A 288,358-nucleotide genomic window follows, 5' to 3' on the forward strand; every position below is an offset into this window, starting at 1 on the left:
AAGTGATCTAAAATTGCAGTGTACGTGAGCAACTGGGGGGGAGGCAAGGGTGAGGGGGAGAGAGGGAAACAAAATATCATAAAACTCAGGATCTATTTTCTTTATTCCCCTAAGTAGGGCCTTGAATTCCCAGGTGAATTTATAATGGGGTTTCCTCCAACTTATTTATGATTTTATGTTATGTTTCATTGAGATGGAATTCACATAACATAAAATTAACCCTTTTGCAGAGTAAAATTCAATGGCATTTAGCACACTCATGGCGCTGCACTGGGCCACATCACCTCTCTCTGCTTCCATAACAGCCCTATCACCCCCAAAGGAAACCCTGCATCCATTAAGCAGTTACTCCTTATTTCTTCTGGCCGTGACTAATCAGCTTTCTGTCTCTATGGATTTACCTATTCAGGAGCTCTCTCTGTCTGTCTGTCTCTCTTCACTTAAAAAATTTGTTTATTATTTTGCTTTTGTTTCTTTCCCATGATGCACAGGAACTTGTGTGTTTCTCTGGACCACCAGCAATGCCTGCTGCTTTGGAAGAATTCAGCGGTTGCAATGCTGGGAGCCAATATGTCAAGTGGCAGAAAGGAGGGGGACCACAGGATAGAAACTAGCTTTCTAAAACCAGTATAGGTTAGGCTAGGAGACCTACCATCCTACTAAGTTTTTCCTAAAGAGGCTATTAAACATTTTGTATTATTGACCCCTTTGCAGTCTGATGAAGCTCTTGGACCTCTTTCTAGAATAATAATCTGAATAAAATAAAGCATACAGGATTATAAAGGAAACCAATTATTTCGAGATGCAGTTCTAAAATACTGAAGTATTCGGTGGTCAACTGATAGATATACTTCTTTATTAACACATTCAATAACAAGATCTAGCTGTGGGTCTAATACCAGTGTAATTTTAAAGTAGCGAGAGGTGTAAATTATACTTTGAGATATCTGCAACACCATAATGTGATATAAAATATGTGATTTCTACTGATGGCAAAGTCCTAGGTATTGCTAATAATCCGGTAGCTTGTTGCTTATGTTCAAAATTAAAAAGAACATGAATGTCAGTTTGTGAAAACAAAGATATAATCCCCCCGCCCCCAAGTTCACCCATAGACCTTAGTTAAAAACCCTTGCTCTGGGATCGATGGTATCTAATCTATTTTTAACCAAGAATTCTTCTGAGAATCTAGTAACAGCTGTCTGTAGACCATCTACACAAAAAACCAACAAACAAAAAACCCAAAAAAACAAGAAAACAAAAACAAAACAAAACAAAACACCACTTATCTACAGATACAAAAATTATATCATGTTTGTGGACCCCCTAGGGCCCATCCATACACCATTTCCAAGCAATGGACCTCAGGTCAAAAACTGCAGTTCTAGATATACCAATGGTCAAGGACAATTCAGCATTCTTTGTCTGTAAAGAACAGAAACTAGCTCTGGAACCAGGCAGTTGTAGACGGTCTTTGTAGTAGAAGCTTCTGGACAGTCTTATCTGCATCCCACATCTGGGATAAGTAACCTCCATCCATGGCCAGGCTTTTGACTCTCTGATCATCATTCCATGTTCTGTTCATGTCTCCGTTGCCTTGCTTGGGTCAGTGCCCTTTCCTTCACTAGCAGAAAGCTAGGCAGCTTGGTGAAATGGCAGACTATATCTAATGAGGAAGAATAATTTGTCAGAAGGAATTTGAGGTGCTATTACCAAAAAATATATATTAAAAAATTTTTAAGGTTTATTTATTTTGAGAGAAAGAGAGAACACAAGTTGCGTAGGGGCAAAGAGAGAAGGGAGAGAGAATCCCAAGCAGGCTCCACACTGTCAGCACAGAACCCGATGCAGGGCTCAAACCCACAAACTGTGAGATCATGACCTGAGCCGAAACCAAGAGTCGGATGCTTAACTGACAGAGCCACCCAGATGCCACCAATATATATATATATATATATATATATATATATATATATATATATTTTTTTTTTTTTTTTAAAGAAAAATGAAAAGAAAAAATAATGGTGTGGACATGAGGTAGGCAAAAGAGAAAATAAAGTTTACTTTACATCCCAAGAAAAGAGGGATTTTTTAAATTGTAAGACATTTCCTGGGAACATTTTGATGCTTCTGAAATCATAATATGGCTTTCAATGTATGTATACATTGAAAGCAGCCCTCCCTTCCTTCCCACTCTCAGAAAAGTAAACTTGTGAAGTCAGGGTTGCATCCTATCGTTGACGAGTCTTGGAACTGAGAAAGTGTGGCCTTACAGAGTCAAAGCCATTCAAGGTGATTCCTTGAAGCTTCAGGAATGGCACTTCATGCCAGCTTCTTTTAATCTTTTCTAATGCATACTTTACCTGATTCGGCTGTCATTTTACATCAGATGTTTGCTGCACTCCTGAATGCTGAGATAAAATTCAATTCTATCAAATGGGTATTCACTGAACAGTAGCTATGGGTATTCACTGAACAGTAGCTACTAGTCAAGCTCTCATCCAGGCACTGTGAGCGTCACAAAAGGAGAAAAACACAGAGCCGTCTGCTCTCCAGGAGCTTAGAGCTTGGATGGAGAGACTGCACACACATAGGACCCAGATAAAATACCCATCTGCACTGCTAACCTAAGTGATACTCATTTGGAATGCTAACTTAGTACTTCAACAGGGGGTCAGGAGTTCAGAGAGCAGAGTGTGGGTTGAGTGGAGAAGGAAGAACCTGGGATGTCCCCGTCCTATGCCTGTGCCTATATGGAGACAAGGCTCCCAGGACCCGCTCTGAAAGGAATGAGACACTGAGCAGTTGCGCACCTCGTCTTGGTCATTATCCGAGAGAGAGAGAAGCCATGGGTGAGGAGGGCTGTGTGCCCAGTGGGCTTCTCACTGGGTCAATACCCATTCATCTCTCAGGTGTCTGTAACTTTACGGTCACTTCCAGAAAGATCTTCCCAGACCTCTCAATTTAAAATGAGTTCTATTAAACTTTCTAACAGTACCTTGTTCTTTTCCTTTAGAACGCTTAGTGTGATTTGTAATTATATGTTTATTTTTCTCTCCACTGGTCTGTGAGCTTCTCTAGGGAGGGAAGGACTGTGTCTTTTTGCTTGCCTCTGTATCCACAAAATTCAGTATATTGCCTGCCCGTATGAGGTACTCAGTAAATACGTGTGGAGTGATTGAAAAGTTAAGTACAGGCTAGAAACCATCTTTTTTCTGACAATGATGAGGCTCAATGGGGGACAAGGACGTCATTTTTAAGAAACACCTTTGGATGTTAGAAACGTGCCAGACCAAAAGGGACAGCTGGTATGTGAGTCACTGATGAAGACCCGAAAGTTACAATAATTATGAAGGGTTGCTTCCTGGTTTGGAATGTAAAACCTGAGGTGGACTATTCACAACCTACGGAATGAGGGCGGAGCTCCCCTGTCCCGTTCTACCATGTGGACCGTCCGGCCTTTAATAGAACTCTAAGGAGCTATGTTGTTCATGTGGTCTCATTCCCCCAAGCAGATACCAAAACAAAACAAAAGTCAAAAAACGAAACCCTGACTGGGGCGTCTGGGTGGCTCAGTCGGTAAGCATCCGACTTCAGCTCAGGTCACGATCTCATGGTTCGTGAGTTCGAGGTCCGTGAGTTTGAGCCCCGCATCAGGCTCTGTGCTGACAGCTCAGAGCCTGGAGGCTGCTTCAGATTCTGTGTCTCCCTCTCTCTCTACTCCTCCCCCACTCACACTCTCTCTCTCTCTCAAAAATAAATAAACATTTAAAAAAAAAAGAAAGAAAGACACCCAAGCTCTTATTTCTCCTGAAATAGAAACCTAACATTTGCCAGCAGGGAGAAAGTGGTGAAAAAAAGGAGTTGAAAGAATTCACTGGCATTCTTGGCTTGAGAGTTTGCTTTGGTTGCTGGCAGTGGGGAGGGAGTAGGGATTCCTTCCCATGCTTTAGCTGAAGACTTAAATTTCACAAACCCAGAAGCAGCGAGCGTGAAGATCTTGCTTGAACTTTTCACTAGTGCTCCGGTGCCTCTGTACAAATGAAAGCAGAGATCTTTAAACTTTCCCTCATATGGGATTTTACAGCTTTACGGAAACGAGCAAGGCTACCTTTTACTGTAGAAGTAGGTATGATTTTGTCCAAAGCCTTCTTTTAAATAAATTTATTCGATATTCCTACCAGTAAGAAAAAGACATTTTTATTATAATACTTGATACTTATGCCGTAGTTCTCTCTGAGGAATTCAAAGTCCAGCGAAGTGTATGAAATGGATACCTTTCATAGCTCCTGGTGGAAACGCAAATGTCTGGGACTTCATGCTATACTACTTCTCAAATATACGAAGTTGGATATTTTCCCCTTTCGGATTAGGCATCTGGATGTCTTCTCTGGAAAAACATCTGTTCATGTCCTCTTCTCGTTTCTTCACTGGATTATTCATTTTTTGGGGTGTGGGGTTTCATAAGTTCTTTATAGATTTTGGATACGAACCCTTTATCCGATATGTCATTTGTAAATATCTTCTCCTATTCCACAGGCTGCCTTTTAGTTTTGTTGATTCTTTCCGTTGCTGTGCAGAAGGTTTTGATTTGGATGAAGTCCCAATAGTTCATTTTTGCTTTCGTTTCCCTTGTCTCCAGCGATGTGTCCAGCAAGAAGTTGCTACGGCCTTGGTCAAAGAGGTTGCTGCCTGTGTTCTCCTCTAGGATTTTGATTGTTTCCTGTCTCACATTTGGGTCTTTTATCCATCTTGAATTTGTTTTCGTGTATGGTGCAAGAAAGTGGTCCAGTTTCCTTATTCTGCATGTTGCTGTCCAGTTTTCCCAACACCATTTGTTAAAGAGACTTTTTTTTTTTTTTAACGTTTATTTATTTTTGAGACAGAGAGAGACAAAGCATGAACGGGGGAGGGTCAGAGAGAGGGAGACACAGAATCTGAAACAGGCTCCAGGCTCTGAGCTGTCAGCACAGAGCCCGATGCGGGGCTCGAACTCATGGACCGCGAGATCATGACCTGGGCCGAAGTCGGCTGATTAACTGACTGAGCCACCCAGGCGCCCCATAAAGAGCCTGTCTTTTTTACTTTGGATAGTCTTTCTTGCTTTGTTGAAGATTAGTGGACCATGTTTCCTCTTTTGGATTAGGGAAGTTAAATTTCACCCCTCCCTAGTTCTAAAAAAGTCTTTCTATAATGTTAGGCTTCTGGAAATTCATATCAGATTTAAGTTCAACTCGTAGCTAAAGGGGTTAATTGTTTGACCTCTGTATTCATCTAGGCCTTGGTGACTTACTTACATGATCTAGGTCTGTTTTCCCCTTTATAAATAGTATCTCTCCTCAGGGTTAGGTTAAGTAGCTTTCCTCTGGGGGAACAGTGTGGATGACCTGAAACAGACTCACCCTGCCACAAGCACATACACACGTGCGTGTGAGTGTAAGGACACACACAAACACACACATACTTGGTCACTGACCAGACCTCAAACCCAGGGCTTTCTTCCCAGCCGGACACCTCCAGAACCCTGGTCACAGATGCAGTCCTGGGAGCGAGGCCTCGTCCCACATTCTGACCTGTGAAGCTATATGACTGCCAAGTAGACGTGAGGCAGAAAGGGAAACAGAGGCTGGGTGCACGTGACTAGAACAATAGCAACAACTGTGGTAGATGAAGCGACAGTCTACTGAGTCTGCTGAGACCTTAGGGATTGCCCGGGTGTCTGAGATGATAAAGTGATCATCTCTGGGGTTTTCAGGTTGCACGGACCGGCACCGTTACCGAAACGGCTGGGGGGAGACGGAGGTTGCCAGCTTTTTATTTTGCCAAAAAATGACCCCAAATCAACACCCCCAAACTATCACAAATCTAATATTCACTGATAGGGGCAAGGACAACATTTAGCTTCGCATTGCTTTCGCTACTCTCGTTTTGCCCCTGGATGGCAAAAACCTCTCCACAGGCCTGCTGCCCTCTGCAGGGGAGCCTGAGACCCCTGTGGTAGAGACTACACGGCAGCCACGGCATGGACGGGCCGAGGGGGCGGGTTCATGGACATAGGCCGCCGACCGCTGCTCCTGGCAGCTGCAGCCAGGCCATGAACCCAGCCTCGGCGTGGAGGGTCCGTACTTCTGCGATTGTCACCGTTCTCCTGCTTCACTGCTTCCAGCATTTATATCCCTGGCACAGCCCGGCACGACATGGCGCATCGCTGACGCACAAGGCAGCGTTTCCTGGTTTATCCCGAGTGTGAGTCCTTGTCCTCTTCACCGCGTCCCACGGGGACCCCAGCGGGGTGTGTCGCCCACAAACCTACCCTCACTGTATTCTCTGTCTTCACAGCATTCCGAGAGAGCGAGGAACAAGGCGTGAGTGCTCATCAATCTGCCATGCTCTTGCCACGTTCGCGTATGTCCCAGTGGCCACCGCGCGTCACATAACCTCGCCCGGGGTCTGTGTGGGAGAGGGCTGCAGCAAGGGCATAGATACCAAGGTGGCATTCCTTAGAGGTCACTAGTGCAACACGGTGTGAGCTTTTCCTTCTTCGACGTGCATTGCGAGATACGGAGCTTTGACTTCTACGTTGTGGTGCTTTCACAAAGACACAATAGAGATGTTATGACTAGTAGAAGGGAGCATTCGGAGTCACCTTATTAAGGGACCGAATCCTACATCAAATGGCTCTGCTTGCCTCATAAAATTATTCATTAATTTTTAGCAGTGGCCTTGGGAAGTTATGTACATAATATTTAGAGGAAAATGGCATTTACAATTATAATGAATTAAAGCAATCCACACGGTAATACTGTTGCCCCAGTTTGGAACTTGAGGCTTGCGGATTTCATATTTAACGGCCTACCTATCCCCACCAGACCCTCTGCCCCAGTATGTGTGGGGGTGTGTACCCACGCCTGTCTCATCGACTAGACCCCAAACGCCTCCAGAGGCAGGGATCTCACCTCACCCATGTTTATTTTCCTCGCCCTTCCAGCACCTATACCACTCAGTAGATGCTCCCTAAATGCTTGTGGAATGAATGAGTCAGTAGTTGCCATTTATTAAACACCTGTGTGTTTCAGGGACTTCACTCCCAGATTGGGTCACCAATTCTTTCTCAGTGCCACCGAGAAGTGTTACTCTCTACGGTTTTCCCCTGCGGGGGGCTGAGGTGCAGAAAGCCCAAGGTGGATGGGCCTGAGCTCCAGCCCCCCACCCCATCTGCTGCCGGAACACTTTCCTCACTGCTGCTGGGACACTTTCCTCACTGCTGCTTTATGTGCGGAGCAGGAAGCACACAGTCAGAAGCGAAAGCCTCAAGGTGTTGAGAGAGGGGCAAAAAGAAACCAGGAAGAGGTAGGAGATTGCAGCGGCCCTCAAACTGTTCTCTGCCTCTGCAATACAATAAATACTGTTCGTGAAGAGATTGGCCAGGGAAACCCTGCTTGGAAACCTTGTAGGAGAGCCAGCTCTACATCTCTTGACAAAATCGAGACCAGCTCATTCTTGCTGGTGAGGAGAGGAGGGACTGGAGAGGCCTTGCTCCTAATACCGCAGGGACACAGAACTAATGTTGAACCAAGGCTGTCCTGCGGCGAAAGGTAGCCATTTTTTTTACGTTTCGCCTATAGTCTTTACTACCTACTAGATCAGTAACAATACTAAAAATGGCTACCATTTAGATAGGACAGCATACGTGGGGCGTAGGGGGGCAGCTGTGCAAAGCCCTTTACATACAATGCATGATCTCATCTAATCTCACAACAACCCATTTGACATAGATTTTATTATTCTTAATTTATAGATGAGGTAACTGCGCCCAGGGAGACTAGCTTTCCAGAGATTTCCTAGCTTTTAAGTGGTAGATCTAAAACCTAAGTCTATCTGACTAAAAGCCCTGAATAATATTTAGCTGTGGGCTTTGCATGGCTTTGGTGCTGGTCTGAGGTGGAAATTGTGCAGCCCATTTATTCATGCAAAGCTGCGCACGTGTCTGTGTAATTTACAAAAACAAATCCAGGTCAAGATATCTGTCCGCTTCAGGTTTAAAAGCCTACTGTGGAGAGCTGCTCAAATCTCTACTCATTCACTCACTCTTTCGCTCCCTCAACAAGTATTTATTGCGCACTTCGGTATTCCAGGCAGGGCGCCCTCGGAGAGAGAACGTTGAACACCAGAGACCTGGTGTTTTGCTCCCCTGCCCTCCGCCCTTTCTTCGATTGTACGACCTCGTGGCGACGCTTTCAGAGAAGCAGGAAATGTGTCAGCCCGGGGATGACCTGTACCGGCGGTGCCCAGCGGCTGGGTGGTGAGGGCAGGCTCCCCGGAGGCGGCGGCGGCCCGGGCCCGGCACGCGGGACCGGTAAGGCGACCCTGCCTAATGGGCTCGGAAACAAGCGTTGGGGCCCGACCGGGCCGAGGGCGGGGCCCGGGGCGAAGGCGGTGGGCTGAGGCCGAGGTCCGGGCGGGGGCGGCCGGCGAGTTAGGGTTAGGGCGAGAGGATTCGGCTTCCCGGCGGCAGAGGGCGCCTGGCGCTGTGGTCCGGCGCGCCGGAGCCGCCCGCGCGGGCGCCGAGAGGAGAGGCGAGGCGAGGCGGGGAGCGCGAGCGACGGCGGCCACTGCCACGTATTCCCGGCAGTGGCGGCGGCGGCGGCGGTGGCGGCGGCACTGGAGGAGGTGAGCGGCGCCGGCGCCCGCGGGCAGGTGGGCAGGGAGAGGTGCGGCGGCGCGGCGGGCGGGCGGGCGCGGGGATCGGGCACCGGGCACCAGGAGGGGGTGCCGGCGCCGGGACAGCGCGGTTCCCGCCACGCCGGCTCCGCCTCCGCGCCGGGCTGCCGGCCGCGGCCCGGGCGCGGAGCCGGTCCCGAGCGCAACTCGTGCCGGCGGGGCGGGCGGGGGCACAGGGGACGCGAGCCCGCCCGCCAGTCGCCGCTCCGGACGGGAATCCCCGCCGCGGCGGGAACGGGGCCGGAAAAGTTGGGGCGGACCGCTTGCCCGCGTGGGCCGGGCGGGAAGTGCGGTTACGGAGCGGACCCCGGGGGGCGCAGGGACGCGGTGAGAGGGGGTCCCGGGCTGGACGCAGGGCAGCCGGGAGGGCCCCGTTTGGGAAGGCGGGAGATGCAGATCCTCGGAGGGCCGGGAGAAAGGGGGTGCGTTCTGGGTCTCCCGCTGCAGTGGGCAAGTGTCCGGCCGGGAGCCCTGCGGGTGAGGAGGGAGCGAGGGAGGCCCTACGTGGGGGGGGGGGGGGGGGGCGGCGGTGAGCACTAGGGACCGGAGGCGAGTCGGTGCGGGGTGGTCTTTGCCTACCCTCTACCTCCCTTGGGGCAGACCCTGAGAGAGGGGTCAGGCTCAGAGAGTTGGGGACATCCCCCTTGGCGTCTGAAGACCGGATGGGGGAGTTCCTGTAAGGACTGCGGGAGGGAGCTGATCGTCGCTTCCTCCACTGCGCGGGTCAGGTACCGCCCCTCCCCATTTGTCAGGTTCACCTCCCCGACTGCAATGCTTCTGTCCTGGGGAAGTTGAGGAGGGATCCCTGAGTGGATGAGGTATTTAGGGCTTCCAAGGTGAGCAGGACAGGACGGTATGAAATCCTAACTGTCGCAGAGAGCTGTCTGATCTCCTCCCACATCCACCCACCCCATTCCCTCTCTGGAGGACGCGTCAGGGCTTCCCTGGCTTGGGCTAGCAGGTCCTCAAAGCCCAGCAGCACATCTACTCAGACGGTCCTGGATATCCTGAAAGGAAATATGAAGTGTCCCTTTATTCTCTGGCTGAGGCTCGTTATTTCAGAAACAAGTGGTTCTGGAGATGTGGGATGCTTTATTAGAACAACCTGTGTGGTGCCCCTTGGCAACAGCCATGACTCATGTTGGCCTTTTTTTCTTTTTTCGAATAAACTTTGTATTCAGGACACAAGTGTGCTAGGTCATTTGCGACTGATAGAGCTGGAGACCCACACTGTGGGCCTTTTGAGCCCTAGCTCTAGTCCTAGGGTATATTAGCAAGGAGTATGATCTTTGATGAGTCCTCTCTGGGCCTCAGTTTCCTTTTCTCTGAAATGGGGTATAAAGACAGAGCTAGACGATCTGATGGAGTCAGAAGAGAGACTGAAACGTTTCTCCTTGTGAGACTAGATCAGTCACACAAAGTCAGCCTCAGCCTATTACAAAGAAATTCGGATGGACTTACGACAGATAAGATGCAAGGAAGATTGCAAAAAGCAAAAGAGAATAAAATCAAAATAATTGGTACGAGATGTCTAGTGTGAATACTGTTGTCATGCAGGCAATTCGTGTACATGGCTGGCCAGAGGTCTTTACTAGAAAGTTGCTAACTTTTCTTTAAAAAAAAAAAAAAATCATGTATATCTTACCTGCGGACCTGAATTTTTTCTTTGGTTTTAACCTCCAAGCCTGGAGTGGATGCTCGGTTTGGCTGGTTTTGCTGGAGCCTTATTCGAAGAACATCCCCAGGATGAGATCCCCAGCAACTCTTAGGGCCATAGTACTAAAGATCTCCTTCTGTCTGACACTGGGATCCATGTATCACCAGACTTCTGTCAGCTTTTTCACTGTGGCTTGAGAAGTCGTCAGCTGATGCCTGTTATGTCTGGCATTTCTGAAATTCCCAGATTTCTTTTCAAGTGAGTGTAATTCATAGGCACACGGTTCATTAGCTACAGCACATTAAAAATAACCTGAAATAATAATGTGTCCACTCCATCCTTATCCCCCAGAACCCCCTGGGCAACCTCTCACTAGAACTTCTAGGTCACCTGCTGGCTATCTTGTTTGGATGCTGGGCCAAACAGCACATTAATGATTAAGCCATGATGCTGGAAGGAGAGGAAGATTTTTTTTTTTTTTTTTTTTGGTATTTTATCATAACCGAATGCTCCTTGTCCTTCTCTTCCATTAGCTTTCAAAATCCATATCGGGTTTGACCACATCATTTTCAGTAATCCTTTTTTTGTCAGTTTCTTGGAAGCTGCAGTTAGTGGTTATCTCTGAGCTTGAAGTGGTAAAATTATATCTTCTCCAACAAGTAAAGGCTTAACTAATTAGATTGGAGTTTTAAAATATCTGTAGTGTGTATATATACGTGTGTGTGTGCCTGTCTGTGTGTATGCTATTAAATTAATGAAAATTATGATGCTAATAATAGTAACTATTTGAGTCACTACCATTTATCAGACACTGGGAGGTGAGAAACAAACCTCAGGAAGAGCATAACTCTGTAAGTGTTGTAGCCGGTTTGCACTATGATCTTTGAAACCAAATAGCCTTTTTGTAATAGTGGAGAAGGAATTCTTAGCTGTCCTACAGGGTTGTGATATTAAATGAGATAATGTATGTGAAAAGCAATGTGTGAACTGTAAAGTAGCCTCCAGCCCAGGACAGTATTTTAACATAAGCACTTGGGGACACTAGAAGCTTGAGGCCGTGAGTCTTGGTATGTATGTGGCAGGCCTGGGTGTGCCTCCTGAGCCCATCCCCTGACCCCTCTGAGCCTGGTCTCCTCATATGTAAAATCAGGATCACTGCGTTACATTAAATGAGATATATTGGGGGGGTTGCTCAGTAAAGGTTGGCATTCACCCTTTTCCCTCCCCTTGCTTACAGGCACTTGGGATAATGGGATTGATTAAATCTTCCAGTAGGAATTGTCCTCAAGGGAAAAAGGCTTTTATGGTACATTTTTGTACTTATGAATAATTCTTCCAGCTTTTGCCTTCCCACCCCAACGCCCAGTGCACACAGTGAATATTCCAGGCCCTGCCATCATCTAAAAGGGAGAACAAAACCAGAAGCCAGAGAGGACAGTCTTTGATAGAAGGTTGAAGATGGATGAGGCTAGTTTCCCTTTGCCAGTTTTGTGCCCTGTCTCCTTTTTATTCATTTTATTGGACAGGGAAATGATCCTGAGTTTGGGGAGGTTTCTAGCTGGAAGGAGGCAGTGGAAGAGGTATAGTGTAAGGTGGGGCCAGGGCGGGTAAGGGCTGGGCAGGAGACGGGAGACGCGAATCTGACCGTACAAGATGGAAAGTTGGTGTGGGGGAATCTCTGTTAGGTGTAGGATTTGGCTAAGTATGGGGCCAGTTTCCATCTCGTCCTATAAGGCTCTCTTGTGGGGCTTTGAAATTTTTGTGCTCCAGGCAGATTTTGACCGGTTGTGGTGGCATCATAAATGAGTTTCCATAGTAAGTTGTATGCTGAAAAGGAAATTAAATTCCAAGAGGGTGTTTGTTGTGACTGATGCCAGACTTTTTCTGAGAATTTTATTAAGATTCAGTCCGCCTATAAAAGCACTTTTTAGTTCTCTGAAGATATTAATTAAGAAAGAGTTTTTTTTTTTTTAAATAGAAGTGTCTCCTTTGTGAGCTTTTGAAATGTAATCTTCCTAATCTTTGAAACGGATGAAGTCCAAAAAATCATAGAGCTATATATTTTAAAAACATTTCCTCCCCAAAGTAATATTTTCCTTCTCTTCCCGTTCCTTCCCTCCTCTGGCATTATTTTGATAGTTAATTTTGATTTCTTTCACATTTGGTTGTTGATGACCATTCATTTCTAGATCTCTAATGTGCCTCCTTTGCCCCTGAGTTCGTGGGTAGTCGTTTATTATGATAGAGGTGGCGAAACACAGACTCCTGAGCTGGCTGGGAAACAGGTCGAGTCAACATCGTCATGGTTCTTGAAGAGTGAGGCTGTCTGTAACTTGGATTTAATCCTCACGGCAGCTCTGGGGGGTCGATTGTGCTGTCCTCAACGCACAGATGAGGAGATGGGCCCAGGAACACATGTGCGTCCACGTAGCCAGCCAAGGGTTAGCCCGGGTCTTCGGTGACCTGTGTGACTCCAGGACCTGTGCAGGCAGAGGCCTCGCCATCTCTGACAGGGTCGGACTGTGTCCTATAGGCTGGGGGTTCTCATGTAGGGAGAGCGGGTCAGGTGGGGCGTGAAGTTGGGACTGGAGAAATGAGTCCATCAGAGTTCCTGGATTGATGAGTCCATCAGAGTTCGTGATGGGGCATGAACTGGAGACATGAGGACAGTGGCGGTGGTGATATTGAACAGGGACATGTCGGGATGATAGCGCTTTGTCCCTTTGGGTATGGACACTGAGACAAAGAGGAACCAAATCCTAGCCATTCTTATCTCTCCTCACCCTTCCCCGTTGGAGCTCTGGTCCACATGCTGGGCATTGGAGACACTGACCCTTGGTAGACTGAAAGCAGCCTCTGCAGAAACCAAAATTGCCCCTTTGGTCTCTTTTGACAGCCAGAGAAAGGTGCCCGACTGAAACCTGAAAGCGCCTTCCCCTCTCTGCCCATCATCTAGCCTTAATCATTTCTGCCTTTCCGGGAGCATCTCAGAGGATGGAATTCAGGTTCCTCTGACACTGATACCATTCAGGGAAGTGCTGGTTTGAGCATTCAAGCAAAGTGAAAAGCATCAAAGGGAAAAGGCCCCCAGAGAAGGAAACCTACCTGGGGCGGAGTCTGCGCCCCACTCTTCCCTGGTAGACTCAGTGGACCCACCAGGGCCTCCGTTCTGGCTGTTCCCCAGGAGTTGGTCTGCCTCTAGGTAGGGGTGACTTGTGGTCACCAAGCATGCAGGGGCTGGCCGGGGAATGGGAGGGAGGGTGGGTGAGTTCACAGTGGTGGCCAGCTCTGAGAGATGAGACCACCTCTCCCCTGAAGGGTCCAGACTCAGCAGGGAACCACGCCATACTCCGGTGAATCGGTGAATCGGAGGCAGAGCAAGGGGAGATGGCTGGTCCTGGTGGCTGGTGTCCACATGTTCCTGTCAGAGGATGCAGTGTCACCATGTCAGGAATATGCTGGTCTCATGCACTCTCCCTTATTTAATGCCAGCCTCTATGATAAACTTGCTTGGGCTCCCGTTTTCCAGAGTGCATAACACCCATGCCCTTTAGTTTCTTCTTGCTAGGCTAAGCCAGTTGATCAGGTTTGGGCTTTATTTGGGCTTTGTCCTCACCGTAAGGAGGCCAAGGGTTACCTTTATTGGACCGCTGCTTCCTGACACCTGCAATCACAAGTCAAGTCTCTGCCTTGAGTCCCTGCAGAAGATTCAGCTCCCTGACTTTCTGCTTGATGGTCACCTCCTTCCCTCCAAGATGGAACCACTTTTCATTGCCCCGAGGGCACCTTTTGGTGTCCGCCTTAGCTGTGGACAGTTAGAGCGCCCATGAGTTTGTCTGCTGCACTAACAGGGTACTTGTTTAATGGAAAAACATTTTTGCCTGGGGATGGCAGCTGTCACACCTGCTTCTTGAACATTATGACCGAAGCAAAGCCCCTTTGTTGGTTTTCGTTTTGCTTCGTGTTTAGCTGTGCCTGTGTGTTTGGGGTGTGTGTTTGTTTTAATTATTACCGGGAAGCAAAAAAGATATTTATCAAATGTTTGGATCTACAGAAGTGCTACTGCTGGCAAGCAGAAAGAATAAATATATATTTAGCCGGGCTCCCATTGATTTATCTCTCCTTTTTTCCACATTGTTGCTGTTTTGTTGGCAGAACCGGCTGATTTGTATACCGGTTCAGTTTGGATTTCAGTAGCGAGTGTTGAAAGATGCTTGGGCTGTTTGCCTAAGTGGAGGGGCTCCAGGGAGTGAGTCTGGGGTTGCCATCTCGGCCCTCCCTGCGCTCCCAGGAGCCTGGCGCACAGGTGACTTTGTGGGGAGGGCGGAGTTTGGCCAGGTCGCTTCCTCCTAGCAGCAATCCTGGCCTCTCCTCTGCTGTGGGAAAGAGGGAATAGTCCCTTAGTTTTGGCTTTCTCTTTTCTCATCCTGTGGGGGTGAGAGGGAGGAAAGGGTTAGGATAGTGAGTTTTAGAGCCCAGCAGGCTCGGGGTAGGCTCAGCCGAGATGCAGCTTCCACAGAACTTTTACAGATGTTCCCTTGTCTCCCACCCTTCCCTTCTTCCCCGTTGCTCCCAATCCAGTCTGCCCTCCCTGGCTTAGAAATTGGACTTGAACTTCCTCCATCAGTCTTGGGAAGACCTTGCAGCAGGGCACCCAAACTTGTTCAGATGGGTGCGGCCGTTGTGCACCAGAAGGAAAATCCTGTTTGGCTGTTGTTCTCCTTTAGTCAGTTGAGTTGCTTTTTTCTTAGATAGTAGAAGTGACACATGAATCTGGGACGCCCTTGTACCCCTCCCCCACAGACCGCCTCTCCGCCAGGTCCTCACAAATCACCAGTCTTAGCAGTTTGTTGTGTATCCTGAAACTGCCCGTCAGCCCACATAGACACAGATGCATGCAGTTTTGTTTCTTGTGTGAGCATACACTGATTCCACCCTACCTCTTCCCTATATCTTTCTCTCTTCACCTAATGTATTTTCTAGATCCTTTGCTGCGTGTGGCTCTTCTCTCTTAGTTTGTCTCTTTTGCATCTACAAAATATTTTATAGCACAGCCTATGTCCTGATTTACGAGTCGGCCCACTATTCATAGAACCTAACTCATTGGTTTTGCTACTGTATCTTCATACGTACCTGTCGTTATGCACACATACATGTGGTTCTCTGGGAGCGGAATTGCTGTGTCAGCGGTCGGACACGTTTAAACTGTTCCACACGTTTAAACTGTTGCAGCGTGCTCTCGAGGGCTGGACTGGTCTAAATTACCAGCAGTGTAGGAGGCGGCCCGTTTCGCCATGCGCTGGCCTCCTTCCAGGTGAAAGAAATGGGTAGTGTTAGTAGGCATTGCATTGCTTATTGGTGAGGCGGTGAGACTCATCGTGTGGTGTTTGGATCTTAGTGGCCAAGTTCGTCGGAACCTGGGAGGGCGAGGGAGCCACGCTCTCAAGGACCGACACTCTGCTCACACTCTGGTGTGAGCGTCCGGCCAACAGGCGTGTCAACGTGGCCCTGGAAGCGGACGCTTCAGGTTGCGCACTCTCTCTGCTTTCCCCAGAGGCTCGGTTCTGTCATAGAGCACTTTCATTTCGGTGTAACCTGCCAGAGTATTTCCGCGAACCTCTCCCGGAGGAGGCAAGCGTGTGTAAGTGGCACCTTGAGACCAGCGTCTGCATTGCCGAGGCAGGGATTCGAGGCTGGAGAGCTGACCTGGGAGAACATTTAAAGATTGTGTGCCGGAAAATCAGCTGCTCTTGTTTCTGGAATGGCCTCCATGAATGTGGGGAAGCAAGATTCTGTGCACGGCGGGTCTTTTCCTCCAGCATGTGGTGGTCTCCCTCTGTCCTGGCTCCTTGTGGGACTATCACGATGGTTTGCCTCTTAGCGGGGTGCTTTGGGGAGAAGCCGTGGTTCCTTGGAAGATGTTCAGGGGGCCTGACCTGGTAGAGGAGGCATCTAGAGACCCCCACGAAGGAACTCACTGGGCAAGTCCCTGCAGGCCGAGTCATCTGGTGGGCTTTGGGAAGCTCTGGATTACTGGCTGACGGTGTTCTTTACCCGCCATTCAGAGGGGGCCAGAGAGGAGTGATGGAGGAGGCAGCCTAGGGTGGTGCAGAGGCTCTACGGTCAGCCAGGCTCGGTGCCAGCCTCCGCTTAGCCACTTATGGCTGTGTGAGTTAAACAAAGTTGTATTTCCTCCCTGGGCTTCAGTTGGCTCATCTGTAAACCCGGGATAATATCAGTACCTGCCTCACAGGGTTGTTGCGAGCATACAGAGAGTGATATTTGTAAAGCTCTCAGCACATTACCTAATAGGTAGTAAAAAAACTGTGATATATGTCCCCTTTCCTTAATAAATGTTTATGAATGCATGAATGCATATTACATTTGCTAAATATAAAAATGCAACTAGTGTAGCGGTTGTAAAGGGGGGGTCAGGAGATCAGTAGTGACTAGAGCCAGATTGGGGTCACTTAGGGTTGTGGGAGTAAAGAAAGGGGGAAGACAGGGGGTTTTGGTGGGGAAATTTTGGTGGGGCAGGACAGCAAGTGTGACTTCTCTCCTTACACCAGACCTCCTGCTGTGAAACCCCAAAGCCCTCATGCACAGACCTTTTTTTTTTTTTTAAATTTTTTTTTTCATTGTTTATTTATTTTTGGGACAGAGAGAGACAGAGCATGAACGGGGGAGGGGCAGCGAGAGAGGGAGACACAGAATCGGAAACAGGCTCCAGGCTCCGAGCCATCAGCCCAGAGCCTGACGCGGGGCTCGAACTCACGGACCGCGAGATCGTGACCTGGCTGAAGTCGGACGCTTCACCGACTGCGCCACCCAGGCGCCCCTTTTTTTTTTTTTTTTTTTTTTTTTTTTAAGGTAGACTGAGTGCTGGGGGCTCCTTAGTCCAACTTTTCCCACTTGTCTGGGAGGAGGCTGAGTGGAGGCCGAGAGGTAAAGCATCTTCCCCGTGCCACACTGCTGGTAATTTCAGAGTGGAGATGGGGTCCGGGTCTCCTCCTCTGTGGGGTCGAGACTCTTCCCCCTCTTCTCTACACTGCCACATACTGCCTGCTTCTAGGTGTGGGAATAGAGAACTGCATTCATAGGTCTGCCATAGGCTCCTCCCCAGCCCCTTGTGAGATGAGTTCACTGAAGTACAGAGAGGGAAAGTCAAGTATAGCCCCAGGTGAGGCAGGGCTGGGATTCAGACTCAGATCCGCCTGGCTCCAAAGCTCATTCTTTTACCTTCTACCCGGTTACGTTGCTAATGGTGCTGGCCCCCAGTTGGTGTCTGTGCGGGTTTCATACCCCTGATCACCTATAATTGCACTCCTCAGAGAGTGATGTCCACACACACACACGTGTCTGTGTGTGTGTGTGTGTGTGTGTGTGTGTGTGTGTGTGTATGCGTATGCATATTTGTGTATGACAGCAACTTCATTTGAAATCCCCGATATGCTTGAGGATGGGTGGTTCATGCAGACCGGAGGTCTGAGACCTGCAGGTTGAGTATGAAAAAGGCTGTACGAAGACCACCAAAGCAGGCGAGGCCTCAGAAGTCCAGAGGGAAAAAGGAAACTTCACTCTCGGGAGCCAGGCTTAGTGTATGAGTTTGTTGTCTGTAGGCCTGGGAGGAACAGAGCCGCCCGGCAGAGACAGGGATGGGACCTGGGCAGACTGCATGCTTGCAGTTATGTTTACTTATTTTGGGGAGAGAGGGAGAGACAGAGCATGAGTGGGGGGAGGGGCAGAGAGAGAGGGAGACACAGAATCCGAAGCAGGCTCCAGGCTCTGAGCTGTCCGCATAGAGCCCGATGCGGGGCTCGAACCCATGAACCACGAGATCATGACCTGCCGGAGTCAGATGCCCAACCGACTAAGCCACCCAGGTGCCCCAAATGCACCCTTCAATTTTAGGTGAGGACACTGAAACCCAGGGGTAAGCCACCTTGTTCAGGGTCATATCCCTCGTTGAGGGACAGCGAGCCCAGGGCCCACCCTTCCCGCCCCTCCACATGTGCGGTTAGTGATCACTGCGTGTGACAGCTATCCTGAGGGCTATTGTGACACCGAGCACTGGAGGAGCTCAGTATCATTTGTCAAATGAGCAAACAAGGTCCCAGTTCAATTCTGGTCCTGGCTTTTCTGTCTCTGAGCAAAGTCAGAGCATTTGCCCTTTCAGTTTTGCCCTCTGTAGGATGGGTACAACATCTCTGCCTCTCTTCTAAGCTTATCTTCATTGACTCAGAATTCATTCAGCAAATATTTATTGAGGAGTGCTTATTGAGTGCCAGACTCTCTTGTGAGTACTGGGCACTTTGCACTGAACAAAAGAAGCTAAAATCGTGTTCTTTTCTAGTGAGGGGCGACAGATAAGAAATGATTACAATTCACGGTCTGTGTATGACTTTCCTGGGGCTGCTGGGACCAAGCCCCACGAACTGGATGGCTCAAACAACGGTAATTCATTCTCTTACGGTTCTGGAGGCTCCGAGAGGGGATTCAAGGTTCTGGTGGTTGCAGGCAGGCTTTGGTGTTAGTTTATGGCAGCATAGCATTGCTCCCTGCTTCTGCCCCCATGTGGCCGTCTCAGGTTTTCTGAAGAACACTAGTCATTGCATTGGGCCGCCTGCACTCCAGTGTGTCGTCATCTGAAATGATTACTTCTGCAAAGACCCATTTCCAAATGCAGTCATGTTCTGTGGTTCCAGGTGGATATGGATTTGGCGGGCGGAGGGGACACTGTTTAACCCAGAGCAATAGGTGAGGTGGCGATCACCGCTGAAAAAGCAGGAGGTGTGCCAGGGACAGGGGTCTGGTGGTGAGGTGTCGATCAGGCAGGCCCTGCTGAGAAGGTGGTGTTTGAGCTTCCGTGTGGAAGAGGAGTGGGGCGGGGGGGGGGGGGGGGGGGCGCAGAGCTGCGGTGTGGAGGGGCAGCAGAGGCCTTGAGGTGGGTACGTGCACCTGCCCGGACCGTGCGGGATGGTGCGGGGACAGTGTGGCCTGAGTGCCTCAGTCCTGTGTGCGCGCGTGTGTGAGACAGGAGAACGTGAGGGCCGAGGGGTATGTAGGGGCATCCAGGATCTCCTTGCAGCTCTTTGCCTGTCTTCGCGAGGACTTTGGCCTTTTGCTCTCTTGAGATGGGAGCCACGGTTGTGGTTGGAGCATGAGCTGAAGCAGGACTGACATGGACCAGCTAACTTAGGGAGTGTTCCAGATTCACATGGCCATTGCAGGATGTGTGAACCCACCCAGATATTCTGTGGCAACTGTTTTCTCTGCGGTTTCTTTTTTAAGTGTCAGGGCTCTGTTGGCCCTTGATCCACTGCCCTTTTCAGGCTGTCCTTGGTCCTTCTAGATGTCTTTGACCCACCCACCTCCCCACACTTAAACCACAAGCACATGGAAGAGAAAATAGGCAGACAAGGCTGGGGGTGGCCGGCCCTGTGTGTGTGTCAGCCCTGCTGGGAGCTGCTTATTCTCCGCTAGCCTGGGGCCTGCCTGGTGAACGCTAGGCCTGCGTTAAGGTGTTTATCACCCTGGCAGATTTAGAAAATGCTGAGGTCAGTGTGTGAGCTCAGTGTGTTCAGCTCCGTGGATCCTTCCGTGGATAAAGTCACCACGCTGTGAAAAGAGTCGAGTCAGCTCCCTTGGGCAGGAGGCCGCATTTGGCCTTGAAAATACAGGGCAGGGAGGCATGCCCAAAAGTACCTGTGGAGAGACAGATGAGCCATCCTAAGGTCCTAGCCCAGGGGCCTGGGGCCCTGGCTGCTGCCTGCTCTGTAACTGGCCCACAAAGTTTTACCCATTGTTCTTCTTATTTGCCATAAAAACACTTAGGCCTGCCATCTGGACATCATAGAAAAGGAACTCCAGGCGGTGGCTTGTCTTCAACACGCCTGGCCTGATGGCCCTAGGCCTGTGCTGGTTTTTGGTTCGTGGGGCTGCTGGAGGAATCCTACATCAGATTCTTGGCGTCAGAGCCGAAGGGAAATCTCCTTATCTAGCTGATATTTAATTTCCTCTTTGGGCCTCGCAAGGAAAGGGCCTGGCCTGTATGTGATGAGGGGCCCCCGAGAAGTGGGCCCTCTTCCCTGCCTCCACCTGCCGGGGGTTGTGCCCCAAGCAGCCCACAGGGAGGTCACCTGGGAGGCCGGGGGGCACTGCCTTCCCTCTGGGGAACCACCACTTCAGAAGATAATTCTGTGTGAGCAGAGATGGTGATCGAACTCCCCAGGGCCAGGAGCAGCCACTCTTCTGTAGGATTTCAGGAGTTGCCTTTGGGCACCACTCGCTCATTTCCCCCATCACCCCCCCTCCCCCTCCCTCGCCAAACAAAACATACACCTGTACAAAATGAAAGTTGCGAAGTCTCTTCCTGGCTAGAAAATGAACATTAAAAGGTGTTTTGTGAGATTGTAATTCCTCCTGCAGAGTTATTTCTGGGGGTGCTATCCCCAGCACATCAAAAGCACTTCCTGGGAGGAGGTGCCTTTTAAATCCTGCGGCCTTCTCCGCCAGACGCTGCGGGGACTTTTGACTCAAGTAGCACCCCCAGAAAGTCTGGGGTCTGGCCTTGCGAGAGGCGGAGGCCCTGCCTGAGTGGGAGCCGGAAGAGCTGTTCCCATGAAACCGCTTCCTTGTCCTGTTTCGGGGCAGGGGGTGGGGGTGGGGCTTTATCTCTGTGCTGACTTGCCCCAAGCACAAGCATGTACTAAGTAAATACTTGTTGATGGGCAGGATCTACTGGATGCCGGCCCTGACCTCTTTTGCTGGGCTCTGAGCAAGCAGCAGTGTGCTGTGAGTTCGCCCAGAGCCCCGACAGCTCCGTCTACTGGACGGTCTCACAGCCATGGCCTTGGGGACGTCGTTTGCTTGCTTCCTTGGGCCTCAGGTGTCTCATCTTCCACCTGGGGGTTGGATGAAATGGTTGGAATGAGAGCCTTCTTGGCTCCCCTCCTTTGGGGCCTTCCTGCCTCCCCCTGCCCCTGGGATGCAGGGGTCCTGGGCTGACCTGCCTGCACCATCCCCCCTGGTCACAGTGGGAGCTCCCTGGGGACAGCAAGAACATGAGCTCTTTGTCCCCGAGAGCCCGACATGTGCAGCACTTCCATAGAGCTCCCGTGTGGCCTTCGTCCTGCTTGGCCAGACCCCCGCAGCACTCACTTTCGGGGTGAACTTTGATGGGGGAGGGAAGAACAGCTGGCAGGGGATTTGGCCTGAATCTCTAGCCTAGCTCTGGAAGCAGGTGTCTCCAGTGGTTCACCGTGAGTGCCTCGCTCCTGTCTCCGGTTTCGTGCAACCTTTTATTCTCGCTTTGAACAAAGTCCCTTTATTTCTGGCTGTTGTTATGAGAATTGTTTTTGCAGTTACTGGTAAAAGAATGGATCATGACTACAGAATTGTATAAATTTTACATTCCAAATTTAAGAACTGTCCATGCATAGGAAAAATACTTTGTGGAACTTTATTTCGGAGATTATTCCTGGATTTTGGTATAATAGGAAATGTTTTTAACCTATTGCCTTTATAATAAAAACTATTAAAATTATGATAAATAATAAATAAATTAGAATTTAATATGCGATAGCCACTGTAAGAACTTGCCATTATATCTTATTTAATCCTCACTATGAATCTGTAAGATCCTTTTTTTTTTTTTTTTTTTTTTTTTTCAACGTTTATTTATTTTTGGGACAGAGAGAGACAGAGCATGAACGGGGGAGGGGCAGAGAGAGAGGGAGACACAGAATCGGAAACAGGCTCCAGGCTCTGAGCCATCAGCCCAGAGATCCTTTTTTTAAAAATACACGTTAACCTGGGACGCCTGTATGGCTCAGTCGGTCAAAGGTCCAACTCCTGATTTCAGTTCAGGTCATGCTCTCATGGTTTGTGGGATCAAGCCCCACATCAGACTCTGAGCTGACAGCACAGAGCCTGCTTGGGATTTTCTCTCCCTCTCTCTCTGACCCTTCCCTGCTACACTCACTCTTTCTCTCTCTCAAATAAATAAATAAACATTAATAAAAACCCCGTTAACCTATTTTTTAAATTGCGGTAGAATATATATAACATGAAATTTACCTTTTTAACAATTTTTAAATCTACAGTTCTGTGGCATTAAGTACATTTGCTGTGGGATCCTTTTCTTTAGCTCCTTAATGTTATAAATGAGGAAGCTAAAACTTAGAAAAACAAAGTTGCTTGCCTCAGGTCACAGAGAGTAAGAAGTTCCAGAAGTAGGATTTGAACCCAGGACCCTGAGACTCAGAGCTCTGGGATTTCTGGTTAGTGGTTGTTGGGCTCCATGGTTTCTTACCCTGCCCCATGCTCACCACTTCTTTGCAGAAAACCAGCTACTCATGTGCATCTCTCGTTGAAAAGTTCTAGCATTGGGTTTCGCGTTTTGTCGGGGAGGTGGCTGATCAGTCCGGCTCAGTGTATGTGTGGCTGATGCAGGTGCCACCTGTTGATGGACACTAGGGTTGATGAAGGTTGAAGTGTATACGCCACTGTGTTGGGAAAGGGTGGGTGTTGGACTTCTTCCAGAAGGTTTTTGTAGTGGGGGCCCCAGGGCTCGGGTACCTGGCCTCATCCGGTCTGAGCTTGGAGTTAGAAGGTCTCTGCGTTTTAGTGCTTATGTTGCCTTGTGGGTGACATGCTTTGGCCTCAGTTTCCTCATTTTTTAAAAAATGTATTTACCCATTTTTGAGAGAGAGAGAGAGAGAGAGAGAGAGGGAACCAGCAGGAAAGGGGCAGAGACAGAGGGGACAGAGGATCTGAAGTGGGCTCTGTGCTGACAGCAGAGAGCCTGTAGTGGGGCTTGAACTCAACGAAACCATGAGATCATGACCCAAGCCAAAATCAAGAGTCGGACACCCGACTGAGCCACTCAGGCTCCCCAGTTTCCTCATTTTTTAAAAAAAAATTTTTTTAATGTTTATTTATTTTTGAGACAGAGAGATAGAGCATGAACAGGGGAGGGTCAGAGAGAGAGGGAGACACAGAATCTGAAGCAGGCTCCAGACTCTGAGCTGTCAGCACAGAGCCCAACGCGGGGCTCGAACTCATGGACTGTGAGATCATGACCTGAGCCGAAGTCGGTCGCTTAACTGACTGAGCCACCCAGGCGCCCCGGGCTCCTCATTTCTAAGTGGGTGGGAAAGATGCTTGTTTGGCTTGCCTGCCACGATTGTAGATGATTACATGCCACGATGTGGGGGAAAGTGCCAGGTAGACTAGGGGGCTGTCAGGCAGCTTTCTATGATGGGCATTTTGAGTGTACCCTGGTAGAGGGGAGTGTCCGGGGCCGACCCTCGAGCCCTGAGGAGGATGGATTGGAAGGTGAAGCGTGGCAGGTTTGCCTTGCTCTGTTTTCTTCCGTTTTTGCCATCAGCGTGTTTCCATCACTATCGCCTAGCTGGTGAAGCACCAGTGTTCCATTGTTTGCTTGGTACTGCAGGTTGGCATGCCCTGAGATTTTCTAGAGTGTGTCTCTCTCAAGGCCCTTGGATTCACCCTCCCCGAGACTCCCATCTCTGTGGTGAGATGAACTGTAATGTCAGAGATCATTTTTGTAGCCATGTGATCATTGAAGGTATACAGCAACGTTCCCTGGGCCTTGTCTGTCTTCCTCGTCTTTACAGCAGATATCAGTTTGTCTTTCCATCCTCCGATCTTGAGTGGCCAAGCATATGGGCTGGGATGCGGAAGACGCACTGGTGGGGGAAGGAGCTCACTTTCTCATGGCAGGTGCAGTGCCTGTCCTGGCCGCACTAACACACTGTGCACTGTGCAAGACCCTGGGTGCAATCTTGAGGTAAAGAAGGTGCGGTCTTACTCTCAAAGAAGCCACCGTCTCAAGGGGAAGATACATATACTCAGGACACAATTATGAGGGCGAGCATAGGTAGCTTGGCGAGTAACTGTCACGAGAGGTATAGCCTTTAGTCTAAATGAATGAAGAGGTATTGTTTGGGGCTGATCAGAGGTGACTAGGTTTCCCGTCTAGCCATCCCCACAATAGTTTTTTTTTTTTTTTTTTTTTTTAATTTTTTTTTCAACATTTATTTATTTTTGGGACAGAGAGAGACAGAGTATGAACGGGGGAGGGGCAGAGAGAGAGGGAGACACAGAATCGGAAACAGGCTCCAGGCTCTGAGCCATCAGCCCAGAGCCCGACGCGGGGCTCGAACTCACGGACTGCGAGATCGTGACCTGGCTGAAGTCGGACGCTTAACCGACTGCGCCACCCAGGTGCCCCTTCCCCACAATAGTTTTTTGAGTCATTGCTGTGTCCTTGCATGTTTCATCTGATAAGAAAGCCAGGGGTCTGTGCTGGGTCTGCCAAAGTCATGGCCCTGTCTCACTGTCCACTTGTTTCTGGCTTTGAGAACGGTCCTCGAAGACTAAGTAGGTCACGGATATCTATTTTGAACCGAGCGTGGCTGGGCTGCATGGCCATTTAATTTCCGGATCAAATCCTGTTGGACTTGTTTGTCCAGGAGGCTGGCAGCAAGCACTCTCTGGTTGGTTGTGCGGTGTATTTATAAAGTGTGAAGAGTCTGGAGGTAACGAGACACTCCACTTATCTATTCCTGCAGGAGAGCGGTCGGTCTGTGGAGAGGTTTCAGAAACCTTCAGGAAGCCGGGGGCGTATCGTCGTTCTGCCCCGCTTCTTTGAATTTTCTGAAAATTGTTGATCTTCACGAACTTCATGGAACCCTTTTCTTTTAAGAAATCCCATTTAATTTTTACCCCGTGTTAGTTGGCCTCTGCTTTTGTTAGTAATATCAGCCAGTTGCTTGATTTGCTGTGTGCTGAGCCTTTCATGTGCATTACCTCATTTAATCCTTACCACAGCCTTGGAAAATGGATATTTTTGTGCCCATTTTACAGGGGAAGAAGCAGAGAATCAAAGTGGTGTGGTAATTTGCTCGCAGACCAACTGTGTAAGTAGCAAGGCCGGAGACTTGCACTCAGGGTCTTCTGGTCAGGATCTGGCCTTTGCACCGCACCACACGGGTCTCAGGAGCCTGCGAATGGAAGACATTCCTGTCTGGGAGCAGGGGAGCGGCTCCCGGGTCTGTTCCGTTCGGAGGGGAGATAGGACTTCCCAGCTGTGCGTTGGGGACATAGGGCCCCCAGTGCAAAGCGGCTTCCATGCAGAACTGGAGTTATGTTTTATTCTGTCACTTGGAGATAACTAGACCACAGAATTGTCAGTTTTTACTCTTTGCTGGGTTTTCTCCTGTTTCACTTTTTCTCTAGGTGTTCTTGCCTAAGACCTTGGGTGAGTGCCGTGAGATGGTGAGATCCATGACGGTGCAGGTGGTCACTGGGTCCTTTTAACCACCTCCTCTGTGTACACCAGCAGTTGACCCTAATATTCCTCTGTTGTCAGGATTGCATGCTTTCTCTACATTTTTGAGACGTCAACACAAGCTCTTGGCTGTGTGCGTGCTGTGTCTTTCTCTCTGGTTTCTCCTCCCTAAGCTGCTCACAGAGTTCTGGCGGTAATGTTGCTGCACGTGGTCGTCTACATTTGCCGGTGTGTCCGAATGTTTAGGTGCTTTGCAGAGGCATTGCCTCATTGAGTATCCCCAGCAAGCCACCGTCACCCCATTTTACTGGTGGGGATTCTCAAGGGATGCCATAGACCTGAGACTTTTAGGTAACCACCTCATAGCTTCCTCTGAAAGTTTCATAGATAACATCAGAGGAGTGTTTATTTAAAATCAGTTGTATTCTAGGCTCAGTCAGTTGAGCGTCTGACTCCCGATTTCGGCTCAAGTCATGATCCCAGGGTCTTGGGATCGAGCCCTGCATCAGGCTCCATACTGAACGCAGTGCCTGCTTAAGATTCTCTCTCTCTCTCTCTCTCTCTCTCTCTCGCTCTCGCTCTCTCGGCCCCTCTCCCCAACTCACAAACACGTTCTCTCTAAAATAAAAAAAAATAAAATCAGTTGTATTCTAAAGTGAGAGAACCCCTTCAAATGCTGTCTTGCTGGCTGGTACATGCTGGGGTTTCCTGTCAGGAGTCCCTGGCCCATCCTAGTTTTCCTCCCTGCCATTTCCTGCCTTTGTTTCTTAATCTGAGTCTGTATCCTATGAATTGGGGATAACACTAATAGTATTCTAAAAGATGTAAATGAGACAATGTACGTAAAATCACTCAGGACTCAGTGAGTGGATTATTACTTTTGGTCTTAAAAAAAAAATTTTTTTTAAAGTGTTTATTTATTTTTGAAGGAGAGAGAGAGAGCACGCAAGAGTGAGCCAGGGCAGAATCTGAAGCAAACTCTAGCCTCTCAGCTGTCAGCACAGAGCCCGACAGAGGGCTTGAACCCACGAATTGTGAGATCACGACCTGAGCCAAAGTCGGATGCGTAACCGACTGAGCCACCCAGGAGCCCCATACTTTTGGTCTTTAAACCACAGTGGCTTGGAGCTGCCACAGAAGCAGAGGCCTGAGAAACTACCTCCCTCCCCACCTTGGAGCCTTAGTGACTGACTTCTCCTGCAAGCCCCTCCCCCAAAGTGAGAAGCAGAGGACGAAGCATAAGGAACCCTAAAGAACCCTGCTTATAGCTAGAATCTTTCGAAGATTTTCCTATTCTTATTGGTTTCAGGGAATGGTAGCTCGTGATTTGGTTCATTTTCTGGGAACCTGAGCTCTGGGAAGTCCACTTTAACTACACAGCCACTCTCAAGTGCCTGGGCCCATTTAAAAAAATGGAGAAATGCTAAAATAGTGCTTTAGAAACAGGTATTTTAAGTGTGTGCATTAGACACATCAGTACTTTTAGCATGCACACATTCAGTGACTATCTAATTTTTCTGAGACCACTTAAAGTCTAAATTTGACACCTTCTGGCCTTGCATCTTGAAGGCCTATGGAAGCATCTAGCAGATTCAGCTTTGCATTTTTGACCACCTCGTGGGAGGCCTTCCATCCCACCCCCACCCCTTGTAAGTCTGAGGCCAGACAGGTATAGGGCAGGTTCCAGAGGAACCAGAAAGGTGACTAGTGATTTTCGATCTTTGGGGATTCTGATTTCACGTATCTGTCACATTATGTTGAGCAATCCGCTTTACTTCCAGCCTCAAGGAACTGCAGTCTTGTCAGGGAGATAGACCTGGCGTTGTGGCAGCCCTTGTATTTTTGTGGGTGCCAATAAGGATGCTCTTCTCCAGGGCTTAAGTCTTGGCGTGGTGGTGGGCGTGGTGGCGGTGGTTTCTAAATCTTCATGCATTATAAACTAGAAATTTGCAAGCTGTGGTTTTTCTTACTGGAAGAATTGCAAATAGAATTAAGGACAGGACTTTCCAGCATGAGCTGCTCTCTGCTTGGGCTCGCAGACTTTAGTTACACCATCTGGCACAGTGGGTTACAGTTACCTGTTTGCCTGTCCATCTGCCCAGCTTGGTGGGGCAGGGACTTGGCCTGTGCCCTGTTATAGCCTAGGCATCTTACGTGTCTCACTTTATGTGGAAACACAATTGCTACCTCGTGTTTCACTTTATGTGGAAACACAATTGCTACCTACGCAAAAGATTTGCGGCAGTTGGGATCACTTCACGTGGTGGAAAGGAGGCTGTGGGACTGATTGTCAGGTCAGTGGCCGCTGTTGATTTTGCAGAATTGGCTCTGTACCACCAGGGGGCGTTGGGAGCTGTGTGGCACCAGGCAGGCCTGTCCACAAACCTGACTTGTCTACCTTCCCCACCCATGTCCCTAGTGCTTCTGTTGAGGGACCCGAAACCAGTACCCCAGTACCAGATAGGTGGTTGGTAACAAGCCCAAGGTGTGAGTGGTGTTATCTCCTATTCTATAGGCTAAGATCTGGAGAAGCCACCCAGCTAACAGATAGGCAAATCAGTCCAGATTCCTGGCCTTTAACTAATCCGATATACACTACTGCCTCTTCCCTGAGGACATATCCAGCCATACATGATTTATTAACCTGACAGCCCTAGAAATTTAAATTAGATCTAAGGAAGAACTTCCTAACTTTTCTTTTCTTCTTTTTTTTTTTTTTTTAATTAGAGCTAAAATGAGGCATTCTAGAACAGGGCTGTTCAAGCTGTCATCCATGATCCATAGTCACAGAATCAATTTCGTGGGTTGACAGAAAAGAAAAGAAAGGAGAAGGAAAGAAAAGAAAAGAAAGAACAAAGCCCAAGTAAAAACTATCAGTACATCACAGATGGTAAGGCTGATGTGTGTTTGTGCATTTCTGCTTGCGAGTCATGGTCAAAAATGTCCTAGAGAGATAGGGATTATAGTTTCGATCATTATAGATTAGATTGTTAGGTGCCTGGGGGCAGGGGTCTGTTGTTTTCTCTTTCTTTTTATGTTGCCTCCATCCTTAACCCAGTGTTGAGTACATGGTCAGTCAGTCTGTCTGGGAGAACTTATTAAATTTCTCCCTTCTTCCTTCAGACCGGAGGAAGTCAGAACACACACTGCCCTGTCCTCACAAGGAAATGAGAGCAGCGGTATTTCCCAGGCTCTGTGTGCGAGGAAAGCAGAGAGACACCGAGCATGTGGTAGTTAAGAGCTTGACTGCAAAGTCTGAGTTTGCATTCTGGCGGTGCCCTATCCAGGTGTGTGGCTTTGGGTGGCTTCTTTACCCCTACCGAGCTTCACCAGCTCCATCTGTAAGGGCACCCGCCTCCGAGGTACCGTGAAGATTAGAAGAGGAAACTCAGCGCCTTTAGCACAGTGCTTGGCACCTGATAAGCAGTGAGGAAGTTTGTCTGCTGCTCATTTTTGTGGTGAATATGACGAGAGGCTAAGTGACTCACGTGGGGTCCATGGCAGGAAGCCCCTGCCAGAGCTCCCGTTCCGTGATGCTTGTAGATCTGGAACTGAACTAGAAGCCCCCACCTGTGGTTGGTCGTGTGGTGAAAGGAAGTGGACGGAGCAGTGGCAGCAGGTGTCTGTGTGTGCAGAGAGACGGTCGAGACGGTCTGGTTTTGTAGCTTAGAGAAAACGGCATCTCTCATGTGCAGTGAACTAGGACTATATATATCATTGTGGAATCTGAGATTATAAGTGGCATTTCTTAGAAAAGCCAGGTACTTTTTATGTAATCAAAAAGCAACAGTTTCAGTTTAATAGTATGGGTTTTGTTGTTGTTGTTTGTTTGTTTTTAACCACACACATGCAGGCAGCTATTCCCTGAAGCCGAACATAGCCACGTGTGTGATTAAACTGGTGCTTTTGTGTCCAACAATAGTGATGTTTTCAGTGAAAGCTCCAAGACCTGGTAAATACAGATTTCTGAACTCACCAACTGGGCCCGGCAGCGCCACTGCCCAGTCAGAATTAACTGTTGGAAAGTAAATATGTGACATGTTGAAGGTGCAAGACGTTGGGCAGAACCCAAAGGGACTTGCTTTGGCATTAGCCTTAATTCTCCAGTCCGAGTTTGTTCAGTTCTGAGTACAGCCTGGGGAGTCGTGAGCCTTCTTTCTCCCTCAGAGTTAAAATATTTTTGCCCTTTATATCCCTTAGTGCTGATTGCTTTCGTATCTTGCGAGGGAAAGGTGGTGGAAAATTATTCAATGATCGAAAGTTTCGGGTTTATACTTTAGCTGGAAATGTGACTTTCTCCCTTGTTTGGAAACAGTCGAGTGTAACAGTTAAGAGCACAGACTTCAGCTAGACCTACATTTCTAGACTGCCTGTGCCACTCTCCCCCTTGATTTTTTTCCAGCTTTACTGAGGTGTAATTAACAAATAAAAATAGTATATATTTAAGGAGCACAGTGTGATGATTTCATGTATGTATACGCTGTGAAGTGATGACCACCGTCCAGTTAATTAAGTAACACATTCATCGGCTCCCGTAGTTACCACTTTTTTTCTTTGTGTGGTGAGAACACTGAAGGGCTACTCTTAGCAAATATGAAGTGTACGACGCAGTGTTATTAACTGTAGTCACTATGCCGTACGTCAGGTCCCTACAACTTACTCGTCCTATAAATTAAAGCTTGTACTCTTTGACTGTCATCTCCCCATTCACCCCAGCCCTCGGCTCCTGGCAAGCCACCGTGCTGCCCTCTGCTTCTATGAATTTCACTGTTTTAGGCTCCACGTATCAGTGAGCTCATATGGCTTATTTCACTTAGTGTGATGCCCTCCGGCCTAATCCATGTCGTCACAGCCCGTGCTGTGTGACTTTGGGCACGTAGCTTAACCTGCCTGCATTCCATCTGTGAAATGGGCTAATGATAATACTACTACTGGGGAGTTTGCAGAGGCTTAATTGGGTAATAAATGCAAAGCCGTCACGGTAACGTCTGCGTATGAACTCTTTAGGACATGGGTGCTGTCATCACCACCATCATCGTCATCCCAAATATTAGCTGAAGGTCTTTACAGGAGACCAGGATTATAGACCTGGCTCTGCCATTGTTAATAGCTGGTCTTGGATACATTGCTGAACCTCAGTGTTGTTTTCTCTAGAACAAGGGAGAGGCCCAGATGCTTCAGACTCCTTCTACCTCGAATGTTCTGCTTTGCGTGCTGTGCACTCTGTTTCTTCTGAGGCCTCAGGATGTGATGCTGGCTGCCGGGAGGGTGAGATCCTATTTTCTGTTAAGGACCTGCAGCTCTCTGCCCACTGTTGGTCCTCATAACCTTTGTTTTTCTTTCCTTGATTTTATATTCTCAGTGGATCTCCCTTTCCCTGGCCTCTGCAGAATGACTCCATGCTTTCCATGCTTTTTCTAGTGGATTCAGACCATGGGTATGCCTGGTGGGCCGGAGTTAAGTCTCCACGTGGCAGAACCTCACACCTTGGGGAGGTTACAGATAAGGGTGATCCCTTCCCTTTGCCGTTGGATTTTGAATCCTGTCTGTGTTTGTCCTTTCCATATTCCCCAGCATGAGCGCTGGGGCTGCCTGTATGTGAGGTGGACCAGGGAAAGCCACTCATGAGAAAGGGAGGACTTTTTGATGTGTACTAAACTACTTCCTCGCTTTGTCTCCCTTCTGGCCGTCAGTTTCATTGGAATTTTAAAGGGCTTACCCAAGCTAATCTTGGTGTGATTTTCTATTTTGCACGTGCATCTTTGCTAGACGCCCCGCCCTCTTGAAAAGGTGGAGCTGTGGAGTTCACCTCTGGCCTGCCGCTGGTGTTTGAGGTTTATCTCCCTGTTCTCTGGGACAGGCGTGCACAACGAATTAATTGAGTCGTTTGCAGCCCACTTCCGGCCTAATTGAACACCTGCCCGGCAGCTGCTGCCAGCGCGCCTGCCCGTTACCTGGTTTGCCAGCCGTCCCTGTCCTGTCAGTGTCTTGCTTGTACCAGAAGATTCGGTTTTGTCACTTGCAGTTAGCTTACTGTGTCCTTCAGAGAACTGCTTTCTTCTTCACTTAATTTAAAGGTGCCAGTGCATCCTCTTCTGGGACAGTCCCTCTGCATTCCCATCTTGCCACTGTCCTCCCGGTTAAGATCATGGCTGAATGGCAGCCTCATGACAGCTGCTGCGAGACCAGATGCAGAGAGAGGGTATGTGTGCATCCTGGCGTGGTTCTCATGCTCGCCTCCCTCTCCCTTGGTCCCCAGACTAAGTTTCTACTGAGTCCTTCTTAAAGTAGTGCTCACGGTTTAGAGCTAGTGAGAAATACTCTTTTAAGGGAAGGGACATAAGTTGCTTTTTCAATTAAGCCTTTACTTTGTTAGAGCCGTTTTAGGATCACAGCAATATTGAACAGAAGGTACAGAGATTTCCCACATACCCCTGCCCCCCATGCATGACCTCCCTCATTACCCACACGCTCCCCCAGAGTGGTACAGTTGTTACAGTCGGTGAGCCTACATGGGCACATCATCATCACCCAGAATCCATAGTTTACCTTAATTAATTAATTACTTTGTTTAAAGTTTATTTATTTTATTTTGAGAGAGAGAGAGAGAGAGGGCATGAGCAGGGGAGGGACACAGAGAGAGAGGGAGAGAGAGAATCCTTAGCAGGCTGTGTGCTGTCGGCATAGAGCCCGATGCGGGGCTCGGTCTCGTGAACCGTGAGGTCATGACCTGAGCTGAAGTCAAGAGTCGGACACTCGACTGACTGAGCCACCCAGGCGCCCTCGTAGTTTACCATAATGTAATACTCACTCTTGGTGTTGTACGTTTGAAGAATTTGGACAAATGCATAATGACACAGATTCAGCCAATGACATATATCTGGTATTTTCGCTGCCCTAAAAATCCTCTGTGTCCTGCCTATGCGTCTCACCCCGACCCCTGGCAACCATGGATCTTTTCGTGTCTCCACAGTTTTGCCTTTTTCACAGTGTCGTATAGTTGGAATTATATAGTGTGAGGCCTTCTCGGATTGGCTTCCTTCATGTAGTGATATGCATTTTAAAGTCCCTCCGCGTCTTTTCATAGCTTGCTGGATCGTTTCTTTTTAGTGCCGAGTAATATGCCACTGTCTGGATGTGTCCGTTTCTTTATCCATTTACCTGCTGAAATGGATGAAGACTTGGTTGCCTCCAGGTATCGGCAATTATGAATAAAGCTTCTATAAACATCCCTGTGCAGGTTCTTTTGTGGACATAAGTTTTCATGTCTTTCGGGTAAATACCAGGGAGTGTGATGATTGCTGTATCATAGGGTCAAAAAACGTTTAATTTTGTAAGGAACTGCCGAACTGCCTCTGTCTTCCAGTGCCGAACTGCTTGGTATTCCCACCAGCAATGAGTGAGCATTCCTGTTGTCTACATCCTTGCCGGCATCTGGTCTTGTCGGTATTCTGGATTTTGGCCATTCTAATAGGTGCACAGTAATGTCTCATAATTGTTTTAATTTACATTGCCCCAATGACATATGATGTGGCAAGTCTGTTTTTGAAAGAGTGCTGACTTTGTTTGACACTAGAAGTTTATGTCTTTCCAAAGAGAAAAGTGGCTTTCCTAAAAATGAGAGCCAGAGCAGAGAATCCAGTCTTCCCTGAGAACAGAAAGCCTTCCTGTTCATGGCCTATGTTGGGTCTTCTCAACTCTTTTCTTTGGTTCAAAATCTCATAGCCAGCAGCATGGTTTTCAGCGGAGCCCTGGCTTAAGTGTGATTTTGTTGTTAAAAATATTGTGGAGGGACGCCTGGGTGGCTCAGCTGGTTGAGCGTCTGACTTCAGCTCAGGTCATGATCTCACGGTTCGTGAGTTCAAGCCCCGCATCTGGCTTGCCGCTTGTTAGCACAGGGCCCATTTTGGATCTTCTGTCCCCCTTCTCCCCTATGCCCCTTTTCTGCTCGCACACGCACAAGTGTGTGCTCTGTCTCTCTCAAAAATGAATAAATATAAAAAAAAATACTGTGGAGACACAGCACCCTTTGTTAACTCTTTGGTAGAATTGTGTATCTTAATTTTTTCTTCATGGTGTTCTTGGCCTTTCAAAAGCAAGTGTACGATTTGGGCATTTGGGTTCCTTCTGCCCAGGTTTGAACTTATGCAAAAATGGAGTAAGACAAGAAAAACATCTGTCTTTAAAATTCTTTGATCTCATTGTGGTTTTACATTTGCTTTTAGTTTCCTTTTGGTGTTTCCGTGTAGAATTTCATATTTTAAAAATATTTTAGAGGGTTCTTCAGAAAGTTACACTTAGAACTACCATAGGGCCCAGCAATTCCACTCTAGGTATCTTTGTGAAAGAACTGAAAACAAGGACACAGATCTTTGTTTACAAATGTTTATAGCAGCTGTGTTCATAGCACCCATTATGGAACAACCCAAATGTCTGTCAACAGATGAATGGATAAATAAAGTATGGTATATCCATGCAGTGGAATATTGTTCAGCCACAGAAAGGAATGAATTACGGATGTGCTGCAACATGAATAGATCTCAAAAGCATTATGCTATAAGTGAAAGAAGCCAAATATTGGCCAAATATTGTATGATTCTGTTAATGTGAAATATCCAGGTGGTTGCAAGGGATTGGTGGTGGGGAGACCTGGGGATTGACCCCCTAATGGTACAAGTTTTCTTTTGGGGTGATGAAAATATTTTGGAACTAGGTTAGGGGCAACAGTTGTACAACATTATGAATCTCCTAAACACCCCTGAATTGAACACTTTACCTTGAATGGTTAATTTATGGTCCATGAATTTGGCCTCGAGTAAAAAATTAGGCGAGGTAAGAGACAAAGTGCTTGGCACACAGTAAGCATTTAATAGATGTTAACCTCTAATTGATTTAACTAACTTCAGTCTTGGTTGGAGTCTCGTTTCATTTCTGCGGAAGGAGAGAATGCGGTGGACTGAGGGAGAGACACAAAATGCTGGATGGAGGCAGAGAAATGAGTTGATTTGAGCCAGCTAGGTTGTTGTTAGACTTTTGAGGAAAGGAGACAGAAAGTCCTGTTTCCCGGATTTCTTCTAGATAGCCACTTGCAGCCTGTGGAAGCTGGTGGAAACTCACTCCCACCAGCTCGAACAAGACAAGTTTGGGAAACACTTTGAAAAGCGTGTGGCAGGTGGCAGGCAGCGAGGGCTACAGAAGCGTTTGATTAAATTAAAGAAGAAGAAGGGGGAAAAAAAAAAAGCCAAACCCAAGCGAGTTGTAACAGTCCTCAGGAGGCAGCGATGGGGAAGCACCCCCTGCATGGCTCCCCTCCCCCCCTCCCCCCTGCTTCCTCAGACTTGAGAGAGTGCCCTGAGGCCAGCCCGCCTCCAGTCTCTGCAGAGCCCTGGGCCTCTGGGTTCCTCCTCGCAGGCTTGGTTTTGTGTGTCTGAGTCCTGCTTTCTTCCTCAGAAGAAGGGACTTGAGTCATCCCCTGGGCCCGGATGAACCTTCCTGCGGCATAGAGGACCTACGGAGAGGCTCTGTCCCTCAGCTGTAAGGGGTGAAGGGGAGGCGGGGGGTTGGCCAGGAGGTGGTTGGGGGTGGGGAGCTAGGCTGACTTTCATTGATGAAGAAATACAGTTTTTAGCTCTTCTTAGGACAAAATTGTGATGTGCAAAGCTCTGATTTTAGGACGTTACTCGATGTAAATGGGTATATTGACCTCTCTCTTTCTATTTGCACTAAACATCTGTACTACACAATTAGCACCTTATTATGTACTGGCTTCACCAGTGGTGCCCGAGTAGTGTCAGCCCTGGTGTAGAAAGAAGAAAGATCATTGGCCTTGGGGTCTGAAGAGCAGTAGCTTAGCAGTTGCGTGTACAGGATTTCTACTTAGTTTCTATTTAATCTGTTAACTCTTACTGATTTTGGACCTGGCACCCCCCACCCCCGCCACCCTTGGGGCCTGCCGAGTGTCCTTCCTGATTGGTCCCCTGTGCCATCGGTGGACCACTGATTGACCCGACTAGGCCAGACAGGCCTCGCTCTGAAGTTTTTTTTTTTTTTTTAAGTTTTTAAAAAATTAAAAAAATTTTTATTTATTTAGTAATAAGGGCGGAATTTATTGTGAGGCCGGGATGTCCCAGAGGCTCTAAGACCATAATTACGGCCGTGTAATAGGATGTAAAATGGGGTTTTCCACAGAGCCTCCAGTACTGGGGTATTCCCTACTGAAGTGAGGCAGCCTCCTGTGTGAAAAATACAAAGGAAAAGCGTGGAACTGGTTTTACCACTCTTGGACCCCTCAGCCAGATCAAAGGTGTTGGGGTGGGAGTCAGACTGTGGAGAGGAAGAGGATTTAATGGAGAGATGTCTTTGGAGACATCTGCCATCTGTCCCATTGTACCCGCCATCATACCACCGAGCATCTGCCTGAGGAGAGCAGAGAGGCCTTGTGGGCATCATTTTAAGCTCATCTCCCAGAAGTTTTGAACTTGAGGCCCAAGAGCCTTTCTCTCTGAGGTGGTGAAGCCGGAATGGGGCTCTGGAGCTCTGGTGGCCCGGATTTCCTGTCTGGAGGAGAAAGCTGGCCTGCCAGGGGGGTAGGAGGAACCTGCAGGCAGAGAGAAGCAGAGAGAGGAAACATCTCTGTTCATCTGCGAGTCCCCAGCTACCCTTCCTATGACAAAGTTTCTCTTTTGCCTTGGCTAATTGGAGGTGTTTTGTTTAGTTGCTTACAACCAAGGGCCCCAAATCATAGACATTGTGATCTTCAGCAACCACTGAACTTCTCTTAGCTCATCTTTTTCCTCATGTGTGCAATGGCAACAATAATTGCCTCATAGTTACTGGAGTGTTCAGATGCAATAACACGTAAGTGAAAACTTTGGGGGAATTGTAATGTAGGGAGCACAGAGGCTGTGACAGCTCTGTGATTTATTTTATTTTATTTTATTTTATTTTATTTTATTTTTTAATTTACATCCAACTTAGTTAGCATATGGTGCAACAAGGATTTCAGGACCTTAATGCCCCTTACCTATTCAGCCCATCCCCCCTCCCGCAACCCCTCCAGCAACCCTCTGTTTGTTCTCCATATTTGAGTCTCTTATGTTTTGTCTCCCTCCCTGTTTTTATATTATTTTTGTTTCTCTTCCCTTGTGTTCATCTGTTTTGTATCTTAAAGTCCTCATATGAGTGAAGTCATGTGATATTTGTCTTTCTCTAATTTCACTTAGCATTATACCTTCTAGTTCCATCCATGTAGTTGCAAATGGCAAGATTTCATTCCTTTTGATTGCCAAGTAATACTCCAATATGTGTGTGTGTGTGTGTGTGTGTGTGTGTGTTACACACACACACACACACACACACACACACACACACACCACGTCATCTTTATCCATTCATCCATTGGTAGACATTTGGGTTCTTTTCATACTCTGGCTATTGTTGATAGTGTCTGTGATCATTTTATTAACTACTTGACACTAATGAATGACTTGATTGTTCTGAAGCTGTTTGTTTCATTGTTTAACTTAAACATTCTTTCAGAAATAAAAGGTGCCCTTAGCATGTTCCATTTTTTTAATCATAGAATTAAAACAAGCGTAACCTGGACTTAGGTATTTGTAAGAAGTGAGTGAATGGGTCTTGGTAAATTATGGCATTTTTCAAGCCTAATAAAAGCTTCCTCTGAGGTGAGCTCTAAGTATGTCTAGGTGAGCACTGAATATGGATTCCATATCCATGGGCTGTTCTCTGCACTTCTGTGCCAGGGAAAATGGTGCTGAAATTTTAGAGTGAATGCACATTTATTTGGCTTTGAAATTAAGTCGTCTTGGGTTTGAATCCCGAAGTTTCCACTTACTAAACTATGTTGTCTTTGAGCCTCAGTCTTGTCATCTGGAAAATAGGAATAATCCAACCCTGCAGATTGAGAATTATAGGAGATAATGTACTTACGGTCCTTGGCCATGTCTTGTATGTGGTAGGTGCTGAGTAAATGGGGCCGTTACTATTAAAAAATGAAAGTTTTAGTTACAGTCTCAACTAAAGGGGGTGAGACTAGAAAAATATGAATTCGAATTGGCATTTAATAACAAAATCAAATCAGCACTATAAAAATCAATGTATCAACTATTATTGGGTGTGTCGTCTGTGCAAGGGCTGTGGGTGCGGTGTAGATCAGAAGGTGTATAACACCCTTCTTGTTTGTTGGGGGAACAAGTCATGTACATATAACAGGTAACACGCAAAGAGTTGGACTTTGGAGGATGACTGAGGACTGGAAACTGGGAGGCATCACAAAGAAGGAACTAAAGCTGATGGAAAAATGAGGCAAGAGAAGCGATATAAAGAATTAAACATTTAGAGTGATCTTTAGAAAAGGCCAAATGATATATACACATTATGCCTCATTCCCCCTATTTTATGTTTCCTTTGTCTTCCTGATTCCATCCCAGACCTGCTTACTGTTTCTGATCAAGATGGTGAAGATCCAGACCCGTAGCGCATTCCAGACTTCAACATTTTTTTGAAGACTCATTTTCTCTGTGAACAGTTGGCTTTTTGTTGGCCCACACCCTTCAATGATCAGAATTCTCCTGGCACATTCTGCCTCCCCCCTCCCGTTTGCTCTGCCTTAATTTTGGTTTCTTGCAATGTAAGTGGCCTTTTGGGAATTTTATCATGTTGAATCATGGCCACTCATGCAGCAGATGTTTGTTGAACACCTACTATAGGCAGCAGGCAAGGCAGTGTGCTAGGGAGGCTTGGGGACTAGAAAGATTGATGAGACAGGGTGGTCCCTGCCCTGAAGTAGCTCACTTAGTGGAGGGAACAGATGGGCAGATGGACTCTAATTAAATGTGATTAGTGCTTTATGTTGGTCACATAAGGAAAGACATTTGGCAGGAGCCCCAAGTCCCCAAGTCCTCCTGCAACCACTTGCTGCTGTGCTCGCTTCATGAAGGTCCACCTCCCTGAGCACAGTCTGCAAAAATGCATTCTTTATTAGGTCTGCAGTTCTGATGTGAGATTTCTCTGTGTGGGTCTCTGCTTGGTGAAGTGTTTAAGTGAAGGTCCCTTTTGTCACCCCCACGCACATCCTCCTCTGGGCAGGAAGTCTAGATGGGAAGAAAAGTCTAGACCCAGGAGTCCGATCTCTTCCTGTCCTCCCACACACTTACACCTGCATCTCCCCAGGCTCCCCCGTCTCAGAAATGGCACCACCATCAACCCCGAGGCCCGAGAGCCCTGTGACACCTCCCACTCTCTCCGCCCTATACCTCATTAGTCACCAAGCCCCGTCAGTTCTGTCTCCTCCTCCTGCTCTCCTCCGCTGCCACCCCATCCGGGGCCTCCGTCTCCAACTGCGGGTCATGATTCCGGTTACTGGTTATTGGGTTATGAAGGTAATTTAGAGTTCTTTACTAGCCGAAAGTGTGTGCGTGTGTGTGCGTTCGTACATATGTACTGGGTTGTAAAGTGTCTTTCCTATTCTGTCAGTTACGGTAAAAAAAAAAAAAAAAAAAAAAAAAAAAGTTGTAAAGTTTCTGTTTGACAGACATCTGTACTTTCACGTTGAGCTGCAGCCACAATAAACAACTTCTTATGAGGCAAATTGGATGATGTTCCCTAGAGCAGAGTCACATACTCTTAGGAGAGGTACAGTCTGTGTGGTCACGGGGTCTGTGCCGCCTGGGTCCCTGCCGGCCTCTTGAGCCTTATAGCTCTTTCTGTCTCATGGGATTTGAGACCCCTTGGGGCCTCTGCATGTGTTCCCCTGACCTCTCAGACTCAGGCCCCTCATGACCTGCCCCATGGTACCCGGAACTGCAAGTTCACAGCACTTACCAGCACTTACTACGTCTATAAAGAAATCGTTCTTTGCTCACTAGACATCTGTCTGGGGGCAGGGTCACAGGCTGGCTCACATCCTCCGTCCCGAGGGCAGGGTGTGCGATGTCAATCAATGGATGCCTCCTGGGTATTCTGTTAGCTGTGGATGGTAAAGGAAGGCAGGAGTCTCATGTTTGGCAGCATTGACTGTATCTATCAAAATATTCCTCACTCTCTTTTTCTTATCCAACCTTTCCAGAAAGCATTTCTTTAATTGGCCATGTTTATTCATGTCGATGGCTCAGAATCTTTTGAGTGGGTTTTTTGTTTGTTTGAGATTATCTTTTAATTCAGTGGATTCCCAATGTCCTGTTTGAACTGGGTGAAGAGCTGTTGGCCCACATCTGTTGGGCGGGCCCTCAGTCCCTCTTGGGATGGGCAGTGTGGTCTTGTGAAAGAGTCCTAAGCCCCCAGGTCAAGTGAGAGAGGCCTTGGCCACACTGGTTCTTTGCAATTCAGCTGTGAGACTGCTTCCTGGGCCACTAAATGGGGGTGATGACAGCATACCCTCTTCCAGCCCGGCTGATCATGGCAGTCAGGGGGGAGATCAATTGTGTGAAGGGTACATGACGTAGCAGTGTTGGCTGTTCAGGAAGGTGGTTTGGTTTTTTGGTTTTTGGTTTTTTTCTCCCTTCTTTCTTGGATCTCCTTGTGCTTTGCTTGACAATGTTCCTTTGTTATTGGAGAGATCCTACAGTCCCAGTGGTATCAGGCCCAACCAAGGTCAAGGGCAGTTCTCTCACCTGTCGAGTGAGTGTAGCCTGGGCCATAGCCATTCAGATTCTTTCTCTGTGTTCATATACTGGTGATTTTTTAAAACCTTGATATTTGACCTTGGGGCCTTTCTGGCTTTGATTAAGTGCGATGACAACTCTGTAGTCCGCTTTGGCCCCCAAATCATAACTAAAGTGAAAATACTCACAGCTTTTTGTTTATTGAGTTTATATGCCAGACGTGTGCTCAGAGCATCTGCGATGCGTTACCTTTCCTCCCACCCACTTGGTGGAGTAAGTGGCAGATTCCTTATTTTGCAGAACAGGAAACTGAGGTCCAGTGCCTTCAAGAAACTTACCGAGATCTTCTAGTTGGAGTTTGTACAGCACCCCATTCTCATTTTAGTTACAACTACCCTGTTATCCTTTTTTAAAAATGTTTATTTATTAATTTTGAAAGAGAGAGAGAGAGAGAGACAGACAGTGAGTACAAGGAGAGGAGGGGCAGAGAGAGGAGAGGGAGGATCCCAAGCAGGCTCCACACTGTCAGCACAGAGCCCATTGCGGGGCTCGATCTCCCAACCTGGAGATCATGAACTGAGCCATAATCAAGAGTCGGACGCTTAACTGACTGAGACGCCTAGGCGCCCCTCTTTTTTTTTTTTTTTTTTTTCTTTTTTAAATTTAGTTGATAATGATCATAAACTCCTTGAGAACAACTTTCGGTAGCTGTGTTTTGTCTATTCTATACCGTCTGCATTCCTGATTGGTGTAATCCAGGTTTTTCTGGGTGAGACACTTGCTCAGGAGGCCTGGTTGTCTGGTCTGGGCCTTCCCATCCCGTACTGGGTGCTGCAGGGCTGTCCTTGGCCACGGGGGAGCTTCCTGCCCCACCCCCCAGGTGGTGGCGTGCGTGCTGTGCCGATAGGATGGAGTGCACACTCTGGAAATGGGAGCTGGTCTCCCCTCTTCCTGACTTTTTATTTCTGAATGCTTCTGTTTGTCTTCTCTGGGCCGCATTCATTTTCCCTCTTTACTGCTGCAGTTTATTGCTCTTTGCTGGCTCCTTTATTTTTATTTTCTAAACTTGCCTGAAATGCATCTTGATTTTGGCATCTTCAGATGTTTAGAGCCCTGCACTTTGTTGCTGATGATTTCCCTCATTTTGCAGAATTCCATTTGGTTGCAAGTCTATTTTGCAAGACTCTGCTTCTTTCCTTTCCATCATTAAATTTTAATATATTTTTTTTCTGTTCCTGATCTTTTATAGAAATTTGTCTTCCATTTGCTTAGATTGTTCTAATGGCCCTTCCGTGTGTTACCGTTGGACTTCCCATCAGACTGACTTGTGTTGGGAATTGTATGTTCGTGGAGCAGAGGGCCCCTTTATGGTGTCCTTGCACTTTCTAAAGGGCAAATCTGTCCATATCATGTGGCGCTCTACACCGTTCACTGGCTCTGATAAGATCAGTTCTGAACACTTCATCACTGTGTGGGAGACCATGGGCGTCCTTCCCTGCTGCCTCTTCATCCACACCTCACCTGCCGTGACTCCCTGCTCCCCCGTATACGAGCAGCAGTTCTCAAACTTCCTGTTTCATAACCCCTTTAAACATTCTTAACAATTAATGGCTTCCCCCAAGAATTTTTAGTTATGTGGATCACTTCTAGCAATATTTATTATATGAAATCCAAATTGAAAAGATTTAAAAATATTTGTTAAAATTAGTTTAAACATAGTAGTAATAAACATGATAACATAAATTTGTCATGAAAAATAACCATTTCCAAAATAAAAACGTTTAATGAGAAGCGTGACATTGTTTCACATTTGTCCAGATCTCTTTGATGTCTGCCTTCATGGGAGGCAGATGGATTCTCATAAATGCTTCTGCATTCATTCTGTTGCAATATGTTGCATTGGTTGAACTGTACAAAGACAATACAGCCTTACACAGATACGTGGTTGGAAAATGGAGGAGTATTTTAATAACCTTTTCAGTTAACTGTGGTAGTCTTCTTTTTTTTAAATATGAAATTTATTGTCAAATTGGTTTCCATATAACACCTAGTGCTTGTCACAGCAGGTGCCCTCCTCAATGCCCATCACCCACTTTCCCCACCCTCTCACCCCCCATCAACCCTCAGTTTATCCTCAGTTTTTAAGAGTCTCTATGGTTTGGCTTCCTCCCTCTCTTTTTTTTTTTTTCCCCCTTCCCCTCCCCCATGGTCTTGTGTTAAGTTTTTCAGGATCTGCATAAGAGTGAAAACATGGTATCTGTCTTTCTCTGTATGGCTTATTTCACTTAGCATCACACTCTCCAGTTCCCTCCATGTTGCTACAAAGGGCCATACTTCATTCTTTCTCATTGCCACGTAGTACTCCATTGTGTATATAAACCACAATTTCTTTATCCATTCATCAGTTGATGGACATTTAGGCTCTTTCCATAATTGGGCTATTGTTGAGAGTGCTACTATAAACATTGGGGTACAAGTGCCCCTATGCATCAGCACTCCTGTATCCCTTGGGTAAATTCCTAGCAGTGCTATTGCTGGGTCATAGGGTAGATCTATTTTTAATTTTTTGAGGAACCTCCACACTGTTTTCCAGAGTGGCTGCACCAGTTTGCATTCAACTGTGGTAGTCTTTGAAACTACAACAGAGCTTGACAAGTGATAGTTTCCTAAAGGTTTGTTGCAGCTGAGAATCTGAAACCATATCAGTGAACTTTTCGTACTTTGTAATGTTAAAATCTATTGGTCCATCTTGCACTTTGGAAGGATCTTTTATGCATTTTGAAACATCATACGTTAGCCATTTGGAAGATATCACTTTTGTTGATGTTACTACCACTGTTATCTGAAAAGTCTAAGAATTGGGATGCTCCAAAGCTCATAGTGACTGACACAAGTTTTTAAAAATGTTAGTTTTTGAACTGAGGGTTGATGGGGGGTGGGAGGGAGAGGACGGTGGGTGATGGGTATTGAGGAGGGCACCTTTTGGGACGAGCACTGGGTGTTGTATGGAAACCAATTTGACAATAAACTTCATATATTAAAAAAAAATGTTAGTTTTTGCTTGAAAGCTCAAAAAATTTTTTTTAGCAAAAAACATCATCAACTTTCCTTGAAATAATGAGCTTACTTTGTTCATTTTTGAGAAAATTTCTACAGGTACCCACGTCTGAATAACCATAGTTTTTCTATTATTCTTTCAAATAAAAATGGTGCTCCATGGAAAAGAGTGGCTAATCCGACTTGCAGCTCAGTCACGCAAGTGCTGTTTTCTTCCTGATAACCATCACACTTTGGCTGGCAGCAGAAGGGCTTTATAGGTCTTACTATTTTGTCAGATGGGATATTAAAACGATGTGTACTAAAGACTCAGTATTTGATAACAATTAATATTTTTTACTGCTTCATCAAGGACATTCTTAGGTGAAATTGACTCTTTTTTTGTAAACTGTGAATGTGTGGCAATAGGGCAAAGAGTGTCTGCTAAGATCGTCCGATGCCACTCCTTGATTCTTGCTAAGGCACCAGCAGCTTTACCCACCCTTTCCTTTGCACCATCAGTGCAAGTGTCAACAGAACTTGAAGGTCGTTTTGACCTTGCGGCACCCGCAAAGGTTTTTGGACCATACTTTGGAAAGCAGACTGTCTTCATTCATCTGTACACAATGGACTCTCTTGCTTCCCATCTGCCTGGAACGCTTGTCTTCACCAACTCTCCATCCTTGCGTGCAAGTGTATATACACACATGCATACATATACGTGTATATATATATATATATATACACACACACACATACCCAGCTTTACTAATCATGTGTTCACGGGTCTCTCCCAGTAGACTGTAGACTGTGAGCCAGGTTTCATATTTATCTCGGTGGCGGTAGCTCCAAGTACTATACCTATTAAGTGCTGACTCGTTCCGTGTTGGCTCTTTTCATCATCATCGTATCATTATTGCAAGGGCTCAATAAATGTATTTGAACAAATGAAGAGTTTGGGTTAGTATTTTTCCAGAATTTCCTCAGAATATTGGTTCTCTGTGATGTCAGTCAGCGTTAAGCTTGAAGGGCATCTGTGGTTAACTCGATTTAGGGATGCTCAGGCAGGTTTTTAGTTGAAGGATTTCTCAGATCCTTCATTGTATAATGTGCATTGTGAATCTTGAAGGGGGGTAGAAGGCAATAGACTGTAGTATTTCCCAAGTTGAATAACATGTGAATGTCCTTTTCTTGGCGTATCTCATAGAAATAGGTTTCTTAGAATTTTCCTTGGGAAATCATTGTGTAGCCTGACTTTTCCACTTTTACAGATGAGGAAACTGATTACCTGTGTTCATTCATGCATTAATTTATATCTCAGATATTTTATAAGTACCTTCTAAGATTAGGTGCCAGTGGATTTAGGCATGCAGTGCAAGCAAAAAAAAAAAAAAAAAAAGAAGACTTGGAGAAAACGCTCATATATTATTTGTATTGAGTAGATGGTCAGGTTGGAGATTCAAGTATGCATCAGCTGGTCACCCAAAATTACAAGTGGTATGACAGTGATATGTAGGGAGGTACATAGCACTAAACCACTTGCTTTTTATCTTCTCCATTTTCAAGGCTCAGCCCATCCTGTTTAGGTATTCCTGTCTACACTTTGCCACTGCCGGTATCCCTGTGATCCAAATGACTAATGAAGATCATTAGGATGTGGGCCGTTTGCCCAAACGTATCATCTGGGAGGATAGTGTGTCCGAGATAAGGTCTTTTAAAATGTCAGCCAACCTCCACTTAGTGCCTGGCACATAGTAGGTGTGTGTTTATGTTGATTGGCTGAACAAAGAATGAATGCACGTGCCGTGAAAAATCTGAGACTCAAGGACAGATTCCACGCTGTGGTCTCATCACCCCAGTGCCTGGACTCTCTGCACTGTGCAGGGTGAGCTGAATAAAACCAAATGACGTGCTGTTCATGCTTCGCTGCTCTGATCTGGCGCTTTCTGGAGGGGACTAGTGACTCTTCCCTCCTCTTAGGCTCAAAACAAAAGGCACAACACACCCTACTTTCTATTTTGATCCAGTACTGCCCAGACATGGGGGAAAATGTTAATACAATCTTTATGCGAATATATTTAATCAAAGGGCGTGATATTGATATGGTAAAATTGGCCTTTGGTCTTCTGATTGCCTGGACAGATGACAGCAGGAGGCTTTGGAGTCAGGACTTCAGTAAGAAGCTTAACCTACTGTTTAACTTGCTGTTTCATTCTATGAAGTCACCTACAGAGAAATCAAACATTTACATGGTTATTAACCAGTGCCTTTGGTTCTTGGCATGCAGCTCACACCACTTTGGGCTGGATGAGCTCTGGGAATGCAGAGAAGTCCCCCTTTTCCCCACTCTCCGCACCCTCTCATATGGCTCGATGGGCAGGAAAACATTTACCAGCTCAAATTATCCTTTTGTTTCAAAGCCTGAAACTTTTTCAGCCACATTATGTTCCTACCAGAGTCTGAAGATTAATAGGCTTTAGAGAGGCCGAGGGTTGAGTGGAGTCACTTCAAGAACGGCTTGCATCTGGATTCCTGATTTTTCAGGTGTTGTTCTGAGACTGAATTAAGAAATGTTATACTTGGGGAGTTTTGGCCCTCTTGATTTCTAATTTTTGTGATTGACTTAGAGTTGCAGAAATATCATATGAGTTGCTAATTTAAAAAAAAATAATTTTATTTCCTTTGTAAAAGTAATTCACACTAATTGTAGAAACTTGGAAAAATATCAAAAGGCATAATGCTGAAAATTACCCATAATTCTAGTACTCAAGAGATAATCACTACAAACCATTTTGTTGTATTTGCATGTATTTTTGTATGCATAATTAAGATCATTGTGTATAAATTTCAATTTCTACTTTCGCTATTTAACATAAGAATATTTTCTCTTGCATTGAGAGCAGTACAACATAGGAGCTTATGTTAGTTTCCTGTGGCTGCTGTAACAAATTGTCTCCAATGGGGAGACTTAAAACAGAAATTTATTCTTTCACATTTCAGAAGACCAGAAGTTCAAATCGAGATGTAGGCAGGGCTGTGCTCCCTCTGGAGGCTCTAGGGAGAATCCATTCCTTGTCCCACGCAGCTTCTGGTGGCTGCTGGCATTCCTTGGCATGTGGCCTCATCTCTCCCATATCAGCCTTTGTTTTTCATGCCTTCCGTGTGTGTGTGTGTGTGTGTGTGTGTGTGTGTGTGTGTGTGTGTGTGTAATCTCTGCCTCTCATGAGGACACTGGTGATGGCCTCTAGGGTCCACCCAGATAATTGAGGCTATCCCTTCATCTTAAGATTCTTATCTTTTTTAAATGTTTATTTTTGAGAGAGAGAGAGAGAGCGAGCATGCATGAACAAGGGAGGGGCAGGGAGGGAGGGGAACAGAGGATCTGAAGTGGGCTCCGTGCTGACAGCAGAGAGCCTTATGCGGGGCTCGAACTCATGAACTGATATCATGACCTGAGCTAAAGTCAGACGCTTAACTGACTGAGTGACCCAGGCACCCCAAGGTTCTTATCTTAATCCCATCCGCAGAGACCCCTTTTCTTCCTTTTTTTTTTTTTAACGTTTATTCATTTTTGAGAGACAGAGATAGAGTGAGAGTGGGGGAGTGGCAGAGAGAGAGAGAGAGAGAGACGCAGAATCCAAAGCAGGCTCCACGGTCTGAGCTGTCAGCACAGAGCCCGATGCAGGGCTGGAATTCGTGAACCGCGAAATCATGTCCTGAGCCCAAGTCGGACACTTAACCAACTGAGCCACCCAGGCGCCCTAGAGACGCTTTTCTATAGAAGGTAACATGCACAGGTTCCAGGGTTAGGTCATGATATCTTTGGGGCCAGTTTTTAGCCTACCACAGGGTTTAAGAGCATGGACTTTGGAGTCAGACTGGGTGGGCTCAAACCCCAATGCTGTCTCTTACTAGCAGGATTTCCTTGGGCAAGTGTCTTAACTCTTGGTGTCTCCATTTTCTGATCTATAATGTGGGAATAAGAAGCTTGTGATAGTGCCTGGCCCATGTAAGGATCAGGTGTTATTCTTAGAAATGTCATTTTCATGAAAAGTTCTTTGTAAAAGGTCATTTTAATGTCTGCGTAAATCCTTATTTATGAATATACCATAATTTATCTAATCATTTCCTTTTGTTGGCTATTAAGTTTATTTCCAGTTTTTTTTTCTTATCAGTGTATAACACTGCATGGATACCTTTGAGCATTAAGTTTGTCCTCGCTTCTGATTCATTCCCTAATGCAGAGTTTTGAAAATGGAATTATAATGTCAGAGGGTTTGTACTGTTTAAGCTGCTTAATAAAAATTTCCAAATTGCTTTCCAGAAAGATTGTACCTATTATACTCCTACCAGTAGTTGAATGATGAGAATGCCCATTTTACTGTGGCCATACCTGCATCGAGTGTTATCATTTTAAACATTTTCAGGTATTTTTGACATCGTCTGCCCTTTAAAGCTGAAATGTAACATAGCAAAGGGACTCAACATAGTGGTTCCTTTAGCAAGGAGTATTCTTGCAAGGCAAGAAAACTTCTAATGAGAAATGATGCCCTTGCCTTGTCAAGTCTCCAAGTGCTTTCTCCATTTTGTTATGAAGCCTGAGTGTTTTCCTGAGTGCTTTTGAGGTTACAGGGAGGGGTGTTGGGGAGAGGATATGTTACTGGCAGGACAGTGCTAGGTACACAAGGATTTTAGCAGAAGAGTTGCATTTCTGATCTCAAACGTGGACATTGAAAACTCTGAAAACACTTGAACAGAACACAGATCAATTTAATTACTTTACAGCTAAAGCTGCTTGAAGGACAGAAAGCTGGGGTAAGGAAGGGCCAGCTATTCCACTGCCTGCCAGAGAATGTGGGAGACCAGCTTGGGAAGGGCTGACGGAAAGTCTGTTCCTGTTCTTGTACCCCTGCCTCCTGTTAGCCTCCTCCCCTTTCCTGGGGGCTGCCCATTGCAATCTGATCTTGTCCAACCCAGGCCTCAGGGCTGTAGAGGAAGAGTGAAAGACAGGGTGGGGTCTTCTTTCCCCCAGCGGTGATCTGATACGAGTGCATACCAGGTACAGCTGGTCAGGCACAAATTCGGCGATATCCATCCCAGGTATGGGGGGCTAAATGGTATCCCCAAAGGTGTGCCCAAATCATGTTACCTTTCTTAGGAAAAGGGTCTTTGTAGACGTGATTGAAAGAAGGATTTGGAGGTGAGACCATTTTGGATTATCCAGGAGGGCCTTAAGTGCCATCACAAGTGTGCTTATAAGAGAGAGAAAGGGGGAGATTTCACACACACAGAGAAGGCAGTGACGCGGAGGAGAGGTGCGGCCACAAGCCAAGGAATGCCGATGGCCACCAGAAGAAGCTGGGAGAGGCAGGGCATAGATTGTCCCCTAAAGTCTCTGAAGGGATTGTGGCCCTTGCCTCCACTTTGATTTCAAGCCCCGAGGACTGTGAGAGAATAGATTTTTGTTGTTTTGGGCCACCCGGTTAGCGAGAATTTGTGATGGCAGCTACAGGAAACTCCAGTACCAATCTGTGCTTCGCTCAGCAAGGATGCCCCGCTCGTCATGTGCTTGGCTGTGTGGAAGTATCGTATGTTGTCCCAGCTTCTCAGCGTCTCTGATTTCTGTACTTAACCTTGTCGTGAACCAGCAGCGAAGAGTTGGTGGATGACCGCCTTTGAATAGCCGTGGGGTCTAGTTTCCCTCGTTTCATGGATGAGGAAACCGACACCCAGAGAGGAAGTGGTGGGACAGAGATGACTGGTGGGAATGGAGAGACTGTGGAGGGCTGTGGTAGCGGCATCCTGGGGACCAGGCCTGGGCTCAGCAGCCTGTTCTGACGGTCAACTGGTGTCCCTGCTCCTGCTCGGTGAAAGCCTACTGCGCTGAGCTGCTTAGAAGTTCCAGAAGCCAGGGGAATCTTGTGAAGCCTTTGCTGCCGTTAACCAATAGCAGCAGGCAAAGGATCCTGTCAAGGGTAAAGGTCACGGCTTGCCGTTGACTTAATTTCTAGTGTCTGTGGTTTGGGTCATGTTTTCCCTCTGCAGCCCATTTTTAAACTTTCTACATTTTCTGAGTGGTAACTATTTCTTAGAGAAAGAACATGGGATTAGACTACAATCATCTTGACTTCTGCTGTTTGAATGCAGTCCATCCAACTGAACTCAGCATTCAGGGCCCCTGAAGAACCTTCCCCTTTCCACTCCTGCCTCTCACCCCTCCCTTTCCCACATCTTTATCTCTGAGCCTCACCAAGATCATCACTCCCTGGCAGAGGGGGAGGAAGAGGTTAGATTTATGAAACCTTACAGTGGGTGAATTCATGGTTGACCAACTCAAGAACCAATGGAAAAATAGGGCAAGGGGATAGTAGGCATACATATTTGAAGCTTTCAGAAGTTCACATTCATTAAAATAGACTATAAAAGCAGCACAAACAGCCTTATCAGTCACTAGTATGTGAGCTAAGTCGTCTGGTCTACCACCCAGCCCAGCTAAGCCACCGGATGACTATAGCCATATATGTAAACCAGGCAAGACCAGAGAAAAACTACCTGGCTGAGCCCAGCACTAATTGTTGACCCACCAAACCATGAATAAATATAATGTTTATTGTTTTAGACCAAAAAAAAAAAAAAAAACCCCACAGTAAATCAACTTTCAAATTATTACACTTCTTATAGTTACTCAATTGTTCCTTATTTGCTATAGAAACTTTTCAGTCTCCTACCTCTGTATTTTCAATTAAATTCTTACTTGCTTTGCTTTGTTATGGGAAATGCCCACATTAAGAGCCCCTTTTCCCCAGTGTCTGGGCCCCCATCTTAATGTTTAATACAGCTGGGATTTTATGAATTATATCTGTTGGATCTCTTCTCTGGGTCTCACACACCCCTCTCATCCTTCGCTCTCAGCTATTATGGGACAGTACTTGAGAGTCCCGGGTCACTTTCTCCCATCTTCTTTTATTTTTCCCGAGACTTTGTTCCAAAAGCCTCTGTTTCTTCACCCTCTACTCTGTTCTTTTTCTGATCCTGACCCTGGATCCATCATTCTTAAATCGTTGATTCTCGGTCGCAAGGAACAGAAATGCTCTCGGGCCAGCTGACCTCAGCAGAGGGTTTGTTGTAGGAATCTCGGGAATGCAGGGAGCATAGTGTGACCAGCCTGCTGGGGACTGGAGCGGGAAGGCCCCTTAATCCAGAGACTTCATGTTGTACAGTCCTGCTCACCTCCTGTGTGTGTGTGTGTGTGTGTGTGTGTGTGTGTGTGTGTGTGTTTCCCTGGATAAGGGCTCACCACTGCTCGCCTAAGGTTGCACATCTTCATCCTCAGATGAGCAAGGGAGGAAGCAGTGTAGCTGACCCTGGCAAGAGTCCCTCCCCAAGCCAGTCAGTTTGGGGAGGGGAGCCACGGGACCACCCTCTCAGCATGGCCTGGGTGGGGGGGAGTATCCCCAAAAAGGGGTCTGTGTACGGGTAGCTCCCCAAAACCTATGATACCTCTTATTTTGATTTCTCAACAGGAATAACCCAAGTCACCTTTACTGGAAATCAGTTTGCTGAAAGCCTTGAAACTGCAGTTCTTGGAGTTGAAGAAAAGGTAAACAGAAGGAAATTTGTACCTACTAAAGTTCTCTTATGAGGGAAACCATTGTTGGGGAGAGATTACTGTACCCCTCATTCCTCAGACATGCCCAGTCCTGTATGTACTATTTGCCCCCATGCTGTCTGCCTGGCCAGGTTCCTGTTGATCCCTGAAGGCCTTTATCAGGCGTCACTTCCCCAGAAATCAGGCCTTTTTTATCCCCTCCCGGCTGATAGCGCTTCTCCTGTTTTGGAATCCCCATATCCTATCTCCTCACTGGCGGGTACCATAACGAGCTTTACATTATCACTTGTGCCCCTCCCCTGTCCCATCTTCATCCATGGCTCCTTCTCTGTGAACCTCCCGTCACCACCATCTGGGTATTTCCACACCTGATTATAGTTGTGTGTTTGCACGTTGGCCATAATGAGCTCTTGGAGGGTGCATCTGAGTTGTGCCTGGATGCTGAACAGAGTCTCAGCCGTCCCCACTAGATAGGCAGTGCCTGTATGGATTCACTCTGCACCTTTACCACTCCACCCTTGTTAGGGGCCTTCACTACCATTTTCAAATCGATTCTGTTCTTTGAGCATCCATCAGAAATTGCTACTCTCTAGATGTCCTTTCTCTTTGGGCTACTGGTGACATGAAGCTAATAGCAAAGCTTCTGTGTCTGATTTTTAGTTTTTATGGGCAAATATGGGCCCACATTAGGAGCAGTAATCCAGAAATTGAAAGGGAGGGGAGGTGTCCTCCCGTCTACTGGATGGCAGACCTCCTCCTCCATCCATCTGTATGATCTTCTGAGCTGCTTCAGTCAGCAGACGGTTGCATCTTAACCCACGTCCCTGCTCCAGACCTTTTGCTTTAAGCGAATGAGTCAGCAGGTTCCTTTTCCCAAACTGTTTACTGCACTGCTAAGTCTCCTCAAGAAGTTTCTTATTGATCTTCCCAGTTTATGGGTCACCATTCACATAGAGTGCTTGCCCGCCCCTCTCCTCCCCTCCAGTAACCACAGTGGTCTCTTACCTTTGCACGGGGTGCTTCTACACACCGCACCGGGTCGTCTTCTCCCGCCAGTCCTAGGGAACAGGCAGGGGCAGCTGGAACCTTCTCACATTCAGTCAGGAACAGGCTCAGAGCAGTGAGACGTCTTGCATGGGGTCACGTTGCGGGCGTGAAAGGAGTTCAGCTTTTCCCTCCCCTGCACCGTGTCAGCCCTTGCCCTGGAAAGCCACTGCTGCCATCACAAAACCTGGGGCCCTGTCTCTTCCCCAACCCCGGGGTTCCTCCCACCGAGAGGACCCTTGACCCTCTGTTAAGACATGCAGCCTGACCCTGGTGTTCCCCCCACCTCAGCCGGGCCACTTTCTTGAAAAAGTAGTTCTCTTCCTTCCAGGACCCTCCAGTCAGTCCTGTAAGTTTTATTTTTGTTTGGGCTTATTTAAAGGCAGGAAATTTAATTAGTTTACATTGATACTTACTCTAGGAGTAAACTGAAAGACACTAACAGGGGTTTCATCTCGCTGTATCTAATGATGTCCCCCCCCCCCCCCCGCCTTCTCCTTTAAATAGTTGCAAATGCTTCTGTTAATCAAGGCGGCAGAGCACAGTGCTTTATTGCCATGTGGAATTGTGTAGTTCACTGTGATTTTTAAAAAATGGCTCAAATTTTAATTAGAAGGCAGATTGTTAAATGACATTTGATTTGTCCTTTGATGGGGGACTTGGAAAACAGACCCATCATGATAGGAAAGCAGGTTCTAGTCCAGAAGGAGGCATATTAACTTAAGAGCAGGATGTGATTTCAGTGAGTCATTGTTTTCCTAAAATAGGCTGTCTTCTCTGGTCTTTTGTTAAGAGAGAGAGAGACCTTTCTCTGCATCTGATACCACCTTAGATTAGCATTTCCCTAGGAGAGAGTCTAACTTGGAACCCCCTACGCAGGGTGGTACTCCCAGTGGTATAACCGGCAGGGCACAGGACTAGGTACTAAGACCTTCTGCTGGGACTCCGTGAAAACGTCACTATCGAGAAATCTGCAAACCTATTAGGATGCCTGTAATTGAAGAAAATATTGGTCTACATACTTTACTTCCTCTTGTGGTAGGATGCAAAATATCATTTATCATTTTACTGTTAAAGTTACTGCTTTCCTGGCCCCAAAGCTCGTATCGGCATCACTACTGAGGGTCATCATAGAAGCGGCCTTCCGGGGGTGAACTTGGCACCATAAACTCCTTATGTGGTGCCCCAGCACAGTAGCAGGACATCCAAGCACCTCGGAGGGTGGTGGGAAGGGTCACCAGTGAGAAAGGCCCAGGCGTCCATCGTTCCACATGACTCCTCTGTGCTTTATAGGACATTTTATACCTACTACAGCGGCTAGGTAACTTGAGTGTCTTGTGGGTACCCCAAGCTCACCGGGTCCACATTTTATCTCTTGGTCTCTTTCTAACACAGCCCCTTTGCAGACCTCCCCTAACCCCCATCTCATTAGAGTGCACAGCTGTTAACTCGCTTTTTCAAGCCAGAAACCGGGGAGTCGTCTGTTAACACTCACCTTTCTCTGCCTCCAGATCCCCAAGTCCTTGAGATGCCCTTAATGTAGATCTCGAATTCATCTGTTGCCCTCCCTTGTCCACCCCCGAAGTCCAGTGACACCAGTAGGCCTTCACTGCAAAGGCCTTTGAATTGCTTGCCCTGTTCCCACTTTCCTTCCATTCTGCTCATCACTTTGGACCCAGCGTGGTCTTTAAAATACTTGTCATGGGGCGCCTGGGTGGCGCAGTCGGTTAAGCGTCCGACTTCAGCCAGGTCACGATCTCGCGGTCCGTGAGTTCGAGCCCCGCGTCAGGCTCTGGGCTGATGGCTCAGAGCCTGGAGCCTGTTTCCGATTCTGTGTCTCCCTCTCTCTCTGCCCCTCCCCCGTTCATGCTCTGTCTCTCTCTGTCCCAAAAATAAATAAACGTTGAAAAAAAATTAAAAAAAATAAAATAAAATAAAATACTTGTCATGTCACCTCACTCCTTGCTTAAACCTGCCAGTGACCTCCTCCTGCACATGGATGAATGCCAACATGCCTAGCATGGCACACGGAGAGGATTGCATGGTCTGGGCCCCAGGCCTGGCGAGAGGTCTCACAGCATTGGTGACATCACGTTCAGGTAGCTTGTGAGACACTTTAACCTTTCACTCTTGACTTCTTCGGCAGGCTGCAATGATTCTGATTTTCCAAGTCATTTGTCAGGCTGGCAGCTGGCAAAGGTGTACTTAGAATGGATGTTGTGTTCTGGAAAGTGATACAGGGAGTGATTTCTTCCTCCAAACCCCACGATATCAACTTTTAGAATACAGAGGTGGGCCACTATTTCATTTGGAACTTTTTTTTTTTTAATTTTTTTTTTTTAATGTTTTTATTTATTTTTGAGACAGAGAGAGACAGAGCATGAACGGGGGAGGGTCAGAGAGAGAGGGAGACACAGAATCGGAAGCAGGCTCCAGGCTCTGAGCCATCAGCCCAGAGCCCAATGCGGGGCTCGAACTCACGGACCGCGAGATCGTGACCTGGCTGAAGTCGGACGCTCAACCGACTGCGCCACCCAGGCGCCCCTCATTTGGAACTTTAATGAGCAAATAACCAGTATGTAATCGGCTGGAATTTTAATACCCCTGCTACTCTCCAAGTAGCCTCCCTTCCAGATATTTCGATGTAAAAACATGTGCAGCCTTTAGGTCCAGAAATCATGATTGAAACTTGGTTCTAAGTCAGCAGAAGAAAAGACTGACATTCTATAGGGGAAAAAAGAAACTAAATATTAGTGTACAGCTTTTTCTTTTTAAACACCTTTCTCCTATCCTGAAGCCTACTTGTTTTCCTTACCTTAACCTGAACTTTGAAAAAAAATTTTGTTTAATTTATTTTTGAGAGAGAGAGAGCAAGCACACATGCTCATGAGCAGGAGAGAGGGGCAGAGAGAGAGAGAGAGAGGAAGAGAATCTTAAGCAGGCTCCATGTGAAGTCTGATATGGGGCCCGATCCCACGACCCTGGGATCATGACCTGGGTAGAAGTCAAATCGGCCGTTCAACCAACTGAGCCACCCAGGCACCTCTAACCTTGAGTTTTTGAACCATGTACACACAAACACACTTGAAAAGGGAAATCTGTCTTAATTGAGTGACACTCTCTGCTCTCCTCAGGCCTTCCATTCAAGGTAATTAATGGGAATCCTGAAACCCCAGCTTTAGTTCTGGTACACTATGACCTCAAATTCAGACAACTTTTCTGTGATCTTGAATTTGAAACTTTTAATGATACCAGGTTGACAGTTCGCTCTGATATGTTGCAAGCAAATGGGAATACCAGGCAAGGTGATGCTAATACAGTGTGATGGGCACTATGATGTTGTGTTACCAGGTGTCATGGGAGCACAGAGATGAGCCCCTTATCCACCGTAGGGCCTGAAAAGTTGTGAAATACTCTTAAGAGAGCATGACCCACGAGATGGGTCTTGAAGGAGGAGTCTGCCAAGTGGGAGGAGTGACCGGGAGAAAAGAGGTGGAAAAGGGCATTTCAGACAGCGGCATGGATGGAGGCCCGGGAGGTCAGCAAAAGCGTGGCACAGCCAGAGAGCTAGCTGTACAATGGTTGTGGCCGCTACAGGTAAAGGCATGGGGGTTGGGGGTGCTGAATGGTGTGCTGGGGGCCTGATCGTGTGGTGGAACACCCCCGCGGGAGTCTAGACCCTGTGGGTTCCTGGATCAGGTCTGTCTTTTGCAGTCGGGATTCTGTAGGCTTGGTCTCTACCTCCAAGGCCTCTTGCCAGTGGCGTTGGTCCAGTTCAGAAGGCCGCATACAAGGCCTTTTATCAGGTTTTGTGGGTATGGGACTCAAAAATTCCAAGCTTAAGGTATGTTGTAGGCTGTCCGCCAGGAATTGCAGAGACATTTTTAGAAGTTCCCGAAGTGTGATTGGCGTTAAGTTACAGCCCCTCTGGCGTTTATGGATGCCCCTTTGGGGTCCGGCCGCCTCCCTGTGCTGGGAAGCGGTGCGCTTCAGGCTCCTGTGCAGCACAGACTCACAGGCTGTTGGATTTCCTGTAGATGCTGGAAATGGCACTGTAACCGGGCAATGTCAAAACCATCTTGAATGACCGGTAATTTGCCGTTGCTGGGAACCTAGGTGTTTAATTAGCAATGACTCCTAGCTTGGCTTTCTCATTGTTAGTTTAGCATGATTTGGTTGGCGGTTAACCTTGGAGTATACAGCAATGCATATGTATACCAGGGATGTGTTTTGGCCTAAGAGTTTCCAGCAACTAGGCTTTAAAACATACACGAGGTTGAGACGAGTCATCCCTACCCCTTTGCTGAAGAAGGTGCATACATCTCCTGCATTTGCTCGGGGTGGGCAGATTGTAGCATCCTTTCCCTGCCTCTACAGGCAGTGATTTTAGAAGGATTTAGACATGTTTGTACTATTTAGGGCTTGAACAAGGAGGAAGGTAAGGCAGGGATACGCAGGCTACGAGGCTGTTGCAGAAATGCTCATGAGCGAAGAGGGGAGCCTGACCTAATAATGGTAGTGGGGGTGGAGAAGGGGGGATACGTTTGAGAGATGTTTGGGATAAGGGACTGGGAGTACTCAGGGAACAATTTGATACTGGGACTTGGGGGTCAGGGAGGTATCCCGGAAAACCTCAAACTTCTGGTTTGGGCAACATCACTAAGAGGAACGGGCTTCTATCATACGGCAAACACTTACGGAACCCCTCGTGGGGGAGGCAGACAAAGAATGATTCACTCTTTGAAAAGGCAAAACGAAAGAAGGGCCATTTTCAAGGCATAAGAGTAGGCAAAAGGGTAACTAATTTTGGCTATGGGGGTCGGGGACATTATCTGCACAGCAAGAGTGTGTAAAGCTGGGGGAGATGAAGAGACCTGGTGGTAGGCGCATGTTGTTTTGTCTCTGCATTCAGAGGGACAGAAGTGTGACCGCTTGAGGTGATGTTGGGGGTGGGGTTGTGCTCGGCATTCAAGGCGTAGAAGGCCAGGCCAAATGTGCACTGTGTTTTGTTGGCCCTGGGGGCCACTGAAGGCTTGGTATAGCTAGAGGACTAAGATCAGACCTTGGATTAAGTGAAGTTACTCTGTCTGGAGACTGAGGAATCAGAGGTGGAGACAGGAAGACATGTGGGTAGAAGGCAGTGAAGACTTCACGACAGCGAGTTGTTGGCTGGGTTTGTGTCAGCTAGCAGCAGCCACACGGCGGTCTACAGGGACCCGGCACCTTGTGAGCCAGTGGCACTTTGTGGAGTCTGCAGACAGGCCACTGGCAAAATCAGTCAGCCTCGTCTTCAAACTGCTGGTTCTATGCCCTTTGCCCAAACCATCCTTACTGACTGTTCAGTTTGGTAAAACAGCCTAAGGGTCAGCAAAAAAAAAAAAAAAAAATCGCATTTAAACTAAAGATCAAATATTTATCCCTTTGTTAGCGACAAACTCAACTCCAGCAGGCGGAGGTCATTGTCCGATGGGGTCATTCTCCTTCCCCTACCCCCCAGATCCATCCTCCTGGAGCCTCCAGAGAACATTGATATGCTGCTGCCTAAATATTTAGCAGCTTAGTTTATGGTCTGCCTTTTGCAGAATATTTGAATTTGGGCAGCAATCAAGGCCTGCAGTGAAGCACAAATAATAGGCCTTGAGACATTCGCCGGTGGGTTTGTAGAGCCCTTTCTGGATTGAGCTTCTCGCCCCTCCGCTCTTCCTCATGCTCGGGGTGGGGGTTGGGGGGAGGCAGACAGGAGCTGCATCATGCTTCAGGTGAACTTCCCACACATCCTTCTTTGGGGCGGGGGGAGCTCCTGCCTCCGGGTCTTTGCCCTCCCTGTTCCCTTCCCGGCACCCCCCTTCCCCTAGCTTTGCTCAGGGCTTGCGGTACTTTTCCTTCAGGCCTCTGCTCTCTGCTCAGATGCAGTCCCTTGTAACCCTCTGTGTCACAGCAGGTCCCCTACTGTCATCGTGCGCTGGTTTGTCTTCCTCATGGCACTTTGCTCCTTGACATATTACATCTCTGTCTCTTGTCTGACTCCTGCCCGTAGAGCGTGTGTTCTGTCGGAGCAGGAACTTTGTTGTGTTCATTTCTCCATCCGCACTGCCAAGACAGCACCTAGCTCGTGGAGGTTGCCCTGTACCTGGGGGACCAGCGACCCCTCAGGGGGACCAGTCCGTTAATCAGTGTGCATATTCCCAACATGTAATCGGTGCCTGGTACCTGGTAGGTGCTCAGTAAGTGTTTGAATGAATGAGTTGGGGAGCGGGTGACTCTGCGTGTGACTAGCTAGTCCCCCGCGCTTGGGTGCTCAGCAAGGGTTTGGCGGATAAGTAAATGCATGGATGCGAGAGCTTGCCCGCCTCTGAGACCGACTCTCTCGATGGGGGTGAGCCCTGAGATTTGAGGACGGCCCAGACGTAGTCTTGGGTGCAGGCAGTCGCTGTTTGTACTTGAAAATTCAGTCAATACCTCACTCTTTCTCAGTTTGTCTGCCATCAGCCAGGCTCTGTAATTAACTTGCTGTAATTTAGCTTAGAGATGAATTTTTCATTTTAAAGATGCCATAAACAACCAGCGCTTATGATATCTGGGTTGTTAATGAAGTTCATGCCTAACAGAACACGAGGACGGCGTTACGGGCTGAGGAAAGAAAGGGCCGTTAGCCCACACCTGGCCGTAGAAGCCAGAGGACAAGCAGATGAGTCCTGGCAGGCTGTGGTTCTCTATTCCTGGGGTGCCTCAGAGCGTGGGGGCATCCAGGCAGAGCCCCGCTGTCTGTGAGGGGTGCATCTTCCTTGGGGTCACATTTTACCCAGAGATTTGGAGAACGTGACGTTTCAGGAATATTGAAACAAAGGTGGGTATCTGTTGGAGGAGAATTCCACACTGCTTAGTGGTTAAGAGCAGGACTCTGGAACCAGACTGTCTGCGTTTCACAGGGTCTCACCACTTACTTGTGTGGTGGCCCTTCCTGGGCAAGTTACCTGACCTCCCCAACCTCAATTCTCGTCTCTCAGATGGGAGCCTGTGACACAGGCGAGTCTCCCGCGTGGGGACACTGTCAGCATTCAGTGACAGCCACCGCAGGCTCTCATCACAGTGCCATGCACATCTTAAGGGCCAACGTTATATATGATTGCTTGACATTTTTAGGTAAAAGAGGACACAAATGAAATTTTATTCTTGCAGTGGCTCTGCCCCAGACCTGGCCTCCAGGGGTGAATGTTCATTCACATCTGCCGTATCTGAGATGGAAAAGTTGGCGAAGCACCACCTTAAAAAGACCGAATGCGCACCACTGGCTGGGCTGCTCGTTTTCATGAATTTTCCCCCCAAACTTGCCTCCTTCTTAAGCTGTCACAGAGTTGGGCTGTCATTAACAGAGTGGTAGATTAGCAATGCTTACTTTTAGTAAGTAACTGCTGTCTTAAAGTACCTAATTGAACAGCAGATGAAGTGAGGGAACCTATAGGTTTGGATACAGAAATGCCACCTAAGGAGTCACTGTGCTGGGGAGTCACTGCGCTTACAGGAACTGTGGCCTTTCTGAGTGCTGGGACAGACCTGACTTGGTGCTCGCATTTCATCCATAAACAAGCCCATTACCCATCAAGGTGAAGACCGTCAGCGTGGAACCCTGGTCCTTTGCTTTCGTCTGATTTCTGAATCTCTTCCCATTAGTCTCTTGGTTTTCCCTCGCGATGGAGAACTCCCTCCTCCAGATGTAGGCATCTTCTGCCCTCCGTTCAGGTCTGTCTTCCAGAGCACAACTAAACCTGGCCCTTCTTCAGCATGCAACCTCGGTTCTTTGTGAGCTGCGGACCTCCGAGCCTAGCGTTCACACAATTTCACGGGGAAATGAGATTTTTAACCATTTTAGCGGCCCTCGCTGTGCGGAGGTCTTCTCAATGCAGTGTTTCTCAATCTGTCTACTGATTGTACGGACTGATTGATAGTCTCTTTTAGTGGATTGCAGTGGGCATTTTTTTTCTGGTGAAATAAAACAAAACAGAACACATCAGAGTGGGTGTTCATAGTAAGCTTATGTATTACCTTGTAAAACTTTGTTTCAGTTTGTGTGGTGTGCCCCATTAATTATATTGCTTTCTGTGCATCGTAACCATTTCCGAAGCCATCGGCTTTCAACCCCTTTGCCAGAATTTCAAGTTACTTCTTTTCTTTTTAGTTGTCCTTTTTTTGTCCTTCCTGTGGGTGGATTTGCTTCGGGTGGGCTGGCTTAAAACAAAGTTGCCAGTCGCTGTGAATGTCAAAGTCCTCATTAAAGCAGGACAGTAGGCTGTCCAGAGTTAAATGACAAGATCCATCAAAGGGCCTGCTTCCTCCCCTTCCTCTCCTTCAGTGAGAGGAGCTGGTGGTTGAACACCTTGAGAGCCTCGTGCCATTGTAGGGCAGGGTCTGGAAAGCCATGGTTTCCTCAAGGCTAGAAGAGCTTCCTCTGTCACTGGTCCTTGCAAGGAGCATGTGGGGACCAGCCTGCATTCACGTGGGCTTCTTTGCTTTCCTGGAGACAAGCAGGAGAGGTGTCATCTTGTCACATGTTGTCCTGACAGACGTGACTGTAACTTCTGGAAAGGAGATGGGGGACGTGACTCCAAAGACGAGCAGAACTGAGACTGAACAGGGTTTTCAGAACCTGCGTTCTGGGTGTATTAGGGGAAGGGGGCGGTGGGGAGGCAGGTGTGCTGGGGGAGGGGCTCCCCTACGGGCCACAGAAGCCCCTTGAGCAATGGTGGTGTTGTGGGCGCCAGGGCCTATGCCAGGCATTTGCTTTTGCAATCACATGCCGTCCTCATGTTGTCCTTCTCTCACGTGGTCCTGACAGAGCCCCCACCCCGGTTCCTGGTAGCACCCTCCACCTCTGTCCCCCCGTACCTGCACCTGCTCTGTTGGTACCACCTGACTGTCCGCGCTCTAAGACCTGTGACTGCAGGTGGGCCACATGCTGCTGCGGTTACACGGTAGCCCTCTGTTGCATTTGTCCCCCTCGGGGACAGCTATTTCATAGCTCCTCTGTCTTCAGGCTTCTGACATCCCCTCCATCTTCCTGCCTCCTGAGCTGGCGACCTTCTTGCCATTATCACGCACAGCCAGTGGCGGTCATGTGGGACTTGCACGTACTCCCAGCACCACGTCAGTGGCCCGGAGCCCGCTCTGCCTCCCCCGGGGGTGCGTCCATCACTTCTTTCTCCTTCCTTCTCCTGGTGCACTTCCCCTTATAGTACGAACATTCTGTAACTGCCTTAACTACCTGACAGACAAACAGAACAAAGCTCTTGTCCTCCTAGCCCATAATTCTGACCCTCTTTTGATGACGATGATGATGCTTGCTAACCTTCCATAGTACTTAGTAAGTACCTGGCATTCTCCTGATGGGTTCATTGGGTACAATTTTTGTCCCCACTTCTCAGATGAGAAATCTGAGGCACAGAAAGATTAAGCGCCTTGCCCGAAGTCACAGGGCTGGCAAAGGCCAAAAGTGGGGTTTCAGCGCCGACCCTCGGCCTCCAGGCTCCGTCCCGAGAAGAGTTGCCTCCTGCTGGCCTCTGCTGTCTCTGCCCCTTTCCTCTCTGGAACCAACTCCTCTTGCTGCCCCCTCCTCACCTCTCCAAAACCTTCCTGGGACCGGATGAGATGGTCGGCTCCTTGTTTCTCAGAGTGCTTTCCGCACTTGCCTCCCAGGACACCATACTCTTCCTGGGCTTCCTCCTTTCACACATTTTTAGTCTGTTTTGCTGGTTCCTCTTCTGCCCTCCCAGATCGAAGCATTATGTTGCACCAGAGCTCCGTCTGGCCCCGGCCCCTGTCCCTGTCTGCGCTCGCCTACCAGCCTTGTGGCTTTCAGCCCCGGCAGCCTCACATCCTTGCCTCCAGCCCAGCTCTCGCCCTGGACCAGACTCCTGTATCCCACTGCCTGCTCGCTGTCTCCCCTAGGGTCTCAAACTTGATGTGTCCCAGCTTCCCGTGCCCCTGCCCCACCTGCCTTGCATCTTTTCCAATCCCCGAACGGCCCCTCCAGCCCCTCCAGCCTTCCGTTCGTTCAGGCTTTAGTCCATTTCTTTTTTCCCACTCCAGTTCCAGTCTGCTGGTAAGTCATGTTGACTCTGCCTTCAGAGTGCACGCAGGACCTGACCACTGTCCACCCCATCTGCCCCTTCCCTGGACCATGCCACCATGTTTCACATGAATAGTGCACTGGCATCTTCGCCAGTCTCCTTCCCGCCGCCGCCCTGTCCCCCTGCAGCCAGTTGTCCAACAGTGCTCTTTTTAAATGCAGGCAGAGCCCTGGGGGGTGTGTGTGTGGGGGGTAATCTCATCCTCCTCCTGCTCCCATTGTGGCCTCTCCTCTAAATGCTCCCTTCTGCCGTCCCCAGGATGCTGGCCGCTGCACTGCCTCTCAGATGTGCTGGCGGTGGCGTGGGGGCTACCCTTGGGCCTTTGCACATGCTCTGCCCTGTCTGGAAGGTCTTCCCAGGAATCTGCACAGGTCACTTTCTTACTTCCTTCGAGTCTCTGGTCCAAAGTCACTTTCTCCTGAAGCCTTCCCCAAATGATTACTCTAAATGTGCAGCCTCTGCCCCACCCCCTCCCCTGTATTTTCTGCACAACACATAGCATCCTCTGACACACATTCTGTTCATTTGTTGGTTGCCTGTCTCCCCGTGTCCTTGTAAACTACCTGAAGGCAGCGTTTTGCCTGTCTTTTTCATAGCTCTATCCCCTTGATAGCCCCTCACATACAGTAGGTGCTCAAAAAATATTTGAATGATAGGTACTTTTATCCTTGGTTTATAGATAGAATAATTGAAAGTCTGAGAGTTAACTTGCCCAGGGCCACAGACCCTAAAAGTGTCAGGACAAGGATGGAAACCCTGACATGAGCTTAACTGCTTTGTAGCCTCCTTTTTCTTGTTAATAAGGACAGTAATATGTGACACGCAGAGTTATTGTGGGTATGAAACGGATAATGCGCAGGAAAGCACTTGTAAACCCTGGGGTGCCAAAGGACTGGTACTTATCTATCTTTTTGAGAACCCTAGCCTTTCCCATCTGTTCTTCAGCAACCCGCCCAAAGGCTCTTTTGTGTTCTTGGGTTTTTATTTAGGAGAAGCCGGTACTGCCTTCGCCAAATTACCTACTTTCTTCTTCCTTCTGCCCTTGGTGAGAGAACTCTGTGCCTGTGCATTCGTGTCTCTTGGCTTCTATCAGTAGTTCGGATCCCCCCCACCAGACCTGTGGCCTGTCAGTGGCTAGGGGACCGGTATGTGTGTGTGTGTGTGTAGGGGGGGGGGTGGCTGGAGCTGGCATGCATGTGGCTATTACTGTTCATGTCTGTGTTCCCGGGGAAGGCGCTTATGTTATCAGCAGGTGCTTAGCGGGTGTCAGGAGTCCCGTCTTGCACAATCCTCCTGGCAGCCTGCCCACCCCCTGCCCCCACTCTCTGCGGCAGACTGGAGTGAAGTGATCACAGGCCCATTATGGCTAAATACCAGGCACATAAAATGAAGCAGGCACACTTGATGAAACACAGAGCTGCCGCTCTCAGGCGCGCAATTTATGTTTCCCTGAACCCAGGGCAGCTTCCCCAAGTCTCCTAGCATGGGGCACGAAGCAGTTCAGCCCTTCCGATGCTCCCTGTTACAATAACGACGCAGCCACGAGAAGGGGTGGTAGGAGTCCCCCCACATATACCCTTCTTACGTGTTGTCTATTCGTTTGAATGCCTGGTTTTCAAGTAGGAGAAAAATGCATCCATTTTCTCAGCGAGCACCTCAAACTGCCTTTTCTAAAGACGGGAGAGCTGCGGCGCTTTAGGAAAGGTGACCAGCATGGAAAATAGGCGGGCGGTCTTCCGGGGGAGTGGTCTTCCCTGGGGAGCCACCACCTGGGCCTGGCTTCCGTACTCGCATTGATCGTGAGCCGACGTGGGGGTGCCGTTGACGCAGTTCACAACTGCTTAACGCTGTCACCAGGCCAGGCCATGTCGTGCCGTTCTCCACCGGCACCTCTCTGACAGCCTGTGACATCAAGTGAAAACGGACAGCAAAGAAATCAGGCGACGTCAAAGCAGCTGGGCCCACGGTGAACCCTCAGGCAGGATGTGCTGCGGGCGTAAACCCAGGCCCACCGCCCAGCCAGGGCGGGCGTGCAGGCATACTTTTCAGGAAGGAGGGCAGGCTTTATCCCCTGCTGAGTGCAACAAGCCCGGGATGGCCTGTGCTCCCTCTCAGTCACCCTCCCCGAGTCCACGGCCCGCAGAACCGTGGGGCTGGAACCAGACGCGGACTTTTGATTCTGCACCCCATCCCTCCGCGTGCTTCTAGAGGATGCCAGCCACTTGGAGGCAGCCGCGGTGGTGGGGAAAAGCAGTTTCTGAGCCAGAGAGCGTTCGGTGAATCCCAGCTGCACTGCTGACTGACCGCCTGGGGCCTCCTCTAAGCCCCGGTTCCCTGGTCTGCAAAGGGAGTTACAGCCAAAGTGAGGGTTGCGTGTTTGTGGGCGACTTTAGTGTGGTAGCTTGACAGATCGTGTTCGGGAAGTGATAGCTGCTGTTCCTCCCTCGGGGTGCCTCGGAGGCGTCGTGGGGTCACACAAGGAGGATGGGAGGACTTTGAAATCAGGTCTGAGTTCAAATCCTCTTTCTGTTCATTCATCAAATGTTTGCTGAGTGCCTGTTATGGATCTTATACTGGGGTTGAGGCCGTGCTGGTTCCCTAATGGTATTTGACCTTGGGGAAGTCACCACACCATTCTGAGTCTCCGTTTCTTCACATGAAATGGGGATGAAAAATACCAATCTTGCGAGACTGTGTTGAAAATGAACTGAGCGTTGAGAAGTGGCAGCTGGCTACTTTATTCTTTTCTATTGTAACTTTTTTCTACTGCGCTGTAGAATTTTCTGCCGTACCTCTGTGGTGAGTCGGTACGATGAACTGCTTGTTAGACTATTCCAGCTTGGATATTTAATGCAGCGGGTGTTTGCTGAGCACCTGTTATGCGAGAGGCACCATGCCAATCCAGGGGAATAGGATTGCTACCCCATAGGAGCGCACCGTCCCCTGGGCACATCAGAGCCCCAGCTGGTCACCAGCCACTGGTCGGTGCTGCCATAGGGGCACCAACCGAGTGCTGGGACAGCACTGAGGAAGGAGCCGTTGCTTCAGCCCGGGGAGGGGGCCGACCGAGGGTGAGAGAGACTCCAGCAGGCAGGGGACGGTACAGGGGAGAGGGCCTCCAGCAGAGGCACCGCCGTGGCACAGGCGCAGAGGTAGGAGTGTGCAGGGTGGGAGTGCAGGTGCGTTGGTGGCTGTGGCTCACGCCAGGCGTGACAAGGCTGGGGAGATGTGTTAGGGCTGGGTTGTGAAGTCTCACAAGTCCTCAGCATTGTGCGTGGAGGCCAAGACGTGGAAAGCTGAGAAGAGGGCAGAAGGTGGTGTGCCTTCTTGCACGGGGCAAGCACAACACTGTCCAGGACAAGTGCTCCGTGAGCCTTTCGTGGCGTTAAAATGTCTCTCGTGGCCACGCTAAAACAGGGAATACAGAACAGGTGAAATTAATAATATTATTCTCTTGAAAAAATGTTTTTAAGTTTATTTTTGAGCGATAAAGAGAGAGAGAGAGAGAATGAGCACGAGTGGGGTAGGGGCAGAGAGAGAAGGAAGGAGAATCCCAAGCAGGCCCCGAGCTGTCAGCACAGAGCCCAGTGCGGGGCTCAAACTCATGAACCGTGGTCATGACCTGAGCCAATATCAACAGTTGGATGCTTACCCAACTGAACCAGCCAGGCGTGTCCCAATAATATCATTTCAACGTGAATATGATCTTATGATCATCATCCCAACACGAATATTCTTTCAACATGAATGAGAGTTTATCAAAATATTATATTTTGATATATTATCAAAGTGTCGTTTCAGCATGAACCAGTGTAAAAATTTAAATGACACATTTCACATTATTATTTTTTTCTGGTGTGTATTTTACATTACAGTACAGCTCAGTTTGGACCACAGCCACATTTCAAATATCAGAGGCTCGTGTGGCTAGCGGCTGCCGCATTGAAAAGCAAAGGGTTAGCGGTTCTGGAATGTGGGGAGTGGCAGTGATCTGTGTAATCCAGAATCTTCCCTCAGCCTGAACCAGCCTTCTCCCATCAAACCTTTGAACAAACCTGTCCACCACCAGATTGGTGACTCTGGTAGTTATCAGCAGCCAAAAGAGAAAAAACTGGGGGATTCCATCACCCACGGGCTATACGCTACGAAAACAAAAACGAAAAGCAGAATTCCCCGGTGTTTCCTCCCTTTACGTGTATCTCCACTGGACAGACCCCCCTGGAGAGCAAGGCACTATGTGCCGTTTATTGAACAACTGGTATGGCCTGTTAATGTACTGGATGTTCGGATGACACATCCTCCCTAATTTTGTCAGCGCGTCTACAAAGCAGGTTTTCTTATCCCATTTCACAGAGGAGGAAAATCAGGACATGAGAGATTAAGTACCTTGCCCAGGGTTGTATGACCGGACCTGACAGAGCTGAGACTCAAACCTGGTTTCACACCCTGGTTTACCTCTGCTCCTGGCTGTTTCTCTAATAGAGTTCAACTCTGTACGTGATGTGTACATACGTACATGTATATGTAATACACAAGTATACCTACGTATACATATATACATATACATATATATATGTACATAAAGGCTATAATCAGAGAAAAATCGCCAACTTGAAATGACTCTGTAGAAAAAGAGGTGTTCCCACGCTTCCTCTCTGCCTCTGCCTCCTGTCCACACACGCTGGGGCCCAGTTGGACGGTTGCAGCGCTGACCAGTTGCCCTGGACTGGCATTGGTGGGGGAGGGGGCAGAGCAGGCAGAGTGTCATTGGAATCGGGTGGAACCCAAGTGTTTGTGAAGTCTTCCGTTTCCCTGGTTAGGGGAGTTAGAGGCCGTGGTGGGGGGGGGGGGGGACCAGGTGGCCGTCACAGTTGTGAAGCTGGAACTCGGCTAGTGGCTTCTCCTTCCTGTCTGGGCTGCTGGCTGGGAAGAAGCCAGACTGCCCAGTGTGAGCTTGATCTTCACCTTCCTCTCTGTGAGGGGCTGGTAAGCGATGAAGTGGTCCCAAGTGGGGAGTGGGTCAGGAAGGTAGGTGGGTGGTGACTGTTCGGGCTTTGCAGTCCGACAGATGTGGGATTGACCTTCCACTCTGCCACTCCCTAATTTTGGGACCGAGGCAGGGCTCTGGGTTCCTCACTGGTGAAACTGGGGTGATCCTTGCAGCCGGGGCTCTTTGCACTGGAAGACAGAGGTCCACTGGAGCCAGCTCATGAAAGAGGTGTCCACCGTGAAATACAGAGGCACAGCAGTGTCCTGTGAGGCCCAGAGCCTGGTAGAGCTGGAAAGACGGGCGTGTGGTCCCCTCTGCTCCTGTCTCCTCTGTCCCCCACCCGGCTTTCTCTCTTGCCTTCTGCACATGGCATCAGATGGGTTCCCAGGTGGCTGCGTGTAGTGTCCCTTAGTGTTTCTTACTCTGGATTTCCCAGGTGGGGGCTGATTGACCCAGCTCATTTTCTCGAGGCAAGCCACACATGTCAGAGGTCCTGGCCAAGTGTGCTCGAGCCAGTCGTGACCCAGCAGGCCACCTGGTCCGGTGAGCCAAGGCCAGTGCATGTGAGGTGGTCTGCCGGCTCAAAAGGAGGCGGGGCCTGGATATGAAGCATCTATGAACTTCAGCCTTAAGGGCTGATGTTTCCCTGCTGAGTTTGCTTTTTTGCCCTCCAAGATGGTTATTGCCTGCCTGCTCTTTCCTCAGACCTGCCTCCCAACTCCCAGCCTGGAAGCTGAGCCCTTTCCTGTTTCATTAAGAAAGTAGGAGCCTCTCATTCCTACCGCACAGTACAGACCTGCCTCCTCCCGTCCCCGTCTCCTGGTGGATTTGAAGCCGTGCCTTCACTTCTCTCAAAGGCAAAGTGGTCCTCGTGTGCTCTCTTTTCAGCATCAGGGCTTGCCCCGTTCTGCTGGTCTCCCCAGACATCCTCCGGTTTCCCTCCCAGCTGCACAGGCTCTTCCAGCAGGGCCCCAGACCAGTTGTCTGCGCAAGTGCTGGTCAGAGTGCTGGTACGTGAACCATTTATCGCACGTTGTCACAGGATTCGGGAGTGTGCGCCAGAATGTAAGTCAGCTGTGTACCACGCCTGATTTAGTTCAGCTGACTTTTTTTTTCCTTCATGGCAAAACTTTGTCAATGAAAGAAGCAGAGTGTCCATCTGCCTTCTGGCCGAGGCTTCTCCCTTCTCAGCTGAGTTTGTGGGTGACACTTTTAATAGCCCTACTCTGCACCCTCCCCGCTCTCAAGTCACTCATGTCACATCTTCATGTTGCCAAGGCCCGTAGATGCATCTCGATCTTCACCTTGGCTCTCAGTAGTGTTCTGAAGCAGTACCTTTCTTGACTCTCTCGGCTCCCAGGGCTTTATATTCTGTTTCTCCCCTTCACTGGCCTCTTCTCCCCAGGCCTCTTTGCTTGTTCCACAACTCTCTGTCCTCTGTCAGGGGCTGCGGGGCCCAGGCCGGGCCTTTTCTCCATCTACCTTTAGTGAGCTCACCTTGGCTAATAGCAGATGACTTCCAAATATAGATCTTCAGCCCAGCCTGAGCTCCTGACTCAGCCCAGCCGGAGCTCCTGACTCATTGCTCCAGCCGCCTCCTTGATATTTCCATGGCGATGTCCAATAGGCATCCTCACGCACGGACTGAGATGAACACGGCACTTCACTGTCTTTCTCAAGCCCACCCCTTCCCCCACCCCTTCTCCCTCCGCTCATGAGGCAGGACCACTGCCAGCCAGCCGCTTGCACTCCAAACTTTAGGTTCACCTGTGATTTCCCCCCCTTTCCCTCAGAGGCCACATCTAATCTGTAAGTAGGGCCTGGCACTTGTGCCCCCAGAGTACGACCAACCGACTCTGTCCTCCCGGGCACCACTCCCTCTCCCAGTCTGAGCCACCCCCTCCCATGCTGGCCTGCTCCCTGAGCCTCCCTTGTTATTCCGCCATGCCCCACCCCCCCACCCCCCCTCGCTCTCCACAGAGCAGCCAGAGGGAGTTTTTTAAAGCCTGTGCCTGCCAGAGTGAAGCCCTTCGGTGCCTCCTGCTGCTCTTGGGATAAGACCAGGCTCCCTACTGTGGCCTGCATGCCCCCCCCCCCCCCCCCCACCCCATGACCTGGCCTCTGCTGCCCTCTCCAGGTCCAACTGCCACTCTCCTCCTGCCCGGTTCCTTCCACTTCTGCTGTGCTTCCCCGCTTCTGTCCCGGCTGATCCCCTCCCCTCTCCTCTGGTGTCATCTCAGAGACGTTTTCCCTGATTCTTGGGCCCCAGAGAGAGTGTGGGGCTGTGGCTTGAGGTCCACAGCATAGGTGAGTGAGAGCAGGGAGGCTGCCTGCTGTAGCCTGACGAAGAGCCCGGGATTCAGACCTGCCTGCTTGTCCTTTAAATCCTGACCAGACCTGCACTGTCCCCAGCAACTTGAGGCTTTTTTCTGAGTGCATCTTACGGATAGCAGGAGCTGGTCACCACGGAGGCTGATGCCTTTGAAATGCTGATGTGGGAGGACCGAAGCCAGGGCCTGTAGGGTTCGCGGGAGCAGCTGGGGCCCTTTTTAACTCCAGGCTTCCAGGGGTGCCTGCCTGCGGCCGGGCCTGTGAGGGGCCCTGTGAGCAGCACCCGCGGGTCCTCCGTATTTCACAGGCCCCACAGGCCATTAGCTGCCCCCCGCCGGGGAATAGCTGCAAATCCGAGTGCCGCTAATGGCTTGTCTCTTTCTAAGCAAACTTGTGAGGCCCCGTCAGGGAGAGGATGAACTGCGGTTCCTAGCTGACAAGCGGTGCTGTCCACTGCTCTTCTGGAAACCACCGATGATGCTTTATAAACTGGGCGACCGGTGGCAGGACGTTTTTCCTCTTGCCCCTTGGTGTCCTCGTCTCTAAAACGGGGGATAGTAAGCCTCTTCCATCCTGTGCGTTCCAACTTCACGGCCCGGTGGGATGCACCCTAGCAGCATTAGCTAACGTGCATTGAGTGCCTTCTCCACGCCATGCACCGTGTTACGGATTCTTGTCTCGTCCTCACCATGGTCCTGTGAAGGGCACACCGCCATCATTAGCACCTCTCAGGTGGTAGCCGGGGCTTCGAGAAGCTCAGTGAGGCTGCCCGGGATCGCGGGCCGGTGAGTTGTGGGGGAGAGGAAGCCGGCTCCGTCTGGCTCAGTGGCCTGTCCTGCTTCCCTGCAGGTGGTCAGAGCACCCTGCGCTTGTGCGTTTTCAAGTCCTCACGGTCAGCCTTTGCGAGAGAAGCTGTTCTCATTGTTCAGATGAGGGCAGTGAGGTCCGGTGAAGCTAAGTGACTTGCTCACAGCCATGCAGCCAGTAAGCGGTGCGTCCTGGGTTTGAAGCCAGGTCTGTCTGAAAGTTCTGTGAAAGATTTGAAAGGGAGAATTGGTAAAGCCAGAGATTCCTACACCTGTCAGGTGTGAAGAAAGTACTAATGAGTAGTTTTCAAATCCCAGTGGAAATTGTACATTGGCCAAAGTAGGGCTGCCCTGGAATTAAGTATTTGCTTTTGGCTGGCCTTGGTCATCCCAGTGTACTAAAATTAGTCATCTTGTGCCGTAAGAAACTCTGCCTGATGTGGGTAATACAGAAAAAATTCCAGGGTCCATATGAGATGAGAGGAGTGGTAGGATATATTAGGGTCCCTCTACCAACAGTTGGATCTCACGTAAGACGTCTTCTGTCTCAGAATCCACGTTTCATATTCTGCCGCTTAATGTGGTGACTTGGGTGTAAATGCTGTCTTCTTGTCAGCATGGTGACAGGCCGCCCACTGCCCTGGGACAAAACTGCACACACAAGGTCATGTTACAAGGAATATTGGCGTGTGCTGCCCTTCTGCCTCTGAGAGCATCGAACTCCATGCTAGTCCCAGGATACTGTGATGGACAGATGTCTTGTCTGGTCCAATATCCAACCTCCGCTTGTTTTTCGCTTTAAGAAAACACTCCACCTACTATAGAGATTGAAAGGCTGGGCTGTGGGCGTATTGGGCTTCCGCTTGGCTCGTCTGACGCACACAGGAGCTGGTGGCGCAGAAAAGCCAGGCGCTCGGCAGTCCATCCTGGACGGTGACAGCAGCCACACCTAGTTTGCAAGGACAGTCGCGGTGGCCTCAGCGCCTCCTGCTGCAGTGGCAGTGCCCAGGTGGTGCTGTGGTATGAGTGGGGCTCTGGTTATGGCCGCCCGGCTCCCTCGTCCTGCTCGTGGCCAGAGCCCAGGCCTTTGGCTTTTCTGGGGATCCTGAGACGTGCCAAAGGTCTCTGAGTCAACTCCCCCGTCTCGATCAGTCAAAGGATTGCTGCCGCTTCAAGCTAAGAATCAGACTTCTATGGAGCTCTTGCTGTAAAGTTGTCCGTGGGTTTTTCATTTGTTCCCAGACCCCTGACGGCACTGCTTCACCACCTGAGCCCCTCCTCGGGGCACAGAATTCACGAGAATCCGAGTGGGCGGCAGGACCGCAGGCTCAGCCAGTCTCCATTGTCTGCCTGACCCAGACAACACTGCGCCTGCAGCCGGTGGTGCACCCCCAGACCGAGGGTGCTGCAAGGGTGGGACTTAGTCCTCCACCTCTTCCACAGCTCCTCCAGCAGTGCCTGGCACATAGTAGGTGCTCGGGAAGGTTTGGACGGATGGACGAACCGGGGCAGAGATGGAGAAGTCAGTGCCTCTGGGCCCTCTGTAGCCCTAGCAAGGCTGACCAGGCCCACGATCAGGCCCGGGGCTTGGGCAGGATGGAGCCATGTGCCTGGAATCTGCAGGCCGCCCAACAGTAAAGATCAGCAGGGGAGGGTGTGACACTCCGGAACAGTGAGGAAAGCGGGTGGGGCCTCGGCGGGGAGAAATGTGCTCCTCTCATCCGAGCAGAGACGGCGTGCCGTCCGTGTCCCACGTGCACAGAGGGCCTGTGTGAGCATGCCAGAGACCCATTCACGGTACGCCGCCAGGCCAGGGACCCTGGGGTCCATCCAGTTTGTCCTCAACCCCACCACTCAGAGGCTCTGACCTCTGTTGTGTGACCCCTGTTGTTCCTAACCCCTTGTCTTCTAAATTGCAGGTATGTCTCCTGGGTTAGCATTTGCCTTTCAGTTTACAGTTTTGTTTCCTTTTCACTCCGTTCGTTTTCAATCACAGTTCTCCCCACAGGAGGTTGTGCGCCTTGACCAGAGGAGCGTGGCCCGTCCTTCAAAACCCTCTCCGGACGCCTTCCTAGCCTCTCCCGGCAAAGATGCGGCAGCTCAAAGGCAAGCCCAAGAAGGAGACGTCCAAGGACAAGAAGGAGCGGAAGCAGGCCATGCAGGAGGCCCGACAGCAGATCACCACGGTGGTGCTGCCCACGCTGGCCGTGGTCGTGCTTCTGATCGTGGTGTTCGTGTACGTGGCCACGCGCCCCACCGTCACCGAGTGAGCGCTGTGGGCGGGCTCTCCAAGCAGGCAGTGGAGGCCCGGGAGGGGGAAAGCCAACGAAACATGGCTTTCGTGTCCCAAGATTTTCTTTCCTGATGCTGAGCTCCGAGCAGGGGCACCCTGTCTTCTCTGGTCTTTGACTTGATTAAAGTTTCTCCAATTTCCCTGGGAGGGAATAGGGAACGTTTTATCAGTGAACGTGCCATACACCTTATGGTCCACTTCATGTGCCTTTCAGACTTCAAAAGCGGTGTGTGTGTGTGTGTGTGTGTGTGTTTCTTTGTCTCTCCTAAAATCAAGATGTAGCCCACCTGGTGAGAGGAGGAATCTCTGGGTCATGAATCAGTTGGAACCAGTGCTCACCCCCATCCCCATTGTTTTGAACATGACTCTTTTCCTCCACGTGTTCACAATTTCCAAAGGGACTGTACTTCTTCTCTGTGCTTAATGTGATTTGAAATATGTCGACTCAAAAGTGAAATATTTATTTTTTTGAATAAAGGAGATAATAGCCTTAAACTGGATGTTTATCTTGCTTTGCCAGGAGGAGGCCTTGCTCTCAGGGAAGTGCAGGGTGGCACTGTGTGTGTGTGTGTGTGTGTGTGTTTCTTCACGCTGCTCCTTCCCCCGGGGGCTTCTTCACCTCTCCTTCAGTCCCAGCTTGAATCACTTTCAGTAGCATTTGTGCTTTCTGACTGGAGCAGTTTAAGATTGGGAAAATCTTGAGAGGGGCAGGAAGGGTACATTCATTGGTCTGTTTCAGCAAAGTAAGAGTTCTAACTGGAATATGACTACAGGTGCTCTTTATACCAGTTAGAAAGGCAACCCGAAAGTGGCCCTGGAGGTAAAGGTCAGACTTGGTTCTGTTCCTGCTGAAAGGATGCAGATTGTTTGCGGTCCAGCTGAATTTTTGATGCACATTGGCCCTGCTAGAAGGTTCTGCACTGTACTCTAAGGGCATTGTTAGCCCGGCCCTGGTTCCTGAGGGAGTGACCCCTTTTTGGAAGTCAGATTCATGATGACTGTTCCGAGGGTGTCTGTCCTCCTGTCATTGCTGATTACACAGAGATTTGTGGGGAGAGAAGTGCTTTTCTAATCACCGAGGCTGCATGACTTACTCCCTGATGGCTCAGGCAGTTACAGGGGACTTGGGATGTCTGGGAGCAAGTTCCTCGGGAAGATGAAGCAGCTGTTGAAAGGAAGGACTCCAGCTGATGCCCCACGATCCCGGGACTCGGCGAGGCTGACAGAGCTTTGTGGGCCACTCTGTGAGAGCTGGTCTCAGAGGGAGACGCCGTGCGGCCTTAGGCACGCTCAAGTGCCCGTCGCCCTGGAAAGAGATTTACTAAAATATTTATCAAATGCAGAGGCTGCTAACATAAAGTTTTTCATAGGTTTCTATTTTTCTCTCCCTTGTCTGGTTCTCTTTTATAAGCCTCAGTGCTTGTGGTCTGGGAAAGACTGAAGGCCGCTGACTCAAGGACCTGCTCACGCAGGGGCACAGCGAGGAGGAGACATCTCTGTTCTTCACGGTGGCCACAGGGCCACTGAAATGCAGAGCTCTTCACCCTCCTGCCCCAAGAGTGGGTGTCAAGGCTGCCGCAGGGACAGCCTGTCCAGTCTACCAGAAAGAGCCCGGGCTGCATGTCACAGATTGCCTGGTCTGTATCTTGTCCCCAGCCTATGCCAAGAACAGTGGAAACTCACTAAGCCTCAGTGTCCCTGTCTGTAAATCACTGGTCGAGTCGCTTCCAGGGAAGGGGGTCGTCTAATACAAACCAGGCTTATGGAGCAAACCTGGGTTTTTATGCAGGTTTTGTTGCCAGAACCCCTGAGTCCCCTTCCTCATGTGAAAATGGAAGTTATCTTGCTTCATAGGATTGATGGGAGGAATCAGTTGAAATAGTAAATTTGTAAAACCATGTCTGATACCTGGGACGTTTTGGTTACTCCACATTTTCCATGGATTAACTCATTCATTTTTCATACAGTCCTATGAGGTAGGTACTATTAGTACTTAATTTGACAGGAGTAAACTGAGGCAGGCCAAGAGACTTGTCAGTGTGTTACAACAGGTGAGCAGTGAAGGAGCTCAGGTTTATTTTTATGCTTTCATTGTGGGAAATTTCAAACCTCTACAGAAATAGAATAATGTGATACGTCTCACGTTGTCATTGATCAGTTTCAGCAAAGCCAGCACGTGGCCACTCCTGCTCGTCTATCTCTGCTGCCCCCACACCCAGGCACCCTCACGTGCACACACATGTTGGGTTGTTTTGCAGCAAGACAGCACATGAGATCAAGGCCCAGACCGGCCCTAACACCCATGCTCTTCATCATTAAGATCTATTACCTCTTAATAAATACTAATTTCCTTCTGTCCACTCTCCCAGTCTAGGGAAACCTTTCCTACCCACAGATGTGTGAACAGCCCTTACTGGTAACAGTAGACATGAACAGCTTTAGACGCCATCTTTAGACACACAGGCTGTGAGTTCAGCTTTGTCCACTGGGTATCTGACACCCCGATCAGTATCTCATCTGTTGCTCCCTGAGAGGAACCTCAACCCCGTAGCAGTCAAGGAGGCATATCTGTTCCATGGGTTCCTCACTGAAACATTTTGGCAATCTTGCCTAGGACATTTTGGGTATGGTGTGAGAGAAGCAGGAATTCTGGGAAGTTATAACTCAGCCACTTTCTGGCCAAATGACCTCAGTCAGGTCCCACATCTAGTGGGAGTAAGGTTCATTTTACTATGTGGTAAGGTTCATTTTACTATGTAGAGGATGCTGGGAAGATAAATAGGAAAAGGGCATGACACCACGCCTAGTACGGTGTAGATGCTCGATAAGTGGCCATTCCCTTCCTCCTCGTCAAGCCGCACAGGGCACACATCAAGGCCTGCCTCTCACGGCTTTACTTGCCAGGCTGACCCCATACCACACACTGTGTAACAGATTCTTTAGGTGCTCTGGCTCTTACGTTCACTCACTGTTTTCCTCCTTGTTGTCAGTCAGGAGGCCTAGTGGATTGGATCTGGATTTTCAAGAGAAGGCAATTACCAGACAGGCTTGGTGAAAGCAAGACTTTTAAAACGTAACCAACTTTGAAGTGAACCACCTCATGGCAGGGAGGAGACGCCAATTTACCACAGGTGGAATTTAACAGTTCCCTGGGTAAATAGGACTCCCGTGTGGGTGTCCTGGTAATGATTTGAGGCACCAGCTTTCACATTATTCAAAGTTATTCAGTGGCTTCAAGGCAAAACTGAATGATTTATTAGGAGTTTCACAGGAAGTCATGCTGGGGTTCTGCAACAGGAGCTGGGCTCTGGGCTTTCAGAGTCCTCATTACCCAGCCTCATGTTTCTTGAAGAGCAAATTCCAAAAGAGGAATCGGGTTAGAAACAGAAATAGAAGCCATTGTCATTGCTTTAAAAGGTGCCACTTGATGTGTTTTAAAAAACCACGATCCCAAGATGTATTTGTGTTTCCGCTGGTTCTGAAGCTACCAGCTTTAATTCTTTGCCTTGTCCGTTCAGAACAGAGCAGCCCGTGCCCACCTTTCCCCCATGCATCCTTCGTGAGGACACAGGAAGGAGCTGTGCAGTTGGACTCATCTGTAAGTTGGAGATGGGAGCACCTGCCTCAGGGTGGTTAGGAAGATTGAAGGGATGATTGTCCTTCCCTTTCCCCCAAAGCGTCTCACCTCATTATTTACCTGTTAGAGGGAGAAAAAGAAGGAAATCTCTTGAAACTGTGGCTCTTAGCTTTCTTTTTGGAAGTCTGCTATCATGTGTGTGTGTGTGTGTGTCTGTATATATTTGTGTGTGTGTGTGTGTGTGTGTATTCCTTTACAGCTCTGTACTGAAAATGTCCCCAATGGTCTGTCTGCTTGAAGATGACTGCCTTACTTTGAATGCAGTTTTTTCCCCAGGCGCCATCTCTAATTCTGTGTTCTCTACACTATTTGCCACAGACTTGCTTCAGCATTAGAAATGAGGTATAGAACCTTCAGATCAAGGAAGTCTATGAGTAGTTTCCTCTTGACCCAGCCAGGCAGGATATCTATGCTAGGATTGGGTGAGGGCTTGCACTCCCTTCGGGTCCTGGTGCCGCTTTCCCCCAGGCTTCACAGATCAAGGAAGAGCACCTATGCACGTAGGTTTTGCTTCACCCTCTCCATCAGGCCTCATTTTTCTAATGGGGCTTTGTACAGTTCACTAGCCAGTCTGTCGTCTGTGCTGTGTATTTGCTAATTACTCTGCAAGGAAAATGTCTCTGACTTCAGTGTATTTCGGTTGGGTCATCTGTATTATCTCCCCGCCTGCCAGTTCTATGGAAAGGAGCCGTCTTTTTATTTATTTATTTATTTATTTATTTATTTATTTATTTATTTTATGTTTATTTATTTTTGAGACAGAGAGAGACAGAACATGAATGGGGGAGGGTCAGAGATAGAAGGAGACACAGAATCTGAAACAGGCTCCAGGCTTTGAGCTGTCAGCACAGAGCCCGACACGGGGCTCAAACTCACGGACCGCGAGATCATGACCTGAGTCGAAGTCAGACACTTAACCGACTGAGCCACCCAGGTGCCCCGGAGCCCATCTTTTTTAAAAAGGGTTTAATCCTTTAAGCTGTTGAGTAATAACTTAAGGAAAGTAGACCGGAGCGAGCATTGGGATGCTCAGTAATGCCATGGGTGAGGGTCTCTCCCTTTCCCCATTGTTACATGAAGGCTGTCTCTCTCTGAGCCCTCCTAGGTAGGAAGGAAACTTTTCACCACCCTGTGACTATTCCTTTTCCAACTGGAACAAAGCACAGCTGCCCACACGCTGACCGCCTCGGTTCTTTCAGAAAGCATATTAAGCCTTTTGGGGTTAGGCCTAACTCACAAGACCTAACTCATTTGGACTAGAATAAATGCATAAGGCCCCTTGTGGACTCCTTTTTGCAAGTCCTTCCACCTTGAAATACCTTTACCGCTAACTGCGTTACTGGCTCAGTTGAAGGGCCACCCATCTATTCGTCCTCCCAGATTCTCCAGAAACCTTGAGGTTCCCTGCCTCACATAGTCCTCCCAGACTGGCCATGGCAGCAATTTTAATATTAGCAAAACAATGATAAGATGAACATGCCTTCAAGGGCAAAGGATGATGTCTACTAGTAAGATAATAACAAATGATATGATCATGGATATGTATGTTGCTAACAATATAGCTTCAAAATATATAAAGCAAGTGACTGGACACACTAGAAATTAGATCACCAGTGTTAGTTGGAGGTTTTGAGATCTACCTTTCAGAAGTGGATAAATTAGCTGAAAAGAGCAAAGATACAGAAGGTTTGAACGATAAAATCAATCAACTTGATCTAGTAGATAAATAATGACCTTTTCACTCAACAGAGCATGAATATTTTTTAAGAGCACGCATGGAACATTAATAAAAATTGGCTTAAAAATTTTCAAATTTGATGAAAAATTTAAAGCCACAGGTTCAAGACGTTCAATAACTCCAAGAAAGATAAACACACACACACACACACACACACACACACAGTCACACAGACACACACACCACACGTAGGCACCTCAAGGTCAGATTGCTGAGAACTAAAAATAAATCGTAGCAGAGGCAGAAACCAGCCTCAAACTCCTCATCTTTAGCATTTAGCACTCGAAGATTGATGCTGACAAAATTCTCAGGAGGAAGAAGCCCTACCCAAGACCTATTTTGTGGTTTTCCTTTCTATCTCCATTTAACAAATATTTATCTAGGCGTTGAAATACACCAATGAACAGAACAGGCATCTATTCCCGACGTGTCCATTCTAGTAAGAGAAAGTATCAATCAAACTACCACTTCCGTATGAACGTAATACACATAAACATGGAGAAATGAAGGAATATATCATGAGCATTTTGTAAAGAAGCCACAAGAGGATAAAGTGCAAGCAATCGAGATAAACGGAGAAACTACCGCAGAAGAATTTGCCGTAAGACAAAGACAGGGTCACGTGTGCAAGTTACGCTCACAGAAATGCTGTAACAGAACTTGGAGGTTGGAGGAGAAGGTGAGAAGGGGCATGGGATTCTGATTTCTTACTCTCATTATTAGGAGTAAAAAGTATTTGAGGTTTATAATACACTTTATAAGGGTGAGGGCTGAAAAAATAAGTAGAAATCATATCAGCTAATTTAGTGGAAGGGGGGTTAAAGCATATTATTATTTCGTAGTAGTTTGTATACTGTGTCATTAGAAGCTCAAAGGAGATCAATAAATACAGTAAAACCTTGGATTGTGAGTGACCTGTTCTGTGAGTGTTCTGCAAGAGGAGAGAACGTTTCTTAAGTTTCACTTGATCAACGAGCGATGTCTTTCGATACAAGTAGTGCCTGACGCTGAATGTCATATGATCACAACTGAGCCAGTGGATCTTGAGATTCGCTTTGATATATGAGTGTTGGATTACAAGCATGTTTCCGGAACGAGTGATGCTCGCAAACCAAGGTTTTACCGAGAAGGTAACCATTTAAAGGTAAGACAAAATAAAAACCTTTAAAATGATCCAAGAGGCACCTGGGTGGCTCCAAGTATCCCACTTCGGCTTAGGTCATGATCTCATGGCTCGTGAGGTGGAGCCCACGTCATGGTCTGTGCTGACAGCTCAGAGCCTGGAGCCTGCTTTGAATTCTGTGCATCCCTCTCTCTCTGCCCCTCCCCCACTCACACTCTGCCTCTCTCTCTCAAAAATAAATAAAAAAATAAAATGATCCAAACACATACATGAGCAAAGGCAGTAAGCCATATGTTGGAAATTATCTTAAAGCATTGATGGAAATAAAAAGTGTAAAATACAATGACAGAAGCAAAACCAAAAAGCTGTCTTCTCTGTAAACGTAAGTGGCCTGGATGTACTTATTATTTTTTAAATGTCTCAAATGGGATTATCAAAGAAAACCCAAGTATACATCATATAAAAAGGATGCATCTTAAAGTGATTCAAAACCATTCAAAGTAAAAGGATGGTTTTGATCATGATACATACAGAAAGGCTAACAGAGTGCTGGGAGGAGAATTCACATCATGAAATATTTGTATCTGTAAACGTAAGAACATGAAATTGTTGGGGAAAGCAGAAGGAAGTGATGTTCACAACCTCACTTAAAATTGGGAGCAAAAAGCACAAAAGAGATAAAGGATGAATGAGAGTATATTTCATGATGGAGATCTAAAAATTATGCATATGTACAAAATGATCAAGGTTTTCTTTTTATAAACAATTTTAAATATATATATTTAAGTTTTTATTTTGATTCCAGTTAACATATAGTGTAATAATAGTTTCAGGTGTACAATTTAGTGATTCAACACTTATATACAATACCCGGTTCTCATCACAACTGCCCCCCTTAATAACCATCATTTATTTCACCCATCACCCCCTTCTCTCTGGTAACTGTGAGTTTGTTCTCTATAGTGAAGAGTCTGTTTCTTGGTTTGCTTCTCTCTTTCCCCCGCTATGATTGTATGTATGTATGTATGTACTCAATTACTATTTTTTTTTCCTCCAAGTTTTTATTTAAATTCCAGTTAACATAGTGTATTTTTGGTTTCAGGTGTAGAATTCAGTGATTCATCACTTACATACAACACCCAGTGCTCATCACAAGTGCCCTCCTTAATAGTCATCACCCATTTAACCCACCCCCTGCCCACCTCCCCTCCAGCAACCCTCAGTTTGTTCTCTATACTTAAGAGTCTGTTTCCTCATTTGCTTCTCTTTTTCCCCCCTATGTTCATCTGTTTTGTTTCTTAAATCCCACATATGAGTGAAATCATATGGTATTTGTCTTTCTCTGACTTACTTTGCTAGGTATAATACTCTCTAGCTCCATCCACATCACTGCGAATGGCAAGATTTCATTCTCTTGATGGCTGAGTGTGTGTGTGTGTGTGTGTGTGTGTGTGTGTGTGTGTAAACCACATCTTCTTTATCCATTCATCAGGTGACAGATATTTGAGCTTTTTTCCATATTTTGACTGTTGTTGATAATGCTGCTGTAACCATTGGGGTGCATGTGTCTCTTCGAATCAGTATTTTTGTGTCCTTTGGGTAAATACCTAGTAGTGCAATTGCTGGGTTGTAGGGTAGCTCTGTTTTTAACTTTTTGAGAAAGCTCCATACTGTCTTCCACAGTGGCTGCACCAGTTAAAATGATCAAGTTTTTCTTACAGGAATGACAGGAACTGCAAAGAGTAATAGACAGAAACATATTAGTAAATGGACACTTCGTCCACCATTTTTAGCCCATGACAGGGCAAGTGAATAAAAGATAAGGGTTTAGAAGACCCAAACGTAATGAAATAGATCTGACTCCTAGATGGCAAATTCTATTTTTTTTAATGTTTATTTATTTTTGAGAGAGAAAGAAACAGAGAGCAAGTGGGGAAGGAGAAGAGAGAGGGAGACACAGAATCCAAAATAGGCTCCAGGCTCTGAGATGTCGGCACAGAGCCCGATGTGGGGCTCGGACTCACAAACTGCGAGATCATGACCTGAGCCGAATTCGGATGCTTAACTGACTGAGCCACCCAGGTGCCCCAACCAATAAACATTAAGTAAGTGAAAGAAGACATAGTTCACAAAAGAAAAATACAAATTGGGGGTGACTGGGTGGCTCAGTTGGTTGAGTGTCTGACTTCAGCTTGGGTCATGATCTCATGGTTTGTGGGTTCGACCCTGCATTGGGCTCTGTGCTGACAACAGCTCAGAACCTGGAGTCTGCTTTGGATTCTGTGTCTCCCTTTCTCTCTGCCCCTCCCCTGTTTGCGCTTTGTCTGTCTCTCAAAAATAAATAAAAATTTTTAAAAAATTAAAAAAAGAAAAATACAAATTGCCAGCAGGCCCATGGGGGCAAAAAAAGCACAACTTTAAAAACAAAGGTATTTCAATTTAATAATAGGATACCATCTTGCCTGTCAAATTGGCAAAACCTAAAATATGCTCTAAATCCTTGCTTTATATACAAATACATTCCTTGATCTTTTGGGATGAGCACTGGGTGTTGTATGGAAACCAATGTGACAATAAATTTCATATATTAAAAAAAAACAAATATATGCCTCGATAATGTGTCAGCACTACAAAATGTCAAGTGCAATAGATAACATAAATAGTTCTCAGTTCTTAATCCCCTCATGCAAACATCCAAGGTGAGCCATGACCTTGAGGAAGTGAACTACTTGTGTTATGTGGTATCCTAACTTTCGGTGGGTGCCATGGCCCGAGGCAGGAGGTATGTCATCCTATAGGCCCACAACAGAGGTTGAGCCACTCACTGCTGAACAGCCCCCAGGACTCTGCTTGGCTGTTTTGTCCGACTCTGCAGCTCTCTCCCAAGGGAGTGTCTCCTCAGGCTGACCTCTAGCTTACCGCTGACATGTATATTTGCTACATGGAACTCAGAGAGCACATTTTCACCAAGTTCGAAACGTGCATATTTCTAGAAAGGTCTGCAGAGGTTACTGGTTCAATCTCCTATCTCTTCCTGCAGCACCCTCATAGATTCTAAGTACCTAAGATTAGGAGAGCCTGCAACTGGAGAAGATGGGCCCCAAGTGTGGGTATTAATAAAACAAAACAAAGCAGGAGAAAAAGGATTTTGAAGCATATTCCATGTACAAATAAGGATATCTTACTCTTTCAAATTAGGCTTGAGATTTGACCCCTTGCCTTCTAGTCTAACCATCTGCTCTAATGGGAAGCACTCATCTCAGCTATATCCAGCATGACAATTGGAGCCCATGTACACGAAGTAACCACGGGTTGGGGCATATGCCCACATCCCAGCTCTTGACTGTCTTAGAATGATGACAGGCCCAGATGTCATGCTAAACCCCCTTACCGCCACACAAGTCCCTGATGCATTGGCTCAGACTATGATTATTGGAATAAAGACCTCTGGTTGATGATGGTGAGCTGAGCACCTGCTCCCTCCTGATGGTAAAACGGTAAAGGAAAACAGAATTCCCAGGATGAACAGAAAGTGAGTTAAGAGCAGCAACATCTGGGAAGATGGAGAGCAAATGGACACGTGTAACTGGCTTAGCAGAACTGAGAAGGCTGAATTATAAGCTAGCAGTGGGAAAACCTAAGAATCAACCCAGCTTGCACTGCAGGTCCCCGAAAAGCTCAGGAATTGATGTAACTAGGTTCTTCTGGAAGTAATTGTGAAAGTGGAGCTAGAAAGGACACTGGTTGAAAGTGAGTCTAAACTCATTAGGACCCCAGGTTCCTTCCCCAGCCCTGGTGGAAGGCAGGTGATTCTTAGACGGCAAAACACATGATGTCTTGGCTGCACGCACCAGGTGTAGTTGAAGGCCTTGTGCTACAAATATGGGGCTTAAGTGAGATACATGTCAAATGCTGAGATCCCAACCTTTTTTCTACAACTGCAGAATGCAGCAAGGAGGATTATTAACCTTCAGGCAGAAAGGTAAAGCATCTCCTCCAGGTAATCTATTAGGCCCAGGAAAAAATACCTGGGCCCTAACAGTGTGGACTACCCAAAGAAATGATCTGTTTGGATTAGGCTCTGCAAAGTCTGGGATTAGTAAACTCCACCAAGCCTCAGAGCTTCTTAGTGCCCCACCCTTAAAGTCAGACAGCTAAGGATCACCATATATTTTATTATAACAGGCCAAACAAAGAAACAGTTAAAAAGCAATGCAAGGGAAACAAATCATACCGAATGATCAAATAATGACATTTGCATTGGATCAAAGTAGATTTCCTAATATGAATGTGAATATAGGTATTTTAAATATGGTTTAAAATTTTTCTGTGGGCTACACAGCAGACAAGACTGTGATTGTAAATGGAAATACTGAGAAAGTTAAACCGAGCTCCTGTGATATAGTGAAAACCAAGATATGGGGAAATCGGAGCAGTGTACAAGGAGGTGAGGAGCTCGTGATGCTGATACGGAAAGCAAGAACAGAGGCTTTTGAAGATTCCACATCCAGAGGAGGCCATGGACTCACTGCTTGTAACCCTTTCACATCAGGACTGGGAACAGACACGTCCCTCTAGAAAACCACTACAGTAGTTATAAGAACTGATGCTTGAAAATGCGTTTTAAGACCTCTGATTGTCCTTGGAGCTCTATACATTTTAGCATGTAAAACACCATTAAATGAACATATAGCATTTCCTGGTGTTTGCATTCAACTCCATAAACTACTACAGCCTGTGGGTCAAATCCAGCCTGCCATCTGTTTTTGAACAGATGGAGAGCTAAGAATAGTTACTGTTTTTTTAAAAAAATTAAACTTTCTATTACAATTGTAGATTCAAATATAGTTGTGAGAAATAGTACAGAGAGTTCTTTATGTACGCTTTAGCGTTGCCCCAATATTACTGTAGTGCAATATCTTAGTACACCAGGATATTGACATTGGCGCAGTGAAGATACAGATCATCAGGAGGATGCTCACGTTCTTTTATAGCCACACCCACTTCCCTTTTACCTGTGCTCCCTCCTTGTCCTAGGGCAGCCACTGATCTGGTCTCCACTTTTATCATTTTCTCATTTCAAGAATGTTTTGCTGTCTAACAAAATACAACCATTTTGGATTGACTTTTTTTTTTCACTCTGCATAATTCTCGAGAGGCCTCTAGGGTTTTTTATGCATCAGTTGGTTTTTTTTTTTATTGCTGAGTGCTATTCCGTGGCTTGGATATACCACTTTTTTCTTAGAGCTGTTTTTAAAAAAATTTTTTTTAACGTTTATTTATTTTTGAGAGAGACAGACAGAGCGTGAGTGGGGGAGGAGCAGAGCGAGAGGGAGACACAGAATCCAAAGCAGGGTCCAGGTTCTGAGCTGTCAGCACACAGCCCGACAAGGGGCTCGAACTCACGAACTGTGAGATCATGACCTGAGCCAAAGTTGGATGCTCAACCGACTGAGCCACCCAGGCGCCCCTTCTTAGAGCTGTTTTTAATAGCATTTACTCACATTATTCATAGTGGCCCAGGTTTGTAGAAGATGTTTAAGACTGGCTAACAACTTAGTCTTATCTTGGATTTTCTTTTAAAATTGAGAATAGAACTAGTTATGAGTTAAAGAATATTTCAGGATGACATGTTGGGTATACACTCAAAAGCTACACTGATACCAATTCTATAAACAGCAAATGTGAGTGTAACTTTTTTAAGCTTATTAGTTCACATTTTGAAAAAGCACCCTCATTTGTTTTCAAGTTGAGTACTGTAAATGGTTCTTGAAATTCCGCTGTGGACATGATACACTCAGTCCAACTAGCTGGGGGCTTGGGAGTGAGCTGATGTGACCATCCAATGCGGAGTCTCATTTAGAGTTAAAAATCAAACTGCGTGACCCAAAAGTGACAGTCCCGGGCAGTACCCTTGGTTCCTCAGATAACATAGTTCCCAAAGCTCTCATCATCCTGGTTATCCTTCTGGTTGGCTTTCACTTGCAACGGACCATTCTTTCAAGGAAGCTCACCAAAATTCTGAAAGTCACAGTTGGTACAGCACTGAGTGACAGCAGCTTTGGCATTTGATATTACAAAGTCACTTTCAGGAAAATATGTTCTCCATTCTGGGTCAAGGGGAGGTGAAACGGGAAGACTAAGACTCCCCAACGGCGTCTTGAGTTATGGGGTATCCAGACAAAGGTGCGTGTGCATGCTGCCTTTAGTTGGGCTCCAGTGTGCCCGGCTCAGCACTGTCCCGGAAGTCCTTATGAAGAGCCGGTCTCGGGGGTGTGACGCCAGCTCCGGGATGATTTGCTGAAGATGGGCCCTGCATTAGTCATTTTCTTTTCTCTTCGTCCAGTTCTGCCAAGATTCGCTGGTAATTTTCTTCTCTCTCTGTCCAGGTCTGCCAAGATTCCAACTCTATTTTTGCTTTGAAAATCTTTTCCAGCTTCCAGAAGCTGCCTGTGTTCCTCGGCTTGTGGTCCCCTGTTCCGCCTTCCCAGCCAGCATCGCTGCATCTCTCTGATCCTTCTTCTGTGGTCATTTCTCTCGCTGACCTTTGTTTTGTACCTATTTTTTTTTAATCATTCACCGGCGGAAGGACATCTGTGTTGTTTCCAGTTTGGGGCTATTATGAATAAAGCTGCTATGAACAGTCACGGAGAGGTTTGTGTGTGTGTGAACAGAAGTCGTCACTTCTCTGGGATCAATGCCAAGGAGTGCAATTGCTACATCATATGGTAGCTGCCAAACTGTTTTCCAAAGTAGCAATACCACTTTACATTCCCACCAGCAGTGCGATCCGATTTCTCTGTGTTCTTGCCAGCATTTCACGTCACTAGTTTTTAACTTTTAGCTATTCTGAGAGATGTGTAGTGATATCGTATTGTGGTTTTAATCTGAATTCCCTTAATGGCCAATAATGTTGAACATCGTTTTATGTGCTTTTTTTGCAAACTGTGTATTCCCTTCGATGAAAGGTGTCTTCATGTCTTTTACCCATATTCTAATTGGATTGTTTTTTGCTGGTGAGTTTGGAGAAACTTTCAGACATTCTAGATGCTGGTTCCTTTTTAGATATGTGGTTTGCAAATATTTTCTCCTGGTAGCTTTTTTTTTTTTCTTCATTCTCTTAACAGAGCCTTTAGCAGAGCAAATGTTTTTAATTTTGATGACTTCTAATTTATCAATTTTTCCTCTTATGGATTGTGCTTTTCCTTCATGTGTAATAACTCGGTAGCTCCCATAGTGAAGAAACTATGTTTTTGTCCTAAAAATTTTATAGATTTACATTCAAGTCCGTCATCCATTTTTGTATAATTTTATAATTTTCTAATTACTACAGAAAGTTAATTTTTGTATAAATTATGAGACTTACCTATCTCATGTCTTGCTTGCTTTCCCTATACATTAAGTCTTCAGATTGGGTAGACTGAATCTTCTTTATTCTTTTTCAAAATTACTTTAGTTATTCTAGTTCCTTTGCCTTTCCATATACATTTTAGAATAATCCTGTCTATGTCTACCAAAAAAATCTTGCTGAAATTTTTATAGAGACTGGGTTAGGGGTGCCTGGGCGGCTCAGTCAGTTAAATATCTGCCTCTTGATTTTGGCTCCAGGGTCATGATCTCACAGTTCATGGGATTGAGCCCTGTGTCGAGCTCTGTGCTGAACATGGAGGCTGCGTGGGATTCTCTCTCTCCCTCTTTCTCTCTGCTCCTCTCCCCAGCTCTCTCTCACTCTGTCTCTCAAAATAAACAAATAAACTAAAAAAAAAAAAAAAAAAAAAAAAAAAGGAATTAGGTTAAACCTGCGTATTGATTTTGGGAAAACTGAGATCCTTCCTATGAGTCTTCCGATCCATCATTATAACTCATTTATTTAAGTCTTTTTTTCATTTTTTTTCTCAGTGTTCCAACATACAAGTCCCGCATGAGTTTTGCTAGATTTACACCTACTTATTTCATTAATTAGAATGATTGTGAATGGTATTATATTTTTAACTTCACTGCTGGTATATAGAAATACAATTGATTTCTGGATGTTTATATTGTCTCCTGCAAGCTTACTGACCTCACCTCTTATCATACGACTTCTTTTGTAGATTTCTTGGGACTTTCTACTAGACAGTCATGTCATCTGCAAATAGGGAAAGTTTTATTCTTCATTTCTGATCTGGGTTCCTTTCTTTTTTTTTTTTTTTCTTTTTCTTTTCCTTCACTTATCACACTGGTTAGAACTTAGAGCACTGTATTTGTAAAGTGGTGAGAATGGACATACTTCCCGTGGTTCTTTTTTTTTAAACGTTTATTTATTTTTGAGACAGAGAGAGACAGAGCATGAACAGGGGAGGGTCAGAGAGAGGGAGACACAGAATCTGAAACACGCTCCAGGCTCTGAGCTGTCAGCACAGAGCCCGACGCGGGGCTCGAACTCACAGACTGCGAGATCGTGACCTGAGCCGAAGTCGGCTGCTTAACCGACTGAGCCACCCAGGTGCCCCACTTCCTGTGGTTCTAATGTTAGGGAGAAAGAAAGCATTTTCACCTTCAAGTAAAATATTATCCATAGGTTTTTTGGTAAGTGTTCTTTATCAAGTTGAGGATGTTTCCTTCTGAGAGTTTTTAATCATGGCAGCGTGTTTAATTTTCTCAAATTTTTCTTCATTAATTGATATGAACGTGTGATTTTTCTTCTTTTAGTCTTCATCTGTCTTTAGGTAGATTACATGGATTCGTTTTTGAATATTGAAACAGCCTCGAATCCCTGAATAAATCTCACTTAATCATGGTGTATAATTCCTCTTATATATTACTGAATTTTCTTTGCTAATACTTTGTTAAGAATTTTTACATCCATATTCATGAGAGATATTGGTCTGCATTGTTTTTGGTCTTTGTCAAGTTTTGGGATCATGGTAATATTGGCCTATGAAAAAAATTGGGAAGTCTTCTATTTTCTGGTAAAGATTGTGTAGAATTTGTGTTACTTCTTTTTTTTTTTTTTTTTTAAATTTTTTTTTTCAACGTTTATTTTTATTTTTGGGACAGAGAGAGACAGAGCATGAACGGGGGAGGGGCAGAGAGAGAGGGAGACACAGAATCGGAAACAGGCTCCAGGCTCTGAGCCATCAGCCCAGAGCCCGACGCGGGGCTCGAACTCACGGACCGCGAGATCGTGACCTGGCTGAAGTCGGACGCTTAACCGACTGCGCCACCCAGGCGCCCCGAATTTGTGTTACTTCTTAATCAAACTTTTATTAGAGTTTTCTAGTGAAAACATGTGGGCCTGGTGATTTCTTTTTTGATAGTTTTAAAATTATGAGTTCAAAAAAAAAAGAAAAAAATAAAATTATGAGTTCAGTTTCCTCAGTAGTTTTAGAAGTATTCAAGTGATTAATTTGATAGTGGGTGGGTTGTGGTAATTTATGTTTTTCAAGGACTTGGTCCGTTTCAACTATGTTGTAAAATAAATATTTGTGTTCATAGCATTTATAACAGTGTCGTTCATAGCATTCCCTTAGTATCCTTTTGATTTCTGCAGAGTCTGCAGTAATATCCCCTGTTTCATTCCTGATATTGGTAATTTGTGTCTTCTTACTTTTTTTTTCCCTTTGTCAGCCTTGCTAGAGATTTGTGAATTTTATTGATTTTTTTTAAAAAAAAGTATCAGCTCTTTGTTTCACTGATTATTGTTTATTTTGCTTCCAATTTTATTGATTTATGCTGTTACATTTTTACTTCCTTCCTTCTGCCTATTTTGTGTTTATTTTGTTCTTTTTGTTCTAGACGCTTGAGAGAGGAGCTTAGATGACTGATTTGAGACTTTTTCTCTTTTTTAATGTGTTCATTTAGTCTATACTGTTCCCTCTTGTCATTGCTTTAGCTGTTTCCCACAAATTTTATGTTACACTTTGTTTCTAGTCAGTTCAGTATATTTTTAAATTTCCCTGGAGACTTCCCCTTTGACCCACTGATTATTTAGAATGTTGTTTAGTTTTCAACTGTTTGGAGATTTTCCTGTTATTGATTTTTAGTTCTTTCTTTTCCTATTTTTGATTTTCTACTTTCTTTCTGTTATTAACATCTAGTTTGGTTCCATGGTGGTGGTAGAATTTACTGTCTATTATTTTGTTTCTTTTAAATATGTTGAAGTTTATTTGATGACTCACAGTGTGGTATATACCTTGGTATATGTTCTGAGGGCAGTTTAAAAGAATGTGTATTCCACTGGTGCTGTGTGGAGAAATCTATATGTGTTAACTAAATTTTGCTGATTGGTGATATTATTGATTTTTTTCTGTATTCCTGTTGATTTTCTGCCTAGTAGTTCAATCAGTTGAATTTTCCAACTATAATTGTGGATTTGTTTATTTCAACTTTTGTTCTGTCAGTTTTTGCTTTTATGTATTCTGCAGTTCTGTGGTTTGGTACACACACATTTAGGATCGCTGTCTCTTCTTGGTAGATTGACCTTTTAGAATTATATAATGTCCTCCTCTTTTCTGGTAATTTGCTTTGCTCTGAGGTCTATATTATGTGAGACTGATATAGCCACTCCTGCTTTCTTTTCACCAATGTTTGTATGATATATCTTTTCTGTCCTTTTACTTTCAACCTGCCTATGTCATTTATTTGAAATGCGTTTCTTATAAACAGCATATAGTTGGGTCATGCTTTTAATCTACTCTGCCATTTCCTGTTTTTTAATTGGTGCATTTAGAGCATTTATATTTAATGTAGTTATTGATGTGTCAGGGCCTAAGTCAAATATTTTATTTTTAATTTTGTTCTCTGTTTTTAATTTTTCTGTTTACTTTTTCCTGCCTTCCTCTGGGTTACTTGAATATTTCTAAGGAATTCTATTTTGATTTATCAAAGTGTTTTTGACTGTATCTTCTTGTATAGCTTTTTGTATTGGTTGTTCTAGGTTATATGATATATAAATAACTTATCACAATCTTCTAGTGTTATCATTTTACCAGGTCCAGTGATATGTAGTAATCTTATCTCCTTTATTTCCCTTTACCCTGCCCTATGTACGGAATAATTATCATAAATATATCTTCTACATACATTTAGAATTACATCATAAAGTGCAATAAATTTTCTTTAACCATCAAACATAATTTAGAAAACTTAAGAGGAGGACACTCTACTGTATTTAACCATATTTTATTCTCTCTCACGTTTTTTTTTTTCTTTCCTCTTATTCCAAGATTCATCCCCCATCCATCCATCTATCCATCATCCATCTATCCCTCCATCCATCCATCCAGTTAGTTGGTTAGTTAGTTAATAGAAATTCCTTAATTCTTCTAGGGTAGATCTAATGGTGACAAATTCTCTTAGTTTTCCTTCATTTGAGAATGTCTTGATTTTCTCTTCATTCCTGAAGGATATTTTCACTGGGTATAATATTCTGGGTTTATGGTTCTTTTGTTTCAGCATTTGAAAATAATATGTCATTTACTTCTGGTCTTCACATTTCTAATTAAATATCTGGTTTAATCAAAATTGTTTTCTCTTTATAGATAAGATGTTGTTTCTTTCTGCTTCCAATTTTCTTTGTTTTTAGTTTTTGGAAATTTCACTATATTGTGTTATAATGTGGATTTCCTTGGGTTTATACTGTTTGGAGTTTGCTCAGCTTTGGAGGGAATTTTGGGGCATTATTTCTAGGACTACTTTTTCAGCCCTGCCCTTTCTTCTCCTTTTGAGACTGCAGTAGTACATCTGGGTGGCCCAGTGGTTTAAGCATCTGACTCTTGATTTTGGCTCAGGATATTATCTCACAGTTGTGAGATTGAGCCTGATGTTCGGTTTTGTGCTGAGCATGGAGCCTGCTTGAGATTCTCTCTCTCCCTTTCTCTGTGCCCCTCCCCCTGTGTCTCTCTCAAAATAAATAAATACACATTTAAAAAAAGACGTCAGTGACACAAATGTGAGATCTTTTGTTACAGTTTTACACATTTCTGAGATTTTTTCTGGTGATTTTTTTTTTCCATTCTATTTTCTTTCCGTTGTTCAGATTGGGTGATTTCTATTGTTCATTGATTGTTTCCTCTGTCTCTTCCATTCTACTTTAGACCCCACCCACCGAGTTTTTGTGTGATATTGTATTTTTCAGTTCTAAGATTCCATTTGGTTTAACTTTAGATCTTCTGTTTCTTTGCTGAGACTTCCTATATTTTTATTTTTCCAAGCATGTTTCTAATTTCTTGTTGAGTCATTTTATGATGGTTACTTTAAATCTTTTCCAGGTAACTCTAACATCTGTGTCATCTTGGTGTCCTCTATTGATTGTCTTTTCTCATTCAGGTTGCGATCTTCCTGCTTCTTGATATGACAAGTGAGTTTTGATTTAAACTTGTATATTGGGGCACTATATTATAAGACTCTGGATTTTATTTAAATTTTGTATCTTGGTAGGCCTGTTTTAATGACTTTTGAGCAGGGAAATGGGGTACAGTATCATTATTGTCAGATGGTAGTAAAAATCCAGGTGTTGACTTGACCTCTGTTAATAACTGGGGAGAGGGCTTCCTCTTTACTGCTGAGTGGGTGAGGGTTTTGGCTCCCCAGTAGTCTTTTCTCACCTCCAGTAGCCTTTTGCTGATACTACCCTGGCTGGGAAGGGCAAGGGAGCCTCATTACTGCGTTTACATGGACTCCAGTGACACTGTAGGGGAAGAGTGGCCTCATAACCACTGAGCCACGGTGAGTAAACTGACTCTCCATATTCTTCATTGATATCACTTACCAGAGAGGGGTAGTACGGTTGCCTTGTTACTGCCTCTTGGGGGGCTCTCCACATAGTCTCCACCTCCCTACTTAGCGTTCTCGGACACTCTGGAAAGGGGTTTGGGACAAGGCTGGAAATCTAGGCTGTTTACATTTGCTTGTGTGGGTGAGGGTGGGCCACAGTTTTTTTCTGGGGTGTTTGGCTAAATGAGAGTTATTATTGTGTAGAAGTTTTCTGCTTTGCTATGTTGCCCCTTTTCTTTTATTTAGAGAGAGCAGGCTTTGCTGGGGTTCTTTTTGTCTGCATCCATTGCCATTTCAAGATTGTCAGCTTTCTCAGCTCCAAGTTTGGGATATATGAGTGTATTAGTTTGCTAGGATATATATAACAACGTACTACAAACTGGGTGGCTTAAACAACATACCCCAAATTTGGGGTGCCTTATCCATCAAGGATAGTATCTTCAATGAAATAAATGCACGTTCTCCAAAATGAAGCAATTGTGTCTGGCCATTAAATCCTATATTTTCTTCAGTACTCATATTTTTCATATTCAAAATAGTGACATAACTATGTGTATGTTTTCCAAGCTCTGAGATATTCTTGATTCATGTTTGTTTTTTTAAACAACTGTGTTAAGATATGGTTGACATACAGAGCGCTGTACATATTTAATGTATATAATTTGACAAATTTGGAGAAAGTATGCGTCCAGGAAACCATCACCACAATCTGTCATGAACATATTCTTTGTCTTCAAAGGATTCCTCCCACGTTATTTTTGTTGGTGATTATTTTCAGAGCTTCATGTGTATGTATATGTGTATACACTGTATACATACACATATACATCCACCCACGTACATGTAGATACTCCCAAAATTCTTGGGTTCAACTCTTATTCATATAAAAACCTTTGGTTATAGATTAAACTTTGTATGTAGCAAACTTTGTATTTGAAGCCAAAGAGCTGTTTTAGTTCGGTTACTCATAACTTTATCCATCAACATCATTTGAGAATGACTCATCAAATAATTGATCTCTGTTAAGAGATATGTCTAGAATTGTAAATAGTTTGAGCTCAAACAGTACTGACTTTTGGAAGATTTTCCTCAAGCTGATGAAAATGAGGAATTTCAAAGCTGTAATGTTCTTGTTTTCAGAAATAAACAAACCCAAAACAAATCATACCCAAATGGGGAGAATGTTAGTATGGGCTCTTTTGGCTTTATCTTGTAGAATAATCTTTAAGCAGTTCACCATAAAAGACATATTGACAAGATAAATGAAAAGCTTAACTCTTTATTTTGTGTGAAACACATAGAGCCAAATACATTTTGTCTCTGATGGGTTCTTCCACATCATTTCTGTGTGAGGGACCGGGGTTTAGGAAGTCACACAGAAGGTTCTTGTGACCTTGCAGAGGTCTTGATTATCAGTTGTCAGCTGTCAGTGTCAAAACAAGTGTGGTTTCTTCTAATCACTTAGGTCCTTGGGCATTTTGTTTTTCCCTCCTTGGCAGGCAAGGGAGGAAAATGTTCTGTTTAAATTGTTCAGTGCTGCTTCTATCACTGGGTGCCTTCCCACCGGGAAACCCCTGTGAGCATCATGCTGGGACTCGTAAGGCAGTAATTCTCAGTGGGGCTTTAAAGGGAGGAGAACCATGGTCTGTGGGCAGCATCCATGTTGCCAGCAACTCGGACTCCAGGGAGGCACAGGTTTTTGAGAAAAGAAAGAGAGGGATTAGGGCATTCCCAAAAGAGGGCTGTTTTTAGTGGCATCCGTTGAGGTGGGGCTCACTTTAAGAAGGTCATGTCTGATTAGAGGCAGTGTGGCCTGGCAGAAGCAGTGTGGGCTTTGGAACCCCACAGACTGGCCATTTTCCAGATATCCGACCTTGAGATAAATCATTTGATCTTTTAAGTCTCCAAATAAAATGGGCCTGATTCTTACTTTGAGGGGTTCTTATAAAAGTGAAATTGAATTTAAAAGTCACAAATCACCCACACTGACTCAAGAAGAAATAGAAAATCTGAATAGACCTATAGCAAGGAAAGACACTGAATTGATAATTAAAATTTTCCCACAGAGAAAAGCTCAGGTTGGGATAGCTTCACTGCCGAATTCCACCAGACATTTGAAGAAATAATGCTAATCCTTTATGAACTCTTCCAGAAAATAGAGTAGGGGAAAGTTCCCCTTTCAATCAAGGAGGCAAGAATTTCTGTGATACCAAGGCCAGACATAGATGTGACAAGAAAACTACAGAGCATTCTCCTTCATGCATATAGACACAAAAATCCTCAATAAAATATTAGGGAATTGAATCCAGCAACATATAGAAAGGATTATAAGTAGGATTTTTCTCAAGAATGCAATATCAGTTTATCCCAGAATATAAATTAATGTAATATACTATAGTAATAAAGGACAGAAACTACATGATCATTTCAATAGGTGCAGAAAAAGCATTTGACAAAATCTAACACCCAGTCATAAAAGCTCTCAACTAACTAGGAAAAGGTGGTAACATCCTTAGTCTGATAACAAAGCATCTACAAAAACCCTATAGCTGACATCATACTTAATGGTGAAAGACTGAAAGCTTTCCCTTAAGATCAGGAACAAGGCAAAAATGATTGCTTTCGCTATTTCAATTTAACATTGTATTAGAGTTTCTAGCTAGCTCAATCAGGTAAGAAGAAGAAATAAACTGCACCCAGAGTGGAAAGGAAGAAATAAAAACTATCTTTATCTAAAGATAATATGATCTTGTATGTAGACATCTTTAAGAAATTTAAAAAATTCTTATATGGAGAATAAATGAGCTCAGCAAGTTCACAGAATAAAAGTTGATCTTATTTCTGTAATTAGTTATGAATACTATATACTGAAATTAAGAAAACAACCTCATTCATAATAGTATCAAATAAAATAAAATAGGAATAAATTTAGCAAAAATCTATAAGACTTCTACATTGAAAAATCTACCACATTTCTAAGAGAAATTTTAAAATATCCAAATAAATGGGGAGATAGTTCATTTTTACTGATTGACTGGAAGACTCAGTATTATGAAGATGGTAATTCTCACCAAATTGAGATTCAGTATCCATCAGTTTGGAGAGAGTTGCCATCTTAATCCATATCAAAATCCCAGCAGCCCTCTTTTGGCAATTGAGAAGCTGACAAGCTAATCCTTAAACTTACGCGAAAGTACAAAGGGCCCAAAATAGCCAAAGCAATCTTGTAAGTTGGAGGATTTACACTTTTCAATGTCAAAACTTACTACAAAGCCACAATAATTAAGACTATATAGTACCGGCCTAAGGACAGACACACACAGATCAATGGACCAGGATTAAGAGTCCATAAATAAACCTTTATCTTTATCCATCATCTTTATCGTCAGTTGAGTTTTCAACAAAAGTACCAAGACAATTTGATGGGGGGAAGAATAATTTTTTTCAACAAATGATGCTGGGACAATGGCATATCCACATGTGAAAAGAGGAATCTAGACCCTTGCATCAGACAAAAACATTAACTCAGGGGTGCCTGGCTGGCTCAGTAGGAGGGGTGTATGAGTCTTGTCTCGGGGTCGTGGGTTTGAGCCCCATGATGAGGGTAGAGATTAAAACTTAAAAAAAAACTCAAAGTGGATCATAAACCTGATGTAAAACTTAAAATTAAAAAACTTTCAGAAGAAAATGTAGGAGAAAATATTTGTTATCTTGGGTTGGGCAAATGTTTCTCAGGAAGACGAGAACACAATCCATAAAAGAAAAAATCGATGAGTTGTACTACCTCAAAATAAAAAAACTTACGTGCTTTAAAAGATACCATGAAGAAAATGAAAAGATAAGCCACAGACTGGGGGAAATATATCCAAATCATGTATCTGATAAAGGACTTTTGGCTAAAACATATTTTATGTATATATAAAATTTCATATAATTATAAAATGGACAAAAGGTTTGAATAGACATTTCATCAAAAGATATGGTCAACAGGGGCGCCTGGGTGGCGCAGTCGGTTAAGCGTCCGACTTCAGCCAGGTCACGATCTCGTGGTCCGTGAGTTCGAGCCCCGCGTCGGGCTCTGGGCTGATGGCTCAGATCCTGGAGTCTGTTTCCGATTCTGTGTCTCCCTCTCTCTCTGCCCCTCCCCCGTTCATGCTCTGTCTCTCTCTGTCCCCAAAAAAATAAATAAACGTTGAAAAAAAAAATTAAAAAAAAAAAGATATGGTCAACAAGCACACAAAGAGATGGCTCGACATGATTGTCATTAGGGAAATAAAACTAGCATGAAATAGCACTTCACACACTGGAAGAACTGTAATGAAAGAGAAAGATAAGAACATGTATGGGAGGGGATATGGAGAACTAGAATCCTTACACATTGCCAGTGGAAATGGAAAATGGTACAGCTACAGAAGAAAACATTTTCACGGTTTCTTTTGAAAGTTAAAAATGAATATACCATATGACTCAGAAATTCTACTCCTGGGAATCTACTCAACAGAAATGAAAACATGTCCACACACAGACTTGTATGTGAATGTTCATAACAGCTTTATTTAGAATAAGCCCCAAACTGGAAACAACAAATGTCCATCAACGGGTGAAATGGATAAACAAAATATGGTTTATCCATACAACCAAATACTAGGCAGCAATAAAAAAAGAACAAAATACTGGTGGCTGCTAAAACATGAACCACAAAAACATACTAACTGAAAGAAGCCAGGTGCAAAAATCCCTACGTATTATATGAATCCATTTATACGCAACGTTCAGGTAAATGTCAGAGTGACTGCAAATGGGCGTGGGGATCTTTTTGGGGTGATGGAAATTTTCTGAAATTGAGTCGTGGTAGTGATTGCACAACTTTGTAAACCCAGTAAAATATCACTGAATTATACTCTTGGAAATGAGTGAATTTTACGGTATGTAAATTATTGCTTAATAAAACTGCTAACGATTAAATAAGTTTAATTTACATTGCAGCGCCCAGCACATGGTCCTCGATAAATGCTCAGATTGTTCTTTTGGAGGCTGTATTCTGTCTTCCGAGCTCAGACCTGATGCCTCAGAGGGCGAGGATGGCAACAAGTGCTAACGGCTAGTGTTTCTGGAGTCCTTGCTATGTTCCAGACTCTAACGGTTTTCTATATATGATCTCCTTCAGCTCTCACAACAATCCTTGGACACAGTAGTATTACGACAGTTCACAGGGAAACGGAAGCTTTGCTGAGGTCACGGGGCCAAGGCGTGAAGAGTCATCTGTCTCCAATAGATCTAAGCTGTCCTGGTGTATTGAGAACCTTTAAGACTTAAGAATTTCTAGTCCGGTTATGGGGCCAGCTTGGTGGCTCTGAGCACCTCCTTCATTCTAAGCCTTCCCTGTTTGAAACCTTGCTATTCTAGATTACCTGGCAGTTCTGCGATGTGAGGAGATTGTCGGCCACCATAACACTAATTGCCTGCCTGCCTCTGACTCATGTTTATGTTTGTTATAAGATTGTTGACCCCTACTGGGGTGCGTGGGGTGCTCAGTCTGTTAAGCGGCTGACTTCGGCTCAGGTCATGATCTCACAGTCCGTGAGTTCAAGCCCCACATGGGGCTCTGTGCTGACAGCTCAGAGCCTGGAGCCTGCTTCGGATTCTGTGTCTCTTTTCCTCTCTCTCTCTCTCTCTCTTTCTCCCCCTCCCCCACTCACGCTGTCTCTCAAAAATGAATAAACATTAAAAAAATTTTAAGACTGTGACCCCTCCTGACCCACGTTGGAGGATGGTGGCGAAGGGCAGTTTCTGAACACTGCCTGGTTGACTTCTCGAACTCGTGCTGATATTTTGGCTCACCTCTGCCCTCAGAGTTCCCTGGAGGTCATGAAAACGTTTCCCCAGGCTTTTCCCTCAGTAGGCCCATGGCCCATTCATTGTCATCCCTGGGCCACAGTATATAGCCTCACTTTAGGAGGGAAGAACCTCCTATCAGTTGGGAATATTTTATCCTTTAGAATTTAGCACCTGGTGATGCTCTAGGCTACAGGGTTGGAAGGGTTGGGCAGAGTTTCAGTTCAGTTGCTAATTGTGCTTTAAATCCTTGGGCCTTCTCACACTTTCTACCATATTGCTCACGTCCTAGGATTCTTAGGGTTTCATTGGCTCTGACTATTAAGCACCATGGCTAATGTTCTATATTGGATTCCTATTAGATATTAGTTGAAACACAAAAGGTGTAGATACTCAGATGGTCCTATGTGAGGTCAAGTAGGAGTGAAAATCCCCCTCACATCCACCAGCGTTCAAACTCACAGTCTACGTACTCTTCCGCAGCCGACAATTCGATACCCCTAGTGTTTTGTCATCGTTCCATAAACTGCCTCAAATTTGCTCTACTCATTGCCTTTGCTACATGTATCCACCATGTCTGGATTCAACCGCCTATCAGTCACTGCTTACCCAATCTCTCCCATGATCAGGACCTGTGCTAGGAGCACAAGGGAGGCTAGGAAGCCTAATACTAATTCTCTCTTTTGGGATCTTTTAGAATCTTCTAGGGCCAATTGGAGACGGGAGGCACGTACACAAAGAAGAAATTGATATGCACTGAGATAATGGGATGGGGAAGAGATAACCGCATATCACTGTTGAAACTACAGTTGCTTCTAGATTGCTTGGGTCAGATTGACCATAGTTGAGGCATAGCAGGGACCTAGCTAGAGAAACTCACCTCCAGGGAAGGCCTCTCTAATTAGGTGGTCTGGGACGCTTGGCTCTGGTTGCTCTCCCAGAGTGGGAGGAGAGAGTCAAGGCCTAGGTGGGGCTGCACCTCAGGATGCTGGTATTGGGGTGACCGCAAGCTCCACTCCAACAGAGGTGCTCCCCGACAGATAATCAAGAGTTGTCTATCTTCTTAGCTGAAAATTTGGGGTTATCTCCGACTTTCCAGCAGCCCGCCCCTCCCCACCCCAGATTTGCTTCATTCGCAGACCATTTAATATGCTCCTGAATAACAGAAATAGGAGTATATATTTAAGCTGTTATGAAGCAAAAGTTAACTCAAGTCACACTTCCTCTTTGAGCCAGCTTCCTGTGTTGGATGGTACCATCGGTCTTTCACCTGTTTCTTTCCTTCTCCTTCCATCCTATTTTAGCTGAATCATGGGCCAAAATGGCTCCTGTCGTAGGGAGGAGGCTATAATCCATAACATGGTTTCTGTGGGAAAATGTATTGTGTGCTAATACAGAGCATACCTGCCTCTCCTCCAATCCCTCCCATCCTGCCTGGGACAACTGCTCCATGAAATCCCTTTGGTCCCTGGAGGGTGGGAGAGACTGAGGAGGGAGGGTGAGCAGCAGGGAGCCGCACTCCTTCCCTCCTCTCAGCATGCAAACTGAGCGGCTTGCTTGCTTTTTATCTTGATTATATATATGTTGGGCTTTAGTGTTTGATTCCTTTTGAACAATGAATCCTGCTGTTAAGCAAAAAAATACTGAAAACTACTGATTTAAGAAAGCTGGTATTAAGTGCAATGCTGAACTAGTGATTTAAAGGAAGTTTGCTTAGGGACTTGAAATTATAATCCAGAAGAACAAATTCACTGTTAGTCCTGGACGTACTCCAAGTTCATGCTCTCTTGACTCTGCTAAGTTCTAAGAACACTGTAGCCTAGATCTTTATTTTCAGCCTGCAATTTGTAATCATGTCTCAACCCTGAAGGGAATGAAGTGGCATTCAGATTTGAGGGATTATAAAGATATGTGTGTTTAAGCTTTTGCGCCGTTTGCATTTGCATTACAGATACAAAGGTTTTGGAATTGTTTATGGAAGGCCCTTTTCGTGAACATACTTTTTCTTCCCATCTTCTAAAGAGAATACTGAAAAATATTCTATTTTCTTTGTGTCCAGGCTAGAAATTACTAAATAACGTTAAATCATCATAACTTTTATTTTCCTCATGTGGGTCTTTTTGGGTACACTAAAAGCTTTGCACCTCTCTGATGGTTTCTCATGAAACATGGCGTCTGTGGATACAGCATTGTTCGCTGTTTGCTTACGAAAGGTGACACTGGGAAATAGGAAGAGTTGGAGCCAGTCATTGGAAGCTGGGTATTTCTGAGTTTCTTGATTACCCTGATTCTAGTAAGTTTCTTAATAGCTCAAGTCCCAGGAACAAGGATACTAGCTTTGCTGATTTCACAGGCATGTTTTGAGTTGAAATGAACATTGCTCCGTGAAGGCTTTTGGCAAATATCAAGAGCTCTCCAAAACTACACGGTCCCGTCCCCTCAAGTGAATGGGGCTCTGCATTTTTTCACATGACACCTGTCATGACACCTGTCATCTAAAGACAACTTGACTTCCTCTTCGGGTACGCTGAGATTCAGTCTCTTAGAAGAGAAAACGGAAACTATACAAGTTGTAGGACTTACCTTGCTTAACTTTATTGGGATTTCTCATAATCTTTATGTAAATGTCATTTTTCGAGAAAGAAGAATGGATTATCATGCGTATGTATTTGTAACTTGAATTTTATTGCCCACTACCATGTTATTACTGTTGCATAGAGATTAGGCATTTAAGTTTTCATTCACAGAATTTCATATCGCTTTATTATATTAAAAACAGAGGTATTACAAGGAAGATTGTAACAGCAGCAATGTTTTAGATCTTCTTTGTCTTGTTCATTTCCGTGAAGTAAGTAGTACTAACAGGAAAGCATTAATCTCTGGCTGGTACATACATTTCAAATGTGTAAACAGCACGTTCCATGTCTTAATTGTGTTAAAACAGAGAGACATTACAAGGATGATTGTAGAACCGGTAAAACTATTTCTACAAGAAATTTCAAACAGAAATTTAGGATGTTTACAGAGCTCAAAATAAGGTTTTTTCATTTGGAAAAATTCTTGAGTTTTCAAACCTAGTACAACTGAGCTGCCCTGGATATTTGAAATGCAGCATTTTCCCTTTCCCTCGTTTTGTGTTGTTACAGAGGAAATGGGTTTTCAGTATACATGATTCAAGTGGGGGAAAAAACTCCATATTTAATTCCAAAATATTCCTTAGACTGGAAAAAAAAATCTCTTCTGGAGTAGTCATGTTTTTTTAATAGTAACTCTATAGCCAAAGAATTTATTATGTTAATGCAGAAATACAAATAGCTTTCTTGAACAAAATACCTACTATTTTCTAGCTGCCTAACAGAAATGATTTACTCAAGAAAACAGAACAAAATTTCTCAGTTTCATTATCCAGCTTTGTAAATATTTTGCCAGAGCTTTTTTTTTTTTTTCTTGGGGTGGGGGAAGCAAATAAAAGAGTTTAAAAGCTCAAATGTGTCTATTTTGTTTTAGCTTGGTGTATTTATTAAGAGTGAATTCTGTATGTTTTTGCAGTTCATCAATATGTGCATTTAGAAGTTTTTCAAATTCTTTTGCTCGCTTCTCTTCCTCCAGAAGGAAATGCTGTGCAGCCAAAGAGGCTGGGAAGACTATATCTGGGGGAGACTAAAGAGAGAAAGAAACGTTAGGTGAGGAACACAAAGCCTTTTAAACCTTCCTGTTTCCAGGCATGCCTCATCCCTGGCACGCTGTCAGACGGTACAGCTCTTAATGAAACAATCCAGGCTGAACCGTCCCTACTGGTATAACGCAGTGACTGCTCGTGCAATCCTCCACAAATGACAACATCACAGCACCCTTATACTAAAAAGCTCCAGAAATGAATATTACCGTGTCCAGCTGCAAATGCAGGGCCCACAAAATTCCCATGGAACTTGCCTCAAACACACTCCACTAATTTGTAAAGCCAAGGGTTTTCATCTGAAAATAAGCAACTCCAAAAAGCTAATGTTAAGATTACAGTAGGACGGGGGCAAAGAAAGCTTATATAGGGGGAAAAATTAAGGACTGGCTGAAAATGGGAGCTAATCGCTGTTTGGAGTTGGCCGGGTGAGGAAGGCTGGCAGCACGATGCATCCTGGGTAAGAGTGGCTTCCTCCTGGGGAACGCCATGACGTGGGAAAGTATTTCGTTTGTCCACTGAGAAAGCATCATGGTAAGCGCCCAGTTCCACACTTCACGGCAATATGGAAGTGCTCATTTAACTGCCTGTGACCTAAGTTCTGACTAATGCACGTGTGTGCACATGCACACACACACACACACACACACACGTGTGCGCGTGCTTCATTCAAACTACTGTTTTAGGTTAATTTAAAAAATAAGTTGAGGATATCTGTACTTTAATTTTCTAGTTCTGGGGTCCCTGAACTCTTCTTCAACTTTTGTTTTATTGGAAGAACGGAGCTTTATATGGTGTTTCAAGAGTCGACGATCTGTATGCTGGTGAACTTTGCTATAGCGGAATTGAGTTCGTAAGTCTGGCCTCTGACAAAGCGTATGGATCATGGCGGATGATAATGGAGTGCCGTAGAAACTCATCCAAGTAGTAGCGCCAGCTGTGGCTATGGTGCCGAATAGAGTATCTTTACTATAGACTTAGGTACACGATATGCTGCTGTTGACTTGGCAAATGCACTCTTTTTAATACCCAATGAGGAGGAGGATCAGAAGTAAGTAGCTGGTGTCCACGTGGGACAGACAACAGTACACATTCATGTTCTTGCCCCAGTGTTATGTGTTATGTAAGGATGCTGTCACAATAAATTCTGAAGAAGCCTGGGCCGTCTGGACATTCCAAGGGCTATAAATTATAGGGCATAATGTAGTAACATTAACATCACGCTAAGATCTGATGAGCAGGAAGTGGCAAGTATGTCGAAGGTTTGGAAGGACACACTCCATCCAGAGAGTGAAAGATAAACCCCATAAATGGTTCATAGGCTTGACACTTAAAAAAAATTTTTTTTAATATCCATTTATTGTTTTGAGAGCGAGAGAGAGCGGGAGAGGGGCAGACACAGAATCTAAAGCAGGCTCCAGGTTCTGAGCTGTCAGCACAGAGCCCAACATGGAGCTCGAACCCACAAACTGTGAGGTCATGACCCGAGCCAAAATTGGATGCTTAACCGACTGAGCCACCCAGGAGCCCTGGGCTCGACACGTTTTTAGGTGTCCAGTTATATGGAGCATGGTAGGATATCTCTTAAGCACAAATTAATGCACCTTGCATTTCTTATCACTAAAGAAACACAAAGCTTGATAGGTCTCTTCAGGTTTTGGAAGCAGCATCTTCCACTCTTGGGTGGAATAATCTGACTCATTTACTGGGTGACACAGAAGGCTGTTTCTGTTTCATTTTGTGTTTGCGGTAGAGCCCAGAGCAAGAAAGGACACTGCAGTAGGTTGGGAATGGGGTACGAGCAGTCCTACCACCTGGGCAAAATGACTTGGAAGATCCCATACTAGAAGAATCTCTGATACAGAAAAAAAATTGCTTTGTGCAGCCTCTGCAAAGTTTCACGAGTCAAGTTGCATTGAAGACCCTTAAGATTTTGAAGCCAAGGCCATGCCATCTGGGGGCAGAAAACCGTCTACTGTTGACAAAACAGTTCCTCTAATGCTACTGAGTTGAGACAGAGCATCTAAGAAGCGGGTATGATGACTTGATCTAGCCTCTGTCCTTGGCCACTCTGGTGGAAATTATGGACGGGCCCAACAGCATGGTCTCCCTTTCACCAAGGTTAATTTAGTGAACTGTTGCTTGTTGAATGATCTGCTTGCAATAGAGACTAAAGCTGAGTTCCTGACATGGCACCATCCCTCAAAAGACCAACCAGCCTCTTGGTGGCAATTTGTATACACCAGGTCAGTAGCATTACTGACCTTGGCACCTTGGAAAGGGCAATGTTTCATCCTTACTAGCAGCACTGACATATATTGTATGGGTTTGCCTTTCCTGCCTGAAGGGCCTTGGCCTTGACCACTACCTGAAAGCTCACAGAGAGACTGATTTACTGACGTGGGATCCTGATTAGTAGTAAAGGAACCTACCTTACAGCAGAGGAGTACGGCAGTGGGGGCATGACCATGGTATTCATTGGTCTTACCACATATAGCACCATCTAGAGGATGCTAGCCTGATAGGCTTCTTGAAGGCAGAACTGAGGCATCAGCTTGCAAATTTTAACTTGTGAGGATGGGGTACTATTCTTCAGGATATGGTATAGACTTTAAACCGATGGCCCTTATATGCTACTGTATTTCCAACAGGTAGAATACAAGAAATCTGGGAATGAAACGGAGGATGTAGGAATGGCTCCACTCTATCATTTCTGTTGACCCACTTGGAGAATTAGTACCTTCTGTCTTTGTATCTTTAGGCTCTGTTGATCTACAGGTCCCGGGTCTCAGAGGGAGAAATGCCTCTACCAAGAGACCTGTAAGAGTCTCACTACACTTAAAGCACTAGCTGGCACCTAGCCACTTTGGGCTCCTCATGCTGGCAGTTCAAAGGCACAGAAAAGAGGTGCTATACTGGCAAGGGTACCTGGCCCTAATCATTACAAAGGCTACTACTGTATAATGGGGGCAGTGAAGAATATATTTTATGTTTAGGCGAGCCACTGAGGTTTCTTTGAATACTCTCATGCCCAGTTTTAACTGTAAATGACAAACCACATCCGGATAAGGCCATGGGAACCAGGGGCTCACCCCACAAGGCAAGCTACCTGGCCAGCTGAGAGGGAGGGGAATCTAGAATGGGTGAGGGGATGGTGTCTATCAAGTCCTTGAGACCGGTTGTAGCATCAAGTTGTAGCAACCCTCCTCTTATAGGTTTTCCCAGAAATTATGGCCAGTCAGAATCTTGGAGAAGACAGGTCTGAGTGGAATGAACAACAGGAGTTGAACACGGATCTGAGTGGTTCAAGAGGTGGACTATAGTGGATGCTGTTGGTGCCCTACTGGAATTTCCTTCACCAGGCTGGTGCAGCTGTCCTCCAGCTGCTGTGGGTGTTGGTTCTCTGGAGACCTGCCCTCAGCTGAACCGGAGCCTTCTGCCTCATCTGGGAAGTTGTAATACCCCCCTCAGCCCATTCCCTTCTCCTCTAAGAGGCAATGACTGACTGACAGGGGGTACAAAATGCCAGACTTCTTGTCTCCAGGGGAACGAACTCTGTTGTGCAATTTGTGCCCCAAGCTCCTGGTGAGACCACGCCAATCTCCTCTCTAGCTGAGATCTTATCCTTGTTTAGCTTTTCTCCCTTCCCCTAGACTGCTTCCCTGACTCTCCTCCTGCCAAGAATAGTACCCTCAATAAATCACTTTCATAAGAATCTTCATCTCAGATTCTAGGAAACCTGATCTCAGATGACTTTCCAACTTCTGGCTTGAGTGATGATTGCATGACATCAACGCCATTTATTGATAAACGAAAAACAGTAGAAGGAGCCCATTAAGGGCAAGGTCTTATTTATTTTTGATTCTCCAGATTCTAGCAGTTTCTAGCACAGAGTATATTTCAAACAAAATTTTGAATTAATATATGAATGAAGAAAATGCATTTGATCTTAAATAATGCTGAGTTAGAGGTGACTTGGGGCTCAAACAGATTGTCATGTAGACAATGAGATATATCAATCCAGATCCCAAAAGGTTGGTTTGGATTAGAGATATTTCAAAGTTATAGATAATTAAAGCTGTGAGTCTGACTGAAATCATCCAAAACATGCAAATAAAAACAGCAGTTCAAAAATGGAATCTTGGGGGCGCCTGGGTGGCTCAGTCGGTTGAGCGTCCGACTTCGGCTCAGGTCATGATCTCACAGTTTGTGGGTTCGAGCCCCGCATCAGGCTCTGTGCTGACCGCTTGCTCAGAGCCTGGAGCCTGCTTCAGATTCTGTCTCCTTCTCTCTCTGCCCCTCCCCCACTCACGCTTTGTCTCACTGTTTCTCAAAAAAAAAAAAAAAAAAAAAAAAAAGAGGAATCTTGGAGAGTGCTTCATTTCAGGCACCCACTCCCATGGCTGTGTTCTTGACATTGTCATCAACGATAACTTCATTATTTACTAATCAAGATTTTCAGCAACCTACCCATTACCCTTCCAGCTTATTTTGTCTCATATTCCTACTTTCTTACAGCATCCATTCCCTTCTGACTCTGCTTATATTCCAGATCCATCGTTGTAACCATTCCTCTGTTCTAGGTACTTGGTAAAACCCAAGCCTAAAGTGCTGACGCATGCCTGCACCTGAGCAGCTGAATGCTGGGGTGGGTGGATGGAGGAGGAATTCTATTACTGCAGGGACTGCTTTTACTTACAGTTCAGGACCTTATGTGTCAAAAGGTTAGTTAACACCATCTGCCTATTCTACTAGTATATTCATTTTCTCACTCATTACCGGGTGGCCTCGCCTCTTTCTCGGGAGGGAGCCCCTTCCTCTCTACACCCATTTGCACCATAGCCATATTTCAGGCCATCCTCTGTTTCAGGGACTCTTACTCCGATCTGTACTGTGGATTCTATTCCTTCTTGTCTTCTCAGTGGCTGCTTCTGCAGATGAACCTCGTCACTCATGGGTCCCCCCGCCCCCCATCAAACTTTGTTCCTCTCCTTGAAGATCCCCACCAGACCACTAAGTATTGTGGTCTAAGGCCTGGTCTTGAGAGTTTCCCTATTTATACTCATCCAGTCCTATAGATTGAAATACCAGCCCTATGCTGATGATCCCCATATTGGACTTCTAGCGCTGATCTCTTCCTTAGATACCAGATTCACATATCCTAACGCGTATCTGGTCTCTCCAATTGCATGTCTGATAAACATTTTAAATTTAAATGCCCAACCTAGAAATCATGACTTTCTCCTCTAACCCTGCTCCTTCCCCTAGTCTTTCAGGTCCGAAAGCGGTGCTAGTTTCCACCCAATGCTCAGGCTTAAATCCTGGGAGTCATCTCTCAGTCCTCTCTTTCCCTCACTCCCCAGAGCCAACCTGCTGTCCGTCTGGTCTGTTCTCCACAACGTTTCCTGGATCCGCTGTGTTACTCTGTGTCCATGCTGCCAGGCCAGCATCATCATCTCTTGCCCGGACTACTGAAAAGAGCCCGGAGATGGTTCTCCCCGCTTCTCCTTTTGGCCCTCTAGAATTTATTACTTATTTGGCACTCAAAGGGTCTTTTCAAAGGTATTTTTGAAACGAAAGTCAAATTCCTTCCTATGGCCTACAGTCTCTCCACATATGGCCTTCCTCTGACTGCTTCTCTGGCCCCCTTTCATTCCATTCTCTCTCTCCCCTTCTAGGCTCCAGACCCCACCCACCCCCCTTTTGGTTCTCAAACTTTACTACTCTTGTTTCTACCTTGCAGATTTGCACTAGTGGTTCTCTCGGCCAGAAGCCCTCTTCCTCCAGGTCTTTAGATCTTTTTCTGTTAATTTAGGTCCCCCCTCAGCGTCCCCTCCTCATTCTCCTGGCCACTCAACTGACAGTAATTCCCCACACTGCCATCACTTCCTATCATATCACTGGCTTTTCTTTCCTCATAGAATTTACCACTCTTTGATATTTTCTTGTATATTCATTTGTTTCTAGTCATTAGTTGTTCCTTCCCTTTTTTGAGGTACAGGGCACATAAAATTAAGACCATTTAAAAATGAACAATTTGGTTCATTTGGTTCTGACTTAGTACATTCGCAATGTTGTGCAACCACCATCTCTCTCTAGTTACAAAATATTTTCATCATCCTGAAAGGAACCTGAACCCATCAAGCCACTGATCCTCATTCCCTGCTCCCTGCACTGCTCGTGGAACCATCAGTCTGCACCCCGTTTCTATGATTTACCTGTTCTGAGCGCTTCTCATAGGTGGAATAATACAATATATGACCTCTTGTGGCTAATTGCTTTCACTTAGCATGATATTTTGGAGGTTCACCTGCCACAATATAGCATATATCAATACTTCACTCCTTTTTATGGCTACATAGTATTCCATCGTGTGTGTCTATAACACTATTTGTTTATTCATTCATCCATCGATGGGGTTCCTCTCTTTTTTTTCACTAGACTGTAGACTTGTCTGTCTTATCAAAGATGTGTTTAAAACAGAACCTTCCATATCCTGGGTGCTTGTAATACAGGTTGATTTTACGAACGAACGATGACATCTAAGGACAGGCATAGGAGAGAGAAACTTGGAAGCAGACTGGGAAAAAGGAAACAGGCAGCAGGAAAAATCAGTGGAAATAGTGTCATTGGCTTCAGATAGAAGCCAGAGAATATGAGTTTCAAGAAAAAATGATGAAGGAAGATGAGTTCTTAAAAGCATATTTAATTAACAACTAGAAGGTCGCTGGTGCTCTCGGTAGGGACAGTACTGACATAGAAGTTAAAATGCAGAAGTTGACAGAAACCACTGGACTCAGAACAGTGGACTGGGCTATGTCTTTCAGACTCTGGGGCCCTGTCACAGATTAAATTCCCCACGCCCAGACCTAAAACAGTAGAGAATTTTCTTTCCTAGTGACTCTGGGGCTCATGAACGTCCTCAAAGGAGTAATGTGGAATTTTAGAGACAGAAGGAAGCCCAGTGTCTATTAAGTTAATACAACGGATACTCTTGTGTGCTTTTTACGTGCCTACGAGTACCACACACTATTTTAGGTGCTGGGGTTACAACAGTAAAACAAAGACAGAAAAAAAAATCTCTGCTTTCATGGAGCTTAAATTCTAGGGGAGGGAGGCAAACAAACAAGCAGACATAAAATGTCTTACGGTGAAGTGCTATGAAAATAAACAAACAAACACAGGACAAGGGATCGAAGAGGGAGGGATGTCTGGCTGCTCAGACATCCCGGATGAGGCGATATCTGAGCAGAGACTAACGATCCTAAAATGCTAAAATCATCTGATATTAGAACCATGGGGCATTTAGCAACTCATCATGTTTTGTTTTCCTTTTGCCTCACTGGAGTACATGCTTGCTTTGGAGTCCTTCAAGATCAAAAATTTGCGATACAGAATTGGCTAAGTCCCCTTAGTAGTTCCCACAGCTAAAATGAGGAAGTTGATTTCGTTTACTTTGTTGGCATAGAATTTTATTCTTTTCAGATAATTTTGGCATTTTATGTTGAGATGAACCCAAAAGAGCATTTCAAGGCTTTAGAGATCTCTGACACTTCAAAAGTTAATGGTTTGAAGTCATCTCCTTCCGAAATAGCTTGACTCTGACTTCCAGTCTCTCCCAAAAGAAGGTGATGGATTCCAGAAAAGCAGTAAAGTACTCATGGGACACCCCATCCAGTTTAGACATTTTCTGTTGTCATTGTTTATAATTTGTATCCATTAGCATATCAGGGAGAGGCAGTGAAAATTACACAAATGTACTTTGAATACAAGTGAAAGTAATTGCCACCAGTACGACTTACTTTCGGAGGCAAATAGCTACTTTAAAAAACCCTGTGAGTATTATGTTCAAGAAATTAAATCATAAAGTAGAAAATTTCAGCACAGAACTAGACACTAAGAGGATCAAATGAAAAGTCAAGAGCCAAAAAATGTAAATCCGAAATTAACCTGCACGAGGCCACTCTCTCAAGACAGGGAGAGCTGGCTCTTTCACCTTCTGCATAGAAACCAACACAGTTTGCCAAGGAAAATGAGGAAACAGAGGAATATGAAATGAAGAACGCTTTCCCTGTCTTATGAGGTCAGCGGCATCTGATATCAGCGCTTGACAAGGACAGTAAAGGAACACTACAGGCTAATTCTTCTAGTGAACACGAAGCAAAAATTCTAAGCCAACGTGAGCAAACCAAATCTGGCTATCGAGTGGAGTTTATTCCGAGAATTCAGAGGTGGGTTAACAACTGAAAATCGAGAAATACATCACATTAGGCAAGCAAAAGAGAAAACTCACATGGTCATTTCTTTCTTTTTTTTTTTTTTTCTTTTTTCTTTTTGGTAATGTCAAAAGAGGCAGAAAAAGTATTGGATAAAATTCCATATCAATTCATGAACAGAGTTAGCAATCTAGAAATAAGAGGGAATTTCCTTAATCTTTAAAAGAAATCTACAAAACACCTCTAGCAAATATCGTAAAGCTTTCCCTCTGCAGTAACTGAGGAGAGAAAGATGCGGGCTCTACCACTGCCGCTACTCAACATTTCCTGGAGGTCTTAGTACAATAGATCAAGAAAACTAAACAAAAAAATAGAATCTACAGGACTGAAAGACATGTGCAAGTTCAACCGGCTATTTCCACGGGGGAAGGGATTGAGAATATTACCTTGCACCATAGGTAAAAGGTAATTCCAGGCGTAGATGTAAACACAAAAGGTAAAGAGCCAAAGGTTCTAGGAGGTAACATAGAATAATATTTTTATAACTTGGGACGAGAAAAGTTTTAAATAGCATACCAAAAAATGTTAACCATAAAGGAAAAGATTCGTAAGTTTGGATGTATTAATATTAGGAACTTCTGGTTACCAAAAGATACCCTTAAGTGAAGAGTCAAGTTAAGAACGGGAGAAGATATCTGCGATATATATAATCAACAAAGGACTTATCTTCAGAACATGTAAAGAACTCATACAAATCGATGAGAATAAAGACAATCCAACAGAAAATTAGGCAAGGAAACTGAACAGACACTTCATGAAGGAGAATATCAAAATGGCCAATAAATACATGAAAAAGTCCTCAACTCCATTAGTCACCAGACAAATAATTAAAACCACAATAGGAAGTTACTACACACTGACCAGGAAAGCTAAAATGAAAAAGACCAAATAATGCCAAGTGTTGGAAAGAATATGTAACAAGGACACTCATAGACTACTTATTGGGGCATTAACTGGCTCCAGCAGTTAGGAAAACCGCTCGGCACTACCTCCAAAAGCTGACCTTATGCAGCTTATCCTATGACCTAGCAGCTCCGCTCTTAGGAGTAAACCCAATAGAAACGTGCACCCATGTGTACCCAGAGACATACGCAAGAATGCTTTTAGCAGAGCTATTCCCAAGCAGGACATAACTCAAACATCTGTTGACAGGAGAATGGGTAGACTGTGGTGTCATTCTACGTAGCATTTATATACAATGGAAGACTACAGAGAAACAAAAATGGATCAAGTACAGCCATATAAAACAATATGGGTGACGAGTCTCAGAAATAATGCTGAGCAAAAGAAGCCAGACACAAAGGACACAGGTAATAGGATTCTACTTACGTAAAATCGACAAATGGCCACAACAAATATATGACGTTAGAAGTCAGGACAGTGGTTACCTTGGGGGCAAGTCGAAGGAGTGACTGGAAGGGGACGTGAGGGGTGCCTCTGGAGCGCTACCAATGTTCTGTTCTACCTGGGTAGTAGTTGCACTGATGTGCCCTTTGTGCTAATTCATCAAGCTGTCCAATTCTGGTTTGTGCAAGCTTCTGTATGTATGTCAGAGTCAATAGAAAAGATTTTTTTAAACAGGCATAAAAGATCACTTGTGGCTCTTTAAAATATTCAGATCGTGGAGGGCTCGTGGGATGTTTAGGGATAAGTCCCAAGCACTCAAGATTTTCAAAAGCATCCCCCATAATTCTGGCCTGCACTAGAGGTGAGTAACCAGAGATTGAAATACTTCATGAAACATTACGGATCTCTTTTCCTTCCATAGAAAGGCATGGCCAAAATGATGCACAGGCCCACCTTGGAGTCCTAGTCAAGAAGCAACAATTTTTTTTTTTCCCCAACAACTGTGTGTATATATACCAGTATATAGGTATCACTGTAAAAGTCATCAGTCCTTCAAGGAAAAAAACAACCACAACCAGCAACTCACCAGTGGGAACACTTCGTCATCGCTAACCAGGGGACTTGTCATTTCTCTGGTTTGAAATGGCAAAGGCGGCAGAGGAGGTGTCACACTTCTGTTGGGCTCCCGGTCTTGGCTAAGTCTAAAAGAGGAGGATGGTCGTCATCACCACCACCAAGGATACTGCTGGTTCATGTAGCTAAGCACTTACATTTCTCTGATGTCTAACAGAGGGGAGAGCATCACAAAATGTTTGGGCTTATCTCAGGGTCTCTTTGAAAATAATTTTCCTGGTAAATCATTTCTAATGGTTAATAATGGACAGAAAACTTTGTAATTGTTAAAAATATTCTTCTATCCTTATTGCCTCTGTTGCATCCTTTTCTATGTTACTTTCAAATCTCTTTGCCATTTAATTAAAAAACATGATACCCGTTTCAGAAAAATCTCAGAACAGCTAACAATGCTGCCCTCGAGAAGTCTAAATAATCCTCTTTTTGTATTCTGTAGTTCACTTAACCTTGCTGGCTTTCTTAACAGAATTATACTTCTTTTGTTTTGTTTTGTTTTGTTTTTGTTTGATGCCAGAATAAGTCCTTGTGCAATAATTCTAATTCCTATAGGGCTTAATAATTTGTAACGTATTTTCAATTAATATCTTCTCCTTAGCTCTTTCACACTTAGTTGTATGACCTTGACCTTAAGCAGGTAACTAGATCTTTCTGTGACTTTAGTTTTTTCAATGATAAAAAATGAGTTGTTAGGAGACTTGCACTCCACAGTTTGGGTGGAAGGTACAGTACAGAATCGGTTGTTTGTGCTAACATATAAAGTAGAAGATGAAACTGAATAAAAGACCAGTGAGATTTAAAATTTTCGTATGCTGACTAAACAAATGAATAATAAAACAAAAAACCAAACGAACGTGCCTTAAAATTTTACATAAAAAGATCCTATGGTATGAGCTGTTCAGAACTGAATAAATATCTTTCTGCACATTAATTCATGAAATTGGGGTTGAAATTTAATCAAAATCATCAAAGCCCATGAAAACATACGAATCCCTTCACCTTAAACTTACTTATTCGTTTTTACTGATTATTCAAATTCTCCATAGGTAATGATTTACCATTTTCAAAGCCTTCACATTTGAATTTTGCACGGTGCAAACAAATTTACATCATTGTTCTCTGTTCTTATCCAAAGACTATCTGTCTCCACAGACTGGTTTCTTATTATGTAAACATTTCAAAGCGATGCATACAAATAGCAATAAAAGTTAAGTGAGACATCTGTAAATTAGGACATAAAAAACAAACACAACGTGCTTTCCGTTTTTACTTATCTTGAAATATATCTTTTTTAAAATCCATTCTCCCAAACCATAATTACCATGGAAACAGAACAGCAAATTAAACTGAAATAACATGGTTTATGATGTGCACGTTAAGATGAAACATCCGCAATTCAGATAGAATTATAACAATTGCATAGTACATCTGCATAGAATCTTCAGCTGAACCTTTTAATTTGAGGGAGGCTCCCATCTATACTTTAAAGCACAGTGGGACAAAATAAGATAATTATAGAAGTGACTCAAGAAGGATATATCTCGTTGTAATCTCAATTATACAAAGATTTCAGGGAAAGTGTTATTTGTCCTAAATTATCTAAAGAATTCTCTCAATTGTCCACTTGGCTTTGGACGTATCGATACAGTTTTATAGTGTTAATTACTAAAACTTATATATGAACATTCTTTTATTGTACGATCAATAAAATGCAGAGATTGAAAGGAAAGACTACATTAGGGAGTAAAGTACTTTTGCTTTAAATCGTCTTTATAGCTGAAAAGTTCTTCTTCTAGAATGCAGCGATTCAAATACTTCCTAAACCACCTTGCAAGAAATGCTCAGTATATCATTTTAAAAGCTCCTCAGAATTATTTCAGATGGCTTTTAGTAGCCTCTCACGAGTTGGTCTGTCCAGTCAGCTTTTCCACAGGCCCTAGTCCAAGGCCTCTGCCTACTTCTGCCAGGAAAGCAGGCCTCAGTTGTTGTTGGGAACAGAACTCTGCCCACTTGAGACCTGGGTCCACTGTCTGCAATTTTCAGACGTGTCTAACTGTCCATCCCTTCCTGGCCTTCAGTTAATTTTCCCCGGGCTATGGGATAACGTCCTCAGCATGGAATAGGATCCCTTCACAAACCGCTAATTTGCCTGCTTCAGCCTCACCTTCTAACGCTTCACATGATGCTCCCGGTTCTTTGAACAACTCATTATTTCCCGGCCCACAACTGCTCAGCCTGCTATGTTTTGTTTCTTCTTGAGTAACACCTTGGCGCAAAATTTTCTCAACTTGCTTTTTTGCTTCTAGATGACTGTTCATTCCTTGACAAGGGATCCTGTGAGAGTGGTTATGACAAACCTACCGACTTTGTGATTTTCTTAGTATTAGAAACTTTTTATTTATGAACTACATTTGAAGCAATTTTAATGATTAATGTGAGGATTACTAAACTCTTTCTTGTACATGATGTAACCTTTAAGAATGTATCATATATAGAGAAGAAACTCCATTTATTATAAAATTGAGTTGTCATTAAAATTAGTCACATATTAATTGCTCTGGGTACCACTATTTCAAATTAGCTTTCATCCTTAAACTACAAAACTCTGACTTTTAAAAACTTTTAAAATATTCAATACAGGGGCACCTGGGTGGCTCAGTTGTCTAAGCATCCGGGTCTTGATTTCGGCTCAGGTCATGGTTGCTCAGTTTGTGAGATCAAGCCTGTGTCAGCGGAGCCTGCTTGGGATTCTGTTTCCCTCTCTCTCTGCCCCTCCCCTGCTGGCGTGCTCTCTCTCAAAATAAATAAAAATTTTTTAATGTTTATTTATTTTTGAGACAGAGAGAGACAGAGCATGAGCAGGGGAGGGGCAGAGAGACAGGGAGACCCAGAGTCCAAAGGAGGCTCCAGTCTCCAAGCTGTCAGCACAGAGCCCGCTGCGGGGCTCGAACCCACGAACTGTGAGATCATGACCTGAGCCGAAGTCAGACACTCAACCGACTGAGCCACTCAGGTGCCCCCAAATAAATAAATTTTTTTAAAAATGTTAAAAATTCAATACATCCTCACCAAATTAAATTGCATCTTATTCATAATTTCTTTAAGTGCTGAATAACTTTCTTATCGGAAAGCAAATCTGTTAGAATATCCCAAAATGCTTCACATTTTCAAGTGGATGAGCATGAAGAACTTCCTATTACTTCTTTTTTTTTTTTTTTCAACGTTTATTTATTTTTGGGACAGAGAGAGACAGAGCATGAACGGGGGAGGGGCAGAGAGAGAGGGAGACACAGAATCGGAAACAGGCTCCAGGATCTGAGCCATCAGCCCAGAGCCTGATGCGGAGCTCGAACTCACGGACCGCGAGATGATGACCTGGCTGAAGTCGGATGCTTAACCGACTGCGCCACCCAGGCGCCCCACTTCCTATTACTTCTAATAGGAATGAAAAACAACAACAAAAATTGGGTTACTTCCAAGCGGACAAAAGATTATTTAAAGATGTATTATGCAAATCTTCCTCAGCTAAAAGGAGGAAGTGCCTAAAAAATTGGCTTAAACATTTTGTGGAACATCATCTTCATATACGTTTGCCTAAAAGCTTTTTCCTTTCTAAAATAGTTTGATAAGACCTTGTGACATTAGCCAGTACTATGTAAATATGATTCAGTATTTTCCGATGATGTTTATGCCTAACAAATATATCGAGGCTTCACTGAGCTGCGCTGTGAGGGAAAGAAGGAACATTTCATTTTCACTTGCTAAAATTAATAGACATGTATTTTACAGCTCTCTACTGCTGGGTTCAGGGTCCTTGCAACTCAACAACGCTTTCCCCATACTGGGTTCTACATGATAATAATTTATTCAGAACATTTGAAATGCTGTTTCTCTTAAAAATCAGGTCACTGGAGAACACTGAAATCAGGCAAGGCATTAAAACAAATTTAATGAAACTCTCAACAGATGAGGCTGGCAGGACACGAGGCTCTGCGGCAGGAAGAGTAGTCCTGGCTGCTTATTAAGATCATCTCCTGCTGAGCATTTTACCTCTTGTGTTGCTTTCTGCGTCCCCTACTGTCTTGTTTTTGTTAGGCACTTTTAACACATTCTGTACTGCCCAGCAAAGAAAAAAGGGGGCAACCCAAACAATAAAATTACTTTTTAAAAATAATAAAAGGCGGAATAACTGTCTTCTAAATGACGGCACCTGGTACCTTCATCCAAGGCTTTCAAAGTTGTTCCCAACAAGCAAGAATAGGAAACAATATTCTGCGCCTAATGGGTGCTCGATACAGACCAGTACTAACGTGCACAGGAAGGCCCTAACAGCTTTAGCGGCCTGCTTTTCTCTTACAATAAAAGAACCAAATGCGTGGGGTCGTGATTTGACCCACGGAGACACGAATCTGTGGAGTAGGGAAGCATTTTGAAAAGGGCATGTTCTATATCAGAAAAAATATTGCTATACCACAATCAAGATGAGACCTCTTCTGGAGACAGGTTTTCAGTTATAGAGGCCGGAACACCCAGGCACGGGCACCACAGAACCGGCCCGTGGCTAGGCCTCAGCGGACTGTTACATCCGCCCCCACACCCTGTGTGTACTCTGCCACCTGCACCCAGACGGCACCACCCGCCCCCCCCCCCGCCTCTCCCCCACTCCCTGCATCCCCTCCCCCCGCCGCCCCCTGCCAGCAACCCACCCCCAGTGCTTAGTTTCTAGGATAGCAGCCAGTCTGCCCTCATTTCCTTCCTGAACGTCTTGAAAAAAGGTTATTAATTGAGCACTTTTGAATGGTTGCTATTTCTTGCATCGGATTAGGATACAGCCTCTCATACGTGCAGCGTTGAGGGGATGCAAGTAGGAGAGAGCTGCACTACGGCCACAAGAATGTTGAACAGACATATTTTTTGCTATGTCCCATGGATTTATGGATTTATCCACCTTTAGATGGGGCGTGCTTAGTTACAAAGATAGGCCGGCATCGCCCCTTCTCACAGGACTGTGGCTGAGAGAATGTCAGATTCAGCCATTTGTTTGGCCACCCAAAGCTACTTTTTGGCACTGTGAATTGTTGCAGAAGTATTCATATTGTTATAAATGCTAACAATTTTATTAGTAATAATAATAATATCAATAATGGCTAAAATTTATGGAAATATATGTTTTATATGGAACTGTATTTTCTTCTATAATTCTCACACACACAAAAACCCCTTATATACTTATTATCTCTATTTATCAGATGGGAAATTGAGGCTTACAAAGTTTAAGTACGTTTCCCAAGGTTGTAAATATTATGTTATATGCAAACAGTAGGTAAGGTTTTCATGCTAAGTGTGATGAGTTTTTGAGCAAAAGTTGGATCGAAGTTAGTTCCTATCAATTCACCGTTTCTTGGCACCATGAAATGTTAACAAATCTGATGTTAAAGAAGTTCGGGGAATGTTGCATGCCACACCCCTTCCTGAAACTCACAATGCACAAGAGCATAGTAATGACTCTAAGATATCCTGGCGAAAAGAAACTTGTTTATTTTGCTGAGAACTTCCCAGGTTTAGAAAAACAGTGGAAAGCCGCCAAGGACAGTTTTGATTCTGTAAGTATTTTATTAAAGTGGAATAAATTAGTCTAATTTTATGGTTGACGTATGTACTTAAATTTTGAACTAAGGCACTTTAAAAGGGGATCCTGTGGATAGCAGGTACTAATTTTCCACATGCTTCTCTTTGCTCAGAGAAAACCTCTTACCCACCCTCCAATTCCTTTCCTACGAAGGGACCAACAGTTTGTCGCTACTGCTGGAGTTGTCAATATAAAGCGTATATTTTGAAAGTCAGAAGTGACCTATTTTCTATTCTGTTTGAACAATATACGTAACATATTAAAATCTAGTTTTTCTATTCTTATGACATAAAAAAATAAGATTACTTCTTTGTATACTTTGTGTGCCACATCGGCTTCTAAGAAGGGTTTGAAGTAAGTAGAATTCACTGTAACGCTACCATTGCACTGTTGTATTTTGAAAGCTATTGACAGCACAGAATTTAATATAAAGCAATATATCTATACTACTGTATTATCACTACAAAATAAAATGTTAACAATTGAAGAGAAAGTATATAAAAGTTCTCCGTTGAGTTGTTTAAAAATAAATGTTTCTATTAAATGTTTATACAGTTGTGTCCTTATACAATGGAGCTAACATACCTATCTTCATTTTTTTCCATTTTCATTTGGTTTTGATAGGTGTACCGTCCCATTTCTTCATAGGTATTTGGATTGGCCCATGCTGATTTGCCATTGGAGCGAAGTTTTGCAAGATCATTTCGGAGCCTTTCATTCTCGTGTTCCAGTTTGTTAATAGATGTATGCCTCGAATGTTCCCTGTTAGTGAAGTCCAAACTCTAGAGAATGAAAAAACCATCACTGAAAAAACTGTTCCTTATAAGGGAATGCGTGTTTTCTGTGCACTTAGACATGGCTGTCGTAAGGCCCTTTCATCTGAGTCCAGTGACATGGCTCTACCTTTGTGTGCCTCCTGAAGCCCTCTCCTGCCCTCACCTCCTCACAACACGGACACTCAGTGACAGCTGCCATCGAACGCTTCACAACGAGAGCAATGCATCCACCACTGTCCGTGTTCACTTCTGCACTAGCGTTCTCTCTCTCTAGAACAGACTGGCTGGATTTAAGGGTTTTCGTGTCTACAGGGTATGCCTTCCAGCATTAATAATAGAACCAGAATTAATACACATTTCAATTTTGGAAGATTTTTTTGCTCTGATGACAATAATATATGTCATTATAGAAAATCACATATCGATTCCCCACTGTTGGGTGATGAACAATTATCTACTAAATCCATACAGACTGGAGTCTGATTCTGGACCATTTGAGAGCAAAGATCTAACAGCTGAAATTGTGGCAGTACTAGTCTTCAGGAATGCGGCTTCATGATGTAGTTTTACTATCTGGTATGCACCACCTAATCTTAATGTGTCCTAAGAAGGGGATATGAAACACGTTCAGATCACAAAATGAGTGGTTTACAAAGCAAGAACAAAGATTTCTGATGGGTTTTGAATTAAATGCTGTAAGAAATTTTATGGAGAGTCTACACTTTTCTTCTCACAGAGTTTAAAAAAACAGGACATAGTCTCACACAAAAACTCATGAAAATGCTTTAAATGACTACATGGTCCTTTCTAGTCCTCTGATTTAGATATCTGTGGGTCATGTAGTTGCTGATACAACAAGAGTTCTCTGTTGTCAGAGGGTAATATTTTAGCACAAAAAGTATGACATGGATAAAGTATCATCTTTGAAGCTCCACATTTCTATGGTTATAAGCCCATAAAACTATAGATGAATATGTCTTAGAAATTTTATTTTGAAGTTTCTAAATGTAAGGTTTTGGCATGTAGGCCACTTCATGGCCTAGGCATCCCATAAAGTCATTATTTTTATTTTTACTAACTGCATGTCTTATATTATTCACATAATATTATATATCATATTAGTATCAGGATTGATAAGTGTAGAAATGTGTACATATTAAGTATTAAAAAGGTTTACCTATTTGTTTTAATTTTTGCTTTCAGGGGCGCCTGGGTGGCGCAGTCGGTTAAGCGTCCGACTTCAGCCAGGTCACGATCTCGCGGTCCGTGAGTTCGAGCCCTGCATCAGGCTCTGGGCTGATGGCTCAGAGCCTGGAGCCTGTTTCCGATTCTGTGTCTCCCTCTCTCTCTGTCCCTCCCCCGTTCATGCTCTGTCTCTGTCCCAAAAATAAACGTTGAAAAAAAAAATTTTTTTGCTTTCAAAGGCCAAGCCTGCTTACTACATTTTCTGTTTACTGCCTAATGTGTTATAGAAGTTCATGGATCGTTAGGAAGGCCCCACTTTTGAAAGAAAATTCTCCAGGAGGCCAAATTGCTCCAGAACAACACAGAAAGGGTTATGTGTTTATACAGCTATTGACCAAGGTGCCCTTTGGAATAGAAGGATCATTAAAGGTATGTCTCTGCTTGTTAGGCCCTTGCCTTTTGTAGGTCTTCACGTTTGCTCATTGAGATACATCAGTGCAGATAAAAGAGTAATCTGTAGCATGCTTTCCAAGAGAAAGGATTGTTTATTCTAAAATTAGAGTAGATTGGGGCACCTGGGTGGCTCGGTCGGTTAAACGTCCGACTTTGGCTCAGGTCATGATCTCACACTTTGTGGGTTTGAGCCCCGCATCGGGCTCTGTGCTGACAGCTTAGAGCCTAGAGCCTGCTTCGAATTCTGTGTCTCCCTCTCTCTCTGTTCCTCCCCTGCTCATGCTCTGTCTCTCTCTCTCCTTCAAAAATAAATAAATAAATAAATAAATAAATAAATTTAAAAAATCTTTAAAATTAGAGTAGATTTATAATAAATATAAAGGAGGCCATCTCATAAAATTTTGCCCTTCCCAAGATAAGTATTCATATGAACAGATCTGGTAGAGAAAGTTCATGAAGGATTGAAAATTTTACTCTAAAAAAATCTATTCATCAAAATATGTAATTCTTGATGGTCTGCTGCTCGGTTATAATTTTATTCAAGCCTTTTCTATAAATTTAGATTTCGTCTGTGATTCTTTTTGGCCCAATGTTGGTTTAAAGTAATTAAGAATGATAGTAATAATTTTTTAAAAGACTCTATAATTTTCTAAATGCACCATAATTAAATAAGTGTTGTGAGCATGACCTGAAAAAATTACATAGGTAATGTATTTGCATAATTTATATTTAAAAGCATATTCCATTTTCCTTGACGACACCATTTTTGGGCTCTCTCATTTCATGTTTTTCTTAAGGTTTTTCTAGTAATGTCAGGACTATATCCTTCACTAGATGCGTTATCGTGGGAAAATAGGCACTGATTAAATTCTACCTCTGTATTTCTGATGGGTTATTTGATAGGCCTGTTAGCTAAAATTTTCTTCCCTCAAATTTTAGGGTTTTGTAGTTTTTTTTTTTTAATTTTTTTTTTTCAACGTTTATTTATTTTTGGGACAGAGAGAGACAGAGCATGAACGGGGGACGGGCAGAGAGAGAGGGAGACACAGAATCGGAAACAGGCTCCAGGCTCTGAGCCATCAGCCCAGAGCCTGATGCAGGGCTCGAACTCACGGACCGCGAGATCGTGACCTGGCTGAAGTCGGACGCTTAACCGACTGCGCCACCCAGGCGCCCCTAGGGTTTTGTAGTTTTAATCCATTGCTTCATTCTCGAAATGGCAAAACTTCCTAGTACTTACTTACTCTGGCATGCCAGCATGAGGCCAGTTAAATTACTGCAGTGTCTGAAGAACAGTATTTTATGTTACACCTTTTCTTTTTTTTTTTTTTTCAACGTTTATTTTTTTTTAATTTTTTTATTTTTTTCAACGTTTATTTATTTTTGGGACAGAGAGAGACAGAGCATGAATGGGGGAGGGGCAGAGAGAAAGGGAGACACAGAATCGGAAACAGGCTCCAGGCTCTGAGCCATCAGCCCAGAGCCTGACGCGGGGCTCGAACTCATGGACTGCGAGATCGTGACCTGGCTGAAGTCGGACGCTTAACCGACTGCGCCACCCAGGCGCCCCACACCTTTTCTTTTAAAATCTTCATGTATGTTCAACAATAATAGGCTAACAAAGTACTTCTACAGAAGGACAGGCTTTAACCATGTTTTTGTTTTATGGTTAGTATATTAATTTTTAATACATAAATGGATGTTTTAGATTGTTGTGAGGGTAGTAATTTTTTATGCTATTATTTTATTTGGCAAACTTCATGGATGGTGAAGGGCAGATGAGCAAATGAGTCTTAAAAATTACTACCAATTCTGAATTCTGATGAAATCTGATTTTACGGCACGTTTCTTAGATGCAGGAAAATTTAATAAATATACTCACGGGCCTAAGTAAATATGGAATCACAAAAAAAACTATCATGAAAAACTTGATTTCTCATTAGCTACCCAGGGAAATACAGGTAAACACCGCATACTTTTCTCTGAGTAACTGTTTTTGCACAAATCCAAGGGAAACGTCTTTCTCAGAGCCACTTCTGTTACAGTTCTAAAAGCATCTCTCTGAGACCCGAGGAAGAGTTACCAACCAGGCGGGCAGTTCCTTCACAGACTCAGTGGAGAGAAAGGGGAGCTGCCATAGCTGGGAGCAGGGGACAGCTAATGACTGAGGGCAGGCCCCTACCACTGGGTGAGGGCCTTTTTAAACTTTCTTTCCCTAAGTGTGATAAACAGGGCGCTTCACAGTTAGTCAAGTGGAAAAATTCCCAAAGTTCTAGTTATTTAGAAATGACCTACCTTAATGTCAGTGATTTCACTTGTCTGGAAAGGAAAAAGATAATTGTTATTCGAATATTATCCAAATACCACATATTTTTTTTTTTTTATTTAAAAAAAAGTTTTTTTCAACGTTTATTTATTTTCGGGACAGAGAGAGACAGAGCATGAACGGGGGAGGGGCAGAGAGAGAGGGAAACACAGAATCGGAAACAGGCTCCAGGCTCTGAGCCATCAGCCCAGAGCCTGACGCGGGGCTCGAACTCCCGGACCGCGAGATCGTGACCTGGCTGAAGTCGGACGCTTAACCGACTGCGCCACCCAGGCGCCCCTAAATACCACATATTTTAGAAGCCCTAAAATAATGATGTAAATAGTTTGTTTCTTACTGCCTGGGGTAAAAATTCAGCACCAATCTTTAATTCCATGTTTATTTGTCCATTACAATTATTTCAGAAAGAATTAACTATCTAATTGTGGGATTTGAACACATAACAGATAGGAGTTTTCTTCAGTATGAAATCTTTAAACTAATGAGTGCTACATCAAGTGACATAACAGATTGTATATTTTTTAAAAAATTCTACGCGTCAGGCTCTGGGCTGATGGCTCGGAGCCTGGAGCCTGTTTCCGATTCTGTGTCTCCCTCTCTCTTTGCCCCTCCCCCGTTCATGCTCTGTCTCTCTCTGTTCCAAAAATAAATAAACGTTGAAAAAAAATTTTTAAAAAAGTTCTTTTTAATGTTTATTTATTTTTGAGAGAGAGAGAGAGAGAGATAGAGAGTGAGCAGGGGTGGGCAGAGGGAGAGGGAGACACAGAATCTGAAGCAGGCTCCAGGCCCTGAGCTGTCAGCACAAAGCCCGACGCAGGGCTCGAACTCACAAACCACGAGATCATGACCTGAGCCGAAGTCAGATGCTTAAAACTGACTGAGCCGCCTAGGCGCCCCAGATCATACACTCTTAAAGAACAAAGAATTATATTTGCTTTTTTTTTTTTTTAATTCAATAGGCACTTGAGATTTTTCTCTTTGGGGAGTGGCTTGACTATTTCAGTTATCAAAGTCAATTATAAATCTTCACATACAAAAAAAGAGAGAACAATGATAAAGTCAACTTTCTATATGAATTACAATTCAACATAAAGCATATGTGATTAAATACTATTTTGATAAGGCATCACATGGAAGGCCACACATCAAGGGCACTCCATTTTATGATATCCATCCAATTAACCACTCTTTAAACAAACACATGTTGTATATATATGTGCTAAGTGCCACAGAAGTAATCAAGTACAAAAAAATGACCCTGCTCTCATGGAAAATACAATAAAACTGAGTAGACTAAATTAACATGTATGAAAAAATAGTGAATAATATAGATAAAGTATAATTATATATTAAATTATGCTGCACCAAGTATAAACTCAAATGTTTCTGAATCAATGAATGGCAACTGAGATCATGCAGAAGGTGAGATAAAACAACACTCTGGCAATCTCTCATGATGTGAGCAATAATTCCCATAAAAGTTTACTCATGCCTCTTACACTACAGGTGAGACCCATAAATCCACAAGTATTCATCGAGCCCTATCCTATACCAAGCCCTCTATGAATAAGTACAAAATATAGTCCACTTCTCCCATCAAGAAGTCTATGACTGATGAGACAAAACATACATACACTAAACAGTTAAAAAAATAAAGGAAGACAATACAAAACTCAGTGCTAAGGAAATGCATTCAGGCATTCAGGTGGAGGATATATAAAGGATTCATTCATTCATTCATTCATTCATTTGTTCACTCACTCACTCATTCATTTGTTCATTCACTCATCTAACAAAATATTTTTTCACCGCCTCCTATGTTCCGGTACTGTTCTAAGTGCTTGGGTATAATGGTAAACTAGGACCGTAACTGCCCTCAATGGGCCTACTGGTAAGGGGATGGGTAGCTGACAAGAAACAGGTAATTTTAACCCTGTACTATGATGGGTGTTAAATAAAGGATGTTATGGTGGTTTCTAGGAGGGACACTTAGCAGAGCAGAGAAAAATCAAAGAAGATTTTGTATAGCATGTAAAATTTATGCTGAGTTATCTAAAACATTAACAGGGCATAACTATGTGAAGTGGGAAAAGAGAATTTTTAGGTAGAAGGAAAGCATGTGCGAAAGCCCGGAAGCAAGAAAGAGCATGAGAAGTGACCATCACATATGCAGATGAGACTGAGACAGGTCTAGCTCTAGCAGAGGGTTTGTTGTAGGTCACTATAAGGGACACAGAGTGGGAGAGCCAGATTAAGGAAGCCATGGAATATAAAGAGTTCTAACCTCCTATTGGAAATTGAGCACATGTTCTTGATAGGAAGAAGAACACAAGGAAAGGTTGTGTCTGGGATAAGAAGGGGAGAGCTTAGAAGCCACGAGGTAATCCAGAGGAGGTAACTTGGAGTGGTTGACGGACCTATCCTTCAAGGGAAAGCATGGAGCCAGAGGCGCAAGAGCCAACAGCAAAGCTGGGGGGATGAGGAGAGGCAGAAACAGTAGTGGGAGGAGCCAATGAATAAAACAGAAGAAACAGAACCATAGGATATTATAGCAGTATTATGCATTTGGAGTTATCCAAACCAACTTACAAGCTACATGATCTTAGGCAAGTTACTTAAAAACATAAAGATTCCATTCCTTTTTCTGTGAAATGATATCTTCATACCCAACCACTACATACTTGTTATAAGGATAGAGACACTATGTATGTAAAGCGTCCAGCAGATTATAAGGCATGGAGTAAATACCCAATACATCACAGATCTTTGTTATTATACAGTTCTCCAAATTTCCCTGACTGTCCCTCATCTCTGGTCTTTGTACATTCTATTCTTTCAGCATGACTCTTTCCCACCAATCTGTATGGCTGACTGCTCCCCAGATGCCTTTTATTACTCCCACGACAGGGTTAAGTAATCCCTATCAGTGCCCCTGAATTCTGAGCTTTCCTATTACTCTTTAGCATAAGTATCCAGTTAATTGTCCATATCTACTAATAATTGGTCTCCTTCTACTAATATTAAGTTTCCTAAGTTCAAGGATCTAGTCTGACTTATTCACAATCTTGGCATACTGTCAGATACATAGTAGGTATTCAGTAAATATGTATGGAATGAATGGAAACATTCTGTAGTGATTGTGGCATGGTATAGATAGGGAACAGAATAAAGAGCTCAGAAAGTAACCCACACACATACGGTCAACTGATCTTTAATAAAAGCACCAAGGACACACAGTGGGGAAAGGATAGTCTCTTCAATAAATATTGGGAAAACTGGATATTCACATGCAAAAGAATGACACTGGACCTCTATTTTATACCACTCACAAAAAACTAACTGGAACTGGATTAAAGACTTAAATATAAGACCTGCAACTATAAAACTCCTAGAAGAAAACAGAGAGGAGACAGATATTTGATATTGGTTCCGGAAATGATTTGTTGTATTTGACACCAAAAGCACAGGCAATAAAAGCAAGAATAGACAAGTGGCACTATATAAAACTAAAAAAAAACTTATTGCACAGCAAAGGAAACAATCATAGAGTGAAGAGGCAACTTCATGAGAAAATATTTGTAAACCGTATATCTGATAAGGGTTTAATTTCCAAAATATATAAGAAACTCATACAACTCAGTAGCAAAACAAACAAAATAAAACCCACAAACAAATAATGCAATTAAAAAATGTACAAAGGACCTGAATATACAGTTTTCCAAAGAAGACCCATAAGCGGCCAAGAGTAAGAAGTTATGTGAAAAGGTGATCGACATCGCTAATCATCACGGAAACGCAAGTCAAAACCACAATGAGGCATCACCTCATACCTGGTAGGATAGCTATTAACAAAAAGGCAAAATATAACAAGTGTTGGTGAAGATGTGGAGGAAAGGGAACTCTTGTACACTGTTGGTGGGAATGTAATCTTGCACCATCATTATGGAAAACAGTATGGAAGTTCCTCAAAAAAACAAAGATAGAACTACCATATGATCACCAATCTCACTTCTGGGTATATATCTAATGGAAATGAAATCAGTATTTAGAAGAACCATCTGCATTCCCATGTTACTGCAGCATTATTCACAATAGCCAAGGTATGGATGAGTGGATAGAGAAAATGTGTTATTTGTGTATATATACTTATATACATACGCAATGGAATATTATTCAGCCATAAAAAAGAAGGAAATCCTGCCATCTGCATCAACATGGATGAAACCGGATGACATTATGCTAAGTGACATAAACCAGAGAAAGACAAATACTGCATTATCTCACTTATACGTGGAATTAAAGAACAAAATCATATTGTAATAACTTTGTATGGTGACTTTGTATGGTGGTAACTATACTTATCATGGTGAGCACTGCATAGTGTACAGAATTGCCAAGTCACTATGTTGCACACCGGAAACTAATATAACATTAGATGTCACCTATACTTCAATTTAAAAAAAAGCCAAATTCATAGAAGTAGACAGGAGGATGACAGTTGCCAGGGGCTGAGGGGTAGGGGAAAAGGCCAGATGTTGAGTCAAAGATGACTAGGTTCATTTATAAGATGACTAGGTTCTGGGGATCTACTATTCAGCATGATGACTATAGCTAATAATACTGTACTATACACCTGGAATTTGCTAAAAGGATAGATATTAAGCATTGTCACCACACGTACACACACACACATACACACATGTTATAACTATATGAAGATGGATGTGTTAATTAACCTGATTGTCGTAATCATCTCACAATGTATATACACATGCAATCACATTGTACAATTTAAGTATATACGATTTTATTTGTCAATTACACCTTGATAAACCTGGAAAAAAGGTTAAGTTTTAAGAAACTAAGTTGAAACTGGCTCACTGACTTGAAACATGAGTGCTAGTTTCCCTGTGGGACAAACATTTTCTAATATTCTCATGAGGAGCGAGGGAGCCTTGGAAGTTGTTGGCATCCTGTTGCATCCCCCTGTCCCATATTTATTTATTTTTTTAATATAATTTATTGTCAAATTGGCTTCCATACAACACCCAGTGCTCATCCCAACAGGTGCCCCTCAATGCCCATCACCCACTTTCCCCTCCCTCCCACCCCCCATCCACCCTCAGTTTGTTCTCTGTATTTAAGAGTCTCTTCCAGTTTGCCTCCCTCCCTCTCTGTAACTATTTTTTCCCCCATATTTATTTCTAACCCTTCACTCCTGAGCCAGGTGTGTGGGACTCCTGTCAGGGAGAGCTGGTGAGGAATCTTTCCCTCCCCAGAGCCAAGCAGGGCCACTTATCCTGGGCAGGTCTTGGCTGACAATTTTGCCTGGTCTCCCTGATCTCAGAGACCAAACCCACTTTACTCTGTGACTGTGAGAGTACGTTTGGGAAGAAACGTAAGAGAATATTTCATGGCAATTGATGGGATGCAGCAAAGTTATAGCCAAAAGAACACATACAGCTTTAAAAGTCTTCACCATCAAAAACATATAAAATTAAGAAATTCAGTGTTTATATTAAGAAATACAAAGAGCAACAAAATAAAACAAATTGGGGGGAGGAAATCGATAAAAGCTAAACATAATGAAATTAGAACAAATAGATGAAGTAATAAATCCAAAAGCCAACACTTTTAAATACTAAAAAAATACATAATCCCCTTGTGTGCCAGGCTTTAAAAAAGAAGGACAGAGAGCTAAACTATACAAGTTTAGGAATAAGAAAGGAAACATGAACATAGACTATAGAAAAGACAAAAAGAATTATAGGATATTACTACCTTTGGTAACAAGGAAACAATTTGGATTGTGTAAAAATTTCCTAGAAAAATACAAACAATCAAAGCAACTTAAGAAGAAGTGAAATCTGAATATACCAAGTATGCTAAAAGAGAATGGAAAGGTAATTGTAAATATACTTCACTGAAACTTCAATGTCCAGATGGTTTCACAGCTAAGCTCTTTTTAACCTTTAAAGAATGGATAATTCCAATACTATTTAAACTATTCTAGATAACTCCTAAAGATGAATACTCCCAATTTTTGTTATAAAGCCAGCATAACTTTAAAACAAGTAGAAAGAACTGTGTATGAATCTCATTTATGTACACAGGTCATAATTTCTGTTTTTAAATGTTTATTTATTTTGAGAGACAGTGAGAGCATGAGAGCAGGGAAGGGGAGAGATAGAGGGAGAGAGAGAATCGCAAGCAGGCTTTGCACTGTCAGCACAGAGCCCGACGTGGGGCTCGATTCCATAAACCGTGAGATCATGACCTGCGCCAAAACCAAGAGTCAGACACTTAACCAGTTGACTGAGCCACCCAGGCACCCCCGCAGGTCATAATTTCCTAAATAAAATATTGTCACATAGAACCCAGGAATATGTTGAAATTGTTAGAGTATGACTGTTATGGGTTGAATTTTCTCTTCCCCTCCCCCCACAAAAGGTATGCTGAAATCCTAACTCCTATATCTCAGGATGTGGCCTTACTTGGAAAAAGGATCTTTACATAGGTAATAAAGTAAAGATGAGGTCACTAGGGTAGGACCTAATCCAACATGACAGGTATTCTACAAAAAGGGGAAATTTGGATACAGAGACAGACACCCATGGAGGGAAGACCACACGAAGAAACTGAAAGTTGGCCGTGAAGACAGAGACGCAGGAAGGGCGCCATGTGAAGATAGGATGATGCATGTATAGTCCAAGGATTGCCACAGATTGCTGGCAAATCACTAGAAGCTATAAAGAGATAAGGAAGAACCCTCCTCCACAGGTTTCAGAGGGAGTATGGCCCTGGTAACACCTTGATCTTGGACTTCTACTTCCAGAACTATATGACAATAAGTTTCTATTGTTTTCAGTCACCCAGTTTGTGGTACTTTGTTATGGCAGGCCCAGCAAATGAATACAACGACCGAGAAGGTTCATTCCCAAAATTCAAAGATGGGTCAATATCAGGAAATCTGTCAACCATACTCTATCATACATCAACAAATTATAGACAAAAACCACATGAGGTCATAAATGCTGAAAAGCTATTTGATAAAAGCTGGCAGCAAATCTTAAAAACTCTAAGTAAACTAGGAATAAAAAGATATAAGACCATAGCCCAAGAACAATAATTATTCTAAACAGTGAAACTCTAAAACAATTTCATCTAGAATCAGAAATTAGACAGTTTTCTCAGCAATCACTCTTATTATTTAATATTACCTGGAGGGTTTTAGCAAATGCAGTATGACAAAAATAACTGATATGAACAGTAGAAAAAAGAGCTAAAACTATGTATTTTTGTTGAAATGATAGTATATCTCAAATATCCCTAAGAACCCCTAGTAAATGCCTACTAGAATTCAAAGACAATTTGGTTTTTTTACTATATTGGAAATAAGTTCTTAGATATGGAAAAAGGAAAATACTTCACTTACAACTGTGACAAGAATTATAAAATACCTGAGCATAATTTTAAAAGAAAGGCACAGAACCTAAAGAAGGAAAATTGTAAGGTCTTATTGAAGAGCATAAACTGAGATATGAAGAAATGGAAAATGATGTCATATCCTTGGATGAGAAAATTTACTATCATGAAAGTGCCAGTTCTTTCAAAGTAATATGTAAACTTATTTTGATTCCAAATAAAACCCAACAGGAAATTATCTGGAGAAACGGGATAAATTGACCTTAACCTTCATATAAAAATTTAAATTGGGTTCTTGTTTTATATCATATGTAAAATTGTAATTCAAATGGATTAAAAGCTTAGATGGAAAAAGACACAAATCTTTGAAGACATTCTAACAACGTATACTGTCTAGAAGTTGGAAAAACCTCGTTATTCTAGGAAGAAAATTCAGAAGCTGTAAACAAAAAGATACATGTTTTTGACAAATGAAGGTTTAAAACTTTGTGTATGGTAGGGGTGCCTGGGTGGCTCAGTCACTTAAGCGTCTGCCTTCGGCTCAGGTCATGATCTCATGGCTTGTGGGTTCGAGCCCCGCGTCGGGCTCTGTGCTGACAGCTGAGAGCCTGGAGCCTACTTTGGATTCTGAGTCTCCTTCTCACTCTCTCTCAAAAATAAACAAACATTAAAACTTTGTGTATGGCAAAAAGATATCATAAATAAAATCACAAACAATAAATTAAGGAAATTGCTGTTATAAATTGACAAGAAAAAGACATCCCAACAGAAAAATGAGCAAAGAATATAATTCATAGTACATTGCCAATAACATACAAAAATATACTCACAGTATCCAGGGAAATAGAAATTCAAGTACTACTGAGAAATCACTTTACACCCATCAGACTGCCAAAAATTTTAAAAAGCAGTAACACCTATTGCTGGTAAGGAGGAACATAAAAGGTATGCACATACAGAGATAGTAGAAATATGATTTGACAACAAATGTTTTAAAATTAAAACATACATATCCTTTTTTTTAAGTTTTTAAAATTTATTTTGAGGGAGAGAGAGAAAGAGAGAGGGTGTGTGCAGGGTGGGGGGGGGGCAGAGAGAGAGGAAGAGAGAATCTCAAACAGGTTCCGCTATGCTTTCAGTGTGCAGCCAGACACGGGGCTCCATCACACAAGCCATGAGATCATGACCTGAGCCGAAATCAAGAGTCGGACGCTTAACCAACTGAGCCACCCAGACACCCCTAAAACATACATATTCTTTCAATCAGCAATTCTTTTCTTAGGAAGCTGTTCAAAAATGTATGTATGAAGATTTTTTTTACAGTATTGTTTATGTGTGCACAAATCTAGAAACAGAGTTGAATTAATGACGAATGAATTGATCCTGAAAAATAGTTGAATAAATTTTGATACATTCACATCATGGGATATTATGAAGCCATTATACAAAATGAAATAGACCTAAACTAGTTGATTTATAACGATTCGCACAAGATATTGCTGAGCGGACAAAAACAAGATGGAGAAAAGTATGCATAATGTAATCCAATTTATAATAAATGTTAATATATGACTATATACATGTATGTATAGATATTAGTTATATGACTATATACATGTATGTATACATATTCACATGCACGCATACACATATATATGAATTAACATACATGAAAAGTACAAAACAATACATACTGAACAGTTAACATGTGTTATCTGGTGGAGGAGGTTATGAGGTGGGTAGGGAAACAGAGCAAAGTGGAGAAGCAAGAAAAAAAGACTGCACTAAAATCACTAGTATGTAAGTTATGATTCAATTTACTAAAAATTATATATATTTTACATGAGTATATATTGATTTTCCCAAGAAATTACAAAAAAAAGATGTTTTTCTACTGTCTTATACAGATGTTGGTGATACAGAGTCAAAAAGCAATTTAGAATAATGTGTATATTATACACTTATTTCTGTAAAGGAACACTTAACTCCTCCCTTCTATATGTGTGTGTGAGCAAGAAAAAGTGATAGAATGCTACATACTAGTTTGTTAGCACTGGATATCTCTGGATTCCAAATTGGGGTTGGGGAAAGCAGTGGAATAATTAGCTTCTTCTTTACAGATCTTTATGTGTTTCATTTCTTGAAAAAGCCAAAAACAAATAAGTGAACAAAACCAAATGCCTATACAAACCAGGGTGAAGCAGGCTCAGTGTGGGCTGTGATGAGGCAGAATTCATACCTGAAAACATTTAGTTTAAAAAAAAAATGACAAAACCACCACAAAGACCATTTTGTGAGAGGGGGAAAAAAAAAAGATTTTCATGAGGGCAGGACTCAGTTCAAATTTTTGTGTGTTGAGCGTTTATAGGAACAAACGCCAGACGTCACACAGATTTTATGTAACAGACTGGGAAACCATGTACACTTCACTTTTTATCCGTCTATCCTTTGGTTACACAATCCATAAGCAGGGCCAAAGAAGGCAGAATGCTTGCGGAATGCCTCTAACTCTTTGATGTTAGGATACTTACTATTATGAGAACAAGTACCTACTATCACAGAAATCTAGAATCATGGAGAACCCCTAGTCTAACTTCCTTGTGTCATAGCTGAGGAGACTGAAGCCAGGTGAAGCAATCACCATACTCATCTTTTATCCTCTCGATTCCCCCAGTGGCAGAAAAATTATTTTATTTCAAAATTTTCTCTCAGAGCAAATAAATGTCAAACAAGTAACGACAGTATTTCATTAGTTCAATAAATAAAAGTTCTTATATTTACATATAAAAACCAACCTTCAACTGCTATATTAAGCAATGTAGAGCCGTTGGTTAAAATCACAAGGTCAATCCTCAATCATTCATTTCTTCATCCTTCCTTTCATTCAACCAACATTCATTGAACCCTACTATACCCCTGACATTGTGAGGTGCTGGTGGTACACACTTCAGTAAAATGTGGCCCCTGTTCACCACCCAGTGGGGAAGTGTCAGGCTACAAAACAAGCGACACCAAAATATAAACCCAGTGTGGATGGCACAACTCATTCTCACTGGAGTTTTAGGGGTGGCTTCATCAAGGGTATGGTTGACACATGAGTCAGGCCACGAGGATTTCAGAGGCAACAGTGAGAGCAAAAAAAAGCAAGGAAGTGGCATGTTTGAGGAAATGATCAGCCTGTAGCCCAATCCAAGAAAAGAACAGAGGAGAAAACTAGAAATTCAAATGTTCTAGCCTGAGGATAAAAGTAAGTTTAGTCCAAGTACAAGATAATTTGCTGCCCCCACTGCTGCCTGCCTGATGCATGGGACGTGCTTAGCAAATAATGTCTGGGCAAGTCCTGACCAAGTACGTAATATCTTGGTTCAAGTTACTGAATAGTTTCAGCATTATTAATTACCATGTACTGTCCGGGGTCCAAATCTCCCATCATCCCTTTCAGGTGTGTGTTTTCAGTTCTGACAGCTTTGTATCTCATGTCTGAGACCTGGAAGGGGATCAGTAGGAAAAAGTGAGTGTAAAATTCATAATAAAAGCTCACAATTGTATTAAAATTAATTTTATTCACATAAACATTCTCTAAGTGCAGTGAAGAGAAACGCTTCTTAGGCATGATCATTCCAAATCAGGTATTTGCATTCAGGTCTCTCTTTGGCAGCCCCACTTTACCCTCCTTTCCTGACCAGTGCTAAATTAAAAACAGATACTGACAATAATGATGTTCTTTCCCATACCAAAATTCCGTATCACTTCTATTTTCTATTGTATGCCAATTATTACCAGAAAAACCACTATTTAAAAAATGCTCGAATAACACTGCCCATTGAATTCTTCGCTACCTCATTTTTAACAATATGCAAATATGACTTTGATGTTTAATTTTGTTCTAATATTTCTGCCAAACAGCTCTCTTTTTGTGTGGCCGCTTCATTTTGTCTAATTTATTTATTTTTCCCTGATTTTTTCTACTTAGCAGTACTCAGAAATAGTATCTGCTCTTTTATTTACATAGGCCTCATTTCTATATAAAACACTTTCCTTGAAAAGATTTACTTTTGTAGATTACAAACTATATTTTCCTTAACAAAAACCTAAAAATATCAAAAAATATAAAGGTGATGGGGCGCCTGGGTGGCGCAGTCGGTTGAGCGTCCGACTTCAGCCAGGTCACGATCTCGCGGTCCGTGAGTTCGAGCCCCGCGTCAGGCTCTGGGCTGATGGCTCAGAGCCTGGAGCCTGTTTCCGATTCTGTGTCTCCCTCTCTCTCTTCCCCTCCCCCGTTCATGCTCTGTCTCTCTCTGTCCCAAAAATAAATAAACGTTGAAAAAAAAAATTAAAAAAAAATATATAAAGGTGAAAATAAAAATCATCCATAACCAAAAGACAGTCTCTTCAGCAAATGGTGCCGGGAAAATTGGATGGCAACATGCAAGAAAATGAACCTGTACCACTTTCTTACACCAAACACAAAAATAAATTCAAAATGGATGAAAGACCTAAAACGTAAGAAAGGAAGCCATCAAAATCCTAAAGGAGAAAACAGGCAACAACCTCTTTGACCTTGGCCTCAGCAACTTCTTACTTGACATGTCTCTGGAGGCAAGGGAAACAAAAGCAAAAATGAACTATTGGGACCTCATCAAAATAAAAAGCTTCTGTACGACAAAGGAAACAATCAGCAAAACTAAAAGGCAACCGATGGAATGGGAGAAGATATTTGCAATGACACATCAGATAAAGGGTTAGTATCCAAAATCTATAAAGAACTTATCAAACTCAACATCCAAAAAACAAATATTTCCGTGAAGAAATGGGCAAAAGACAGGAATAGAAACTTTTCCAAAGAAGATATCCAGATGGCTACAGACACATGAAAAGATGCTCAACATCATTCATCATCAGGGAAATACAAATCAAAACCACAATGAGATACCACCTCACACCCGTCAAAATGGTTAAAATTAACAACTTAGGCGACAGATGTTGGTGAGGATGTGGAGAAAGAGGAACCCGTCTGCACTGCTGGTGGGAATGCAAACTGGTGCAGCCACTCTGGAAAACAGTGTGTGGTTCCTCAAAAACTTAAAAACAGAATTACCCTACGACCCAGCGATTGCACTACTAGGTATTTATCTAAAGGTTACAGGAGTGCTGATTCGAAAGGGCACATGTAACCCAATGTTTATAGCAGCACTATCGCCAATAGCCAAATTACGGAAAGAGCCTAAATGTCCATTGACTGACGAATGGACAAAAATATATACAATGGAATATTATTTGGCCATCAAAAAGAATGAAATCTTGCCACTTGCAACAATGTGGATGGAACTAGAGTGTGTTATGCAAAATAAGTCAGTGAGAGTCATATGATTTCACTCATATGTGGAATTTAAGAAACAAAACAGATGGACATAGGGGAAGGGAAGCAAAAACAAGATAAAAACAGGGAGATGAACCATGAAGAGATTCTTAAATACAGAGAACAAACTAAGGGTTGCTGGTGGGGTGTTGGGGCGGTGGGCTAAATGGACGATGGGCATTAAGGAGGGCACTTGCTGGGATGAGCACTGGGTGTTATATGTAAGTGATGAATCACTAAATTCTATTCCTGAAATCATTATTACACTACATGTTAACTAAGTTGGATTAAATTTTAAAAATTTCATTTCAAAAAAAATCATCCATAATCCAGTTACCCAGGTCACTGTTCACACCTGTAAAATATCTTTTCCTATCCAGGTACAACCACTGCCACTATCCCATCTATGCTGTTTTCCTGTGTATTGTACAAGTTGATCAGTTTAAGGTTTATAATTGGACAAAGGCCAAATCTCTTCTTGTTTTTATAATACACAGGATTTAAATAGCCATCTTATTTATGAAGTGACCCTTAAATGCCCAGAAAGTTATTGAATGGTTCACGCAAAGCCTCCTGATTTGGGATTAAAAAAAGCAGGTAAACCTTACACTTTTTAATCACCAATTTGATGAGGAATAAAGTGTTGAAGGAATTTCAAAAAAAATGGAAGGAAGGAAGGAAGGAAGGAAACGGAAGGAGGGAAGACGTTGAAGTTCTTGCAGTATTTTAACAGTAGAACATTATAATTACAGTTTTTTACCATGAACCATGCTGTGCATTGAGTCAATGTTCAGTAAACATGGACTAATTTTCATGTTTCAACATCTATTTTTAAAAAACCCCAAAATAAATATATAAAATGGGGGGGTGGTGCCTGGGTGGCTCAGTTGGTTTAGCGTCCAACTCTTGATTTCGGCTCAGGTCACGACCTTATGGACTGTGAGACTGAGCCCCGCATTGGCCTCTGCACTGACAGCACAGAGCCTGCTTGGGATTCTCTGTCTCCTTCTCTCTCTGTCCCTCCCCCGCTCATGCACGCTCTCAAAATAAATAAATAAACTTAAAAAATATATATCTCATATACACGTATGTGTACATGGGGGTGGGAAGTATCCATGAAAGGCTGGAAAAGAGGCCTTTTTTTAAGACAAAAATTCTAATGGGATATAGAAAACAAATTCAAGAAAAAATCTTTGACTAGAGCATCCTGTGGGAGGCAATCAAAATACAGGTCACGAGAAAATGTTAGGATGGAATTTAATGCAATTATCTTGTGCTGTCACTTTTTCCCCAGTTCTTTTTTGATGACACTTTGCATTATTTCACAAATGATGCTAGCCTCAGAAACAATAGCAAGAAATGCAACGGCTTATGAATCAATGATGAAGACTTACTATCAGAGCCGAGCAAGACAGTGACCTGGACAAGTGCTGTCCTGCCCGCTTGCATACCTGCTGTTTTGATAACATTTTTTCTTTTATTTCTAACTCCATTTTTAACTGTCTTTCCAGAAAGGCAGCTTTCTTCATGATAGTTGCTATAGTGATCTCCTTCTGATGAAGTTCCTCTGTTAGGTCCGAGATTTCATTCCTCATTCTTTCCTGCTCAGAACCATGGCACTCTTCCTCCTGATACAGTTGGCTTCTTATCTGCGGCAGATACATTCCAGCAAATATCAACAGATCTTTTTCTCTAGAAAGTGGCTTGAAGCTTTTGTTAGCCATGCTCAGCCTTCCCGTCCTCCCTTAAACCTTTGGCAGGCCCCACTTTACCCACCTTTTCCAATCAAGGCTGAACGAAAAACAGATACTCACAATAAATGACTGATTTACTTGTCTCCTTTCAAATTCAAAATTCCATTTCTCACTTCTATTCTCTATTATATGCACATCACCACTTACCACTGATCCTACTTTGACAACCACTTTGACAGGAAGGTGGAGAAAACATCAAGCACTGAACCTCCCGGCTTCATTGAGATATAATTAGTATACAAAAACTGCACGTACTTATATACGATTTGGTGAATTTGGATATACATGCATGCTACTATCACCACAACAGATGTAATAATCATGCCCATTACCTCCAAAAGATTCCTTGTGTTCCTTTAAAAAATTTTTTTTCATGGTAAGAACGCTTAACATGAGATCTACTCCTTTAAAATTGTAAGTGCATAATATGTTACTGTCAGCTATAGGCCCTGCTCTATAACTTCACTCTATACCCGTCACAAAACCACTGCAGAATGTGTGACGGAAGAGGTCTGGACTCACTACCCAGAGGTGGATGGACCAGGCATGTTTTTTAGGGAGAAAAAAACTGGCTTAGAACGGTTAGGTGCCTTGTTCAAGGTCATAAAGCTATTAACTGGCAGAGCCAGGACTAGAACCTAGGACTCTTGGTTTTAAATTCAGGGCTTTTTTTTTTTTTTTTTTTTTTTTTTTTACTACATTGTGCGTACTGTTTGTGACTGAATGCTATGTTTTTCAGAATCACGTTATAATAAATTTCAAACTTCATGTATCCATGAAAATGCATCACCTCCTGCCCTTAAGCCTGTGGAGTCTCCTACTCTTAACCATAGTTAGGCTTTCCCTGTCAGCAACCTCTGGTTCACCTTGGGCTCCTCCCCACCCTGTCCCACCAAATACAGTCAGGCAGCAAATTCTGTCCCTCACACTTCTAAATCTCTCCTCTGCTCTGCATTTCTACTACCACTGTCTTAGTCCAGCCTCTTACCACCTTTCTAGAAATCATTAACTGTGTCTAATTCTTGAGATCTGGAGATAAAGTACCCAATCGCCAGTCTCAAGAAGATCGTGGTCCGTTGGGGGAGACAAAAATAAACAATCAACGTCAGGGGTATGTAGTGGAGGGATGCTTAACCCAACCTGGGGATGTCAGGATGGGCTTCTCGGAGGATAGGACGTCAGACAAATACTGAAGGATGAACAGAAGCCAGACGGAAGGCAGGGGTGGAGAAGGGCTCCCAGGCAAAGAGTGAAGAGTAGGGGTGAGAGAGAATGCAGACACAGCGAAGCAAGAAGAGTCTGGAATGGCCAGAACTTGGCGTGTTGTGAGACACGAGGCTGGAGAGGTTGGTGGAGCCCATCCACAAAGAGATTTATATGAATTTCTCCAGGGCACTTACTTCTAAAACTGATTTTATTTTCATTTCATCTTTAAACATTTCAGGATATATCTGTAAAAGAATAAGGGCACTCTCTTTCTCTTTTTAAAAAATAGCCAGGGGGCGCCTGGGTGGCACAGTCGGTTAAGCGTCCGACTTCAGCCAGGTCACGATCTCGCGGTCCGGGAGTTCGAGCCCCGCGTCAGGCTCTGGGCTGATGGCTCAGAGCCTGGAGCCTGTTTCCGATTCTGTGTCTCCCTCTCTCTCTGCCCCTCCCCCGTTCATGCTCTGTCTCTCTCTGTCCCAAAAATAAATAAACGTTGAAAAAAAAAATAAAAAAAAAATAGCCAGAATACCAATGTAATATCTTAAAAATATTAACAACTCCTCCATATCATCAAATATCCAGGCAGTATTCAAATTTACAAATGTGTCAGAAGCTCAATGTATGTTTTTCTGTTTGTTTATTTGAATTGTGATCTAAATATGTGGACTGGATCATATCTTTCTTTTTGTGTGTGTTCTAAGTAGTCTGTATGCATCATCTAAACCATGCAAGAGTTCTCTGTTTTGCAGAATGAAGGAGTTAAGTATGTAACTTTTCACAGTCACATTCCTGGTGACAGGCAGTCTGATTCTAGGACCTTACTACCCGTTGTGCCATGTAACCCATGGGCACAGGGCCCTAGAAGGTGGTTCACACATTGGAAAAAGCTAGCATGGGATGACCTAACATGGAAAGGACACGTGTCCAGAAGGCAAACTTGGCTTGTCCTTAGCTTTATACCACCAACCCCCCTGTGATTTCGTTCTCAGTACTAACGTTTTTAGAATTTCAGAGTTTGACATGACCTTAGGAATCACATGGTCCAACTCCATCATTGAATAGATGAGGGGGAAAAACAAAAAGGACTCACCAGGAAGGGAACTAACTGGGCTTGAGTTACCCAACTCCGAAGAGCAAAAGAAGGGACCAGGAGACAGAGGGTACAAATGTCCTCACCCTGAGGACAATGTTACAGGTCTCATTTTGTCTCCAATCTTCTCTCTCTGGTTTTTTTTTTTTTTTTTTTTTTCCTTACAATTTATTTGATGAAACAACAGGGCTGTTCTGGAGTTTGTCCCCGTTTGGATTTTGCTGATTACATCCCTGTTGTGTAGTTAACATGTTCTCTTAAAATGGAACTTTTAAAATGTGCAAACATGGATATCCCATTATGAGAAAGGAATAAACTATTTTTATTATTTTCACAGCGTTTAGATACTAAAACAACATGCTATACTGCAAAGCTTCCTGCTAAATGAGATTAATTTACCGAGCTCTAAATGACTTTTGGCTTTATTAAAAATGTCAATTTTATCACAAAACAAAAATAGTTCTACACTGAAAAACAGAGAAAGAAATAAGACACTTGCAGGATTCATAATACATGGCTCTTGTTGGTTTTATTACAAGAGAATGAAAATGCTCTCCACAAACACTTCCTGGGAGCTATAGCTATTTATACCCAATTCATTTGTTACCTTTTCTGCACAGCAGTGCATTATCTAGAGGTCTCCAAGAGCCCATGAAGAGAATTTGTGCCTAGCATTCTCTCCTTCCATGTCAAAACTGTGCAATGTCAGTAGATTCCTTATTACTCAAGGTTTTATTGAGTGTGGGAGGTTCAGAATGGTGTAACTATACTTTAGGTGGCTTTAATCAACCTTTGTATCATAATGCATTCACTGGGGACACGAGTAAAGAACAGTTTTTCAAAGTTATACTTTTAAATAGCAGTGAAATCAGTTTCATGGGAGTATGTGAAAAATATAAGGAAAATGACCGTTAATTCCTAACACCTTTTCTACACTTAATAGCTACCCGACGGTCAACTCTTTGGGAGACAGGATTTGCCTTTCACGTCATTGTAGTTCCTACAGAAATGAGCAGAATAGCAAGAGTCCTGCTAGATGCTCAATAAATGATTGTTGACTTTATACAAACAGCAACTGAATTTATGAACCTACACAATTATGGGAGACCTTCCCCTTCATTCATTCTCCAAATACTTATTTTCACTTTTGTGTGCTGGGATAGATGATAATTCAAAGCCACGCTCAGGTTTTTCCAGTTGTTTAGATCATATAATATTGAATATTTAGGTGTGATCCTCAAACCTAAAGACCAGAGACGTGGGTAGCAGCCATGATAAGCTTCATGGAAAGGAAGCCACCATTGGATTTTGCTAGGGAGAGAAGAGAATATGCTTTCTGTAGGCAGCTGGGAACCACAAGGTGTTCAAGGACAGCGCCCGGGCCTCATTCACCCTTGTATTCCCAGCTCCTGGCAGACTACTTGGCACATGTTAGGTGCTCGGTGACAAAGGGCGGGTGTAACCAATACCAAGAGCAGCCTTCGCTTACTAGACGCTCCCTCTGAGCTAGGCGAGCCCTGTTCTTAGCACTTTACTTGCGAGTTTTAAACGGATTTTTTTTTAAGTTTTTTTTTTTTTTCAACGTTTATTTATTTTGGGGACAGAGAGACAGAGCATGAACGGGGGAGGGGCAGAGAGAGAGGGAGACACAGAATCGGAAACAGGCTCCAGGCTCTGAGCCATCAGCCCAGAGCCTGACGCGGGGCTCGAACTCACGGACCGCGAGATCATGACCTGGCTGAAGTCGGACGCTTAACCGACTGTGCCACCCAGGCGCCCCTAAACGGATTTTAACTTAAGGGAAGAGCGTGGCCTCTGGAGTCGGACTGCCTGAGTTCCAATCTGACCTCTGCTGCCTAACAGCTGTGTAACATCGGGGGAAATCACCTAACTTCTCCGTGCCTTAGGGTCCTCAAATGAGAAAGGAAGATAATATTAGCACCTACCTTATAAAATGGTTGTGAGGAATACATGAATTGAGATTTGTTAAGCCCTCAGAACAGCTCCCGGCACAGGTCAGTGCCAAGTAGAGGCTCTTATTAGCTCAGTTAATCCTCATCGCGATTTTATGAGGGAGGTGCTTATTGTCCCATCCCCAAGCTAGAAATGCGGACCCTGAGCAGCTTGCACAGGAAACTTCCCCAAGCTCATGCACCTAATATATATGGTTGCATGCCTGAGTCTGTGCTCTCATTCTTCTCGCCATAAGCTACCTGTCACGGGGCCACAAGGCCCTTCACGTTTTAGGCACGACGGTGACTGAAGGTTTGTATTTTTCACAGCGTCGCACAGAAGAATGTCAGAATTAGCAGGCTGGTAGGTTATTATCTTTGGGGGAACTATAGAAGGAAAAAAGAAGGGAATGAGAAGGAAGTGTTTCCCCCTCTGTATTCAGAGGCTTCAGAAGCCCCTTATTTTTCATACCTTGTTCAACTCTTTTTCATGATTTGGCTGATCTAGGATCACTGAAAACAACTCTTTCCTTTTCCTTTCTGGTTCTTTAGTCGAAGGTGAGTAAGATGATTCATGTCTACAGATTAAAGTGAATAAAAATTAAACTTCGCTGAGTAAACTGTGGTGATTATATTGTTAATTTAGACGATTGTAGGTTGCAGAAAGAGATTATTAGTTTATTGGAAAATTTTCAAGCTACAGAAATTGCAAATGCTAATACATTCAGATCCCATAAGTATTCACATATTTAACTGAGTGCAAATGGTTTTAGTGACAAAAAATAAAAGGTAGCAATTAATATGGAATTTTAATTATACGTTGAAAATGGGCAGAATACTGGCTTTGCATATGTAGATAAGATTTTTATATAAGAAGAGTGTTTTCTGTAATAAAATGGCTTTGGAACCCCTTAAGAAAAGGAAACACATCTAACTTGCTTCTACATTGTGGAAAGGAACTATGTCAGGGGGAGTCCGAAGGGAGCAGGGACTCCATAAAAGGGATCCAATGTGACCAAATCTGACAGCCTGCCCAGAGAAAGTTCAAATACATCTCTTCTTTGGCTGCTTCATTTATAAAATGGAATTGCTAGCACATGTGGCTACCAGAGGGGAGAAGCAGAAACTGGTACAGAAAATACAATTTCCACAGGAAGTCTGGAGAAGTATAAACATTCCCTTCTACATCTCGGAAGCTGGTAAGTGAAAAATCACTAAAAATCACTTGCACTAGCCAGGCAAGGAAAGTGGCATGCTTTCAATGGCTTGACTAATCTGGGAAAGTCTGGTGTTCTGAGGAACGTACCCACGTGTGAGTGAGTACAATTTCAGATTTCCAAAGAACTTCTTAAAAGGTTTCATCAATCAAAAACTTAAGCCACACAAACAAAACAAAATCTGAGGAATGACAGAGAAATAATGAATGTAAATATTGAAAATAAAGGGATCTTTAAAAGGTATAAATTAATAGTGATATCCCTGAGGTACTTGTATCTAGACTGGATTGCTTTTCTTCTGATAATCAAATATATATGTTAACTGTAGAAAACAGAGTATATCAGAGTATATCCCGCTATTACGTTATCATTAGGGAAAAAGCATTGTTGGCGTTTTTGTGTATACTGACGGTCTTTTTTTCTAGGCATGTGTGTATAAATATATACATATCTATAAATATACCTATAAATATATAAATATATACATCTGCATATCTGCATAGGCATATAGATACTATTTCCGTACAATTAGAATGTACTGCACACATTTTTCAGTCCCTTCTGTTTCCTACTCAGTCATCTATTGTGAGCATTCTACCAATATTCTCTTTAAACATTATTTCAGAATCAGTCATAAATTCTTCTCATTTGCTATTATTTGAAAGGGGTGAAAAATGAAATTTCCTATTTTTCAATTCTTCCTAAGCAATTTCAGGGAGTGGAATGATGATCTGAATGGGGGGGGGGCGGGGGGAAACACCTCATTATGGTTGTGTAAATTTCACTGAGTGATCGGAACAAACATCAAACTTCAACGTGGACAAGTTCAAAGGAGAAAACAGTAATCATGCTAATATAAAATGCTAATATAAATAGATAAAGGAATTACCAGTTGTGTAGAAAAGGAACGTTGGAATTATTTTTAATAACTCTCAGAACATATCAGCCCAAGGTGCTTCTGTAGCTCAAAAAAAGAAAAAGCTAACAAAATCTTGGCATTATTGAGAAAGGATCTGAAAATGAATAAAAGCATTCCTATGCTACTTCTATAAAACTATTGTGCATCTGCACTCAGAAGTCTGGGCTGCTTCACCTTAATACAACTGTAAAGAAGAAACAGAGTCCAAATAAAAGAAACCAAAACAATAAAGAGGCTGGAATCACATTCATATGAGAACAAACCAAAGGATTAGAAATTTTCAATGGGAAAGAGGAAGGCTAAGAAGACAGCCCAAAGTCTAAGATACAAGGGAAGCTGTGAAAAGTTAAGTATCTATCTTTTCATCAAATCTCAGAATACTAGAACTGAGGAATACCCTCCAAATGAGAAAGATGAAGGATCAAAATAAATACCAACTTCAATAGAGAATGACATTAGGCATGACAAAAGATTTGTATTGGCCAAATATGCAAATAAGTGCAAGATCTTAGATTAAATCCTATATTGAAGGAAAGTTGGCAATGTCTGGAATTCAGCATTGGCCTTGTGAGACAGCCCCACAGAAAGGGCCTACCACGCTCTTACATAAAACCAGAGCTGGGCAGGGGGTGCAAGGTTTGCTTTTCTAGGACACCTCTTATGTTTTTAGGCATATGCATTCTTTGTGCAAAGACATTTCTCACCAACTCACCACACTGAAACAGTGCCTTGCATATTACATTTTTCCAATAGATTTCCTAATGACCAGTGATAATATATAACTTGCATGTGGAACATGCTATAATGTTGACTGGTGAATAGGCATCCTACCATCTTTGGTGAGACACACAATAGGTCATTTTTAGGAACATTAATTTGCCATTTGCCATTTGCCATAGCATAGGGCTCAAAAAATTTTGAGCAGGTCCCACAACTTTAACGAAATAATTACTGCCTTTGAAACAATGTTATCTTTCAAGAAAATATCCCTTACCATTTGGTTAGTCAATTTTTAAAGTCCTATCACTGGTCTTGCATGAGCCTTCAGATTTGAGAAGGATTCAAGTTCCAAGGAGAATGAGAACATCAATGAATAGAACAGTCAAACTTTCTACTCACAAGTGTAAATATTTAATAATCCTTAGCAATCCCATTTCCTTTGTGGTTATGGAATACACAATGTCTGCCTGATTTTAAAAGAGGAAAAAAAATCTGTTCTAACAAACTCTTAATGCAACTGACAAGGGAGTGCGTATGGAGACCAAAATAAATACAGCATTTACAAGTGAAAAAGTTAATAACAGGTTTATAGGCAATCAAGATAAAAACATCTGAAAATATGGAATAACTCTCTTATTTAGCAATATATACAAATATCAGCTCTATACTACTGCTTTTACAGTCTCCTGAAAAATACAAGTTCTGAGAAAATTTCTGATGTTCTGCGATACAGAAGTATCCATACACCAGAATACAATACATTTTTCTAGGAAAGTAAATACATTAATTTTGAGGGTGAAATAATCACTGATTTTATTTTTAATATCTAATATTATCCAACAAATAACAGCATGTAAATACAAAACAAATAGACTTTTCATTCTAGTTTTAAATCTAAAGCTCTTAAAATCTTCAAACATCATGTCTTAAACAGTTTCTCTCAGGCTTCTGAATATAAAGACTATACCTTTTCTTATTTTCATGAGTATTTTGGCACTGTCCTATTTTTAATAATTCCCTGTGCAGCTGTAATCGTTCCATTTCTATAATTCTCAAGAGATCATCACGTGACTGTAACTCACTTTTCACTTCCGAGAGTCCTGCTTCCATGGCCTAAATAAAAACATCAAAAAAAAATGTTCAATGTTCGTATCTGGATACCATGATGTATAGTATATTTAAAAATATTTAACGTCTATGAACCAGCTTAATTTCAAATAAACTGGTATTTAGTCCTTTTTTAGTCCTTTGCTGGCTCTGTCTTACAGAATTTCATTCCTTCATTCATTTATTCAACAAATATTTGCTGTGTCCTTATTATGTGCTCAACACTGAGGATACCAAGACTGTTCTCAGTGAGCTCACAGTCTAGTGATAAAGAAAAGACAAAGAATAATCAAATAATCACACAAATATGGTCACATTGTATGTAAATTTGTGAGAAGCATAAAAGTAGGAATGAATGATTAATGTGTAAAATTCGGATTAATGCAAATAATTACCAACTTAAACAAGACAATAACCAACAGAGTGAGTTGTAAACCATGGTCTATGGTTCCCCTATTGCCCAGTAGTAGCCCTACTTTATCTGGCAACTAGAGACACCAGCAATCCTGTGAGCCCACTGTCTTATTTTGTTGACAAGAGGCTTGAGCAAATTTAAAACCTGTTGGGAAGGGTCCAATCAGAAGAGAGGAGGATTAACAGTAATGGTGTGGGTTCTTGAGAAGTAGGTAGGGTAGGTCCCAAAGCACCAGGGGAAGAGTTGTGTAAAGCAAACGGAAAGAAGGCAGGAAAATGGAATGTAGACCAGCATATGCATCTGGATATGGAGAGAGAAGACAGTGGCTCTCTGTTGGCTTCTATTTCCCTTGGGAGGTAAAAAAGGCAATGTCACTGGAAGGAGAAGGGGAGGTGGGGACATGGGAGTGATTTTTAAGAGTGGAGAAGGTTTGAAATGGCCTGCAATGGGAATGGGAGAATTAGCTGAGTGGAGCAACAGAGTGGGATTCCTGGCCATGTTGCGTGTTCATTTGAGATCTGTGACCCTGGCCTGTTGAGAGCGATTTTCTCCAGCAGTACTTGGCTGTTCTCTGGGGGCGAGGAATGGCAGAGTGCTTCCATATCGCTGGATTTCTTTTACTTGCTTCTACAGAGAAACTATTATTAAGTGTACCTGACCTAGGTCATCAAATCCATCGCCACTTTAGTAGATGAGGAAATTGAGGGCCATACTTGGTCCAAAGTTACATAGCTTACAAGCGGCAGATTTTGGAAAAGAAAAATCCCAGTCTTTTGTCTACTAGTCCAGTTGGAACATTCAAGATGCAAAAATAATTTGTTTCAAGCAAAATAAGTGACATAGACCTGTAGCTTGCTGGTAAAGACAGGGTTGGGTATTATGAGGGCAGGAGGTTCCTCTGCTAATAAAGGCTGCAGAGAACACTACAGATATTTTTTAAAAATCATTTATTAATAATTTTTTGTATATATCATTAATAGATTTATTTGAATATAATCCACATCCCATAAAATTCACCCATTTAAAATGTACAATTCAGTGGGCTTTAGTATATTCACAAAGCTGGGTAAGCATCACCGCTAATTCCAGAACATTTTCATCACAACCAAAATAAACCCAATACCCTTTAGTAGTCACTTTCTATTTTTGCTCCCCATCACCCCTGGCAACCGCTATGGTATGTTCTGTCTCTATGGAATTACCTTTTCTGGACATTTCACACAAATGGGGTCATACAATACGTGGCCTTTGTGACTGGCTTCTCTCACTTAGCATAATGCTTTTATGGTTTATCCATGTTATGGCATGTATCAGTATTTCATTCCTTTTTATTGATAAATAATTAATTGCATGAATATACTGCATTTTGTTTATTAATTCACCAGTTGATAGACATTTGATATTTCTTCTTTTTGGCTATTATGAATAATATGCTATAAAATTTCATGTACAAGCTTTTGTGTGGACATATGTTTTGTTATTCATTCTTACCCCCAAATTCACAGAGCCTAGAAATATCATTATGCAGACAGCATAGGATATATGAGTTCCCAGCTAAACTTTTTTTTTTAACCTAAGCCTTAAATTTGTATTATTTTCTGGGAGACCTCGAGACCCCGGTTCAGTGAAGGACCTAATTGCAATACTTTGGCCCCAGAAGTTCCTGGCTGACTGGAAATAAGAGTAAAAATGCATTCAAATGGGTGCTTTAATAAACTTGTTTGCATAAAGTCACTGTTTCAAACAGTGTGGATTTTTCAGATGAGGCTAAAATTTCAAAAAGGAACAAACAAAAGAAATGTGAAACAATAGATTAGCAAGTAGAAAAACAAATTAACTTGACGTGAATGTCATCCATGACTTTGCCCAATTGAAGTAGGCACCATCTGTGCTCCCTGTCTTGCAAATTTGCCTCCGGAGCAATCTAACTTGGAGCTGTGGGTAGACAGCTCGGGTCTTCCTTCACTTGGAACAGGGGAGCATAAAAGGGCTGTAACTCCAGGCCAATGAAATGCAAAGTCACCATGGGCTGGAGTTAGCTAAAAGTCTGTAAAATGTTTACTCTAATTAGAAAATAATACCTAGAAGAGTGATATTTGAAGATACTCCCTAACCCCCCTAGGGATAGGGCTCCCTATCCCTAAGGAAAAAAAAAAGCTTCTTTGTGATCTCGCTACACAGGTGAGAGAATTTATGTTAAAACTGAAACTCTTCATAATACAAATCAATAATAATGATTTGACACATTTTTCTAACATGAATGAATATGTAAAAGATTTTAATTATAATTGACAGCATTATGTAAATTGACTAGGAAAGTACAAGAAAAGAGGTTTTGTTGATATTGGTAAATTGAGAGTTGTTCTTTGATTTATGCAATATCCCTTTGAATTCAACATTAATAATACCAAGTCGACACAAAATTAGTGAATTTATTTAACTTAGATGTGGTTGGCATGCTTTTGCATAAAAGTCAAATTATTTATTTGTCAATGTGGATGCAAATAATTAGGAAAATGATTCTTTGGTACTTGATTCAGTTACTAGAACACTCTCAAGTTTGTTTGGAACAGCTGAGGTATGTAAATCTGCTTTTTTAAAAAGGCTCAAGCTCATGACCTCAAGATCAAGAGTCACATGCTCTACCGACTGAGGCAGCCAGGTGCCCCTGTAAGTCTACTTTTTTAACTGTAAATTTTATGAAATCTAAACACAGATCAAATATTTCCAGTGACTACTTGGCTTCCAAATTGAGATATGTTGTAAGTGTAAAATACACACCGGATTTTGAAGACTTAGTATGAAAAGAAATGTAAAATATCTCATTATCTCAATAATTTTACACTGATTATATGTTGCAATGATAATGCTTTGAATATATGTTGAATGAATATAAATAAATTATTATTATGTTTTAATCTCACCCATTTCTTATGACTTCTTTTAATGTGGTTACTAGAAAAACTTAAATTCTATTTGTGGCTTGCATTCTATTTCCACTGGACATTGCTGCCCTAGTCCCATAATGACACACTGACAAATAAAAAAAGGTCAATTTTTTTGGCACAGATATTAGAAAAAATGCAGGACAATTTCTTTTTGTCATTAACCTCCAATAGGAAATGTTGCACATTTTTAAAATGTGAGTGTAGTACAGCCTAGTAAATAATTCTATGCAACGGAATTAGTATGTACACTGACACATTTCAAAGTTGTGGAAAGACAAGTGAGAAAAAAATTCAGATGCATCTGGCATTAAAATATGCTGTAAACTAAACAGAATTTTATATACAATAAGTGACAATAATTCAAATTGAAATGGTTGCCTTTTTAAATTCATGTGCAAGATGTGGAGCCTTGTCATATGACAGTTTTGCAAAAAGAGAAGAGAAACTTCATTCTAAATATATGCACTGGTTAAGTGATTAGTTACCTCCAATTATTCCCACTTGGTAAAATATAAATTTTGCAAAACAAGTTTAAGGCCCATCTGTTTACTTAGAACTTTGCCGAATGGTCTGAGAGAAGCAGTGATTTTTAAACCTTCAAATCAGCTACCAAATAGTAATCAATTGATCTCCTCTTATTTAGTGTTGCTTTAAAGAGAATGAAACACAGGTCAAATTTGGAAATAAAACAGGGAAAAAGCTAAATAAAAACCTTATTTTCAGCATTTTTTTCCCAAATGCATCAAAAATAAGTAGTGTTTTTTTGGGAGTAGAAATCTTATGTTAGCTATCTTGAAGTTTTTGAAACAAACTACTTCTCAAAGATCTTTTCATGAAAGCTGTAACACATTTTTTGTGTAAAAAATATTCCAGGATAATTCGGTTAGTTTTTTTTTATGTTTTATGGGTTTTTTTTATGTTTATGTTTTTTATGTTTTCTCTACGCATATACAAGACATATTATATATTACAAAACAACTTGATTACTTAAATACAATTTGATACCTTTTAAGACATTCTTGTTTGTTCTCAGTTCGTTATTTATTTATTTAAATTTTATTTTTTCCCCTATATATATATTTTTTATTTTTATTTTTTTAATTGACATCCATATCAGTTAGCAAATAGCGTGACAATAATTTCAGGAGTAGATTCCTTAAAGCCTCTTACCCATTAAGCCCATCCCCTCTCCTACAACCCCTCCAGTAACCCTCTATTTGTTGTCCATATTTAAGTCTCATGTTTTGTCCCCCTCCCTGTTTTTATATTATTTTTGCTTCCCTTCCTTTATGTTCATCTGTTCTGTGTCTTAAAAGTCCTCATATGAGTGAAGTCATATATTTGTCTTTCTCTGACTAATTTCGCTTAAGGTAATACCCTCTAGTTCCATCCACATAGTTGCAAATGGCAAGATTTCATTCTTTTTGATTGCCGAGTAGTTTTTTTTTTAATAAATGTGGTTCTTGTATAAAATATAAAATGGAGATTATTAGTTTAAATTTAATAATGATCCTAGATCCAAGGATAATTAAATCTTTTTTTTTTTTTTTTTTTTGTGAACCAAAATCTGTAAAAATAATTTTGGCAAATTCTCTCATAGCAGTTGGTAAATAAATAAATAGCATATTAAAATAAAAGAATTAATCCCATGTACAATGTGGCAGGATGGGGGAATGAGGAGTTTCCCCAAGACTAAAAAAATAACCCCTGGGAGTTTAAGTGGCAGAAGATCAGAAGTGGAAGTCTCCCCAGACAGTGACCTCCAAAGTATATCTTAGCATGAGAAAGGAACAAAGTGGGACTACAATGGGCCAGCTGACTTGGGAGAATTGGTAGAAAAGGCTGAATGCTTGTAGGTGGTAGATAAAACCATAGAATGTGTCAAGTAACTGGGATATCCATGAATAAGAAAAATACATTTAGTAAAGAAATTGGTAATGACCAATTTATGAATGCTGGATAACCTTAGTGATGCAGAAGAGCAAAAGAGAGAAAGAAAGAAAGAAAGAAAGAAAGAAAGAAAGAAAGAAAGAAAGAGAGGGAGGGAGGGAGGGAGGGAGGGAGGGAGGGAGGAAGGAAGGAAGGAAGGAAGGAAGGAAGAAGGAAAGAAAGAGAAAGAAAGACAAGATTGTTGGGTTAAGAAGAAAATTAATTCTTGGAAAAATCAGCAATCCCATCTGCCAATGTGGAGGTTACCTAAAAAACAAAACAAAACAAAACAAAACAAAACAAAACAAAACAAAACAAAACAAAACTCCAGGCTACTCTTTGGTAAATGATTATGGTAAAGTGAACAGTGATAGATCACAGGGAGGGCCTCCATGCCTCTTATTGGAGTAATTAGATTGTTGAAACCTTACTAATTTCCTGGGTCTCCAACCCAGGATTCCTGCAAGTCAAAGGGGCACAGGGTCAGAGAGAGTAGTGGGGACACAGGGTGGCGTGAGGCTAAAGGGCCATGAGTGTTAGTTAGGCATAGAGGTCTGTAAGTGAGCACTGTTATACTGTACTGGTAATGCATTATTATTATACTGTGGCAGAACCAAAGTTCATTCTGGTGGGGTAGGGTATTTAAGGGATTACTGAATTTACTCATCAAGTGAGAATTACTTAGAGGAAATATGAATTGAAGTTACACATGTAATAGAAAATTATGTAATCCATACACCTGTTGACTCATCATTTATACAACTCGTGGGCAAGATCAATTGAGAAATAAATAATCACCTGGCACTGTCTTTGGTACATTTTCAGTTCTTGCAAAAGCTTCTGATTTTCATCCTGTAACTTATTCCTGCTTAATGCTATTTCACTCACAGCTGATTTTAGTTTTTCAATAATGAACTCATCTCTTTCACTGGCTTCACAACTGTGATCCGGTTCGCACATCAACTGAGGAACTTCTGAGCTGCCGTCTTCTATGCACTGTTTTTTACCATTTAGTTGAGTTTGGTAACTTTGTGCCTGTTTCTGAGAAAGCGAAGACTGTGTCGATTAAATGGAGAATATCATATTTAAGCTTACATGAATAAAATTCAAGAATGATAGAAAATATTTAGGAAAAATCTTTAAATATGTTTATAATGAAGTTTCACTCTTTGTAATTCAGTCTTGGGTTTTTTCTAAAACTTCAGTTTTGGATGACATAAAGAGAAAATACATTTGTATAACCTCAGAGTCAAGATGCAGAGTAGGGTAGGAAGCCTGGGGTAGGTATTATGCAAGAAAGAATATTTACAAGAGGAAAATTGTGGATGTCATTACACAGTAGTTGAAAGTATCTATATGATGAAAAATAAAATAAACAATTAAACAAAAGCAGTTGGATTGTAGGAAAAAGCAGTCAACACAAGTAACAAGCTGTGTTAACAAGTTGTGTTAATAACTCTCAAGGTACAGAAACTTCTATACATCGATATGAAAAAGAGAAATAACACAAAAGGAAAATTGGCAAAGTTTGTAAATAGGCAATATGCAGAAAAGGAAATGAAAAAGGCTCAGAAGGATATGAAGAGGTGCTCAACCTTGTAAGTAGTCAGAGAAATGCAAAACAAATCAAGCCAATACTACTATCAGTCCTAGTTGGGAAAAAATAAAAAGACTGCTAACATTCCATGTTGGTGAAAGTATGAGTACTCCCATAGACTGCTCATGAATTGTACATTACTATAATCTTTTGGGAGGTAATATGCTAGTATTCATTTAAAAATCTGAATGAACATAATACCCTGTGGCTCAAGAATAATTTCTAGGATTTTTAATCTAACAAAAGAAAAGTACTAGCATTTAAAGATGTCTATCAGAGGATATTTGTTATAGTATTATGATAGCAAAAAACTAGAAACAACCTGAATGTTCATCAGTAAGGAGATGATTGAAAGAATTATGGTATATCTACTATATACTATGATATATATATGGTAATGTAAACCATATACTATCAAATATTATGCAGAACTAAGTAATGACTTGAGAGAGTATCCACACGGAAACATAATTATTATTAAGTAAAACCACAAAATTTTAAAAAGGAAAAATATATAATTTCTCCCAAATCCACATTTTACGTGTTTGTACAAACAAAAGAAAAAGTATGGAAAGAAAAACACCTATTAAGTGTTTGTACTAAACGGATAAGAACGGAGTAGAAGATGAAGCTATTAATTTTACATTATTTTGTATTGTTAAACTCAGAGAACATAATAAACATATAATTCAAGTAACTTAAAGAATGAAAAATAAGAAACAAAACCCAAATCAAACAAAAACCATAGTTTCTCACTGGCTTTGATAAAAAAATTCCAAATTCCTTAGATGAGACTTTAAGGCTTATTATAACCTGCATCCAACTCACCAGCCTTACCATCTCCTACCTTCCCCACCTTCCATACAGACTCCCAACCAGTTGGCTCATTTTCTATACCCAGAATTTGCCTTTTGCTCTCTTGCTTCGGTGATTTTGCTGTTATTTCCACCACCCCAAACATATTCTCAAAATACTGTACATCTTCTTCAAGGTCCAGCCCCAGTCTCACCCCTGCTGTAGGATATTTGCTCACTATCTCAGCCCCAAAATCCCCCTTTCTCCTCTGAACTCTAAAAGGGTTTCCCATTCACTTGCTATAAATTATCTGTAAATATGTATGTGTGTTCTACCTCTAAGTTGTAAGATTCTTGAGGTCAGAGACCAAGCAATCTCAGACTTTCTAAGCGACTTGCCCATAGACATGCAAAAACATATGTTATTTAACGACATGATGACAATGGACACTTTAAAAAGTACCATCCTTTGAGACACGTGGACTAAATTCACCATTAAAAATGTTCATGCACTTGTGACTTTACTCAGTATTAGACCTGTTCTGGTTATTTTCCTGTGGTTGGCATTTCTCTCTGTAGTAAGATTATGAAGATAGCAATAGTTAACCTCTAATTTTTTTCTAAGTTAGAGGATAGTATTAGATAATGTACCTGAAATTGATTACACTTCTCAGATAATAATTTTTGTTGAGCATCTAAAGAAACCAGATGAGTCTGATACAGTATCTCTTGCTTGTCCCATTCTCTTGACTTTGCTCTAAATTCCTTTTTAAAAAGTGGAGGTACAAACATAAATTGAGGAGAATTATTCATTTAAAAGCACAATGAGTAAGGTTTCTTTCATTTGTACATTTTCATTCTAAAAAACTGTACCCATTCTTTTTCCCCATTAGGAAAACAAAGAAACAAAGTATTAAATCACTCATCTTGGATTTATTACTAGACATAGCTTCTAATTCTTGTCACCAAACCTGTATCCTCGGTTTTGGTTGTTTGTTTGTTTTTATGGGGTGGGGCTTAGACTGATTTAGTGACTTTGTCAAAATGTGGGCAAGGTTGACTTACACTGTTCTTACCTTTCAGATATACTAATATTTAGCATTACCCACCCAACAACCTCAATCTTGAAAATAAGTATTTCCCAGCATGCTTTAAGAGGAGGCAGGAGCATTAATCTTAGTTCTTTACAAGTTCTACAACAGGTAGAAATGAGCTCAAGAATAAGGCCAAATAAGCTAGAAATATGTGTCACAGACATATCAGCATGTGCTCATAACAGTCCTGGCTTTCTTGATCTTCTAGATGTATTGGTTTCAAGACTAGCAAGCTGGCACAATATATCCAGTAGTTATGGGACCACAGAGAGACCCAGAGAGCTTTATGAGGATTTTTGTAGAGATTGGAGGTGTCCTACCAGGTTCCAGAGGGTCTGTAGAACTTGCCTAAACCTCCAGAGTAAGTTCTCCATGCTGAAAAAACTTTTCTGGGTCTTCAAGGTTGTGAGTAAGTCAAGGTCATTAAAATTAGAGTTTCTAGGGGAAGCTACATTATTATATATATGTTTTTAATCCTTTACTAAATACTGGAAGATGGAACTAACATTTCTTTAGTGATTGTTATATGTCAGGGACTCTACAAACCTTCACTTGTAAGATGACTTTAACTTTTTAGTATGAAAATTTTCATACTTGCATAAAAGTAGAGATTAAAAAAAAACTCCCATGTACCCTTCACCCAGTTTGACTACCATCAACCTGACCATCTTTATTTTGCCTCTTTCTCTCCACACTTTTTTGTTGAGTAGTTTAAGCCAACTTCCAGACCTCATGTATTTTCACCCCTAAATGCTTCAGTGTGCATTTAAATACACACACACACACACACACACACACACACACACACACACACACGTATATGTATGTGTATGTGTGTGTGTGTGTGTGTGTGTGTGTGTGTGTGTGTGTTTCTCCCATAACCATAATGTCACCTATAAGGTATTTTTAACCCTATTTATTGGTGAAAAAAATGAAATCCCTGTGAGGCTAACAACTTGCCTAAAGGTCACAGGGCAAATAAATGCCAGTGCCAACTGAGCTAACCTGAGGAAGACATGAAACTAGCTTGACACAACATGCTCATTTCTTCAAGTTTTTGCTCAAGTAGTATATTCATGGAACGTGAATGTTCACAGTTTAACACAAAGGATATGGCTTTGGGAATCAATCAGTCAAGAAGTGTTTTAAACTGTCATATTCTTCCACAACAACATGCTCTTTCTCTTACTAGACCAGTGAATAATATTTGTCCCAAAGGAAAAACATGCTTGGATGTAGACTAAAACTGGAACAGCCCATCTCTTACATATTAATTTTTCATACGGCTCCAAGTAAAAACAGGTATATGACATGTTTCCATAATTACACAGATTAAACTACCTACAGAGTGTGCTTAAAAACTTTTATATAAGTACAAACATATCAGGTCATATTTTGCTACTAATTTCATCTATAAATTCATGAAATATATTTTATGTAAAAAATTTGGTTTCCTAAATGTAAAAGTGTTCACACAAAGTACTTCATATTAATTTCAGGCCTTTTTTTTTTTATATGAACAACTTATATGAATGTGGTTCTCCCATAAAATCCCATAAAAAGTCAACCAGAAGGCTAACCAGTGACTTGATCTCTGCATTTTTAGGGAAAGCATATGTATTACAGGGCACATCTTTGGGCATCTTCTATGAAACCAGGATCTTTCTGAAGACAGTCTGGTCACACCACCGTCAGCAGGTGGTTACACATGGAGCAACTTCCTGTAGAGTCAATTTCACATCATGATGGTAGTAATTTTGTATTTAAAAAAAAAAACCCAGTACATTATTCAGCAGAATGTAAAATCTACAGGAATTTAAAAGCTAAAACGCAAGCCTTCCAGCAAAGTTGTTGCAATAGGCTGGTTTTAGGGCTGTGATTTTAGATTTTTTTTTTCTTTTAAAGACATTTTGAAGGGAAAGTTTGCGAAGGATTGTTAATTGCAGAATAAAATGATGCAAATGAAACAGGACAATGATAATTAGACAAAGAGGAAGGAGATAAGAAGCATTAGACCAGGGAAAGGGGCAAAGCTGGGCTCAAATATGGGGAGTAAGAGAAAGGAACAGATCAAAGATTCTTGGGTATTCACCTGGGTGACTGGGGGGTACCAACCGTTATCTACCAGTGGAGTGGAAGAAAGGGAGATCATTGGCTGGAGATCAGGGTGGTGGTGCTGGGGTTTAGGGCTTGAGAATAAAAGAAGAAACAGAGTGGGCTAACTTGATAAGGGTCAACTTGAGGCCAATTAACACACAATAATGGAGGAGCACTGGGAACTAGGCTAAGGTTAGAGAAGAGGAATTTATGGTAGAACCTGTCTGTTACATGACCTCTATCAGAAACCCTCAAGAGCATTAGGGAAGAAAAACAGCTGGTTTGTTTTTTTCCAAAGTTGGGAAGTTAAGGGGATAAAAATAAGTGCATTCATGACACAGTAAGCCATTTTAGGGACGGAGGGCTATTTTGGAGTGGCGCCACCTCTTTTAAGAAAAATACCCCTGAAACTTCGAGCACTGTTCTGAAAACTGTTATGAGGCTTCACTGGGATTTAAGTACCTAATAGTTAAATCGCCATTAAAAGATTTATTAGCTATTCCATTTAACTGACCCCAGGGATGTCCTTCAATTTCACTCAACATCTGCAGTTTCTTTGAACTCTTTTTTTTTTTTTTTTTTTTTTTTGGTTCTCCAAAAATGCTGATCTGTATAAAAGATGCATAAATCAAAGTGATGTTTTAATTCGCTAAGTGCCTAGAGGGAAGGTGCGCTAAGAAAATATATTCAACGAGAAGCTGATTTGTAATGGTGTTTGTTACCACAGCCGTACATGCCATTGTGTACGCCAGAGACAAACAGCCCACAACAACAGCAATCAATCCTTCCGATGCGTGAGGAAACTAAGGAAATACATACAGCTCACCTCTAATTTCTGGTTCAGATTGCTCGGTTCAAAGGGTATTTCTTCTCTGGGGTGCAGTAATTCTTTTCTCCGAACTTTACTTTGTTTCATCTGGTGTAGTCTCAGTTTCTCAAAGCTATTCGTCAGTTTGGAAAACTGTATATGATAGAAAATGCTCACGTTTTACCATTACTCGTGCTTCTAACTTGATTTCACTGGAGTTCTTTCTTGGGCACGTCTTTGGAAATTTAAGTCATGATTAGAAAATGCGGTAATGCTTGAATGTTCTGATTAGTGAAGACAGAACCAGTTATTAAAACTAATTATTGAAACTGAACACAATTCAGTTTTCCTGTAAATCTGGGACCTGATGAACTGCACAGTTAAATGATTCACTTCATAAATGTTTTATTTAGTTCTGTTTTAATTTGTGTAGCAAAGCTCACAAATTTTAAAAACCAAGTTTTTTCTTTTACTTAGTGCCATCTTGTGTTGACAATTTTAATTTCAGTAACCCCATGTATAAGATAACACGTGTATACTTTATTAAAGAAAATTGAATACTTAATTTAAAAGATACAAACAGCACAAACTACTTATCGATGACAGTTTATATAAATTTAAGTATCAAATTGATATCATCTTTTTCGTACCAATAAGGAAGAAAAACTTAGACTCTGTACTATTTTTTCTGTTTCTTGTTATACCTTCAAATAATAGATTAAAAGCAGCATGGTCCATAAAGTGAAGAAATTTCTATATAACTGTTTATAAGAGTTTTTTGGTTTTGTTTTAAATTTTGAAACAATTAAAGATTCACAGGAAGTTGCAAAGATTTTGAAGAGAGGTTCTGGGTTCTTCCAATATCAACATCTTGTTGAACTATGGTACAATAGTAAACCCAGGAAACTGACATTGGTACAATATATGTGTATAGTTTTAAGCCATCTTATCACACGGGTAGATTTGTGTGACCACAACTTTGATCGAGATACAGAACCATTCCATCAGCACAAAGACCTTCCTGCCTTTTTAGTGACGCTCGTCTTCCCACTCTTAACCCTTTGGCAAGCACTAAATTTGTTTCTATCTCTAGAATTTTGTCATTTGAGAATGTTATAAAATGGAATCAAACAGTATATGACATTTTGAGATTGGCTTTTTTCAGTCAGCATAATGCCTTGGAGATACACGTGTGTATCAATAGTTCATGCCTTTTTATTGCTCAGTGTTATTCCATGCTATGAATGGAACTAGCATTTGCTTGACCATTTACATATTGAGACATTTTGGATGTTTCCAGCTGTGGGATGTCACAAACAAAGCTAGGAACAATTGTGTCTACTTTATCTGATATTAATATAGTCACATTTGCTTTCTTTTTCTTTCTCACATAATTTTTTAAATTGAGATATCATGCACCTACCATAAAGTTCACCCTTTAAAATATAAAATTAACTGGTTTTTAGTATATTTACAAAGTTGTACAACCATCATATTACTAATGTGAGGGTATTTTTTATTACCTCAAAAAGAAGCCCCATAATATTAGAATGATTACACATTTCCTCCTGTCCCCAGGCCCTGGAAACTACTAACCTACTTTCTGTTTCTTTATATTTGCCTATTCTGATCATTGCATATTAATGGAATCACACGTTATGTGGCCTTTAGTGCCTGGCTTCTTTCCCTCAGCATAATGCTTTCAAGGTTCATCGAGGTTGTAACATGGACCAATACTTCATTTATTTTACGGCTGAATAGTATTCCATTGCACGGATATGCCACATTTCACTTATCCATTCATCTACTGAAGGATATTTAGGTTCTTTCTACTTTTTGTATATTACAAAGAATGCTGCTGTGAACATTTGGGTACAAGTTTTTGTGTGGATATATATATTTATTTCTCTTGGGTATACAACCAGGAGTAGAACTGCTGGATCATATGGAGACTCTGGGTTTAACTTTTTGAGGCACTGCCAAACTGTTTTTCCAAAGTGACTGTGCCATTTTCTGTTACGACTGGCAATGTATGGGGTTCTAATTTCTCCATATCCTTGCTGACACTTGTTATTGTCCCTCTTTTTGATTATAGCTATTCTCGTCAGTGCAAATAGGTATCTCATGAGTTGATCTGCATTTCCTTAATGACTCATGATATTGAGCATTTTTTCGTGTGATTATTGGCACTTGTATACCTTCTTTGGAAAGATGTCTATTCATCAATAGACATATCTTTGCCCATTTTAAAGTCATGTCATTTACTTTTTATTATTGACTAGTATGAGTTATTTTTTTAGTTCTGGATACTAGTCCCTTATCAGATATATGACTTGTAAATATTTTCTTCCACTTTGTGAGTCATCTTTTCACTTTCTCGAAGGCATCCTTTGAAGGACAAAGGTTTTTTTAATTTTGGTGAAGTCAAATTCATCTAACTTTTCTTGTACTCTTGGTGCCAAATCTAAGAAACCATTGCCTAATCCAAAGTCATGAAGATCTATTCCTATTTTTTTTTCTAAGAGTTTTATAGATTTAGTTTTTACATTTAGGTCTTTGATCCATTTTGAGCTAATTTTTGTCTATATCTAGGTCTTAGTTCTTTTACATGTGGGTATTCAGTTGTCCCTTTACTGTTTGTTGAAGACACTATTCTTTCTCCACTGAATTATCTTGGCACTGTTTCTGCTTTCTTTTGATTAATATTTGCATGGTATTTTTTTCTACCATTTTACTTTCAACTGACCTACATAGGTATATCTGAAGTCAGTTTCTGGAGCAGGACATATAGTTGGGTTATACTTTCTTAATTTACTCTGTCAATCTCCATCTTCTAACTGATGTATTTAGGCAATTTCCATTTAATGTAATTATGATCTATCAGAGCTTAAACCTTACTTTTTTGTTGTTGGTGGTTTTTTTCTTCTGTTTTCCAGTTTTTTGGTTTCTCTATTTTAGCCTTTCTGTCTTCTTCAGGGTTATCTGAGAATTATTTAGAATTCCATTTTGGTTTATCTATAGTGTTTTTGAATGCATCTGTTGAATAGTTTTCTCAGTTGTTGCTCTAGGTATTATATTTACATAACTCACTACAGTCTACTGGTGTCAACATTTTACCAGCCCAAATGAAATGCAGAAGTCTTACTTTTCTTTATGTCCCTTTGACCTGACCCATTTAGAGCATTATTCTCTTAAGTATTTCCTCAACATACATTAAGAACCACATTAGACACTGTTATAATTTTGGCTTTAGCTGCCAAACAATTTAGAAAACTCAAGAGAAGAAAAGTAGTATGTTTACCCATTTCTTAATTCTTCCCATTGGTTTTTCTTCTTTCCTAATGTCTCAAGATGCTTTCCTCATCATTCCTTACTGCTAAATGAACTTTCTTTTGCCATTCTTTGGAGGTACGTTTACTGTGACAAATTCTCATAGCTGTCCTTCATTCAAGAAGGACTTGATTTTCCTTTCATTCCTAAGGATATTTTCTCTGGACATAGAATTCTGGGTTGACATTTATGTTGCTTCAGCAACTGAAAAATATTCCACCTTCCTCTGGCCTCCATGGTTTCTGATGAGAAGTCTGTTATCTGACTTGATTTGTCCCTGTAGGTAAGGTGTTATTTCTCTCTTGCTGCTTCCGAGATTTTTTTCTTTGTCTTTTAGTTTTCAGAACTTTGCCTATGATGTGTCTTGGTGTAGATTTCTTTGTGTTCATCCTGTTTGAGTTTCATCCAGATTCTTGAATCTGTAGGTTTACATATTTTGCCAAGTTTTCAGCCATTACTTCTTTGAATACTTTTTCAATCCTGCCCTCTTCTCCTTCTGGGACTCTGATGGCACAAATTTCCAATCTTTTGTTATAGTACTACATGTCCCTAAGTTTATTTTTTTTTAGTCTATTTTCTCTCTGTTTTTCAGATCCAGTAATTTCTATTCTGCTATCTTCAAGTGCACTGACTATTTCCTCCATCCCCTCCATTCTACTTTTGAGCCCATCCATTGAAATTTTTTAGTTTGGTTATTGTATTTTTCAGAGACAAAATTTCTAACTGGTTATTCTTTACAGTTTTTCTTTGCTAAAACTTTCATTTGTTTCAAGTATGTTTGTAATTGCCCTCTGAGGAACTTTTATAACGGCTTCTTTAAAATCCTTGTCAGATAATTCTAGCATCTGTATTAACTCAGTGTTGGCTTCTCATGGTTGTCTTTTTTCATTCAAGTTGAGATCTTTCTGGTTCTAGGTGTGATGAGTGATTTTTTTTATTGAAACTTGGACATTTTGGGTATTGTGTTATGAGACACTAGATTTTCTTTAGGGACTGTATTTCAGCCATCCTTTTCTGACGGCATTCTGGCAGGGAAAGTGGGACACTGCCTCGTCACTGCCTTGGGTGGTGGGAGTCTAGATCTTGGCCTCAGCTGGTAACCTGAGGGAGGCATTCCTTACCACTGCTGAGTGGGAGTGGGAGTTGAGGATCCCCACTAGTCTTCACTGTACCACCCTGACTAGAGGGGTACAGGTGCTTTGTTACTGCTTCTCACATGGCCTTCACTAAAACTGTAGTGAGGGTGAGCGGCCTCATTACCACTGAGAGGCAGTGAATATCCTGACTCCTAATTAGGCTTTCCTTGATATCTCCAGGGGGGAGTTCCTCATCACCATCAAATGGGCATACTAGTCCAGACTCTCCACATGGCCTCCACTAACACCATGGGTTGGGGAGGGCCTTGTTAACACCTAGTGGTGACAAAAGTCCTGGCTCTCCACTCAAGTCTTCTCTAATACCACCCAGGCTGGGGAGCCGGGGATACCTCCTTAAAGGCTGGTGAGGGTAGAATCCAAGGCTGTCTACTCAGTCTGTGCTAGTGGGGTGGTTTGGAGCTGAAGTCTTTTTCTGTGGTGTTGGGCTGGAGTAGAGCAGTTATTATCTAAAAGTGTGTAATCTTGGTAGGCTGCCTTTCCCAGGTCTGCTGTAGAGAGCAGATATTCCTTGGGATTCTTTTTATCTGTTTGTGCCCCTTGTAGTGTCTGGGTTGTCAGCATCTCTGTCACCCAGACTGGGATACAAGGGGCAAAAAGAAATCCCAGGGAACTCACCACTATGTTGCTCTTTGGGTACCGACGTCCTAGTTGGCCTGCCTCTTTTCTTCACTTCTCAGAATCTTATGTGATTTTATAAATAATGTCCAGACTTTCTAGTTTTATTTAGCAGGGTCTAAAAGAATCAACTCCACCTTTCCAGAAGTGAAAATCTCAAATATATACACAATTTAATCATAGTTTCATTATGGTTAGAAGGAAAAGAAAATAACCTCTTTTTACAACGGAAGCAATTTCTATGAGAAAGTTTTGGCAGAGTTGACTTATTCAAGGAACAGTGTGGTAAAGTATACCTTTAAAATATTTTAGTAAAATGCAATTGTAAATAAACCAGGAATATCAAAGAAGAAATCAGTAGAGTGAGCTAGCAGCAACCACATCATGTTTGCCACGAGATACGTTTTCTGGTTAAAAAAATGACATGTTACTAGCCATTATGCAAACCAATTTAAGTACATAGTACTTTCCTTTTTCTTTTTTCCTTCCCTCTTTCCTTCTCTTTTGCTCTTCTTCCCTAATGCTCTTCTTAACTTTCTTTTAACACGAGAAGAAAAGAGAAGCATTAAACTGCAGTGGAGCAGATGGCTGCTCTCTCAACAACAATGTAGTGTTTCCAAAATGTATTCTCTGAGACACCTGTTTTTGGTGTTTACACTGTAAGACTGTACTATAGTAAAGTAGGTTTTAGCTTGAAAAATAAAAAGCGTTCCATGGTCAAATATGTTTTGAAAAATGATGGATGAAAAAGTCTAAATGGGTTTGTTGAATATGCACTGTGAATGTCCAAGAGCAGAGAGGAAGTAAACAGCATTTCCTAAACTCTCATACTAGCATTCCACAGAACAAATTTTTGTGAAACCGCCATAGGGATATTTGTTGGTTAGCCAGCAGCCAAGTCATAAAATAAAACTGCAAAGCATCAAATAGCAAGGATTCATATGTTAAATGTCTGCTCAGCACCTGTAAGCAAGTCTCAAAACTTTTTAATAACAGATGTGAAAAAACACAGACATTAAAGATTTGGTAAGCAGTAACTGAACCAACTAAATATAATTTAGAGATATCTTCACTTGTGTCTCAATTACTGTATTTTTTTCAAACTTATTTTAGATCGTGGACTCTCCGCTTATATTGAACTATAGTGATTTAATATATATATTGCTATTTTAAAGCTTTATCTTTATACAAAAAAGAAGGTTGGTTGATTGCTTAGAGTCTTAGCTAGGAAAAGCCATTTAGTTTCATAATTCAAGCTACCATCTAGTGGCCGCTATGTAAATTGCAGGCAAAATGTCTGGACTTTGGAGCTAGTCTAAGATTATACTGTACTTATTAAATGGCATCATATGTTTCATATTCCAGTCTTAATGGCTGATGACCTCCATAAGAAGCTATGTAATAAAGAATTAACTACTTTAGGTTCATTTGACTATACTATCACTTATGAAATCTTTGCACTCCAAAAATTTCTTAATCAAACAGTATTTCCCACTGATTCATTTAAAGCAAGACATGGCATCTACCAGACCTGAGATGACAGGTAATTACTGCCCTATGTTTTCTGTGCTAAGGGAGAGAAGACTTTTTGCTTGCCTTCACAGTGAGGTGATACAGGGATAAATAAGAAAGAAATTAGCATCCCAATGCAGAAGACCTATCATTTATGCAACAGTTCCACCACTAGCAAGTTATAAAGACCAGTTTTATCCTTTCAATTATCTATTTCATAATAGCAAAATTATTCTTTTGTTCACATAGCTAATTATTATCATATCATAGAAAGGTATCAGTCTTGCACTATGCTAACAGTTAAAGGGATAAAGGGCTGAGAGTCCAATAAAAAAGGCAATCTAATAAAACAATGAAAGACGGGGTCAAACATATAACCTGTAGTTAAAATATAAGAATTATACTTGTATTAAAAATAGTCCATTTAAATAAAATTATTACAACTTATAAAAAAGTAACTAATATAATTTTATATGTTAAAACATATATCAAAATGTGTTAAATTATTATATGATATTAAATTACAATAGTTTTCCTTACTTGAGCTTTCAGGGTTTGTAGTTGTCCTTCGTAATTCTGAGTCATTGCTAAGTTACATTTTTCCAGACTGTCCAATTTCTGTCTAAGTAACCCCACCTGCATCAAGAATAACATTTAATTTTGATTCTTCTAAATTTTGCCTGACAAAAATCAGAAAATGTGCAAAAAAGGAGTACAATTTAAATAAAACTGCTGTACCAAAACAAGAGTAAATATTTGTACTACACTTCTTAAAATAGCTATTAATAATTAAAGTCACTAAACCAAACATTGCTAGCACTATTCCGTTGGGCACACATTCGGACAGGACAGTATGGATGTTTGACAAAAGATCCTTATCACCATCACACTTTAAATTAAGGTTTAGAATTTACTTTGCATTACCTTTTCAGGAGGCTATGTCATCACGCTCAGGCAGAACCTCTACGGATACACCTCAGCTTTTATTTTTGTCTCCACTGCCTTCAGTGAGCTCTGCTTTGGTGGGACCATGGAGCAATGATCACATTTTTTTAAGAAAGAAAGGAATAATATCTAAGAGGAGTCCTTAGAGGTTTGGCTGACAGAAATTGTCTGCTTAAAAAGCAGGTGAGGCACCTGGGTACACGTCGGTGTCATCACAGATATGAAAGTAAGAAAACAGTCCCTTGCATATTCCAGGTCTGATGACCGGCCTCTACTACGGAGGGAAACCAGGTGCCAATAACTAAGTTAACTGTGCCAAACAAGAACTCCGTTAACTATGTGAAAAACTAAGTTCCTTTTTTTTTCTTTTTTTTTAACGTTTATTCATTTTTGAGAGATGGAGGGAGACAGAGCGTGAGTGGGGGAGGGGCAGAGAGAGAGGGAGACAGAATCCGAAGCAGGCTCCAGGCTCTGAGCTGTCAGCACAGAGCCGGATGCAGGGCTCAAACCCAAAACCATGAGATTGTCACCTGAGCTGAAGTCGGATGCCTAACCGTCTGAGCCACCCAGGCGCCCCTAAAAACTAAGTTCTATTGAGAGGCCAATAAAGGTAGAGAAATGCCTGATGAACAAGTTGACTGATGATGTTTTAGTATAGGATTAATGTAAACACCTTCTCTTATGCCTCACCCAAAAGAAAAATTCACAGACACAAAAGTCCACATTAGGTAAAGTGTATGGTTTTCCTGAACTCCTCCAGAGGCCCCAGAGCACTCAGATACTCTACAACCACCAACAGGACTGTAAGCAGCCTTACAGGGGCTGGGAAGCACCCCTCTTAAGAGGGTGCCCAGATACACACATACACCCCCTTCACCAAACACTTTTCTCCCTTGTCCTGCAATCGTGTCTTGGCATTTCACTTCTCTCAGGAAATATTCTTCTAGTAGATTAGAAAAGGCTCTTGAACTTGGCCATGTCCAAAGACACAGTTTGGACAACTACTTTGTTTCTACAGCTGCAAAAGCACTGACATCTTTGCTCGCAAACGATATTTATTTCACATATATACTGAATGTCTGTTTACTTTTCTAGACGGCACTGACATTTTATGTTTGTCTGCATCAGCAAATTTGGATGGGTTTAGGTTCTGATTGTCACTTATTTGATAGAACACATTCAGCATGCTATGACAGGATTGTTAGCAATAAATGCTACTGCTGATGCCTGATAAAAAGGATACATAATGAAAAACATATTCTGAGGGAATAAATATTACTTATAACAGTCTGAGGAATTAACATGTTATTAACACATATATTCAGTACCTCTTGACCTTTCTGATCCAAACAAGTTTGTGCATTTGCCAACTCTTGATCCCGAAGATCTAATCGTGTCTCCAAAGCCCGCATTTTCCTTTCCCAGTCCAATTTTTTGTTGCTTACCATGATGTCAATTTGTTCCATTAATTCCTGAAGTTCGGCCTCACAAGGAGAAGCTCTGGCAATTGTCAAAAAGTAAAGCACATTTTAAGAGAGTGAAATGTGAGGACGGGAAAAATTATTCCATTGCTCTGAACAGCTTGATCAATTATTTCTTCAAATTGTTCAATTATTTAAACAGGAAGAAGTCTGAAAGCTGGGGATAAATTTTATATTAAAACTGAAAGCTAATTTCAGTGAATATACAGTACATTTTTTAAAATGACATTTTCTAAAGTATAGGTGCTGTCATAATATAATGCAATACATTGCTAAAGTGACTGCTTGTATTTTCTTCTTAGTGTAGGTGGTAGTGTATGGGTCTCCCAGAACCAAAAGTTTTGACATAGACAAGGGAGTCCTAAAGTGCAAACACATCATGCGGATTATGTCAGAAACAAGGTCGCAATAAAGAAAGTTAGCTAAAAAAATAAAATTAAATAAAATTTTTAGAGTGGGCTGATTCGATGGCAAATTCTAATTATGAAAAATGGCTCAGTGCTCTTACATGTAAATACACATGTACCTATGTCTATCATAACTTGAGTAAATTTGATGCAGGCAAAGTGGGACTTCAGTCGTGCCTATCAAGGATTAGAAGGGCAACCCCAGGCTAGGTAGGACCAGATTCAAGGATACTAACTGAGCTACAGAGTTACTCCTCCAGGAGGGGAACTTGGCGTGATCTGGCTGGTATCCCTTGGGAAGGAATCTGATCAGGCAGGTGTGGGCAGAGTAATGTAAGTCTTTAGATAATGGTGATATTATTAGTCAGATGTGGGGCAATATCTTGGGTCTTAGAGGGTCTATTTATATTTGAAACAAAACTGCTGGTGAGAGCTAGATTTATGGAGATGCCTATTGTGCTTCTAGGGTAGGGTTCTCCTTCAAAGGAGCTGACACATTCCACAGGGACCTGGCATAAGTCCAGTTAGTCAGACTGGACAAGCCTCAGGTTTCAGCCTAAGGAACACACAAATGTCCAGATTAGGAAGCAAGTTATTTCAGGATCCATTCAATGGTGGTGATGGGGCCTCTACTACATTTGTGTAGGCGTGAGGAAGGCAGGAGGGAAAGGCAGGTGAAGAATAATATTTTCTCCATTCGGTTTCACCAGGTCAGAATTTTAGAGGTGATTAAGGATCATTTAGCATTTTGCAAAACCTCAGGCCCAGAGAGGCCAAGGTCACACATCAATTAGTAGAGGAGCCAGATCTAGATCCTAGGCAGCTGTCTCCCATCGTAAGCTCCCTTCTGTGCACCACACAGCAAAAGACATGATGCACTGAGTAAGAACTTGCTTGAAACATACAGCATAAATTAGCTCCATTGCATTAGGGTCAGAAACAGGTATTAGAACCCAAAGAACTCAGAATTTCCAGAGTCACTTTCTAAAATGCCCAGTCAGCCTGAACATGGGATATTCCTGTGATTGGTTTATTCAACAGCAGACTCACCAGTTCTGTCATCAGAGAGCTTTTAAGTACAAAGTGCAATTCTACAGTCTTCTGGCATTCCTGGACGAAAGCCCAAAGCCTTTCCCATTTTTACTTAAAACCTAAAACAAACCTGAGGAAAGGAAGTACTAATTCCTCTACAAATAAATTGATGGAATTTTCATTGGAGTTATGATGTGGGGGAAAAACAACAGAACAAAAAGAATAGTTTTCACACCGTTTTCTTTTCATAACAACATGTATCACCCTTTATTGTAAACACATTGTTTTTTTCTGCTACCGTGAGCTCTGAACGCAAAAGGACTGTATCAGCCCTTCTCATCACCATCTTCCTGGAGCTCAGCACAGCACTCCAGCATATAGCAGATACTCAATAAATTTTTGAAAAATGAACAAGCGAGCTCTTCTCTTCACTATCTCCTTGACAGGTAGGACTGCACCACGTGGACGGAATTGAAATACAGGCCGAAAGTAGTGACACCAGTATTATTAAATAAATGAGTGAATGGTTTCTTTCCTGATTATGACTACGCTGTGCAAAAATGAGGATATTAGACTCAAGGTGAAGGGAGTTTTACAAGTCATCTTGTCCAACCAGTGTTTGTATACCTTTCACAGTCTTAATAGCATCATCTATGATGCCCTACTGGTCAGATTCAGGAGGTTTAGAACAGAGTCCAAGATTCTGCATCACTAACAAAGATATCAAGTGATTCTGGCGCACACCAGGGTTTGTGATCTGTTTCACAATATCACTGCCAACAGGTCATCCAGCCTAGGTCTGAATGCTTCCTTTACCAGGAAACCACTGTCTGAGATTGCATCTAGACAGTGATGAGTTTCTTAAAGTTCTTTCTTATACTGAAGAGCTTTTTCATCCACTTATTCTAATTTGATCCACCGGGACCATGCACAACAAATGCCTTTTCAACACAGTAGACTAAGAGTACTTAATACCCCTATCAATATGTCAAATACAGCTATCAGTGTACCTCTGGCTTCTGCCAAGTTTTCTCAGCGTTCAAGAGTAGATACTGAACATTCAGACAGAGAATGGCTGGCTGGAACCTACGATAACAGACTCTCACCCACAACCTCTACAGCAGTACTCCTAGAATTGTCAGGATGTGGTCAATGACTGAGAGCTGCCTTAATTTTTTCCCCTACTTCCAACTCAGGACCAACGAGAGAAAACCAAACACGCTCCTCAAACCAATCACATAGGATGGCCCGCTTCTACTAATCCTGCCTCCAGTTTCCCTGTGCCAACAGCCCCCATCCAAGACAGCATACCTGAAGCCTTCTCTTTTGTTCACTGTGAAGCTTTCCCACCTCGCCTTCGAGACTGCCAGATGCAAGTGATGGCTGCTGACGCCTCTGCTAGATCAAGCTTTCAATAAGTAGGCTTCATTTGTTCTCATTTGGGTGTCTTTGTTTATTGCCACAAGTATCTTTATTTCCTTCAATTTCTCATAGAGATTTCTTTTTTTTTTTCCACCACTCACTACCTAGTGTACTGCCTAGCAAATACTAGACACTTAACATACATTTGTTGAACGAATGAAAAAGATTTTCATAATTTGGTGGCTCTGCTTCACAATCCTGATGGCTCTCCACTGAACAAGTTCCTGTGTTGACTTCCTCCTTGAAATATACCATTCAGAACATTAACTTAATCCCCCAGGTATGGTCTAATCAGTTTAGAGGGGGACTCTCACATCCTTTGTTTTAGGTGCCATCTATACTTTTATTCAAGCAGATGAGGATCACCTTAGCTTTGAATCTGGGAGGGGGAAGGGCAAAGCAGTGATATTATACCATGTCAAGGTGAGCTTGTTTGTTTGTTTTTGTTTTTGCCCAAACATCTTTTTTCATGCATGCTAAAAATAAAGCCACTATCTTGTGCTTGTTTCATTTTTGGGGGGTGCTCCAAGAGCGAGGCTTTACATGTATCCTTATTAAATTTCAGTGTGAGAGTTTCAGCTTCTCAATGTAGATTGCTATCACTGGTCCTTTTTTTTTTTTTTTTTAAACTGAGAGAGAGAGAGGGGGGTAGAGAGAGAGCGCACATGCATGCGAGCAGAGGAGAGGGGCTGAGGGAGAGAGAAAATCTTAAGCAGGGTACATGCTCAGTGCAGAGACTGGCACGGGGCTCGATCCCACAACCCTGGCTGGGATCATGACCTGAGCTGAAATCAAGAATCGTTCAACTCACTAAGCCACCCAGGCACCCCTAGCCTTGGTTCTTTAATGAAGCAAACATTCATTCAGCGACTGCTGCCCACTGTGCGAGGAACTGGGAAGACAGACACACGAGACCAACTGCCTGTGCAGAGATACTTACAAGACCGGCACAATAAGAGACTGATGAATACATGGAGCTCTTCTGGGACTAGAAAGGAGGGGTACTGAATACAGATTTGGACAGGATGGGTTACCACAGAAGCCTTCGTAAAAGGGCTTACGGGATCCTGTTTCTGACAGAAAATATATTCACTTTACCTCCCTGTTTTGTGTCAGCTGCGGATTTGAGAAGCATTACTTGTTTTACATATAAATGTTTTTTGCATACAAGTGACAGTAAAATATCATGAAAGACAGGATGGAGGACAGAGCTCTATGGCATTCTACTACATTCTACTACTACATTCTGAAGTCCTTCAGGGTGACAGGGATCCGTTGATTATTTCTTTTCTTATAATCAGTTTCTAACCCACTTAATTAACCTTACAATTTTTTTCTCCCTCTCCCCATAAAAATGTCAGGAAAAGCCCTGTAAAATATCATGGCAAAGTCCAAATAAAATTCTATCAATATGCTTGCAGACGCACCAGCATATGAGCCCTGTGAGCCAAGGCTGACCTAGTCTGCAGCGGTCAGGGCGTGTCCGTGCGGAGTCCTGGTGACCCCCGCTTCTTCCGGATGCTCGCAGGCCACCCACGACTCCTTCCAGAGTACTACCGAAGATCCAGTCACACTCAGGCTTACGCTAAACCCAGCTTTCTGTCAAATTTAATATTCTCTTTTGAAATTCAATTGTCTCATCTTCCAGGATGTCTTCCTTTCTTCAGTTTTTCAGAGATAATTAAGAGCAGTTGAGCTGTCTCAGCAGCATCAATATTTGCTCCTAAATCTAGAGAACTTTAAAATAAAACACAAAAGGCTTAGTTTAGCCTTCTTCACAGAGCTGAGCATTAACATTATTTATATTTTCATTTCTTCCTTTAGTCAAATGCTGACTGATGCTATGCTAATTGCTTTCCTGTTCTTGCTCTCACGGATCCTTACAACATCCCATAAAGTAGGACTTATTATTCCTATTTTAGAAAAGTTGAATGAGGCACTAAAAAAGAAAAAAGTACTCCAAGTGTTCTAGCTTTGGAGACTGGGTGGATTGTAACTGATACACTACTTGAGACATACAAACCCTGACCCTTACTGTCGGGTTTATCCTTGGGAGCAATTCACGAGAGAAGGATTCTGGGGTCAGAACAGAAGTCTTTTTGTTGTTGTTGTTGTTGTTTTTAATGTTTATTTATTTTTGAGAGACAGAGAGAAAAGGAGAGAGTGGGGGAGGGGCAGAGAGAGGGAGACAGAGGATTCGAAGCGGGCTCTGCACTGAGAGTGGAGAGCCCCGATGCCGGGCTCAAACTCATGAACTGTGAAATCATGACCTGAGCTGAGGTCAGATGCTTACCCGACTGAGCCACCTAGATGCCCAGAGGACAGAAGTCTTAAGCCAGTAGGAAGGGGGCACACTGAGACTTGCAGGGTGGCATAGCAGTCTGAGGAGCCTAGAGTCAAAATATCAGGATGTCAAATTTAAAGATGAAGAAAGCAAAATAGAAAGCTGATGATATAAATGGAGGTAGTAGTGGCCGGTGTGTTGGAGGGGACAGGGGAAGGGAATGTGGAGAGGCATGCAGAGTAAAAAGAGCTGGAGTAACATACATGTCCATCAGATACAATTCACCCAGTCTCCATGGACATGTATGTTACTCCAAAGTCCTTTCGCATATAGGCTTACATGCTGGTTCTTACAAGAGCAGACCTTTATCAGATGGCTGTGGTTGTGGTAGGGTCCCCACCCTAAGGAAAGAAAAAAACAAAACAAAACTCAAGGCAACCTGGCTATACACATACGTGACAACATCCCTATGACCTTGTAACATGGGACCACTTAATCAGACTGCATGTTTGTGTGTTACCATATATGGGAGACGAAGAAGTAAAAAGTATATAAAAAATTAGGTCATGTGGCATTCAGGGCTCAGTTCTTTGGGTATGAACCCAATGGAGGGGTGCCAGCAGGAATAAAGTTGCTTCCTGGAAAGAAAAGCCTCGGTGTCATGACTCTGTGTGTGAGAATCCTGCTACACAGTGACCATATGATCAATTATGCAAACTAGGACAATTCTCAAAGTGAAAGGGGCACTAATGATAATTATGCCAGGACAATAAGTATAAAGCAGTGATTATTCTGGGCAAACTGGGATGCAGGGTCAGCCTACCCATCATCAAACTGGAAAATAAAAATGGATAAACAAGTCTACAAAAAAAAAAGTGAGTTCGGGCACCTGGGTGGCTTGGTTGGTTAAGTGTCTGACTTCGGCTCAGGTCATGATCTCACAGCTCGTGAGTTCGAGCCCCGCATCGGGCTCTGTGCTGACAGCTCAGAGCCTGGAGCCTGCTTCAGATTCTGTGTTTCCCTCTCTCTTTCCCTTCCCTACTTGTACTCTGTCTCTCTCTTTCTCTCAATAGTAAATAAACATTTTTAAAAAAAGTGAGTTCATTTTGGGACATAGCAGAATAGAAATGGATCTTCAGCTTGAGAGAGAGAGACAAGGGCAGGCTTAAAAAATAAATATGGAAGTCATCATGGAAGAAGGGGAGGGAATGAGGAAGGGAAGCATAGACAGAAGAGAAAGAGGAGACTACGGAATAGTCTAAGGAAATGCGTTTTCAAAAGGTTGACGAGCAATATGAGCAATCATACTGGGTCTTAACTTTTCCAAAATATTGTAATGAAACACATTCTAAAATGTAGTAATGTATTATTTGTCTTACTTATATTGCTATATATTTGGTGATACCAGTATAATTTAACTTTTCTGTGGTGGCTCACAGACCTATTCTTATTCCGCACGTCAAATACCGCACCACACCAGAAACTTAAATAGTATGGAATGGGAGAGCTCCCAGAAGTCCCAGAACCCACTTCCATAGACATGTCTCAGATGTCTGCCTGCTCTTTACTCGATTGTTCCTCCTAAAACAGTAAAGTGAAAGGCTTCTACTTTATGACTCCTAGATCAGAATTTCACAGTTGCCCTTGTTCAAAATTAGTTACCAAATTATAGCTAAAAATAGCTCTTCTCAAGCACTTTTCTTGTTGTCCAAAAAATGCTATTTACCATCATCCTTAGCGTGTGCTGACTTAGCAGTGTTACAATGCCTATTTTTACTGCACATTTGATATGGTGGCTCATATTCGGTCCATTCTTCTCCCTCATCTGCAATAAGCTTAATGTTGATAAGTAGAGGAGGTATAAATCCCACTATTCCTAAAAAGCATGCTTAGAAGTACTTTTAAAGGCCTCCATCATAATCATCAAAGACATTCAGAGAAATAAAATGTGCAATGTGATAGCTTCCCACTCCCTATCAATGTTTCATCAGAATTCGAGGTATATACAAACTTTAAATCTCATATTTTTACATTCTAAAAAGAGTGGAGGATCTTCTAAACACATGTATTACAGATAAATTTTTTCTTGAAACTTTTTGTATAATGACTATTCTATTCTAGTTTTAAATAGAAAAGGGATTAAATGACTATCCTCACACATACTAACACTGCAGTGTTTCCCCAGATAGACCTTTTAGCAAGAGGGAATTTTAATTGTCCCAGAGATTGGCTTACAGAATCCAAACTAATGCATATGTAGCTTATTATGAATGATGCCATGGTTCTGTGTGTTAATATGAAATAATATTGGGATTTACCCCAGGTCTACTTCACTTTGCTTCTTCTGCAGATAAACTAGAAACTAGAAATTGTCAAATTTGATTACTCTGGAAAAGATTATGTGTGGCTGGGGATAAAGGGTGGAGGGAGAATAATGGGGGTAGAGTCTGGGCCATTGAGAAGGCAAGAGAATCAATCAAATTAAAAAGAATTTTCAATGCGCAAAAAGACTACTTTACTACAATTTATTAAACTACCAAATATTGACTTATAGAATTTTTTTTTTTACAAATTATAATTAAAACTGTATTAAACTAAAACTGGGAAGTACGGTTGTGTTTAGGAATTAATAGATCTCAGAGGGAAAGAACACTTTAAAGGTTAAAAAAGATGCACACATAGAGTATTGCTTTAAAGGATTTTTCTGAATTAGACGTGAGAAGCTATACTTTAATATCCATCTGTCTTGGTTCTTTGAAAATACGACTTTCATGGCAGATTTAAAAAATCGGCAGATCATGCAGCAGATTTTTAGGAAGGATTTGATAAGATTCCATGAACGAGATGAATGGCTAAGATATAAGTCACAGAATAAAAAGTAGAGTAAATGATGTAGTAGAGAAAAATGAGGCTTTCGGTTGAAGACGGATGAACATAAACATTTTGCTCCCTTCCCAAATTCTACTAAAATAAAGCAAAGGGATATTTTTAAGCTACGAGCACAAAAATAATGGGAGCTAGCAGTAGAGAAAAAGCCAGGAAGCAACCCAGCTAGATAGAGGGTAAATGCTGGTGGCCCAACTTACACCCGCTAAGTAGGAGAATTTAAAAGAGTGTTCTCTAGAATCTGATCAGCCCGAGACAGGCACTGAAAGAGACAAGCCCGATGACAAGTAGAGAAGCCCCGTCAACAAGCCCCGCCCACGTCCAGCGGAGCTTCTGGTCAGCTTCCACTCCGCCATCTTACACAGGAGCGAGCAGTCAGGGATCGCGGACATTTGAGAAAAGCACTTCAACCAACTTGCTCAAATACAAACAGAAAGTGATTTTTTGAAGAAAATTTGGCAGAAAAGAAGAAAACTTCAAAAAGTAATAGTTAAGACGCCAGAGTTATTAACTCCGGAAGAAAACAAAATGTTATGCAGGGAAGGAAGCATCATCCCAGTATGCTATGGCTCAAAGGCGAAGAGCATTTACAAAGACATAACTAGCCAAACAGAATATTGATCCAACCAAAATTATGGTGCATTGAGAGGATGATGGAAGAAAGAGAAGTGTGTGTGTGTGTGTGTGTGTGTGTGTGAGAGAGAGAGAGAGAGAGAGAGACCGACTGTGGGCATACAGTGTATGCGACCACGTGTGTGGTGGGGATGAGGTAGTGGAGGCAGGAAAAATAACCACTGTGGATGTCAATAGATAACGCCTAAAACTGAAAAAAAATCAAGAAGTAGCAAGAAAACCATGTTATTTAGAGATATAGAGATAAATGCCAAAAGATTCAGCCAAAAGAACTGCCTCTGGGGAGGGAACAGGAGATTGTTGTTTTTTGATTCCAGCGATAAGGAACCAAGTGACTTCTTAAATTACATACATGTGTGACTAAGTAAAGAAAGATCCGGATAAATGTTCTTTTTTTAGTTAAAGATATTTTCTTTTATTTTTTTAAGTTTATTTACTTATTTTGAGAGTGAGAGTGGAGGAGGGGCAGAGAGCGAGAGGGAGACAGAGAATCGTAAGCAGGCTCCAGGGCTGTCAGTGCAGAGCCCCATGAGGGTCCTTGATTTCATGAACGAAGAGACCATGCATGACCTGAGCCAAAGTCAAGAGTCTGACACTTAACCAACTGAGCCACCCAGGTGCCCCTAGAAAAGATATTTTAAAGAAGTAATCCATTATATGTGAATCCACTTATACAAGGAAAGAAACATTTGTAAAAGCAACGTTGCAGAATTCATACATTAAGGGACTCTATATATGTATTATGTTGACCTTAGGACTGCTCAGTGCATTTGTGTAATTCCTATTTAGAAATGCCCGTCAAAGGTTACTAAGCATAAGTTTTAGTAGTCTTCAGTTCTACTAGACTGTAGAACACCTTGGCTGGCGGCTGTGCTGAGCCCTCAGGGAGTTGCAGCTGCACTGTAGTTGGTGTCCAGATTTTGTAAAAAAACTGAATTAGTTTCTCTTTTAGAGGAGCAGGGGCCAGGAGAAAGGAGGGGCTGTGGAGCAGTTATTAGGGCCTGGGGTGAGGCATGAATTGAAGGATGTGGAGAACTATACCAGAGCCACACCCTCAGAATGACTGATTATAAAGGAGTTGATATAAGAGATCATTTCAGACACCACTTATTCATGTTTTTAATAAAAGTCAAGGGTAAACTGCATTGATAAAACTGTAAAAGGAACAATGAAAGAGGCATACAAAAAAGAAGTTCTTGGAAATAAAACATGGTTGCCAGTACCAAAGATCTCAATAGAGGCAATAAAAATAATGTAATCGGTGCTGAAAGAAAAGAGAAAACTCAAGAAATTCCTCCAGGACATAGAGCACAATGGACAACAATGGAAATTATGAGAGCAAAGAAAGATATAATCCTTCTAGGAGATGAGAATGAAACAAGAGAGTGGAGAATTACTAATCAAAGAAATAGAAGAAAATGTCACTGAGTTGAAAAGATTTGAATCTTTAGTGTAAAAATGTTCACCAAATACAATGAAGGGTTATTGCAGAAGATTCCATACCTAGAAAGTTAATCCAGTAAATTTGTAAATTCCAAGGATAAAAAGAAATCCTATAGGGGCACCTGGGTGGCTCAGTTGGTTAAGTGTCTGACTCTTGATTTCCGCTCAGGTCATGATGTCAGGGTTAGTGAGTTTGAGCCCTGCATCAGGCTCTGCACTGACAGTGTGGAGCCTGTTTGGGAGTGTGTCTCTCTCTACCTCTCCCCCACTTACTCTCTATCTCTCTCTCAAAATAAATTTTAAAAAAACTTAAAAAAATACTATATAAAAAAAGGAATTCTATAGACTTTCAGACACACATGACATGGGGGGAAAAAAAAAAAGGAAGAAAGGACAGACCTGAAAGACTGGCATTGGATTTTCCCTCTGCAATACTCAGTGCTTCCAGACAAAGAGCAGTGTTACAGAGTTCCTGTATAAGAGTATAAGTAAGACATCTGAACATGTAACAAGTTAAGAAGTATATCACCCATGTTCATTTTTATGAAAAGATTACCTAAGGAAGTACTTCAGTCAAATTAAAATGAATTCAAAATTTTTTAAAAATTAAGAACAGGGATGGGTGCCTGGGTGGCTCAGATGGTTAAGCATCTGTGCCGGGCTCTATGCTGACAGCTCAGAGCCTGGAGCCTGCTTCAGATTCTGTGTCTCCCTCTGTCTCTGCCCCTTCCCCGCTTGCACTCTCTCTCTTTCTCTCAAAAATAAACATTAAAAATAGTTTTAAAAATTAAGAACAGGGAAGATTTTGCATACAAACAACAGTAATAAGCAATGCAAACTTACAGCCATTAATAAAGGATTCTAAAATAACAGTGGAATAAAATAATAATTAACATTATCCTATGTGTAATAATTTATATATAAATTAATAGCGACCAGGAACTAGAAATCCAGATAACTTTTTGGAGGTGAGATAAAGGAATGGGGAAGCACAGGTGCTACTAAAGGTTAAGTCTTAAAAGAGAAAAAAGAATGGGGGAAGTCAAAGATACAGTTAAAATTCAAGATGCCAAAAGAGAAACCCAAATTTACAATGTTTGTAGAAAGTGTTCATTGAAAACTTATAAAATAGGATGTAAAACTTCTAACAGAAAATGAGGAAAAAGAAAACTAGCTCAGAGTAGCAAATGTGGGGAAATCAAAATGAGTCAAACGTTAGCATATTAATGATCATAAAATCCTCTTTTTAACGGCAAAGACTCTCCAACTGAGGTATTTTTTAAATCTAACCGTATGCTATTTACAAGAGACACAATATTAAAAAAATGAAAACAAGGAAATGAGATAATAGAAAATATATATCGGTGTCTATTTCTGCTTTCTGGCACAGAGCTCCTAAAACCCTTTCATTTCCTAAGTGATAAGAGTGCTAGGAGCATGTTTTGTTCTGATATTTAATCTTTGACCCTGGTTTCTGAGACAGAGGTTCTGAAACCTTTGTAATTTCTTGCGTGATAGGAGTACCTTCTGTTCTAATGAGGAAATTTTGTGTGGGCTCCCAGAATGAGAGCTGGTCACTGGAAAGACTAAGCCATGGTTGGAAGCCTGGAATTTTCATCCCACCTTCCATGATCTTGAGAAGGGAGAAGGGCTGCAAATGGAGGTAATGATCCATTATGCTTACATGATGAAGCACCATAAAAATTCCAAAAGTATGGGATCCAGAGATCGTCTGGGTTGGTAACACAGGAAGTGCTGGGAGGGCAACACACCTGGGCATGGAAGCCCAGCACCCCTTCCCACGTAGCTTGCCCTATGCCTCTCTTCCATTTGGCTGTTCATCTGATAAACGTGTTTATCCTTTATCTTGGTAAACGTGTTTCCTTGAGTTCTGCGAGCTGCTCCAGCAAATGCATTGCACCCAAGGTGGAGGTCGTTGGAATCCCCCATAGGAGTATCTACTGCCAGTTGGTCAGAAGCACAGGTGACAACCTGGGCTTGTTACTGGCGTCTGAAGTGGCAGGAGGAGCAGTCATGTGGTACTGAGCCTTTAACCTGTGTGATTGCATGCTATCTCCAGGTAGATAGTGTCAGAATTGAGCTAAGTTGTAGGACACCCAGCTGGTGTCACAGACAATTGCTTGGTGCAGGAAAAACCTCCATGCATTTGGTGACAAGGGCATCAGAAGTGAAGGGTTCTCTGTGAAGGTAAAGGAGGCACACAGGGAAGAAAAACGTAGTAGGCAAGAACTGGGTTTCTCCCACACAGAAAGGAAAAGACTGAGTTTCTTCTATTACAAAGGGATGAACAAGGATATTACAGACTAAAATAAATTAAAAACAGAACAGAGATGGCAATATCAATATCAGGCAACGTAGAATTTAAAACAACAACAAAACACGTTAACTTATATTTGTGAGATATTTTATAAAGCTAAATCATATAATATATCAAGATATAACATCCATGAACCTCAATACATTAAGCAGCAGAACACTGAAATATGTAAAACAAAAACTGTTTGAACTATAAGAATTGGACAAAACCACAATTATGGTGAGGATCTTCCATAAAATTTGATCAAATAAACAAAAAGCAAGGTAAAAATGGATTTGAAAAACATAATTTAAATATTATTAGATCTTATTAGAGGTCTGATGACTTATGTATAACTTTGTAAACCTTTTTACTTAACCAATACAGAATATACATTTGTTTTCAAATGTCCAAAGGACATTTATAGTAGCTGATCAATGCAAGGGACTATAAGAACACTCTTAATGAAACTGAAATATCACATAGGCCATAGTCTGTGACCATGGTGGTAGGGAGATTAGAAAGGAATAGTAATAAAAATATAATTAATCCCTCCCTCACAACTTTCACGTCTTCACTATCTCAAATTAGTCAAACAGAAATCAAAGCTGAAATCGCAGGCAATTTATTTAGAAAATGAGAGTGGAAACACTAATAGGATGGCCCCACAGCAGAGCTGTGCTCAGGAGAAACTTGAGCTTGAAAGGCTTTTATTACTTAAAGAAATCATAAAATTCAGAAATCATAAAAATAAGCGAACCACATTTTTTAACTAAAAAAATCCAGAGAACAAAAGAAGTAAAATAAATCCAAGAAGGACAAGTTAATAAGAGTAGAAATTAATAAGGAAGCTGAAACAAAGCAAACTGTAGACATGGTTCTCTTAAGCAGGCCAATACAAACAGATCGTTTGCTCATTTATAATTATGTTCTGGGCACACACTCTAAAAACAAATAAAAAGGACAAACTCAAATATGGCTGTTTTGATTAGAAGGAGTTTAGGTTGATTATGATGGCACAAATACAAACACCTATAACTGGGGGGAAAATCATGGATTTAAAATGAAAACCAAACCCTGTTGTAACCCAGCTGTTGGAGAATAATTCACCTAACAAATATTCTGTGTAAAAACGCCCACCTTACGCCTTCACGCTTTCTGTTCCTGCTGTCTGGAACTCTCTTTGCCCAATATCATCTTTGCTCAAATGTCACCTTAGCAGGGAATGCTGGTTTGACCATCCCATTCATCTTCTCATCCTTAGCCAGCTTTATTTTTCTTCACATCACCATAGAAAACATGTTAATGACTCTCACTGACCCTTGGAGGAGTGGTCTCTGTTTTGTTCACTGCTCTTTTCCTGGTGCTTACAGCAATCAATGGCTCATAGGAGACTCTAGATACGTATTGGTAAATGAACGTTGCACCACAAAACATTACCGTATGTAGGTGACATGCTTTGATAAGCTCTGTAACGTGCCCCTGATGAAGTTTCACTGTCTTTATGATCTAGATTTTTACATATTTCTCAACAGCATGAGGGACAGAAGCAAAGTCAACCTGACGCTTCATGCTTTGTAGGCCATGGTAGACAATGTCTGGTCCCATGTCTGCGGGGATCAGTAGGGTACTTGCTCATGGACACTTCTAGTAATTCTCATTCACTTCTGGGGCGGGGGGCAAGGGGAGAATTTGGTCTATACTCTAGCCTACACTCGAATACACTTGCAATTACGTTGTACAAGTGCTATAGCGCCCTACTAAATTCTAAGTTGTTTAAGGTCTGTTTCTTAATGATCTTTGTATGAACCAGAAGACTTAGTGTTGTGCTTGCCACACATTCAATATTCCACACTCTCCCCCCACAAAAGAATGAATGAAGAGAAATAGGAGTCTCCATGGCCTCCAATCTGGCACCCAACCTTAGGTCTGAGACCTTCAGTCTGCACCTAGGCCCTCAGTGCCATCATCACATCAGGGACCTAACACCTGCTCAATCCAGAATCCTAACCTGGCTCTGCTTACAGATACTCTCACTGCCCCCATTTCCAACGTAGCAAAGGATGCCGGGATTAGAACCAGACATATCTGAATTCAAATCCTACCTTCTCCACTAACCAGTTGCATATTCTGGGGCAAGCTGCTGCTTTATTTCTCTTTCTTTCTACCTTTCTGAGATCAGAAATGTGGCCACGGCTGCTAACTGTCCACCAATATCCACTCTTCTTCCTTTTCTCACCTAAGCCTTAGCTGGCCATAGAGCTGCTCAGTTAGAGATCACACTTCCCAACCTTCCTTTTAGCTAGCTGTAGCTCTGGCCAGTGGGAAATGACGAGAAGTGAGGCCTGCTCTTTCGGGGGCACATTCCGAAAAGGAACCAAATTCTCCCCTTGCCCTTCCCCCTTCCCTCTGGCAGGAGCACAGTGGTGGGGGTTGAAGCAATCATTTTGGGTCCAGAGATGGAAAATCACCTAGTGAGGATGGCAGAGCTGCCCTGCCAGGTCCTGGTCTGCTTATCCCTAAACCTATTCATGAGACAGAAATAAACTTCGGCCTTATTTAAACCACTGCATTTTGGGGCCTCTTCATTGCAAGACCTCAGCCTATACTCTAATACACTCAATTTTCTTAGATGTAAAATGAGAACAATGCCTAACGGGGCTGTTGTAAGAAGTATAGAGTAGGATTTACAAAACTGACAGCTGTTTTGTAACTTGTGCAGCCCTCCTTTAGCCTGATGTCAAAGTCATGGTCAGCGCAGAATAGCCACCTGGGTGGTATGACTAGTGCGAGTCAGTCACAGTCCAGATTAGGCACTCCAGTACCACTCCACTGGCCCCTCCCCTGTCCCCCAGCTCTGGAGTCAGCCAGTGGCCGGGTGACTAATGAAACAATAGGAAGAGATACCTTTGTGGTGCAGGTGGCACAGAAGGGGTGGGGACAGATATTTGTGAAAGGGAATTTAATTATTTACAATGGTGAGTGCTGTACAAATTCTAGTCTTGATCGCTTCGTGAGACTTTGGTAAAATATCCAGTTCTTACTGTTGTTTGAGGAGATAAATCCGGTTTTTTAAAACGTTATTAATTTTTGATTAATTAATTTTAATCCCAGTACACTTTACGGTGATATAATAGTTTCAGGTGTACAATGTGGTGATTCAACAATTCTACACATTACTCAGTGCTCACAATGATTAGTGGACTCTTAATCCCCTTTACCTATTTCGCCATCTCCCCACCCACGTGCCCTCTGGTAACCACCAGTTTGTTCTCTAGACTTAAGAGTCTGTAGGAGCCATGGGGCACCTGGATGGCTCAGTCAGTTAAGCGTCCGACTTCGGTTCAGGTCATGATCTCACAGTTTGTGAGTTCGAGCCCCGCGTCGGGCTCTGTGCTGACAGCTCAGAACCTGAGCTTGCTTCAGATTCTGTGCCTGCCCTTCCCATGCTCATGCTCTCTCTCTCAATAATAAATAAACGTTTAAAAAAAAAAAAAGAGTCTGTAGGAGCCAGATCTGTTTTGAGGCTAAGGGTTGAGTTCGGCCTTAAGGGCAAGTGTGGAGGGAAGCCTGGGACACTCAATGCAGCAAGACAGAGGCAGTATGGGTGGGAGCCACTGCCCTGTGGAAACCCAAGAGCACAAGAGGCCTGCGTGGGCACCCATCATCCCAAAACACTGTAAAAACTCACTAAATGTGGGGAAATGGTGATTTTTGAGTCCAGATCCATAGTCAAAATTGGAAAGATTCATACCATAGGTTCTTAATTAGAATCACTTGAGTTTCCCTCCATCCTCCTCACCAAAAGTAATTGGTACATCCTTCTATTAATAACAAATTTCAAAATTCATGTACCATCAGGGAGTTTGGGGCATAGTTAAGTACCAACTTAACAAACAGATAATTTTCAGCACTTACCCCATTGTATTATCGGCTTGGTTCTCCATGTCAGGAAACTGCTGCTTCTGGTTTATGTTTCTTGGTTTTTAATCTGTTAGGGGGAAAAAAATGACCTAGCTTTCTAAAATGCTTACATTTATTAACCTATAAAACAAGAAGACTCTGCTGTTGGCAAACCATGCAGCATGAGCTTTTCGCAGTGTAGTAGCTCTTGGTTCTACAAAATGTGGAAATTTGCCCCCTTTTTAAATCCCCCCATGCATTTATGACATTGCCTAAGTGATGAGTTGAAATATGTGGCATTGACCGTAAGGAGCAGTCATTCACTATTTACTGAGCAACATCTTGGCACCAGCTACTGTGCAAAGTGCTTATCACTTTAAGAGGAGAGGAGTCAAACAATACCCATTGTGGAGGTGTTACAGCTAAATGTTCTCAAATTTTCCTTTCTTGTCTCCTAAAAGTTTGCCTTCGAGTAAATTCTTTCTTTGGCCCTTTCTGGGTTTTGTTAGAATGAATATACCAGGAGATTTAGGACAAAAAGGCTAAGAGTTGCCTAAAAATACAAATCTTATAATTCCTCAATGGCTTTGTGGGCACCTGCTTACCCTGTTAGTACTTGCCTAAATTAAAAAAAAAAAAAAAAATTCCCCCAGCAACAAAGTTTTATTTAAAAAATAAGATATGCGGAGAATTGGACAAAGTATTGAAAAGAACTTCAACTCCTCCGAATCACTGAATTAAAGTCAATTAAGTAGCATTGAGATGGTAGAAAGACGAGGAAGACCCCGGGGCTCAGGTCACTTCCAAATTAAAGGAATTGAAGAGAGGCTCTGGGATTGTGTGTGGAGCAGAGGGGCCAGGGGCAGGGATGGGGAAGGAAAACTGGACCAGAACGGACAGATAAACTGATTGTGCAGGTTCTTCCAATCACTCACTTTAGCGTCAGGGAAACTGAGGCACAGACAAGCTAGGCGACTTGCCCAAGACCACACAGCTAGAATCTACACCTGCCTGTTCAGGGAGGTTCAGCTCTGGGTTCTGCAAGACCGTCCCGACAGCCCAGACTCTCCCCACCAGCGCGCGCCCCCCGCCAGAACCAGCACGGTTCACGCCCAGCCCCCCGCGAAGCAACCGGCCAGTAGGGGTCCCCGGTGCCCCTGGGGCCGGCCCGGCAGAGCGGCGAGGGCGAGGGTCGGGGTGGACACCGGGTCCTGGAGGCCGGAGCGGGTTACCTGCGCTGCGCCGCGCTCTCCCGCGAGGTCTGAGGCCCCTGGAGCGGGAACGCCGGGGTCACCGCCCACCGGGCCCGCCCCGAGGGGCCCCGCCGCCCGCCGCCCGCCGCTCGCCACCCGCCGCCGCGCTCCCGCCGTCCGGGTCCGCTCGCCCCGCGGCCGCCGAGGCCGTTAGGGCCTCTCCCTCCCCGCCAGCAGCCGGCCCTCCGCGCCGCCACTGGTTGCCATGGGGACGCGGCCAGAACAAGCCGCCGCCGCGGAGGGGTAGGGGGATGGGCTCGGCAGCGGCGGGGCCGGGGGTTGGGGGTTGGGGCCCGGGTCCTCGCTGGCCTGCAGTTACGGGTCCAGTGTGTGCTCCCTAGACCGAAGGCTCCTCAGGCATTCTGGGTCCTTTCCCCTTCGGGGAAATGCTCCTCAGGCATTCTGGGTCCTTTCCCCTTTGGGGCTGTCGCTGCCTAGCCCAGGGTCCCAAACCCGACAGGGGTCTGAGAAATATTGTTGAACGGACGGACGAAGGGAAAGAGTATATATACACAGCTGAGGGGAGAGGAAGTTTCTGCGTCCGGGTTTCTTAAATGCCCCTGGCCCTCCTTCCTCTTACCTACATTTGAAATGGTATCAAAAATGGAATAGATTTGGGGTAAAGAGAACTGCCTTTCTCTTCGCCAGCTGCGAAGAGCTGGGGTTTTTAAAACTGCATTGCTGAGTGCCCGGCTCCTCTAATCATCCTACCAGCAACCGTACCTGCCTTTCCCATAAGGCGCACTGGGTTCTTAGCACAACTCTGCGAGTTAGGCGGAGCAGACAGGATTGCCTCCCTTTTTAGGGAGGAGGAAATAGCTCCTAAGCCAGGGAAGGTGGACGGAACCGAGTGACTGATTCCAAATTCTTTTCTTTTTTCACTAAATTCCAAGAATAATTGATGATAGAACTCTGTCTCGTAGCTCTGATTTCAAAGAAATAACAGGAAAGAATATATGCATACATACATGTACACCCATGTGTATATTCTATAGATGCTTTGAATAATATTTTTCAGCACTTAAATTTATTTGGAAAATATTTTTGCATCAATTTTAGGAGCAGGAGCCTTTTTCAAAAATCCAGTTGATTAATATCTAATTCTAAAGTCTTTTCTTTACACTCCACTTTCATAACATTAACATGAATTTGTTACTTAAAATGACTAGCAATTTAACGTTGACCCTAATCCCTCCACCCAGGTTCCATTTGAATTTCAAAAAAAACATTTACTATTTCTTGACAAATTGAGTTTCACAGATGAATTGTGTAAAGTAACTTAGGTTATTAGTTCTAATATGTGTTTCATAGCTCTTATTATGATTGAATGAAGACAGTGACCGTTTCGTCTTAGCTTGAAACTTTCCATTATTCTGAAAACCTTCAGTCATATTCTTAGTTCTTGTCGAAACTCAATGGGTCAGTGTATTTATTCTGACCCAAAGAAGGGAAAATGGAACTAGGAACAAAATTTCATGAAGTTTCAGGATGCCCAATATCACTCACACTGAGTAGTGCTTTACCGTTGGTAAGTGCTTTCATGTTGGTTATTTCCTTTAGATGCTCAGAAGTACCATGTGACATGTGTGTAACAGGTGTTATTAGGGCTCCTTTTAGCAGATTACCTTAGAATCATGGCTATGTCCAAGGTGATACATCCAGTTCAAGTGTGGCTAAGATAATGAACCTAGATGGTCTTATGCCAAATTCAGTGCTTCTCAAACTCTGTCCAAAAGTTAAGGTTGAGTAGGTTTCTTGAGCGGTCAGAATCTTGCATAGGTAACTGTAGATACGTCTAAAGCCACATTTTCACAAGAAAGAATAGGTGTGGGCAGGGCTTGCAAAGCATAAATGTGTGAGAATTCACATACTGTGATGGAGTTTAAGACAATTTAAATATAGAACAGAAACACTCTGAGGGGCCGCTGGGTGGCTCAGTTGGTTAGGCGTTTGACTCTTGGTTGCGACTCAGGTCATGATCTCAGGATTCGTGGGTTCAATCCCCTTTGCACTGCACTGACAGCACGGGGCCTACTTGAGAGTCTCTGTTTCCCTGTCTCTCTGCCCCTCCTCTGCTTGTGCTCTCTCTCTCTCTCTCTCTCTCTCTCTCTCTCTCAAAAATAAACATTAAGAAAAAAAAAAAGAAACAGTCCGTTCAATTTGATAGGAATAAAGGTTTTCATTTCAGCATGCAAATTAAGGCTTAAAATACAAAGACCTACCTTCCCACCACCTCACCCCCAACACTTTGCAGAAGTAACTGCAGATTGCAATTTACCTGAAATGTACCTATTATTATATCTTTCCAGATGAAATTGTTTTGGAAAGGATGAGGAGAGCAGGAAGTTCCTGAGTCTAAAGGAGTGGAAGAGTGTGACCAGAGTGCTGGTATGAGATGGCAAGAGAGCTCAACCCTGAAAGAGAATTAGAGGACACAGCAAGGTCAGAATAAGATATAAAATATAACCAGAAATGGTCAAAAGAGAATATAGAAGACATGTATGTCTGAGGAATGAGAATGACCCATGGAGGAGAAGCTAATGGATCAATTGTATACAATAGACAATAATCATAGCCATAGATTGAACCTGAAAAATGGAAAAAACTGTAATTAACAAAATAGTTTTCATGGCAAAACTTACAATGGCGGCACAGAAAATAAACACGCACTTTAGCGTATGCAAGGTTGTATAAATTAGCCTAATGTCTGTCCTTTTAACAAGGGAAATATTTATTTTTTTATCTTCTTCAAAAGAAGGTTCGGGGCACCTGGATGACTCAGTCAGTTGAGCATCCAACTTCACTCTGGTCCTGATATTGCAGTTCATGAGTTTGAGCCTTGTGTTAGGCTCTATGGTGACAGCTCAGAGCCTGGAGCCTGCTTCGGATTCTGTATCTCCCTGTCCGTCTGCCCCTGCTCACACTCTGTTTCTCTCTCTCTCTCTCTCAAAAATAAATCAACATTAAAAAAATTTTTAAAAGAAGGTTCAAAAATTACATATTTTTGTAATAAAAAGCTAAGTTTATATTATCCAGGAAAATATTTTAGAAGAAAGTTTATAATCAAACCTAAGTCTATATTATCCTTGGAAAATATTTTAGAAGAAATTTTATAATCAAATCAAATAATCATAGAACTGGAAGAAACCATATAGGTCTCCCCACTCCAACCCTTTTATTTTACATAAAGAAACTCAGACCCAAAGGGATAAAATGATTTGACTACTTTAATTGCTAGTTAATGACAAAAATAGAGATTAGAACCCAAGTGTTTTTTTCTTATTATATCATGCTACTTCCAAAAAACAGAAAGGAGCTAAGGAATTTTCTAGAGATACTTAAAAAAATATCCTAGTTGAGAAAATAACTATTCAGGAAGAGGAAATTCAGTCTTTAGAACCAAGATCACCCTCGAGACAACACCGTCCAGTGGAAATATAATGCAAACCACTTATGTAATTTTAAAAATTGTAGTAGCCAAATTAAAAAAGCAGGTGAAGTTAATTTTAATCATATATTTATTTAACTCAATATATCCAGAGTACCATTTCAACATTTAGTTACTAAAAAAATTACTGAGATGTTGTACATTCTTTTTTACCATACGAAGTGTTGAAAACTTGGTGTTTATGCCGCAGCCCAACCAGTTCGTAGAGCTGTACTCGAGTGTTTGATTGCCACACATGACTGGTGGCTACCATACTGGACAGCACAGTCCCAAAATACAGGTGACTGGTCAGTGTGCCAAAGCCCTTCATTGAGTGTAAAAGGTCATGCAGGGGTGCCTGGGTGGCGCAGTCGGTTAAGCGTCCGACTTCAGCCAGGTCACGATCTCGCGGTCCGTGAGTTCGAGCCCCGCGTCAGGCTCTGGGCTGATGGCTCAGAGCCTGGAACCTGTTTCTGATTCTGTGTCTCCCTCTCTCTCTGCCCCTCCCCCGTTCATGCTCTGTCTCTGTCTGTCCCAAAAATAAATAAACGTTGAAAAAAAAAATTAAAAAAAAAAAAAAGGTCATGCAGTGTGAGAGAGTCTAAATTATTCGCATGTGATTTGAGAGGGACTATGGAAGTCTCCTCCTATCAAAATCCTCATTGATTTTCTCTGGGTTGGAAGAGGGATCGGACGTCTCAAGGGAAGCGTGTAGCTCAGACACTTAGCCAGGCAGGGAGAGGCCTTTCAGCACGTTACAGTTCACAGTGCTATCCATTCTCTAGCCCTAGCGAGGGCTGCTCCCCCGAAGAGAATTCAGACTAAATGGGAGGGCCTTACCTCTTAGTTTCAGCTCTCCGGGGGGGGGGGGGGGGCAGGTGCCAAAGGAATGTGTCTTCCTGATCCTGATGGGAGTTCTAAACAGCAGGTCTCACTGTGGAAAGCAAAACCAATTTTTTTGGGAAATGCCAATCATATTTTTTTCTTGTACTTTGCTTTCTTATAGTAGACCCTTAGTGTTTTGGCACTATGGTTTCGAAAAGTTAAGGGGAACTGAAGATTTTGTACAGTTTTGAGCTAAAGTTTTATAGAGGAGACAGCTTATTCCCTGGGCTCAGGCATGGCAGGGGCAATGTTGAAGTGAAGGGTCCCCAGTGGGGAAAACAAATTTGCAGCCAGGGGTCAACTCTTTCCAGAAGCTCATCTCTGTTGAAGCTTTTCAAGTCCCGAGCCAATATGATAGTGAGAAATTATTGGGTCAAAGTCTATGAAAGGGCAAGAACTTAGAGAAGTCGGCCAGGCACTCAATGCTGCTTTTGCCTGGAAGGCATCTGATGCTCTGGAAGGAGTAACTACAAAACTGAGCAGCAGTTTTATTGGTCTAAGGAAGCACAGGGGACAAAAGACAAAACCTGAGCACTCTCCAGGTAGGGAGCTCTACCTTAAAATGGAACCCCACAGGCTTTGCCCTCAGGAAAACGGTCAAGTGGAAATAAATGAGTACCCTCACTGACTTGCAGCCCAGCTTTGGATCACCTGGGTAATTCGGGGCACCCTCAATCTCTGAGCATGGATGAGGCATTATTGGACTGGTAGATCAAGAGACATTGAGGGGACACCTGGGTGGCTCAGGTCATGATCTCACGGTTCATGGGTTCAAGCCCTGTGATGGTCTCTGTGCTGACAGCTCAAAGCCTGGAGCCTGCTTCAGTTTCTGTGTCCCTCTCTCTCTACCCCTCCCCTGCTTGTGCTCTGTCTCCCTCTCTGTCTCTCAAAAGTAAATAAATGTTAAAAAAAAAAAAAAAAAAAAAAAAGAAAGACACATGGAGGAAGCAAGCAAAAATTTTCTTTGGTTAAGATTAAAATCATTCTAGGCCTCAAATTATTCCCAAGAATAATTACTCAAATCAAATGACCAGAACATACCTAAATGTAATCCAGGGCCAGGAAACAAGATACCATCAGGGAAAAACAAGAGAAACTACAGACCACAGAAACAGAACCACAGATGCCGTAGATACTGGAATCAGACAAAAATTATAAAACTATGAATAGCATGTTTAAAGAAACAAATGACAAAATTGAAGAAATCTTTAGGGAGAAGTAAGTATAAAAACTGACTTGACAGATGTGAAAAGGAACCAAATAGAAATTAAAAAAAAAAATTACTAACAACCAAAATTAAGAACATAACAGATGTGTGTAATAGTAGTTTGACACAGCGACAAAGAGAATTTGTGAACTAGACAATAGATCAGAAGAAAGTTTTCAGATAGTAGAGAGAAAACAAAATAATGAAAAATATTTTAAGATGGAAATTTACAAGTTTAGCACTTTAATATAATTACTTGTTGTTGAAAATAAGATAGATTATGTACATGAACACATCTAGTACATGCCCTAGCATAGAGTGGGTACTCAACAAGGATTTGTTTAATTTGAAATAAAATAAATTTAATTTGGTTAATTTGCAAATCATCTTTGTCACTTTTTATAATTTTTATAATTACCTTTTCTGTGTCAAATGTTCAAGGTTCTCTTAATTTTTAAACATATTAATCATAGTCATTTTTTATTTTGTGTTTTATGATTCCAATCTCAAAAATTTCAAGATCTATTACTGCTAGTTCTTACCATGTTGTCTTAGTTTTGTGTGTGTGTTTTATGACTTTTGACTATGAGATAATTTGGGGGGAGGAATTTATTTCTGAGACATCTTTGAAACCACATTGAGGTTAAATTCTTCCAGAGAGGATTTACATCTGCTTTTGGAGTTTCCTTAGGGCATACTCAATCCTGAACCACTCTACATTAAATTCTTCACAGGAGACTTTTCACACAACATGGGTAATATGAATGAATGAAAAATAAGTGTAGGGACAACTTATGATACAAATTTCCAGAGAAAGAATTTCCTTTCACCCAGGCCAAAGTCAAGATGGGTATGTTTTCTGCTGTTCCATTTTTGTGACTTAAAAAAAAAAATAAACCTTGGGACCCCTGGGTGGCTCAGTTGGATGAACATCCAACTCTTGATTTTGGCTCTGGTCATGATCCCAGGGTCGTGGGATCAAGCCCCCTGTCAGGCTCTGCACTGAGTATGGAGCCTGCCTAAGATTCTTTCTTTTCTTTCTTTTTTCTTTCTTTCTTTCTTTCTTTCTTTCTTTCTTTCTTTCTTTCTTTCTTTCTTTCTTTTGTTCTTTCTTTCCTTCTTTCTTTCTTTCGTTCTTTCTTTCTTTCCTTCTTTCTCTCTCTATTTCTCTAAAATAAAAAAATATGTACAAAAATAAGCCTTTTATTTTAGGAGTTTTAGATTTACAGAGAAATTGTGAAGATAATATAAAGAGTTTTCACATACCCCACATCCAGTAGACCTTATTATTAACATCGTACATTAGTATGGTCCATTTGTTACAATTAATAAACCAATACAGATATAATACTATTAAATAAAGTCCATATTTTACTCATATTTTCTTAGTTTTTACCTAATTTTTTCTGTTGCAGGGCCCCATCCAGGATAACACATTTCGTTAGCAGGACCCCATCCAGGATAACACATTTAGTTATCATGTCTCTTTGAGCATCTCTTGGCTGTGACGGTTTCTAAGAATTTCCTTGTTTTCAATGATCTTGAAAGTTTTGAGAAGTGCTGGTTAGGTATTTTGTGGAATGTCCCTTGAATGAAATTTGTCTAGTGTTTTCCTACTGATTGGACTGGGGTTATAGGTTTGGTGGAGGAAGATCAAAGAAACAAACCGTCATTTTCAGCACACTGTATTGAGAGTACCTGCTATCAACATGATTTATGTTGATGTTGATCTTGGTCCCCTGGTGTTCGTTAGTTCTCGCCACTGTAAAGTTACTCCCCCCACCCTTTGCATCCTATACTCTTTTTTTTTTTTTTTTAACGTTTATTTATTTTTGAGACAGAGAGAGACAGAGCATGAACGGGGGAGGGTCAGAGACAGGGAGACACAGAATCTGAAACAGGCTCCAGGCTCTGAGCTGTCAGCACGGAGCCCCATGCGGGGCTCGAACTCACGGACCGCGAGATCATGACCTGAGCCGAAGTCGGCCGCTTAACCGACTGAGCCACCCAGGCACCCCTACATCCTGTACTCTTTAGAAGAAAGTCATTATGTGCGGCTGACACTTAAGGAATAGGGAATCTACTCTATCACCTCCTTAAGGGTAGAATATTTATAAAAACTATTTGAAATTCTTTTGCACAGATTTGTCTCATCTCTTCCATTTATTTATATCAGCATGGACTTGTGGATATTTATTGTATATTTTGACTTATAATCCAAAACGACTTTATTTTGTTTCTCAAATTGTTCTAGATTTGGCCATTGGGAGTTCTTTCAGCTAATTTCTATGTTCCTTTGACACATACCTTCAGTAGTGTGGGGTTTAGATTAGTTTTGTATTTTGAGAGCACCTCATTGCTTTCTGGCATTACACGATGCTCCAGGCTCATTCTGTATATGTAGATTTTCTGCTTCTGTGCTAGAATCTGCTATTTCTCCAAGGATCTATGTTGCCTTTTATTTAAAGTGCAATTAGAAACCGAGATACGAGCAATGGGTACGTTCATTGCTACTCGAGTGTCATTGATTCTAATCTGACAAAGCAAGGACATATTTATGTCTATACTAACCCACGTATATATAAATATCTATCACTATTTCTATATGTAACCATTCATATCCTTATTAGGCTAAACATGAGTCCCCACTATACAAACCAAAGAACACAATATAGCCATTTATAGAATAAGACAATAGGGCTTTAAAATATACTCAGAACACAGAAATTCATATTAGGAAACTCAATTATTGTTATTGTGCTGTTATTTAATTTTACCGAAATGACTTCTATGAATTGAAAATTACTTTCTGTGTATCTCTGAGTGTCATGTGTTCTGGTTATCCTATAAACAATTGTTAACGCGCAGCTGGCTGAATAAAATTGAGTTAGAGATACATGAAAAAGTACTTCAAACAAATATTAATGAATAAACCTTCTGTCATCACTGTGAGGGTATGCAGCCCCTGTTTTAGAGAGATACCAGTGTTTTATCCATTTTAGTGTCACCCTTCAATGATCACGTGGAACAACACACAGGTTGAAGAAAAATGACTCCCAGAACCCTCGTTGCTTAGGTACTTTGTGTCGCGAGACTCCTCATCGCGTTGCCATCATTATGCCTCTTTTTGTTGCAGGTAGAAAACACGTTAGCACGGTTGCTGTTGCTACTGAATACGAGTGGTTATGCCCATAATAAAACATCATTCTAGGAGGTATCTGAGTTCAGCATTGAGGGAACGTGAGTTTGCCATTTTCAATCAGGAATAAAAAAAAAAAACCCAAACATTTTCCTCTCCCTTTTTTCCCCAGACTAAAATCATGAAGCCTCTTAGATATGTCCAGAAAAAGAATCCGAGAAGTATGCAGCGTGAATCTAGTTCATATTACTCTCACATACAGTGCCATTTCCTTTCCCCATGGCTTCATTCTACGGCACTGTAATTCCATACGAGGCTTGTTAGAAACAACTTTTGACAATTTAGGGGAGTTATCTTTTCTAAAAATTAAATTCACATTATTATGATGGACCATTTTGGAGTGTACCTGAACAATATACTCGCCTTCCGTCTGCGGTGACCTCAACATCCAGAAACCCAAATTACCTCTGAAAGTTTGTAAATTGCTTTGTAAAGAAGGCATCAATCTCATTATCATAGTGCTGTGTTGAAATTCATTATGCAGTCTTATTTCTGAACAGACTGGGGGAATTTTCTCAGCTTGACATAAATCCTTGGATGGTAGTGACTGATGATCACTGAAAGGAAACCACATTTTCTTTTTTTCTCTTTTCATAGTTAAGTGTTTCAATTGCATTTCCTCACTTTAACTGGGTGTAAGTCACTTACCCATTGATGGCTGAATTAAGTTTGCAAACCATGAAGGAAAAAAAATGTTCATTCTTCTGAGCAGGGAATCAACAGCAGTAAGCAGTTGCCCTCTGGGTAAGAAAAATATAATTTCAGTGTTCATTACTTAAAATTGTGCAATATTTTTCTCTTCTTGAACCCTCCTTTTTCTTTGAACATATGATATGTGAAAACAACTATATAAATGTTTATTTCCTAGAAAGTCAGCTGAGCATTATAGAGAGAATGTGGGCTTTGAATTCATATGGATAAGAGTCTGCATCTCAGCTCTACCACTTAATTTATTTGCCCTCATTGTGTATTAGTTTCCTCATTCCTACAGTAGGAAATAATAGAAGGATGTAGAAATGTTAAATTAGATCAGTTATGTATATAATGAACTTGTCACATTGTAGGTGCTTAATAATAGCTGCAGTTAGCATCATTATTGTTGTTAACTAGTGTTAGTATTTGTTACATAGCTATTCTGCTGTATTTAACACATTTAGAAAGGAAAAGTATATGGCCACTTTTAGAAACAAGTTAGCCTGGAGTGCCTGGGTAGCTCAGTTGGTTAAGTGTCTCTTTTGGCTCAGGTCATGATCTTGCGGTTCGGGAGTCTGAGCTCTGCCTTGGGCTCCATGCTGACAGTGCAGAGCCTGCTTGGGATTCTGTCTCTCTCCTTCTCTCTCTGCCCTGCCTACACCCTCTTTATCTCAAAATAAATGAGCTTAAAATTTTTTTTAAAAAAGAAAAAAAAACAAAAAACAAAAAACAAAAAGATTGACCTGAGCAGGTTGTAAAATAAAGAGCTTTGTCAGAGAATACTTGAATGATAATCAAATAGTGATATAGGGGAAGGGAAAGGCTAATTAAAATAATTGGTTGCTAAGGTATTTTTTCCCCAATTAAAAGTCAATCCCATGGGGTTAAATGAAGACTTTCTGCATATCTGAATTTCAATTATTCCATTATTCATCCATTCAGAAACTGCCCATTTATGCCATGTGAAAGGCACTGTGGAAGAAGAAGGATCCAGGAAGAGAAGAGTGCAAAGAAAACTTCATCTGAAATAAGCAAGGTGTTTTTTCAAGCCATAAAAACAAAAAGAAGCTCACCCTCAGCAAAAGTTAAGGAATATAAATTAAAAAAATATCATACTTTCTCTCATAGGATTGAGAAAAATTAGAAAGACTAATAACATTTAAAATTAGCAAAGATATAGAGACACTCTCATCTGCTGCTTGGGAGAGTGTAAATTGTTACAATTATTTGGGGGAGAAAATTTGACAATATCTATATCAATTTAAAATGGGCATAGCCAGAGGGGCGCCTGGGTGGCTCAGTCGGTTGGGCGTCTGACTTCAGCTCAGGTCACGATCTCACAGTTCGTGAGTTCGAGCCCCGCGTCGGGCTCTGTGCTGACAGCTCAGAGCCTGGAGCCTGCTTCACATTCTGTGTCTCCCTCTCTCTCTGCCCCTTCCCGGCTCATGCTGTGTCTCTCTCTGTCTCAAAAATAAATAAACATTAAAATGGGCATAGCCAGAGATTCCCATTTTAAGAATTTATCCTACAGAAATAATACCTTGAGAACATAAAGATATATATGCAAAGAGGCTTGTTGCAGCATTGTTTATATTTGCAAAAAAAGAAGGAGGGAGGACAATATATTTCTTTACATATTTCTGGGTAATAAGTTACCGCCCCCCCCCCAGATTAGCAGTTCAAAACAACAAATACTTATTATCTCAGAGTTTTTGAGGGTGGTGAATTGGTAGTGGCTTAGCTGGATGGTTCTAACTCAGGGTCGATCATGAGAGTACAGTCAAGATGTTTGCCGGGAGTGCAGTCTTTGAATGCTTGACTGGGACTGGGGAATCTGCTTCCAACATGGCTCCCCAACATGTCTGTTGGTAGAGGACCACAGTCCCTCTCCACATGGACCATGCGAACCTCTCCCTAGAGCTACTTGAGCATTCTGAGTGACATGGCGGCTTGCTTCTCCCAGAATGAGTGATCTAAGAGCAAGAATGAAGCTGGCTTCTATGACTTAGCATTAGAATTTGCACACTATCATTTCTGCAGTATTCTACAATATCAATATTCTACCAATGCTCTAATATTCCAAGTCATCAAGTCCAGTCTAAGCTCAAGAGAAAGTGATTTTGTCTCCACTTTTTGGAGGGAAGAGTGTTGAGTGATTTGGGGACATATTTTAAAACTACTCCAACTTGTTCCCTGGCCACAAATTAAAATTATTTTCACATAGAAAACATACTCATCCCAGGGCACCTGGGTGGCTCACTCGGTTGAGTTTCTAACTCTTGGCTTCGGCTCAGGTCATGGTCCCAGGGATGTGGGATCAATCTCTGTGTCAGGTTCATCATTGAGCATGGAACCTGTTTAAGATTCTAGATCTCTCCTTCCTCTGCCCCTCTCCCCTGATTGTTCTTGCTCTCTCTCAAATAATTGATTGATTGATTGATTGACTGATTGATTAAATAAAAGAAAATATACTCATCCCTTTCAAATTTACTCCCTTTCACCCCCAAGTCTCAACCCATTACAGTATCAGCTTAAAGTTCAGAAAGATATCATGTTAATTTGGTCCAGGTATGGCTGAAGCTTCCCAGGTGTCATTCCTTAAGTGCAGCTCCTTGAGTACACTTCCTCTGATCTCAGGCACTGTGGACTAAAGAGACAAGGTATCTGCTCACATACACCCTCAATGTACATTATGTAGGATGGACAAAGGATAAGCACTGTAGACATTCCTGTTCAAAAAGAAGGAAAATGGGAGGCCCAAAGCAATCATTGTTCTAAGCCACATGTTAAGTGTCTTGATTCAAATTCAATCTTACTCCTGCCCGAGAATGATCCTCTGTGGCTCTTGGCTCCACAACCTGGGTTCTTGATGACCTCTTTGGATTAATCCTTCCTTTTCCTTACAAGGTAGGCTGTATTGGAGCTGTGTAATTTTCTCAGTAAAATTTTGGAGTTCCAAATGCTTCTTTTCATTGTGTACTATCTCTGTCTCCTTCAGTCTGAGCTGGTAATATTTCTGTAATTATAATTATTTTTTAGAAAACTGTTGGCCTCCTATGAATTGTATTGAGGTTCCCTTCATTCAACAAAAGCCACACCCACAAATCTCTTCAAGGTAAATTTTCTCTACCTTGGGCTTCCGTTGAACTATGGAAGAACAACATCCCTAAGCATCTTTAAAGCTCTGTTGTTTGAACAGTTTTCTGAGGCGCCATCTTAGTTCGATCTTTCTGTGGTCATAAACAAGGTATTCTATAGCTACCCCTCAGCCTCATCTCTAGACCATGTTTTTCCTGGAAGTGGCCTTGATTTGATCTTTGATGGGAAGCCATTTATTAATTTTAGCTTGGTTTGCCATTTGGAAGCATTGGGCATCTCCAAAACCATCCAGTCTAGCTTTGTCATGTGTAACAATCCTTTCTTTAGTTTCTCTCTTTGTTCTCACATTTTATCGTAAACAGCAAGAAGAAACCAGGTGACACCTACAGCACTTTACCTGAAAATCTATCTAGCTACACTACCCAGTTCATTAGGTACATTTTCTACTTTCCAGATTACTACAGGGAACAGTATACTAAGTTTTCTGCCATTACATCTCAAGGATCCCCTTTTCTCCAGTTTCCATACAGCTTTTGTTCACTTTCCTTTGAGGCTTCACCCACAGCCTCCCAATGGCAATCAGGCCTCTAGTAATAGTTTCATTAGGCTTTTACTAACACTCTTCCTCAAAGCCCTGACAGCCTTTTCTCGCTGCCCAGTTCCAAAGCCACTTCCACATATTTTGGTTTTAACATGACAGCACCCAAATTCCAGGTACCAAAACTGTATCAGTTATCTACTGCTGTGTAACAAGTTACTTCAAAACATAGAAGCTTATAACAACCATGTAGTATACCATAGTTTCTGTCGGTCAGGAATCAGAAAGCAAGATAACTGGGTGGTTTTGGTTCAGGGTGTCTCCTGATATTACAGTCAAGATGTCAGTCAGGGCTGCATTCTTTGGTAAAAGGCGAAAGATTTATGCAATCTGAAGAGAAACCAGAGCATTGGGCTGCATTCTTTGGAAGCCTTGACTGGGGCTGGCAGATCCACTACCAAGATGGCTCACTCAATTGGATATTGGCAGAGGGCCACACTTCCTCACTGGCTATTGGCAGAGGGCCTTAGTTTCCTGCCACATGGGCCTTTCTTTAGGGCTGCTTGAGTGTCCTGGTGACACAGAACTGGCTTCTCTTTAAATGAGTGGTCTGAGAGAGAGTGCAAAGGGGAAGCTGCAATGCCTTCTACGATCTATTCTCAGACATCACATAGTGTCACTTCGGCCATATTCTGTTCATTAGAAGTTAGTCACAAAGCCCACACTCAGAAGAGGGGAATTATGCTACACCTTTTGGAAAGGAGTATCAAGAATTAGTAGACTTATTTTATTTATGAATGTATCTTAAAACTACCTCAATACCCATTCAAAATAATGAGGTATATAAAAAATATTAACTTAGAAAAATGTTGTCAATATACCAATAAGTAAAAACGTGTGGGGAACAAGCTTAGGAATTCCCTGAGCTTGCACCCATGGGTTAACAAGGCCTACAGGAATAGGAAATCTCAGGATGAAAGCATCCAAAATTAGGTAAGTAAGATTAGGTATTCAGGGTGGAAACGTCCCCAACTTAGTACTATAGCAGAAAGCTACTTTCACAGGAAGCAATGACCAAAACAGGTAAACAGGTAAACAGGACTTTAGACCACAGCAGGGCAAAGTTTCCAGGAGCAGAGATAATTAGCAAAAGAAAGGTGACTTGTTGACCCTGAGGTAGCATGTTCTGTCTTTCTTGTCCGCTAGGCAAGTTTAGGTAAACAGAGGTGGCACCTCATGTCTGCCTTAAACAACCATCTGCCCAGTGTCAGGATTTTATTTTGTATTGACCCAAACCCCGAACACCACATATCTTCGAAACCCCCTTTCCCTCACGCCCATGAGTTGATGTTCATGGTTTCATTGTCTCCTTTTGCACATCTATCACACTTGTAAGTCTTCTGATCCTAATAAAAACGGAGCAAGGGCCCTTACTTGGGGCTCTTGTCTTCTCCTGGACATTAGCCTCTCTTGCATTTTTTTCTGCATCCACTCTCTTGCTGGACAAGAGAGAACTCCAGACCCAGAGTCTATGACAAAAAAGAACAGAGCAAGTTTAATAGTGGCATGTATAGCATGATCCTATACTTTGGGGGAAACAAATCTAAACTTGCATATGTAAGTATAAACCTAAAAATTCCTAGAAGCCTACAGACCAAAATGTTGACAGTGCTTACAAAGATATGGTAGATACTTGCAAATGAGCCTAGTGGGACTGAAAAAAAGTGAATTTTACATATTACTTTGAAAAAGGAACAGCAATTTTTTTTACTTTGTGTTTTTTGATGTTTTTTGAAACTTGTTGCTTATATAATTACATAATTGCATAACAGGGAGAGACTTAATATTTAGCTATTAACATTGAATTGAGATTGAAAGAGAAAGGAGTTGAGGCCCCACCCAAGTCTCAACATAATGATTAAATGTCCAAGAGGAAAACCAGTTCATTCCTACTGAAGATCTGATTTGTTAAAAGTTGATAAAAGCGGACTTGTAAACTGTGAAAAAAATAATTTCCATTCTGTTTGTTGTACTATATGGTAAATGTTGACAAGATTTCAAGAAAAGATATGTAACAAAGGATTTCTTTGTTTTTAATTTTATTAAATGTATATTTATTTTGAGAGGGAAAGAGAGAGTGTGTGAGAGGAGGAGGGGCAGAGAGAGAAGGAGACAGAGAATCAAAAGCAGGCTCCTCACTGTCAGCGCAGAGTCTGACGTGGGGCTTGAATTCATGAACCTTGAGATCATGACCTGAGTGGAAACCAAAAGTCAGATGATGCTTAACCAACTTGAGCAGAAATCAAGAATGAGATGCTTAACCAACTGGGCCACCCAGGGGCTCCTAGCAAAGGATTTCTAATTAACACAGAAATGTGGAAGATTGGAACATACGTTACCTATTCTTCCTTCCTACAACTCCACAATGACAGTAAAGGATTACAGACACACACACACACACACACACACACACACACACACGGTGAGAGAGAAGAAGAGGGGAGAAGGAGATACCTACAGAGTTGGAGAGAGAGGAGGAGGAGAGAGAGCACAGGCACAATAGGAAAGAAGACAGCGGTGTAATTTTAGCAGCTGGATGATTAATGGATAAATGGAGACCAACTCCACAGACCACAGGAAGCTGAAATCTAAGCCCACTAGGGCTAAATCTAAGAAGCATATCAACCCATGCCAAGGATTTAAAAAAAAATGCTCAGGAACTGACTCCGACAAGTACTTCAGAATATAAGAGAACAGGTAGGGAAGAAAACAAGAGGGTTGGTTGAAAATCCACACAGGATGTAGATGGTAACCCAGGTCCTTTCTCCAGCTGGACAACTGCCTCTTCATGAAGCTGGCAGAAAATCCAAGGTTTATTCTCTGGAGATGCCAAGCCAGAGGTCTCTGGACTTAGGGCATTCAGCAGAAAGAATGAAGGCTACCATACCAAACACAGAACTGAATGAAAGCCTCTTTTCTAAACATCCTCTTCCATGGCTCAGCTCTTAGGATGCTGGCAGCCACATTTAAGGACAGGATATTAGAGGAGTCCTCTCGGAGGAAAGTGATCAGCTGAAGAGAAAAATGAGGAAAAAAATAAAATGTTGACACTTGGGAGTCCCTGTGTTCTTCTCAATTATCCTTCAGGGAAGCCCAGTCTTTATTTATTTATTTACTTATTTATTTATTTATTTATTTATTTTTTCAACGTTTATTTATTTTTGAGACAGAGAGAGACAGAGCATGAACGGGGGAGGGGCAGAGAGAGAGGAAGACACAGAATCGGAAACAGGCTCCAGGCTCTGAGCCATCAGCCCAGAGCCCGACGTGGGGCTCGAACCCACAAACCGCGAGATCGTGACCTAGCTGAAGTCGGACGCTCAACCGACTGCGCCACCCAGGCGCCCCGGGAAGCCCAGTCTTTAAGAAGCCCTACTCTGTCTCACACTATTAAGGCCTCTTTCTTAAATCGGAGCCAAAATAAGAATGATGAGAGATTTGAGGGAGGGCAACTTTTAACATCAGAGAGACCAAAATAAATAGAAAAGGTAACACAGACAAAAGAAACAACATAAGAAGCAGAAGAAAAACAAACAGTAATTCTCTTCAGGGAAATAAGAAAAAACATTACACACACACACACACACACACACACACAGGTTATAAAAAGAGAACACGTAGAAAACAAAATAGATCACCTAGAAATTTTAAAATACTACACCAGAAATTCAGAAATTACAATTCTGAAATAAAAATTTAGAATGCCCTCATGACAGGTATAGAGAAACCTATCAAATGAAAAAAAAAGAAATAATTATTAATTTCAGGGAAAATGTTTATGTGGATAGAATCGTGTAAACTCAAATACTGATCTATCAAAACAATATTATATGTTTATATATATGGGTGGATGAAAGAGAAGTCTGTATCTGGGGAAGTTATGATTATCTTCAACAGTGAGGATAGCCCAGGTAATATGTAAAACACAAAATTAGGGGTTCCTGGGCAGCTCAGTCTGTTAAGCATCTGACTTGGCTTCTGCTGAGGTCATGATCTCACAGTTTCGTGGGTTCAAGCCCCACATCAGGCTCCGTGCCGACAGTGCGGAGCCTGCTTGGGGTTTTCTGTCTCCTCTCTCTCTGCACCTTCCCCACTTGTGCTGTCTCTGTCGCTCTCAAAATAAATGAATAAACTTTAATAAAATAAAATACAAATTTGAAAAACAGTATAATCAACTCGTTCATTAGAAAGCTATGGTAGATATTTGTCATTTCTTGGGCCGTCCAGCTCCTTTTGAATGACATCTTACTATCTTTGGGAAATTTATTGTCATTTGAGCCCTGTATCCCCCAAATGAACCCCAAATTCTGTTCCAGTGTCCTTGGCGGCTGGCACAGCTATATGTGACCTGGCCTCCACTACCAGGCTCGCTCCCGTGAGAGTCTGACTTGGAAGTAGACACCTTGAGGAAGGGGCCCCATGTGGAAACCATTTGGCTGGTGAGGGCATGGCAGAATCATGCAGCTCTGGAGGGCGGCCACAAGGTTGTATTTCCGAGCGGCACCTGCACCAGTGGAACAAGCAGTGTTGAACATTTTCTTTTCTTAGGGCAGCCTGTCACATGCCTTTAGCCATTGTTCCTAGAAGCTTGGCACCCCCATGAGCTACCCAACTGACTGAGTCAGTCTGTCCTCTGTGAGTAACAACCCTGGGAACTGCAGAGGCAAATAGAGAAGAAAAGCCCAAGAACTTGGAATGGTTGTCTTCTGGAGTGGTAAATCAAGAGTGGGAAAAGGTGGACCAGGAGACTATTGTTTTTTATTATAAGCCTTTGTTTTCCTGTTGGGCTTTCTAACCATGACTATTACAATTTCTAACCATGTACATGGGTGAGTTTGATAAACATTAAAATTGAAACAACAAGAAAGAAAACAGACAATAAGAACTATCTTTTGGAGAGTGTAAATGCGCTACACAATGTTACCTCTCGCTTGTTAGTCTGTGGGAGACGTTACTTGTTGATAACAGCTCTATTTCCCTCCAGGGCCTGGAAACAGATGCACAAACCTTCCCGATATCTATTTCTAGGTATAATGAAGCTGGGTCTTCGGATGAAAACTATTTGCCACTCTTGGCCTAAGAGGAAATACTCAATCTCAGGACTTGAGTTCCTGAACTTAAGTGAAAACAAGACCAGAATATGTTTTATGGTATACTAAATTAGAACGTATATCTTGGTATACCTAATTCTGACAAATAACCTTAATTAAGAGATGTATGTCACCACTATAGAACTCTATTATTCCAGTGAAATTGCTACAGTTGAAAAAAAAACCCATTTAGGTTTCTGACCATGAACATGAAGATAAACTTGGAAACTTTACAGCACTATGATTAATAGAATTTTATTACTTCAGAGTTTTCAGGGTGGTGCAAATCTCCTCACTAGCAATACGGGCATAACACTATAGAAGAAAAAAATGTTTCTTCAAGTCAACATGTAGTTAATTCACATTTGGAGATAAGAATACCGTGACAACATGACAATTTAATGAATTTTGAACAGCTTTAGAAAGGGGATTATTAAAAGAAAAAGAAAAGAAGTGTTTTGTAGTAGAAAAACAGCACACCAGAATTATCTGGACAATTTTTTAACAGTCATTTGCAAGGACCTATTTTTCCCTTCTTTTATCATAATTTCCTTGCTTCCTCCCTCCCTCCCTTCCTTCCTTCCTCTCTTTCTTTAATTTCATTTTTACTACTACAGTGGTTGTATTATTTGCCTATGATGAAAACGAGATTCTGTACAAGATTCAAGAAGCATACTTAAATCCATCATTAAAAATCTCCTGGCATTTTTCAGTGGCACCTTTATATTACTTGGAATTTGGCTGTATTTGCTTTACCTTTATATTAACCACATGGCTAGTATGCCAGGGCAAACTTGAATTCTGTGGCCAACAAAGTCTCAGAGGAGGTTGTATCTCTGAAGAGGAAGACCTAATGGTGCATGGTAAATGAGATATGGAATAATATGCATAATGGTTTAATGTTACCTAGTCCCCCAAATCTGCCAAACCAGTGGAGTGATTTTGGGCAAGGCACTTAACTTATTTCTCTCATCTGTGAAATGCAATGATTGGGTTTAATGATCTCTAGGGTGATTCCCTGCACACAAATCCCTTAGTGGTGACATCCATGGTTTACATCTTTAGGATTCCTGTGGATGAGCATTTAAACATAGCTTTCAATGTTTATGTAGTTATGTAGGTAGGGTAGTCTGTATTGTCTTAGGGAAACAAAAAAGCATGACCAGTATTAAGAGCAATGCTAAGACTGACTTATTTCATTTAGCACAGTACCCTATAGGTCAGTCTATGTTGTCTCAAATAACACAATCTTATCCTTTTTATGGCTGTGTAATATCACACACACACACACACACCACATTTTCCTCATCCATTCATCTATTGCTGGATGCTTAGGTTGCTTCCATGTCTAGACTATTGTAAATAATGCTGCAATAAACAGCCATAAGCAGGGATGTATATAAATCTTTTTGAATTAGTGTTTTTGTATGTCTCTGGGTAAATACCCAGTAGTAGAATTATTTACTGAATCATATGGTATTTCTATTTTTAATTTTTTGAGGAACCTCCATACTGTTTTCTGTAGTGGCTTTACCAATTTACGTTCCCACCAACGATGCATGAGGGTTCCTTTTTCTCCACGTCCTCACCGACACTTGTTATTTCTTGTCATTTTGATTTTAGCCATTCTGACTTATGATGATATCTCATTATGGTTTTGAATCATTAAGTTATACACCTGAAACTAGTGTAACATTTTGTGTCAACTGTGCTCAAATTAGAAAAAAAAAAGTTACTAGGCGCACCAAAGTGGCTTAGTTGGTTAAGCATCCAGCTTTTGACTTCGGCTTGGGTCACGATCTCACAGTTTGCGGGTTTGAGCCCCATATCAGGTTCTGTGCTGGCAATGTGGAGCCTGCTTGGGATTCTCTCTTTCCCTCTCTCTCTGTCCCTCCCCTGCTCGTGTGCTTTGTCTCTCTCTACAAATAAATAAATAAATTAAAAAGTAAAAAAAAAAAAAAATGAAAAGATACTAAATTAAAACAAAATAAATGAAAAAGAACACGAAGACAAGTATAGTGTAGGTACATAGGGATTCATTTGGGTAGTTTAAGGTTGGTATGATTATGTTTAATTGGGAAAAGATATTAAAAAACTGAGCATCATTTAGAAAATAGCTCTGTGTGGACTACCTGTGTAATGAATAAAGTTCCCCCCCAAAAGGAAACAATAAAACCCCTGAAGGCACAAAGTGACCTATATATGTTTTTATTTGTTTGTTTATGGACAATGTATAAAAAGGAATAATAAACTTCTGTGGTAAGGAGACTTATCTTGTTTAGGTTGGATATAGGTGGCAATTCAGATCATAGTCTTAGGCCCATCTCACAAATTTAGACAAATTAATTATTTTTCTTTTTTTTCTGGTTCATCAGTTAAATTTTGTTTTGTTTTGTTTCTTGTTTTGCTTTTTGTTTTTTATTTTGGAGAGAGAGAGAGAGGAAGCATAACCTGGAGAGAGAGGCAGGGGGAGAGAGAGAAAGAATCCCAGGCAGGCTCCACGGACTGAGCATGGAACCCATCATGGGGCTCGGTTCCACCACCCTGGGATCATGACCTGAGCTGAAATTAAGAGTTGGTTGCTCAACCGACAGAAACACAGGTGCCCCCATCAATTAAATTTTGGAGTCTTAATGATTACTTTTTAGTACTGTATAAAAGAACATAATTCAGCAGTTGGTTAGGGCACAGAGACTCTAGAGTCAGACAGAACTAGATTTGAATCCCAGCTCCGTGACCTACTTCCTGTGTGTCCTTGGGAAAATAAAATTCTCTGTGCTCAGTTTCCTCACCTGTGAGAAGAGATCATGCAGTGATAGAAGCCTTCCCTTCTTTTGCCTTCTTAGCAGTTTTTCACCTTCTTTTGGAACTCCTCTTTTTTTGTAGGGACCCTCATTCCATATGGTTAGTTCATGTAGAGGCTGAACCCATTCTGTCCTATCCACATGGCTGGGTATAACTTGAACCTGGCAAACCACATTACCCTTCTCCCTAATCAATATCAACTTCAGGGATAAGCAGATGACCCAAAGCAGCCACTCGGACAATTGTCTGAGATTTCACCTCCAGAGATGTAGGGCAGATGCTCCCTTGCTGTTTGGGTTGCTAATGGCACAATACAAGTTTGGGTCTGTTGATGTCCACCATAATAGCTGTATGAAGAGAAACTTCCAGAGACACAGAGGTAGGGATAAGGATGGGATATAGAGGCCATCATCAGATCTTGGCTTCATGTGACCAGTCAAGGGTACTAGACAGGTAAGAAATGGCTCCCAGGAGCACAACAGTAATGTGGATGGTAGGGCACAGAGCGGAAGACAGATGGCATGAAGGGCAGGTGTGGAAGAAATGGAAGAAAGGGCCAGGGCACTTTCATCAGTTGGTATTCAATTTGCCTGCACACACGACAGCAGAAACACCAATGCCTTGAACAAGATCGCGGTTTACTTCTCTCTTACATAACATACCCTGAAGATAGGCAGCCAGAGACTGGTGAGGATCCCTGGCTTTCGGAGCACAAGTCTCCTTCTAGGTCACTATATAGATCTCATTGATATTTGCACAAGATGGCTGTGGAGCTCAAGCCATTGAGTTGGTGTTCCAGGCAGCAGGTTGATGGAAGGAGTCTAAGGAGGGTTCTTTGATGTCTTGTTGTCTAAAATGCAGTCATTTGTTCACACCTAGCTGCAAGGAAGATTGGAAACTGTGTATTTTGGTGGGCAGCAATGTGTAATGTGTCTAGCTAAAACCCAGCATTATATTACCAAAGAGGAGACAAACTGGATATTGAGAAGAAATTAGCAGTCCTGGACACACTGCTGGAGAGACGAAGCAGCAGGGCGGGGATGAGCTGAGGACAAAGCTGTCTGTCATCGCTCAAAGGGAGGAAGCGAGAACAACTTGACATGTACAGGCAACGACAATCACAAAGACAAGACCACACTCATGCATCCAATTGCGTATTTTCTGTGTCGCATGAAGATCTGTGTGCATATACAGATGTGCACATGCACACACGTACACTTATGCACACACACCGCCCAATGGATCATAAATACTGTACTACAGTTGTAAAGAGTTAGGTCACAGAGATCAATAATAATACATATGAAGCAGCCCTGTCAGTTCTAAAATTCAGATGACTCAGCTTTCTCTTTAATAATTATAAAACCAGAAACATCCTTATAAATATTTTTATTTTATTTTTATTTTTTTAAGTTTGTTGATTTATTTTGGGAAAGAGAGACTGAGCACGGGGGTGGGGTGGGGGGAGAGGGGCAGAGAGAGAGAGAGGGAGGGAGGGAGAGAGAGAGAGAGAATCCGAAGCAGGCTCCGCAAGGAGCCCTGTGTGGGGCTCAAACCCACAAATATGTGACATCGTGACCTGGGCAAAAATCAAGAGTTGGATGCTTAACCGACTGAGGCCCCCCAGGCGCCCCTCCTTATAAATATTTTTAAACATGAACTCCTGAGCTATGCTCCCACAAAAGTTTTTAAGCTCAGGGGAACTCTGAATATTCTATGATGCCAAAGGATGTTTGGAGATTTGGGAATTTTTAAGAGCTAAGATTTAAGTGTTTTGAGGTGATAGTCAAGCTAAGTATAGCCATTAAATCACTGTTTTGGACACTGTGTGGATCTGTCAGTCAGAGACTGGTTTTCAGATGCCCAGGAGAACAGGTCATTAAAATAAATATTCCAGGGGGTTTTAGCATCAGCAAAGAACAAACTTATGAAATCTATGACACTGTTAGATTTCCATCTGTTGCAGGAGCCCCTGACGATACATGTGGGGCTATCCAGGCACTATTTCAAAATGATGTGAGTTGTAGTGACTGTTAATCATCTGCGGACTCACTGTGCAAGGGGGACACACGCCAGGTGCAGTACAGCAGATGCAGTTCCCAATTTACCAGGATCATGTCACAATTCATTTACATTATGGCAGTCTGGTGTTCAAAATCTGCTCGAACCTAGACAAACATATGCTGGATGACTGCTAGGTAAGCGTGTTTCTCAGGGTAATATATTATACCTAGCAGGTTGCTGGGTAAATTAATGTATTCCTGATCTGCAAGAATCATTTGGAATTGTCTCTGGACATCTATGTCAAAACCTTAAAGTGCTAGAGGATCCACGAGGTTGAAACTCACAGGCTTGCCAGGATCACGACAGAGCATTCCACATTTGATGCTAATATATTGTAAAGTATGTGCTAATGAATTACAAATGGTGACACACAGTCTGTGCACGTTGTCATATTAATTCAAGATTTCAGAATTTCAAAATACATTTTCATTATGACTCAAGTGTATAAATATTAAGGAGGCATTAACCTTTATCACAATGATTTTTCTTATGTTAAAAAGATCAAAATTTAACATAACAGGGCACCCAATTGGACTTTGCTGTAAAGTGGTTGATGAGAAGAACAGGATCTGTCCCAAAATTATTCATGTAAAAACTACGAAACCTTTCATTTACATTTCTTTGGGAATAGTAGGAGTGGGGATGAGAGCTGGGGGAGGAGGAATATTCTGAGTAGTGAGAAAAGAGTAAATCGAAGGATGTCAGTTCTTTAATTAACATGCTGTTTGTCATCTTCTAGCCCAGAGAATAACAAAACCCTGCAGGCACCAAATAAAATGAGCCTTAGAGACGTTTCTCATCCTAGGCAACCTACAGAGTCTGTGTCAATTTAGAGTCACTGATGCAAACACTTTGTTCAAATACCTCATTTGTGTTCTAGCTGCATGGCATCAGCAAGAATGTTTTCAAGGTCAAATGGATATTTTGATAAGTCAGACTGTGGGATTCCACGAACCAGCCTCCTCGAGGCTGATCAAGGACTTGGGTGAAGCAAATTGGAGCTTAAACTCGAGTCCTCAGACCAGTGATATCTTACACAGCTATCAATTGCCTTCCCAAAAAAAGAAAAAAAAAAAAAAAAGCACTTTCTCTCTGGCAGGATTTGCAACTGAAGTCAATCAGTTCCAGCCTCAGGGAAGCCCAGACCAGAAGAAAATAAAATTGTAAAATGACTTATTTTTGCCTTACCTTGTCAGAATCTTCAATTTGGGATCAAAGGTTTGGGGCAGCTTCGTGACCACTGAGACATTCCCGGTATCATTAGGGCAGCAATCACATCGAACTTGCTTAGGGCCATGTCCCCATTTTCTGGTCCAATGCCTGCACATAGAAAGGGTTCTCAGTAAATATTTGTTGGACAGAAAATAAATATCAAGAGTCACATACTTAAAACTACCTCTTCAAATTAACTTAGAAAACATCCCCAGGACTATTAAGCAGTAATCAAAATCTTGTATTTTATTACGCCCCATATCCCAGAAACTTCTTAAGGGACTTGTGAATTTCTAAAATGCTAAGTTTCATTGTTTTAAAAAAGAATCTCTGCTTGTGTTTCTGGACTTATATGCAGACAAATAATTGAGGTATTTATCAACCCTGGACAGTAGAAAATGAGTCCAAATTGTAGGAGCTTCAGTATTAAAACAAAGAAGATGGACTCTGTGGGGGAATAATATAAATTGTGGGACATTTTATGTTGGACGGAAAAAATTGTGTGTCGTTTTAAATTGTGATTACATAAACAAGTCTAATGGTGTACCACTTCATGGAAGAATAATACATTTTACCCAACATTTTCATCTCCTCCATTTGGAAGGAAGTCCCTTCATGAAACTAAGCTACACGGTAACCACTAGGGGGCACCATTAGTGCGATCATAGCGCTGGGAGGGGTCTCTGTTTTCTATCATACTGGGTAATACTGTGGTTTGGGCACCTTAAGTTGAACTCTGATTGGAGTTCCCATGGATTTATTTGGGAAAGAGTGGGGAGAGCGAGTGATGGTAAGTACTGCCATCACCAATCAAATCGGTTTCATTCTTTCCCAGTTTATAATTCCAAAGGATATGTCAAGTCATTTGCTGGAGCACCTCCTAAATTTTAAGTGTTTAATACTTAATTTGTAAACGGTTGCTTTGGCACTGACTGCTACTTATTGCCCAAAATGTTATATAAATGAGCCAAAGATGGTCTGTGGGTATTGACCCCTAGGTTGTTTATTACTGCTCTGTAGATTGAGATCTATCAGTTCAAAAACTTACTTGCATCCCATCAAAATTTTACACATCCAGTTATTTAAAAAAATAGCCCAGACAAACAGATTTTTAACCATTTAGAGCCTTAACTGCTTTGCATACCTGGTGAAATCTGACCCCCACATCTGCTGGCCATTGATAAGGTAGAACCTTCTGGTTGTAAGCTGCTGTGGCCCTTCAGAGGTCTCTGACCCAAAGACATATCACCTGGTCACATAAGGCCACTCTCCAATCCTCTCCTTCCCTGGGAGTCCCCTTGCCCTCCTCCCCTTCTGGATGGTTGCCTCCCCACTGTAACCTCCGGACGTTCTCCTGCAGTGAGGGACTTCTCTTCTTGTGCAGCCCTGTCCAAGCACTACCCATGTGAGGACACAGCAAGAAGACACTGTCTATGAACCAGGCAGCGGGCTCTTACCAGACACCAAATCTTCCCATGCCCCGATCTTGGACTTCTTAGACTTCAGTACTGTGAGAAATAAATGTTTGTGGTTTAAGCCACACACCTATGGCATTTTTGTTACAGCAGACAATGGTCACCATAGAACAGACTAAGACAATAGTCATCATAGAAAAAAGATCACAGCCATGGCTTGGAGAAGTGGGAGCATGAGGGATCCCCGAGGAACAGCAAACAGTCCGGTTGATTGAAATCATATAATACATCCAGGCAAAGATTGAGAGAAAAGTTTGAAAAGTGTGTTTGGGTCACATTTAGAAGGCTCTTGAACACCTGGGCCCCGAATGCTATTGATTTTGGTTGACAATGGGGGGTCCCTGAAGGCTCTTGAGTGAGACAGTGATGCTGTGGGAGTTGTGTGCCTGTAAGATTTATTTGGAAATAGCATGAAGTCTGGGCTGAAGAAAGGAAAGACAGGAGATTAAAAAGATACCACTTCAGGGGCTTTGCAGTAATCCAGCAAGATAATGAAAGTCTGAACGAAAGTCGTGGAAGGGAAGATGCCAGAGACATTCAGAGGATATTGATCATTTCTCCAACCACAATACAGAGATGCCATCCTAAGTATCTCATTCCTGTCTACTTTTATCATTGATGCTATAGGTAGCTAGAAGCAAAGTGGCCTTGATTATAGCATCATCATATTTCTTCACACAGAACACATCAAAATACTCATACAGAGATCCTGAGCTTCCCAGAAATACACAGCATGCACAGGTGATTTACCAAACTGATAGAATTAAACACTTGAATAGAATAAAAACAAAACGGTTAACTAAAGAGCCTTTATTGGCTGGAAACAGCTACTTCCCCTAAAGACACTTATTTAATTAAGGATGAAGTTCATAAGTTCATGTGTTGATTTGGTATCTTTCTATAAAATAGATTTGCATTTTTTTCCAAAATACCCATTAGTCTCATAAGGTAATCAAACTTAGGTTAAAAATTTCATTGAAAAGGAAATAAGCACACTGGACTTTTGCAATGTATGTGAAGCAATTATCCTGAATTAATAGTAATTGCCCAGGTGCTGCTAAAAGTGCCCAGGTAACTGCAACATTAAAACTGCAGTCATGGGGCGCCTGGGTGGCCCAGTTGGTTAAGCGTCTGATTTTAGCTCAGGTCACGATCTCATGGCTCGTGAGTTTGAGCCCCGCATCGGGCTTTGTGCTGACAGCTTGGAGTCTGGAGCCTGCTTCAGATTCTGTGTCTCCCTCTCTCTGCCCCTCCCCTGCTCACGCTCTGTCTCTCAAAAATGAATAAACATTAAAAAAAATGCAGTCACAAAGAGAATGGTTTCAAAAATTATTTATTTTTATAAAATTTTTTTAACTTTTTTTTTTTTAATTTATTTTTGAGACAGGGAGAGACAGAGCATGAACAGGGGAGGGTCAGAGAGAGGGAGACACAGAATCTGAAACAGGCTCCGGGCTCTGAGCTGTCAGCACAGAGCCCAACACGGGCTCAAACTCACGGACCACGAGATCATGACCTGAGCCGAAGTCAGCCGCTTAACCGACTGAGCCACCCAGGCACCCCTCAAAAATTACTTTAAAAAGCTTTGCCTATAGTCTCAGTGGGGTGTTTTATTTTTAAGTTAAAACTTTTTTAATATTTATTTATTTTTGAGAGAGAGAGAGAGACAGAGCACGAGCAGGGGAGGGCAGAGAGAGAGGGAGACACAGAATCTGAAGCAGGCTCCAGGCTCTGAGCTGTCAGCACAGAGCCTGATGTGGGGCTTGAACTCACAAGTTGTGAATTCATGACCTGAGCCAAAGTCAGACGCTTAACCCACTGAGCCACCCAGGCACTCCTCAGTGGGATGTTTTGCCTCTTTGGAATTCCTTTACCTTTTCCCCTTCTCCCCAAATTTAGAGGAGCCCTTTGGTTCCCGGAAAATGACTTCTACCCCTTGTTCTAAGGAAGAAACAAATGACTATACTATGCCAGTTAATGTTCCCCATCACCCCCATGTTTCCATTTGTTTTCCATCTCCAAATGTTTTCAACTATCAAATGTTTTCCATTATCAAATATTTCTACAGTGAGTGGTTCAAGACTTATAACCTGACGTAGGGAATTTATAGATGATCACTATCTTTTGCTTGCTAATAACAGAAACTCTGACTCCAATCAGCTAAAATAATAAGGACGCTTATTGTCTCTTACAGCAAGAAGTTTAAAGGTAGAGCAATCCAAGCCACGCACTCTAAGGGCTCCAGGTCTCAGCTTTGCTTCCTCAATGGCTGGGTATTGTTCTTAGGATGTTTTTCTCATGACAAGAAGGCTGCCAGCAACCGCTAGGATGACAACCTCCCCAGGTGAAATAGAGACGAAAGCATCCTGCTCTGTGATATAACAGGGGACTAATTCAGTATATATATTCATGCTGAACCACTAATAGACCAGGAGAATATTTTTCTAGTCGGCTTAGGGCTGGTTGGAAGCCACACAAGGAGCTAAAAATGGGATGGATATCATTCAAAAGAAGGTTTTCTGAGGAAGGCAGAAGTTAGAGGTGGGGAGACATAAATGCTGGTGCAAAAAGATGTTGAAATGCATGTGTCCACTGAAGTGATCAGCGAGATGTAAAACAGATAAATCTGCAGAAATGTCAAAGTAGGTGGCAGTGATGTCCGGGAACTGATGAGGTGAATCAATCCTACCGAGGACTTAAAATGGTAGAGGGTGGAGATTAAGAGAGGGTTTGGTGGGAAGGATTTGGAAGAAAGATGCTGGTGTGCTGTGAATCTTGAGCACCCCATCCTAAGGGGAAAAGGTGTGAATGTTTCCCGTGGCAGGGATGGGGGCCCTAAGTGTGAACTCAAGTCAGTGGGAGAACCGTTTTTCGATCTTTACTGTTAGGGACATTGAAGGGACGATGAGACTTCAGCAGTCAAATTTAGAGAGCATTTAAAATGTTGAATTCACACTGTGTTTGCCTTCTAAAGTGACATTTGAACTTTGTAATAGTTAAGAGAGACCCCCAAATCATTGGCTCTCCAAGAGTATTCATCCTGGAAAGTTGGCCATGATCTGCATGAGCGCAAGGAGTATACCGTGCCTTGTCTTTCAATAACCAGGACGCGAGTAAGTAACCAGACACTGGGAGCTCTGCTACGGCTGACTCAAAAAACAAAAACAAAACAAAACAAAACAAAAACCAAAACAAAACAACAACAACAACAACAAAAGAAACGAAGACCAAAAAAACCAAAAAACAAAAAACCAACCCAAAACAACAACGACAAAAACACACACGCTTTGGCAACTATGCTTGCCAAACGTGCACTCTTGTGCGTGAAGTTCGCTTCCTCCTGAATCTGGCCTGGGGCCGTCTGCCTGATGGAATCTATGGGGTCTGGGTGTGTAGTCTCAGCTCCCCAGGCTCAAGCATGTAGCAGGCACCGTCCTTTCAGGAGTTGGGGTGGAATCCAGCAAGCCAGCGTGCAATGTCTGCCACCGTCCCTACACCACACACCTGGCAGTTTATATCCTGAGTAGATTCACTCCATAAATGTGTTTATTCCAGAGACAGGATTCATAAAAAATCGATTCATGGCCTCACCAAACATTGAAATCCAACTACTCAGTTATCCAGGAGTGAGATCCCTCTGTCTCCTGCTAAGTGGCCATTTTCCCCCCGGCCACCCCCCTTTCTTTAAGCAATGAAGCTTCTCCCAGAGGTCTTGCCCTCACCAGAGACTGTTCATATCTTACTCAAACTTTGGGGTCTCCCTCCAGTGCTGCCTCCCCAAGGAGCCTTTCTGTAGCTTTCCTCTGAGTTCCCTCTCTCTGCAATCTCTAGCATTTCCTGTCCAGAACGCTATTTTTCCATGGAACTGTATAAGCGTTGGCTTTGTTTGCTAGTTTCTTCCTTCATCCATTCAACCAATGTCTAAGGAGTCGTACAAGGAGGTATGCTGGGTGCCAGGTGGTAAACAAGACAGTTGTCCCTGTCTTTCTAAAGCTTACAGACGAGGATGGAGGAGACAAACAGTAAACAGAAACAAACATGTGAATATAGAATCACAGATTGCAATAAGAGCTGTGAGAGAAAATGTCAGCTATAAAATATCAGATGTGTTGAAAGAGTAAGTCAGGGGTCTATCTTAAATGGGGTGGTCGGAGAAGGTGCTTCTGAACAAGTAAAAACTAAAACAGGAAGTAAAGTAGGGGTGAGCCAGGTGAACAGTGGGAAGAAAAACATTGCAGGCAGAAGGGATCCTATGTTTAAAGGCCTTGAGTCAGGAAAGAGATCAGAGCCTTTCAGCAACTGAGAGGACAGTATGTTTGGGACATGTGGCAGGGGGCAGGTGAGACACGGTTAGAAATATAGGCAGATTGCATGGGGCCTTCCGGGTTGGATTAACAACTTTGGGTTTAAAGGTAAGGATATTGGAAGATTTTGGAAGGATTTATAGCACAGCAGTACTATGACCCAATTAATGTTTTAAAAGAATGCCCTGTTCCTCAATGGAAAATGGATTGCAGAAGAGCGAGGGTAGAAGAAAAGAAACCAGCTAGGGAGCAATTACAAAAGCCCAGACCAGAAGTCACTGTGGTCGGCCCACTACTGGTGGTTTCAGGGGAGATGGAAAGAATGGCTTGTAATTGAGATCATAAGCTTTGTGTCTTTTGCGCATGCCGGGCATCTTGCTTGGTAAAAACCTATAGCTGTGCTCAGTAAGTAAATATAATGAATCAATACAGTAATTAGTTAATTAATTACAGGCCGTTTTAATCTTTTAAAAAGAGGAGCTGATCTGTATTGTTAACCAGATCAAACATTTCACAGCAGCTGAGAAAGCAATTAGAAAGACACATAGTCAATCTGGTTTGTTTGCTAAGAAGACAGACTTGTTGCCTGTCTGGCCACATTAACAACTAAATAAAACAGACTACATGGTTATCCAGAGTTATGTTTAGTCACCGCACCAGTCTAAGAGAAAATCAATTCTATTTAGGTCAGTTTAATTGTTCATTAGGTAGAGCTTTGAGTGCACAGCCTAGAGTATTATAATACACAGCAGTGGTTCCCAAATATTTTTTAATTTCATAAAACAATATTTTTTTCCAAAATGGTGGGAACTGCTTAATAATACTGACACCTTTTAGATTGTCAAGAATGAATATTAAAACAAACACCCAACTATTCTCACAGGGTTTCTTAGCTGCCAGCAACAGAAACTAATCCTGCTGCTTTCAAGAAGAAAGAATTTATGGTGAGGATTTTGTGTGGCTCACAGAACGGCCAGCAGGGCTGGAGGCTTTGGGCCAAGCCAACAAGAACACCACCCAGACCTTTGATACAATAAACACACCACTGCCAGTGCCTTTAAACAGTAGATGCTGTAGGTTAACTGCTCACGTCAGCAATGGGGCCACTGGATGTCTCCACTGACACACGGCCCTTGGAACCAGGTATACTTTACCACTGCCGCCATTCATCCCCAGAGTGGATCCTGGGGACATTTGGGAAGGGATTTCCTTGCCTGGGCAGTCCTTGCCTCTTCCTAACACTGGTTTCAAAGTCAAAGTCTGGGGTGAATTTATCATCAGTGGAGCCTAGCTCAGGGGCTCATGTCCTCCCTGCAAGGTAGGTGGGAAAGTGAGCTTCTAGGTTTGGAGGAAGTCTGTGCTTCCCATAAAGATTTATGAAGTGCAGAATTTCCCAAACATAAGAAGAGAGTTTAGATGTTGGGATCCTGAAAAAGAGCGACAACTACTATCTATTATGATGGGGATCAGTTCAGAAGAGAGAAAAAAAGCATTTTTTTTTTTGAGAGAGAGAAGGTGCAAGTGAGCGAGGGGTAGAGAGAGACAGGGCAGAGCGGAGGAGAGAATCCCATGAGGGGCAGAGAGAAAGAGAGAGGGGGAGAGAGAAGCGGGGCTCACCCGAAGCAGGGCTTCAGCTCACCTTGAGCTCACTGGATGTGGGACCCAAACTCATGAACTGTGAGATCACGACCTGAGCTCAAGTCAGATGATTAAGACTGAGCCATCCAGGTGCCCCAGAAAGAAAACATTTAGTACCAAACTATGAAAGGGGGCAAGTTGTAGTATATTGGACAGTCTATTAATGGAATATAGTTTTGTTTTTTTTTTAAACAGAAAACTCACCGTATTGTCTTCACCGCTTTCGTTTCTGTATTCATGGTGAAACGCTGCCTTGCGGCAGCTTGGTTCCCAGAACTGCTCTGGGAACCCACGTGTGGAGAGGACTTGGGGTTTGGAGAAGCAGGTGTGGTCTTTGCGTTTCAGCTCTACGACTCGACTCTCGGCAGTTGTACGATCACAGGTAAATTCAATCTGAGATTTAAGGTCATCCTTTGTAAAACGGAGACCGTAATTCCTAACTCAGAGTTGTTGGGTGAATGAAATGAGATAAGGAATGTAAATGTTGAGCAGGAAGCCTAGAACGTAGGAGCCAGGGGGAGGTCCTCCTCTTCTGTTCTTACCATGTGGTTCTGTAATGGCATCTGCATTCTGCACTAGAACATTGAGTGTTAGCCTTTCTCAGGCATGAACTGAGCTGCTGATGTTTACTGTTGAATCAGTTCACCTGATTGGTGCTGACGTCTGGCACCTAGCACAAGGCCTGCCAACACCCTAAGTATGTAACTGTGCACTGGCTGCTTGCCAAAGGAACAAGTAACTCTTACTTAAACGATTACTAATTATATGAAGTAATAAGGTTAAGTACATGGCATCACCCTTGGCAGAGTAGTTATTCAATAGAAATGTGAGTTTCCAGCTTCCATTTGTAGTAATAGTCAACTAGGTAACTAGGTTATTTGAGCCAACCCTCCTTATTTAATTTTGAGAGAGAGAGAGAGAGAGAGAGAGAGAGAGAGAGAGAGAGAGAGATCATGAAGCAGGCTCCAGGCTCCGAGCTGTCAGCACAGAGCCTGATGTTCAGACTCGCGAACTGCGAGATCATGACCTGAGCAGAAGTCGGACTCTTAACTGACTGAGCTACACAGGTGCCCTCTAGAATTTTTTTTAGTGTGGTAAAATACATATAAAATATACCACCTTACCCATTTTTTTAATGTTAGAAAGGGAGCGATCGAACGTGGGGGAGAGGGGCAGAAGGAGAGGGAGGGAGAATCTTTTTTTTTTTTTTTTTTTTTTAGAGGGAGAGAGAATCTTAAGCAGGCTCCATGCTCACTGTGGAGCCCGATGAGGGGCTCGATCCCACAACCCTGGGATCATGACCTGAGCTGAAATCAAGAGTCAACCAACTGAACCACCCAGGTGCCCCTTACCCATTTTTAAGTGTACAGTTCAGTGGTATTAAGTACATTCACACTATTTTGCAATCATCACCACCATCCATTTCCAGAACTCTCTTTCTTTTAATTTTAAGATTTTACATTTTAGAGCAGTTTGAGGTTTGCAATAACATTGAGAGGAAGGTACAGAGCTTTCTCATAAATCCTGTCCACACACATACATAGTCTCTCCCATCATCAACATCACTAACCAGACTGGTACGTTTTTTGCTAAGGATGAATCTACATTGACACATCATAATCACCCAAAGTCCATAGTTTACTTTGGGGTTCATGCTTGTGTTGTATACTCTATGGGTTTGGACAAATGTATAAGGACATATTCCATCATTATATCATACAGAGTATTTTCAGCATCCTAAAAATCCTCTGTGCTCTGCCTATATATCTCTACTTCCCCATCCCTGGCAACCACTGATCTTTTTACTGTCTCCATAATTTTGCCTTTTCTGGAATAGCACGCAGTTGAAATCGTACAGTATGTGGCCTTCCTAAATTCACTAAGAAATATGAAATTCACTAAATTTCACTAAGAAATACGCAATTACGGTTACTCCTTGTCTTTTTATGGCTTGACAGATCATTTCTTTTTAGTACTGAATAATATCCCAATACCTGGAAGTACCAGGTTAGCCATTCATCTGCTGAAGGACGTTCCGAGTCTCAGAAATTATGAATAATGTTGCCATAAACATCCGTTGCACATTTTTGTGCAGATAGAAGTTTTCAATACCTTTGGGTAAATACCCATGGAACATGATTGCTGTATTGTATGTTTATTTTTGTAAGAAATCTCCAAATAATCTTCCAAATTGGCATGGCATTCCCACCAGCAAAGAATACGAGATCCTGTTGCCCCACATCCTTGTCAGCATTTAGTGTTGTCAGTGTTCTGGATTCAGGCTCCAGGCTCTGAGCCGTCAGCACAGAGCCGGATGCGGGGCTCAAACTCACGAACCGTGAGATCATGACCTGAGCCGAAGTCAGATGCTTAACCAACTGAGCCACTCAGGTGCCCCTCTCACTGTTTTAATTTGCATTTCCTTGATGACATATGTGGAGCATCTTTTCATACACCTATTTGCCATTTGTATATGGTCTTTGGTGGGGTGTCTCTTAAGCTGTGTTCAAGGGACTAGGCAAGCCTAGGGTCCTTCTCCATCTCAGCTCCTCCTCTTCTCTGACAGACTTATTTCACCTAGTGTTATACTCTCCAGTTCCATCCATGCCATTGCAAATGGCAAGACTTCACTCTTTTTTTTATGGCTGAATAGTATCCATTGTGTGTGTGTGTGTGTGTGTACCCCTTCTTCTTTATCCATTCATCAGTCCACAGACACTTGGGCTGCTTCCACAGTTTGGCTATTGTAGATAATGCTGCTATAAACATGGGGTGCAATATCCCTTTGAATTAGTCTTTATATTCTTTGGATAAATATCTAGCAGGGCAATTACTGGCTCATAGGGTAGTTCTGCTTTTGACTTTTTGAGAAACTTTGTACTGTTTCCCAGAGTAGCTTGCACCAGTTTACATTCCCACCCTTGAGGCAAAGGTGAAATAGTTATGATTCTGGCCTCAGAGGTAGATTTACTACGAAGTTAGTGAAACTTAAGCTTTAAGGCCTCTCATTGATATCAACCTTTTCTAAGGCCCAGGAAGGGCCTTAGAAATGTAGAAATGTTTCAGGTTGAAAATAAAGTAAGGTTCCTACATTCCTAAAAACAAACACTAAAAAACAAAAACAAAAAAACACCAAAGATTGTTCTGTAGCCTTAGCCATCAAACTGGCTTTAAACCCCTGTTTAGTACATCAAGGACAACTTGTCTCATTGAACATCCTTTTATTATTCTTTAGTTTTTTAGAGACAGAGAGAGAGAGAGAGAGAGAGAGAGAGCAGGGGGAGGGGCAGAGGGAGAGACAGAGAGAGAGAGAGAGAGAGAGAGAGAATCTTAAGCAGGTTCCATGCCCAGTGCAGAGCACACAGGGCTCGATCTCAGGACCTTGAGATCATGACCTGAGTCCATCAAGAGTCGGTCGCTTAACCGATTGAGCCCTTGGGTGCCCCTCAGTGAATACCCTTTTGAAAGTCAGCCAGTTACTCCTGAAAATCAGTTAGAGACTCACTCCAATGAACAGCCTCTGAATGTTAACCAGTCAACAAGAGTGTCACCCAGTCACGGCTTCTATAGATGCCATCAATTCATTTGTCCCCTGAGAATCATCAATACTAGAACTCTACCCTTACCCAAACCCTATGTAAATCAGCAGTTCGCTCCACTCAGAGAGGCTGTGCCTGACTATAGTAAGGCATTTAGCTGTGTGTGTGTATGTGTGCATGTGTGTGCGTGCGTGCACACGTGCCCCTTCTTTCAAATATTGAGTGGTGGTTTCGTCCTTTGATAAAGTGATCACTTGTTTTTGTAAAATTTGCAAAAGTAAGATATATTAACTATGAACAGAAAAGATTGCTGGCTCAGCCCTACTCCTCTTCCATCAAATCTCCTCTTGTGTTGAGGCCTTGAGGGCCATGTTGTTGATGCAGCCTAAAGCTCTAGCAGTACCCAAACACTAGGGGTGCATGCACACAGATTCACATGTTTCTTGTGACTTTTATGTTTTATGCATCTCAACATTCAATATTTTAAAACAGCAAATTTTGAGCAACTATGCCAGCAGGATGATAGAAAGTTAGCAAAATATGTTTCGCGATTAATAACCTGAAAACCTAGAACACTGTTATCTAGGAGAACAATCTTTTAAGGGGCGCCTGGGTGGCGCAGTCGGTTAAGCGTCCGACTTCAGCCAGGTCACGATCTCGCGGTGCGTGAGTTCGAGCCCCAAGTCGGGCTCTGGGCTGATGGCTCAGAGCCTGGAGCCTGTTTCCGATTCTGTGTCTCCCTCTCTCTCTGCCCCTCCCCCGTTCATGCTCTGTCTCTCTCTGTCCCAAAAATAAATAAACGTTGAAAAAAAAAATTAAAAAAAAAAGAATGAGGGTAAAATAAGAATATTTGCAAACAAAAACATAGAGTTGGCCACCAGCATAAGAAAGAATGAAGACTAGATACCGTGAAAAAATGGGCATATGTAGAGAATACTGACTGCATAAAACTATAATAATACTGCCTAGTGAGAATTTTGTAATGAACTAACACATGCCGCAACGATAATAAACAAATTGGGGTGTTGAGATATGGTGTTCTAAATTCCTTGGACTATCTAGGATGTAAATAAGGGTAGCAATTTACTTTAGCCCTTGATAAATACATATGCTACAGTCTGTAAGTTAGTTCCATCCCAAAGAACTTTCTGAGATAATGAAAGTGTTCCATTATGTGGTCCAACATAGTAGCCACTAGATGCATAGAGTTTTAGAGTACTAGGAATGTAGCTTGTGTAACTAAGGAACTGAGTTTTTTGTTTTATTTACTTTTAATTCATTAAAATATAAACAGGCACACTTGAAGTAGTGATTACTGGATTAGAGGACACAGTTGTAGGTTAACCATGAACAGAATAAAACAAACTGTGTAAGCTGAAAATTCCTAGGAGAAAAATGAAATAATAAAAATATTCTGTCAATGAACAGAAAGTAAGAAAGAAAGGAGAGAAAACAAGTAATAAAGAATGCACATGAAATGAAAAATAATATTTTAAAATCCAGGGACACCTATGTGGCTCAGTTGGTTGAGCCTCTGGCTCTTGATTTCAGGTCTTGATTTTGGCTCAGTCATGATCCCAGGGTGGTGGGATCAATCTTCTTGTTGGGCTCCATGCTGAATGTGGAACCTGCTTAAGATTCTTGCTCTCCCTCTCCCTCTGCTTCTCTTCCCTGCTCACACTGTCTCTAAAAAATTTTAAAAATATATTTAAAACTCAAGTATATCAGTCATTGTATTAGCTATAAATGGACAAAAGGATTCAGTTACAAGGCAAAATATTCAGGTGAGTTTTTTTATATTTTGTTTTAAGGGGATACATCTAAAACTTATGGGTACAGAACATCTGAAGATAAAAGGTTTTTACAAGCAAGCTAAAATTGGAGCACTGCAAAGAGAAATACACAAAACTACAATCATAGTAGACAAGTTTAATTCACTTGTCTCAGTAAATAAGCAAATAAACCAACAAATGGAAAAAGCAAGAGTCCAGAGTATTTGTAGGATACAATGAGCAAACTAGGCTTAATCAAATTGTATAGGACACCGAAAAATGCTGTGGATAATAAATGATCATGTAGATATTTCTATGAAGAACTTCATACCCATAAATTTAAAAATTTAGGAAAAAAAAGCAATTCCTAGAAAAATTATGTTACCAAACCTACTCAAAAAGGAATAATGTAAAAAACCTGAATTTCAATGTCAGATCAAACATTTTCCACAAAGGAAATTGCTGACCTGGATGGCTTCATTGGTGAGTTCTACCAAACATTCAAAGAAAAAATAAATCCAATCTCACCCGAGGTTGAAATTTTTGAAAAACTACACTCTCCTATGCTTTCATGAGCTTAGCAAAGCTTTGAAACCAAAACCTGACAAGGAGAGTATGAGAAAAGAAAATTACAAGCCAATTTACTCATGAAGTTGGACATAAACAAAAATAAAGAAATCATATAATGGATAATACACTATTACCAAATTGGTTTATGTTAGGGATAGAAGACTGGTTTATAGAACACCAATTTAATAATAGAATATCAGTTCATATGATCATCTGTTCAAGAGTTGCAGAAAAGCATATTTTCTAATTATGTCGAAACTATTAGTAAGTTTATATCATTTGTGAATTTTATCCCCCAAACTTCTGCGATCAAAAGAGAATTTCATTCTGCCAGAGAATATTCTGATAAATAATATCCCCCCCCCCCAATCTCCAGTAAACATCGGGCCTAATAGTCATACCTAATATAATTAAAAAAAAACCTTTCCTTTGACTCAAGAGAACAACAAATGTTGGCAAGGATGTGGAGAAAAAAGAAACCACATGCGCTGTTGGCGGGAATGCAAACTGGTACAGCCACTGAGGAAAACAGTATGGAGATTCCTCAAAAGATTAAAAATAGAACTACCCTATGAGGCAGTAGGCTACAGGTATTTCCCCAAAGAATATGAAAACACTAATTCGAAGGTATATAAACCCCTATGCTTATAGTTAGTGCTTTTAGTAGCATTATTTATAGTACCTAAGATATGGAAGAAGCCCAAGTGTCCATTGATAGATGAATAGATAAAGAAGATATGATATATACTCAACCATAGAAGGGAATGAAATCTTGGCCATTTGCAACAACATGGATGAATCTAAAGAGTATTATTCTAAGTGAAATAAGTCAGTCAGGGAAAGACAAATAGCATATGATCTCACTCATATGTGGAATTTAAGAAACAAAATGATTGAGCAAAAGTAAAAAGGAGAGAGGGGGGCAAAACAAGAAACAGACATTTTATTTTATTTTATTTTATTTTATTTTATTTTATTTTATTTTATTTTAATTTAATTTTATTTTATTTTTCAGGAATAAAATTTAGCAATTCATTACTTACATAAAACACCCAGTGATCATCCTAACAAGTGCCCTCCTTAATGCCCCTCACCCATTTAGCCCACCCCGTCACCCAACACCCCACTTGCAACCCTCCGTTTGTTCTCTGCATTTAAGAGTCTCTTATGGTTTGTTTCCCTCTCTGGTTTTATATTATTTTTTCTTCCCTTATGTTCATCTATTTTGGATCTTAAATTCCACATATGAGTGAAGTCATATATTTGTCTTTCTCTGACTGACTTAGTTCACTTAGCATAATAACGTAGTTCATCCACGTTATTGCAAATGGCAAGATTTCATTCTTTAAAACATTTTTTAAATATTTATTTATTTTTGAGAGAGAGAGAGACAGAGTGCAAGCAGGGGAGGGGCAGAGAGAGAGGGAGACACAGAATCTGAAACAGGCTCCAGGATTTGAGCTGTCAGAACAGCACAGAGCCCAACACAGGGCTCAAATTCAGAAACCATGAAATATCATGACCTGGGCCGAAGTCAGACACTTAACCGACTGAGCCACCCAGGTGCCCCAAGATTTCATTCTTTTTGATCGCTGAGTAACATTCCATTTTATATATATATACCACATATCCTTTATCTATTCATCAGTCGATGGACATTTGGGGTCCTTCCATACTTTGGCTATTGTTGATAGTGCTGCTATAAACATTGGAGTGCGTGTGCCCCATTGAATCAGCACTCCTTCATCCTTTGAACAAATACCTAGTAGTGCAATTGCTGGGTTGTAGGGTAGTTCTGTTTTTAATTTTTTGAGGAACCTCCACACTGTTTTCCAGAGTGGCTGCACCAGTTTGCACTCCCACCAGCAGTGTGAAAGAGTTCCACTTTCTCTGCATCCTTGCCAACATCTGTTGTTTCCTGAGCTGTTAATGTTAGCCATTCTAACAAGTGTGAGGTGGTGTCTCATTGTGGTTTTGATTTGTATTTCCTGGATGATGAGTGATGTTGAGCATCTTTTCATGCGTCTGTTAGCCATCTGGATGTCTTCTTTGGAAAAGTATCTAATCATGTCTTCTGCCAATTTCTTCACTGGATTATTTGTTTTTTGGATGTCGAGTTTGGTAAATTCCTTATATATTTTGAATACTAACCCTTTATCTGCTATGTCATTTGCAAATATTGTCTTCCATTCTATTGATTGCTTTTTAGTTTTGCTGATTGTTTCCTTTGCCATGCAGAAGTTTTTTTATTTTGATGAGGTCCTAATAGTTCAGTTTTGCTTTTGTTTCCCTTGCTTCTGGCAACGTGTTGAGTAAGAAGTTGCTTTGGCCAAGATCAAAGAGGTTTTTGCCTGCTTTCTCCTTGAGGATTTTGATGGCTTCCTGTCTTACATTTGGGTCTTTCATCCATTTTGAGTTTATTTTTGTGTATGGTGTAGAAAGTGGTCCAGGTTCATTCTTCCGCATGTCGCTGTCCAGTTTTCCCAGCACCACTTGCTGAAGAGACTGTCTTTATTCCATTGGATATTCTTTCCTGCTTTGTCAAAGATTAGTTGGCCATACATTTGTGGGTCCATTTCTGGGTTCTCAATTCTGTTCCATTGATCTGTGAGTCTGTTTTTGTGCCACTACCATACTGTTTTAATGATTACAGCTTTGTAATACAGCTTGGAAGTCCAGAATCGTGATGCCTCCAGCTTTGGTTTTCTTTTTCAGGATTGCTTTGGCTATTTGGGGTCCTTTCTGGTTCCATACAAATTTTAGGATTGTTTGTTCTAGTTCTGTGAAGAATACTGGTGTTATTTTGATAGAGATTGCTTTGGGTAGTATCGACATTTTAACAATATTTGTTCTTCCAATTCATGAGTGTGGAAAGTTTTTTCATTTTTTTTGTGTCTTCTTCAATTTCATGAGATTTCTATAGTTTTCAGTGTATAGATTTTTTACCTCTTTGGTTAGGTTTATTCCTAGGTATTTTATGGTTTTTGATGCAACTGTAAATGGGATAAATTCCTTGATTTCTCCTTCTGCTGCTCCAAGAAACACTCTTAACTACAGAGAACAAACTGCTGGTTACCAGAGGGAGGTGGGTAGGGGAATGGGTGAAGGAGCACATTTGTGATGAGCACTAGGTGATATATGGAAGTGTTAAATTACTATACTATATACCTGAAACTAATATAACACTGTATGATAGCTATACTGGCATTAAAATTAAAAAAATGAAAAACTTTTCCTTGGAGATCAGGAACAACACAAGAATATGCTATCAGCACTTCTATCTAACTTTGTATTGTAGGTCCTTGCGAGAGCAGCCACACAAACAAGAAAAATGAAAACAAAATAGAGATTTTATGGATGAAGTTGTCATTATTCACCTATAATATGAATATATATGTGCACTGAAACTCCAAAAGAACCTATAGAGTTGTTATTTTTAATAAGAAGGCTAGCAAGCTAGCTGGATGTAAAATCAATTTACAGAATCAGTACATGTCAGCAGTGGAACTATAGAATATCCCAACTGCCCGCTAATAATTGAAAGGATAAATAAATTATGCTGTAGTTATACAATGGTTTATATACAGCAATTAAAATGAATGAATTATAGGTAGATGCAAATTTATGGATGGGTTTCATAAATGTAATGTTAAACAAAAAAGCAAGACTCAAAAGAATCATAACATATATTACGATTCTGCTTATATACAGTTCAAAATCAGACAGGCATTATGCTAAGTGAAAGAAGCCAGTATATACTGTATGGTTCTGTATGTAAAAGATGGTTAGAGGCCAAACTTACCTACAGTGATAGAAAGTAGATTAATGGTAGTCTGGGGTTGGGACTGAGAAGATCTACTGCAAAGGGACAAGAAGAAGCTTTATGGGGTGATAGAAATTCTGTATTTTTTAAATGATTTTTTAATATTTATTTTTGAAAGAGAGCACGAGCGGGGGGGGGGGGGCAGAGAAAGCCGGGTACAGAGGATCTGAGGTGGGCTCTGCGCTGACAGCAGAGAGCCCAACGCGAGATTTGATGTGGGGTTCAAACTCGTGAACTGTGAGGTCATTCCCTGAGCCAAAGTCGGAGGCTCAGCTGAGCCCCCCAGCTGCCCCAGAAATTCTGTATTTTGATTGGGATGGTTGTAACATAGGTATGCACGTTTGCAAAACTCACTAAACCATATTATTTAAATGGCGCATTTTGGTGTACATAAATCTTGCCACAATCTGTGTGATATAACAAATTTTAAAATAGTTACCGAAATAAAACTACAAGGAAAAGTAGGAAAATGATTATCCCCAAAGCCGGGCCAGTGGTTTCTTCCAGAAAGAGGAATACGTGGGGGCACTTCTAGAATCTTGGCAATGTTCTATTTCTATCTGAGTAGTGGCTAGATCAATTTCACTTTACAGGTTTTAAAAAAAAAATTTAACGTTTGTTTATTATTGAGAGACAGAGAGAGACAGAGCATGAGCGTGGGAGGGGCAGAGAGAGGGGGAGACACAGAATCAGAAGCAGGCTCCAGTCTCTGAGCTGTCAGCGCAGAGCCTGGTGCGGGGCTTGAACTCACAAACCACTCACAAACCACGAGATCATGACCGGAGCCGAAGTTGGACGCCCAACTGACTGAGCCACCCAGGCGCTCGCAGGTTTTTTTGCTGAATTGCACATATATGTTTCACATACTTATGTGTGTGCGTGTGTGTGTTTCACAATAAAACAACAACAAAAAAATGAAAACATAACTGAACCCATAAAAGAATGTTTCCCTCTTTTGCACTCATGGAGTAGAAAGTCATGAGACACCCCTCATTACGTTCACGTTTGGGGAAGAGGTACAGTGAACAGACCACATTAGCAGTGATTGTGTTGGTAGAGAATCCTAAGCACATTTCTTTTATTTTAAATTTTTTTATGTTTATTTATTTATTTATTTATTTATTTATTTATTTTATATGAAATATAACATTGTCAAATTGGTTTCCACACAACACCCAGTGCCCTTCCCAACAGGCTAAGCACATTTCTTTAAAACAAGTTTAGCCAAATGCCTGGTTTCAAAATATATGGCCTCTAATTTCCTTCTGATATAAATAAGTACAGGCTTTGGTTCCTGCTTCAGTGCTGACTACAAGGGAAATATCTCTAGCTTTTAAGGAGACTCAAATTAAGAGAGGCTGATGCCCCCTATAAAGTAAACTAGATGCTTTGTATTATGGTTCAACTCTCAGATGTATATTTTTCTTTTTTTTTAATCTTTATTTATATTTGAGACAGAGAGAGACAGAGCATGAACGGGGGAGGGTCAGAGAGAGAGGGAGACACAGAATCCGAAACAAGCTCCAGGCTCTGAGCTGTCAGCACAGAGCCTGATGTGGGGCTTGAACTCACGGACCGCGAGATCATGACATGAGCCGAAGTCGGACGCTTAACTGAGCTACTCAGGCGCCCCTCAGATGTATACTTTTTGGACAAGAGTTTTCTTCATGCTTTTTGATTTTGGTTATTACCATGTTATTCCCAGGAAATTACTGTATTTTTTTTTTTTTTTTTTTTTGCAGAAGTGAGTTGGTGACTCACTAGAAAATGCTGTGGTACTAAAAAAAAATGGTAAAATATCAGAGGTTTAACAGAATGCACATTTACTGTTCAGTCATGCCAAGTCTCCTTTTGGTTTCAGTGGCTCTGCACTAGCATAATGATGGGAATAATACCTTACGTTTGTTTAATGCTTTGAAATCTATCTTTTTTCCAACATCTTTTTTATTCGTTTACTCAGCCGACTTTTCAGCACTGGTTATGGGCCAGGCACTATGCTAGGTACAGAATGGGTGAATAAGGCATAGGCTCTTCCTATCTGCATGACAATATCATGCGGCAGTTGCAATATACAAGCCTGCATGGGTAAGAGAGAGTGCTTGGCACCATCAGGGATAGAAAGAGAAAGACTCCTGACATGAGATGATACTACATGAGCTAGGGTTTCAAAGATAACTAGGAGTTTACCAGGTAGATAGGAGGGGGAAGTAGGAAAGACAATTCAGGGAGATAGATAGGCAGGCACAGAGACATAGGGAGTTATCTTATACGATCTCCCAAAACCCTAAGAACTGGACATTTACCACTCTCCCAGTTTTTTGTTTTGTTTTGTTTTTGTTTTTGTTTTTTGAGAGAGACGTGGAATGTGAGCAGGGGAGGGGCAGAGAGAGAGGGAGACAGAGAATCCCAAGCAGGCTCCGTGCTGTTAGCACAGAGCCCGACAAAGGGCTCTGTCTCATAACTGTGAGATCATGACCTGAGCTGAAATCAGGAACTGGACACTTAACTGACTGAGCTACCCAGGCACCCCTACTCTCCCAGTTTTGTAGATAGGGAAACTGAGGGACAAAGAAGGAAATGATATTCTCAGTTTACATACCTAATACAAGACAGAGTAGAACTCAAGTCTTTTAAATCCGAATCTCATGTTCTAAGTACTTACTATCATCATCATCCAAATAAAAGGCATACTTTAAAGTAACAGACATATATAATTCACACAACATATCTTAACCATACTAATGCCTGATATAAAATGAGTATTCAGTAGATCAAATAAGTAGAAAGCTCTAGATGACTCTGCTTTCTATGCGCAAGGTATTTCTCCTCCATATGGGCAGAAATCTTGTCTCTCTTTTTTTGAAAGTTGAAGTATACTTGACATGAAATACTATGTTAGTATTAGGTATACAACATAAAGGTATGTTAGGTATACAATGTAACGATCTGATAGTTGTATATCTCGTGAAATGGTCACCATAATAATTCTAGTTAACATCCATCATCAACAACATATGTAGTTAAGAAACTTTTTTCTTGTGATGAGAACTTTTTAGATTTCATTTCTTAGCAACTTTGAAATATACAATGTAGCATTATTATTATTTTTTAATGTCCATTTATTTTTGAGAAGAGAGAGAGAGAGAGTGCGGGTATGAGTGGGGGAGAGGCAGAGAGAGAGGGAGTCACAGAATCCGAAGTAGGTTCCAGGCTCTGAGCTGTCAGCACAGAGCCCAACGCGGGGCTTGAACCCATGAACCGTGAGATCATGACCTGAGCTGAAGTCGGATGCTTAACCGACTGAGCCACCCGGGGGCCCCTACAACACAGTATTTTTAACTACAGTCACTAGGCTGTACATTACATCCCCAGGACTTATTGATTTTAAATTAGGAAGTTTGTATCTTTCACGTCTTTTTTTTTAAATCATTGTATCTTTGGTTTCAAGTAGAGTATCTGATACATCATAGGTTCTCTATGACCGTGTTGAAGGAAGGAGGGAAGGACGGAAGGAGGAATGAAAGAATCTCGTCTTTAACCTTAAACTAATGGGACAAGTTCCCCTGATCTATTTGAACACTAAAATAATCACTTACTTTGCATTCATAGAACTTCTGGTCCACTTTTTCATAAGTTAGTCCATTTTTCACTATGACATAGAGCAGTTAGGACATAGAAGTGTGAATCACAGGAAAAGAATCCAGTTCAGTGCTTTGAACATGGCAGGTTCCCTAAGTGTGGGCTCAATGACCGAACGACAAAATCACGTCTGTCGCTATTCATCTGAAACAACACATCTGTGTGATCTAAACCTTCAGAGACTAGAGATTTATTATACATTAGCGATTACTTCAAACATTGGAGATTAATGAGGCATAAGAGATTACTTCAGACTTTAGTGATCTCAGGAGTTTAGTAAACACACTGCCAGCTCTTCAGTCAGTATTGAAAGGTCTGATGGGATCACAGCAGGCTTTATTTACAGAAACTCTGGTTCTGCACCAGTGGTAGACCTGCCCTTTCTACTGTGAGAGAAGATTCAAAAGACAGTTTGGGGTGATTGCGTGCCGGTACTTATCCCAGTGGTATAGCAAAATGCTCTAGTCAGTCACCTTTAGAATTAACCATTCAGGGGGCGCCTGGGTGTCTCAGTCAGTTGAGTGTCCGGCTTAGGCTCAGGTCATGATCTCACACTCTGTGAGTTCGAGCCCCGCGTCGGGCTCTGTGCTGAGAGCTCAGAGCCTGGAGCCTGCTTCGGATTCTGTGACTCCCTCTCTCTCTGCCCCTCCCCCGCTCATGTTCTGTCTCTCTCTCTCTCTCTCTGTCAAAAATAAATAAACATTAAAAAAATTAGAATTAACCATTCATGTGGCCTTGTGGCTGGGAACAGAGAAGCGAAAGGGCCACCCATCTATTGGTCAGCCATGAGTTTTAAGAACTTACTATGCACCATGGTACCTTGATCAGTTGCTGAAGTAGATACCAGAGAAACAAACATAAGGCATATTTTTTGCTCTTAAGTTGGATGGAAATAAACCAGGTGGGAGAAAAATCAGAGGCTGATAAAAGTAGTCTTGAATCAAGTGCCGAATAATTGGGCAATGGGTCTGCAAGAAGGGAGAGGACACAGGATACCAAGAGCAACCAGGAAGGCTTATGGGAGGAAACAGGACTTAAGGTGTTTGGATAGTCGCTCATGCCTATGGACTCCTGTGATCCAGGCACACGTTCGCTCACCCTACATAAAACAGACACATGTATTTCTTACGAAATACATGAAACTACAGGCCTCGTGGATTTATTTACGAGCTGCTCCTTCAGCCTAGAATATTTTTTCTCCACTTTCCTGCCTGACTAAATCTCTCTCCTAGGTCCTGTTCAAATATGGTTTCCTCTTCCAGATACTTCCCCTGCCTCCTTTGGCACCTGGGCAAAGTCAGCTACTCCCTCTTTTGCTCCCCGCAGCCCCTTGTATGTGTCTCAAATGCATCATCAACCACACTGGAGTGTAATGAATTGTTCATGCATCTGTTTCCTCACTCCGTGGTTTGTGCCAGGCAAGTCATGAGCTCTCAAAAAATACTGTTTGTATGGGTGGGTGGGTAAATTAACGGAAGGAGGGTTTTCTAATGAGAGACGAGTGGGAAATCTAGCAAGATGGGTTTAGATTTTCAAGGACGTTTTCTTCCCCAGTTTCACTGAAAAATAATTGACATACATCACTGTATAAATTTAAGGCATACAGCATGATGGTGTGATTTATAGATGTTGAGACATGATTATCGCAATAGGTTCAGCTAACATCCAGTTTTTCATAGATACAATAAAAAGAAAAGAAAAAAGGAAAAAAATTTCTTCTAGTCACGAGAACTCTGAGGATTTACTCTCTTTTTAAAATTTTAATTCAGTGTCATATTAATTTCAGGTGTACAATATGGTGATCTAACACTATACATTACTCAGCGCTCATCATGATAAGTGTACTCTTAATCCCCTTCACCTGTTTCACCCATCCCCACCTCCCCCACCTCCCCTCTGTAACCATATGTTTGTTCTCAATAGTTAAGAGTCTGGTTTTTTGTCTCTTTTTCCTTTGCTCATTTGTTTTGTTTCCTAAATTCCATATATGAGTGAAATTGTATGGTGTTTGTCCTTCTTTGATTGAGTTATTTCACTTAGCGTTAATACTCTCTAGATCCATTATATTCTCTAGATCCGTGTTGTTGCAAATGGCAAGATTTCATTTTTTTTTATGGGTAAACTATATATATTCTTATATATATATATATATATTTATATATATTTATGTATATATTTATATATATTTATATATATATTCTTATTCTTATATTATTTTCTTATTCTTCAGGTAAATACCCAAACTGGATGATATGGTAATTCTATTTTTAAGATTTTGAGGAAACTTCATAGTGTTTTCCACAGTGGCTGCACCAGTTGTATTCCCACCAACAGTGCATGAAAGTTCCTTTTTCTCCACAGGATATATTCTCTTAACAACTTTTCTATATATCATAAAGCAGTGTTAGTGAAGTCCCTTTTAAAAGATAAGCCAAAGGGAGAGGAGAAGGAAAGAAGGAAAGAAGGAAGGAAAGAAGGAAGGAATGAAGGGAGGGAAAGGTATGTTTGAGTAGGTTAAGGGAAAACACTGGAACTATTTTTTTTTTCAGATGATCCAGACAATAAAAGCCTTCCATAATTCCACTTCTCAGAGATGTCCACTATTAATATTATTTATGTTTCCCCAGCAGTTTTTCAATGCATATAAATACACTGGCAAATTTCCCTACACATTATGTTCCCACTGTTCATGTACAAGAGTGTCCAAAAATCTAGTCAAGTAACAAATATTTATTGTATGTTTACAAATTACTGTATCATGGTAAATAAAGCAGACATTATTCCTGCCTTTCATAGATTTTATAGTATAGTGGGTAAAATAGCATCTATAAATTGTTAAGTAAATGATTAAAATGTGCAAAGACTGTTGGTGGGAATGCAAACTAGTGCAGCCGCTCTGGAAAACAGTGTAGAGGTTCCTCAAAAAATTAAAAATAGACCTACCCTATGACCCAGCAATAGCACTGCTAGGAATTTACCCAAGGGATACAGGAGTGCTGACGCATGGGGGCACTTGTACCCCAATGTTTATAGCAGCACTTTCAACAATAGTCAAATTATGGAAAAAGCCTAAATTTCCATCAACTGAAGAATGGATAAAGAAATTGTGGTTTATATACACAATGGAATACTATGTGGCAATGGGAAAGAATGAAATATGGCCTTTGTAGCAACGTGGATGGAACTGGAGAGCATTATGTTAAGTGAAATAAGTCATACAGAGAAAGACAGATACCATATGTTTTCACTCTTATGTGGATCCTGAGAAACTTAACAGAAGTCTATGGGGGAGGGGAAGAAAAAAAAAAGAGGTTAGAGAGGGAGAGAGCCAAAGCATAAGAGACTCTTAAAAGCTGAGAACAAACTGAGGGTTGATGGGGGGTGAGAGGGAGGGGAGTGTGGGTGATGGGTATTGAGGAGGGCACCTTTTGGGATGAGCACTGGGTGTTGTATGGAAACCAATTTGACACTAAATTTCATGCTGAAAAAAATGTGTAAAGATTCATCTCCACCACTGCTGTATGTTTTTTTTTTCCAGAATAGCCTCTCTCTCTCTCTCTCTCTCTCTCTCTATATATATATATATATATATATTTTTTTTTTTTTTTTGAGAGTGTGAGAGCAAGCTGGGGAGGGACACAGACAAAGAGGCAGAGAGAGAGAATCCCAAGCAGGCTCTGCTCTGTCAGCGCAGAGCCCGACATGGGACTCCAACCCACGAACCGTGAGATCATGACCTGAGCTGAAGTCGGATGCTCAACCAACTGAGCCGCCCAGGTGCTCCTATATGTTTTTCAACAGGTGCATGATATAATGAAACCAGTGTTTCAAATGACTAAGTTGGCAGCAGAAGAGATTGAAAAGGTGAGGTGTTTTGAGGAACCTGGGCATGGGCAATGGTAGTGGGAATAGGGAGAAGAAAGTGAAATCAAGAAATACTTTAAAGCAAAACCTCTTAATGTGGGGACCATGGATCCATTTGGGGATACAAGGATAAACCTTAGCAGTTCTTAGTACTCAAAGTTAGACTTTATGTATAGTTTACCTATGTATTTTTCTAAGGATAGCAAATTTGGTTGGTTTCACTAACCTCTCTTGGAGGCACTATATATAGCATAGTGTTTTAACATCATTGGCATTGGAGTTAGGAAATCTAGGCTCAAACACCAGCTCTAGCACTCAGGCTTTGACACCTTAAAAACCTCAGACACGTTACTTAAACTTGTGTAGATAGCAAAGCAACAAAGCAACAAAATGTAAAGTTCCTGTTGTCCAATTATTTTTATTTTATAGGGGTCTATTACCCAAAAGATAAAAATCAACACTTTATAGAAAGAATAGCCAAGGCTTGATGTCAGATTGATAACAGAGGAGGAGAACGAAGTAGAAGAAATGGGATTTCAAGGGTTCTGGTATAGGAGATAAAATGGATTCGGATTTATTTCAGGAGTATGAAGGACTCCTATAATATGCTCCTACAGGAGCACAGTCCCTCTGCATTGCATAGTTTTTAGAATGCAAGGAGGGGTTGCATCATAGATGTGCTGTAAAAAAATTAGAGTTTGGATCACTCTGCTGATTATCAGAACTGTTGACTCATTTTCACTGAACATGAAAAGCAGATGTTGGCAGAGTGGGGAGGGAGGAGGGAGGAGAAGAAAGCCATTGGGGTTGGGCAAAAAGACTTCCAAGACTCCAAGACTTTGGAGCATCAATAAGTAGATGCTACTCATGTAGCAACTGGTGAAATTATTATGTTCTTGGCTGGGAGTCAGGGCTGGACCTTAAGACACTGTTTACAAATAGTAACACACATATAGTTGTAGAGACACCCTGGCAAGAGTCAAAAAGTTGTCAAAGATCATACGACTTAAAAATATGTCTCATTGCTAGACCACACCATCTGTAGTAAACTGTGAGTTAATATAGTTATCACACTATATTTTTCCTTTTATAATTTTGAGAAAAATCTAAATTGTAGAAATACTGTTATCTGACCATTAAAATTATTTTTCTTATATTTCCTTCATTAATATTTGTATAAATCTGCTCTTATAAATAAAAGTTATATTGCATTGTTTTTGTGTTTTATAATCTTCTTTTGACTTAAATTTTTTTTTAATGCAGAAGCCACAAAAAATGGAAGTGATCTGGGCTTGTTGTGTTTCCTAAGCAATCGTAGAGTTTGGCTACACACTATGATACATGCGGTGGAGTTGGGGTTATAGAGTGAGGAGGGCACAGAATTTTCAAAAGACTCCAAGAGAATTTCTCCTCCAGTCAGACCTTGAAAGTCATAAACAAGTGCCCTCCTTAATACCCATCACCCATTTAACCCATCCCCCCCCCCACGTCCCTCCATCAACCCCAAGTTTGTTCTCTATAGTTAAGAGTCTGTTATGGTTTGCCTCTCTCCTTTCCCCCCTCCCCATATGTTCATCTGTTTTGTTTCTTAAATCCCACATATGAGTAAATCACAGGGTATTTGTCTTTCTCTGACTGATTTCACTTAGCACAATACACTCTAGCTCCATCCATGTCATTGCAAAGGGCAAGATTTTGTTCTTTTTTATGGCCGTATAATACCGCATTGTGTATATATACCACATCTTCTTTATCCATTCATCCGCTCGATGGACTGATGGGCTCTTTCCATAATTTGGCTATTGGAGATTATGCTGCTATAAACACTGGGGTTCATGTGTCCCTTCAAATCAGTATTTTTGTGACCTTTGGGTAAATACTTAGTAGTGCAATTGCTGGACCGTAAGGTAGTTCTATTTTTAAGTTTTAACCTCCTTACTGTTTTTCAGAGTGGATGCAGCAGTTTGCATTCCCACCATCAGAAATAACCACAACAAAAATGCAGGTGATTTCCACTTACCACTCAGTAAATGTTTAATTGTCTTCAGTCAGGCCACAAGTGCTTTTTGAGAACCTATTATTTGTTTGCCTAGGAACTGGGGGAAATAAGCAGAAATAAAAATACATAGCTTTGTGTTAAGCTCCCAATCTGGCCGTGGCGTCAAGATTTATGTTTAGAAAATAATTAAGACACAAATGAGATAAATCCCGGCCAGTCCCTCAGGATGCTGTTCTACTGGTTCTTTCCTTCTATGGTCAAGGAAAACAGTTTGTAACAACGTTTTTAATTATTTAAAGCCCAAGCAATATCATCCAGGCTTATGATGCTAAATCCATCCCATTTCATGCAAAAACGGGATCCTCCTGAAGAATATGTAAAACATGTTTATTGTCTCTTGAGAAGAAAAGATAGTTCTTTGCATCCAAAGTTGCCAGGAGTAGGGGCATGTGACTCTGTTTTCTGGACATAATTGATTGACCCAGAAATCAAAGTAAAAAATAATTGTCAAGAACTGACCATGATAATAATAGCTAAATATTTAATGAGCACTTACTGTGAGTCAAGCACTATGCTGAGGTATTCATTTAATTTTCACAACAGTCTTATGAGGTTGGTCAGAATATTATTAAATGCATCTTGATAATAATACACCTATAGTTATAGAGATACCCTGACAGGATTGAAAAAGTTCTCAACAATCATCCAACTTTAAACACGTGTCTCATGACCAGCCCACACCCTCAGAGAGTCTTAGTAACTGGTCTAATGTCACAAGCTAGTAAGTGGAGTTAATGGGACTTGAACCCAGGATATTTCTGTCTGCCTGACTCTGACTCTAGAGCCCTTACTCTTTTTTTTTCCAGGTAAACTCTATGCCCAAAGTGGGGCTCAAACTCACAACCCTGAGATCAAGAGTCGCTTGTAGAGTCCTTACTCTTAACACATAGCCTGTGTGGTCACCTCATTTCTGCTCAATAAGGGTGTTCCATATGGTTATAACTCAGTCAAATCCTTTCTTCCTACATGTTGAATGGGATACTTACAGAGAAAAAGGGTAGAAGCAACAGAATATAAAAGAAATAAAGAGAGGTGCCTGGGTGGCTCAGTCGGTTAAGTGTCCGACTCTTGGTTTGGGCGCAGGTATTGGAGCCCAACATGGTTGGAATCTCATGGTTCTTGAGTTCGAGCCCTGAATCGGGCCTGCACTGTGGAGCCTGCTTGGGATTCTTTCACTCTCCCTCTCTCTCTGCCCCTCTTCCAAGCTCTCTCTCTCACTCTCAGTCTCAAAATAAATAAATTAATTAAAAAAAAAAGAAGAAGTAAAGATAGAACAGGTTTAGGTGAATGGGCATTGGCAGAAACCAGGAAGGGTAAGAAGACAACTATGTCACTAGGGCTGAGGCAAGGTCACAGAAATGCTGGACACCCCAAATGACTTTGAAAGACATTCAATCTTCCAGCTTTCATTAGGGCTGATAATACGACATGTCCTCAAAGAAGTCACCTGAGGACATCTCTGGCCCTTGCTCCCTGAGCAAGCCTAAGTAACACAAAAATGATCTTTTGCTTGGGTAAGAATCAGTTTCCTAAATAAATTGTCAGAGAAGAAAGTTAACGCTGACAATAGTCTTGACTCCTAAAATGCACAAAGTGCTCTCTAATTAGTGACGTGGATTACCAGCACTTCAAGAGAATTTAGGAGCTAATTTGACTTTTAACTGACACCTGCTAAAAGCTTACTGGAAGCAGGTTCCGAGACTGAGTCTGAGAGACTTGTTTTCCAGACTTTCCGCTTCTTGAAATTCTCTCCCAGCATTAAATTAGGCCACCGTTGAGTAAAGATTTAGTATTCTAGTTTTTGCTCCAATGAAGAGAGTCATGTAAGGAGCATCATTTAAAATAATAAATTACTTTTGTTTCACTGAGAGGAAAAATTCATTTTTCCAGGTGAACAACATATGCTTGTTTTAATTATAGAGAGAATTTTAATAACAGAATAGGCTTCCTGCCTTTTATTAGCTGCCAGGAAACTCACAGCCACAGTATAACGGGCAAAGGCAGTAATTAATGGATCTCAGATACCTGGGACCATTTATACACCTGCTGTTTCAAGTACATTTTGTTCTCATTTTTTTCAAAAGTGACCTATTTTATGTATTTTACTATTATAAGTTATCTCCAGGCATTTTTGAAAGTGGTAGGTTGAACCATCGGAAGCTGCTGATAGTCAATCATTTTTAATCTGCAAAAGGAGCAACTCCAGATGGTTCAGCCTACATATAAATCAGAAGTAAATATAAGATGTATGTGCATGGGGAAAAGTCCCAAAGGGCACATGGCAAAGGTTTGACTGTGAAATCCTAGTGAGTCTGTATACGCTTTTTATTTTTCTACTTCCTGCTTTTTGTATTTTCTATTGATTCTACTTTACTCACCGACCCTGTTGCTTCTTCCTTTTTGCTTCTGTCACAGACTGTGCCTTATTACCCTGTAGCTATTGCCCTGCACTTACTATCTTGACTTATTACTCACACTTATTATTACCCTATACTTACTACCCACATTTGATACCTTATACTTACTGCCCTGAACTTCTTACCCTCCACTGCACCTTAAGAAACAAACAGTCACTCTGAAAAACAGTGTGGAGGTTCCTCAAAAAATTACAAATAGATCTACCCTGTGACCCAGCAATAGCACTGCTAGGAATTTACCCAAAGGATACAGGAGTGCTGATGCATAGGGGCACTTGTACCCCAATGTTTATAGCAGCACTCTCAACAATAGCCAAATTATGGAAAGAGCCTAAATGTCCATCAATTGATGAATGGATAAAGATGTGGTTTATATATACAAGGGAATACTACTTGGCAAGGAGAAAGAATGAAATGTGGCCTTTTGTAGCAACGTGGGTGGAACTGGAGAGTGTTATGCTAAGTGAAATAAGTCATACAGAGAAAGACAGATACCATATGTTTTCACTCTTATGTGGATCCTGAGAAACTTAACAGAAGACCATGGGGGAGGGGAAGGAAAAAAAAGTTAGAGAGGGAAGGAGGCAAACCATAAGAGACTGTTAAAAACTGAGACTAAACTGAGGGTTGATGGGGGATGGGAGGGAAGGGAGGGCGGGTCATGGGCATTGAGGAGGGCATCTGTTGGGATGAGCACTGGGTGTTGTATGGAAACCAACTTGACAATAAATTTCATATTTAAAAAAACAAAGAAACAAAAAAAACAAAACCATATGTGTCTCTTCTGTGAATTTCTTTTTTTTTTAAGTTTTAATTTATCTTGAGAGAGAGAGAGAGAGAGAGCACGTGTGTGCAGGGGAGGGGCAGAGAGAGGGAGAGACAGAACTGTCTCTGTCAGCACAGAGCCCAATCTGGGGCTCGATCCCATGAACCATGAGATAGTGACCTGAGCCAGGTTCAGGAGTGGGGCGCTTAACCGACTGAACCACCCAGGCATCGCTGTTCTGTGAATTTCTTGAGAGCGAATACTGTGTATTGTTTATCTTTATATCCACTGTACCTGACTCCTAGGAGGGATTCAGCACATGTTTGCCTAATTGAATGAATAAATGTATCCATGTCAGGCTTAGCCAAATTAGAACAGAGATCATTTATAACTTTTCAAATAATTGATTTTTCTAGAAATAATTGAATAAAGCTTTATAATTACTTCTCATATTTTACATCTGCTCTTCTACTAACGTGCTAACCTTTGGATGACATACATTCTTATATTATATTCAGGTGACATTTACATTTCTTTTCAGTTTATTCTGACCTAGCAGTAGCTTTCAGCATTGCATGGCGACAGCTCTAAGATCATACTTGGAATTTTTCCAGATTTCTTAAATTGAAAAGAGCCTATGTTCAAAGAATGTCCTTGACTCTCGTCCTCTTTTGCTTGGAATTGTTTCTTTTAATGAACCCAGTGTCTACCCCAACTCTACAGCAGATAACCTTGAGGGCGTTTTGACTCAGAGCTTTCCTCTGTGTTTTACATCAGTCAGCCTGTGTGGAGTTCATAGCATCCCTTTAAGAATGACCAGTTTCAGATAATAGCGATGCCCTGAGCCTGAAATGTGTAAACAGCTCTATTTTTCCATGGGCGTGGAGGCAATAAGCTGTGACAGAAGCCAATGCTGTTCAAAATTCAACGTGCATACACGTCACTGGGGATCTTGTTAAAATGTGGATTCTGATTCAGTGGGTCTGGGGTGGTGTCTAAGCTTCTGTATTCTAACAAGGTGCTGCTGGTTTTACTGGCCTGGGCCCACAGTTTGAATAGGAAGACGATAAGCCCTCTTGTGTAGCCCTGGGTATCCTTAAGTGCTCCAATTTGGAGTCTGCAGAGGGTTCACCTCTAGTAAATGTAAAAGTTCCACAGGCTGGTAGCGTTGCCTCTGAGCCCTGCCCCTAGGTTAGCTACAGTTTTTGATGGATCTCCATCCCCTTTTATCCTTCCAGATGCCCTCTGCAAGGCACCTCACGGAAGCTCAGAGTTCTGACTGTGGCCTTCCACTTGAGCATACCCTTTCCTATGCTCTGAGTTATCCTCTCATGCACCCAACCCATTCAAGTTTCCACTTGAAGCTAATTTGGGGAACACAGCCTCAAAAATGTGTCCGTAGACAACACAGTTTAATGTGGTAGCTTCAATTTGAAAACAAGTCTTTAGTGTGCATCTTCGCTCTGCCATTCACTAGCTAGGGATCTCAGCCAGTTGTTTTGTGCCCTCAAAGATGTCTAGGGATCTCAGCCAGTTGTTTTGTGCCCTCAAAGATGTCTACATCCTAATCCCTGGAGCCGGAACACATTACCTTGTCTGGAAAAGAAACTTTGCAGGTGTGATTACATTTGGATCTTGAGATGGGGAGACTATCCTGGATTATCTAGGTTTGCCCAGTGCAATCACAGGAATCCTTACAGGAGGCAGGCAGGAAGATAAAGTGGGAGAAGTCAATGTGGATACAGAAGGAGAGATTGGAGTGAGGTACCCATGAGCCAAGGCAGTCTCTAGAAGCTGGAGGAGGGGCGCTTGGGTGGCTCAGTCAGTTAAGTGTCCGACTTAGGCTCAAGTCATGATCTCAAGGTACGCGAGTTCAAGCCCTGCATCAGGCTCTGTGCTGACGGCTCAGAGCTTGGAGCCTGCTTTAGATTCTACATCACCCTCTCTTTCTGCCCCTTCCCCCACTTGTGCACACTCTCTCTCTCTCTCTCTCTCTCTCTCTCTCAAAAATAAATAAACATAAAAAAATATTTAGAAGCTGGAAGAGGCAAGAAGTAGACTCTCCTGGAGCCTCCAGAAGGAACCAGCCCGGCTGACAGATTAATTTTAGTCCAGTGAAACTGATTTTAGATTTCTGGCTTCCAGAACCATGAAAGAACAAGCTGTAATTTATTAAAGCAGCATTTGGAAATTAACACAAGTTTCTGTTTCTTAGTTTGTAATATACTACTGGTAGCAAGGCTAATAGAAGCTTCGATGCTAGTTTTAAAAGAGATAATATATATGAAAGTGTTTTTAAAACCCTAAAGCTATGGGTCTTGGACCTTAGTGGTATAAGGATCATTTTTGAGAGCTTAATAAAACTGAGATTCTGGGGGGTACCTGGCTGGCTCAGTTGGTAGAGCACACCACTCTTGATCCTGGGGTTGCAGGTTCGAGCTCCACATGGGTGTAGGGATTACTTAAAAAATATATTTAAAAATAAAATAAAATAAAATAAAATAAGAAATATTTCTACTCCAGACATCCTGATATGATATGTCTGGGTTTAGGCTCATGAATCTGTATTTCCCACAATCACCTGAAACTTTTTGACTTAGGTAGTCCATGGACCACACCTACAGGCGTTGTCCTAACGTGGGATTATTGATTAAAATTCAAGCCCCCTGGTGGACAAGTGGAGGAGATTTGGGGGCCAAAGGAAGCAAAAGTCTAAATCACCCTACAAAGAGTCTCCCACAAATCAGCATATCTTTGCAGGTGCCCTCAAATGGGGTTGGTATGTATCACGTAAGCAGTGGCATCTATAAAATAATGATGAGAGCACTGGGTGTGATAGGTAAGTAATCAATCACTGAATTCTACTCCTGAAACCAATACTGCACTGTATGTTAACTGAAATTTAAATAAACAAAATAATGATGATTTTCCGTCCCGTGGCAGGATGTGGCAGCAGTGGGCACAGGTTGTGGTCACCAGGTCATGATTCTCCCATGCCATACGGCCTGTCTCTGGGGCAGCTTGTCTGCCCTGCATGCTCAGAACACTCTGGTACTTCCTCACTGAGGACAACTGACCCAAATGCATTTTATCTAGAAAAGCAATGCCCAGGGACGCCTGGGTGGCTCAGTCGGTTAAGCGTCCGACTTCGGCTCAGGTCACGATCTCACGGTTTGTGGGTTCGAGCCCCACGTCAGGCTCTGTGCTGGCAGCTCAGAATCTGGGGCCTGCTTCAGATTCTGTGTCTCTGTCTCTCTCTGCCCCTCCCCCACTTGTGCTCTGTCTCTGTCTCTCAAAAATAACTAAATGTAAAAAAAAAAAAAAAAAAAAAAAAAGGCAATGCCCAGAGGAGAGGACAGATATTTGAAATCAACCACTGTTGAGGTCTGATTTCTTTAATTTTTTTTTGTTTTTTGAGAGAGAGAGTGTGAGCAGGGGAAGGGCAGAGAGAAAGGGAGACAGGATCTGAAGCGGGCTCCATGCTGACAGCAGCGAGCCTGATGCTGGGCTCGAACTGATGAACCAGGAGATCATGATCTGAGCCTAAGTCAGACGCACAACAGACTGAGCCACCCATGTGCCCTGGGGTCTTCTTTTGTACGAGGCACTAAGTTTCTGTTCTGAAGGAACTCACAATGAGTTGGGGGCACAGACATGTAGCCACCACAGGGGCATGGGCCAAGAGTCAAGAAGACTAGAAGACTCTGCCAGTAGAGGAGTAAGAATTGCCAACACTTAAAGTGCTGCTAATAACTTATCAGTGAGTGCTTAGTGCCTAGACCAATGGCTTGTACATTTCGTTAACTATTCCTGTCTTTCATAGTGTTGTTACGTTAGCCCATAGGGGACAACTAATTCTGCTTGGGGACAAAGTGATGGCTAATTTTATGTGTCAACTTGACTGAACCACGGGTGCCCAGATATTCGGTCAAACATGATTTGGGGTGTTTCTGTGAGGGTGTTTTTTGGATAAATTTACCATTTAAATTGATAGACTGAGCCAAGTGGATTGCTTTCTTTAATGTGGATGGGCCCCCTCTAATCAATTGTAGGTCTAAATAGAACAAAAAAGTTGACTTTCCCCAGAATAAGAGGGGATTCCTCCCGCTTGACTGCCTTTGAACTCAGATATTGATTTTTTTTTCTTGTCTTCTGGCTCACATGGTAGAGGAGGTCACTTTTCAGAGGTTTTGAAATCATTTCTAAATATTCTACTTTATAATTATAAATTATAACTTCTTCTGTCATTTATTCATTCATTTCAACCTATACTTAGGGTTCAGATGAATTTAGTGAATGATTATTGTGTGAATTTAGTGAATGATTATTGTGTGGCAGGCACTTTGCTAGGCATAGAAGTGGGATTTAAGAATAAGACATCAGGGGTGTCTGGGTGGCTCAGTCGGTTAAGCGGCAGACTTCGGCTCAGGTCATGATCTCACGGTCCATGAGTTCGAGCCCTGTGTCGGGCTCTGTGCTGACAGCTCAGAGCCTGGAGCCTGTTTCAGATTCTGTGTCTCCCTCTCTCTGACTCTTCCGTTCATGCTCTGTGTCTCTCTGTCTCAAAAATAAGTAAATGTTAAGAAAAAATTTTAAAAAGAAAAAAAAGAATAAGACATCGGCCTTGACCCTCCAGTGAGAAAGTCAGGCTTGCAGGCAAAACACTGCAGAGCAATGTCGTATGTACGGATGATCTTTTGAAAGTGGCAGTCCCATTCCTATTAAATAAAAATGTGCTGTCTGGTTAGGATTGCCAGATAAAATATTGCATGGAATATGCAATTAATTGTTGTTTATCTGAAATTCAAAGTCGCTTGGGCATCCTGTGTTTTTAATCACTAGATCTGGCAACTTTATGTCCCTGTACATCCAGAACAGTATAGACATAGGAAGACATGGACCCCCTTAGGCTCAAAAGGGAGGATGCCCTTCTCTTCTCTTCTCTTCTCTTCTCTTCTCTTCTCTTCTCTTCTCTTCTTTTCTTCTCCATTATTCCCCTCTCCACTGGCCAGCCCCTACCCTCAGGGACTTCCACTGCAGACACTGGCTAACAGAGCAAGTCCCCTGTAGAACATTCCAGAAATGGTGTAGGGAGTCCCTGCTGGGACAGAGGGGAGCCACTTTGACTCTGCCTCTGGGGAGTGGAGGGAACCTGCTTGGCCTGACTCTAATTCTGCTTTTCCCAAAGCCCCGCCTGCCTGGATTTGCCGCTTGAGGTACTTTTAGTTAGGTAAGGCCAGGGCCAGGGAAAGACGCAAGCACTCCTCAGTGCTCTTAGAGACAAGACTAAGTGGAGGTTGAAAGCGGGGAATTTGGAATTAGCCAGCCTGCATTTGAGTCGTTGCTGTGTCACTTACTTGCTCTATGAACCTGGACAGATGACTTCACCTTCCTAAGCCTCCGTTTCTTCATTGCTAACGAGGAAGATCGCTCTTCTGCGAGGATTAAATAAAAGGACACAAGGACAGCGCCTGGCATGTAAGGATATCTGCTCCGTAAACGGTGGCTGTTACTAGTGCCTCAGAGTCTCTTTTACATCTAGTGTATTACTGGTTTTTTTGTTCCAAATATGCTGCTGCAAACATTTTGTGCATCTGGCTTTTTTTGTTGTTCAAGTTTTGAATGTGTTTCTTGGAAGGAATGCCTAGGAGTAGTATGATTGGGCCAAAGACTACCAGGGGCACAGAGCATACTGAGCACAGGCTCTGGCGTCAGACCAGCCAGGATGAGATGCCAGCTGCTCTCCTTCCCGGCTGTATGATTCTGAGCAGATTCCCGCACTTCTCTGTGCTGTGGTGTTGTAGAATTTAAATCAGTGTTAGTCGTTATGGTGAACGTGTGATTGGTCTTCGTGCGTACTGGCAGGTTACCTTCTAAAACTATAATAATTTGATTATTATATTAACTATCCCATCAGACTAAGAGCAGATCTTATTCTTCTTTGTGTCTATCATTTTTTTAAAAGTGTTTTTATATTTTCTGCTTTCTTTTATTTTTGTTTTTCATATATTTATTGGTTTTTTTTTTTGTCATATCTGTCTTTTCCATTATAAAATTGTCTGTTGCTTCCAGACTCAAAAGTTACATTCCATTTGCCTCTAAATGACTCTAACTTGGCACTTGAGGAAGCACATGGGGAAGATATTTTGGGAACAGGAAGCCTTTTTAGTACCCTTTATTTAGCACAAGTGATGAGAAATTTGAGGGGAATAGCAGGAACCAGGGACTCTGAGAATCGCAGTCAGATTGGCTTCGCATCTGAGGTGGAATTATTCATGTAGTAGAGGGCTAGGCGAAAAGTGGAAAGAACATCAGATCCAAAATCAGCACATCTTTTTGTTAACAGTATGATCTCTGGCAGGTGGACAGAATGTCTTCTGGTTTAGTTCAAGTCATTTTCAGACAAGCTTTTAAAATTTTGCCTGCCGACTCACAGGCTGTCATCAGATCAGGGACCCTGTAGAGAAGACACCTAAAAAAGATAAGGGGTGTTATTGGAATTTGGGCGATATGGACAAACAGGAATAAGCAGAAATGGGACCAGCTGCCTAATGGCACACAGTTTCACTCCTGGCTCTAGAATACACCATCCTTGTATTCTTATGGGCAGACATTCTTATTTTTGAGGTGAATGGGAACAGATGGCATGATCTTTCCAGGACTAGTGTCTTACACCATGAGGCACTGCAAAAGGAAGAAGGTCTGTGTCTTAGGGTATGCCCTAAGCAGGATGGATGTGACAAGAAGACTGCTGAGTTTTAGTGGAGCCCTCCTCCTGTGCACCCCCCAGCTACAGTCCACCGGGTTGGGGGGCTGCCCATGGGTCCCTGCCTTGCACCTCTGCAACATCCTGATTACAGGCACAAGTACCCTCGTTCGTTCTCCTTGGTTTATTTTCTCCTCATACCCAACCGAAGAGCAAAGGTCTGATTTTTACTGGCTCACAGTTTCTGTCGGGAAGACAAGGTGAATGAAACACATCACTTTCCTGGGCCGACTATCTGCTTCTTAATAGAGTCTTAAGCCTAAACGTACTTGCTGTCTGAATTCTAAACACGACAGCACGCATACACCCCTCTTTCTAGGGGTAATGGACAAAATAATGGTAGGAACAGGAAAATTCCCAAACGTACACTGACCTCTGTTTTACCTTTCCTCATTCTCCAGGGTTAGATGATCACAAATAAAATGTAAAGAAATCGTCTATAGAGCAAGTTTGTTAGCTTCTTGCAATCTCAATTTCCCCGTCTGTAAAACGGGAATAATATCAATGCTTATCTCCATCCACCAGGGCTGCTGTAAGTGTTAAATTAAGTAAGATAATGCAGAGAACATTGTTTCGTAAGCCACTAAAGGGCTTACAATTATTAGTTACTGTTTTTATTAGCTTCAAAATGTAAACCATAATTCCCTCAGTACTAATGGAAACAATAAAAAGACAGACATTCGGGAACGTATTAAGGATGATAACAGCCAGAGCAATTTACTAATGTTCATCAAATGCAAATAAAAAGTGTGTATTTAAATGTAAATTCTATTAATTTTTTGTGTTCTAAATCATTGATTTCTTTTAAAATTTTTATTAATTCCTTCCTTATGTTTCCTTTAAGCTTGTTCTGCTGTTCTCTTCTTCTAACTTCTTGGGTTGAATGCTTAATTTACCTGTTTCCATTTATCATTACTTAACAATGAAATAATTGAAAAGCACAAATCTGCCTGTGGTGTAACTTTGGCCGTATCTCAAGTGTTTGATATACAGCATTATATCTGCTATTTTCTAAGTGGTAAGTACGTTTGAGTTCTCCTTTGATCAAAGTTTTTGGAGAAGTTTTAAAATTTTCAGGATGTTAGATTTTTTTGGTCCACACTTGTGTCAATAATTTCTACCTCTACTGTATGCTGATCAAAGAATATGGATGACAAATTTTCTGTTTATTTTTATTCTGGGAATTTATTAAGATTTTCTTTGTGGTTTACTAGATGATCGATTTCTGTCAATACTCTAAACACATGAAAAGGAAAAGTGTGAAATTCTAATAAATTCTACATATATTTATTAAATATTTCATTAGTTAAATTATTTAGATTTTTCAAATGGGTGATCCCTGGACTAGCTTCAGGAGATCTGTGTGTGCTTTTTCTTTTCTCATTTTCTTCCTTTCTTTCTTTCTTTCCTTCTTTCTTCTTTCTTTCTTTCCCTTTTTATAGAGGGTAAGGCTCACCATTGTTTCAGGTTCTCAAAGACTCCCGAAATATTAAGAAACTCTGTTGTATACTCTAACTGACCTGTGAAGGACTAAGAAAAGGAAGTTAAACTACTGAATATAACTTAAAATCAACATTAAAAACTATACTGAAACAAAAATTATAATTATTGTATTATTATAAAGGATTCCTGACAAACAGTCATATTGATATTTACTATTTATTTACCCTGTGAATAGTGCTAAGTGGCCTCCGCTTATTTTATTCCAGGCCTCTCTGCCATCCTATGATGGCAGAAAACGGCCAAGTCACTTAGTCAAAATTTATCAAATCTGGAACTAGTTGGTCACATATATTCTGTTTTCCCTATGAATTTTGTCCTGGGTCTCTTGCAATTTCCTCTGATGAATTCTCTGTCTCTTCTCTGAATACTTCTCAGTTGATACTCTAAGGAGACAGTCCCATTTTGGAAAGCTAATCATGTCTTTAAGGTGACTCAGTTCAAAGTCACATACTTCCTCAAGTGAGGCAGGAAAATAAATGCATGAGATGAGAAGGACAACCACTTAAAAACTGACAGCCAAATTACAGACGCATTTGGAACAGGAAGTGCCGTGCATTTTCAAATGACGTATGTGAAGAATTTAAAGTCTACCTTAAAAGGAAAACTGAAGAAGTACTAAAAGGAATAGGGAGGATCAAAATTATAACCTCTGCTCTACAAAAGTCCCTATACCTAATCCTCAAAATTATTCGGAATTCACAGGGCTGACTTATCCATTAGGTACATAGTACGTTGTTACTAGGCACAAATGGCCCATGATGCTTTCAGGGCTCATAAAGATGTCTTAATTTTAATGTCTTTTAAAGTCAGGGGAAAATGATGATGATGATGATGATGATAATAGATATATAATAATGAATCCAGCCCAGATTATATTTGCCTTTATACCAAGGCAGTCATAATACATATATATGCTTATAAAATTATATGTGTGTGTGTGTGTGTGTGTGTGTGTGTGTGTGTATAATATTTTATGGAAGAAGGGACCCATGAAGGCAAAAGTACCTACAGCCCATGAAAATCATAACGGGGTTGTGTTAATTATTATCTATTTAATGTGGTGACCGGTCAGTATCCAAGCAGATGCCTTGTGCGGGTTGCCTGATGATGTGTGTTTATGCATAGTTTTGAGGCATTGTTTAGAATAGATGATATTCTCTTAGTAGAATGCAGATTGATGCTATGTTTCCTTTTCATGTCTGGGCTGCTTCTGTTTGCTTCACTCTGGCTCTTTCTACCTGTGAACTTCTTGCACATGGCCCAATAGTCTCTAGCCCCAAATATGCATCAGATTTACCACCGATGTTGGGTTGTCGTGCATCTGAATTCAAATTCTGTTGGAGCTTCCTCTAGTTAAGTGTTCAACATAGATGAAATTAGCTGTAACTAATCTTTCCCCTCTTGTTCTTCCCCCCACACTTCTGCATGCCCCTCAATACCCATTGTAGGTATGGCTGGCCCTTCTGCAAACTCAGTTGTGGCAGCTAATAAAATGTCTTCTACGATATAGTTTTACTATGGCTCAATTACACGGAGCAGAAAACAATCACAGGAAGATGAACCCCGAAGTAAGTAGTGGTCTTACTCCAATTACATTATTATAATTTCTCATGCCCTTGATTGTCATTTTGCCACGTATTCAACACATGGGGAACTGAAGGGTCCTCCCCAGGAAATGTCATTTGCCGAGACGGTCCAATCTAGGAAGGTCTCAGAGAAGAGCCACATTGCATAATGAGGCAGGACTCCTGCCTTGAGATTAAGCCATTCTTTGAAGATGAACAGATACCCTGCTGAGTCTCTTTTTTTGCTGGAGAAGTGACCTAAGTATCCACATCACATACACTTCCTGTCACTTGGAGATTGTAATAAGCCTTCTTCATTAATGATTATGTATTAAGAACATTTGAGTAGATGTGACTTTAATAGCAAGTTGAATTTTATGTAATTATCATGGTGTCACACACCTTTATCCATTTGTAGAATTTCAATACTCAAGAAGCACCATATTGTTTCACTATAAAGAAGCATGATCGGTGCATAGCAATCTGGTATTACTAAGACATATATTGTCTAGCTCCGATGAGATGAACTCTGAGATACAAAAAACCTTTATCTGTCACATTTCCCATTTATATGTATGACTCCTATTTAAAGTGAAGAACAGGAAAGGTTAGGTCTTTTTTCGTAAGAAGAAAGCTTTGAGTAAAAAAACACTTTTTCTCTTTTAATATTATCTTACTAATAGAGAAATAGGAAAATTTCTGTTATGGATATTGTATCAGCCAGGATTACGTTTTCTACTCAGGAACTTTAAGAGATTGGGATTTATTAAAGGATATTTTATGGTTTATTGCACCATAGGGAGGTGAAGGATTGCCCCCTGGGCTGAACTTCCAGGAACGATTTCCCAAAACCAGCTGTGAATCTGGGTCCGGGGAGCAGTTGCCTCTGCAATGGTCAAGAGGCTTCAGATTTAGGAAGCTGACATAGCAGCTGCCTGCTTCTCTGCTAATGACAGTCTCCACACGGACCCCAACAGTGTGACGTCTTGTCTCTCTTCCCATGTGGCTTAGTTCTAAATCAAAGCCTCATTTGACTATACTTGATTTGTGAAGCTCTAGTGCAAGGAAGTCCAAGGACTATAGTTTTTAGCTTTCTGGCCTCCGCCTGCTGAAAAGGGTCCAGAATGGGGTGTGATGGACCAATTTAGAGCATGTACTCTGGGAATACAGTGGGGAAGATAACATACTGAAAATTCGAGTAACATTGCAGGAATAAATCAGATATGGTCATCATCTTTTGGGTTTATCGTTTTCCCCTTTCAGGGTTGGAATTGTATTAATCATAATCTTTGGTTCATGATACACTCACATCAGTGATTTACTATGGATCCCAAACTACTTAATAATATAACAACCATCAGAGACCCACTCACCACCAGCATAAGCTAGGTCCATGACAACAGCCTACATCTAACCAAACATCTCCTGACACTCCCCTATCCCAGGAACTCATCACCTGCATTTTGTGTTTCATTGTATCTATCTGTATCCCCACAAAATACCTTTTCAAACAATGTTTTAGTAGTTTCTATACTCTTACACAATCCTATAGTTCTTCCTTTTTTCATCGAATGTTCTGTTGCCAAATTCATCCGTATATTTGCATGTCACTATAGTTCATTTCAACTGTTGTGTTCTATTGCTGAAGTGACAATATTCCATCACATAAATACTCATCCATTTTTCTCTTAAAGGGTATTTGGGCTGCTTCAGAGTTTTGATACAGTGAAGAACGCCGCTGTAAACATTCTTTCAAAGGTATAAGAGTTTTTGGGGGGTGTCTACCAAAAATAGAATTACTGGATCATAAGAATTTTTAAGTTTGGTTTGGAGTTGTATATGGTGAAGGTCATCAAAAATGTACAATTTTGGCCAAGTCTGGTTTAAAAGTAATAAGCTAGCATGATCATCACAAGCATATAAAGTATAGGACACAGGGGTTTTTCTCAAAAAGCCTTTGTTCCATTTGAAGAAATAATTAAAATTTATCTTTGGCATTTTTTAAACCTGCTTCTCTTCTGGCATACCTCTTACCCTAGGAACCCACCTCACCTTTCCGGTTGGGATTGTCAGCTAATAGAAGTTCCTTGATATTCAAGAATCATCCTTCTTAGATCACAGCTTCAGGACGATGATCCCTCTAACATTTATCCAAAACCCCTTCAGGACAAATGATCCCTCTAACATTTGTCCAAAACCCCTAAGTCTCTTAGCGTTTGAAGCACACAGCTCTTCTGCCACACTGAAGAGAAATCTCAGGGTTCCAACTACATTAGCAGGAAGTTGATAAGGACATAGAGTGTCCATTAAACCCAGCTTGATTTAGTGTAACATAATTATCAGACTGTGATCAGACATTTGATTTACATCAAGCTGCCTAAGCTGTAGAGAGAACCCTTACATTTCACATCTGTCACAGGATCAGTTCCCCTGGAAAGAGACTCTAAGATTTATGTGCATGTGGTTTACAGGGAGGACTCTCAGTTACAGCAGCTGTCAGCAAATGAGGAAAGCCGGATCAAACAAAGGAGGTTAAACTGTAATGCAGTTGCAACAGAGGCTTAGCTGATTATCTGGGAAGTTCTAGCACTGAGATGGCCTCTTAGAGATATCCTGTTTGAGCAAGGGGCCTAACACCTTGATTCCCCATATAGACTAGGACAAAAGCTGTCCCCAGGAAGAGGGCATAACCTTGAGTGAGACAGCTCCCTTTGACCAGAGATGATTCCTGGGGAAGGCCTTCTGGCAGTGGGGGTGGGGGTGATGGGGGGGGGTGGGGAATGGCTGCTCAGTACTGAAGAGGGGATGTGGGTAGCATATCACAGCATCCACACAAGTCCATCTCTTGTGCTATATGAATCCATTTGCTTCTTATAAATTCACTCCATCTTGGAACAACAACTTGAGGATTCTAGTTGGTTTCTTTTCTTGGGGAAACTGACAAGAGGAAAGCTAGCGGGCCAAACAATAAGCCCCTGAAGCTACAAATGGTCATAGGGCTGCTAGTAATCTTCCTCTAATGCTCATTCTAAATTCCCCACACCCTAGCTAGCACCTCTGCTGGTCTAGGTGGATGGCCTGGTGGGGTGATTCAGATTCTCATTCCTTTGGGGTTTGAATCCCCTGATCAACATGCAATTCTTCAGCCATGGCCACTGTTACAATTAAACAAGAAAATAACAAAACACTATAGTGGTTCACCTGGGTGCTAAACATATTCTTTCTTGTTCCTATTGTATAATAACAGTCCTCTCTCCTCCTAATAATAAGGGTCAATTGCCGCTGGCAGGTTGGTGACTCCTTTCCTTGCCTACTGGCCTGGGAAAAACCCCAAAGAGATTAGATAGATAACAGTCATAGCTTAAAGTTTAATGGGACCTTTACTTGTCCCTTGATAGAAACAGTCTACACTTGGGAATCAGAACTTCTAGCCTTGCTAAGCCTTATGGAGATAGAAGCACAAATTTCCCAAGTGGGCTAATGAGGGTGATGATATGTGAGACTACCTCTACTCCCACTCCTTAGTTCCTGGACCCACATAGCTTACATATTGGGAACACGGCACCTTATAATGATCATTGCTTTAGGATATATATTGGGCTCTAAAGGATGTGCCTTATATTCATCACACATCATCTCCATTCTGGTGTCCTAATTATGCCTCCCAAGAGCAGTTACACTGCTCTATCAGGCTAACATCTTCTGGGTGGTACAATATAAAATAGGATTAATGGCTTCTGGTATGAACCCCTTGCTGTAAGTGGGTCCCTTGGTCAACTGCAATATTATGTGGGATCCCATGTCAACAGATCAGTTATTCCATGAGCCCTCAGATAGTGTTGGATGAAGTCATGCAGGCAGGAAACAAAAACCCATAGCCAGAATACATGTCAATTCTAGTCAAGATGAAATGCCAGGGTCAAAGAGGTCCCATGTAGTTATTTGGCCATCAAATGGAAGGTTAATTTCTTCTGAGAACAGTATAATATTGAGAGCTCAGTCCTCATCTCTATTGCTGGCAGATTATACACTTCACAACAACAGTTCTATTGGTATTGGAGAGTGGGAACCCATGTTATAGGGCCCATGCGTAGCCTTATTCCTTGAAAGCATAGCTTCTCTGGTCATGCACCCATTGTGTTAGTATTGGGCTGGCCAAGTCATTCTGCCTACTTGGTGGTTTAGTGCCTCTTCCATGGTGAATGCTCGCTCTCCGGTGTGAATTAACACATCACACAAACATCTTCACACTTTGTGCCCACTCCCTAAGACATATACATGCCTCTTTCCCACTTCTTCTGGGCTGTGATCTTCTAATTTCTCTCCTTCCTATGTCTCTTACCAAGCAACCAAGACATTTACCTTAGCCCATGAGTATGTGCATGCGCATGCACACACACACACACACACACACACACACACACATTTAATTAAGGACAATTCTCTTTCTATACTAAGTGTATGACAATGACATTTTCTGAAACTTTGCTCTTTGGGAGGATTTCCCTTCACTGGTGTCTTTTATGGCCATTCTTGATGGGGGCTGCAGGGCAATAAGAGTCTAATTTCAGCTTCACCCATATATTGGGTTTGCTTACCAATAAACCAAGCTAATCCTATTTGTCCTTTCATCCACAGGTCGTAATAGACCCACCTTGGTGTAAACTAAAGGAGAGGCACCAGTGCAATAGTGGTGGATGGCATGGGAGTCTGAATGACCTGATTATTCAGTTTACTTGTGCCCACTGGCTCTGCTCATGCTGGTCCCAGATATACCACTTCCATCTCTCGGGGTATTGCTTCTGGAGCTGCCACACTTCATGACTTGATGACACTGGCAGAATTCTGCTCACGATAGACAGTTTTGGTCACATCAACACTTTCATCTTATGGCCAGGCTCTATCGTGGCTCATTTTCAAATAATGTATAGTTCTCTGGCATGCCTTGCCCCAGAACCCTGGTGCTGTTTGTTGTAATTTTCCTACGGAGGCTTGTCATAAACCTCACATGGCCTCTCTATGACCAGATACATCAAAATCCCTAAGATCTGCCATGTCGTATGGCTCAAGTTGTAGGGCTTCTTGTCTCACAAACTGAACAGCTGCAAAGCCATTTCCCACTCTAGTCTCCATTCAGAGCTGGCAGCCTTCCGTGTTAAGTGACAAATAGGTTAGAGCAATATTGTCAAGTATGGAAGCTGTTGCCTTCAGAATCTGAGGAAGTCCTCCGGGCATTGCTCTTCTTTCTCAACAGTGGGAGGCACAAGAAATAATTTGTGCTTCACTTTGGAGGGGTTGTGCCAGCATGGCCCACACCACTGGACTCCTAAAAACTTGACTGATATGAGTCCTTGAATCTTTGAAGAGTTTATCTTACTCCCTGGTGAAAATTTGTCTCTCCAAGTCTTCCAGAGTTTCTGATGTACCATTACTGGCTTATCTGGTTCAATAAACATGATTATCATAGATGTGGTAAAGTAATATGATGTACCATGAAATATCTAGATCATTTTAGTCCATTCAGACTATATTATGACTGAAGGTGGTAGAGTTAACATAGCTCTGTGGCAAGACTGTAAATGTTTAGTTATCTATCCCACCTGAATTTCAGCTGATCTTATTTCATGTTGGAGGTGGAAAAGAAAGCGTTCACTAGATCAACATCCATTTACCATGTACCTGATACCGTGTTAATCTTTTCTAGCACAGATACTATAACTAACACAGCAGCTGAAACTGGGACTACTGTTTGGTTGTGTTTGTCATAGTCCATTTTCATCCTTTAGCATCTGGTTGTTTTTTATAGGGACCAGACTAATGAATTAAATGAATAAGGAGGGGTGTCTTGATGGCTCAGTAGGTTAAGTGTCTGACTCTTAATTTCAGCTCAGGTCATGATCTTGTGGTTGTAAGATTGAGCCTTGCATCAGGCTCTGCACTGGGTATGGAGCCGGCTTGGGATTCTCTCTTTCTTCCTCTCTCTCCTACCCCTCCCCCACTCTTTCTCTCTCAAAATAAATAAACTTAAAAAAAATTTTTTTTAAATAAATGAATAAGGATACGATAGGGACTACCAGCTCTATATTCTGAAAGTCTTTAAGGGTAGTGTTAATCTCTGCCATTCCCTCCATGAAGTGATATTGTTTTGATTTTATAGTCTTGTCTGAGAAGAATGGAAGTTTCAGAGGATACCATTTGACTTTCTCCACTACAAAAGATATTACCCTAAAGGCAAAAGAACAAATATGAAGATTTAGCCGTTTACCAAGATGTCCATGAAAACTGTAACATGGGTACTGGAGAAATGATTACGGGATTACTGGGTGGGTCCACGGAGCCACTGAACACACAATGAACTAGGACATAGATCATTACTCCATTTATTACTTGACCTCCACATAACCCCACTTCTATAAAGGGGCCATTATGACATAGTTGCAAAAAGACTTCAGTTGATCATACAGGGATCAATGTCAACTTGGAATCAGTGTCCACCAGTCCTTCAAATGTCTGGATATTCTCCTTCCAATATATGGTAGCCTGAATAAATGGCTGTAGATCCCTTTGGGGGAAGAATCAGGGGAATCACTGCTCCCATACACTTGCCATAATGTTGCAAGTTCCTTACTTATTGGAACTTGGCCTCTCCTTTCACTGATGGCTTTCTAGACTGAAAGTTGACTCAGATAAGACAAAGGGAGAAACCTAATGGAAATTCATCATACCAGAGACCTCAGTCAACCCCAGTGGGAGCTCTGAACTGCAATGACTCATCAGAGATAATCCGAATCAAAGCAAGGAGCTGAGCCTTTGTACCTTCATACCAACTATCATCGGATGCAGGCTACCCCTCAGGAAGGGCTGTATATTTGGGTAAGACAACTACTACCCTCATTTGAGGGCCATTTCTGGACAGGGCCTCACTTGTAAGCTCTTCACTGGCAACACTCCTCAAAGCTGAAAAAGTGAGTTCCTTGACTTCGAAGGGGACATCTGGGTGTTGTCTCATGGCACCACTACAATACTGAAAGTACCTTCTCTGAAGTTACTTAAGCGCTATCTGAAAATTCTCTCCTCTGAATCCAGGCTAGCACTTCATTAGTAAGCCCTTAGTGTATTAGCTGTCTTCTCTTACCTCAAAATGTGTTCCACAGAACACTGATATTATGAGATGCCTACCAAAAAGAATTCCATAGTCAAAGGAATTTGGTGAATATGACCTAATTTATCACACTCTGGCAGGTTCACAAAGCACACTAACATGTTAGAATTTCTGAGATGACTTAAGTGCAACAAATTGATTCCTAAAGTTAGTATTTTCAAAACTTTCCTTCTTTTAACAGTTTGTGGAACTAGAATTCTAGAAAAAAACCTTTTGCTGAAGATCTTTCAGTGTTTGAAGAAATTCCTCTTGGCTTCATTTCTCAAGGATTTTTCTTTTTCTTTCCTTATTTTTTATTTTAATTGCAGTGTAGTTAACATACAGTGTTATACTAGTTTTAGGTGTACAATATAGTGTTTCAGCAATCCATACATCACCCGGTGCTCATCACAGGTGCACCCTTTAATCCCCATCACTTATTTCACCCATCCCCCTGCCCACCTCCCCTCTGGTAACCATCTCTGTGTGTTCTCTATAGTTAAGAGTCTGTTTCTTGGTTTGCCTCTCTATTTATCCCCCTCTCTTTGCTCGTTTAGTTTGTTTCTTTAATTCCACATGTGTGAAGTCCTGTGGTATTTGTATTTTTCTGACTGACTTATTTTGCTTTGTGTAATACTCTCAAGGATTTTTCTAATTGATTGTCCTTTAAGCAGGTAATGAATGTATGCCTTTCTTTCCATTCCCACTGCCTTAAGCTTGGCCAAAATCACTATGATCCTGCAAACCTAGACTATTGCAATCGTCTCCTACCAGTGACCTTCCCTCAAGTTTCTCTCACTTTCCATCTTTTACACAGACCTGAGCAAAATCAATGGTCTAGAACTGTACTAAGTAACCACTAGCCACGTGAGGGAGATAAAACATGCACAGATGAAGCAACTTGAATTAACTAGAAAATAATACATCAACCAAATCGTGTACTTAAAATAGTCTATCAGTAGTGTGATTCAAACTGAATATAAAATGCAGATGAAAAAGAGCTCTTTGTTCTTCAGCATTGTGTACACAATTTCAAAGCTAAAGGTCAGGAGACTGTTTAATGATGATTGGGCTGCTTCGCCCAATAATTCATCCAGATGGAGGCTTAAGAAATATTTTCTCAATTCTAAAATAGTAACACTTACAAAGCTGAATCCCGTTCTCCTGATTGATCAATGGCCAAGGAATAATCAGGGGGGCAAAGTCAGATTTCTTTTAACAGAATTACCTGGAATGATAATGATCTAAATAAAAGTCACATGAAGTAAACATCAAAGCTAAAAAAATTACTCTCTCCGTTTCCTTTATTTTGGGAATGTACTTACCAGACTCACATAGCTCTCTTGGCCTATGCAAAGAATAATATAAATCCCTGAAAGTCATAAGAAGATGATGGTGCTATTTCTAGAAGATGCAGGTCTCGGTATAAACCATAGTGTTTGGGCTTCCCAAGAGACAAAATTGTCATGTCACTGAAATCTGGGTAAAAGAACTCGGAAATTTAGCTTTAAGAGAAGATATTGAAGGGGAAGAGAAGGCAAAAGGCCTAGTTGCAGCCTGAAGAATGAGGGACTGAGGATTGCAAATGGCTGGCTACAGTTCATTTTACTAATTTATTAATTAAACATTTAGCCCAGGAGATGCAATGTAAGATGAATATAGAGCTGCTGAGTGAGGCAGTAGAGAGTGCTAGGGCTCAGGCTAACTGTAAGTGTGTGCCCCCTCTAAGGAAGGAACCAGTCAGTTGTTGCCAGATGGGATGATTCAGGCTCTGTGTTGGGAGAGCTTCTGATTTATAAGAAAAATATTTGAAATCTGGATTTTTTTTTTATTGGAAACATATCATTTAAAAAATGTTGCAGACACCTGGGTGGCTCAGTTTGTTAAGTGTCCGAATCTTGATCTCAGTTCAGGTCTTGATCTCAGGGTTATGAGTTCAAATCCCACATTGGATTATACTCGGCATGAAGCTTACTTGAAAAATAATGTCCTGGGGAGCAGGACAGGTGGTGGAGGTGAGGGAGAAATATAGTATATTCAACTCTAGAACTATTTTCAGAGCTCAAGCTTTGGACCTTTTTGACTTGCCAACAAAATGCTTGACTGGCTTCCTTTATCAGAGCTACTTGAAGAAACTGATGTTGTGATCAATGAAGACTATTTAAATGAGTCACACAGAAAACAAGCCTCACTATATTATCAGGCTAGATTTAAATATATAATTTGTAGGTGTAAAATCTGCACCTTTGTTATTCAGAGGTGGCATCTTGAGAATAGTTTCCTCCATCAGGAGTTGCCCAGTAGTTTTCTTCATAGACTCAAGGAAAATGAGGCTCGAAACTATCTTTTCCTTTTTTCCAATGCTAGCTCCCTCAAAAATACTCCTTAAGGACACTGACTTCCATCAGTGGACTGAAAAATAATGTTGAAATAGTGGATGCCAAAAGATTCCTGGGTATACACCAAGGGAAGAAATCTTTACAGGTTTAGGTTTTGTCCACCTCATGTTAAAACAACTGTTTTTAGTTAATTCAGTACAGTTCTCTGACATCACATAGGCAACGTCTGCTGTTCTAAAGATTATACTACGTGTGTGTAGGTGTGTATTATATTTTGGTGTGTGTATACGTCATTGTATATGGTCATCCTATAAACACCGTAACTGCCAGCCCATCCCCCACAACACATATACATAAAGACACACATCTTCAGACAGATAAATCAAAACATCATCATGGTTATTTCTGTTAAGTGTTCTTAAATTTTTCTTCTTTTCCTATATCCAAATTTTCTTTAATGATCATGTATATCTATTAAACACTTTTTAAAAATTGTACTCAGGGACTTCTCTTTCAGGCACCAAAGGGTATATCAGTTAGCTTTTTCTCTATACCAAGTCATCCTAAAGCTAATATTTGCTGCCAGTTCTGTGGGTCAGCAGTTTGGACTGGGCTCAGATGAGATAACTTTCTCATTTCCACATGGCAGAGGCTGGGCTCATTCATGCAGCTGGGATCACCTATACATCTGATGAGGGCTATTTGCTAGTAGGGGTGATGGAAGGAATTCAATATCCAGCAAATCAGCTTAGGCCCATTCTTATGATGGTGATCATAGATTTCCCAAGAGTGCCAAGAGAGGGCAAGTCCTTAGGCACAAGTCTTTTTCAAATCTCTATTTGCATTCCTTTTTTTTTTTTTTTTTAATGTTTCATTGGCCAAAGCAAGACACACAGCCATGCCTAGATTCAATGAGAGGAGAAACAGAGTCTATCTCCTGATGGGAAAATTGACAAAGACGCATTGCAAAGGGGCTTACATATGAATGAGAGAAATTTGTGGTGATTGTAGAAATCTTTTCTACTGGATAGGTTATTCACACCAACCTACCTACTGAAAACAATAGAAATGCTGGATATGGTTTTTAAATCTTGTTTAAAATAATTAAAGATCTGGGAGCCTGGGTGGCTCAGTTGGTTGAGCGACCGACTTCGGCTCAGGTCACGATCTCTCGGTCCGTGAGTTCAAGCCCCGCGTCGGGCTCTGGGCTGATGGCTCAGAGCCTGGAGCCTGCTTCCGATTCTGTGTCTCCCTCTCTCTCTGCCCCTCCCCCATTCATGCTGTGTCTCTCTCTGTCTCAAAAATAAATAAATGTTAAAAAAAAATAAAAAAAAAAAGAATTAAAGATCTAACAAGGTTGTATGAAATGATTAGATCAAAATCTGTGAGAAAACAAGAACCCAGACAAGTTTACAAAACATGAAAGCCACTTTTATCTTTTATTTTTATTTTTTGGAGAGGGGGGATAGGAGGGGCAGAGAAAGAGGGGAAGAGAGAACCCCAAGCAGGCTCCAGCTGTCAGCACAGAGCCCGGTGCAGGTCTCCATCTCACAAACGGTGAGATCATGACCTGAGCTGAAATCAAGAGTTGAAGTCGGACATTTTACCGACTGAGCTGCACAGGTGTCCCATGCCACTTTTATCTTAAGGACATTTGGCAATCCATGAAAACTTGAACTTTGCTTTTAATGTATCACAAAGGGGAGGGGGGTGGCAATAAAAGCCCAGAGCCTGTCCCGAGTATGGTATCTAAAGAGACTGCTCCAATATTAAGTTAGAATTCCAAAGGGTTATACCTTCAGAATAAGGGTAAACCAGAGTAAATCCATTCTCATCACTCTTCCTACGGGACTGACGGGCAGGTTGCCTTGGTGCTGATCAGAATGTGCATGTGGGACAGGAACAGGAGGAAACAGTCTCAGATTAATGGACCTTAACATGGTTTTGCAGCCCAAATTAATTATCTCTAGGTGGCACAAAATACCCCAAGACACGAATTTGGTTTAATTTAACTCCAGGCTTGGTGCACTTGGGTGGCTCAGCTGGTTAAGCATCTGACTCTTGACTTCTGCTCAGGTCATGATCTCACAGTCATGAGACTGAGTCCTGGATAGGGCTATGCACCTGCTTAAGATTCTCTCTCTCTCTCTCTCTCTCCCCCTCCCCTGTTCACACACTTTCTCTCTCTCTCTAAAAAAAAATTAATGATAAAATAAAATAAAATAAAATAATTGCAGACTGGTGCATTCCTAGCCATTCTGGAAGCAAGTTCATATCTTCTCTGGTGGAAGACACTATCATTCTAGGTCTCAAAAAACCCCTACAGATAATTTTTCAAGGACAATGACCAGCATAGTGTCATGAATAATCAAGCATCTAAGGAAAGAAGGCTTCTTGAGTTAGATCCAGAAAAAGGAAACAGACCCACAAGGACTTCAGATATTGAAATTATAGAGATAATAAAACAACTATGCTAACTATTTTAAAAGAAATAAAAGACGTGTTTAGAGGTGCCTGGGTGGCTCAGTTGGCTAAGCATCTGACTTCGGCTCAGGTCATGATCTCACGGTTCATGAGTTTGAGCCCCACATCAAGCTCTGTGCTGACAGCTCAGAGCCTAGAGCCTGCTTCAGATTCTGTCTCCCTCTCTCTCGGCTCCTCCCCTGCTTGCACTCTGTTTCTCTCTCTCTGTCTCAAATATAAATAAACATAAAAAAAAAAAAGAAAGAAAAGATGTACTTGAAAATATCTCCAGGGAAATGTGATCTAACATCCTTATTTGAAAAAGAACTAAATGAAACTTCTAGAAATTAATATATTATATGTAATATATAACATAATATATATAACATAACATAATATATATACGTATATATTTATACATATTATATACATACTTATATTTACATATATATATATATATATATATATATATATATATATATATATTTAAAGCTGGAAATCTAGGAATACACCCAGTTAGAATTTTCTTCCAAAAGTGAGGGGGAAATAAACATTTTAGTCCACGAAAACCTTATAAGGTTTAATACTAACAGAACATCACTAAAGGCAATTCTAAACAATGTACTTCAGGCAGAAGAAAAGTAATCCCAGATGGAGAAGCTAGAAGAAATGAAGAGCAAAGAAAGTGATAAATAAGTGAGTTTATCTAAACAATAATACATTCCTAGGTTAATAACAACAAAAAGAGAACTAAAACTCATGCTAATAATAACGCCTAAGTTAGGTGGGTAAGAAAATTGGGTTAAAATATCCTACAGTTCTAATAATGCCTAAGGGGGGGGGCAAGTGTTGATTAATTTTAGTTTTATAATTTAACTATAAATTTTATAATGTTTAGGGAACCACTGAAAGAACAGAACAGCAGGTATATATTCTAAACTAGTTGTAGAAAAAATTAGAAATGATAGAAAGTAATCAAAAAATACATAAAGGAGAAAATAAAGAGATCGGTGAGATCAGCAGAAGAACAAAATTAAATGGTAAATCAAAACCTGCACATATCAGCAATTCCACAAATCACAAATTAACTAAATGCTTCTGTTAAAACTGTGATAGTGGAAACTAGAAACCACTTAGATGTCAATCTACAGGATAATGGATAAACTGCAATACAAACTATAGAATATGAATTGTACTGCAAAAAATAAAAAAAGAATAGTAAAGAACAAACTGCAGCCGTACAAAACAGTGTGGATGAATCATACAAACTTAATACTGAGCCACAAAGCAAGAGGCAAAAGAATGCATACAATATGTTCTATTTAGGGAGTTCAGAAGTAGGCAAAATCAAGCTACTTAGTTTAGGGATGCCTATGTAGATTTAAAAATAATGATATCCTTATTATTAAAGCTAGGATAATGGTTGACTTTTAGGGGTAAGAAAGAGTTTGTGATCAGGATATACCTGATCACATAGGGATCAGGGGGACCATATAGGGGAAGGAGCTGGAATTTTGGCAATATTCTATTTCTTATCTCACAAGTAACTAAAGGGTGTTTGTTCACTTTATAAGTGTAAAGATGTACATATATGCCCTTGTATAAGTGTAGCCTCTATTTAACAATAAAATGACATTTTAAAATATAAATTTTAAGTGATGAGAGAAGTAGAGTATTCTCATGTAGTATGATTTACTATCCACCTTGTATGTTATTCATTATATAATTTTGAGTACATACTCTACTGTAGTAGAGGCACTGGGGGACAGACTTCTAACTTCAAGAAACTTATCATCTGTGTTCATATTTAATGATACATTTTTAACTTAAAATAAGAATTAGGTATTGGGTATTTTAGTAGCTGGTACTTGACGATATATTAATGGGGGGAAAGAGCTTTTATTAGATCAATAAAGCCTTTTAGTGAAATTTTATTTTATTATTTTATTAATCACAACATCATCTAAAGCATTAGAATATATCTGTATGAGCCAAATTTTTCATTTGCAATTTCCCTAGTAATGCTTTATGTACATATTCGTTCATTCATTCATTCATTCATTCAGAAACAAAGCTTTATAGAGACCTACCTCTAGCCAGACACTATACTTGTCAGTTCGTGCATCCCAGGCAATATTTTTCAGTACCCTCAGCACAGGTCTGTGGTATTAAGGTTGAGAATCATTGATTTATATCATCTGGTCATAGCAATGTCTCTATGCTGGTCTCCACACTGAGAACTTCACACCAATAAATTAAAGGGACATAAATCTCACCACACCAGATAAAAAGGCTCGAATGCAAAGTGATCCCTATCCACACAGATACCTAGGAGGGACCAAATTCATTATCTTTCTTTCAGGATGTTATCCCTTTTGTTTCTCTAGCAGCCATTATTTGTCTACGATTTATCACATGCACTGGGCATTGCTCTGGTTCTCAAATATAGTCCATGTCTTCATTAATTTTAAACATATATTTTATCAAATCCATCTCTAACTCTGCCCCTTCCTGCAGTGCAGCATAGGAGGTAAGAGCATGGGCTCTCCAACACGTGAGGTATCTCACTGTTAGCGAAGATCCTTTTGGATGCAAGCAGTAGAAACCCTAGCTGGAACTGTATTACTCATGAAACTGGGAAGTCAGGATGCATCTGGTTGAGGCACAGCTCTACCTGGGATGTCATACAATACCTCTGTGTGCTGCTCTTCCCAGTTTTTACCTCTGCTTTCTTTTCCCTGCCCCCAAGGGAACTTGCATTCTGCTGGGAGAAATATGGTGTGTGCCTTAGCTGGGGTGCCCAGCATCCTGCCTGTGCTGGTTCCTGCCTGGAGTTTTGTCCATGGTTTGCTCTCATTCTGCTGTTAGGTTTGTACTTTTATGTTCCACTCTATGCACTGCTCTGTCCCAGCCCGTGTCAGTCTCTGTGTTGTTTTGCTCTGTTTTAGTTTTTATTTTAATTCCAGTTAACATACCGTGTTATTTTAGTTTCAAGTGTACAATATAGTGACTCAACAATTCCATACAACACCCTGTGGTCATCACAGCAAGTGCACTCCTTAATTCCCAACACCTATTTAACCCATCCCCACCTACCCCTCCCCTCTGTTAACCATCAGTTTGTCCTCTATAGTTAAGAATCTGTTTCTTGATTTGTCTCTCTCTCATTTTTTCCCTTTGCTTGTTTGTTTTCTTTCTTAAATTCCACATATGAGTGAAATCATGTTACTTGTCTTTCTCTATTTTGCTTAGCATTGTACTCTTCTGTTCCATGCATGTCATTGCAAATGTCAAGATTTCATTCTTTTTTTTTTTTCAACGTTTATTTATTTTTGGGACAGAGAGAGACAGAGCATGAACGGGGGAGGGGCAGAGAGAGAGGGAGACACAGAATCAGAAACAGGCTCCAGGCTCCGAGCCATCAGCCCAGAGCCCGACGCGGGGCTCGAACTCACGGACCGCGAGATCATGACCTGGCTGAAGTCGGACGCTTAACCGACTGCGCCACCCAGGCGCCCCCAGGACTTGGATTTCATTCTTTTCAATGGCTGCATAATATTCCATTGTATGTATGTGTATGTGTATATAAAGAAGTTGTGATATATACATATACATATACATATACATATACATATACATATATATATCACATCTTCTTTATCCACTCATCAATCAATGGACACTTACACTGCTTCTATAACTTGGCTATTGTGTATAATGCTGCTATAAACATAGGGGTGCATATATCCCTTTGAATTAGTGTCCTTGTATTTTTGGACTAGATACCCAGTAGTGCGATTGCTTGATCAGGTAGTTTTATTTCTAATTTTTTGAGGAAGCTCCATACTGTTTTCCACAGTGGCTGTACCAGTTTGCATTCCCACCAACTGTGCATGAGGGTTCCTTTCTCTCTGCATCCTCACCAATGCCTGGAGTTTCTTGTGTTGTGATTTGAGCCATTCTGATAGCTGTGAAATGATATCTTTTTTGATTTGCATTTCCCTGATGATTAGTGATGATGATCCTCTTTTCATGTATCTGTTGGCCATTTGTATGTATTCTTTGGAGAAATACATAATCATGTCTTCTGCCCACTTTTAATTGGATTATTTGGGGTTTTTTGAATGTTGAATTTTGTAAGTTCTTTATATATTTTCGGTATTAACCCTGTATCAGATATGTCATATGCAAATATCTCCCCCCATTCAGTAGGTTGCCTTTTAGTTTTGTTGTTTGTTTCCTCCATTGTGTAAAAGCTTTGTATTTTGATGTAATCCCAATAGTTTATTTTTGTTTTTGTTTCTCTTGCCTGAGGAGACATATCTACAAAGAAACTGCTATGGCTGATGTCCAAGAAATTACTGCCTGTGTTCTCTTCTAGGATTTTTATGGTTTCAAGTCTCACATTTAGATCTTTGATCCATTTGAAATTTGTGTATGGTATAAAAAAGTGGTCCAATTTATTTTTGCATGTTTGTGACCAGTATTCCTATTTGTTGAACAGACTGTCTCCCACAGGATAATATCCCCTGTTTTGTTGGAGATTGACTATCTATTTGTGGGATTACTTCTGGATTTTCTATTCTGTTCTATTGAACTATGTGTCTGTTTTTGTGCCAGTATCATACTGTCTTGATCACTACAGCTTTGTAATATAACTCAAAGTCCAGAATTGTGATGCCTCCAGCTTTGCTTTCCTTTTTCAAGATTGTTTTGGCTTTTGGGATCTTTTGTGATTCCATACACATTTTAGGATTGTTTGTTTTGGTTCTGTAAAGAGTGTTGTTGATATTTTGATAGGGATCACATTACATGTGTAGATTACTCTGGGTAGTATAGACACTTTAACAATGTTATTCCAATCCTTGAGCATGGAATGTCTTTGTGTCATCTTCAAATTCTTGCATCAGTGTTTTCTAGTTTTCAGAGTGCAGATCTTTCACTTCGTTGGTTAGGTTTATTCCTAGATATCTTATTATTTGAGATGTAATAGTAAATGGGATGGTTTTCTTAATTTCTCTTTCTGTTGCTTCATTATTGGTGTACAGAAATGCATTGATCTTGTATCCTGCAACTTTACTGAATTCATGTAATGGGTTCTAGCAGTATTTTGGTGTAGTTGTTTTGGGTTTTCTATATATAATATCATGTCATCAGCAAATAGTGAAAGTTTTACTTCTTCCCTACTGATTTGGATGCCTTTTATTTCTTTTTGTTGTCTGATTGCTGTGGTTAGGACTTCCAGTACTATGTTGAATAAAAATGGTGAGAGTGGACGTCTATGTCCTGTTCCTGACCTTAGGAGAAAAGCTCTCAGTTTTTTCCCCATTGAACATGATGTGAGCTGTGGATTTTTCATATATAGCCTTTATTATGTTGAGGTATGTTCCCTCTAAACCTACTCTGTTGGGTTTTTTTTTTTTAATCATGAATGGATGTTGTACTTTGTCAAATGCTTTCAGTGTCTATTGAAATGATCATATGGTTCTTATCTTTTCTGTTATTGATGTGATATATCACACTGATTGATTTACAAATATCGAACTATCCTTGCAACCCAGGAATAAATCCCACATGTTTGTGGTGAATGATATTTTTTAATGTTAAATTCAGGGGTTCCTAGGTGGCTCAATCGTTAAGCATCTGACTTTGGCTCAGGTCATGATCTCACGGTTCATGAGTTTAGTCCATCGGGTAAGCCAGCACCAGCCTCGCTTTGGGTGAGCTTGTGCCCCATATCAGGTGAACATGAGCCCCACTTTGGGTAAACATGAGCCCTGCTTCAGGTGAGCCCCGCTGCTCTCTTTCTCCCTGCCCCTCCTTGGAGTCTCTCTCTCTGCCACTTGCTCACCTGAACACTCTATCTCTCAAAAAAAATAGTGTTGTTGAATTCAGTTCGCTAGTATTTTGTCGGGAATTTTTGTATCTGTGTTCATCAGAGATTTTGGACTGTAGTTCTTTTTTTTGGTGATGTCTTTATATGGTTTTTGGTATCAGGGTAATACTGGCCTCATAGAATGAATTTGGAAGTTTTCCTTCCTTTTCTAGTTTTTGGAATATTTTAAGAATAGGTATTAACTCTTCTTTAAATATTTGGTAGAATTTGCCTGTAAAGCCATATGTCTTGGACTTTTGTTTGTTGGGAGGTTTTTGATTGAATTTCTTTGCTGGTTATTAGTCTGTTAGAATTTTCTATTTCTTCCTGTTTCAGTTTTGGTAGGTTATATGTTTCTAGGAATGTATCCATTTCTTCTCGGTTGTCCAATTTGTTGGCATATAGTTTTTCATAATATTCTCTTATAATCCTTTGTATTTCTGTGTTGTTGATTGTTATTTATCCTCTCTCATTTGTGATTTTATTTATTTGAGTCCTTTCTCTTTTTTTCTTTGTAAGTCTTGCTAGAGGTTTATCAATTTTATTGATTTTTTTTCAAAGAACTAGCTCCTGTTGTCATTGATATGTTTTATTGTTTTTTTTTAGATTCTTTATTATTTATTTCTGCTCTTTTCTTTGTTATTTCCCTCTTTATGCTGGTTTTAAGTTTTGTTTCTTGTTCCTTTTCCGGCTCCTTTAGGTGCAATGTTAGGCTGTTTATTTGAGATTTTTCTTGCTTCTTGAGATAGGCCTGCATTGCTATAAACTTCATTCTCAGAGTCACTCTTACTGCATTCCAGAGGTTTTGGACCATTGCATTTTCATTTTCATTTGTTTTCATATATTTTTTATTTCTTCTTTTATTTCCTGGTTGACCCATTCATTGTTTAGTTGCATGTTATTTAACCTCCATATATTTGTGGTCTTTCCAGATTTTTTCTTGTGGTTGACCTCTAGTTTTATAGCATTATATCAGAAAAGATGCATGATTTCAATCTTCTTGAATTTGTTGAGGTTTGTTTTGTGAGCTAATACATGATCTATTTTGGAGAATGTTGCATGTACACTTGAAAGAAGGTGTATTCTGTTGCTTTAGGATGGAATGTTCTAAATACATCTGTTAAAGTCCATCTGGCCCAGTGTGTCATTCAAAGCCATTATTTCCTGGTTGATTTTCTGTTAGATGATCTGTCTATTGATGTAATGGGTCCCCTACTATTATTGTATTATTATCAATTAGTTGTTTTATGTTTGTTATTAACTGTTTTATCTATTTGGGTGTTTTCATGTTGGGTTCATAAGTATTTACAATTGTTATATCTTCTTCTTTTGTCTCTTGTTACAGTTTGTCTCTTTTTAAAGTCTACTTTGTCCAATGCCAGTATTGCTACTCGGGCTTTCTTTTGGCATCCATTTGTGTGATAAATGTTTCCTCATCCTCTCATTTTCAACCAGCAGGTGTCTTTAGGTCTAAAATGGGTTTCGTGTAGTCATAATATAGAAGTGTCTTGTCTTTTTATCCATTCCATCATCCTAGGGCTTTTGACTGGAGGATTTAGTCCATTTACATTCAAAGTAATTATTGATAGATAGCATCTATTGCCATTTTATTACTTGTTTTATGGCTGTTTCTGAAGATTTTCTCTGATCCTTTATTGTCTTTCTTTCATGTTTTGCTGATTTTCTTAAGTGATATATTTGGATTTCTTTCTCTTTATACCTTGAATGTTTGTTAGTGGATTTTGCTTTGTGGTTACCATTAGGTTTGTGTATACCCTCTCCTGCATATAGCAATCTATATTAAGTTGAGTGTTGTTTAAGTTTGAACCCATTCTTTTCTCTTCTCCTCCCACATTTTAGGTATATGTTGTTATATTTATATCCTTTTTTGTGAGTCTCTTGACAGATTTTTTTACAGAAATATTTATTTTTACTGTTTTAGTGTTTTCTACCTCTATACTTTCACTTTTGGTCTCTCCTTCCCACTAAAAGAGTCCCTTTTAATATTTCCTGCAGAGCTGGTTTAGTGGTCATGAACTCCTTTAGTTTTTGTTTGCCTGGGAAACTCTACCTCTCCTTCTGTTCTGAATGATAGATACAGTATTCTGGGCTGCAGATTTTTCCCACTCGGCACTTTGAATATTTCATGCCATTTCCTTTTGACTTGATAAGTTTCTACTGAAAAATCTCTTGCTAGTCTTATGGGTTTTTCCTTGTAAGTTACTGACTTCTTTTGTATTGCTGCTTTAACTTTTTTCTTTATTATTATATTTTGCCAATTTAATTACAATATGTCTTGGTGTGTATCTGCTTTTGTTGACTTTGTTGGGGGTTCTCTATAGCCTCCTGGATCTGGATATTTGTTTCCTTCTTCAGATCAGGGAAGTTTTCAGTTATTATTTCTTCAAATAAACTTTCTTCCCCCTTTCTCTCCCTTCTTCTTCTGGGACTCCCATAGTATGAATGTTATTATGTTTGATGGAGTCCTTGAATTCCCTAAGCCTATTCCCATTTTGCATAATTCTTTTCAGTCTCTTTTGTTCAGGTTGATTACTTTGTATTTCTTGGTCTTCTAGTTTGCCAATTCATGCCTCTGCTTCTTCCATCCTGCTGTTCATTCTAGAAAGTGTATTTCTCATTTTGTTTACTGTGCCCTTTATCTCTGTTATATTATTCCTTATCTCTGTGTTAAGGGTTTATTTCCCTCATGTCTTTCCGTCTTTTCTCGAGTCTTGTGATTATCCTTATGATCACTGCTTTACATCCTCTATCAGGCATATTACTTATATCTTTTTTTTTTTTTTCTTTTTTGCTTGGATCTCTGGCTGTGGCCTTGTCCTGTTCTTTCCTTTGAGATAAATTTCTCTATCTCCTCATTTTGCCGGCCTCTCTGTGTCTGTTTCTGTGTGTTAAGGAAGTCATCTGTGCCTTCTGCTCTTGAGAGTAGTGACTTCATGAAGAAGAGGTCCTGGAGTATCTTGCAGTGCAGTGTCTCCTGTTCACTAGAACCTGGAGCTTCAGAAGAGTATCCTATTTGTGTTGCTTTCACCCTGCTGTTGTGTCTGAGAGTCATTTTTCCCTTCCGTGCCGTTGTCTTCACTGACTCTCTGCCTGCTATGAGCTGTGCTTGCTCTCTGTGGTGTTAGCGGGACCTACGCAGGCCAGCTCTGAGGGGGTGTGCCCACTGGGGAACTTGGGAGCGGGGTGGTGGTATCAGCAAAGTGTGTGCTGGGCCATGAGTCCTACGCCAGATCCCCTGTAGCACTGTGCCAGCCGGGGGCCGTGTGCCGGAGCTGCCAGAGGCATAAGGCAGGCATGGCACAAGACAATGGCTGGGTGTGGTTGGGCCTAGTTTTCAACAGTGGCTGGGGCCACAGCTGGGTACAGTGCAGCGGTGTAAAGGAGGCCGGGGGAACGTTGGTAGGTATGGTGTATGATGGTGGCTGGAGGCGCACCTCTGGGCACAGTGCAGTACATGTGGCCATGGCACATGGTGGCAGCTGTGCACCTGGCAGCTGGTCAGGGCACATGCTCGGCGGGATTTGTCCTGAGGCCAGGGCTGAGGAGCAGACTCAGAGTGGACTATTTCTCTGGACAACTCGGAGGCATGGTGCACAGCTAGCATGTTTTTGGAGAAGCCCCCCCAACATGCTCCGAAATCAGTACGAGCAGATCTGTCTCCATTTGTCCCCAGCGTTGTATAAAACCCCTGTTTCTATGTTGCCTTTCTGCATTGGCTGCTGTTTACGGGCAGGGATGGCTATTGCTGGCCTTCCTGGCTCTCCCAGTACTGAGTCAGTTGACTCTTAAAACTCCCGGTTCCAGGTCCCACTGGTTTTACAAAGTCACAGATTTCAGCCCCTCTGGTTTTTAAAGCCAAACGTTCTGGAGATGAGTCTTCCCCATGTGGGCTTGCTGGTGCCAGGGCCCATTTCTTTGCCCCCTCTGCACTTGCAGCTCCCTCCTTCCTGCAGGCAGCCTCCCTCTACCACTCTGGCCTCCCTTGCCTTTCAGATACAGCTTCCTCTCTATATTTGTTGTGGAGTTTGTTCTGCCTGTCTTTGGGTCACTTTGTGGTTTGTTGACTTGGATGTGGATGATATCTAGTTGAAAACATGTGGCGGGTGAGCTCAGGGTCTTCCTATGCCGCCATCTTCCCAGGCTTCCACCCATGCAAGTGTCTTTGGATGAATTGCTTCCCTGCAGTCCAGCTGGTTTTCAGGCTTTGTGGCAGAAATGTCAGGCTTCTGAACTATAATTGTACACATCCCAACCCATGTGGCTCCATTTCTCTAGTTCTATTCCTTTTTACTATGACAGAAACCACATAATGGCAGGCTAGGATCCCTCGAGTATAAATGTACTCTGAAAAAAATTCTCTCTGCCTATGAACATCCTCTACACAAGCCCTTGTTCTCCAGGAATCATGGTTTTATAAGCTTCCTGAATCTAAATGGAAAAAAAAGAATATTTCTTAGTGGCTATGGCCTGAAAATGTCCTTATGAGTCCGAAATTGTTTTTCCTATGATCTCATTGTCAAATATGTCCCATTCACTGTCCCCTGCCCCCTGGATTAAAATTTCTGCTTTTACATGAGATGTCTGGGTACCTCAGTTGGTTAAGCAAACAACTCTTGATTTCAGCTCAGGTCATGATCTCACAGTTTGTGAGTTTGAGCCCCGTATTGGGCTCTGTGCTGACAGTGCAGAGCCTGCTTGGGATTTTCTCTCTCTCTCTCTCTCTCTGCTTCCTCCCCACCCCCCCCAACTTAGGTGCTTGCTCTCTCTCTCTCTCCTTCTCTGTCTCAAAACAAACAAACAAACAAACATTGGGGCATCTGGGTGACTCAGTTGACTAAGCATCTGACTCTTGATCTCAGCTCAGGTCATGATCTCACAGTTCATAAGACTGAGCCCCACATCGGGCTCTGTGCTGACAGCGTGGTGCCTGCTTGGGATTCCCTCTCTTCCTCTCTCTCTGCTTCTCTCTCTCTCTCTCAAAATAAATAAATTTAAAAAAGCATTTAAAAAAGAGCTCTCCTTTTACACTCCCAGGCATAAACCCAGTGCAAATTATTCACTTGTTCACCAAAGATGTGTGCTTAAATGTATATAATAGCAGTATTCATAATATCTTCAAACTAGAAACACCCCAATGTCCATCAACAACAGAATTTACAAATAACTGTGGTATATTCCTACAATTAAACGCTATAGATCCATGAAAGTAGACAAACCATAGGTATACGAAACAACATAAATGAATCTTACAAGCTACTAATGAGCAAAAGAAGCCAGATATAAAAGAATGCGTAAAATATGATTCTATTTCTATAAAAGTCAAAACTAGTCAAAGCTAATGTAGAGTTTGAAGTGCTTCACTTTGGGGTAGGAGGGAGTGATGGTATTTGGAAGAAGGCATGAGGGGGACTCCTGGGGTCTTGGTAACATTCTATTTCTTGACCTGGTTTTATAGCTATGTCCATTGGGTGATAATTCATTAAGCTACCCGTTTATGACTTGTGTTCTTTTTTTTAACTAAAAAAGGTTTTTCCTAATAAAGTTTCCCACTTGCTATAATACCAAGGTATTTATTAGGTCTTACTTCCTCGGAGAGCTGTTCCATACCAGGAAAGTCTTAGGGGCCACGCTGAGCTGGGAGAGTTGTTTCCTTGAGAAGCTGGCAATCGTGTGCATGTGGGTGAGGGGGGATGAAGTGGTTCTCCAAATGGGAAACAAAACAAGGTTGGAAGAAGGCAGATAGTTCCCAAACAAGTGGGGCCATAATTAGGTGGTGACAAAGGAGGCAGAAACAGATGGGTTCAACACCCAGAAAGCATGAGAGGTTTTATAGCACAGTGGTTACACGTGGACTCTACAGCCGGAATCCTTGGATTGACAGCCCAGATCTACTAACTTCTGTTTCACATCGGGCAGGTTACCGAACCTCTCTGTGCCTCAGGGCTCTCATCCATAAGTGCACATGAGAGGTCAAAGTGTGAAACTTGCTAAGCATTCCTAGCGGCGCCTGTTCCGTGGTGGGGACTCAGCACATGTTGTTATGGTTACTACTACATCTGCACTAATGTTTGCTTTCACAATCCATATGCTGGAGTGTGGCTGCCCACTGCTCCCAAGCTTTACAGGAAGGCAGAGAGGCCATCGTGTCCTCCCCAGGGCTAGTTCCAAAGTTCACACATCAGATACGTCCCCCGGATATAAAAGCTATGAGAACAGGGTTCACTGTAAAAATGACCACTCAAACCAAACTATAAAAATTGGGGGTTTATATGTTCAAGAAAAGGGGGAGCTAGTCAGTTTCCAGAGAAACAGAAGCAGGGAATGGCTTGGGAGATCATGTAAGAGGAGGACAGCACGAGCAACACATTGGTGGCCCATCTTTATTCAAAATTAAACCCTCTCTACACACACGGTGTCAAAGTGAACATTAACCCTGAATATTTGCCCCAGATTTGACTCTGCGCTTAGCCAGGTCAAGACGGATATTTCTTCAGTTAGAGAAAAAGAAAAAAAACAGGTCATACCCCAAGAAATCAACCCTTTTATTTTATTTTATTTTATTTTATTTTATATCTCATTGGGGTTTTATTCTGTTGCTTTTATCTCTGTTTCTCACTGTTTTATCTCAGAGTTTTTTTTTTTTTTTAATTTTTTTTTCAACGTTTATTTATTTTTGGGACAGAGAGAGACAGAGCATGAACGGGGGAGGGGCAGAGAGAGAGGGAGACACAGAATCGGAAACAGGCTCCAGGCTCTGAGCCATCAGCCCAGAGCCTGACGCGGGGCTCGAACTCCCGGACCGCGAGATCGTGACCTGGCTGAAGTCGGACGCTTAACCGACTGCGCCACCCAGGCGCCCCAATCTCAGAGTTTTTGAATGCTCTCCTCTAACAACCAATACAAACACAATAAACAGTGTAACAGTCAAGAACCTTGATATACAAGTGGAGGCACATTAGCAGCAAGGCATCCAAGGACACCGAGATAAAACGGAGAAAAGCGTGAAGTAGCTAGTGAGCAGGGCTCTGAATGAAAATGTACAGTGGACTGTGGAGTGGGGGGAGGACCAGAAGCTAAATCCAGTATGCTAAATTTCAGGTGTCATCAGACTAGTAAACAGGTATGTTTGCAGCCAATTGTAAATATAAGCAATGCTTAGGATGGTTTCTTAAACAAAGCGCTAACTACATACTATTCCAATGAATGAATGAATGAGAAATCAAGTATTGGTATCATTAACATATAGAAATCATGGAATCTTAGAAGTAAAAGGGACCCGTAAAGTCCCTTTGTCTATTTCTCTCACAAGTGGTTTCAGCCTGAGCACCCCAGAGTTGCAGGTTTGAAGTAGGACCCAGTGAGAAAGAACGAAACAGAAGTCAACACTGATACGTGAACTTTTTTTTTAGGGAGTACAGTATGTTCGAAAGTAATGGATAGTGGAAAGACAGTTTTTAGCAAAATAATTCCCTCCCTCCTATCAAGGGAGAATTGGAAAGGACCCCAAAGAGGTCATTTATCATGTCATCTCTCTTCTGGCTGTAAAATACATAAGTCACTTGTTAATACCAACACTATTCTGTACTTGTATAGTACTCTTACTTCCCAAAGTGTATTCAAAGACATCTCCATTAATCCTCGCAAGAAAATAGGTATTCTTTTCTGAGGTCCAAAGAAGTTACTAGCCCAGACATAATGGGTGCCTGTTGACTTACAGAAATTCAGTGACCTCAAGACAGAGGTATGGAATGTCCTAATGAAAGACTGCTCCACAAAAATACATGTTCGTTCACGGAACGAACATATACACAGGGAGAGTTGTTGAGAATCAATCGGTACCTTGCCTTTTTGAAGCTGTAATTCATGAGTATTAATTTGGAAAGTAGGTTTCTCTCCTCCTCCAACGTGAGAGCAGGGACGGACGCAAAGGTGCTTCAGATGGTTATCCACTTGGGGAGGAGAGGGAAAGTGGAGAGTGGTTCCTCCCTGGAGCTGACTCCTCAGGGGCTGGGAGGGAGGGGGGGTGCCTATGTGTTCTGGGCCTCGCCTTGCACCTGTACACCACGTGTAGGTAATGTTTCAGAAGGGCAGGCCTTAGATGGGGTTGCAGCTGTGAGGGGCCAGAGTGACGGCTGTGACAGGTAGAGCCCCACGCAGAGCAGCAAGCCTGACAGCGCAAGACGAGAGCTCAAGAGCCACAGTGGACAGCATAAAGGCAGGGGTGAGGGCCAGAGGGCTTTTCACCTCTGTTTCCCTCAGGTACATAACCCTCATAACTCTGGGATGTGGGTATGACCCACAGGAGATGAAAGGATATTTAAAAAATAATAATTTAAAAATATTAGACGTGTGGCTAATTTTGATAAGTTGAGATTTGATTTGATTTAGAAATATAAAGACATGATGTTTCTTGCACTTGAGGTGTTATGGAACAACTGTACCTGGGTTAGTCTTTATTCGATGAGCGTTTATTGTGTACCTTCTAGGATAGGGATTGGGGATGTAGTAAGAAAAAAGACAGAAATTGTCCCCCTGAATAGCTTGTTACATCTATCAAGAAAGACAGGCAATTAAACAAGGAGTAACCACACGAGTGTGCTGAGTGCTACAACAGAGAAGTACAGGGATCTGACGCACCGGGGAGCAGGGGTACGTACCTGGTCTACGGGCCCGGGGAAGGCATCCCCACAGAAGCCACATGTAAGCTGCGATCCGAAGGCTTCTGTCCTGTATCACACAGCACTTCATTTCACCGCTACTAAGTTATGCACTTAGCGCGGCTGCGCGGTTTTCACTATTGTACATTCCCTCACTCAACACTGAGCTCCTGGAGGTCTTGGACCACTGTAAGTAATTATTATTATTTTTAAAAAAATCTCTGTATCCCCAACACCCTTCACAGAACTGCTTCTACAAATAGTAGGCTTTGAACGCACAGTTGCTAGGTGAAAAGAAAAGAAAAGGAATGAATGAATGAGTAAATGAATAACCGGAGGCACGTGTGGCAGAAATGCCAGGGCTCAGCGACAAAGGGCCCAGGCTAGCGTCTAGCTAAGCGGTGCCACTGCAGTGCCCTTTTCCATGCAGCCGGGTATTAAGCACCTGCTTATTGAGGCTACACCGCCCCCGTGAGGGCAGTCCTGGTAGTGCCAGGGTTGGGCGGACACGAACTCCCTGCTTCGGTGCTCGGCTTCAGGCTGGTGAACTCCCACCCTCATGGTCCCTTTACTCAGACCACCGCCAGCCCTTCTGCAAAGCAAGGGCCTGAAGTTTTCCCCTAAAAGTGGCAGGCCAGGTAAGAAAACTGAACTGCATTTTCATGGCCCAGCTCTGAGGACACAGAGAAGTTGTGTCACGTTCCCTTCCTCATAGATAGGCTGGAGGGGAGGGCTCCATCCCTCCCATTGCCCTGGAAGAGTGTCGCGTTGACTGCTCACTCAGTCAGTGAGGGCTACTGCAACTAAATGGCACGGAGGAGGTGGCTCAAACAGCAGAAATCTACGTCTCACGGTTCTGGAGGATGAAAGTCTAGGATCAGGGTGCCAGCACGGTTCAGGTTCTGGTGAGGGCCTTCTTCCTGGGTTGCAGATGGCCATCTTCTTGCTCTGCCCTCACATGGAGAGAGAGGGAGAGAGATGCTCTCTGTTATGTGTCTTATAAGAGCACTAGGCCCACGCATGAGGGCTCTACCTTCATGACCCGATCAACCTTCCCAAGGCCCCACCCCTAATATTATCACACCAGGGATTAGGGCTCCAACATATGAATTTCAGGGCATGGGCTGGAGGACACAGACATTCTGTGTCTAGCAACCACCTTGCATGAACAGATGCACCTGTCACAGGACGTGGAATGCCTTAACAGACATTGTCCTCATCAGTGTCGCTTCATCTCTCCCCTCTAGGGGGCTTTAAACTGGTCAGCTCTGAGAAGCACCCCTGGACGGGAATAATGTGCCAGCACTCAGGGCACCTTCCTCACTGAACGTCCTGGCCAAACTCCTCCAAACTTCTGTTGCAATTATTGCAGTGTGGCTTGATACACTGAGAGGAGGAAGAACTGGGTTCTAACCCCAGTTCCCCTGAATCAATGTATCCTATGCATTAGACCTCAGGTGATTTGGTTATTCTCTTGGAACCTCAGCTTGCCTACAGAATAAATATGAAAATACCTTAACCATCTTACAGGACTCTTGAAAGAATCAAATGGTATATTGAATGTCCTTTGTAAACTTAAATTTTTTTAATGTTTATTATTTATTTTTGAGAGAGACAGAATGTGAGTGCGGAAGGGGCAGGGAGAGAGGGAGACATAGAATCCAAAGTAGGCTCCGGGCTCTGAGCCATTAGCACAGACGCGTGGCTCGAATTCATGGACCATGAGATCGTGACCTGAGCCAACGTCGGACGCTTAACTGACTGAGCCACCCAGGTGCCCCATTCTTTGTAAACTTTAAAGTACTATACAGCCACAAAATATAATTTTTATTAAGAGCTACATGCCGAAACATGTGTGAAACAGTGATTCCATAGAGGTGTCCTTTTATGTTGTGGAATCCTCATTGTCTCTGCTTGCTAAACCACACAGCCGGAGGGATTGCTGGCTGGTGTCTTTTTCACCTCATTCCGTCATTTCCTTCTGATTAGATCATCCAAACCTCAGTTACAAGCAAAACTTAGTCAAAACATATTTATCTAGGGCTTACCATGTGCCAGGAGTGCTCTAGGCCCTGGAGATGCCAGAGATGATGGGGGCAGACAAGTCCCTGCTCTCATGCACTGGGGCTAGAGCAAGGGGGGTAAAACAGGCATTCCCTGCCCACGGGGGCTTACAGTCTTGTCAGGGAGGTAGGAATTAAACAACCACACAGAATTTAATTTATGTTAACAGAAAAGAAAATGTTTCATATTGTCTATAGTTGCTATCCTCCTGCCCTTACAAATCCCCAACTACTAGCCAGAGGGAACATTAACTGAGTGTCTTGTTTGTTTGTTTGTCTATCTATCTATCTATCTATCTATCTATCTATTGATTGATTTTGATAGAGAGCAAGCAGCATCAGGGAAGGGGCAGAGGGACACAGAGAGAATATCCCAGTAGGCTCTGTGCTCTCAGCACAGACTCAGGGCTCGAACCCATGAACCGTGAGATTAAGCCCTGATCCAATAGCAAGAGTTGAATGCTTAACCAACTGAGCCACCCAGGCGCCCCAAAATGTCCAATACCTTTCAACTCCTTCCAATCCAATACTTGAAACAATTCTCCATCAGGCAATGCTCAAAGGTGGTAGAAAAATGCTCAGCTTGTCCTCTCCTCCCTCCAAAACAGATGAGGAAGTGCAGGATGTGAGGCGGAGGGGAAGAGCTGAGGTCCTCACACTGCGTGTCGTCTCCCTCTTTCAGTCTCCAGACAAACGTCTCTTGTCTTCCTGTGTGCTGCTGAAGACTGGGGCTGGTGTCACCTGGACGCAGGTCTTTCTCTTGGTTGGGTCAGACCCTGGGATTAATCCCTGGCTGGCTCGGCCTCCCCAATACCTCCACGAGCTGCGCACCTTGGGTCTTTGCCATGTTCCCCCTCCAGCCTGTTGGCCTGAAAATCTGCTCCCGATCTCTGCTGTGAGGGTCACCTCACCCTGCCATGGCCGACCCACCAGAAGACCCACCCGCTTTATACTTAGTGTCCATTCAACGTGGGAACTGAAAGTTCTCGGGAAAGTTAAATGTCAGGGCCTCTGCTTGACCACACCACACCATGAGATTTATCAAACCTGCCCCAGAGAGCTAAGTGAGAAAAGGCAGTAATACTCTAACTGACCTAGTGAGTCAGCCCAGTCCAGCCCCAAATGAGGGGTATTAGGAAGCCCACATACCATTTTCCTCTCACCCTCTACCTTTGCCTCCCCCCACCAATGCTTGCGGCTGGAAAATGGGTGGTTTGCGTTTACTCTCCATACGTGATATACGCCCAATCAAGCCACTGGTGAGTCTCGTGGCTTCGCTAAATACCCTTCGGGAGAACTTGGATACTAAGTCCTTGCCTCCCGTGCATTTCTCTACCCCTGCTCACGCCCTGGACTCTGCAGCCGCTGGCTTCTCCGCACTGCTTTCCGCATGCCTGGACCCCACCCCTCTGCCTTCCAGCCTAAAGCACCACTAACGGTGGCTACGATGTGTAGCAGACTCTTCCTGAAGGATATGGGGTGGTGGCAAGGGGGTGCAGCAAAACACAAGATGGGGGGCAACGTGAAATCAAATGGTGAAAGGCACCAACTTTAAAGACGCTCTGCTGTCCCTGCCACAACGATTATTTCACTTGTGGACATTCTCAGCTTTTTCACGAAGCCCCGGTTGCCGTCATTTCCTGGACTTGTTTCATCTCCTCCTGGCCAAGCGTTTCCTCTCAACTCTCTCGGTACCAGACGCGCTCATTAACTGTCCTCCAGGCAGCCAGTCGATTAGTCTGTTATGGAGAAATTTAGTTCTTTTATCGGACACTGAGCTGAGAAGTAGCACAGAGGAATGACTGAGATCATGGGTTTCAAAGGCAGTCTGCCCAGGTTTCAAATCTGGTCTTCACGGCCGACTAGCTGTGTGAACTCATTCTCTCTATACCACGGCTGCCCCACCTATAAACCTGGACTGATCACAGCCCCACTGGCTGGAACTATGTGAGGGCTGCATGAGAAATAGATGCATGTAAGATGTTCACACCCGTTCTTGGCAAAAAGTTAGCAGCCAGTGAAAGGTGCATGCTGTTCTCTCAACTTTCTCCTTTTTTCTAGACTAGCCTAGAACGGTGGTTCTCAAACTTTAGCACACATAAGAATTATCTGGAGGGCTTATGAAATGACAGACTGTTGGGACCCAATTCTAGCACTACAACCTAAGTTTATTTATAAAAGTATTATTAAATTGTTTTTCTTCACACAAGAACCATCAATCTTGGCTTCCCACCCTTAGGAACAAGGAGAGGTTTCAACTCGTACTCTGTACAAAGCCTTCCTTGATCAAATTCCACAGGCGGAGAAGAACATATTTAGTATGCTGCCTGCTCTGTAAGGAAGAATAAACATGAATACATACACATATCTCCATTTCTTGCAAAAAAGAAACTTAGGAAGGATAAACCAGAAACTAATAGAATTGTTTACCTCAAGTGATCATTGAGAGGACAGTAGACAGAATGACATTTTCTCTGAGGGTGCTATTTTTGTGTGTAGTTTTGACTTTTGGAAGCATGCTAGTGAGGGATTTCTACTAGCCAAACCACTCACAATTTGAGCAAAATAATAATAAAGAATAATGACAGAAATGAATTATGACACTGGAGGAAAACAAACCCACAAGAATCTATGAGTCCTTAATGAACTAAAAGGGGGTGGGGCGAGGCAGAAAGAAACAAATAATAAGGATGACAGGATAGCTTTTCTTTATAATAGAATATCAACTAACAAATGTTGAAAGAATAATTACCATTCTTAATTTTTGAAAATTAATTAATTAATTTATTTTGAGAGAGAGATAGAGAGTATGAGTGGGGGAGGGGCAGAGAGAGAGAGGGAGAGAGAGAACCCCAAGTAGGCTCCATGCCCAACACAGAGCCCGAAGTGGGGCTCGACCTCATGACCGTGAGATCATGACCTGAGCCAAAATCAAGAGCCAGAAACTCAATCGACTTGAGCCAGCCAGGGGCTCCAGAAAGTCACCATTTTTAACCATCATAGCAATATTTGGTTAAGGTAAGAATTATCAAGGAATGCTAAAACCATTAGGTGAAAGTCTGTTGGGGATAAGCAGGTTTACACATCTGAAAATTTCTCCTCCTAGATTCTTAACTACAAGAGGAAAGAAAGTACTTTTACAGCAGACAACACCGGAGCTAAGTGATCGCTGACAAACTGATACCATGTTTCCTGAGAAGAAACACTGAGAAGGATATAACATCACCTATGTAACATTCTTGCCCAAAATGTGTAACCTGAATTTATATAGCTTACAGACTGGTCTGTGCTTTTCAAAAATATCAACGTCAGAAGAGATGAGGAAAGCCTGGGGGACCATCCCAGATTAAAGGACATTAAAGAGCTAATGCAACACATGATTCTCTATTGGATGCTGAATTAGGAAAGAAAATCTCTACATGGCTATAAAGATATTATTGTGACAGTGGGGAAAAAAATTGTAAATGAACTGAATATTACCTAATACTATTGCATCACCATTATAAACATTATAATACAGTTTATTTATTTTGAGAGAGAGATGGGGGAGGGGCAAAGACAGGGGGCGGAGAGAGAATCCCAAGCAGGATTCACACTGTCAGTGCAAATTCCAACATGGGGCTTGAACCCACGAGCTGTGAGATCATGACCTGAGCTGAAACCAAGAGTCTGACGTTCAACTGACTGAGCGACTCATGCACCCCTGAAACAATTTTTTTTAAGTCTTTAGGTGAATTCCTCTCCCTAACTAGCCAGCATATATATATATATATATATATATATATATATATATATAGGAAAGGGAAAATTTTATATATAACCATTTTCTGTTAATAATAACCTTTAGTTCCCTGGCTTGGGCAGCTGGTTGAGGGATGGAGATGGGCACAATTTGAAATCAGTGCATCTGAGTTGTCCCAGGGAGGTCCCATGAGACAGGAGTTCAGAGGAGAAGTCTAGGCTAAAGAAATGGATTTGTCAGGTGGTATTACTCCTTGAGAGTTCTGGGAGGAGCTTGGAAAAAAAGACTGACACTTATGAGGGACACTAATAGTGAATGGTGGGAGAACCCAGGGGAGCCATTTCCCAGGGGAAGCTGGGGAGGGAGGGGCGGGACGTGGAAGGACAGAATCTCAGTATGCAAGTCAAGAATATGAAATGCCCCTAGGAGTAAAACAGACATGTGCAAAGTCCACTGGATTTGGCAACTAGGCGGTCCTTGGTGACCTGTGCAATTAGCAATTTCCACTGGGGTCAGAGATGAAACCCTGCTGCACTGCACAAAAGGGTAATTAATTAATGGGGGGTGAAATGTGCTGAGTACACTCTTCTGATAAGCCTATTTTGGAGAGTAGGAGAAAATATGACAGCATCCATAGCAACAGTTGAGTGAAGGCAGAGTTTTGGTTTTTGTTTTTAAAGCTGGAAGTGATTTGGGGCACCTGGGTCTCTCAGTTAAATATCTGACTTTGGCTCAGGTTATGGTCTCATGGTTCGTGAGTTTGAGTCCTGCGTCAGGCTCTCTACTGTCAGCATGGTGTCCACTTCAGATCCTCTGTCTGTCTGTCTCTCTCTCTGCCTCTCCCCTGCTCTCTCTCTCTCAAAAATAAATAAACACTAAGTTGTTTTTTTAAAAAAAGGTGAAAGTGAGTGGCCTGAGGAGGGGGTGGGGTTGGAGAAGCAGAAAAGGGAGATGCTTGAATTAGCAAGAGCCCAGAGGAACTAATGAGCAGGGGATCTGGACACCTTGGTGGGCCCAGCTCTGCCCCAGCAGGGGGCAGAATCTCTCCTCCTGCCCAGTGGTCTGCAGGCCCCAGAACCTTGCTTGGTGGCCCTTCCTTCCCTACACAGCTCTCCTCTCCTGTCTCAAAAACAGACCAGAGTGTTCCGTCTTTCCTAGTATCTCCTTTGATTAGCCACCACAGGACCCTGCAAAGCATTGTACTGATGTGGGTAGAGCTCAGAATTTGGAGTCTGATGACAGCTTTGTGTGTGTGTGTGTGTGTGTGTGTGTGTGTTTCATTTTTTGCTTGACTTCCTGACACCAATTTCCTCATGTTAAAAATGGGAAGATGTGCCCTATTTCACAGGCTTTTCTGAGAATAAATTAAGATAATACATGAAAACACTTTCAACAACACTAAAGGGAAGTGTGATGAGGTAGCTTTTGTTTTTTGGTGTGTGTGTGTGTGTGTGTGTGTGTGTGTGTGTTTGTTTTTTGTCTTTTGTTTTTTTACTGTGAGTGGTTTTGTTTGTTTGTTTGGGACTGTTTGTAATTATTGCGGCAAAGATTCTTTCAGCAATTATTCATCAAGGGCTTAGCATGTGCCAGACCCTCTGCTCTCCTCATCTGGCATTGTTCCAGTGACCAGGAGGCCTGGTGGTTGCCAAGAATGTTCTCTACAGCTGCCGGTTTCTGACTAGGCAGCTACACAGGATCACGTGTTCTTTGCTGTCTGGGTGGGAAGGTGGGGAGGCGGGGGTGGAGGAGGGTAACCAACACAGACACCCTGGACTCTGGCTGTGGTTCGGAACTGATTGTGATGAATTGTGCAACGCGAGTCAGTGGAAGTCAGCTGGCAATTATCACGATGAGGTGTTCACGGAGAACAGTTTTATCATAATCTAATTTTCCACTAGGTGACAGCAGAGCCCATAGCATTATCTTAATCGTTGTTCCCCTTGAACAAATCGTGTTTGAGCACCTTCTAAAAGAAGATCCTGCCACTCCGGAGAGAGGAATTATTGCTAAGACTATGATACACGGCCTTGAGATGTCATTGTTGCTCTCCCGAGATAACTAACTTCCAGATTTTTAAAATGGATTTTAGTTTTTGACATACTAAGTCAGGTGAATTTATAGAAACAGCTATAATAATAAAAAGAACTAACATTTATTAAGCATTTATTGTGTTCAGGCACTGTTATAAATGTGCTGGGCCCCGAGATAGCACTTCTTAGAAGTGTCCTTCAGTGAAGAGCTAAGCCTCCCCCGGCCCAGCTCCTGTAACCATAACACTAACTACATAAATATGTGCTCACGGCTTAACTGCCCTGCACAGGAGAAGAGGAAGTTGGTAAAACATGTTCATAATTTAGTCAAGGGCCTTTTACAGGGTTTCAAAAACAATTGTCGGTTCTAATTGGCGTTTTTCAGAGCGTTTACCTTCTTTTTTTTGCAACCTTTTTTTCTTTAGACTCATGTCAATCTTTGTTTGGGTCCCCTGTCGGTGGTCCGCTTCTCTTGGGAATGTCTGGTGAGTTTCTGAGCGACCCAGCGGAGTCCTTTTTCAGGGCTTGAGGCTGAGAAGCCAGGCAGAATGAGTTTGATCACCACAGCGCAAAGACTTAACCATCAGGGGACAGTGGGAATGAGAGCAAGTGGCTGGCATACAGCTCTGTCCCCAGACCCCTGAAGGCTTGCCTTGGACCTGAGCAAAGCCCGAGAAGTAAAATGACTGGGCTGCCTGGAACATGCTGGCTCATAAGCAGGCTTGCTGTGTTTTTTTCTATCTCACTGTTACATAGAAACCAGAGAGCCATTCTAGCAGGCTCCTACACAGCTGCCTATACAGCTTTTTACATTTTAAAATTATTTCTCTCCCTGAAAGAAGGCTACAAGAACATAGACAAAACTCAAAAAGGCATACGGTTAAAAAGTAAGGTTTCCCTCCCACGCCTGTTCCCTACAGGAATCCACTGTATCCGCAGTTATAGTTTCTAGTGCTGCCCAGCTTTGATACCCTGATTGTACTCTGCTGTGCTTGCTTGAGGCTCAGTAAAGGTACTGGCTCCTGACACAGCAGCTAGGGTAACTCAGATAGCAGAGCTTGTTAAGCACATGGCACCTCTTGATGATTCTCAGGGGCTAGGAAATCATACCACGTGGGAAAATGAGCCACGGAAAATTGGAAATCAATGGAAGGGTGGTTTATTTGTACCCATAGGCCAGTGTGGCTCAGGGAAATTCAGGGTGCTATTATTAGAGAAATGGCCTATGTTCTCAGATGAAAGTTTAAAAACACAGGTAAGTATATCTCCAACAGTAAGTGCATATAAATCCATACACAAGTGCATATACTTATCTATGCCCTTCCATTTACAGTCAAACCTTGGATTGCAGGTAACTTGTTCTGAGCAAATATTTCCAATAAATTTTAACTTGATAAACGAGCGATGCCTTGCAACATGAGTGGTATGTGATGCCCAACATCACATGATCCCAGCTGAGCCGGTGGTTCTTCTCTGTCTCTCTCTCTCCCTCCCTCTCTCTCTCTCCCTTGCTGCAGAGGAGGAGGATAAATAGGGAGAGGAACCTCTCACTTCAAATGAGATTAGGGAGACGTGTAGAATGTGGGGAACAGCGCAAAATTTTGGAGAAAAGCACCACCCGAATAAGGCTGTAGCAGTGCAAGCAATGCAGCTGTTTAACGACAGTGCAATGGCACATTTCGGTGAAATCCTCAAAAGGAGGCGAAAGTGTCATACCCAAAGGTTAAAGATGCACAAAAAGAAAAAGATTCCATTGAGCCAATAGATAGCAGTGATTCCGTTAGTGATAGTGAAAGTCATTCTACACAATAACCCTCCTCTCTCTTGTCTCCCTCACACCAGCCACGAAGGTGTTCAATGGTAAGTGCAGGTTAATTTGCTTCTTTTTCTTCATATTTTGTATTTTCTTTACGATTTGTATTATATTACAGTACTGTAATCCTTTTATATGAATTTTTTGGATTGTGGAATGAATCAGCTGAGTTTCCATTACTTCTTATGGGAAATTTGCTTTGATATGCAAGTGCTTTGGATGGCAAGCATGTTTCTGGAACAAATTATGCTTGCAAACCAAGGTTTTACTGCATACGTATATATATATGTGCTACAGTTCTTCCTTGCAGTATGGAGCCCAAGCTCTAGTCTCCAAGTCTTACAGCAACCCAAGCATTGGCAAACAATATCTCCATGAGAAAGGAGCTGAGACTCCTATGGTCACTCAGAATCTTACCCCACAATGTCAGCTGGAACCACCAGAAGGAGCCACCAGAGCAGCCTTGGCAAGCACACCCCAGCCCCTAGCACCAGCCCAAGGTACATTCACAAGAGTAAGCACATGGGTTGGTTGACCCAGGAAGTCTGAGTTGACACCTGGCCTAATTATTAAGAGTCCCTCAAGAAATGTGCCAAGTTTGTCGATAAATGGTATGATCACGGTCAATGCAGCCCCTCTGTGCTTCATGTTTTTCAGGTGCTGCAACAATTACAGAGCTCTGAGCTAGGGTGGGCTTTCTCCTCCTGGGTCTCCTTCTGGATCTAGCAGCCCCCTGTTTCTGGGCCACTAATTCCACCTTCAGACCAGACAACAGAACTCCCTGGCCTCCCTTCTAGGACTGACTGCCCTCGATCCCTATATTCCTTTCCTTCAAACAAGATCTGCACTCAGTAAGTGGTACAAGGGTGAGTTACCGCTGAACAAGGTAACTTCTCAGGATGATTCTTTTGGCCCCTGTCTCATCCCTATCATGTCATGTGCAACACAAGAAAAATAAGAAAATAAAACTCCCTCATGATCCCCAGTTAGAAATTCCCAGTGGTTAATGTTGTGATAGTGTATCTTCTGGATATACATGTAAAGTCTTTTATTAGAGCCGGCAGTTTTCCATCTGCTATTCATAGCTTTTCCAGGTAGACCACCAGGGTTTGCAAATAGTAATTATGTTGACACTCTGCTAATATTTATTTATTTAATCTTTTAAATATTCATATTTTTGGCTCTAAAACTTCTAAGCTGAAATTAAATAATGACAGTGATAATGAACTTGTCTTCTTCCTGATTCAGTGGAATGCCCTGAGTAGTTTACCATAAAAAATGATGTGCTCTGTTGATTTAGGACAGGAATCTGTGTGAGGGGAGTATCCTTCTCCTCTAAGTTTACCAAAGTAATTATTTGGTTGTATTTACAGAATAAATTGTCAGTTTCTTGAAAAATCAAGATAAATGTCCAGATAAATGGCACTGGAACTAGACTTTACTCAAATATTCAACCTTTTCATCTCTTTCTCCTTTTACCTAACATAAATTATTAACTTCATAAATAATAAAAAGAATGGGTGTTGGAATCAAACGTACGAGATTGAAAGTCCCTGGGACTTCTGGATTTCTTTATCTGAAAATGGGAATAATGACATTGGTTGCACAGCATTGTTGCATTAGTTTATCACATTGCCCAGAATGTAGTAATCACTCAATAAATGTGCTATTATTATAGCTGTTGTTCATAATTGTTGTTGTTGTATCCTTCAGTGGATCACAAAGTAGAAACTTTCTTTAGAAAAGACTTTTGAGGGGCGCTTGGGTGGCTGTCAGTTAAGCGTCTGACTTCGGCTCAGGTCATGATCTCACAGTTTGTGGGTTCCAGCCCCTCATCGGGCTTTCCCCTGTCAGTGTGGAGCCTGCTTCGGATCTCCTGTCCCCTGCTCTCTCAGCCCCTCCCCCACTTGAGCTCTCTGCCTGTCTCTTTCAAAATAAATAAACTTAAAAAAAAAAGACTTTTGAGTGATTAAGGTGTTAATTCTAAGACTATCTGATGATCTTTCTAAGCTCACTGCTTTTTTCTTTAGAGGTGATAGGCGGCCTGCTGTCCCCAGTTGACCAGGATTGAGGGGTCTCAAGATAAGGAATTTCCTGTACTAAAAGTGGGAAGGTTCTTGGCAAATCAAAACAAGTCAGTCACCCTAGATCACAGTGTTATTTGGTTCCTTTCCTGTTTTTCTCTGATCACGCAGGCCTCTCCAGAGGACAAAAACAGCATTAAAAGAAAATCATTAGAGCCCTGCTGACTGAACAGGTATCATCGTCATTTTATCTTCATCTCAATCAGAGTAACAATAATAATAATAAACCATATTTAGAAGGGAACTACATTTCTCTAAAGCACTTTCTAGCAAATTAAAAAAAAAAACACCACTGGGATGATTTTAAAACAGAAAAATTAGAGCACTGAGGACTAGCATCAGGAAGCTGGCTATTCCAATGAAGAAGAAGGTAGGAGAGAGAAGCTGGGCTGCTTGATACATGTCAGGTAGTAAAAACCTGGTACTCCTGATCCCCAGAGGAGAGCGCAGAGGTGGCCAGCTCCACGTGAGGTGTGAGAGGAACAGAGAGAGGTGTGCCAGTGAGGTGGAGGGGTGAGCCTCCTTGTGGAGGGGTTGGGGTGAGCCTCGAGGGGGTGCTGGCTTCTGGGGCTGCAGCCAGGACAGTTGCTGTCCACCTGTGCCCAGCCTGGACCCAGACAACTCATCCCCAGATGAGTTTGACAGGTGGGAGTAACCACAGCTGAAGTGATTCAGAAGGATCAGGGTCAGACCTGGATCCCTGGGCTGGGAATGGAGGGTGAGGAGCCAAGATGAGGGGCACCGTAGGAAATAGAGGTCACAGCTGGGTAACTCAAAGGGCTCAAGACATAGACTCTGCACATGGCCAAGGTACCAGGAGCTTATTCTTCCTGGGTGCTAGGCAGATTGCAGCAGGAGTCAAGCAGGTAATGCAAATAAATGCATAGCATTGTTCATTGTACACAGCTAAACATGGGAGCTATCTTTAGCTTTTTCGCACCTTGAAAATTAAATAATTGATTTCCCCTGGTATAGAAGCAGGAGAATAAAAGTCAAAGATTTCTCTTTTTTTTTTATTTTTTTTTAATCTTTATTTTTGAGAGAGACAGAGTGCGAGCAGGGAAGGAACAGAGAGAGAGGAAGACACAGAATCCCAAGCAGGCTCCAGGCTCCCAGCTGTCAGCACAGAGCCCGCGCTCCGACGCACGGCTGGAACTCACAGGTCGTGAGATCATGACCTGAGCCGAAGTCGGCCGCTTAACCGACTGAGCCACCCAGGCGCCCCAAAGTCAAGGATTTCTTTACTTGTGCTTTTTCCAGCATTTTCATTCATCCAAACAGGCAGTATGGAAAGATAAGCATTCATGTCCACATTGGTTATCACAGAGAACAAGCAATGATGTCAAGAGCATGTCTGCCAGGAAGAGGCCACTAATGACCCTTTACAGGCCTCCCAAGGTGGGATTATGACCTCAATTTACCCACACAGATCAAGAACCCTAATTCTGTCCATTCATGGGGAGAAAGCTTATCTCTCAGGATTAGTTCCATACATGAATCAAATTTACTAGGGAGATACATGAATCAGTGTATATCTTATTTGTAGTTTTTAATTTTTATTAATTTTATTTTTATTTGTCAATGGTGTAATAAAATTAGTAAATAAAAGAGATCCAAGCATGGACCAATGGTGACAATGTGTCACTAAACGAGGATATGGCATAAGCAATTAGCAGTATCGGCCCCAACAGGGTGTTAATTAATTTCCATAAGAAATTACTATCAGTATGCTGGAGTCCCTATGATCAGTACCAAACTCCATGAAGTGTCTAATCAAAATCAGAAGCCAACTAATTCCTTCACAAGATGAAGTTACTGCAGAGGAACAGAATGCAAAGTTCCATTTGACAAAACACAGTCTTCCTTAAGAGAGAAGCTTTATGGGGCTCCTGGGTGGCTCAGTCAGTTAAGCGTCTTGACTTCAGCTCAGGTCACGATCTCACAGCTCATGAGTTCGAGCCCTGTGTGGGGCTCTGTGCTGACAGCTAGGAGCTTGGAGCCTACTTCGGATTCTGGGTCTCCCTGTCTCTCTCTGCTCCTCCCTTGCTCACACTCTGTCTCTATGTCTCTCAAAAATAAATAAAATGTTTAAAAATTTTAAAAAATAAAAGAGAAAAGCTTAACCATAATCAAAAGGTTGTTCCAAATGCAGAGCATAAGAACTAAGAGTAAAGTTGACATCAGGTCAACCACATCAGGTGAAGAGTGCCTCATTCACAGAACCAGAAATACTGGCCAGGTCACTGCCTCTCTTGTACATGCTGAGATGGGTGTTATTAATATTGGCCTTAGTGACTTCTGTTTTTTTCTTCTACACCTTGCTAGCTCGCAAAATCTCTTTCTTAACACACACTCTCTGTTTAGCCAAGTTAATGTATTCATTCCTGTTACAGACAAGTTTTGCAAGCCCACAGGTCTATTTGCTCTTGGAACAGCTGTGTTGCATGGGGTTGCTTCCCTATCCTGTATTGTACCCTCTCATTGTTTGCTTAATGTAACATCTATGTCTGATATTTGCTTAGCACACCTCTCCAGCTGTTTCTGAGCACTGTAAAGAGGAAACAGTTTGCTGGGTGACAATACCAGGTATTCAATTTTTCCTCTGAATATTTAGGACCAAGCTGTTGTGCAGGGCAGAATCCATGACCATGTGTTAGCAGTACTCTTTAAAAATATAATGTACTGTTAAAACTAAAAATATCTGGATAATTTGCCATTATTATCACTCAAGTAGCTGTCTAAATGCTCATAGAAAGAGGAGCGGTTGCAAAGAGCAGTGGCCTGGGGCCCCTGTGTGGCTCAGCTGGTTAAGTGTCCAACCCTTGATTTCGGCTCAGATCATGATCTCACAGTTCGTGAGATTGAGCCCCATATTGGGCTCTATGCTCACAGCATGGAGCCTCCTTGGGATTCTCTATCTCCCTCTCTCTGCCCCTCCATCTCCCCTGCACTCACACACACAATCTCTCTTAAAATAAATAAATAAAAAGAGAGTGGCCTTACCAAATCCAAACTCCTCCACAAAGTGAGGTTTCTGGCTCATGGCATTATGTCTCCATGAATAGTACCTGAGATGTGATCTGCCTTGCTGGCATAAGGGACAAGAGTGGCTTTCTGGGCACCAGCTCCCATGTTGGAAGGAAACCAGTGCTTTGAGTAGGGTAG

General features: G+C 42.2%; 2 protein-coding genes and 2 long non-coding RNA genes across 14 annotated transcripts; 3 read left to right on the forward strand and 1 right to left on the reverse strand.

Annotated features, from left to right (window-relative positions):
* Positions 1–6,022: 6,022 nt before the first annotated feature.
* On the forward strand, positions 6,023–73,043 carry SMCO4 (single-pass membrane protein with coiled-coil domains 4). Its single transcript, XM_045482458.1, has 5 exons — positions 6,023–6,246; positions 8,293–8,356; positions 8,487–8,697; positions 50,875–50,951; positions 72,252–73,043. The coding sequence occupies exons 1-5, from the start codon at positions 6,023–6,025 to the stop codon at positions 72,618–72,620; spliced, it is 945 nt and encodes a 314-aa protein (XP_045338414.1). The 3' UTR covers positions 72,621–73,043.
* Positions 73,044–100,301: 27,258 nt separating this feature from the next.
* On the reverse strand, positions 100,302–183,849 carry DEUP1 (deuterosome assembly protein 1). Of its 7 annotated transcripts, none has more exons than XM_045483642.1 (15): positions 183,710–183,849; positions 181,749–181,821; positions 165,254–165,425; positions 163,521–163,616; positions 156,385–156,519; positions 153,019–153,132; positions 150,775–151,017; positions 144,545–144,690; positions 141,194–141,299; positions 136,114–136,368; positions 132,761–132,847; positions 121,905–121,928; positions 117,781–117,977; positions 111,523–111,637; positions 100,302–101,297 (listed from the first exon to the last, which is right to left on the reverse strand). In XM_045483642.1, the coding sequence occupies exons 2-15, from the start codon at positions 181,775–181,777 to the stop codon at positions 101,121–101,123; spliced, it is 1,896 nt and encodes a 631-aa protein (XP_045339598.1). In that variant the 5' UTR covers positions 181,778–181,821; positions 183,710–183,849; the 3' UTR covers positions 100,302–101,120. The 7 variants fall into 7 exon arrangements, with proteins under 7 accessions (XP_045339598.1, XP_045339599.1, XP_045339596.1 ...); XM_045483643.1 differs by lacking the exon at positions 183,710–183,849 and adding an exon at positions 182,966–183,069 and having other exon boundaries at positions 136,171–136,368; XM_045483640.1 differs by lacking the exon at positions 183,710–183,849 and adding an exon at positions 182,966–183,069.
* LOC123601025 lies at positions 116,031–118,679 on the forward strand. The gene is made up of 2 exons (XR_006713937.1): positions 116,031–117,169; positions 117,820–118,679. It is a non-coding gene; the product is annotated as an uncharacterized LOC123601025 (long non-coding RNA).
* On the forward strand, positions 183,113–208,805 carry LOC123601024. 5 transcript variants are annotated; one of them, XR_006713934.1, is made up of 5 exons: positions 183,113–183,229; positions 185,296–185,428; positions 193,340–193,433; positions 200,411–200,533; positions 200,643–201,116. It is a non-coding gene; the product is annotated as an uncharacterized LOC123601024 (long non-coding RNA). The 5 variants fall into 5 exon arrangements; XR_006713936.1 differs by lacking the exons at positions 200,411–200,533; positions 200,643–201,116 and adding an exon at positions 208,626–208,805 and having other exon boundaries at positions 183,117–183,229; XR_006713935.1 differs by lacking the exons at positions 200,411–200,533; positions 200,643–201,116 and adding an exon at positions 201,123–201,896 and having other exon boundaries at positions 183,117–183,229.
* Positions 208,806–288,358: the final 79,553 nt, after the last annotated feature.

The sequence above is a fragment of the Leopardus geoffroyi genome, chromosome D1, assembly GCF_018350155.1.
Source record: "Leopardus geoffroyi isolate Oge1 chromosome D1, O.geoffroyi_Oge1_pat1.0, whole genome shotgun sequence".
Classification (NCBI taxonomy): Eukaryota; Metazoa; Chordata; class Mammalia; order Carnivora; family Felidae; genus Leopardus; species Leopardus geoffroyi.

Excerpts from the sequence above, each read along its gene's own strand:
- SMCO4 (XM_045482458.1), top strand. The coding sequence starts at position 6,023 with ATGGACGGGCCGAGGGGGCGGGTTCATGGACATAGGCCGCCGACCGCT. Across the intron at positions 6,247-8,292 it reads TTTCCTGGTTTATCCCGAGT|CGGCTGGGTGGTGAGGGCAG; the intron begins GTGAGTCCTTGT and ends GGCGGTGCCCAG. Across the intron at positions 8,357-8,486 it reads GGGCCCGGCACGCGGGACCG|GGCGAGAGGATTCGGCTTCC; the intron begins GTAAGGCGACCC and ends AGTTAGGGTTAG.
- DEUP1 (XM_045483642.1), bottom strand. The coding sequence starts at position 181,777 with ATGGAGAACCAAGCCGATAATACAATGGG. Across the intron at positions 151,018-153,018 it reads AGAAGTGTAATCAATTTCAG|AAACAGGCACAAAGTTACCA; the intron begins GTACATTATCTA and ends TCGCTTTCTCAG. Across the intron at positions 117,978-121,904 it reads GTGAAATCACTGACATTAAG|AGTTTGGACTTCACTAACAG; the intron begins GTAGGTCATTTC and ends TTCATTCTCTAG.